The 288,358-nt window shown below is 38.6% G+C and overlaps 1 protein-coding gene and 1 non-coding gene across 2 annotated transcripts; one reads left to right on the forward strand and one right to left on the reverse strand.

Moving 5' to 3' along the window:
- Window positions 1-57,731: 57,731 nt before the first annotated feature.
- Window positions 57,732-177,893, forward strand: MBNL3 (muscleblind like splicing regulator 3). The gene is made up of 10 exons (XM_067722871.1): window positions 57,732-57,858; window positions 114,034-114,935; window positions 151,828-151,992; window positions 164,807-164,998; window positions 166,192-166,428; window positions 169,299-169,449; window positions 171,266-171,301; window positions 173,691-173,785; window positions 174,716-174,789; window positions 176,554-177,893. The coding sequence occupies exons 2-9, from the start codon at window positions 114,759-114,761 to the stop codon at window positions 174,770-174,772; spliced, it is 1,110 nt and encodes a 369-aa protein (XP_067578972.1). The 5' UTR covers window positions 57,732-57,858; window positions 114,034-114,758; the 3' UTR covers window positions 174,773-174,789; window positions 176,554-177,893.
- LOC137217728 (U6 spliceosomal RNA) lies at window positions 128,263-128,369 on the reverse strand. Its single transcript, XR_010940230.1, has one exon. It is a non-coding gene; the product is annotated as a U6 spliceosomal RNA (small nuclear RNA).
- Window positions 177,894-288,358: the final 110,465 nt, after the last annotated feature.

A 288,358-nucleotide genomic window follows, 5' to 3' on the forward strand; every position in this document is an offset into this window, starting at 1 on the left:
TATACCTTAAATACTGAAAATCAATGTTCAATTTACACACTATCTCCTAGACAATGTTAGTCTTTCTCATGGCTTCAGTTACCAACTATATACTGGATGTGGAGGAGGATTAAGTTCATAGCTGGCATACAAGGAAATCGAGAACATTTCCTTGAGATGGCTTCTAGTTTCTCTGTGAAGGAGGAGTTGAGATTATATTCTGAAAAAGAGAGCATAGGTTGGAGGTGGAAAAGAGAAAAGCAGCAGACCAGGGAAATACAGAAGGTTTGCTGAGTAATGTGGAAGCGCCAGTTGGGATAGAAAATTAGGAAAGTATCATGAAATTGTTCTGTATATTGGAGAATTTTTTTTCAGCAACATTGGTATCGATGTAGAGAAAGCAAATTGATTGATCCAGAAGTTCAATTTTTGCCAGGAGGTGTAAATACAAAATTATGTTTCAAGTAAGTGAAGTTACTAATAAGAATATGGAGGTTATGAACCACAGGATCCAGGCTACATAGAAAAGGGAGTAATGGGAGCGACCTGATAGAGCTCTTGGTGTCATCAAAGTACAGGTGTAATAAGAGCAACAGAATGAAAGAACTGGAAAAATGAGTGTCCATTGATAGAATGGGAAATATGAATTTAAGATTTCAAAGATGAAGCGGTTTTTGGTAATGAAAAAGTCCAGAATGTTGCCATGGAAGTGGGGAGTTAAAGTGGGGAGTTAACAGAGATTAAGGAATAGAGAGGCCAGTGTATTAGAAGGGTTGTCCATTGTGGACATTGATGTAACCAATGATGAAGGTGGCAAGGTTTGGAATGGAGAAGAAGGCTGTGAGTCAAAGTCTTTGGTGAATGAGGGAAAGTGGCCAATGGCAGCAGAAGGGACTGAGTATCTTGTGTACTGAAAAACATCTAATTTCTTTGTGTCAGATTTTCTATTGTGATATCCAAGATTTTTCATAGTCGATACCAATCTAAATTTCTAGCCTGATGGCAATGTATTCATCTTCACACAACCTTCGTTTCAGCCTCAGTGGCTATTGCCATTCCATGAACAAAAGCCATATCGTGCATTATGCATTTCCTGATCCCTGCTCTAAACTTCAGTAGTACTTTACTGGAGCCACACCTACAATTTAGTGCTTTTACTAAAGTTATTTGCATACATGTTTTCTCCCTTACTAGTGTCTTTGATTCCAGGGATGACATCGTTTGCACCTTTGTAACACCCATTTTAGCACCTAATACAGTGCTTTACACATAGTAAATAATTGACAAATATTCAAATATTTGTTGAATATTGATAAGGTTGTAAAATTACAACTGGAATATGTCTGTACTAATTGCAGAACTGCTAAGTAAGTTAAGCAAAGATACATATTTATTCATTCACATTAAAGAAGTAATTTACTTTTTATGGCTGGAAAAATTTGCAAACTAAACATTGGCAGAAGAAGAATCTGCACAGTCTGGTTCAATAAGATCTAGGAGTTTTTGATAAGAGGTGAAGAGTCATAACAGATTAAAACATCCTTGCAACTCCAAGTACAACAGTGATTTCCTAGAATGTTGGCGTCTCTTTAGAAAATGTCATTGACAAGAATGTTTGAAGGTAATCTATATCCTATGAACACATCAAACAATAATGTAAACAGGATGAGATGACATAAAATAAAATGAGACATAAATATCCTCTGTATTATGTTCACTGCACATTATGGTGCCTAATGCTGCAGCCTGGATTTTATGTTTCTATTTTTAGTAACTTAATCTAATATCTATATCTATAGATGTGACATAGATATATAGATATAAGATTATTTAGACTGTGTATATATGTGTACATACTTTTAAATGGCATATGTACATATTTTTAACTGAAAATAACATTCTTTGGTATTTCTAGCATGAAATTACTCATTGGAAATCTAAAGTTGTGAGAGAAAATAGGTATATTCTCCTGTAAGATTTTTCCTTTAATTCTAGAGAAATCCAGTAATCTATTCAGGAATACTCTCCTTTCTCTCAGAGCAGTCCTGAAAACACACAGGTCAAATTCAATAATAATGAAATCAGAGGATCTAGTCCTGTTATTGTCCACTGTTGCTTGGAATTAGTAAGCTATAAAGTGCAGCTTTTTCTTTAAAAACCACTTTATTGGGATATGATTGACATATAAAAAGCTGTACATATATAATATATACAACTTTATAAGTTTGGAGATAAGTATATATCCATTGAACCCATCACCGCAATCAATGCCTTAAACATATTCATCATCTCCAAAAGTTCTCTCCCACCTTTTTTATTTATTTATCTGTCTCTTTGTTTATATGATAAGGACACCTAACATAAAGTTTACCCTTTTGGCAATTTTAAAGTGTACAGAACTTCCCTGGTGGGTGCAGTGGTTAAGAATCCACCTGCCAATGCAGGGGACACAGGTTCGAGCCCTGGTTTGGGAAGATCCCACATGCCGTGGAGCAACTAAGCCCATGTGCCACAACTACTGAGCGTGCACTCTAGAGCCCGTGAGCCACAACTACTGAGCCCACGTGCCACAACTAGTGAAGCCCACACACCTAGAGCCCGTGCTCTTCAACGAACAGTAGCCCCTGCTCGTGGCAACTAGAGAAAGCCCACATGCAGCAACAAAGACCCAACACAGCCAAATATTAAATAAATAAATAAATAAATAAAGTATACAATACTATTAACTACCTAAAACAGTCAAACTTATAGAAACTGAAAGTAAAATGGTGGTTGCCAGGGGCTCTGGGAGGAAGAAATGGGGAGCTATTAATCAAAGTGTACAAGTTTCAGTTATGCAACATAAGTCCTAGAGATCTAATTGCAACACAGTGCCTATAGAAAATAATAATGTATATGTAAAAGCTGGAGTTTTATATGTGTTCTGGATACAAATCCTTTCTCATATATGTTTTGTAAATGTTTTCTCCCAATCTTCTGTGGTTAATCGCTTTCTTTCTTTTTTCTTCTTTTAAACATCTTTATTGGAGTATAAGTCCTTTACAATAGTGTGTTAGTTTCTGCTTTATAACAAAGTGAAACAGTTATACATATATATATGTCCCCATATCTCTTCCCTTTTGCATCTCCCTCCCTCCCACCCTTCCTATCCCACCCCTCTAGGTGGTCACAAAGCCCCGAGCTGAAATCCCTGTGCTATGCGGCTGCTTCCCACTAGCTATCTATTTTACATTTGGTAGTGTAGATATGTCCATGCCACTCTCTCAATTTGTCTAAGCTTACCCTTCCCCCTCCCATATCCTCAAGTCCATTCTCTAGTAGGACTGCATCTTTATTCGTGTCTTGCCCCTAGGTTCTCCTGACCATTATTTTTTCTTTTTTATTAGATTCCATATATACGTGTTAGCATACGGTATTCGTTTTTCTCTTTCTGACTTACTTCACTCTGTATGACAGACTCTATGTCCATCCACCTCCCTGCAAATAGCTCAATTTCGTTTCTTTTTATGGATAATATTCGATTGTATATATGCGTCACATCTTCTTTATCCATTCGTCTGTTGATGGACACTTACGTTGCTTCCATGTCCTGGCTATTGTAAATAGAGCTGCAATAAACATAGTGGTACATGATTCTTTTTGAATTATGGTTTTCTCAGGGTATACGCCCAGTAGTGGGACTGCAGGGTGGAATGGTAGTTCTATTTTTAGTTTTTTAAGGAACCTCCGTACTGTTCTTCATAGTGGCTGTATCAGTTTACATTCCCACCAACAGTGCAAGAGGGTTGCCATTTCTCCACACCCTCTCCAGCGTTTATGGTTTGTAGATTTTTTGATGATGGCCATTCTGCCTTGTGTGAGGTGATATCTCATTGTAGTTTTGATTTGCATTTCTCTAATGATTAATGATGTTGAGCATTCTTTCATGTGTTTGTTGGCAATCTGTATATCTTCTTTGGAGAAATGTCTATTTAGGTCTTCTGCCCACTTTTGGATTGGGTTGTTTGTTTTTCTGATATTGAGCTGCATGAGCTGCTTGTAAATTTTGGAGATGAATCCTTTGTCAGTTGCTTCATTTGCAAATATTTTCTCCCATTCTGAGAGTTGTCTTTTCATCTTATTTATGGTTTCCTTTGCTGTGCAAAAGCTTTGAAGTTTCATTAGGTCCCATTTGTTTATTTTTGTTTTTATTTCCATTTCTCTAGGTGGTGGGTCAAAAAAGATCTTGTTGTGATTTATGTCATAGAGTGTTCTGCCTATGTTTTCCTCTAAGAGTTTGGTAGTGTCTGGCCTTACATTTAGGTCTTTAAGCTATTTTGAGTTTATTTTTGTGTATGGTGTTAAGGAGTGTTCTAATTTCATTCTTTTACATGTAGCTGTCCAGTTTTCCCAGCACCACTTATTGAAGAGGCTGTCTTTTCTCCATTGTATATTCTTGTCTCCTTTATCAAAAATAAGGTGACCATATGTGCGTGGGTTTATCTCTGGGCTGTCTATCCTGTTCCATTGACCTATATTTCTGTTTTGGTGCCAGTGCCATACTGTCTTGATTACTGTAGCTTTGTAGTATAGTCTGAAGTCTGGAAGCCTGATTCCTCCAGCTCCGTTTTTCTTTCTCAAGATTGTTCTGGCTATTTGGGGTCTTTTGTGTTTCCATACAAAGTGTGAAATTTTTTGTTCTAGTTCTGTGAAAAATTCCATTGATAGTTTAATAGGGATTGCATTGAATCTGTAGATTGCTTTAGGTAGGATAGACATTTTCACAATGTTGATTCTTCCAATCCAAGAACACGGTATATCTCTCCATCTGTTTGTATCATCTTTAATTTCTTTCATCAGTGTCTTATAGTTTTCTGCATACAGGTGTTTTGTCTCCTTAGGTAGGTTTATTCCTAGGTATTTTATTGTTTTTGTTGCAGTGGTAAATGGGTGTGTTTCCTTAATTTCTCTTTCAGATTTTTCATCATTAATGTATAGGAATGCAAGAGATTTCTGTGCATTAAGTTTGTATCCTGCTACTTTACCAAATTCATTGATTAGCTTTAGAAGTTTTCTGGTGGCATCTTTAGGATTCTCTATGTATAGTATCATGTCATTTGCAAACAAAAACCGCTTTACTTCTTCTTTTCCGATTTGGATTCCTTTTATTTCTTTTTTCTTCTCTGATTGCTGTGGCTAAAACTTCCAAAACTATATTGAATAATAGTGGTGAGAGTGGACAACCTTGTCTTGTTCCTAATCTTAGAGGCAATGGTTTCAGGTTTTCACCACTGAGAACTATGTTGGCTGTGGGTTTGTCATATATGGCCTTTATTATATTGAGGTCAGTTCCCTCTATGCCTACTTTCTGGAGGATTTTTATCATAAATGGGTGTTGAATTTTGTCAAAGACTCCTTCTGCATCTATTGAGATGATCATATGGTTTTTCTCCTTCAATTTGTTAATATGGTGTATCACATTGATTGATTTGCATATACTGAAGAATCCTTGCATTTCTGGGAGAAACCCCACCTGACCATGGTGTAAAGAGAGGGTTTTAAAAAAATAAAACAGTAAAAGCCACTTGTGTTTTTATTCTTATACATTAGTGCTCTCTACTAATTCTATCATGATTGCGTGAATGATATTGGGGTTATTTATGCTTTGTACTTACTTATTTTCCTCTGTGGTGGAGGGCATTCAAATCCCTTTTTTCATAGGACTGGTGTGTGCTCAGATCATACAAATTGGGATGATTCTCTGAACTCGTGCACAGTTGAGCCAAATGCCAGAAAGGGGTACACAGTTAAGTGGTGCATTCTATGTGTGTGTGTGTGTGTGTGTGTGTGTATTTGTGGTTTCCAGAGGCAAATGAATTTGAGGTACTATTATCTGTTATTATAGGTAAAATCCAGCCTATTTTTAAAAATGTTTTCATTACAGCTTTGTTTGAAAACGAACAGTTGAAATACTTTTTAAATAAAGGGTGATTAAAAGAAGTATGGTGGGACAATAACATGGAATACTCTGCAGCTATTGGCAGTGATGGCATAAATCTCTATTTGCCGTTACTACGATATATTTATGATCTTTGTTAAGTAACAATTCAGGTTATAAAAATAGCATTTAAAATTGACTCCAGTTCTTAAAATGGATGTCTAGAGGTGTGACTGCATAGAAAATATTTTGGATATGTACATACCCCAAAAGATTAACACTGATTTTCTATAAGTTGTGGAACTGCAGGATATTTTATTTCTGCATTCACTTATCTACATTTCCTTACATTTGCACAGTGCATTGTATATAAAAAGTTAAAATTTAAAAGCATTTCCCTACATGAAATACTCTTTGGAAATGTTTAATCTCTTAAAAAATGTAAATCAATAATGGAAAGACATTTCGTATCTGTAGATTTAAAAACTTAGTATTGTTAAGATGTCTACACTGCCTAAAGCAATCTACACATTAAGTCTAATTAATGAAAGTAAAAATGCTCTATATCAAAATTTGTTGAATGTCACTAAAGAAGTATTTAGAGGGAAATTTATTGCACTAAATGCTCACATTAAAAAGAATGAAGGCTTCAAATCAATGACCTCGGGTTCTACCATAAGAAAGTAAAATAAAAGAGCAAATTAAAACAAAGTTACCAGCACAAAGGAAGTAATAAAAATCAGAGTATCAATCGATGAAATATTGATAGAAAACATAAAAACAATAGATAAAATAATGAATGCAACCAAAAGCTGATTCTTTTGGAGGAGAAATAAAATTGATAAATGTCTAGCCAAATTGATCAAAAAAAAAAGAGAAGACACAAATTATTAATATCAGGAATGAGAGAGATGTCATCACTACAGATACTACAGATCTGAAAAGGGTAATAAGGAAATATCATGAAGAACTATATGTCAATAATTTTGACAGGTGAGATGAAATAAACAAATCCATTGAAGGACACAAACTACTAAGTCTCATTCAAGGATAAATAGATAACATTAATAGCCCCATATTTATAAAAGAAATTGAACTTGTAGTTAAAAACCTTCCCACAAAGAAAACTCCAGGCCCAGTTGACTTCACTGGTACATTTTACCAAACATTTAAGGAGGAAATAATGCTAATTATACATAAACTCCTCCAGAAAATGGAAGCGAGAGAATACTTCTCAACTAATTCTTTAAGACTAGCATTACCCTGATATTAAAACTAGACAAAGACATTATAAGAGAAGTACAGACCAATATCTCTCATGAGCATAAACACAAACATTATTTCCAAAAGTTCTGCAACTTGAATCCACTGATATATAAAAAAGATAATATATTATGACCAAGTGAGATTTTCTCAGAAATGCAAGCTTAATTTTATATTTGAAAGTCAATCACTGTAATTCATTCAATCTATTAAACAAAAAATGTGTACCATATGATCATCTCAATACATGCAGTAAAAGCATTTGCCAAAACCCAACAACCATTCTTGATAGAAATATTGAGCAAACTAGGAGTAGAAGGGAACTTCCTCAACTTGATAAGGGCATATGCCAAAAATCTATAGTTGACATTATAATTAATAGTAAGAAACTGAACGATTTCCTTTTAAGGCCAGTAAAAGACCATCATTTCCATTCATCATTGTACTAGAAGTTCTATTCCATGCAATAAACAAGAAAAAGACATAACATGAATACAGATTAGAAAGGAAAAAGCAAAACTGTCCTTATTTGCAGATGGCATAATCATTTACGTAGAAATCATGATAGAATCTACAAAAGCTCCTGAAACTGATCAGTGAGGTTAGTAAGGTTGCAAAGTATTGGGTTGGCTAAAAGTTTTGTTCGTTTTTTCCGTAAGATGGCTCTAGTAGCACTTAGTTGTCTTTAACTTCATTTGAAACAATTTTGTTAGATTATATTATGACAGCTGTCATATCAGTGTGCATTTAAAAAAACCTTATCAAAATTGGTGAATTTTTGTGTAGCCATTTTAATATTGAAGATGGAAGAAAACAACATTTTCAGCATATTATGCTTTATTATTGATACATGGGGAGGTATGTCATGTTCATGAGTTAGAAGATTCAATTTTGTTAAGATGTCAAATTTCTCAGAATTGATCTATGAATTTAATGTGATCCCACTCAAACTTCTGCAGAGTTTGATGAGCTGCTTTACAATTCACAAGACAATGCACAGGACTTAGAATAGACAAAGTAACTTTCAAAAGGAAGAGCAAAGTTGGAGGATTAACACTACCTGTTTTAAAGTCTCAATATAAAACTACAGTGATCAAAACACTGTAGTATTGGCATAAAGATAGACAAATAGAACAATTAAACAGAATAGAGAATCCAGACCTGCACATATATGCTGCACTGATTTTTGATAGAGGCACAAAGGTGATTCAGTGAAGAAATGATAGACTTTTTAACAAGTGGTGCTGGAAAAACTGGATATCCATATGTGAAAAAAATAAACTTTTATCCATCCCTTGCACCATACACAAAAATTAACTCAAAATAGATCATTGTCATGAATGTAAAACCTAAAACTATAAAACCTTCTGTCAGGAAATAATAGGAGAAAAATCCTTGGGACCGTGATTAGTCAAAGAGTTTCAGATATGACACCAAAAAACACAAAACATGAAATAACAAATAGATAAATCTGATTTCATCGAAATTTACAACTTCTGTTCTTCAAAAATAAATGTTAAGAAAATGAAAATACAAAGCACAGAATGAGAGAAAATAATTGTAATCAAATATTTGCCGAAGGACTTGGATCCAGTGCATAGATATAGATTTTATATATGTATATCTATCCATTTAAGTATCTGTGTATCTATCTATAGAGACAGAGACAGAGAGACAGAAAGAGACACAGAGAGACAGGGAATTCTCAAACTCTACCAATAGAGAGCAAACAACCTAATTGTAAAAGATGGGCAAAGAAGATATAAGGATGGCGAATAAACCATGCAAATACGTTCAACATGGCTATCCATTAGGTAAATGCAAATTAAACTCCATCATGACAATAGGGAAAACTCGAAATGAAAAGGCAAGGGAAAAGAAGAAATTGAGAAAAGGGGCCAGTGGAAGAAAGGTAAAGACAAGAGAGAGAAAGAGAAACGGAGAAGGATGTGGAGGGCTTAAGAGGAGAGGATGTTGGCAGAGGAAGGGAGAGAACAGAAACCCCTATCAGCACAGGGTCCATTAGGGTCCCGGCAAAACCTATCAGAGCACAAAGCGGGTCTATCTCCTTTCTCCTATCTCCCTTCTATGGGGCGGGAGTTGAACAAGCTCCTTTGCTCTCCATCTCCCCACTGGGATTCCACGGTGGGACAAAAGCTTTTTTGAGATTCTCAACAAGTGGGATTTTCCGTCAGTGGCTCCTGAGGTATGGTATCAATCAATCCATGTTGAGCAGTCATTTTCACTTGCTGTTTTGTAAGAGGAAATCAATTTGAATATAGACAATGTATCAAATGCTTCATTCCATTAGACAAAAATCTAGATAAGCCCCCTGCTTGAATTAACAGTTGAGAATGACATCTTAGATGTGTGTAACTCTAGTTTATTATACAATTTTTTTCTCCTTCCCTCTTCAAGGCATAAGATACAATATCCTATCAGGAAAGACACTTTCTAATGTGTAGACAAGAAAGCAAAGGTCTCTCATGAAGCTGAAGATCAGGGTAGAAAATACCCCTCCAGCATTTGCTTTGGTACAATTACTGATGAATTTAAGATGGATTTTCAGAGGTTTTTTTCCCTTTCCATCTCTCTCCCAACAGAGCAAATGGCAGACAAAAATCTATAATTGATGGTCAGCAAATTATCACAATATGCTTGTGTTGAATCTGAGTTCTGTAGTCAATGGTTTATTTAGCTACTTTCTTTAGGGGCCTACATCACATCAAAGAAATACTTTTTAAAGTAAGAAACAAGCAACTAGCCTCAGGAATAAAAGATTCAACACAAATAGAATGCATCCTATGCATACTGATGCCATTTAAATTGACAAACAGCAGCTAATGATGTCAGCAGCCATATCTTGTGTGTTGGAAGACACGTGGACTTGTCCAATAGAAGACTCAGAGTTGAGTTGGGATAGCTTTTGGCATGTGGGTCCTCCCTAAGGTCGACTTTAGATGGAAGTGTTGCCCCAGCATCTTAGGTGCCCAGGAGCACTGCCCTTGCTTCCCAGCTGAGCTCCTTGTCAGTAGGCTGCTCTCAAAGTGGCTGCTTTCTCTGTAACATCTTCTCAGTTTCCCATAAGAGAGATAAGCAGAACTTTCAAACCCAGATTGACTGAGAGACATCCTTGTTGAGCCAGACTTCCACTGTCAGTGGCAAGGTTCGGGAGGAGTATATCTTGCTGTCTGCTCACTGGGCAGCCTTTACTTAGGCTACTTGGGTGAAGAATGTACACCCTAAATACATATATTCCATTTTTATTTGTCAGTCATACCTCAATAAAGCTGAGGAAAAAAAAGAAAAAAAAAATTTAAAAAGAAAAGCTGTACTTTATACCACTGAACTGTACACTTAAAATGTTAAGATGGTAAATTTTATAGTATATGTATTTTACCACAAAAAATTTTGAAAAAAATGTAAGAATGCAGCTTTAGGGATAATGAAAAGCCATTTGGATGCTTCATAGCCCACGTCGTTATGCAAGAGGCAGCATAGTAATTAACAGTATCAATTTCGAAGCTGACCATCTTAGTTTCTACACCAACTCTGTTTGACCATGGGCAAGTCACTTTTCTGTGCCTCAGGATTCTCATCTATAAAATAGGAATATTGAAAAAGAATAGATACAAATATATGTATAAATGAATCACTTTGCTGTACACCTGAAACTAACACAACGTTGTTAATGAACTATACCCCGATATAAAATAAAAAGTTAAAAAAATGGGAATAATAATCATAACTACCTGATGGGATTGTTGTGAGCATTAAAGGAATGAAGACTGAGGAAGCAATTAGAATAGGGCCTCAGCATTATAAACACATTGTAATTCTTAATTATTTTTATGATCCTTGGTGACCTGTCATGACCTCTCTATGAACCTTCAAGGTCATAGGTAGACCCCTCCTACTGAAGTACATGCACACACACAAACACACACACATTCTTTGTGCACTCTCAGCAGACTCTAAGGCTCATACCAATTTCATGAACAAACTCCGAAGTTGGGAAATGAAATGTCAGCCTAGGACCAAACAACTACTTTGTCGATCCCTGATGGACATTAACCAGTTCCCTTTGGCTGCAGGACAAAGTTCTGCATTTTTCTTTTAATGGAAGGAGGTTAATCCAGCCTAATCATAACACACTTAGACTGGACAGATTTACTGAATTGCTTACGTTTGGGAGGATATGAATCTTTTAAAACACTTACATAAAACAATTGCCCTTTGAACTACAGACTACTAATTTAGTGAATTACTTCACTATTTCTAGATGCTCTGATAACTGAGGTTAATGGGACAGCCACACAAACAGATAAGAGGCTGGATGGAAGTAGGAACACCAAATTCACAGCCTAGGACAAAATGACCAGACATTCAGACTCTATCTATCTCCAAGGTAGTTCTGCCCTTTTAATATCATGTAATGTACTGAATTAAATATGAGGTAAAGCACTATATTATGTAAAGTACTAAGGACGTGCGTCAATTGAACAACATAATGTCCAAAAGAGATACCATCAGGAACAAGAAACTAAGCAACAATCGGCAGAAAAGGAGCAGTGAGTGAAACCCTGATAACCAACATTTCTTTAACAGCAAAGATGTTGAGAATGGAAAGGAGCTGCCACAGACTGAGTCTCTGTTCTGGGCTAAATTCTATATACACTGATTCCTCACAACATTCTGTAGGGTATTATTATTCCCATTTTTCAGATGCAGGAAATTGAGCTTCTGAAAGGTTGTCCAACATGCCAGAGAACACCCAACCAGAAAGTGGGCAAGCTGTGGTCTAAAACAGCTTGTAATCTGAATGATATCTTGTTTTTTTTTGATACACTTTATAATTGGTTACTGTTGGTGAGGAAAAAATGCTTTTATTTTTTGTAAGTTGACCTTACTGACAAACTTGTGAATTATCTTACTAATTATAATAATTTTATGATTGTTGTTTTTTTTCTAGCTAGAGGATTATATTATCTGCAAATAATGATGGTTTTCTCTCTTTTTCCCCCAATCAATATACTTCTTTCTTTTTCTTTCTTTATAGCATTGGGCAGGATACCTCATACTTTGTTAAATACTAACAGTAATTTTATCCCTGATTTTGTTTCTGAAGGGAATGCCTCTTAAAGTTTCTTCATAAATTATGAGGTACACTGTAAGTTTTTGATATATAACATTTACCAATTTAATAAACTTTCCATTCCCATCTGAAATAAAACTGAGTTTGATGTCAAAACCTATATTCTATTTACTACATCAACCCACCAGTTTGAAATTTATGTTTGATAAACCAATACTCACCAGAAAGACTCAAAGCTACCTGTGCCTTCTCAGTAGAATAACTGCTCTGGAAATTTCACCACTGCCCAAGGACCCTGTGTAGTTTATGAAAAGGGTGAGGTGAGAGATAAAGTAGAGAGAGGGAGGATCAGTGAATCACAAAAGAATCAGAAGAAAAGCATCAAGGAAACAGTAGGGTCACTTGACAACACGTTACTTCAGTGAACCAGATTTGAACTTGGATTACTGAATCTATCTATGATTTTGACCCTTTACTTGGATCACATCTACTCAACTATGACTCAAACAGAAATGGGCATTTTACCCCTCTGAAGCATCTGGAATACTGAAAAAACTATTGGATTTGGGTTCTGGTTCCAGCCCCATCACTGTGTAGGCAATTTACAATTTCTCTGGACTTCAGTTTCATCCTGTTAAAAAAAAAAAAGGGTGTGGGGAATAGGACTTCTGGAATGATGGAACAAAGAACTCAGTGAACCCTCTCCAGCAAAAAACAAACTGTTGAAATTTACATCAAGCAGTCATTTAAAATCTCTGGATAGTGTCTTAAGGGTATACACCAAATTGAGAAACATTCATTCAAGCAAATTTACTAAATGTCTGCGAGAATAGCAAAAGCCTTGCTCACCCCTCGCAGCTCTGTATTATGGAAGCTCTGACTTGGGGACATGCAACCAGGAAGAGAGGAGCTCCCTCTCCCCACAGTTTCCAGTCTGGGACTTGACTTGGGAGGATCGAGATACTGGTGTTTCTCATCTCCCTGGATCATGTTGTACAAACTCTATTCCAAGCAGATGTGGCCAAAAGAAGTGGGTCTTCTTCCCCCACCAAGGCCCCACTTGTAGGGTGGAAGCTCTATGCTACATGCAGCAAGCCAAGGATACTGGCCTGAATCAACCCAGCTTGCTCACAGGGTGAAGGTTTTAAGCCTGGAGAGGGAAATGAAGAAGATCAGAGGTTGCCACCACTGCCCAGTACCAGTCTCATAGGGTGAGATTGTCACTCCAGGAAAATTTGCCTGGCCCCAGCTCCAGCGCAGTGGCATAGGGATTCTGTCCAGAGGGAAAGGCAAGCCATGAGTGTGAAGAGCTCCACAGCTCTGCTTCACAAAGTGGGAGATGGGAGGGAGATCTCTGGGGTGTCTTTTAGAAGGACACTAACCCCATTCACGAGGGTTCCATCCTCATGACCTAATCACCCCCAAAGTCCCTACTCCCTAATACTGTCACATTGGGTATTACGATTTCAACATGTGAATTTTGTGGGGACACAAACATTCAGACCACAACATGCAATCTGAAGAACAGAGAATTTTAAAATGAAGAAAATTGAACAGATCTTCAGGGAAGTGTGGAGCATCATTTAGTACACCAAACTACTGTTGTTGTTTTAATCATTTCCCTACTGCTTTCACTTTTTGCTGGTTATTTCTTTAAGAGTGAGGATGAAAACACCCAAACAGTCACGCTTCCTAATTTCCTAAAAGAGAAATAGTTAAAACACAACTGTTTTATGACAGGCTTAAAAGAACAAGAGTTGATTTTTTTGTTACTTGTAGCCATGATTGCCTCATATATTTGCCAATTCGTGAACTGAAGGAGCAGTCCCTTGGGAGAAGAGCTAAGTTGTAGATTTCTAAAGCTAGCATTTAGGAGCAAATTTGCCAAAATTTAATTCATATTTCAGAATTTTAGGTAAACAGCAATTTCACTGTTGCAGTATCTCTTACAAACTTCAATAGCTGTTATGTATTTATTGTCACCTTTCCAGAAATTAGTTATCATGTTTAAACATATAAAACTGAATAATTAGAATAATTAACTCTAACCAAGAAAGCAAAAGGTAAAGCATGAGAGAAGCAAATTATTTCTAGACTCCTCCCCTAAGTCACTTTCAGAGTCCTATTTTAATAGTTTTCCCAGAGACAGGATTAAGAGCACCAGTTTTGTTGAAGGCAGGTTACCTAACAGCTTATCCTCCCAAATTACTGACCAAAGGCTGGTCATTTTCAGAAATGGGACTGGAAACAAAATGGAAAACATCATGCTTCATTTCTTCTATAAAATCATAATTCTGTCACACGTAGACCACTATGTGCAGCTCTGGGGAAGATTCAGAAAAAGAAAATGAAATGAGAAAGTTTGCTCATAATTTTATATAAGGGAGAGTAGCAGAATGACATACAAAAGAGAAAATGTGCTTTCAGTATGAAGAGAAAAGGAGTGTATAAAAAATATATGAAACTCAGGGCTTCCCTGGTGGCGCAGTGGTTGAGAGTCCGCCTGCCGACGCAGGGGACGCGGGTTTGTGCCCTGGTCCGGGAACGCGGCTGGGCCCGTGAGCCATGGCCACTGAGCCTGCGCGTCTGGAGCCTGTGCTCCGCAATGGGAGAGGCCACAACAGTGAGAGGCCCGCGTACCAAAAAAAAAAAAAAAAAAAAAAAAAAAAATATATATATATATATATATATATATATATATATATATATATGAAACTCAAAATGGCACTGTGTTAAGTTGTATAGAGAAGGCCACCATGGGGTTGTCAGCAAATCCTGGAATATTAGCAGTCTAATACCTCATCCTAAAACCTGGAGAAGAAGGTGTTAGGATACATGAAATTAAAATGAAGTAGTAAAAGAAATGATAATCAGCATAGACTAGTGGTTAAGAATACAAACGAGTCATTTTGCCTGGTCTCAAAGCTTGTATCTACAACTTACTAGCTGTATGACCTTGGACAAGTTACTTAGCCCCTCTGTGAAATGGGGTGACAATAGTATCTACCTCAAAAGTGTTGCTGTGAAGATTAAATGAGTCAAGATTGCTACACAATAAGTGCTATGGAAGCACTCAAAAAATTTAAAAATAATTTTAGTAATGATGACTACTTTTTCAGAGAACATTAGAGTTCACATATCACTTTTACAGATATTATCTTGGTTAATACCCTCTGGGGTATGCATAAATGATCCCATTTTAGAGGTGAAGAAACTAAATTCTAAGTGCCAAAAATGACAACAATCGCTAACATGTATACAGCATCTGTAGTGTACCAAGCACGGTACTAATCCCTTTATACAACTTTCTTTTTAATCCTTAAAATATCTCTACAAAGTAAGGACTTTTCTACACATGTACATGTAACATATATGTATATTGTATACACATCATATTACATATATACATATAATATATGCATACACACTTATTATTTTATATACATATTATTATGTCTATTTTTCCAAACCCTTTGAGAATAAGTTGTAGACATAATGGCCCTTTATCTCTAAATACTTCAGTGTATATTTCCTAAAAGCAAAGACAGAATCTGATATAACAACAGTACTATGATCAAAATCAGAAAATTAACATTGACACAATATTATTTATCCATCTACAGACCTCATTCAGGTTTTGCCAATTGCCCCAATAATGCTCTTTGGGGCTTTTGCCAATTGCCCCAAAAATTCAGAAACACGTGGTGCATTCAGTTGTCATGTCTATTCAATCTCCTCTAACCTGAAACACAATCTTTCTTTATGTTTTAAGACGTTTTTAACAGCACTGACTAGATAGAATACCCCTCAGTTTGGGTTTGTCTGATGTTTACTCCTAATTATATTCAGGTTATGCAATTTGGGCAGGAATAACTCTGAAGTGAAGTTGGGTTCTTTGTGCATCACATTAGGGGACACATGATGTTGATCAGTCCCATTACTGGTAATGTTAATTTTTTTTAATTTATTTTTTTTATTGAAGTGTAGTTGATTTACAATGTGTTAATTTCTGCTGTACAGCAAAGTGGTTCAGTTGTATATATATATAATTCTTTTTTATATTATTCTCCATTATGGTTTATCACAGGATATTGAATATAGTTCCCTGTGCTATACAGTAGGACCTTGTTGTTTATCCATTCTATATATATAATAGTTTGCATCTGCTAATCCCAAACTCCCAACCCATCCTTCCCCCATCCCTCCTCCCCCTTGGCAACCACAATTCTGTTCTCTATGTCTGTGAGTCTGTTTCTGTTTTTTAGATAAGTTTATTTGTGTCATATTTTAGATTCTACATATAAGTGATATCATATGATATTTGTCTTTCTCTGTCTGGCTTACTTCTACCTTTATTAGTTGGCTTTCTAGTCTAAGAAGGATCTTCCCATTCTCCTTTCATTTCTTATTTATTTATTTAGTATATTAATATCGACTCATGAATTCTTATTTTATTTAATGAAATAAAATCTCTTACTATCATTTATTTAGAAACTCAAATTATCCTTCATTTGGTCAGTGGAAGCCCCTAACAAATGGTTCCTATTTCCTTTTGACATATTCCCTTCATGGTTTGAACAGTTTCTGGCACACCAAGGTATTACAGACTCATCTTGTTCTTTTCCTGCCCCAGCCTTGAAATCAGCCATTTATTCAATGAGTTCAGGTTCCTTTGAGTATTGAGAAACCAAGATCTGGGCATTAGATGTGCCCAGTGTTTCTTGGGTGTCATTCCTTCTAGGCCTCCTCTGAGAGCAAAGCTAGAAAGTAGACACATATATTCACCCATATACATCTATATCTATTTACATACCTATATATTAACATCCATTTGGTCACACTGATACCTCCAAATCCAATGCAACAATACAGTGTTCATTATATTTTTTTTCCAATTTTTTGTATTTGTGACTCCCTTCAGTGACAAGGAGAAACCTGGCTGGCTTTATCCACAATATATCTATGTGTTTGGTCAACCCTAGAATACACAGAAAGTAATTCAGTATGGCTAACCCATGCCTCTGAGAAAAAGAAGCCTACAAACTAGAGTTTAATATTTTTTAGAGTTCTTTTTATCTTTACTCTGAGGTCATTGTCCAAATACCGTGTTCAAAAGTTATTGGAGGGCGGAAGGAGGGATAGCAGACTGGCAGCCCAGCTTCAAGAAGGTTCTCTGCACTAAGAGGCCTGTAGGCACCGGGCATACACCCCTCCGCTGCCAAGATGCCCCAGAGGAAAGTCAGTTCAGTCCAAAGGGCAGTGAAGAGAGAGCCCAAGAGATGTGCGAGGTTGTCAGCTAAACCTGCTCCTGCAAATGTGAAAATGAATCCTCAGAAGGCAGCAGGAAAACATAAATCCTCAGGCAAGAAAGCGCAAACAAAAGCGAAAAGGGAAACAAATGGCAAACAGGCCTAAGTGACTAACGGAGCAACTAAAGATTGACCTGCTGAAAAAGAACTGAAACCAAGAAGAATCCAGCCTCTAATGAAGCAGGAGAGAAAGAAGCCAAGTCTGTTTATAAGTTGTATGAGTGGGCCCTATATCTCTGTACTATCATAGGAATATCTTTCTCAACTATTTTGTGAATGCAAGCTTTTTTTTGTAGCTCTAGGAAACTTCTTAAGAAGGGAATGCTGCTTCATCTCATTTGTTAAGTGTAAATGCTTTTATTCAAGAAATGAAATCATTTGCTGGGTGGGTTTTTTGGTTTCTATTTGCTTTGTTTTTTGTTTGGGTGCAAACAGAAAATGGTGCGATATTGAATTATGGGCAGATTTGACTATCTTGGGTGTAAACTTAACATTCTGTAGATTGAGAAGAGGCAGATTTAAATATATCCTATAATACAGAGCATATGAAATGGCAATTTGGAGCCACAGTCATGCATTTAATGTCTTCAACATTTTAAATGATTTCTATTCCATGTCATTTTTTAATAGAATTGTTTCTTAAAGAAAAGCACCCCCTTACCTTGTCTTTCCCTGTCAGAATTGTTTGCACTTTGTAATGTATTTTTGGTTATGGTAGTCCAGTTTTCCTGATAACTTTGTTATATGCTGTGAAAGGTTGAAAATTCGTGTATGTAGCATGTATGATATTAAATTGTGAATTAGTGAGACTTACAGTGTAGCAGCTTACCAAACATTTGAAGGTATTGGTACTTGATATCCTCTTAGGGAAAATTTGCCTCCAAATTTTAAACTGAAAGTCACTTAAATAACTACTTAGAAAAGATTTACAACTACATGGCTTTGTATATTTTTGGTGTGTTCATTAAAATTTGAACAAATTGTTTATAATATCTGTGTGCTGATCTTCAAGACAATCAATACAACCTCATGTGTGAAAGAAAAAAGTTACGTGAATTAGTGTAGTTATGTTATTCATTTAAAAATATAAAGTTCAGTACATTTGTTACTATTTGTGTTCCACTGTAGGGTTTTCCCCAATCCTTGTTGATTTTATTGATTTTCTTTTTTTGAGTATGTGCAACATTAGCATGGTTCCAAGAGTTAGAAATATTCAAAAAGGAATCCTCAGAGAAGTGTCACGCCTACTCCATTCGTATCTACTTTTCAACCATGTTCCCACCCACACCCTGTAGGGAACGGATCTTGTTAGTCTCTAGTTTATTCTTCCTGTGTCTTTTTTTTTTCAACATCTTTATTGGAGTATAGTTGTTCTACAATTGTGCCTTAGTTTCTGCTGTATAAAAAAGTGAATCAGCCATACGTACACACAGATCCCCATTTCCCCTCCCTCTTGAGTCTCCCTCCCCACGACTCTAGGTGGTCACAAAGCCCTGAGCTGATCTCCCTGTGCTATGCAGCTGCTTCCCACCAGCCATCCATTCTACATTAGGTAGTGTATATATGCCCACGCCACTCTCTCACCTCATCCCAGCCCACCCCTCCCCTTCCCCGGGTCCTCAAGTCCACTCTCCACGTTTGCGTCTTTATTCCTGTCCTGTCCCTAGGTTCTTCAGAACCCTTTTTGTTTGTTTGTTTTTTAGATTCCATATATATGTGTTCGCATACGGTATTTGTTTTTCACTTTCTGACTTACTTCACTCTGTACGACAGACTCTAGGTCCATCCACCTCACTACAAATAACTCAATTTTGTTTCTTTTTATGGCTGAGTAATATTCCATTGTATATATGTGTCACATCTTCTTTATCCATTCATCTGTCGATGGACACTTAGGATGCTTCCATGTCTTGGCTATGGTAAATAGAGCTGCAGTGAAAATTGTGGTACATGACTCTTTTTGAATTATGGTTTCCTCAGGGTATATACCCAGTAGTGGGATTGCTGGGTCGTATGGTAGTTCTAGTTTTAGGGGTTTTTTTTGTTTTGTTTTTTGTTTGTTTGTTTTGCGGTACACGGGCCTCTCACCATTGTGGCCTCTTCCGTTCCGGAGCACAGGCTCGGGACACACAGGCTAAGCGGCCATGGCTCACGGGCCCAGCCACTCCACGGCATGTGGGATCTTCCCAGACCGGGGCACAAACCCGTGTCCCCTGCATCGGCAGGCGGACTCTCAGCCACTGCGCCACCAGGAAACCCTATTTTTAGTTTTTTAGGAAAATTTTAGGAAAATTTAGGAAACCCTATTTTTAGTTTTTTAAGAAACCTCCATACTGTTCTCCATAGTGGCTGTATCAATTTACATTCCCACCAACAGTGCAAGAGGGTTCCCTTTTCTCCATACCTTCTCCAGCATTTATTGTTTCTAGATTTTTTGATGATGGCCATTCTGACTGGTGTGAGGTGATACCTCATTGTAGTTTTGACTTGCATTTCTCTAATGATTAGTGATGTTGAGCATTTTTTCATGTGTTTGTTGGTGATCTGTATATCTTCTTTGGAGAAATGTCTATTTAGATCTTCTGCCCATTTTTAGATTGGGTTGTTTCTTTTTTAGATATTGAGCTGCATGAGCTGCTTGTAAATTTTGGAGATTAATCCTTTGTCAGTTGCTTCATTTGCAACTATTTTCTGCCATTCTGGGGGTTGTCTTTTCGTCTTGTTTATGGTTTCCTTTGCTGTGCAAAAGCTTTGAAGTTTCATTAGGTCCCATTTGTTTATTTTTGTTTTTATTTCCATTTTTCTAGGAGGTGGGTCAAAAAGGATCTTGCTGTGATTTATGTCATAGAGTGTTCTGCCTATGTTTTCCTCTAAGAGTTTGATGGTGTCTGGCCTTACATTTAGGTCCTTAATCCATTTTGAGTTTATTTTTGTGTATGGCGTTAGGGAGTGTTCTAATTTCATTCTTTTACATGTAGCTGTCCAGTTTTCCCAGCACCACTTATTGAAGAGACTGTCTTTTCTCCATTGTATATTCTTGCCTTCTTTATCAAAGATAAGGTGACCAGGGCTTCCCTGGTGGCTCAGTGGTTGAGAGTCCGCCTGCCGATGCAGGGGACACGGGTTCGTGCCCCGGTCTGGGAAAATCCCACATGCCGCAGAGCAGCTGGGCCCGTGAGCCATGGCCGCTGAGCCTGCGCATCCGGAGCCTGTGCTCAGCAACGGGAGAGGCCACAGCAGTGAGAGGCCTGCATACAGCAAAAAAAAAAAAAAAAGATAAGGTGACCATATGTGTGTGGGTTTATCTCTGGGCGTTCTATCCTGTTCCATTACCTATATTTCTGTTTTTTGTTCCAGTACCATACTGTCTTGATTACTGCAGCCTTGTAGTATAATATGAAGTCAGAGAGCCTGATTCCTCCAGCTCTGATGTTCTTTCTCAAGATTGCTTTGGCTATTTGGGGTCTTTTGTGTCTCCATACAAGTTGTGAAATTTTTGTTCTAGCTCTGTGAAAAATGCCAGTGGTAATTTGATAGCGATTGCATTGAATCTGTAGACTGCTTTGGGTAGTAGAGTCATTTTCACAGTGTTGATTCTTCCAATCCAAGAACATGGTATATCTCTCCATCTATTTGTATCATCTTTAATTTCTTTCATCAGTGTCTTATAGTTTTCTGCATACAGGTGTTTTGTCTCCTTAGGTAGGTTTATTCCTAGGTATTTTATTCTTTTTGTTGTAATGGTTAATGGAAGTGTTTCCTTAATTTCTCTTTCAGATTTTTCATCATTAATGTACAAGAATGCAAGAGATTTCTGTGCATTAATTTTGTATCCTGCCACTTTACCAAATTCATTGAATAGCACTAGTAGTTTTCTGGTAACATCTTTAGGATTCTCTATGTATAATATCACGTCATCTGCAAACACTGACAGTTTTACTTCTTCTTTTCCGATTTGGATTCCTTTTATTTCTTTTTCATCTCTGACTGCTATGGCTAAGACTTCCAGAACTATGTTGAATAATAGTGGTGAGAGTGGGCAACCTTGTCTTGTTCCTGATCTTAGAGGCAATGGTTTCAATTTTTCCCCATTGAGAACAATGTTGGCTGCGGAGTTGTCATATATGGCCTTTATTATGCTGAGGTAAGTTCCCTCTATGCCTACTTTCTGGAAGGTTTTTATCATAAAAGGGTGTTGAATTTTGTTGAAAGCTTTTTCTGCATCTATTGAGATGATCCTATGCTTTTTCTCCTTCAGTTTGTTAATACGGTTTATCACATTGATTGATTTGTGTATATTGAAGAATCCTTGCAATCCTCAGATAAACCCCACTTGATCAGGGTGTAGTATCCTTTTAATGTACTGGTGGATTCTGTTTGCTAGTATTCTGTTTAGGATTTTTGCATCTATATTGATCAGTGATATTGGCCTGTAGTGTTCTTTCTTTGTGACATCTTTGTCTGGTTTTGGTATCAGGGTGATGGTGGCCCCGTAGAATGAGTTTGGGAGTATTCCTCCCTCTGCTATATTTTGGAAGAGTTTGAGAAGTATAGGTGTTAGCTCTTCTCTAAATGTTTGATAGAATTCTCCTGGGGAGCCATCTGGTCCTGGGCTTTTGTTTGTTGGAAGATTTTCAATCACAGTCTCAATTTCAGTGCTTGTGATTGGTCTGTTTATATTTTCTATTTCTTCCTGGTTCATTCTCGGAAGGTTGTGCTTTTCTAAGAATTTGTCCATTTCTACCAGGCTGTCCATGTTAGTGGCATATTGTGGTTTGTAGTAATCTCTCATGATCCTTTGTATTTCTGCAGTGTCAGTTCTTTCTTCTCCTTTTTCATTTCTAATTCTATTGATTTGAGTCTTCTCTCTTTTATTCCTGATGAGTCTGGCTAATGGTTTCTCAATTTTGTTTATCTTCTCAGACAACCAGCTTTTAGTTTTATTGATCTTTGCTATCGTTTCCTTCATTTCTTTTTCATTTATTTCTGATCTGATTTTTATGATTTCTTTCCCTCTGCTAACTTTGGGGTTTTTTTGTTCTTCTTTCTCTATTTGCTTTAGGTGTAAGGTTAGGTTGTTTATTTGAGATTTTTCTTGTTTCTTGTGGTAGAATTGTATTGCTATAAACTTCTCTCTTAGAACTCCTTTTGCTGCATCCCATAGGTTTTGGGTTGTCATATTTTCATTGTCATTTGTTTCTAGGTATTTTTTAATTTCCTCTTTGATTTTTTCAGTGATCTCTTGGTGATTTAGCAGTGTATTGTTTAGCCTCCATGTGTTTGTACTTTTTATAGTTTTATTCCTGAATTGATATCTAATCTTACAGTGTTGTGGTTGGAAAAGATACTTGATATGATTTCAATTTTCTTAAATTTACCAAGGATTGACTTGTGACCCAAGATATGATCTATCCTGGAGAATGTTCCATGAGCACTTGAGAAGAAAGTGTATTCTGTTGTTTTTGGATGGAATGTCCTATAAATATCAATTAAGTCCATCTTGTTTAATGTATCATTTAAAGCTTATGTTTCTTTATTTATTTTCATTTTGGATGATCTGTCCGTTGGTGAAAGTGGGGTGTTAAAATCCCCTACTATGATTGTGTTATTATCGATTTCCCCTGTCATGGCTGTTAGCGTTTGCCTTATGTATTGAGGTGCTCCTATGTTGGGTGCATAAATATTTACAATTGTTATATCTTCTTGGATTGACCCCTTGGTTATTATGTAGTGTCCTTCTTTGTCTCTTGTAATATTCTTTATTTTAAAGTCTATTTTGTCTGCTATGAGAATTGCTACTCCAACTTTCTGTTGATTTCCATTTGTCTGGAATATCTTTTTCTATCCCCTCACTTTCAGTCTGTATGTGTCCCTAGGTCTGAAGTGGGTCTCTTGTAGACAGTATATATATGGGTCTTGTTTATGTATCCATTCAGCCAGTCTATGTCTTTTGGTTGGAGCATTTAATCCATTTACATTTATGGTAATTATCGATATCTATGTTCCTATTACCATTTTATTAATTGTTTTGGTTTTGTTATTCTAGGCCTTTCCCTTCTCTTGTGTTTCCTCCCTAGAGAAGTTCCTTTAGCCTTTGTTGTAAAGGTGGTTTGGTGGCGCTGACTTCTCTTAGCTTTTGTTTGTCTGTAAAGGTTTTAATTTCTCCGTCAAATCTGAATGACATCCTTGCTGGGTAGAGTAATCTTGGTTGTAGGTTTTTCCCTTTCATCACTTTAAATATGTCCTGCCACTCCCTTGTGGTTTGCAGAGTTTCTGCTGAAAGATCAGCTGTTAAACTTATAAGGATTCCCTTGTATGTTATTTGTTGCTTTTCCCTTGCTGCTTATAATAGTTTTTTGTATGTATTTAATTTTTGATAGCTTGATTAATATGTGTCTTGGCGTGTTTCTCCTTGGATTTATCCTGTATGAGACTCTCTGTGCTTCCTGGACTTGATTGACTATTTCCTTTTCCATATTAGGGAAGTTTTCAACTGTAATCTCTTCAAATATTTTCTCAGTCCATTTCTTTTCCTTTTCTTCTTCTGGAACCCCTATAATTCAAATGTTGGTGCATTTAATGTTGTCCCAGAGTTCTCTGAGAGTGTCCTCAATTCTTTTCATTCTTTTTTCTTTATTCTGCTCTGTGGTAGTTATTTCCACTATTTTATCTTCCAGGTCACTTATCCATTCTTCGGACTCAGTTATTCTGCTACTGATTCCTTCTAGAGAATTTTTCATTTCATTTATTGTGTTGTTCATCATTGTTTGTTTGCTCTTTAGTTCTTCTATGTCCTTGTTAAATGTTTGTTTTATTTTCTCCATTCTATTTCCATGATTTTGGATCATATTTACTATCATTACTCTGAATTTTTTTTCAGGTACACTACCTATTTCCTCTTCATTTGTTTGGTCTGTTGGGATTTTTCCTTGCTCCTTCATCTGCTGTGTATTTCTCTGTCTTCTCATTTTGCTTAAGTTCCTGTGTTTGAGGTCTCCTTTTCCCAGGCTGCAAGTTCATAGTTCCCGTTGTTTTTGGTGTCTGCCCCCAGTGAGTAGTGTTGGTTCAGTGGGTTGTTTAGGCTTCTTGGTGGAGGGGACTGGTGCCTGTTTTCTGGTGGATGAGGCTGAATCTTGTCTTTCTGGTGGGCAGGACCACATCCGGTGGTGTGTTTTGGGGTGCCTGTGACCTTATTATGATTTTAGGCAGCCTGTATGCTAATGAGTGGAGTTGTGTTCCTGTCTTGCTAGTGGTTTGTCATGGGGTGTCCAGCACTGGAGCTTGCTGGTCGTTGAGTGAGGCTGGGTCTTAGCATTGAGATGGAGATCTCTGGGAGACCTCTTGCCAATTGATATTACGTGGGGCCAGGAGGTCTCTGGTGGACCAGTGTTCTGAATTTGGCTCTCCACCTCAGAGACTCAGGCCTGACAGCCGGCCGGAGCACCAAGACCCTGTCCACCCCACAGCTGGAGAAGATGGGTTATGAGTTGGGTGTCAGCCACTGCCCTGTTGTAGCTCTGTCTCAGCTGTCTCCAAAGGTCACCCAGATCCATTGGGTTATTCCAGCATTCCTCAGAACTTGCACATGCCACTCTGGGATTTTTAGATGTCCTCCTGATACTCTTCATTGAAATACTTTGCATTCATGGTGGTGAGAGATATGCTAATAGTGTTGGTTATCTTCAGTTCAGATACTGGGAGAATCTGAGCCTTCATGTGGCCAAGTCAGGAGCAGCTGGCCAACGGTCCCAATGTGATAACATGTCAGATTCCAAGAAGGCTTTCTGCAGTGCCCGAGCAGTAGTCCCAAGCAGCCACTCCGCTCAGCTGCAGCACTTTGACCAGGGAACTCACGGGGATGCTGAAACGAGGATTTCTGTCGGCCCTAGCGCCTGACTTGCCCACTCAGGCAAGGAGCTGAGGAGAGCATCTCCCAGCCCCGTCTCACCAGAGGAGCAGACACCTGGAAGCTGCGCAGCCAACAGTGCGGTAGCTGAGAGGTGGGTGGGTGGGGCTGACAGCCTCCCGAAAAAAGCCAGAACTGCGTGGTGGGTTCCCGTGCTACCACCCGGATGGGGGGAATTAATTCAGAGCCTAGGCTGAGGGTAGTTCCCGGCCCACCCTGCCTGGAAAGCCTGTTTTTCCTGTATCTTTTGCATAAATGACCAGTTTCCTGTACATTTTCTTATTTCCCCTTCTTCCTTAAACAAAATGTAGCATACTGCAATGCTGTTTTACACTTTGCTTTTCTCACCATCGTCTTCATTCTCTTCCAAAAAATTTTATTTTACAAAACTGCATAGTACTCCACTGTATGGAGGCATCATAGTTTATTCAACTGCTACAATATTTTGCAGTTATAAACAATGCTGCAATGAATAACCTTGTGAATATCTATTTTTCTATTGTTGGAAGTGAATCTTCAAGGTAGAGTGGGCTTGCTAGGTCAAAAAGCAAATGCACATGTAGTTTTGTTAACTATTGCCAAATTCCTCTCCAGAAGAGCTGTACCAATTTGCATTCCAACCAGCAATGCATCGGAATGCCAGCTTACTCAGGGCTTCACCAACAGAGTCATTTTTTATACTTTTTAGTTTTTGCCAATCTCATACATGAGAAATGGTATTCAAGTGTAAGTTTACTTTCCATTACTCTGTCATGACGGAAATTGAATATCTCTTCATATGTTTAAGGGCCATTTAAAAAATGTGGGGGTAATTTTCTGTTCATGTCATTTGCCCATTTTTCTAACAGGTCTTCAGCCTTTTCTGTCAATTTTTAAGAATTTTTTAATATGTTAGGGATATCAGCCCTTTGTTTATGATATGTGTAGCAAATATTTTTTCCCAGTTTTTCTCAGTTGCCTTTTGATCTTGATTGTGATGGGGGGTTGTTGTTTACATGCATAAGTTTTTTAATGTAATCCAACTTATCAATTTTTTCTTTTATTGCCTCTTCATTTTAAGCCATAATTAAAAAGCCTTTCCCCACACCCAGGTTAAAGAGGAATTCACCCATGTTTTTTTCTAGGATTTGTTTGCTTTCATTTTTTACATTTAGATCTCTTATCCATATAGAATTTAACTTTGCAATTAGTTTAAATTATGGATCTAGTTTTATTCTTTTTCCAAATGGCTAACCAGTTTTCTCAGAACCATTTATGAAAATTTCCATCTTTCTTGATAAGAACTCTCTTTACCTTCATTTCCTTGATGAGGATACTGAGGCTTAGAAAAGTGAACAATTTACCCAATGCTACACAGCTAAGTAAATGCAGTCAGAGACGGCCCTCTCTGAGGGGATGACTAAGACCTGCTATGTGAATATTTGGGGAAAGAACAGCCCAAGTAGGGGTAACAGCAAGTGCTACGATCCTGAGTCAAGAGCAACATTGGCCTATACAAGAATACTGTGTCTGGAACATGGTGAGCATGGGGAGAGTGTACGAGATGATGGAGAGGTAGGCAACTTATACATCATACAAAGCCTTGGTGATGATTTTGATTGTACTACAAGTGCCATGGGAAACTTCTGGAAAAAATTTAAAGGACTTAAGTAATGAGCTCTAATTTATGTTTTTGAATAATCAATGTTGGCAGCTATCTGAATAATGGATTGAGTACAAGGAGACCAAATATCAGCCTGTTGCAGAAGTCCAGGAGGGAGTTGCTGGTAGTTTGCCCCAGCATGATGGCAGTAGATGTGGAGAGAGGTAGACAGATTCACCGATCAATTAATGTAGTGAAATCTGGAGCAACATAGGACTTTTCTTTGGAAAATTGTGCCTCATACCCTACCATTCTAGATACAGTGATTTGAATTGAACTCTAGAGTGATAGGCAGACAATTAAACCTAAGATGCCCAATCTACAAGAACTTTATTAGCTTCAAGTGTGAAATGGTATACCCATACAATTGTGTTCATCTTTGACACTTCATGATTTATGGAAATGAAAACTGCTTGATTTTCATTTAAGTAACATGAATATTGGTTTACAGAATATAAGAAAATTGATGCTCTGTAAGCCCTATGACCCAGTTGTGATACCAAGAGAGTTTTGAGGAGAAAGCAACAATATCTTTTTATGACACTCTTTTCAGAAGGTAAAGACTTGCCCCCAGACATTCCAGATTTTTCCAGTTCATGAATGTATCTCTCCAGCATAGATTTCTCTGAGCCCCAAACTCATATATCTATTTTCTTGATGTCTTCATTTATATATTAAACAGGAACTCCAAAACTACCATCATCAAAATTGAAGTCATCTCTCCCTCCACATTTTGCTTCCCTCAATCTTCTTTTTCTCCCTTAATCATAACTCCATCCATCCACCCATCAGTTAAAGCCAGAAATGTGGGTATCATCTTTGATTCCTCATTTTCCTTCTGCACCCACCTCCATTTTGTCCTTCAGCAAGTCCTCTAGTACCTACTTTTAAAGTAGAAGTTGAATCCTTTCACTTTTCTCTGCTACCACTTCTAAACATAGGCAATTCCTTAGTCACCTTTTGCCTGGAATTCTACAAAAGCCTCTTAATTAGTTTACCTATATCCAGTCGTATCTCTCCACCATCATTTTTCCACACTGACATCAGATATAAGACATCAGTCTTAAAATACAGATAAGATTTGACCAGTTGCCTACTTAAAATTCTTCGATAATTTCCCATTACCCTTAGAACAGTGTTTCTCACCTCAGCACTATTTCTATTTCAGGCCCAAAATTCTTTTTTGTAGAGGGTTGTTTTGTGCATGGTAAGATGTTTAGCAGCATCCCTGACTTCTAATCACTAGATGTCAGTAGCAGGCCACCCCCAGTTGTGATGACCAAAAATGATTCCAGACATTGCCAAATATCCTTTGGGGCAGAGGAGTGTGCAAAATCGCAGTTCATAATCACCACCTTAAAGTAAATCCCAATTCTTTACCTGTAAGACCTTACAGGAGCTGAACTCTGCTCACATCTCTGATTTTGGTGTGATCATACTTTCTTATGCTCACTATATTCCAGCCACAACAACCATTTTTGGCATCGTTGACGTCATCATTGTTGTTACTGGGATGTACTTTAGTCACAGGACTTTTCCTCTGCCTGGGCTAATCCTTCTTTTTGGAATGTTCTCCCCAAACATGTCCCTGCCTTGCACCACGTTTGCTTATTTAGCATTTGCTCACACTTCAGATTTTAATGCAGTGAAGTCTTGATTCCCTAGACCAGTCAAGTTCCTTGTATGTACAATCTCAGCTCACTGGCACACTTCCTTCTCAGAACTTTTCTCAGTTTGCATCACATGAGGGCAGGGGCCATGTCAGTGCTGGCTTACAATTGTGTCCCCAGTGCAAACTCTAGGATTGACTGCCTGGGTTTTTTTCCCCTAGTTTTATTGAGATATTATTGACATGCAGCACTGTATAAGATTAGGGTATATAGCATAATGATTTGACTTACATATATAGTGAAATGTTTACCACAATAAATTTAGTTAACATCTGTCATCTCATATAAATAACAAAAAAAAGAAAGAAAAAGAAAAAATACTTATTGTAATGAGGATGATAACTCTTAGGATTTACTCTCTTAGCAATCATATAGCAGTGTTAGCTATAGTCATCATGTTGTACACTACCTCCCTCCTAGTACTTACTTATCTCATAACTGGAAGTTTATGCCTTTTGACCACCTTCATCCAATTCTGCCTATCCCCAGCCCCTGCCTCTAGTAACCACAAATCTTTTACTATGCATTTGTTTCTTTGTTTACTTTTTTAAGATTTCATATATAAGTGAGATCATATAGTATTTGTCTTTCTTTGTTTGACTTATTTCACTTAGCATAATGCCCTCAAGGTCCATCCATGCTGTTGCAAGTGGACTGCTTGGGTTCCTGACCCAGCTCTGCCACTTAGAAGCTATGTGACTTTGGATATGTCGTTTGGTTATTTAAGATTTACTTTCCTCCTCTGTAAAAGGGAAGGGGGGTCTTAATAATTACTTCATTGGGTTATGGTGAAGATTAAATGAAAATCTTTTTAGCAGCATTCCTAGCACATAATAATAACTCAAATAATGATCATTACTATCATTATTACTACCAATCACTATTATTATATTTGCACCAAGAAAACATGACTATAGGTAGCAGCACAGCTATAGCTTTCCAAATAATTATTTCTCCTTTGACCCAAGAGGAGCTGCTCTTTTCCCTTTAAAATATATGAATAGATTGTTCTATTTTCTGATTTAATTTTTTTTTACCTTTAAGGTGTAATTTGAATATTTCACTGCTGGGAGCAAAATAATAATACTCAGTCAATTCAGCATTGTCCTTGCTTGGTTGAGAAGTTAATTTCTTAGATCTGATTTCTCCTGGTACTTAATGTTTCCTCTCAATGCCTATCCATCTGTTCTTTTTTCTTCAGCACCATAATTGGAAGAACAGAGGGCAATAATTAGGAAATGCTGAAATAATTTCCTGTTAAGGAACACTCCCAAACTCATTTTACAAGGCCAGCATTACCCTACTACCAAAGCCAGATAAGGTGACTACAAGAAAAAAGAAAACTACAGACCAATATCCCTGAAGAATATAGATGCAGAAATTCTCAACAAAATATTAACAAACCTAATTCAACAGCACATTAAAAGGATCACACACCATGATCAAGTAGGATTTATCCCTGGGATGCAGGGATCGTTCAACTTTTGCAAATCAATAAATGTGATACACAACATTAATAGAATGAAAGATAAAATCACATGATCATCTCAATAGATGCAGAAAAAACACTTGACAAAATATATCCTTTCATGATAAAAACTCTCAACAAATAGATGGAACATAACCTCAACACAATAAAGCCCTCTATGACAAGCCTACAGCTAACAACATACTCAATGGTGAAAGGTTGAAAGCCTTTGCTCTAAGTTCAGGAACAGGACTAGGGGCCTACTTACATCATCTTTATTCCACATAGTACTGGATAATCAGGCAAGATAATGAAATAAAAGGAATCCAAATCAGAAAGGAAGAAGTAAAATTATTTTCATTTGCAGGTGATATGATTTTCTACATAGAAAATCCTAAGAACTCAACCAAAAAATTGTTAGAACCAATCAATGATTCAATAAAATTACAGGATATAAAATCAACATACAGAAATCGGTTGCATTTCTATACACTATCAATGAACTATCTGAAAAAGAAAACAAGAGAACAATCCCATTCACAATAACATCAAAAACAATAAGATACTTTGGAATAAATTTAAGGAGGTGAGATATCTCTACACTGAAAACTACAAGTCTCTGATGAAAGAAATTGAAGAAGGCACAAACAAATGGAAAATATCCTGTGTTCATGCATCAGAAGAACAAATACTGTTAAAATGTCCATATTACCCAAAGCTATTTATTGATTCAATGCAATTCCTATCAAAATTCCAATGGTATTTTTCACAGAAATAACAGAAACAATCTTAAAATTTGTGTGGAACCACAAAAGTTCCTGAATAGTCACAGCAATCTTGAGAAAGAAGGATAAAGCTGGAGGCATCACACTTCCTGATTCAAACTGTTCTACAAAGCTAACTAATCAAGACAGTATGGGACTGGCATAAAAATAGACACAAAGACCAGTGAGACAGAATCAAGAGTCCAGAAATGAGCCCCAACTTTTTACAGTCAACTAACATTTGACATGAGAACTAAGAATACTCAATGGGGAAAAGACAGTCTCTTCAATAAGTGGTGTTGGGAAAACTAGATAACCACATGCAAAAAGTGAAATTGGACCCCTATCTTACACATTCACAAAAATTAACTTGAAATGGATTAAAGACTTAACTGTAAGACCTGAAACCATAAAACGTCTAGAAGAAAACATAAAAGCTCCTTGACATTGGTCTTGGCAGTAATTTTTTAATATGACACCAAAAGGAAAAATAAACAAATGGGTTTACATTGAACTAAAAATCTTCTGAACAGCAAAGGAAACAGTAAAATGAAAGATAATCTCTGGAATGGGAGAAAATATCTGCAAATGATATATCTTATAAGGGGTTAATATTCAAAACATATTAACAACTCATACAATTCAATAACAAAAAAACAAATAACCCAATTAAAAATAAACATAGGACCTGAATATACATTTTTTCCAAAGAAGATGTGCAAATGACCAACAGGTGCATGAAAAGGTGCTCAACATCACTAATCATTAGGGAAATGCAAATCTAAACCATAATGATATATAACCTCACACTTGTTAGAATGGTTATCATCAAAAAGACAAGAGATAACAAGTGTTAAAAAGGATGTGGAGAAAAGGGAACCCTTGTGCACCATTGGTGGGAATGTAAATTGGTGGGAATGTAAATTGGTGTAGCCACTATGGAAAACAGTATAGAGGTTCCTCAAAAAATTAAAAGTAGCACTATCATATGATCTAGCAATCTCACTTCTAGTTATATATCCAAAGAAATGAAAACAGGATATCGAAGAGATATCTACATTCCCATGTTTATTGAATTATTTACAATAGCCAAGATGTGGAAACAACCTAAGTGCCCATTAATGGATGAATGAATACAGAAAATGTTACACACATACACACACACACGTGCGCGCGCGCACACACACACACACACACAGGAATATTATTCAGCCTTAAGAAGGAAGTCCTGACATTTGTGACAACATGGATGGAACTTGAGGGCATTGTGCTAAATGAAATAGAAAAAACAGAGCAAGACACATATTCAATACTATATGATATCACTTATATGTGGAATCTCCAAAAGTCATACTCGCAGAAACAGAAAGTAGAATGGTATGACAGACTAACAGATAAAGAAGATGTGGTACATATATACAGTGGAATATTACTCAGCCATAAAAAGGAATGAAATTGGGTTATTTGTAGAGATGTGGGTGGACCTGGAGACTGTCATACAGAGTGAAGTAAGTGAGAAAGAGATAAACAAATACCGTATATTAATGCATATATGAGGAATCTAGAAAAATGATACAGATGAACCAGTTTGCAAGGCAGAAATAGAGACACAGATGTAAAGAACAAATGTATGGACACCAAGCGGGGAAAAGGGGGTGGTGGTGGTGGTGGTGGGATGAATTGGGAGATTGGGATTGACATATATACACTAATATGTATAAAATAGATAAGTAATAAGAGCCTGCTCTATAGCACAGGGAACTCCACTTTGCTGTACAGTAGAAACTAACACAACATTGTAAAACAACTATACCCCAATAAAAATATTCTCCTCTCATAAACTTTCCATTTCTATCAATGGCACCACCACACTGTCAGTTACATAGACACAAAACCATTCTTGCCTTGTCCTTCCCAACCCCTCAAGCACCAAGCCCTGTTGATTCCAATTTTTCCATTGAAATAACAAACAATGCTATATATGTTCTTTTATTTCACTTACTACCATCACTATTTTATTTCAAACCCTTCTTGTCATATGTCAGAATTAATTAAATAGTCTCCTAAGTATTTTCTTTCTTATAATTTCTCCCATATCCTTGTCCCTACCACACAAAGCCACCAGATTTTTAAGAACATTTATTTGACTTTGTCACTTCCCTGCTCACAAAGCAAGGACTCTCTGCTGGACAAAGTACAAACTCTTTGTGATGCAGTTAAGTCCCTCCATTTTCTGGCCCCAACCTACAGCACTTTGTTCACACATCTATTAAAGCCCTAATTCCATTGTTGGGTAATTACTCATTAATGTGCCTGTCACCCTCACTGAACTATGAGTTCCTAGAGGCCAGGAACTGCTGTATTCATCCTTGTAGCTCTAGACCTGGCTCATATTGCATGTTCAATACACAGAAGTTAACCTGAATAACACTGTAATTTTAAATCATAGAAGTCACCTGAGAATGGAGTAGATGGGTGAGTTGTCCAGTATGGTACTTGTCCTTTGTATGAAGGAGTCCTGTTTTCTCACTTTTCTTCCTCTCTTCCTTTCTCATATGGAAATAAAACTTTTGAGATACTGCTTTATAGTTTTCTTTTCTTACAACGTCTTTGCCTGGCTTTGTTAGCAGGGTAATAACTGGCTTCATAGAATGAGCTGAGAAGTGTACTGTCTTCTATGATATTTTGGAAAACTCTGTGAAGTATTGGTGATTCTGATTTAAACATTTGGGAGATTTCACCAGTGAAGCTATTTGGGACTGTGCTTTTCTTTGTAGTATTTTTAAAATTACTAATTCAATCTATTTATTTGATATAGGTCTACTCAGATTCTCTACTTCTTTTTAAGTCACTTTCTGTAGTTGGTGTCCTTTTCCATGTTATTTAATCTATTGTCCTGCAATTGTTCATAGTATCCTTGTATAATAATCCTTTTTATTTCTGTAAGATTGGTAGTAATATCTCTCTTTTAACCCTGAGTTTAGTAACTTTAGTCTTCTCTCTTTTTTTCTTGGTCAATCTAGCTAAACTTTTGCCAGTTTTCTCTACCACTGCAAAAACCAACTTTTGGTTTTGTTGATTTTCTCTATTATTTTTCTATTCTCCATTTCATTAATTTCTGCTCTAATTTTTAGTATTTCATTCATTTTGCATACTTTAGGTTTAGTTTGCTCGTCTTCTTCTAGTTTCTTAGGTTGGAACTCTGGGTCATTTATTTTAGGTCTTTCTTGTTTTTTTAATAAGGTGTTTATAGTTATAAATTACCCATTAAGCTTAGCTTTTGCTGCATTCTATAAGTTTTTGTTTGTTGTGTTTTCATTTACATTCATAGCAACATACTTTCTCTTTTGTTTTCTTCTCTGACCCATTGTTTATGCAGCGTGTGTTGTTAAATGTTTACATATATGTGGCTTTCCCAAATTCTCTCCTGTTATTGACTTCTACTTTCACTCCACTCTTGTTGAAGGATGTATTTTGTGTGATTTCAATCCTGTTGAATTTATTGAGACTTGTTTTATGGTTTGCCACATGGTCTATACTGGAGAATATTCCCTGAATTCTTGAGAAGAATGTTTGTTCTGCTGTAGTTGGGTGACATGTTCTATAGATGTCTGTTAGGTTTAGTTGGCTTAGTGTTGTTCAATTCTTCTATTTCCTTGTTGATCTGTCCATTATTGTTCTATTGATCTATCTATCCATGATTGCAAGTGGGGCACTGAAGTCTCCAACTGTTATTATTGAACAATTTCTCCCTTCAGTTCTGTCAGTTTGCTTTATGTATCTTAGGACTGTTAGGTGTCTTCTGTTGTTAGGTGCCTATATATATAATTGTTATATATTCTTGAAGGATCAACTCATATATCATTATGAGTCAAATGTCCCCCTTTTTCCATTAAGAATTTTTGTCTTAAAGTCCATTTTGTCTGGTATTAGCATAGCCATTCTAGCTGTTTGTTATCATTTGTATGGTATATCTTTTTACAGAACTCTGGAAATTAACAAAGGCTTTCAGCGATCCAGAGTTCTGAAAAAGCTGTTTCTGAAAGCTTTTGCCAGTTTTTTCATTGTTTTTAGGAAAGAATTTCAGAGGCCCCCACTCTGTCATTTCTGTTGATGTTACTTGACTCATTCTGTAAGGACATTTAAATATTTTCCCAAGTATCAAGTTTTGAGAGAATTTTGTTATTAATGTCTAATATTATTGCATTGTGATCATATGGGTACTTACTCCATATGAATAACTTTATTTTGTTAATTGATGGACGTTTTTCTTTTAACTTGGAATTTTAGAATTAGAAGAAACCATAGTTAACTGAAGTTTAAATGGAAGGCCTTTTTAATTTCATCTTTTGCTGAAAATATTTCTTATATATATAAATTTACTTTCATAGGCCACTCAGGACAGAGATACTAATGAATGTCTATACAATATTTTTACGCTGGTTGAGGATTTTACAATGTTCAAGGGTCATCATTCAAATATGTGCTAAGGTGTGTAACTAACCTGGATTCAAATACGAGGCCTATTACTGCTAACTATGTGAACTTGGACAAGTGACTTAACTTCATGGTCTCGGACAAGTTACTTAACATCGCTAAGCCTTAGTTTCTTCATATGTAAAATTAAAATATGTGACTTTTTAAAACAGAGTTATTGTCAAGATTAAACGAAATGGCAGATGTTCAGGATGACTGGAAGAGAGGATATGTGAGGGAATAAGTACAAAATGTTAGCCAGGGCCAGACCACACAGATGGGCACACAGAAAGTGTTTCATAAACCTTTATTGCTTTCTTTATTTTCTTATATAGCTATCATAGGAAAATTGTAGAAAACTGGGGCTCAGTGTAAAACTAAGAGACCCTCCATTCCAAAAGATTTGGGAGTATTTGTTAACTAAATTGGCTGACTTCCATTTGTTTTTTGGTATTTGCTTCTGAGTACAAGTTAATAACAGTAACATTCCAGTAACTTGAGAGTTCTAACTGGTTGAGTTCCAATTAATTGAGTTTTTACCTACCACCAATATACTCAGAGTTGAGTTTAACTTGAGAAATATCCTTGTGATTCTTTGAATGTATAGTTTGAAAAGGAAAAGAAAAGTATTAAAAACAAATCATTCACTCAAAGATTTGTGATAAATTCTGTATTCTACTTTTTATTTTAAGGGTCTTGAGTGGCATCAAGTGTTATATTTCTGAAAAGGAAATTCATCCAGTAAAATTTTGTTCAAATGAACTAAAATTAAGCTACTCCATTCATTTAGCTTCCTTTGGTTAAATGTGTTTTGTACTGAAATACCAGTATAAGAAGAATAAGAAATCCTAAGTCAATTTGGGAGTAATTAGGCGCCATTAGCAGTTACTGAGAATTCCTTTTTCATTATATTTAAATGTAGTCCTCTCTTCTTCAAGGGTTTAACCTTATTTTTTAATAGCGCCATTTGGCATTAAGATAGGAAAAGTGAATCATTAGTAAATTTCAAGCCTTCCTATTCTACTTTTAAACTACATTCACCTTTCTACTCTTTTAATCTATCTAAACTCAAATGCTCATTCCTTTCATTTCTATCCTCTTTAACTCTTCCTCGTGTTTCCCTATGGATATAAGACAGGAATATAATAGATTTGATTTTATGTATAAATACTTATGCTTACTTGTCTACATACACATCCATCTTATTCCTGAATGTCTACTTTGGGGTCTATAAAATTGATCCACCTATCTCATTTATTTATCACAGTAGCCCTTTGAAATCAATGTTTTTAACCCCAATTTTTGTCTTTAAAAATGAGGGAGCCTAGATTTTTTAAATCTACTTTAAATTGAGGTTTCTTACCCCTTCCTCACTATTTAAGTAACATTCTATATTTTAAACATAGAAATAAGGGTTGTCCCTTTGGGGACCACGCATTTACTCCAGTAGAATTCTGAGGTTCCCCCTATTTTGACCCACTATTTTGGGAACTGCCTTCAGGCCCTATTCTTATGACTCTCAGTGGTATAAAAATTTGGTCTTTCGAGAATGGATTTAATCTTTGGAAAGGGCATACAGTCTTTGAAAGCCAAGTCTTATGAGCAATTGTGGGGTGGATCAAACTGGGTAATGCTGTTTTTGTTTAAGGATTAGGTGTGGATCTGAAGGTATAAGTGTGCTTTTCTTGTATGACTCAGATACTGGCTCCAAAGGCATTTCTCCCAAGGTGTTCCAAAATATGAAATACTGGCATTGAACAGGTTAATTCTGAAAGACAAAAGTCACTTGGATGTTTTAAATACTGAGAGTTTTACTGAAACACAGTAGTCTCATTGCTTTTTAGGCAGGCAGTGGTCATTACAGGGTAGGGGACAAGCCTGTTCGCTGATGATTTAAGTATAATTTTACTTTCACTGACCACACCTTCTGTAGAACAAAGGTTTCAACTACTCAGTAGGAGTCACTTATTTTGAAAACCCTAGGCCTTGCTTACTTAAATAACACATAGCCTCTTCAGTCCCCTTAGTAGGCATTGGATCAAAATGAAGAATGAACTGAATGTCCTACTGATGTAGGAAACATCTTAATGAAGCATCTCTGTTGATTGGATTGAGGAATCTCAAAATTTAGGTAACTTACTCCAAATCTTCCAAATATAAAAAATCTGCTTTCATGCAGATTATACTGCGCTAGTAGGAACGGTGAACTCAGTTCAGGATTGAGCAACAAATGTAATTGGCAATATTCAGCATCCTTTTAATGCTGGGTGGCCACTGTGTGAAAAAGGACTTTAAGGGTCCAGTGACTGAAACATGCTGAAAAATACGTAATGGGATTCAGGAGAAATCATATTCAGAAGCAGTAAGGAGTAGTCACAGCTCTGTGGCATCTTCTTTGCCACTGAAATGCAGCCAACTCTTGGTGGCAGGGCATGCAGCCCACTTGCACACAGCACATGGCACAGCAGGAGTGGGACGAAGAGAAGGAGAGAAACTTTCAGTGCCTTTCCTGAGGGTCACCAGATTTTCATACTCTTGTGAAGAAGCCCTGATGCCTCTCCTTCTAATGCTTTGTCTGGAAAGTGCAAGCATATAGAAATTAGACTTGGTTAGGGTTCTTAGAAGCTACAAACCCTGGGTTGCCAGCTTTGGGTTTTTCTATTATATTATGCAATGACACAGTCAGGAGGCTCAGTTCCTGAACCATTATGCATCAAAGGAGCACACAACTACTCCTTTAAGAATGTCCACTAGTGATTCGAGTTTGCTCTGTGGCATATGTTTCCTTAAAAGAGAAAGAGCCATACAGAGGGATGGTACTGTCCAGAGAGGGCCACCGCTAATTTACATTTTGACTTTTGACTTTTACAGCCAAGGATGGACTGCTCTTTTCCTTCTGGGCTTTGATCTAAGCCTTAGTCATTCATTACACATTATTATGAACCATCGATTTAAATTCCACTGCCTTTCCTCATACTGTCCTCCTTGGTCTTCCTTTCTAGGTCCATTAAAGGAATTGTTTCTTGGAAACAGCATTAAGAGAAACCAACAGTCCTTTGATATCTCCACATTTCCCTTCTCTTTCTCTCTCAAAATCACCTGCATTATGATATCTTCTATTTTACCTGAGTGTGTGGAGCTTTTCAATTTCACATAATACCAGAAGTATATAAGAAAAGAAACTTTGATAAATGTACAACTTAAGTATATGCCATTTTAAAAGTTGCCTTTTCCCCTGACCTTAGTGTAAAACGTAAAGGTCTAAACAGTATTATAGTCACACTCCCCGAGGCAACTAGAACCTTCAAGCAACTGGCAGAGGTTTCCATTGCAGGTGAAATCTGGCGAAGCACTGCCCAGGATGCCTGCATTCCCAAGCTGGCTGCCTAAGTCTTCCCACACTGGGGGGAAAGGTTGAAGCTGCTTAGAAATAGTTCACATATGCTAATTGCAACCATCAAGGGTTTTGGAACTGAAGGGATTCTGTGGCTTTCTTCTGCTGGTTGTGGCACATTATGGGTTTTTGTGCACCTGAGGGAAAGGGTTCAGATTAGTATAAAAAGGGCTGCATTTACCAAAGACATATTGCATCATACATGGACTGTCTTTACGGCACTAGAAAGTGGTGTTTTTTTTTGAGTAAACAGTGACACAGGCCAGTGGAGAAGTGCAAATGTCAATTTTTTTTCTCTGTTTGCCTTAGAAAATAGGAAAGCAAATCTTAGCCTTTAGGATGAAGGGGACAAAGAGTGGGTGTGGGAATTGGGGAAGACGGCAAAAGGAATGTGAGAGATTTAATGAACTCACCTATAATTTCCTATGTTCTTCTGAATCGTTCTGTTATCTATTCTTGGGCCCATACAAAATTTGGTTTTCATTGGTGTGGGGAGTTATTGATTCAGCCTGACATGGGGAACTCTCAGAAGATACCTAGTCCAACCCTTTTCACTATTCTTTTGTTCTTTAATTTGTTCTTTCTTTCATTCATTTATTCACCAAACATTTTAAAACGCTCACTACATTCAAAGTGACAGTGATCCAAATATAAGTAAGACAGTGTCCCTGCTCAGAAAGAGTTCGTAGCCTAGGGAGAATGATCAATTTTGCCTAACTAAGTTTAAAACATAATAATAATCCAAAGAGCAGGTGACACCATTAGTGATGAAGAAAACAAAGCCTGGAGAAGGGAGATGAGCTGCCTAAAGCCTTGTTGGTGTCACACGTCAGCACAGTAATAGCAAGTTTTGGCCTTCTTCCTATACATACTGGAGGATACCTGAACCACTCACTGAAAGAACTACACAGAAACAAAATTATAGTCTCCTGTGGAACACAGGATGCTAGAGAGAATGATTAGAGGGAAGATTCAGTACTGCCTCTCCTTTTACCTCTTCTTCCTTTTACCTCTCCACGGGCTTACTCTGCTCAGCCAGATCTACCCAAGACAGCCTAGATTTTGCATCTTCATAGATCTCTTTCTAAGTGAGCTGTCACCAGGGGTGATGGCATAGCTATAAGAGTGAAGTCTTAGGGTTGGTAAAGAGCTGTATTTCTAAACACCCATAGCTGAGAGCTTAGACCAATTAGTGCACTTGCCACCCTCATCTGGAAGTGAAGAGGAGGCCACTCTGCTGGGATAGGATCAGTAGGGAGCAGCTTTACTCCACAAAGCGAGAAGCGTCTTCCTTTCTCCTACTTTAATCTAAACACCTCATTCCCCAACCGTGACACCCTCTGGAAATGTTACTCAAGTTACTTACATGACCAAGTTCAAGGGACTCTTTTTATGAAGGCTTCATCAGAGGGTTTTGTTTCACAAGGTTTGAACATTAAGAAAAATAACAGCAACAACAGAACCAATCTGGTAACCTGTTTTTATCATTACTTGTTAATAATAAAGACAAGGGTAAGGAATAATTAGCTCAATTCTTTCCGAAGCATATTTGTGAAATAGGCCCATATCCCTTTTAGAGATAAGATGCATATATCAGAGGGAATAAGATGGTTGATGATTTTTCTAAGAATATGGAATATATAATAAATCGGTAGTGCTGGAGGCAATGATACAGACTCTCAAGGCAAGATTTAACATCTTTTAGGTCACATTACAAATAGAAAATAAAAGCATGTGTGTAAAATATGGAATTGAATATGTCATGCATCTATATTATATAGCTAGGCGATGAGAGGAATTCTGTACCACAAAAATCCTTTTTTACATACTGTCATTTACATGTGAACACCAGCCGTAAAAAAATGAAAGATTACAATGTTTATTAGTTTTTTCTTCTCAGATTTTATTTTTCTACTTATATGGCAAACACTTACATAGGGCTTTCTATGCGCTTACAGCGTTCTATAACTTCTGAAAGTTGTAAACTCATTTGATCCTCACAACTACCCTTGAGGTATATAATATTATATCCCTAATTTACAGACATTAAACAAGTTTATTTTAAATTCAAATTTGTTAATAAAGAAGCAGTTACATGTTACTCTCCCATAATCATTCCACATTCAAATGGAATAGACTAATTTTTTTCCAGTAAAAATGATTAGATTCATAAATATGTAGAAATTTAGCAACATGCTCCTCAACATCCAAAGGGTCAAAGAAGAAATCAAAAAGAAGATTAAAAAGATACAATGACACAGCTCTCCCTCTCTCTCTCTCTTTTTCTCTCTTACTCCTCTTCCTCTTCCTCTTCCTCTTCCTCTTTCTCTTTCTCTTTCTCTGCTATGTGAGGACACAACAAGAAAGCAACCATCTGCAAGCCAAGAAGAGAGCTCTCACCAGAGCCCAACCACGCTGGCACCTTGACCCCAGACTTCCAGCCTCTAGAACTCATGTGGACCTCTCACTGCCATGGCCTCTCCCGCTGCGGAGCACAGGCTCCAGACACTCAGGCCTAGTGGCCATGGCTCACGGGCCCAGCTGCACCGCGGCACGTGGGACCCTCCCGGACCGGGGCATGAACCCGCATCCCCTGCATCGGCAGGCAGACTATCAACCACTGCACCACCAGGGAAACCCTGAATGTGGATCTTGATGTTTGAATATATTTTAACCTTGCACGATGTCTATACTAACAATGTATGGGTTGTTTGATAAATAAATATTTTAAAATATTTTTAAAAAATACCATGACACAAATGAAAATGGAAACACAGCATAATGAAACTTACAGGATGCAGCAAAAGCAGTTCTAAGAGGGAATTTTATAGTGAAAAATGCCTATATGAAGAAAAAAGAAAGATCTAAATTTACAACCTAACTTTACACCTCAAGGAACTAGAAAAAGATGAACAAACTAATCCCAAAGTTAGCAGAAGAGAGGTGATAACAATTATAGAGCAAAAATAAATGAAGTAGAGATTAGAAAAATATTAGAAAACATCAATGAAATGAAAGGGTTGGTTTTTTTCAGAAAGATAAGCAAAATTGTCAAACCTTCGGTTAAACTAAGAAAAAAAGAGAGGGCTCAAATAAATGAAATTATAAATGAAAGAAGACACACTACAACTTGTAAAACAGAAATACAAAGGATCATAAGAGACTACTATGAACAATTATATGCCAACAAGTTGAACAACCTAGAAGAAATGGATATATTCCTAGAAACATACAACTTGCCAAGACTGAATCATGAAGAAATAGAAACTCTGAACAGACCAATAGCATAAAAAGTAAAAAGATTGAATCAGTAATCAAAAACCTTCCAACAAAGAAAACCCAGGGCCAGATGGCTTCACCAATGAATTCTATCAAACATTTAAAGAAGAATTAATCCAATCCTTCTCAAACTTTTCCAAAAAATTGAAGAGGAGGGAACACTTCCAAACTCATTTTACAAGGCCATCATTACCCTCACACCAAAGCTAGACAAGGACACTACAAGAATACAAAATTTCAGATCAATATCCTTAATGAACATAGATGCAAAGAATCCTCTACAGAATATAAGCAAGTCAAATTCAACAGCCCATTAAAAGAATCATATATCATGAACAAGTTGGATTTATTCCTGGGATGCAAGGGTGGTCCAACAAATCAATTAAGGTGATACACCGCATTAAAAAAATGAAGAATAAAAATCATATGAACATCTCAATAAATGCAGAAAAAGCATTTGAGAAATGCAACACCCTTTCATGATTAAAAAAAAACAAAACTCTCAACAATTTAGATACAAAAGAAATATACCTGAACATAAAGGCCATATGTGGTAAGCCCACAGCCAAATCATACTCAATAGCAAAAAGCTAAAAGCACTTTTCCTCTAAGATCAGGAACAACATGAGGATGCCTACTCTCAATACCTCTATGCAACATAGTATTGGAAGTCCTAGCCAAACAATTAGGCAAGAAAAAAAATAAAAGGCATCCAAATTGGAAAGGAAGAATTAAAATGATCTCTGTTTGCATATGACGATCTTATATTAGAAAACCCTAAAGACTCCACCAAAGAACTATTAGAACTAATAAATGAATTCAGTAAAATTGCAGGATACAAAGTCAACATACAACAATCAGTTGCATTTCTATACACTAACAATAAACCATCTGAAAAATAAATTAAGAAAACAATCCCATTCGCAATAGAACCAAAACAATAAAATATTTAGGAATAAGTTTAACCAAGGAGGTAAAAGATCTGTACACTGAAAATTATAAAACGTTGATGAAAGAAATTAAAATAGACATGAATAAATGGAAAGATATCTCATGCTCATGGAACAAAGAATTAATATTATTAAAATGTCTATACTACCCAAAGTGTTCTGTAGATTCAACACAATCTCTATCAAAATTCCAATGGCATTTTTAACAGAAATAAGAAAAGCAATCTTAAAATTAGTATGAAACCACAAAATTTCTTGAGTATTCAAAGCAATCTTAAGCAGGAAGAACAATGCTGGAGGCATCACACATACTGGTTTTAAATTACATTACAAAGCTATAGTAATCAAAACAATATGGCACTGGCATTCAAAACAGACACATAGACCAATGAAACAGAATAGAGAGCCCAGAAATAAATACCCACATACATGATCAATGAATTTTCAATAAGGGTACCAACAATGCACAATGGGGAAAGGATAGTCTCTCCAATAAATGTTGTTTTGAAAACTAGATACCCACATGCAAAAGAATGAAATTGGACCCTTATCTTATACAATACACTAAAATCAACTCAAAATGAATGAAAGGCTTAAGACCACAAACTGTAAAACTCCTAGAAGAAAACATAGGAAGAAAGCTCCTTCACATGGTCTTGGCAATGATTTTTAGGTATGAAACCAAAAGCAAAAAAGCAAAAATAAACAAGTTAGATTGCCTCAAACAAAAAGCTTCTGCAAAGCAAAGGAAACAATCAATAAAGTGAAGGAAAATTTATGTAATGGGAGAAAATATTTACCAACAATACATCTGATGATAGGGTAATATCCAAAATATACAAGGAATTCATACAACTCAATAGCAAAAAAAATACAAATAACCTGATTTAAAAATGCTCAAAAGGCCTGAGTAGACATTTCTCTAAAAAAGACATACAAATGGCCAACGATATACGAAAAGGTGCTCAACATCACTAATCATCAAGGTAATTAAAATCAAAACCTTCACCTGTTAGGATGTTCTATTATTAAAGCAACAATAAAAACAACAACAAAAGATAACAGGTATTGATGAGGATGTGGAACAAAGGCAACCTTTGTGCACTGTCAGTGGGAACATAAGTTGGTACCATCACTATGGCAAGCAGTATGAAGGTTTCTCAAAAAATTTAAAAAAGAACTACCATGACCCAGCAATCCAATTTCTGGGTAAACATCCAAAGGAAATGAAATTAACATCTTGAAGAGATATATGCATCCCCATGTTCATTGTAGCATTATCCACAATAGTCAAGATATGGAAACAACCTAAATGTCCATCAATGAATGAATGAATAAAGAAGAGGTGGCATACATATTTGAGGGAATATTATTGAACCAGGAGAAAGAAGGAGATCCTGCCACTTGCTACAACATGGATGGACCTTGAGGGAACTATGCTAAGTGAAATAAGTCAGACAGAGAAAGACAAATACTGTATGATCTCACTTATGTGTGGAATGTAAAATATTGAATCTCATTGAAGCAGAGAGTAGAATGGTGGTTTCCAGGGCCTGTGGGGAGAGGGAAATGGGGAGGTGATAGTTAAAGGGTACAAAGCTTGTGAGAAAAATAAGTTCTGGAGATCTTCTGTGCAGCATAGTGCCTGTAGCTAACAGTACTATATACTTAAAATTTGCTAAGAAGGTAGATCTTATAGTAAGTGTTCTTACCACCAAACAAAAACAACAACAACAATAAAAAATAAAGAGGAAACTTAAGGAAGTGATGCATATGTTTATGGCCCTGATGGTGGTGTGGTCTCATGGATATATAAATTATCCCCAAACTCATCAATTTGTATACATTAAGTACGTCCAGCTTATTACGTCAAACATAACTCAATAAATTGTTTTTCTTTTAAAAAAAGCAAACCTGTACTGCTTTCACAATAATAAAAGGTAAAAAAGATGATTAAGAAAAATTGCCAATTGTAATTTTTCTGGGAAATCAATATTTATGGTACATCCTTGATCTTAACTTTTCTCCAAGCCCTCCTCTTTGACAATGAAAACGTACTATCACTGGCTTTTTGAAAGAACATGGTAACTACTGTGTTACAGACTGTGTCTCAGACTATGTCTCAGGAGCAAAGAGGATATGCCTGATCTGAATGTTATTTACTGCTCTATGTTCTCTTTCCCAAGACTTCTGCTGTCTTTTTGGCTAATTTTACTTGTGTGAAAGAGGGAGACTGATGGATCCAGCTGCCAAGACAGACAGCGTGGACATGTGGTGCCAGATTCATGCCGTAACTGGTGATAACACCTCAGTAGAACCTTGCAACACTTCTTGTAATTCCAGCTGGGCCTCCCCTGAGCAGAGACAGCAATTATGTGTAGTGGTTTTCAGATGTAAACAAATGTTCATGGGGGACTGACTTATAATCAACCAAGTCATTTCATTTATGGCTTGCATCAAACTGGAATGAAGGTTTCTGATCAGGGAAATCGAGCACATTCATTTATTGTCTCAGCAAGTGTTTTTAGAACTTAGGTACATTTCTCTTTTCTTTTAGAGATATGACTGTACAGTACCTTTAAGGCTCAGAAAGCACTTTAGAAATAGATTGTATCTTAAAAATAACTCTATATCTCCTTTTGTACTTAGCTCAAGTACACCAGTGTGCATTTGGCCATTTTCCATTGCTATTATTTCTTATGACTCAGTGCCATATGCCTGGAAAGGGATAACACAGAAAATTATGTTTTTACTGGAACTTTGGTGGTACCATATTGCTTCTCTGTTTCTCCGTCTCTATCTCTTATTAACTACACTTCAGCAAATGCTTTAAAATGATAACAACTGAGAAAATCATTAAAAAAACCCCACAGAGGGCTTCCCTGGTGGCGCAGTGGTTAAGAGTCCGCCTGCCGATGCAGGGGACACGGGTTCGTGCCCCGGTTCGGGAAGATCCCACATGCCGCGGAGCGGCTGGGCCCGTGAGCCATGGCCGCTGAGCCTGCGCGTCCGGGGCCTGTGCTCCGCAACGGGAGAGGCCACAACAGTGAGAGGCCCGTGTACCGGTAAAAAGAAAAAAAAATCCCACAGAAAAGACATGCTAAAACTTTATATTGAATAGGTTAGAAACCATAGTATCATTTCTACATCCACTGGTTAGAGTGAAACCAAAACTGTGAAAACAAATGGGCAGATGTGGAAAATGTGTGCTTCATACACCAAAGGCTCCTGAACGATTATGACCTGCAATACACTTGTCCCACTCAAAACTTTGTAAGACCACCACTTGTCTCAAGAGCTGTGGGCAAGATTTCAATTCAAAACACAGAGAAATGCTAGGCACTTTGCGGCATAAAAAGAGGTAAGTCAAATCCTTAAGAAGAGCTGTATAAGCTAGTTTGGAAAACAAGATATGTGCAGGAAAAAACCCCAAATCATTAGGCAAGCAGTCTGTCACTGAGTATTAAGCTGTAAGTCAAAGTAGGGAGTGGTCAGGGAAAGTTTTCTGGGGGATTGAGGACTTCAAGGAGTCCTTGAAGAAAAGTAAGATTTGGGTTCCATGGAGGAGTTAAGAATTGTGCTAGGACTGAAGGTTTTGGACCTGGGCTCGAGTCCTGCCTCTTTCTCATACTAGTCACATAAACATGGGCAAATTTATTTTGTTTATTTCACATACACTCATGTAACATTCCATATGTGGCAGGCACAGCTGTAAATGCTTTGTAACTCATTTAAGCCTTATAATAATTCAAGGAAGTAGGCACTGTTATTATTCTCATTTTTACTGAAGAGGAAACTGAGGAACAGAGAGATTAACAATCTTGCCCAAGACCACCCAGCTAATGAGTGGCAGAGCCAGGATTCAAATTCAGGTAGTTCAGATCCAAGTCAATGCACTTAGCCACTACAGTATGCTACAATTTGCCCAGCTTTTCTGATTATCAGTTTTCCCATTTAAAAAATAGAGACAATAATTCCTTTTGGTCCGATTGTGAGGAATAATTTAGGCAAGGTCAGTAAAAGTGACTGGCACAAAGAAGGCACTCAATAAAAAGCTGCTGCTCTTCTTAATTTCCTCTCTCTTGGAAACTCAGCCTTTTCCTGGTTCTTGGAAGGAATCCTGACTTGGTATTTTCTTGAATGTGTACTGCCTTTCTTCTTGGATCTTCTACCCCTGCTTGATTCTTGAGCCCATCACTATATCCCACTTGCTTTTTGAGTACTCTCTTAGTAAGTACATGTTAGTTCCCAGCCTCAAGTGCCTGCCTCACCGTATGGAGCAGGTAAACCTCCAGAATATAAGCCCTCCTAGTCAGTAGTTATAGAACCATAGCTAATTGTGTTCAAGATAGCACATCCCTGCAGCAATTGGAGACTTCTGTCCACTATAGGCATTTATTTACTCAGCAGGTACTTCATAAATATCTGTTGATTGTGTGCCTGGCCCTGTGCTATGTGATGTATGGTACACACACATAAAAAAAAAAAGAGAAGAGGAAAATAAAAGAGGATAAAGGGAGTAGGGAAGACCGTAGGGGTCAGGGAGTTTTATGCTCCATCCAGGGGCCCATGCAGACATTGGATTCGTCCAGCTTTAGTCCTCAGCAGCCCTCAGGCTGCTTCCAGATTCCTTTTCCCTCTTTCTTCCCTCCCAGCACCGTTTAGCCATCCTTCATCTGCTGGCTTCAGGGTCCAGCTTCCAGGAGCTAAATAATCTGATAAAAGTAACCTGTGCTAAAGTGTTCATCAAGCTAACAGGTTAATGTGTTATTCTTCCTGGGTAATTTGTTCATTTCGAGAGGGGGTTTTGAAGACATTATGGCATGATGGCAGGAAAGTTCAGGTCTCACTGCAGACTGGGGAGGGAGAGAATGCCCCCCTCCAACCCAGGCTTTCAGGATTAGCCTTCGTCTGATTTCTATGGCCATTTACAAAATCTGCGTGGTGCCAATGCCACTGTCTTATGGCTTTTAATAGGCCCCACCCAAGTGTGATTTAAAGGGAAAAACCCATGATCCTCTTCTTTTGTATTTGGGATGTTTCCCCTCTGGACCCAGGAAGAAAATTCTCCTGATTGCAAAAGAAGCTGGGAAATGAGCTATTTGTCCATGGATAAAAATAGCCAGCACTCATGATCTGGTAGGCAGCATTCTAAGTGCTTTACATATGTTGTCTTATTTAATTCTCACCACAAACGCCACGAAGTAAGTACTATCATTGTCTCCAGTTTTTAAAAAAGAATTGAAGTACAGAGAGGGGAAGTAACTTGCGAACACAGGCAGTGGGGCTGTAGGATCCATGCCTTTAATCATCATGTTATACTCATCAGCATCCCAAATTCAAGTTCCCCCTTTCCGAATAGCATCAGCAGATGGACCAGACATAGTCACTGGCTCACAGAGACTCACCATTGAGACACACATTCTCATGCCATGCCCCCCCTTTGGCAGGGCAGAGACAGGTCACGTATCTGGCACTCTGACCTTGCCAGTAGGAGCCCGAGTTACTCTGGGGCTGATATCACTTTCTTCCTTTCTGTGTTGCACAAGACTGACAAGGAACTGCCTCTCAAGCCCTCCCTTCCCCACTCCACTCCAAAAAGGGAAGGAATGCATAAACTTGGTGGCTGCTCTGAAGGTTTGATAAGGATCCGTTGAAGTGTGACTAATCCTATTTTCTAAAAGTAAAAGGAAGATGTGCCAAATTAAGCCTCCAGTATGACTATAGCCAAGCCAGGCTCTTCACTGTCCCTGACAAGCCCTCCACATTCCTGCCTCTAAGCCAATGTGCACACTATGCCTCCAAACCTGCAATGGCCTCCACCTTCTTTCACTAATGGAGCACTTACTATGTTGCAGGCCCTGTAAGGGCTTTCAAACCTTTGTCATATTTTTTAGTAAACTTATTTGTTTATATATTTTTGGCTGTTGGGTCTTCGTTGCTACCCATGGGCTTTCTCTAGTTGTGGCAAGCGGGGGCTACTCTTCGTTGTGGTGCGCAGGCTTCTCATTGCGGTGGCTTCTCTTGTTGCAGAGCACAGGCTCTAGGCACACGGGCTTCAGTAGTTGTGGCTCGCGGGCTCCAGAGCGCAGGCTCAGTAGTTGTGGCGCGTGGGCTTAGTTGCTCCACAGCATGTGGGATCTTCTCGGACCAGAGCTCGAACCCATGTCCCCTGCATTGGCAGGCGGATTCTTAACCACTGCACCACTAAGGAAGTCCCCCTTTGTCATATTTAATACAATATATGCTACAAGGAAGGTTCTAGAATTATCTGGATTTTATTTATGAGGAAATTGAGAGAGATTAAATAACTTGTCCAAGGTTACTATATTACCAATAGATATTTTTTAGCTTCTTGCCCATTCTCTGCCTTTGTTCATTACCATTCAGTATCATCCCAGGTTCCATGATTAAGGGTACCGGTCCATAACCATATTTTATTCACAATATCACGAATGCAAAATGCAATGAGATTGTAATTATTGTATCAACATGTTGCATGGAGGTTAGAGCATGTTTTAGCATGACTAAAAGTTAGATATTTGAAACCTTGAAAATTGGAATAGCAAGGGTTTCCTATACATGTGAATGTAAATCTTTCATATTTATGTTTATTGTTCTTTCTGTGGTGATAAATCTAATGAAATTATGATATGGAGTGTTTTCCACTTGACATCGTTTAAGGCCTTGTAGAAGCATTTGATTTGGCCTTGGTCATGCATACATCATTAAAAGACAATTCAATTTAGATGCCTTTTTAAAAGGGAATTCAAACCTAATGAATTTCTCTCATTCACTTTTAAAATGAACAAAAACAATGTTTACTTCAACAGGTAAAACAAATAGAATACATTGCTGTCTCTTCTTTTAACCATTCGAAGAGCAGAAGCACAGAAAAAGCTAAGGAGAATAAAAAGAAAAATGGTGGAGTAAAGGGGGTGATAGAAGAGGAAAAGAGAGAGAGAGTTGAAATAGAAATGAAGAAAGAGACAGAGGGCCAGAGAAATATTCATAGAAGGTTAAAGAACAGACATTGAGAAATGCAGGGAAAGACAGAAAGAAATGGCAGAAGGTGAGAAAAATAGAAGCAGTTTATTTGAAATAGAAGTCAAATATTTCTCCAATTTAATAGTGTTTTTATTAGCTTGCAAAAATAATAAAATTTTAAAAATTTCCCCAGTTTTATTAGCTTTTTTAAAACCTAGATATAAATCTTTGGGCTCTCCTGATCATTATCCTTATGAATACTCATGGATACAATTAAAGTGAAAATCTCATCTTGCAGTGTAACCTTTTATTAACGTTATTTCCTGTACAACTTTTTGTTTTTCTACAGTGCTTAAATAATTTCGTTGTATTAATATATAATAAATAGCTCAATCATTCCCCTATTGTTGGATATTTAGGTTGCTTCAAGACTTTTGATATTCAAACTAAGGCTGCTTTTTTCTTCTTCTGTTGAATTATTACCTTAGAGTAATTTCCCAGGATTGGGATTCCTTGTTCCAGGACTATGGACATTTCTATGACTGTTGACCCAATTTGCAATGCCATCAGCAACTTGAATGAGCCTATTCTTCCAAAGCCTGTAGAGTATTGGGTTTTATAAATTGTTATTTGGGGCAATTAAATTAAGTATCAAATGGTGTCTCCTAGTTAGAACAATATAGATTTCTTCTAGGGTGATGATGTTCTTTGACCATTTATCCCTTGGGTATCTGATAATTGTCTTGTACCTGTATAGCACCTCTGTCTACAGTTTAGATGCTCGTCATATATCTATGATCTTCCTAGCGTTTCCACCATTTAATCTTAGTTTCGATAACGGTTTTACATTTTTGTATTATGTTGTCCTCTCTGACCAGTCTTTTCTTTGCAGTGTTTTCTATTACTTCAAAACTTTTAAAATTCCTATAGTTAAGTTAAATACTCTAGTCAGTTCCTAATTTTTAAAATTTTCTTTAACTATTTAATTTTTTTATTTCATGTAGAAAGAATCATTATATATGGTAAGAGATAAAGCCTTATGTTAATTCCTCTCCATATCCATGACCAGATAACCCAGGTGAATTTACTTCATAATGGGTACTTTCCCATTGTTTTGTTATGCTTTGTTCATCACACATTCAATTCTTACATTTATTAGAGCCTTTTCGTGGTCTCACTTTCGTGTTTACTAATCGATATTTCTGATTTGCATCTGAATTCTGCCATTTCAACTAGTGTTAATTTATAGCACATTCTAATATTTGATAATTCTTTTAGACTTTTGTTTCTCTAGGATAGTCATGCACAATTGTTACTACAAATGAATGTGGTATCTTTTTTGAAATAAGACATAGTTTCATTTGAATTGTCTACATCTATAAATCAATCTGTGAAGAGGTATTAGCTTCACACTATCATTCTTCCCATTCAGAAATGTAGCATGACTTTACATTTATCCATATTTTTATTTCTGCCATTAAGTTTTCATATTATTTCTTTTTCTCACACTTATTTCCAAATACTTTAGTGTTTTTCTTTATTGAAATGTGTTACCTTTTCTCCTTTTTGTCTTACTGATAGATATTTTGATGTGCTGAACTCTGTAGTTTTGTCTAATCACTTGAAGTTAATTCTGTGGCTTTTCTAGGTATATACTAATGTTATCTAAAAATTCTCTATCTTTAGTTTCTTCCTTTCCAATATTTACTTCTAATTTGTTTATTTATTTATTTGCGGTACACGGACCTCTCACTGTTGTGGCCTCTCCCGTTGCGGAGCACAGGCTTCAGACGCACAGGCTCAGCGGCCATGGCTCACGGGCCCAGCCGCTCCGTGGCATGTGGGATCTTCCCGGACCGGGGCACGAACCTGTGTCCCATGCATCGGCAGGCGGACTCTCAACCACTGCACCACCAGGGAAGCCCCACTTCTAATTTATTTTCATACCTTATTACCAAAACAAGAATTTCCAGAAACACTAAACTTATACATGAGTGAAAGCTCCCTTATTTAGGTCCAGTTTATAGGAAATGACTTTGTTTTTCCAATAGGCAGATTAATTCTTTATCATCCTTTATCATGTTAAAGAGGTAGTTCACTATTCCTATATTTAAAAGATGTCAACCATAACAAGGAGTTGGATTTTATCAAACGCCTTTTTTTAACATCTTTATTAGAGTATAATTGCTTTACAATGGTGTGTTAGTTTCTGCTTTATAACAAAGTGAATCAGCTATACGTATACATATATCCCCATATCCCCTCCCTCTTGCGTCTCCCTCCCTCTCACCCTCCCTATCCCACCCCTCTAGGTGGCCACAAAGCACCGAGCTGATCTCTCTGTGCTATGCAGTTGCTTCCCACTAGCTATCTATTTTACCCTTGGTAGTGTATATATGTCCATGCCACTATCTCACTTTGTCCCAGCTTACCCTTCCCCCTCCCCATATCCTCAAGTCCATTCTCTACATCTTCATCTTTATTCCTGTCCTGCCCCTAGGTTGGTCAGAACCTTTTTTTTTTTTTTTTTTGGATTCCATATACATATGTGTTAGCATACGGTTCAAATGCCTTTTTGGCATTTACTGAGATGACCATACATTTTTCCATAATATTGATATTTTTGACTAAATCATCTTTACATATCTGGGATAAACAATATTTGATCAAGGCTTAAAATGATTTTAGTAAGTTTCTATATTTTATTGGCATCATTTTGATTAAAATGCCCATATCAGTGAGAGGCAGTATGGTATAGCAAGTGTCTGAGTTCAAATCCAGCTGGACCCCATAATCACCCCATGTCTCTGCATAAGTGGCAGAGACAACTAACTTTGAATCCTGGTTCTGCCACTTAATAGCTTTGCTAATTCGTTACTTTGGATGAGCCTCACTTTCCTGTTCTTAACATGGGGACATAATGATATTTACCTTATAGAGATTATTGTGAGGATCAAATGAGCTAACTTGTGAAAAATGCTTAGTACAGTGGCTGGCATGGAGTAGTTCCATAGTAAATGCTGCTATTATAAAGGTCATATGCTTAAGTGATAATAAGCCGTGTTTTTCTTTTTTATATCATTCTTATCTTTTGAATCTATTCTTACGTTTTTGTATCGTTTTTATCTGTATCATTCTTACCACATTTCCCTCTGAAGAGAATTTTAAGAAATATACCATATGTTTCAGTACTCAAAGATCATTTGTATAACATATCCTTCAAAGGCTTGGGGAAGAAAATCACCTTATAAATCCATCTGGCCTGGGTGTGTTTTGGAGCGTGTGAGTCTTTAATATTTCTCCTGTTTTCTTCTGCGTTTATTAGAACGTATTCAGATAATTCTGACAGTTTTGTCCAAGTGAAAGAAAAATATGAATTTCAGAAATTTTCTCTGCAACCTGAGAATGTTGATCTAGTCATTATCTATGTTTGCAATGATTTCAAGATGCAACTAGCTATTGGATGGCCTCATCACTCCTTCTGTAAGAAATACAGTCTGCATCATTTTACAAAGGGGTTACCTTGGAAGCTGACATTTATTTGACTGTCTAAACCTTTTTAAAAATGAGAGTCTGCTGTCTTTTTTTCCTGTTTATCTAATCAGAACCTTTGTGTGAACCCCAACCCCCCAATTCCCAGCTCTGAATGGAAAATGGAAAAGGCTTGTCAGAAATGGATGAATAATCAGTGTCTATAGCCCTTTAACCACCCTAAAATAGCCAGAGGCTTCTGTATGGAATGGCCACAAATGATGTCGTGGGGCTGCAGGCTGCGGAGCCATTGCTAGAACAGCAGCAGCAAACAGGACTATTTGCTAATGACATTAGGTGGTGACAATAATTCCACAGGTTCAAAAGAGAAAGGAGGTGCTTCACATTTTTGTGCATAGCACGACCCTGCCCGCATGTCCAATACTGTAGCATCAGTTGACCATCTTTGAAAAAGAATAATAAATGAGTTATGTGCCTTCGCAGAGGAGTAAAAACATAATTCTGGTAGAATAAGTTGAGAGTTCAAAAGTCCCTCAAAACCATGGGGCACTGATATCCGAGAGCGTTTTACTTTTCATCATCTTTAAAAACACAGCAACATTTGTTTGATGATGGATTACAATAATCCTTTTGTTACTAAACCATTACATAACTTTTAGAATTCTTTCCTGTATCCATCCAAGTTAATTAGATTTATTGGAAGAACAGGCCACTTGAGAGGCTGCTGCATCCTTACCTACAGTCTTAGCTTTACATCTGTATGTGTGTTAAGACATAACGAGAGTACATTCCCTAAGTGTATTTAAATGTTTGCTTACCTGCTGTATTTGACTGGCTGCAGGGAGAGGGACAGGAGTGAAAATTTAAATCCAAGTAATGTGAAGCACTGACCTTTGAAGATCCATTAGGAGCAGTGGTTCTGAGGCTATCCCAAAATGCAACGAGAGAAGTGTAAGTTATTCAGAGACTATAATGTACATACATTGTTTTCAGAACTCATCTAGTGGGTCAGTGAGTACACAACTTGATTTTTCCTGGGTCGTGATCCCAATCACGCCGAAGGAAAAGAGAAGAAAAGAAAACGTTGTCTAGCTCTACCCACTCCACTAAAGTGGAAAGTAATTCCAAGGTGAGTCTACCCCAGAGAGCAAATGGGCCCTTTTAAAATGCTGAGGGGAGGGGACAGCAATTTCCTACTGCCTTTGAAAACACTCCCTAATGACCTGGTGGCATGGAAATTTGCCTAGCTTCATTTGTCACACCACCCTGGATACAAGGGGGACAGTTTACCAGGCTCAAATTTGTTTATAAGGTTGTTCTCCCCTTCAGTGTGGAAAAGAGAGAATAATAAAGTCTCATTTGCAACTTTCACTGGTCAGAAATTTCCAGCAAGAGACAGTGTTGAAGCTGTGCTATGCTGAGAACCAGCAAACTGACCTACTTGTGACTTGAAATTTATGATAAAACAATTATTTCAGCCATGCAATAACAACAAAATCAAGCCAGCTTGTGTGGGATTAGGGAAAGCCAGAGTGTCCCACAGGAGATGTGGTTTGCCACGGTGGGCAGAGGTAAGGGAACCAGTGTTGACCCAAGTTATGTTTAGCATAAAGACTCCTTTGTTGACTCGCTGTGATAACAGTTCCTCATTTGTTAGATCATTGGGTATAAAGTTATATAATTCAGCCTTGCCCTTCTCTCCAGCCTACTGTGGTAGCCAACACCTCCTACTTTTAGCTATGGCAGTTCCTGGACTGCAAAAGCCATTTCCTATATGTCAGCCAACTTTGACTTTTAGAGTAGGGCAGGTCATTTGGCAAGTTGGAAGGGAGGTGGGGAAAGGTGGTTAGGAATGAAAGTGTCTTTTTTCCTTTTTTTTCAAATAACTAGAAACTCCTGCCTTCTGTTTGACTTATGCTACGATTCTACCCACTATTACAAACCTATCAGACACCGCCCCTGCACGTTGTCCTGATAACTTTCACAGTGTTTGTCAGATGCCACAAAGGGTTTTTCTCAATTATTTAAAGAGCGCAAACTGCTCCTATTATCCCACATTTAACAGTGATTGATTTCTTGCCTAATATCAGCTGGAGAATTCTATTTGGATCAGTCGGGCAGAATTTTTTAAAACGTAATGAGCCTGAGAATTCACTCCACTCTTCTATCTCACTGCTGCTTAAATATCTCCTGTAATGTTTTTGCACTTTCTGCAGAGCATGTAGAACTCTGTACTGGGGTAAAGCAGTTCATTGCAGGAAAGCAGCCCATGAATTGCTATGAGCTTGTCACTGAGGATCCTGCATATGTGTGTGTTTTCAGCTACAACTGTCCTCCTAAGATTAAATAAAAGCATGCGTTTATTATTGTGGGGCTCCAATTAAGGGACAGCTGGTGTTCCTATTACACTTGCATTAAATCAGAACTTGTAATTTAGCTATCCAGATGTACATTATTTTAAGTCAAAATATATAATTGCATTTGCTTTGTACATTTGTCATTCAAAAGTATCTGGTACCCTACCTTAGGGCTCCTCCTACCCTTCAAACTCCGTTAAAGAGGGGGAACTATTCGCACAGATCAATGATTCCCTTTCTGAGGTTAGCGTCTTAAAGGGAAATAAAGGATTTATAGAAGGGACAGGACCCAGGAAGGCAGGTGTTGAGTATTGGTGTGTATATAAATATATTTTTTTTGCCTTCAGTGGGCCGACATATTTATTCACTAAGGTCATTTTTGGAATTACCTATTTCACCTTACCTGTATCCAAAGTGACTATAAAAGTACAGCTTTGAACCACACTGCATTTCTCATTGGCACTTCTGTTCCTGCAGCTCTAGAAACTTTGCTGCCTCCCTCCCCCGCCCCCTCCGGGGCTGTGTGCAAGCTCTGTTTGTTCTCGCTTTTGTAAAACCTGAGCCTTATGATTTGTCCCCCCTCCCCTTCCCTTAACAATGAAATAAAAAGCCTTTGCAGCGGGGGCTGGGCCGGCGGGCTGGGGGGAAAAGGCGCCACACCCCCTGAGAATAAAGCCCGCGCTTCGCTCCGGGAGAACCGAGCACGAATGAACGAACCACACAAAGAATATATTTGGCGACGGAACAGCGCCCTACAGGAAGAAAGTGCCCGCACTCAGAGCGGGATCCGGCGCGCGACTTTTTGGCGCTCTCCGGGAGCAGCGAGAAGTAGGCGGAGGACAGAGAGTCCCGGGCTGGGCGCGGGAGCGGGGGCAGCACGCAGCCCCATTCCCACGCGTCCGGGGCTGCGAGCGGCGCGCGCCGGACCAGGTGAGGTCGGCGGCGGCGGCGGCGGCGGCGGCGGCGGCGGCGGCGCCGGTGCGTGGTGTGCCACGCTACCTGGCCGGGCGGGGCGGGGCCGGGCGGCCGAGGGCGGCAGCGTGCCGCCTCCCAGCCCGGGAGCGCCCGCGCGCCGCTCCACTGCCCGGCGGAGTTTGGCGGGAGTTGCCGTTCGGGCGCCCGAAGCCCCCTCGCCGGCGCCATGCCCTCGGCGCGCCGCGCGTGTGCCGGGCGCTGGGCGCGGCGAGGGCCTGCCCGCCGCAGGGGCCTGGGCCGCCGGGTCAGCGGGCGCTGCCGGGGGCCGGCGGGCAGAGGGCACGCCTTTGGCTGCGGCCGGGCGGGGTTTGGACCGGGGTTGCCATGGCAGCCGCTAGCCCGGCCCGGAGCCCCACGCCCGCCTGCCGCTGGGGAGCCGGGGAGCTCTAGGTGTGCTCCAAGTGGACTAAACCAAGCGCTAGGGAGGCGCGGGGAGGGCCGGCCCGGGTTCCCCGCTGTTCCCCGGCCCGCCGGCCGGCCCCGGGGAAGGGCCCCGAAGTAGTCGAGTAAAAGAAAATCTTCTGGCCTCTGGGCCCGAAAGGAGGCTCGCCAAAGCACGGGGCGTGGGGGGAAGAGGGGATCGGAGGGATTGTCGCCTCCGTCCTGGAGTCCCCGTGTGCGTGTCTCTCGCTTGACATTTTATACCCCACCGCGGCCGACTCGGAGCCGGGTTGCCCGTCCCAGCCCTGAAGTTCTGTAGGTGGGGCGGGCTTTAATTTGCTTATATCTAATGATTTCAGGAGCCTCGCTTTAAAATGGCGGCATTGAGTATCCACCCCTGCTAGAGGCTCTCCCGGCACCGGGGCCACCTCGCGCAGCGCTGCTTTTGCTTCTGCCGCTAACAGATGGCATGTGCTGCTGTCGCTGCCGCTGCCCCCGCCGCTGCCGCTGAGAGCGGGACCCCTTAGGCTCTGGGTTCGCAGTAGCAGCCGAAGGTAAGGATGGCGAGGAGTTGGGGTTGTTGAGCGTGGCTGCCTTCCTAGGACGCCGACGAAATCGAATGCCTTTTAAACTTTACTTTTCAAAATGGCAAAGAGAAGGAAAAGTAATCCTGCAACTTTTTGCAATTTTAGGGCTTTGATCTGTCTTATTGTTCTGCTTCCTTCTTTCTTTTTTCCCTTTCTTTTTACTTCTTCTTCCTTTATATATATTGCATATATAACCTATATATAATATACATTTTGTAATTTAAAGGAACTTGCATGGCATATTATCAGCAAATGCTTCTAGCCACTCATTTCCCCGTGGCCATGCGATATCGTGGGCAGTGCCCCAGCTTTCATGCTGAGCCGTGTCTCTTGCCGCTCTGGATCAACACATTTGGGCAGCTTGCTTTTACTACCGGCATCTGAAGGGCCTGAAGGTAGATTTTAGGAGACTATTGAAAAGGTAACTTTAATTTTTAGCGTTCACACAAATAGCTCTTATGGTCAGAAAATGAAATTAAATCAAGACGAGCAACCCAAGTTAACATTCAGGTGATTCAATTGTGTAGTTTTATCATTAGTAGACCTACTGTGTGTTTTCTGACTATTGATTGGTATAGATTGATACAACAGTGAGGGTGAATTTATTGTTGCTGTAATTAAGGTAGTGTGTTTTCCAAAAGATCTTTTTTCTTAGATGTTCCTTAAATGCTAGTGTTTATGAATTGGGCATGGATCCCCACAGCCTAACGCTACACATGTATTGAGTTCATGGGAGACCATCAATTAAAACAAAACTACTGCAAGATTTAATTTTGAAATGGTTGATAATTTTTCGCTCTGTTGACTCCCTGGTTTAATGTCTTTGGGTGGTTACTGATATAATGGTTGGAAAGTAGACTGTTGAAATAGCTGTACAAAAGACTAGACATCGGTGTTTAATACAATTGACCTGAGGTTTTTTTCCCTTTGATGAAAGGCATATTGTCAATGAAGCTTAACAGAGACCTCAGATTTTTCTAGTTACATTCACATTTTCCATTTTGCCTATGAAAATCTAGTCCTTAATGGTTTTTTTAAATAAATTTATTTATTTATTTTTGGCTGAGTTGAGTCTTTGTTGCTGGGCACGGGCTTTCTCTAGTTGCAGCGAGCGGGGGCTACTCTTCGTTGCGGTGCGTGGGCTTCTCATTGCAGTGGCTTCTCTTGTTGCGGAGCTCACGCTCTAGGCGTGCGGGCTTCAGTAGTTGTGGCTTGCGGGCTCTAGAGCGCAGGCTCAGTAGTTGTGGCGCATGGGCTTAGTTGCTCTGTGGCATGTGGGATCTTCCCGCACCAGGGCTCGAACCTGTGCCCCCTGCATTGGCAGACGGATTCTTAACCACTGCACCACCAGAGAAGCCCCTTAATGTTTAAATACTTTTAAAAGTTGTTTAAAAAATGTTTCTCAATATGTAATACTTTGGGGGGATGCTTTCATATTCATTGAAACTTCCCTAAACATAGCCTAAAAGGGCTTCTGCCCACAGCTCAGCTGATACTATTCTACCTCTGTCCACTTTCGACTTCTCCCAAAGCAGTGGAAGCTACTTGGCTGGCAGATTCTCCTGTTATTAAATTAAGCAAGCTTCTCGGGAGTGGCGGGGGGAAAAGAGATTGTTTTGCACTTATTAGAAGTGGTGCAGTTTTCCTGCCCAGATGCTGTAGTGTGCCTAAAAAGAACTTAACTGTTTCCAGTGGAGTTACTATGTAATCCGTTTTCCAGATTATTGTTGGGAGAAGTGTTTGGGGCAGTTCATTGCTTCACATCTGAAAGGAGAGTTCCTCCTGCAGGTAGAGAAATAGATACTTGCATCCTTGCAAGAGAGCAGGGGTGACCAAAAGCAGCTTCCCACGTTTTTAGTGATTACATCCTTAGATTTCAGCTCATGAAGCTTTGCTTCCTCATGTGCTGCCTCGTTGCTGAATGACTTTGGACCAAATGCATCCTTAAAAAGGGGGTGCTGGGGTGGGTGCTAAACCTTGGGCCCAGAACAGACAAGCTGAACTAGTGTCAGAGACATTAGGAAGACATTTTGCCAGTTAAACATTCTGCGGCTTCATATAGTGATGAGATTGGAGACCTTGTGTGAAAACAGGTGAAGGAGTTTGTCAGAAAAAAAAATATTTTGAGAGAGAATTGATATAGTGCTGGGCTAGGGGTGGTGACTGAATGTTTTGCTCTATTTCTAAGAGCTACTTCATTTCTCTAATTTCCTTCGCTGCTTTAAGGCCTCATAATGATTCCCAGGACTATTATAAAGTCCCTTTTTTCCCTCAACTGTCCACTGAAGGCATTTCACAACAGCTGCATTTTAAGGGGGATAAAACCTATGATTCTGAGCTGGTATCTGAATTCTCTTTGGTAATCTCCTGAACCTACCTTTTACCTAAGCAATGCTTTGCACAAATTAGGTGCTTAATAAATGTGGAGTTAAAAAGAAAAATGAGTAGTCGGTAAACTCACAGAGGAGCAGATTTCGTGCTCAGCTTTTAATTTAAACAGAAGATTTTCTGTTTTTTGTGAGCTGGCAAGAACCTCAAAGTTTGAAGTAATTTAGAACAGCATTCCCCCTAATTGCTTGCATTTTATTTGCCTCAAATGGGTTCTCTTGCTTCTCACCGCAGTGCTAGGCACTTGTGTAATTCATCCTTCTGACCAGTAGGTGTATTATTATCTGCCCAGCTCTACCATATGAAAAAGTAATCACAGCAGCCTGGGGAAGAAAGGTTTTGTCTTTGGAGGCTGTACAGTACTGCACGTGCTGGAACAGTGGCCATATGTGGGCTGCTGTTCAGATGCTGACAGTGTAGTCGGAAGTACAGTTTTGTTCTCCACCCAACTGTCTTTATATGCGAGATGGAAGGGAAGGAAAGAAGAGAGTGAGAAGCCCTAACGTGATGAAGATTTTCCTTCCGAAAAATGTACACTTATCCTGCTTAACAGCGCAGTCAATTCAGGAAGGTGGCAGAATTGTTCTGTTTCGAAATAAATCACGTTGTCTGATAGGATTACAAACAGGGATTGGGGCCTAGCAGACAAGAATAAGTTACAGTCCATGTTTGACAAGTAATTTGATCCTGTAATTAAAGTTAGATAATGGTCACTGCCATGTTAAAACTATCAAGTGTCTGAAAGAGCAGTCAGGCTACACTCACCTTGACTTCGTTAAGGTGCTTCCATACAGTTGAGTTTTCTTATAACAATGTCTAGTAGGGTGAACAGATGGATTTTTTTCCCATTATAAATGTATGTGATGTCAAGAAAGTAGAAATAAGTTTTGTTTCTTTGGGGGAATTTGCCTCTCCCTACGTGTGACGCACTTCTCGATCCAAAAAATAGAAAGAAACCCATGCCTCAGATAAAATGAAGTGGGCATTTTTCCTCTAAGAGAATAAACTGTTTGGGAGCAAGTAGTTTAATTGCCAACCAACCCAAAACAAACAAATACAAATTATGATCCAAAAGAAAGCAATTAAATCTGTATTAATGTAGGGTTTTAGATCTTAAGGAATCCAGATGGTCTGTGGCATTCTGCTCTTCCTCAATGGTTATATATTGCCTCAAGACAGCCAAATGACAATGTTGGAAAGGCACCTTCGAGAATTAGAATAAATAAGTTATCAGTTACATTACCGGGTGTTAATGACATCCATGTGACCTAAAAGGGGTCAGAAAAGTTTTTTTTCCAGATCATTCTAGTAAAGACAATATAAAACCATCATTTACTTCTACTTGGTTTTAAATAGAGTGACAGTGTTTTTAAAAGAGTGATGGAGAAATAATGCAATCTGGGAAGAGGGACCTTATTTTTATTTGAGAAATAAAGGTACTCCCAAGTTGTCTGGACACATGAAAGCACACACATGTGCACACATGTGCAAACTAGTCTTCATTTTACGACAATTTATACAGCCGGGCATTGATTTATTCCTGGAAGATTATGGGAAAAATACCTATTTTTACAGCAATCCTCCAACTCTAAGAATGAAAGAAAAAATGCTTCTTTTTTAAAAAGCATTCATAATAAATGCTTGTATTACATGATTCTCTCTGAGGCTCTGTATGTTCAATTCCAGTCAGTTAACTTTCAGAGAAAGGATACGTTGATCACAACTCAAGAGGAAACAGAAATGAAAGGAAGCTTGCTTTAAGCACGTGTGTGTGTTTGTGTGTGTATATGTAAGTGAATATACATATGAATGTATATAACATGTACATTGTATATAACATGTATGTTGTGTATATTCACATACGTATGTCACACACGTGTATATATATATATATACTTTTTTCTCTATATATATGTATATGATCCTTTTCAAGAAACTCAAGCATAGTAACCCCAGAACTCTTTATAATAGCCATGAGAACAAAGTGTTAAGGGGTAAAAAGGAGACCAATGAGAGATTTAGGAATCAATTAGGCACGCTTGTTAAAATATTATGTCCACTCTTAAGTCCTTCCTCCATCAGCATTAAGTTGGCTCATGAGTAGAAGGAGTGCTTTGTTTCTGACGTTAGGCAGGAGTTCATTTTATGCCCACACAGTGGGTGAACTTGAGGGGCCCAGAAGTGAAGGGCCTCCAGTTGAGAAAGGCAGTCTGGGCAGAATTGCAGGAGGTTGGTATTAGACTTCCAGCAGGCTCTGTGATCTCCTTAGGCCATGGGGGCATCCTAGGGACTGACAGTTTGGCGGATCTTGTTTTCCAGTGTGGATCACTCAAATTAGCTTAAAATTGTCCCCAACAGTTATTCTTTGAATCTCGAGCTTCTTGGCATTGCCCGCAACTGGTGTGGAAATCTGAAAATGGTTTCTAAGGCTTATTCAGGTTTCCTTGAATGTATGAGTAACTCCTTATTAGGCAAGTTCCTGGGTCTCCTTACCTCATATCACCAGTGCCTGGCACATACTAGGCTGTCAGTAAAACTTGGTTAAGTAAATGGGAGAATAGTCTTTCTAACTTGTTCTTTTATTTTATGAACAGCCTTCCTGTGATTTCAGGTAGCGTTATCTATTTTTGATTGACAAAAAAAAATTAACCCAACAACAAGCAGAATATCCTGCTGGAGGCGTTGATAACAGCTCTGTCACAAGTCCAGGGAAAAGCAAGAAATGGCAACCTTTGGGCTGAGACCTCGAGGAGTAGCCTGAAAACCAGTTGCTTTTTTTCTGTCACCTGTAGTTGCATTTAGTAGATCTCCAGCACATCCCAGAGAAATCAGTCTGCAACAAGAAGTCATGTAGCAACAGTCCTTCAAATCATTTCACCAGATAAAAAAAGGAACAAAATCAGAAATACCGTGACTCAGATGCCTCGTGTCATGTATAGTTTAGAAAGTGATGAAGTGAGACAAAACCCAAAAAGGACACTGAGAGCTGTCTCATTTTCAGTCAAACACTGATTGCCCATTTAGAGGGTGAATTTGCATAGGTTTTTATTTACCAAGATACAGGTATGAATAGCGCCTCTTTTTACTGTGTCCAGAAAGCAAAGTCCACACAGTGGAAGAGACAAGAGCTGCCATTTCAGATCCACCACAATCATCTTTTGTGCCCGGAGGACCATCAGTCTTTAGGTACAGCTTTTGTAGCCTCTCCTTATATAGCGGCATGAAGAAACCAAACAAGGGGGTGGGTTTTTATTTGGGGGGGGGTGGCCTGTTAGCAAAAGATGAGAGTGAAAGAACCAGAGAGCTTGCATTTCACCTTTTGTTTTTAGTCTTCAACCTTCACGCGGGAAAACAAAACAAAGCAGAACAAAAGCACCGTGTACAATATTAGCTTGGGCATACATCCCATAGTATAATTCCCCAGCTGTTTGCTTTACAAACTTAGAAAATGAGATTGTCACCTAATGTTAAGGTGGCTGCTTTATTATGATTGGATTCATGTACTATATAGTGGTTTTTCTGAGTTCTATTTAAAACGTATAGAGAAACGCGCTCAACCAGAGGCATGGCACAGTGGCAGAGATCACATTTCACCTCAGCACCCAACTGGAGTTTGCGTTTGTCCTCTGCAAAGCAGGCATTCAATAACTGGCCCAATTGTGGGTGCTATTTTGTTAAAGAACACGTTGATGTTTCCCCAAATTCTTGCTATCTGTGATAGATGAGGATTCCAAAGAAGAGAAGTGGATTCTTTTCAGAAGTGATTTTGAGAAAAATTTAAACTCCTAAGTCGTTGATGTCAGCATTTTTCCTAAGTAATTGGATAGCACCAAGAAAAACCTTATTAGCTCACGCAGAAGTATGAAGTGAAAAATAGTACAGATTATAGGGTCACATTTTATGTCTAAAGTCTTCAAATGCAGAAAAACATGGGGGGGGCGTGGTCGAGGAGGTGCCGTGTAATCTGATCTGTTTCATGAATGCCTATAGCAGTGGCCTCAGCCACAGACACGGGCTGTGTCAATAAGTGCTCTGTGGCTTTCTGAAGCCAGGGTCTGGGCTGGAATCAGGTTGACAGGCTCCCCAAGGGAAGGCATTTTTTGAGAAAGACATTAGAGTTTGGCGGAACTTTGGCCAACTAGCTGCCCTGCTACCATTTATTAATCCTCTTTCTCAGAGAGATAAACCTGGTTTTGCTGGGGGACTCATTCGGACATACTGTAGCAATAATACGAGGGCAAAATGCTTGTGCTTCCCGACTGAAACTTCCCCTCCAAAGCTCTTTTGTGACTGAGGAGTTGACAGGCTGGAGAAATGTGACACAGGGCTTGGCATTTCACAGTGCTAGAAAAAGAAGAGAATACCTCCATATGTTGTGAAGAGTGTGGTGATAATAATAAAGGATCTAAAATGTGATTCCCTTAGAGAGCTCTCATACATGCACATACTTTGAAGTTGCACAAGTCATGTTGTGGGCTGGTGAGAGAGAGAAAGAGACAGAGAGTCAGAGGGAGAGAGAAACCAAATTTACGAAGCTAGTTCCTCTTCTCTGGGATATTGTAGTCTGCAGTTTTCTCTTACTAATCAGATGCATGCAAATTGTGGTTCTGAAAATAAACCCAAAATTAACAGGAAACATCTAGGCTATCTAATGTCTGATTCTGAGCACTTTTACTTTTCCTAATGTGGTCTGTTATTCCTGTATTCATTAAAAGTGCAGAAGTTCAAGTGACTGGTTGTATGACCTGTGCTAAGGAAAATTTTTTGGAAAAGTTACTTTTTTCACTTGCAAGCTTAGATCATCTAATAGCCCTCCTCATTGCCCTTCCATCTATCCCCAAATAAGTTTCCATAGTATTTTTAGCCTCCTATGAAAACAGTTCAGACGGAGGCAGTGAGAAATGGTGACAAGCAATGACAGGAAATGCCGTTTGCGCTGGTCTCCTTCATAACTTAGTGAGGCCACAGCTGGCTGATTTGATTTTAACTTCCTGTTTGGGGGCTACTTGGGTCAAAAGTAGCAGTGTTTTCTGTATAGAGATTTTTTTGGCTTTATTCTTTAGGGCCACAGTAAATCTGTCACTGGACTGCATGTTTTATATATTTTATGGACTATCATGTGGTTTGAGTTTAATTTGGAAGGCAGTGCTTTTACAGTCAAGATTCCCCACCACCACCACACACACACACGTGCAGCTTTAGGGTCTGGGGTTGCATGGGCCTTTGAAAGTTTATAGCTCTATTTACACAATAGTGATTGCTGAGAAGGGCATTTCCTGCCAGTTAATGACTGGTCGGAAAGGCCAACAGTCCAAATCCAGGGAGAGACAACCATTCATTAAATGCCACTAAGGGACCAGGGCGCTTTTATCACGAAGTGGTTAGGAGAAAGTGAAAACGCAGTCTGCCTTTTGAAGAGCCCAAAGCAGCGCCGGCAGAACCAGATATGGATGTGCTGCCTTGTGGTATGAAGAACGGAGCTTCTTTTCATGACAGGGACCAACTGACTTTCCCACAGGGTGCCAAATCAAGACGTGGGTGAGGAGGGCATTTCCTTCAGGTTGATGACCCAGTGGAGAGGGGACAAATAAAGATAAGGGCCCTGAACTTGCCAAGTATTAGCTGCCTGAAAATGGTCAACTCACAGGTGTTACAGCTACCTTAAAAACCTTTAAGATCACATGGTTGAATTTCCCAATTGGTTGAATAACTGATCATTGCCAAAGTGGACAAGAATTTAGGGATGGAAAGAATGATCTCTTTTCAAGGTCAGTTTAGCAGGACACCGATATTCCGTTTCAATTCCCTAATATAAAGAAAAGGTAAATAATATGTATGAAGAATGCTTTGCCTCTTGTGGAAGCACCTTTGAGGGCTGTAATATTAACCATTTAACCTAAGACATTCCCAGGAAACAGTTTTGTCCGCAGTATAATTCTTGCCTGCTATAAAGCAGCTGAGGTGTGAAGAATTTGGCATTGATTTAGAGCGAAAACAGAATAGGACCGAGATTAGGTTCACATCCAGGAATTACTGACTTCCTGGCCTGTCCTTTGCTCCCTTAGCTTCCTAAGCCTTCAATTCGCTAAAATGTTAAATGTTTATAAAGGATAAACATCTGTTCTGAGTTCTTTAGTAGATACCTCCACATAAGGGAGGTTGTGGGACACCCTGACTTCAGAACTTGGCTTGGTCCTTTACCTTGAAATTTTCTTTCATATCTATCAGATTTGGTGGGGGGATGGCAGGGGTGGACTGAACCTCTAAAATACGGGCAATCATAATAGGCCAGACACCTGGGTTTCTTCATGGGATTGAGAAATCTGTCACAGGCGGCACAAACCAAATATTAAGTTTCATTTTTGGGTCTGGAAAATGTCATTACATGCTTTTAAAATATTCAGTAATCCAAAGATTGCTGGTTATAACCAGTTCAAAAAATAAAAGTTTTCCAAAGTTTAAAACACTACAAATGACCTGTATACCAATTACTGTTGTTATTATTAGATGAGGCCTCGAGCACATTTATAAACAAAGAAATGACTTGGATGAACTAAAAAAAAATTTGAAAACATGATTTTATTATTTTGAGCATTCTTGCATTTGAATGTTAAGATACACTAAAATTCTGCGAGCTCAGATTAAAGACAATATTCTGATTTACAAAACGTTTTGGATTAAGAACAAATAAGGTTCTTCTGAGTAGATGTCCTATTACCTGAATTAACACACATTTGTAATTAGCAACACAGCTGCATTTAAATAATGATCCAGAAACCTTAGAAGTATCTTGTTCTAGGAGTTTAAGTACCCCGTCCATCTTCTTGACATCATGTTTTGTTTAGCAAACCCTTTCTTTGTAGGTTATCCCCAAATATATTTCAAGCTGGTTCGGATTCAGTTACCACAGTCTGTACTAGTGGCCTCAAAATTAATGAAGATTTACCCTACTATAAGTGAAGCCAATACCATTACCTTGTGGCGTGTGAAAAGTCTATTTGTTCTATCAGCGTAGTCTTCAAGTGGTGGGCAATAAGTCATTAGTGCATAATGAAGTCTGTTTAGTAGGTTATGACTAACATTACTTTTAAACAAAATTGAATAAAATATACAGCAAGAAAACATCAGACTATATCGTGTAGTAGGCTTAGATATTTTTTGTGAGACTTATTTCAGATCTATGCACATATGTACTTAGGATGTAAAATGTATTTCTCACTATTTGTTGCTGTTGAAAAGGTTTAAAAGTCAGTGTTTTAGTAGATGTTATTTCAAACCAGGTCAGAAATGTTTTTTCCTCTTTTTTTTGAAGGGAAAGTGGTCAAGGGATACTGGGGTCTTGGGTGCTGACATACTGAATGATGTTGGTTAAGTTCCTTCACAGTTGTGTGTCTGTTTTTCAAACTGAGAAATGAGACATACTGCTGTAGGAATGCTGTAAGATTTAACGTCTATGATATGTTGTAGTCCCGAGGGTATACACTTTATGTAAGTATTATGTATTTACCAAGTGTTATTGATAGACCATGAGACACAGAAAATAATGCTAGCTAGGAACAGAAGACAAAAAAAGACATCTTAGAAAAACAACAACAATAACTAAAAATCTTGGGATGGCTGGGTGTGAGGTGCTTGTAGCAGCAAAAGAATGGTTAAAAAGTTTAAATGTAGAAAAAAGCCCACATTAATATGAGTTTAATGAGTTCAAAAATTGGCTTTGATTTTTACAAATCTAAAATGGTCATATCAAGAGAGAAGAAAGCTGATTTTTAAATAAATATAAATGTACACATTTACCATGTTTGGAAGAAAACCTGTGGGTGGCTATTTTCTTCTGCAGTGAGAAAAGGCACACATTAAAATGAATTTTAAAATTGTGGATGGGAGGCATAAGCCGAGAGTCTGTTAAATATACCTAGATCAATAGATGGGAATGATTACACAAATAAAGACAATGGTAGTAACATAGCCTTTCTAATTACTTTTTTGTACTGATGAGAATTAGGCCCAGCAGTAGGAAAAAAAAGATTTACTCATATGAGGTACTGAGTATAATCCATTAAGAGACTGGAGGCCACCTTAGAAATCTGGACAATTTGTGCATATTCCTTTGAATTAGATCATTGTGAGGGGGAGGAAAATATTGCCTTCTGGGGTACTGTTGCATCTCTCCAGTACGTACAATCATAAGGATATTGTCCTTACCCACCCAGCCCCATCCCCAGTTCTCTGCCAGTGCCATGAAATCTCCTTTATGGCTGAACATGCTGACTTCATTCCCAAAGGTCTTTTACTGTGGACATCTTTCAGAGCCTTAATGCACTGCTGCTTTCTCCACACGGAGAATTTGAAATGAAATTAGGCTTTTCATCGCAGACATTTAAATGGTAAACTTAACTTACTACTCTGGAAATAAAATACAATCTCAGCTGTAATCAGTTGGTAACTAAATTCTGTCAATTGTAAATGAGTTCTTATCTCCCTCTTCAGATATACCATATTTAAAACTTGTTAAGAATAGAGAAAGGCTTACACATCTAATGGTTGTGTAATTAGCAATCAATTTATTAAATGGGATGTAAAACAAATTAAGCATCATAATAAAGTGTTATACCATCACCGACAAAAACGTTCCATGCATTACTCTATTCATGATGATAAAAACTAAAAAATGATGGATTAATCTGCATACATTTCCCGATCTTTGGAGCGACAGGTTTTAACTATTTCTTATTCTGTTTGTTAAAGCTGTTTAGAGAGTGCTAATATGTATGTTTTTAGGCCACAGGATAACTCTGCCTATAGCATCTGTTTCACCATAAACAACATTTTAGTAGCGTAGAGTAGGTAGAATAAGATGTGGGCAGTTTAAGTGTGAGTTATTCAGGATTTTCAGTTGCAACAAGCATGTGGTTGTTTGTATGTTTTGGGCAAACAAAATTAGTCATTGGTTTAGGGTGTCAGCTACTTTTTAAAATTTTTAAATTTTTTATACAATTTTAAAGGTTACACTCCATTTACAGTTATTACAAAATATTGGCTATATTCCTTGTGTTGTACAGTACATCCTTGAGCCTTTCTTATACCCAATACCTCCCACTCCTTCACCCTTATATTGCCCCTCACCTCCCCACTGGTAGCCACTAGTTTGTTCTCTGTATCTGTGAGTCTGCCTCTTTTTTGTTATATTCACTAGTTTGTTGTACTTTTTAGATTCCACACATAAGTGATATTATACAGTATTTGTCTTTGTCTGACTTATTTCACTTAGCATAATGCCCTCCAAGTCCATTCATGTTGTTGCAAATGGCAAAATATCATTCTTTCTTATGGCTGAGTCGTATTGCAATATATGTATTTATTTTTATTTTTAAATTTTATTGAAGTATAGTTGATTTACAATGTTGTATTAGTTTTGGGTGTACAGCAAAGTGAGATATATATATATATATATATATATATAAATTTTTTTTTCAGATTCCCTTCCCCTGTAGGTTATTACAAAATAGTGAATACAGTTCCCATGCTATACAGTAGGTCCTTGTTGATTATCTATTTTATATATAGTAGTGTGTATATGTTAATCCGAAACTCGTAATTTATCCCTTCCCTGATCTTTCCCCTTTGGTAACCATAAGTTTGTTTTTGAAGTCTGTGAGTCTGTTTCTGTTTTGTAAATAAGTTCATTTGTATCATTTTTTTAGATTCCACGTTTAAGTGATATCATATGATATTTGTGTTTATCTGTCTGACTTACCTCACTCAGTATGATAATCTCTAGGTCCGTCCATGTTGCTGCAGATGGCATTGTGTCATTCTTTTTTTGTGGCTAACTAGTATTCCATTTTGTGTGTGTGTGTGTGTGTGTGTGTGTGTGTGTGTGTGTGTGTACATATCACATCCTCTTTATCCTTTCATCTGTTGATGAACACTTAGCTACTTTTTTCACTTTAGCCCTGTGGGTCTATTTTGTGAATACTTGGCAAATTAATAGTGATAAGAAAAAGCTATGGAAGAAGGTGTGCTAAATCCAACTAAACCCCAAGCTGTCATTCATTTTACACATCATCCTCGCTTTTCTCAGTCTGTGAAATATTATGATCCCTTGTGTAACACATCTGTCAAATTTCATTTAAAACTTCAAGGTATACATGGAACACAAGACCTTCGGCAGGTGAGTTTATTTTGTTTATTGTGAATGAAAATTTCCCTCAGAGGCAATGAGACTGTGAGGGCAAACTGTCTTCTAGAATGAAGAAGGAAGATGGAAAGAAAGAAAGAGATGCTAGATTTGCTAGTCTTTTGCTTGGATAATTCCTTTTATCATATTCATCATTTTCGTGGGACCCTATTGGCCAAAAGAAAATTAAGATGTTGGTATTGCTGTTGGCAGAGTTTTTCCTAACTGATAAGTGAGGAAAACCTCTTGGTTCCAAGAATCACCACCATTAGTGCTTTCAGGAAGCCTGCAACGATTGGACATAAGAAAAACAAAAGCCTGGTCATCTCAGCTCTAGGACAGGAGCTCTGGTTCCTGTTGTTCCTCCTGTTGAGTAATAATTCAAACAAGACAAGACAAACCCCTCTTGAAATGAGAGGTTGGTTGGTTGGTTTGTTCTTAAGTGAAAATAAGCTGGGTTTCCTTGAATCCCTGTAGAAGGAGTGTTGTGAAGCACACATGCAAACTTCAGAGTCTTCAAATTTTTAGCTTCCTAGAGCAGGACAGAACTTAGGTAATTAGAAGTCAGAGGGCTTCCCTGGTGGCGCAGTGGTTGAGAGTCCGCCTGCCGATGCAGGGGACACAGGTTCGTGCCCCGGTCCGGGAAGATCCCACATGCCGTGGAGCGGCTGGGCCTGTGAGCCATGCCGCTGAGCCTGCGCATCCGGAGCCTGTGCTCCGCAACGGGAGAGGCCACAGCAGTGAGAGGCCCGCGTACCGCCAAAAAAAAAAGAAGTCAGAAAGTAGAATCAACAACCATTGCTTTTGTGTCGTTGAGGGTCCGTTTCTGATTTGCTGGGTGTGAATAGTGGCATAGAACTTAACCACGTGAGATGTCAGAGGCCTGCGACTTCCCTTGACACCTTCTTATGCTGGCAGGCTCAGACATTGGCTCTTGGAGTTCTTGGGTGGCAGTGCTTACTACCACCTTCGCCTCCAATCTTAATATCTGTAGGCAGGAGTTTATATATAGGAATAAAATTTGAACCCCCGTTTTCAGGCCCAGTAAAAATGTCCTATAATAGACGTTTAGAGTCAACTGACATTTATCGAATACTTACTGTAGCCAGATGCTCTGCTACGTGCTTTCATTATTGTTATGACAACATTTTCCCTAGCTATGAAATGCAATTGGTTCTAGCCAGGCAAGTACTCTCTTTGGCATGAATAGATATCAGGCTAAAAATTGCACCTTCAGCTCTTTGCTCACTTTTTTTTTTTTTAACATCTTTATTGGGGTATAATTGCTTTACAATGGTGTGTTAGTTTCTGCTTTATAACAAAGTGAATCGGTTATACATAAACATATGTTCCCATATGTCTTCCCTCTTGCGTCTCCCTCCCTCCCACCCTCCCTATCCCACCCCTCCAGGCTGTCACAAAGCACCGAGCCAATATCCCTATGCCATGCGGCTGCTTCCCACTAGCTATCTACCTTACTACGTTTGTTAGTGTGTATATGTCCATGACTCTCTCTCGCACTGTCACAGCTCACCCTTCCCCCTCCCCATAACCTCAAGTCCGTTCTCCAGTAGGTCTGCGTCTTTATTCCTGCCTTACCCCTAGGTTCTTCATGACATTTTATTTTCTTAAATTCCATATATATGTGTTAGCATACGGTATTTGTCTTTTTCTTTCTGACTTACTTCACTCTGTATGACAGACTCTAGGTCTATCCACCTCATTACAAATAGCTCAATTTCGTTTCTTTTTATGGCTGAGTAATATTCCATTGTATATATGTGCCACATCTTCTTTATCCATTCATCCGATGATGGGCGCTTAGGTTGTTTCCATCTCCGGGCTATTGTAAATAGAGCTGCAATGAACATTTTGGTACATGACTCTTTTTGAATTTTGGTTTTCTCAGGGTATATGCCCAGTAGTGGGATTGCTGGGTCATATGGTAGTTCTATTTGTAGTTTTTTAAGGAACCTCCATACTGTTCTCCATAGTGGCTGAACCAATTCACATTCCCACCAGCAGTGCAAGAGGGTTCCCTTTTCTCCACACCCTATCCAGCATTTATTGTTTCTAGATTTTTTGATGATGGCCATTCTGACTGGTGTGAGATGATATCTCATTGTAGTTTTGATTTGCATTTCTCTAATGATTAACGATGTTGAGCATTCTTGCATGTGTTTGTTGGCAGTCTGTATATCTTCTTTGGAGAAATGTCTATTTAGGTCTTCTGCCCATTTTTGGATTGGGTTGTTTGTTTTTCTGATATTGAGCTGCATGAGCTGCTTGTAAATTTTGGAGATGAATCCTTTGTCATTTGCTTCATTTGCAAATATTTTCTCCCATTCTGAGGGTTGTCTTTTGGTCTTGTTTATGGTTTCCTTTGCTGTGCAAAAGCTTTGAAGTTTCATTAGGTCCCATTTGTTTATTTTTGTTTTTATTTCCATTTCTCTAGGAGGTGGGTCAGAAAGGATCTTGCTGTGATTTATGTCATAGAGTGTTCTGCCTATGTTTTCCTCTAAGAGTTTGATAGTTTCTGGCCTTACATTTAGGTCTTTAATCCATTTTGAGCTTATTTTTGTGTATGGTGTTAGGGAGTGATCTAATCTCATACTGTTACATGTACCTGTCCAGTTTTCCCAGCACCACTTATTGAAGAGGCTGTCCTTTCTCCACTGTACATTCCTGCCACCTTTATCAAAGATAAGGTGTCCATATGTGCGTGGGTTTATCTCTGGGCTTTCTATCCTGTTCCATTGATCTATCTTTCTGTTTTTGTGCCAGTACCATACTGTCTTGATTACTGTAGCTTTGTAGTATAGTCTGAAGTCAGGGAACCTGATTCCTCCAGCTCCTTTTTTCGTTCTCAAGATTGCTTTGGCTATTCGGGGTCTTTTGTGTTTCCATACAAATTGTGAAATTTTTTGTTCTAGTTCTGTGAAAAATGCCAGTGGTAGTTTGATAGGGATTGCATTGAATCTATAGATTGCTTTGGGTAGTAGAGTCATTTTCACAATGTTGATTCTTCCAATCCAAGAACATGGTATATCTCTCCATCTATTTGTATCATCTTTAATTTCTTTCATCAGTGTCTTATAATTTTCTGCATACAGGTCTTTTGTCTCCTTAGGTAGGTTTATTCCTAGATATTTTATTCTTTTTGTTGCAGTGGTACATGGGAGTGTTTTCTTGATTTCACTTTCAGATTTTTCATCATTAGTATATAGGAATGCCAGAGATTTCTGTGCATTAATTTTGTATCCTGCCACTTTACCAAATTCATTGATTAGCTCTAGTAGTTTTCTGGCAGCATCTTTAGGATTCTCTATGTATAGTATCATGTCATCTGCAAACAGTGACAGCTTTACTTCTTCTTTTCCGATTTGGATTCCTTTTATTTCCTTTTCTTCTCTGATTGCTGTGGCTAAAACTTCCAAAACTATGTTGAATAAGAGTGGTGAGAGTGGGCAACCTTGTCTCGTTCCTGATCTTAGTGGAAATGCTTTCAGTTTTTCACCATTGAGGATGATGTTGGCTGTGGGCTTGTCATATATGGCCTTTATTATGTTGAGGAAAGTTCCCTCTATGCCTACTTTCTGCAGGGTTTTTATCATAAATGGGTGTTGAATTTTGTCAAAAGCTTTCTCTGCATCTATTGAGATGATCATATGGTTTTTCTCCTTCAATTTGTTAATATGGTTTATCACATTGATAGATTTACGTATATTGAAGAATCCTTGCATTCCTGGAATAAACCCCACTTGATCATGGTGTATGATCCTTTTAATGTGCTGTTGGATTCTGTTTGCTAGTATTTTGTTGAGGATTTTTGCATCTATATTCATCAGTGATATTGGCCTGTAGTTTTCTTTCTTTATGACATCCTTGTCTGGTTTTGGTATCAAGGTGATGGTGGCCTCGTCGAATCAATTTGGGAGTGTTCCTCTCTCTGCTATATTTTGGAAGATTTTGAGAAGGATAGGTGATAGCTCTTCTCTAAATGTTTGATAGAATTCGCCTGTGAAGCCATCTGGTCCTGGGCTTTTGTTTGTTGGAAGATTTTTAATCACAGTTTCAATTTCAGTGCTTGTGATTGGTCTGTTCACATTTTCTATTTCTTCCTGATTCAGTCTTGGCAGGTTGTGCATTTCTAAGAATTTGTCCATTTCTTCCAGGTTGTCCATTTTATTGGCATAGAGTTGCTTGTAGTAATCTCTCATGATCTTTTGTATTTCTGCAGTGTCAGTTGTTACTTCTCCTTTTTCATTTCTAATTCTATTGATTTGAGTCTTCTCCCTTTTTTTCCTGATGAGTCTGGCTAATGGTTTATCTATTTTGTTTATCTTCTCAAAGAACCAGCTTTTAGTTTTATTGATCTTTGCTATCGTTTCCTTCATTTTTTAAAATTTATTTCGATCTGATTTTTATGATTTCTTTACTTCTGCTAACTTTGGGGTTTTTTTGTTCTTCTTTCTCTAATTGCTTTAGGTGCAAGGTTAGGTTGTTTATTCGAGATGTTTCCTGTTTCTTAAGGTGGGCTTTTATTGCTATAAACTTCCCTCTTAGAACTGCTTTTGCTGCATCCCATAGGTTTTGGGTCGTCGTGTCTCCATTGTCATTTGTTTCTAGGTATTTTTTGATTTCTTCAGTGATCACTTCGTTATTAAGTAGTGTATTGTTTAGCCTCCATGTGTTTGTATTTTTTACAGGTCTTTTCCTGTAATTGATATCTAGTCTCATAGCGTTGTGGTCGGAAAAGATACTTGACGCAATTTCAATTTTCTTAACTTTACCAAGACTTGATTTGTGACTCAAGATATGATCTATCCTGGAGAATGTTCCATGAGCACTTGAGAAAAATGTGTATTCTGTTGTTTTTGGATGGAGTGTCCTATAAATATCAATTAAGTCCATCTTGTTTAATGTATCATTTAAAGCTTGTGTTTCCTTATTTATTTTCATTCTGCATGATCTGTCCATTGGTGAAAGTGGGGTGTTAAAGTCCCCTACTATGAATGTGTTACTGTCGATTTCCCCTTTTGTGGCTGTTAGTATTTGCCTTACGTATTGAGGTGCTCCCACGTTGGGTGCATAAATATTTACAATTGTTATATCTTCTTCTTGGATTGATCGCTTGATCATTATGTAGTGTCCTTCTTTGTCTCTTCTAATAGTCTTTATTTTAAAGTCTATTTTGTCTGATGTGAGAATTGCTACTGCAGCTTTCCTTTGGTTTCCATTTACATGGAATATCTTTTTCCATCCCCTCACTTTCAGTCTGTATGTGTCTCTAGGTCTGAAGTGGGTCTCTTGTAGACCACAAATATATGGGTCTTCTTTTTGTATCCATTCAGCCAATCTGTGTCTTTTGGTGGGAGCATTTAGTCCATTTACATTTAAGGTAATTATCGATATGTATGTTCCTATTCCCATTTTCATAATTGTTTTGGGTTCATTATTGTAGGTCTTTTCCTTCTCTTGTGTTTCTTGCCTAGAGACGTTCCTTTAGCATTTGTTGTAAAGATGGTTTGGTGGTGCTGAACTCTCTCAACTTTTGCTTGTCTGTAAAGGTTTTAATTTCTCCATCAAATCTGAATGAGATCCTTGCTGGGTAGAGTAATCTTGGTTGCAGGTTTTTCTCCTTCATTACTTTAAATATGTCCTGCCACTCCCTTCTGGCTTGCAGAGTTTCTGCTGAAAGATCAGCTGTTAACCTTATGGGGATTCCCTTGTGTGTTATTTGTTGTTTTTCCCTTGCTGCTTTTAATATGCTTTCTTTGTATTTCATTTTTGACAGTTTGATTAATATGTGTCTTGGCGTATTTCTCCTTGGCTTTATCCTGTATGGGACTCTCTGTGCTTCCTGGACTTGATTAACTATTTCCTTTCCCATATTAGGGAAGTTTTCAACTATAATCTCTTCAAATATTTTCTCAGTCCCTTTGTTTTTCTCTTCTTCTTCTGAAACCCCTATAATTCCAGTGTTGGTACCTTTAATGTTGTCCCAGGGGTCTCTGAGACTGTCCTCAGTTCTTTTCATTCTTTTTTCTTTATTCTGCTCTGCAGTAGTTATTTCCACTCTTTCATCCTCCAGGTCACTTATCCATTCTTCTGCCTCAGTTATTCTGCTACTGATTCCTTCTAGAGAATTTTTCATTTCATTTATTGTGCTGTTCATCTTTGTTTGTTTCATCTTTAGTTCTTCTAGGTCCTTGTTAAATGTTTCTTGCATTTTGTCTATTCTATTACCAAGATTTTGGATCATCTTTACTCTCATTATTCTGAATTCTTTTTCAGGTAGACTGCCTATTTCCTCTTCATTTGTTAGGTCTGGTGGGTTTTTATCTTGCTCCTTCATCTGCTGTGTGTTTTTCTGTCTTCTCATTTTGCTTATCTTACTGTGTTTGGGGTCTCCTTTTTGCAGGCTGCACGTTCGTAGTTCCCGTTGTTTTTGGTGTCTATCCCCAGTGGCTAAGATCGGTTCAGTGGGTTGTGTAGGCTTCCTGGTGGAGGGGACTAGTGCCTGTGTTCTGGTGGATGAGGCTGGATCTTGTCTCTCTGTTGGGCAGTTCCACATCTGGTGGTGTGTTTTGGGGTGTCTGTGGACTTATTATGATTTTAGACAGCCTCTCTGCCAATGGGTGGGGTTGTGTTCCTGTTTTGCTAGTTGTTTGGCATAGGGTGTCTGGCACTGTAGCTTGCTGGTCGTTGAGTGGAGTTGGGTGCTGGCATTGAGATGGAGATCTCTGGGAGATTTTTGCCATTTTATATTATGTGGAGCTGGGAGGTCTCTTGTCGACAAGTGTCCTGAAGTTGGCTCTCCCACCTCAGAGGCACAGCACTGACTCCTGGTTGCAGCACCAAGAGCCTTTCATCCACACGGCTCAGAATAAAAGGGAGAAAAGGTAGAGAGAAATAATTAGTAGAAGTAGGAAGAAAGAAAGAAGGAAAGAAAGAAAGAAAGAAAGAAAGGAAGGAAGGAAGGAAGGAAGAAGAAAAGAAGGAAAGAAAGAGAGAAAGGAAGGAGGGAGGGAGGGAGGGTGGTACGGTGGGACGAAGGAAGGAAGGATGGAAGGCAGGAAGGCAGGAAATGAGAAAGATAGAAGATAAAGTAAAAAAAAAGAGTAAAATGTAATAAAGTTATTAAATTAAAAAATAATTATGAAGAAAAAAAATTAAAAAAAAACGGACGGTTAGAACCTTAGGACAAATGGTGGAAGCAAAGCTATACAGACAAAATCTCATACAGAAGCATACACATACACACTCACAAAAATAGGAAAAGGGGAAGAAATCATAAATCTTGCTCTCAAAGTCCACCTCCTCAATTTGGGATGATTCGTTATCTAAAGGAGGGAAGGACGGAAGGAAGGAAGGAAGGAAGGAAAGAAAGAAAGAAAGAAAGAAAGAAAGAAAGAAAGAAAGAAAGAAAGAAAGAAAGAAAGAGAAAGGAAGGAAGGAAGGAAGGAAGAAAAGAAAGAAAGAAAGAAAAGAAAGAAAGAAAGAGATAAAGTAAAATAAAATAGAGTTATTAAAATTAAAATTAATTATTAAGAAAGAAAAAAAATTAAGAAAAAGACGGAGAGAACCCTAGGACAAGTGGTGGAAGCAAAGCTGTACAGACAAAATCTCACACAGAAGCATACACATACACACTCACAAAAAGAGGAAAAGGGGAAAAAATCATAAATCTTGCTCTCAAAGTCCACCTCCTCAATTTGGGATGATTCGTTGTCTATTCATGTATTCCACAGATGCAGGGTACATCAAGTTGATTGTGGAGAGTTAATCCGCTGCTTCTGAGGCTGCTGGGAGAGATTTCCCTTTCTCTTCTTTGTTCTCACAGCTCCTGGGGCTCAGCTTTGGATTTGGCCCCGCCTCTGCGTGTAGGTCGCTGGAGGGTGTCTGTTGTTTGCTCAGACAAGATGGGGTTAAAGGAGCCGCTGGTTCGGGGGCTCTGACTCACTCAGGCCGGGGGGAGGGAGGGGCACGGAGTGCGGGGCGAGCCTGCGTCGGGAGAGGGCAGCGTGACGTTACACCAGCCTGAGGCTCGCTGTGCGTTCTCCCGGGGAAATTGTCCCTGGATCCCGGGAACCCGGCAGTGGCTGGCTGCACAAGCTCCCCAGAAGGGGGGTGTGGATAGTGACCTGCGGTTGCACACAGGCTTCTTGGTGGCGACAGCAGCAGCCTTAGCGTCTCATGCCCGTCTCTGGGGTCTGCGCTGTTAGCCGCGGCTCGCGCCCGTCTCTGGAGCTGCTTTAAGCAGCGCTCTTAATCCCCTCTCCTCGCGCACCAGGGAACAAAGAGGCAAGAGAAAGTCTCTTGCCTCTTTGGCAGCTCCAGACCTTTTCCCGGACTCCCTCCCGGCTAGCCGTGGTGCACTAACCCCTTCAGGCTGTGTTCACGCCGCCAAACCCAGTCCTCTCCCTGCGCTCTGACCAAAGCCCAAGCCTCAGCTCGCAGCCCCGCCCGCCCCGGCGGGTGAGCAGACAAGCCTCTCGGGCTGGTGAGTGCCGGTCAGCAGTGATCCTCTGTGCGGCAATCTCCCTGCTTTGCCCTCCGCACCCCTGTGGCTGCGCTCTCCTCCACAGCTCCGAAGCTTTCCGCCTCCGCCACCCACAGTCTCCGCCCGAGAAGGGGCTTCTTAGTGTGTGGAAACCTTTCCTCCTTTACAGCTCCCTCCCACTGGTGCAGGTCCCGTCCCTATTCTTTTGTCTCTGTTTTTTCTTTTTTTCTTTTGCCCTACCCAGGTACGTGGGGAGTTTCTTGCCTTTTGGGAGGTCTGAGGTCTTCTGCCAGCGTTCAGTAGGTGTTCTGTAGGAGTTGTTCCACGTGTAGATGTATTTCTGTTGTATCTGTGGGGAGGAAGGTGATCTCCACATCTTACTTTTCCGCCATCTTCCCCTCCCTCTCTTGTTGCTGTTTTTAGGGTAGGAGTGACTTAGATGTGCTGACAGGGACGCAGAGGTGAAGCAGAGCTTTCATTCTATATTTACTCATCAAGTGTAGAAATGTCTGTAAATCACCAAATATGCATCGAGTGCCTATATTACTTGCCCAGCGTCTCGGTTAATATGCACAGTATTATTTGTGCAGTCTGATTAATCTGTGAAGAGCTCTGGTGTTTATTCGTTTTGCCCTTAAGGTAAAGGATTAAGCTTGTCATTAAAGAACTGGGATAGCTTTGGACAAAAAAAAAAAAAAAAAGACAGTGGAATTCACCCAAAATAATAGATAGGATTGTTTTTAAATGGCTTTAGAGACAAGTCAGTGCTACTGAATTAGTGAAAATGTGACTGGCATCTTTCTATAGGTCAGGCTCAGTGAAAACAAAAGAGAAGGTGGGAAAAGCTATAAAAAATAATAAGGATTCCAATATAACTGCCAAGGATGGACTTTTACTCTATGATTTCCCTTTAGACTAAGATTCAGTGTCAGTCCTTCATCAAGTTAGAAATTTTAACATGTGCAGCAGCTTCCCTGGGTCACATCTGGCAACTTCAGTTTTTTGTGGATTTTATATTTTAACATGTAATTTAAAAAGTAAACCTTGGGTCCAGATTCAATTCCCCTCGTTTTAATCACTATCCCAGTTCTTTCTTCTTGAACATATTTTGTTCTTCCTTTATTAGAAGCTGATGATTATTGGTACAAATATCTCTAATGTAAGCCTTGTATATAATGTCTAGGGTGATGTTTGATTCTAGTCAAAAAGAAATGGTTGCTGCTTTGAGGTTCTGAAAATGCTTTTTACTCTATAGAGAAGATGCAAATTTTGTGACATGTTGAAAAACTTAAATCTTTGAAGTTATTGTAAAGGTACTAATTATCTAAATCAGGATTTCCTAAACTGTGTTTATTTTGCCATATATTCCAGGAAGTAAAAAAGGGCTTCTTAGGTGGAATGCCTGGGAATTGATGGTTAAAATGAATACCATATTCTGAGGATTAAATTGTACTAAAGCTACATTCCCTCTTCCCCCCTAAACTATATATATACACACACACACACGCACACATACATATTTATACACACACACATATATGTATACATATATGCATACATATATGAGTGAGTGTATATATGTATATAATTTTTTTCAGCTTTTGGCTTTTTGTGCTGCATTTCAAATTACTGTGCAAACATGACTTGTTGATAAGAATTTAAGACTACTCCATCAACAGGAATCAAAATGGTTTAATAACATCTTCCTGCCAAGAGAACACACTGCACAAAGTCAGCAGTAACTTAGATTAAAAGATTCCCCCTACTGCAGGGAAAATGTTAAGTGTAATTCTAAAATGACTATGAAGAATTTGCCTTTAATTTCTTGTTTATGATTTGTAGCTTCAACTTCTTCCTTACCATTTTGTACTGGAGAAAATAGATTTCTGTACTATCCTAAATAGAGAAGCACACCAAATAGTTTCACATTTCAGTTACTGAGAGTATATTTTACTCTGTTCAGGTAAAAATAGGCAGCAGATCCAAACTTGAAATAATAGCCTGGATGGGCTGATTAAATCTGTGATCAACAATTTTCAACTCTTTGCTTGATAATTGGAAGAATTGCAAACGAAGGCAAGTTTATATGGTTGGTTTCAATTAAGGCTATTGTTTTGAGAGAATCAGACAGCTTGGTAATCAAGTTGTGAACTCTATGCATCTCTTAACGAACTAATTTAATCTGATATCTCTTCAAAGGCTGTGTTCTGTATTACCAATTAACTATACCTCTCAGGTATCCCAGCTCCTCTACCCGGGGTCTGCTCTCTGGTTGATAATTATTTATTGGATTCAGTAAAGACATTGAATTTGCAAATGGATTCTTTTGGGGTTTGTATAGTATCAATAATAACAACCCCAGAGTCCTTTTGCTCAGTGAAATTATGTTTTTTAACAACAAGCTTTACACATTGAAATTAACTAAGCAAAATTATTAACACTCATTTGAATGTTTAATAATTAATGATTTAAATAATTAAAATTAAAATACATGTAGAAAATGTATTTTTTCCCAGTCTTTACTGCATTATCTTTGTGTGTCTCTGTGTGTGTTTGCCTGTATGATTAACGACTTGTTTGTCGAGCTTCAAGTGGAAAAATTCCAGCAACGAAGACAAAAGTGAGTGATGAGAGAGTATTTCCAAACAGACCTCTCTTAAAATGGCTTTTCAGTAAAAGCCTTTGCCTCCACTTCTGCCCAGCTGCATTAAGTTGCGAGAAACATTTAATTTACTTTAGGATGCCAAGTACCTTGTCTTTTTCAAAGCTAAGGAAGTCTGGTTTTGTCGGACTTGCTGTCTTTTTTTTTTTTTTAATAGAAAGGACTTGCCAACTTTGAGAGGTAGTTACTCATTTCTTCAGATTCCAATTCTATTCGATTTCTTTTGTGTCTGTTCATCATCGGAGCTCCCTCTTATCTCAAAAGGTAAGCTTAAGTTTGGCCCTTTAGCCTCAGTTCCTGGAACAACATTAATGTTCCTAAATATCCGTGTTGACATCCAAAGGTCTGTAGCCTCTTTTCTTGGAAGGAATTTGATTCTTCCAATATTCAAATTGAACACTGTACTCTTATATGTGCAGAGCAGTAGATAGAAAAAGGGGAAAGGGGGCAATTTATCTTGACTCCAGTCAACAAGCTACACAAATTCATATGAAAAAAGTGAATCTGCAAAAAATGCATGGAGAAAAATTAGGTACACCAGCTATGTGTGATTTTTGCAGTTGATTTTCTACAGCATATCAACCCTGGCACCCCTCCAAAGCAGCCTTTGACCAGGAAATCACTATATGTACAACCTTGGAAAATTGCCTCAACAATAAAATATCTTAGACAGTGTATCTTCTTTTTGTTTGAAAAGCATATTTACGATTACGTGTTTATTAGGAGTTTATAATAGGGTATCCTACGTACTAAATGCCTCCCTCCCCAACACATATTCACACAAACACACACAGGAACAGTTTTAACTTCTATTTAAACCTGAGTTCTGGAGTAGATTATGGTTGTATTATAGATATGTAGTATCTTTGGATCTTTTTCAAGTATATCTTCCCATGTAATATCTGACCTAAAATAAAACAGTCATTCCTTTTTCTTTAAATATAACATTAATTGATAACCAGTTTTTAGTTGCAGAGAAGGCCTAACTCTAGAACAATTTACTAGGGAGAAAAAAGGAAGATAAAACGAATATTAAGAAGTGATAGGAAGAGGTGATGTAATTTTGTATTCTTTTCTAATGGAAACAGCTACTGACTTTGTGCCAGGCACTGTGATAAGCACTTTACACATATTATCTCATCTCATCCTCATTGCAACCCTGTGAGGTCGGTGTTATTATTTATCTCCTTTTTACAGATGGGGAACCTCAGGCTCCGAGAGATTAGGTAGCGTGCCCAAAGACATTCTACTAGTAAACAGCAGCATCCAAACTTGAACTTAACTTTCTAACTCCATAGTCTATGTTTATAACCCCTGTGGCTATATTATGGAAACATAAAAAAGGCTTCATTGGGAACCTGAGTTTGCTGCTTGTCTCTTTCATTATGTATTAGTGATCTAGGACTGAGCACTGGATAAAGACAGTGCTGCTTGAAGGAAGTAAACATCTGGAATGACCAGATGCTGTAGACTTTGCAATACACTTCCAAGTTATAGAACTATGTATTGTTAGAAGTGGAAGGGGGTTGTTGATCTACTTTTAAAGAGAAGCAATGGATTGGGACATGTTGGGATTCCCACTTATTCTGTAACCTTTATGGGGAAAGTTGATTTCTTACATAAAGACTCACGCTGACCATTTCTGTTCTTTGGGGTGCCTCCTTTATTGGTCCCACCATATACTGGGCACTTTGCCTTGCTACCCTGCATGTGGACCAAATCTTTGTTTGCCCACCAGCACAATGTCTTCCATATAGCAGATGTTCACTACTTACATTGGTTTAGCAAGTATTTGTTAGGAACTTAGTATATATGAGGTATTGAGCAGACACTGAAGATGAATAACACATGCCCTTGAGGAGCTGACATTCGAGCAAACAGAGAGGCAAGGGTTCCACTATAGTGTGACAAGTGTTGAGATGGAGGTGGCCAGGCATGTTTGATGGGGATGCTGAAACCTTGAGTATGGTTCGGTGTCTGGATCTCATTCATCCACTCATCTGATATGCATATCCCATCTGAGGCATTCTCCCCTACATTGGAGCACATCCAATAAGAAGGCACTCACTTTTTACCAAGAAGAAGTTAAACTGCATTTTTCTAATCTACCAAATGCCATGTATTTTGACATTAAATCTATGAATGCAATGCAATTACATATTTCATTTGTAAATAAAACTTAAGTAGAGCTGTTGTTAGTATTGCTTGGCACCTCCAGAAATCATATTATATCTTAATAGAACTTAAAGGTTCTGGGATTCATTCTGTGCCAAAATATGTACCTAGGAATAAGCCTTTAAATTTTAGGTTATGTTTGTTCACTTTTGTGCCCATGGGAGGCAGTACAGAGTAGTGATTGACAGCAAGCATTCTAGAGCATGCCTGAATTTGACCCGGCTCTTCCACTCATCCACTGTATGACCTTGGACCAAATTACTTGTCTTTCAGAATCTCAGTTTCCTCATCTATAAAATGGGGGAAATGCTGGTATCTACTTCATAGGATTGTTATGAACAGTAAATAATGTACGTGAAAATGCTAAGGTTAGTGCCAGGCACGTAGTAAACACAGTGTGCATATTTCCTGTTATTATATTTTCAATTCATCTGAACTTCATGCTTCATTACTCTGTTTTTCATAAATCATACACACTCACCTTTAAATGAAATTCAGATAATTAGAAATTGATGTGAACTTTTCTCTTACACAGAGTCCATAGTCCTTTGAGTCTTTTCACACCAAAAGCCGAGTAGGCTCTCTATTATCTCTGCTTGGAAACGAGAGGTCAACTTTGACATTCCTTTCTGCTCCTTTTACAAGGCCACAGCATTTTACAATAAATTACGTGACTATCTCCTATCAGTTATCTTGATAAAATTTCTGTAGCTCACGCACTAGCTTGTGCTAAGGGATCAATGCTGTTAGAATGTTTGATGTGTAGTTTAAAATCCCCAAGAAATAAAGCATACAACAGAGTTGGATTTACATTTCTTGACTGCATTGATGCCATTCTGTTTGCCAGTCTTGTGATTTATGTGGACATTTTTTTTAGTCAGCCACTAGCATCATTGGCCAATATGCTGTCTAGGGGCCAGAATTTAGTGGTGACTTTCAGTCTCCTACTGCTGATAAAGGTTTTTGGCAGTGTTTTGGAATTCTGCTTGGCCAAAACAGTTGACAAATACAAAGTCATTTAGAATAATAATAAACTAACATCGAGATTACTGTTTTTGCCTTAGTTCACATTATTGTTAGCCTTTCATCTTTCTATATTATGTCACATTTATTATTTCTATTACAATGATGATATAGTCATTTTCAGGATTAAGCACATGAAAAAATGCTGAAAATGACAGGAAGGAGTGAGGGAGCCAGTTTGGCTCAGAAAACAGAAGACTGGTGGGACTAGATGCTATACTAAGTGCAGCTCATCCGGGGTCCAGGGGAAATCCACTTTGTTCTTCCAGCCTTTATGGACCAAGTTGTTGCAATGTCCTCATCATTATACTTAGATTACAATTTTATCTTTGTCATTAAATGGAAACATATTAATATTGTGCCCACCAAGAAAGCTTCCTCAGTAGCAATAAGTAAATGGGTTAATTATAGCTTTCACATGTATGGTCATTATCAATTTTTAATCTGAAGTTCCCTTAAATAAAATATGTAAGCAGTGAAGTTGGGCTTAGAAATTTACCCACAAGTAGTCTTTATAACCTACTGTAATTATCTCTAGAAATCATCATGTGTTCAAGTGACTAACTCTCCAAAGTTTGTACTAAGATAAATAAACAGAAGCAGCAATAACCAGTTCCCTTGTATTTCCTAATCATTGGCATGCCTTTTAGTCATATTTTAGATTTAAGAAGGGCTCTGTCTCTCCCTAGGAATCCAAACTATGCTTTCTCTTATTTGGCTTCCTGGAAAATCTAAGCCTCCCTCTCGCTCAACAACTTAAGTTCAAACAAGCTTTTGTACATCCCTTTACACTGTGCACGTAATGTCAAGGGATCTGAGCATGTGGCATGCGTTAGCAAGCACCTAGCACAAAGTATCAGTGTGATAGTCCAGCAGTATACATCCGTATGGGCATATCTTACTGAAATATTTATTGGAATAATTCCTTATTAGTTGGTAAATAGGCACTGACCAGAGCACGCTTTCCACTGCTCACTTCCTGGTCACCCCCATGATTCCGGGGGAGAAAAAAAAGGCAATTTCTAGCAGAGTAGCATCAGTCCTGCTTGGCTTGTGCCCATCCTAGAAGTGTTGTTTAATATTTTGGATATCATTCCTGGCTCATAGCCAATTGTGAGATCTATCCCTTTCCCACCACCCATGCCATTGGAGCTCTAAGACCTTCACGGTCTTTTCATGGACTGTTTCCTCCCGGTTGCATCTTAAATGCTAACTAGCATTCTGAGAGAAGAGTCATGTCCCATAAAGAGATGGGGCACTACTTCCAGACCTCAGCTTCTAAACAGACACTTGAGATCTCATGAAAGCCAGATCCTAAAGCTTTTGAACTGCCCTCATAGAGAAGCCCCCACGCGCTCCCTAAGAGCATTCCAGAGCCCACGTCATTTGTATTTCAAGACACAAATCTAGCATGTTTGAGTTAACACCTTACACAGAGCAGTTGTCTGCTATGTTTTCTTTGATTGAATCTGGTTTTGTAAAACAGAAAATTTAATCAGTGTGTTTGTAGGGCAGGTAACAGAGGCAGTTGTACTCTTGAAGTCACAGCTAATAAATACTTGCCAGTGAGGAGGAAGACAGACAGACTATAAAAGTAGGCATGAGGATTCCAAGCACACAGGCATTTGGGACATTTAAAAAGTGCTCAACATTTCCTTCAAGGCATGACTAATGTTTCTTTGTAATGATGACCTAGAATTATCAGAAAAAGTATAACTTTTCTTTTTTTACTGTCTTAAGTCTAAGGAAGCAACAAAATTTTAAAAACATTTCAGAAAGATTTGTCTCCAGATCGATGATGAGACAAATATTCATGTTTAAGAGTTTTGTTTTTTGAAATCTCAATTTTATTGAATACTCCTTGCCCGATAGTGTTCCAATAAATGAGGTGTTATTGTAACAAGACCCTAATGTGAACTTATGGACTTTCGTAATATCTGATGGGCCAGCAATATTAATAAAAATCATTTGTCATAGAAATTATAGCATTGAGAAAATTACTTTGGGACCAGAATCATTATCAAAAAGAGGTAGCTGCTTTCAGTTTAAGCACTTGCAAATTCATAGAGTTTGTTGGGGGGAAAGAATACAGAATATTAATCTTCTGTGTCCTCTTTTTCAATGAAATATAATTGAAGAATTATTTTCTCACTAATAGTAGTATAAGGCAGCCTGGTAAAAAAGAGTCTAAAACTGGTATCACCACTGAATTTTTGCGTGTGCACCTTTTTTTAAAAATAAATATGCATTTGTATCTGGAGGGAAGATTATTTTCTTTCATCAGTATCATACACACTCCAAAATATTTGTTCATTGTTTAGAAATAGAAATGTGGGCTAAAAGTAGAATAAAGATGAACACTTTACAATGTTTTTTGAGTTTCAGTTTGCCAGTGGAAGTTTTTCCAAATAACAGTAACACTTTGCTTATGCAAGGATTTTCAAGTTCTGTGTGGATGGAATGCTCGTGCTACCCTGTGTTAGAGGGAGTAATCTCCTGAAAAGAATACCATACAGATGGAAATGTCGCTTGTGTGTGCTTAGCGGAAAACCGCATGCATTTTCTTCAGAAGCAGAGCTTTCAAAGTTAAGTTCAGCTTTGTATCATTCACAGTATAATGAGCAACAAATATTCTAATTTATTTAAGAGAGTTACTGCTATCATAACAAAATAAATACATAGTAGTTTACAAGATGTGCCCTAAATAGAGTTTTCTAGGTGCGAATATATATACTCAAAGTAATTTACTCGAGGGAGGCTTTTTGATTGGCTCTATGTTAGAATTCGATATTTACACTAACATGTATTTGTGAAAACCTACTATGCACTCAGCACTAAAAAGTCTGTTTTAGCTCCCTTTTTTCTGCATTACTCCCTTCCCTTTTCTTTTTTGATCCTGTTTTATCATTTCAGCTTACAGCTGCTTTTAGGAAACGGCATTTCTGTTGCATCAGATAGTTTTTAAAGCATGCTCTTCTTACCTCTGCTTAGCATAACTGGTATATTTGGATAGCAAACACAGTATACCATTTAGTAGGTACAGCACTATTCCACTTATTACTAATCGTTTTCCTGATTTATCTATTGGTATGAATAACCTAGTAAAGAAATGGAATATGGAATGAGTTGTTTTCTCAGGTTTTAAGTCTCATTTCTAGTTCCTACTAGATGTGAAAATTGAATGTTCTTCCATTCTTTATGTTATCAACCTTTGCAATTCTAAGGAGCAGTTTTTCTTGATTTTAGCTAGCATTATAAGATATATTTAATTTTGAATTTACATTGTAAGATCATCATTTTCCTTTTACTGAGGGTTGTTGATACATTTTGTGAAATACAGTGAACTGTTAAATGGAACTCAACTGTCTGAAACCCACAATCAATAAGAATTTTATCTGCATTTGGTCATTAGGAGAAATAAAATATGAATTTACCAGAGATTATAAGAAAAAAAACTACCTGTGTTGTAGTCTAAGGTCAATTCATATTCAAGCCAAACCCCAACAGCTTCTATTAACCTTGAGAAGAATTGATGTCCAGGAATGCTGGCCTTTAGCCATTATAATATCTCTAGTAATGAAAGAAAGATTTAGTTAGGTTTACTGTATGTTGTTTATTAAGACCAAAAGCAAAAAATAAAAAAAAGGGGGACATGTATTGAAAAGATTTCTACCAAAGTGATTTCTAGTAACCATGACTTTTAAAAAGGATCACCCAGGACTTTCCTGGTGGCACAGTGGTTAAGAATCCGCCTGCCGATGCAGGGGACACGGGTTCGTGCCCCGGTCTGGGAAGATCCCACATGCTGCGGAGCGGCTGGGCCCGTGAGCCATGGCCGCTGAGCCTGCGCGTCCCGAGCCTGTGCTCCGCAACGGGAAAGGCCACAACAGTGAGAGGCCCGCGTACCACAAAAAAAAAAAAAAAAAAGTAAGTAAATAAATAAAAAGCAAATAAATATAAAAAAATAAAAAGGATCACCCAGTGTTTTTATTAATTGAATCTATTTTATATGAGCTATAGATTTTGGACAATAGTGTGCTTTATCTTTTCATAAAACTGATGAAGAAAAGCTATTTCTTCTCATGCAGTCATTTTATTTTTTAGAAGATGTTGGGGGTAGGAGTTTATTAATTTATTTATTTTGGCTGTGTTGGGTCTTCATTTCTGTGCGAGGGCTTTCTCTAGTTGTGGCAAGCGGGGGCCACTCTTCATTGCGGTGCGCGGGCCTCTCACTATCGCAGCCTCTCTTGTTGCGGAGCACAGGCTCCAGACGCGCAGGCTCAGTAGTTGTGGCTCATGGGCCCAGTTGCTCCGCAGCATGTGAGATCTTCCCAGACCAGGGCTCGAACCCGTGTCCCCTGCATTAGCAGGCGGATTCTCAACCACTGCGCCACCAGGGAAGCCCCAGTCATTTTTTATGTTCACAATTTAATGCCAGATTATTCTCCTCTTATCCCTTAAAAAAATTTCAGCCAACCTCTTTTTAGGTACAGTGATGGCTGGACCTTTGTTTAATTTACCATCTATACAGATCATGTTTGTTTGATTGATTATGAATGAGAAATCCACTCATTTTCTAAATCTTATCCATTGATAGAAATTGCTGTGCAATTGATTCAGCTGTAATAATATGAATGTATTTTAAATTCTACCAAAGTGAGAAAAGCAGTTATTGTAAAGACATAGCCTTAGTTATTTGGTGACATTTTTGAGATATTACATATTTCTTCCTAAATTATGCTTGTACAGCTAGCCTTATTCAGGCAAGCCACTATGCTTTCAATTCTGTTAGCTGACACTAGGTCGTGCCTGTTTGTAAATTGTAACCATCTGGGCTTCCCACGTGTGAATAACAGTGAGAATAGGTTTATAGTACACAAGTGAATCAGATTTTTTCAATGAAAATTAATTATTAAAATGATCAATATAAATATTCCATCAGTTACCTATTATAGACAGGTTGATACACCATTTTTAGTAATATTTAAGGAAATGAAAGTGCATGACTATGAGTACCTTTCTCCCATCAAACTTTGTTATTAATAACCTCATATGCTTTCTTTGGTTTTTTCCTTTAGGGAGAATTTTTCTCTTCCTTTTAACTTTGTGTATTAAGAAGCTTTGGGCTATATGCCTTTATACAGCTTCCCATAGGCTTTCTGCTTATAGCTTTCTCTTCTACTGCCCTAGTTAATTGCTTTGCTGCTAGTTCTAGTTGCCCTAAATGACTAAGGTCTGATTTCTTTAGGTCTCAGATGAAGTATTATTTCTTGGCACTTTTTATATAGGAAAGAACCATGTCATGTATTCAGTACAGTCTCACTAGTTTTAACCCCCTTTTAGCCAGCAGTCATAAGATTCTATCCCTTACCCAACAACACACACACACACACACACACACACACGCACGCGCACACACACACACACACACCCCGAGTGCGTGCACCCTTCCCTCCCTTCATGCATTGGCTTCCAGCAGTATAATATACACATGTAGATAAGTGGCTGTAACTTCTTTTAGTCTCTGAAAAATCCCGTGGTGGTCTCTCTTCCACCAGCTAGCTGCCAGCCACTGTCACTAATTCTAACTCCTGCTTTCCTTTGGACTTTGATGCTTGGATTGTTTTAAAAGCTAATTTGCATCAAATAGTAAAGATCATCTATTAACTTCCCTAGCAAGTTCCTGGCAGTTTTATAGTCTGCTTTGTAAAAAGATGCCATTACTCTATTTCTTCTGAACCTTTGAAAGCATTTATTTCAACTTCCCTTTCAATAAATAGAATGGTTTTAAGTAGAGACATAGTGGCTTCAGTTATGATCACATGTGTTCTCATGCTGTGAAAATTAAGAGTTTAAATATGAAGAGAAAGAAGAAAGAGAGAGAGAATGATACTGATGGAGGAAGGGAAGAAGGGAGGAGAGAGAGACACACAGAGAGAGAGACAGAGACAGAGAGAGAAACAGAAAGAAAGAAAGAAAGAAAGAAAGAGAAAGAAAGAAAAGAAAGAAAGAAAGGAAAGAAAGAAAGAAAGAAAGAAAAAGAAAAGAAAGAAAGAAAGAAAGAAAAAGAAAGATATTAAAACTTCTTCAAGATGTAGAACAAAGTATTCAATTTTGGTTGTTAGAACTGAGCTCCTGTGCTGGCTGTGTCACTAACTTTCTTGTAACTGTGACCAAGTGATTTCTCATTTATAGTCCTGTTATCTTGTCTGGAAAATGAAGGAATTGGCCTGTAGATCATCATTGCCCACATTGTGAGTCTGTGACTCAGGCTCGTATTAAAGCAAAAATGTGGGGAATGTATCTTAGCTTCAGGTCTGCTTGAGTTCATGACTAAACAACTCAACTACCAATAAAAGGCACAGATTTTTATGTGTGATAAAAATGTATAGGTTCACTCTTTCTCCTCTCCTTTCCTGCATTGCCTGGACCTGCTGCTGTCAAGGCAGTGCTTCACATTTGGGAGACACTGGTAGATATAACACTTTCATATTCACACTAAAGGAAAACAGGAACCCTGGGATGCTTATTTCTTTCATTCACATAGACACAGTCATTCTGATTTACAAGAAATATTACCTTTGGATAAGAGAGAGTATTCTAAGAGGGCACAGCTTCTCTCTGTATTTCTAGGAGTTTGTGGTTATAAAGCAAGGGACATTCAGAACTTAGTCGTATGCTACCTCTAATAATTTGGAGAGGTGAGGTTGTCTCCTCAAATAGATTATAAACTCCTTGAGGGAAGAGAATCTATCTTATATGCATTTTTTTTGTCGCTCAAAGACCAAATGCAGTGCTATGCACATAGCCTACAAGTTAGCAGTGCACTTCCTCTCTCTGACAAAAAGTTACTGACTCATGGCATCTTAGCCTCGTATGGTGATTTTGATGTTTCTAGTCCAACTTCCCATTCAGTGTGATAGAAACCCAGTGCAGAGGAGCGCACCACCTAGCAAAGCAGGTCAGTGCACTGTTGGACAGTTCAAGCTCTGAGCTGGTCCTTCACTGTGTTGAGCTAACATGTGTCTCTCTATATATTTTCACCCCTAGATCCTTCTGGAGAAACAGAAAACAAGTCAACTGCTTGCCTTTATATTGTTCATCTCCAGAGTTCCTCATTTCCTAAGTATTTATATAAGGAACTTGATGGCTTCAGAGTAAATACATAGCAAAACATTAAAAAAATTTTTTTAGTCATTGTAGTCATGGGATGAGGTTTGTGAGATTCCTATTTCCATATTGAACAAAATGAATTCTGATGATTTATTTCAGAAGCACTTTTTAGTGCCAAGCACTCTTCAGAGTGCTTTATAAATATTAACACACTTTAATCTACAATCCAACCCTGTGAGATTGATACTGTCATTGACACCATTTTATGGATGAGGAAACTGAAGTACAGATGATTTAGATAACTTGCCCAAGATCTTTCATCTGGTAAGAGGTAAGATTATGAATAAGGGCTTCTTGTTCCAAAATCCTATTCTCAACCACTAAGCAAAGGTGGGATATCTTTTAGGGTTTTTTTAAATTTATTTTTTAAGCTGGGTCATTTAATTTTTTTCTCTTTTTCATTCTCATAAATTAGTACTTAGCTGTTTAAAGTTTCCAATTTTTCATGAGACTTATTTAAAATTGTTTCCTTTTTAAAGGTCTGGAAAAGGTACTGCTTAAAGATCTTTCATTTATTGTTTGTTTTTGCCACCTTGAAGCACTATACCTTTATTCTGATTATATAAAACTTTTTCCGATTTAGTTAACTGATGTTGCTAATATCTGGGAAAGTTCTACTCCAGTCTGTAAGGATGCTGTTACATCAGCTCTGTTTTCTGTCCCTAGGGAAGCTCTACTTTTTTCCATCTAGGTCTTTTGCACTCTCCTACACTGAATTTATTTAAATGTTTGCTTTGGCTCAAGCCTAAAACATCAAATAAATACCATAATTTGCTCATTTATATATTTTTCACTTTCTTTAAATTCCTAACAACTGTCCTACCATGTCTAAAACCAGTTCTGTGTCATTAACCTGGATCTTGGATTTATGGAGTGCCTACCTCACACCAGGGATTTTCACATCTGTCATATGATTTAATCCTGCAAGGAAACTGAGATGCTGAGGTTAAATATCTTGACCAAAGGTCAAATCCAGGTCTTTGTGATTCTAAAGCTCATTCTATACAGTCCAGAACAACTAGCCTTTCTTCACTTTCCTGGGCCTTAGTTTTCTCATCTGTGCAATGAAAACAAATGGATTGAGAGCCTATTAAGTGTCACGTACCAGGCTAGGTCCTGCGCAAAAGTGGTTCACAGAAATAGCTACACAACTATGACATAATAAACTCGTGACGGAGAGTTCTGTTTGAGCACCCGGTGATGCCTTCTTCTTGGTAGAGGTGAGAAGCTGCCCCTAGAGGAAAAAGTGAGATTTCTCCCTTTCTAAAGAAGCACATTCTATAATTCTATTCTACCATAAAATAGATACATTGAAAAAAATCATGTTGTACTCTTCTTTCTATAAACAGGTTTATTAAGTGTGTGGCATCACAATTATAGTTTGCTAGACTACTAAAGTCCATGAGAAGAGGAACCATGTCCAGTGCCTCGTATATAGTACTTAATACATATTTGGAGGATGAATGAAGGAAAAAAGACATTTTTGTAAATATATGGACTCTTACCTACACACGACTGACAATTCAGATTTTTTAATGAGTAACTACTATCTTATGCCTACTGCCACCTCTGTTATTTATATAATTTTCAACTCAGCTAACACTTATTGAGAACCTAGTTGTGCTAGGTACTGTGCTAGGGAAGGTAACAGTGAACGTACCTACAGCTCTAGCAATGTTTAATTCAAATTAGCATTGTTCTTGAATGCAGTTGTAGAATGTAGAACAGTTTTAATAGAATGGTGGAGATGGAATCCATCTTGTAGTGAGTGCAGGAGTGATTGAGACTGAGGAAGAGGAGGAATCAGTTTGAAGATATTCCAGCAATGAAGGCTTAGGAAGCCTTCCTTGAGAGAGAGGCAGAGCTGAACTGTAGAAAAGTTGCATGGATGTTTGTGGGAGAGACAGAATTGCAGCTCAAGAGATCATGGGAAGGGCTTCCCTGGTGACACAGTGGTTAAGAATCCGCCTGGTTCAAGCCCTGGTCCGGGAAGATCCCACATGCTGTGGAGCAACTAATCCCGTGCACCACAAGTACTGAGACTGCACTCTAGAGCCCGCGAGCCACAATTACTGAGCCCACGAGCCACAATTACTGAGCCCACGAGCCACAACTACTGAAGTCTGTGCCCCTAGAGCCCATGCTCCGCAACAAGAGAAGCCACCGCAATGAGAAGCCCACACACCACAACAAAGAATAGCCCCCACTTGCTGCAACTAGAGAAAGCCCGTGTACAGCAATGAAGACCCAACACAGCCAAAAATAAATAAATAAATTTATTTTTTTTTAAAGAAATAATGGGAAGATTCCTGAGAAACATGGTCACACGTGGAGTGAATGAGTTCCTGAGGATATTATGGTTTGGCCTATTCATCAGTAACCTTGTGGGCCTAAACATAAGTTTTTTTTAAATGAAAGTTATATAACATCTGGATTCCTGAAATCACGTCACCTATCCACTAAGATTATCTTTTCCAAATTTTTTTGAAATTTTAAAAATAAAATGCAAACACGAGGAGCTGTGGCTTATCTGTGTTTATAGCCTTGACATCTAGTTATGTGTTCCTGAAGTTAGTCCTTAATAAATGTTTGTTTGAAGAATGTATTTATGAAAGAGAAATTATGGAGAACTACTATCAATATGTATTCAGTAACTGGATATGAGCCATCTACCTGAATGGTTTAGAGTCCTTCATTTACTTACCTGAAGGTAATGAGCTAGATTTGATCTTTCAGGATTACTTGCAACTCTAGCATTCTTAAAGTCTTTATCCTTTGATGAACGAGTCTTGTTTGACTTTTGACAAACCTAATAACCCAAGCTGTATTGTTTCAGTGATTACTAATGTGAAAGTTGTTTTGTTCCTTGAGGCTTGAATGGTTTTAGTGGAACAAGTACATGTGATTGATGATATCATCCGTATTTGGACCCTGGGAATTTAAGTTCAGTTTTATGTCAGTGTGAGTTGAAGAAGTTTCTGTTATGCTGAGAACTTTATGATCTTTTGTGAGATATACTGCTATTTAAGATAGAATCAAGGCATTTTGGTTTCCTTCACTGATACATTGAATTATATGGCAGTCCAATTTAATCATTTTAGTCATTCAGTACTTGGTGATATAGATGATATCATGTTAACCTAATTTCCTCATCATTCCTATAAGGTATACTCACATGATTTTAAACTGATGAACACAACATGGTAACTACAGTATAGAATTTATCAGTTTTAATGGGATTCCGTTCACCTGAGTATAAATGTAAATGCTCTCTTTAATCCAATATTTAAGCCATTACTCCTTCTCCTCCTTTTTTGCTTGGCCATTTAAAAATGAGTCGATTTTTTGAATGATTCTTATCTATAGGTATTTTCTTAGTTTCCATATATGTTCGTGCTTACCTTAGTGTACAGACTTCCTTGCTGGTTTGACTTCAGCATTTTCCTTGAGTTTTATTTTCAAATCCTGCTTTCTTTTCAGGCTCTTACTCAGATCATGTCGTGAAATCCTCGTGTGGAGAAATCTTTTTTATTTTGTCTTCTCCTTTTGATTTGCATACTCCAGGTTTTGATATAACAAGCTTACAAATTAGCAACAGAGAGAGTTTTAATAGGTGCTGGCTACTTTGCTATAGTATTATAGCTTCACAGTTTTTTCATAATTTCTCAATCTTGGTTCAAAGTTTTCACTTTGATTTGGATAAGCATTTTTTTTTGTAGAGAGTTTTATTATTGGGGGAGGGATTTAGTATGCCCAAAGGCTTTTATGCTTCCCTTCTGCCAGCTGGATGCCAGATTTCTGGACCACATGTTCTTTTGAATGGGAGATTTTAAACCCAATGTGTCAAGCATTTTCTAACTTATTTGCCAGACATGCATGAAAAGATATATTCAAAAAATTATAAGCAATTCAGGATCCTCTGGCTTCCATGGATAGGAAGTAATGAGCTTTCATATTGTAATTACAGGAAGCTGGGAAGAAAATTGAGAAACTGGAGATTTTTAAATTAGTGCCCATAGCTCTATTATTATGACATCTGAGAACTTTAAATATTGAAAAACTCAATACTACTATTTGGTGACAAGTCTGGAACTGAGATTTGTGACAGATTTTGTTTTGAAATTAGACTTTAACATTGCTCCTTAATATTATCTACTTCATAGAGTATTGGGATGATTGAATGAGATAATGAATATAAAACTCTTAACACAGTGTCTGGCACAGAATACGAGCTCCATAAATGTTAAGTATTATTAACCTCTAGAAATACCAGTTCTTTAATAACTAAGATACCACTTTAGAATACATCATTAAATCTGCTCAGCAAAGCAAATTTATCCTTCTTATTGTGTTTTAGTGGTTATTTTGTGAACCCTAAACTCACTTTTGGAATTTTTACTCAGTAAAATTCCCAGTGTCTCAATTGATTCGAAATTGATATAGAGAATATTCTTAATGGAATAGTTGGTATTTATGTTTATCCTGACCACAGAGGATAGCAGGAGAAATGGACTCTCATAGGTAGAAATAGGAAAAGAGAAGCCAAAACCAAACATTTGGTTAGCAGGAGAAATATGCCAGATCATATGTTTTGGCTAGCAATAGACTGTGGCCGGGAGGGTCAGTCAGATGGTTATAAGCAGGTACACTGATTCTGATTCTAAAAGGTTTTAGAAATTAAAGAAGACCAGGTAGACCATCATAGAAAAGTAGAGTCTAAAGTTTGTCTACAGTAGAGAGGCAGTTGGGACAAAATCGTGTGTAAAGAAGGTGGTGGTCTCTGAAACTGAAAGAGGGTGTCAAGGCAGTTGCACTGAAATTAATGGAAGACACAGACTCACAGGGGTCAATAAATCCTTATAATATCAGTGGCAAGGGACTGCCTTTCCCCAGGGATTCAAAGCTTCAGAGAGTGCCCTTCTGGTTTTCAGCAATGTGAAATTCATCCATAGCCAGGAATTAAGCTCAAACATGGATATGTGCTGTCAGTGAAAGAAACTAAATGAATCAGGACAATTGGGTTAAACTTTGGGAATCTGCCCACCCATTCTGACCGCAGATGGACAAGGTATCAGATATGATGAAATCGGACCATGTGCTCTTCATGTGTACACTAACAGTTTCAGGCATTTTAGCCAAGTAGATGAACCATTCTGGGCCACTGTTCAAGGTTGAAATAATCAATAGGTTACTTTGCTCCTCATTGGCTTTGATAATTATTTTTACTTTATTTTATTTTATGTATTTATTTTATGTATTTATTTTTGGCTGTGTTGGGTCTTCGTTGCTGTGCACGGGCTGTCTCTAGTTGCGGCAAGCGGGGGCTACTCTTCGTTGCGGTGCACGGGCTTCTCATTGCAGTGGCTTCTCTTGTTGTGGAGCACGGGCTCTAGGAGCACTGGCTTCAGGAGTTGTGGCTCGCAGGCTCTAGAGCTCAGGCTCAGTAGTTGTAGTGCACAGGCTCAGTTGTTCCGCGGCATGTGGGACCTTCCCAGACCAGGGATCGAACCCCTGTCCCCTGCATTGGCAGGCAGATTCTTAACCACTACACCACCAGGGAAGCCCTGGCTTTGATAATTCTGCTGTGACCACATTTACAGTTATTTGGGGTATTTTCATATTTGATGTGGGCTTGATTTTTCTATACCTTCCTTTTAAAATCTGAAATCTGGATTTAAGTTATATACCTTACAGAAGTAGGAACATAAGTTATTTCCCCATTTATTGAGGCAAACCAGAGTTGAAATTGATAGATTTCACAGAACTGTTCTTATAGAAGATGAGTATTACATTTCAGGGTTTAGGTGTTGCTTTCCATTTTCATGGTACAATTGAAGCAATCTTCTTCCTCGCCCCCCTCTGCTTTGGGAGTTTTGTAATCTTTCCTTTGAGATTTGTTGAGATTGACTGAACGACAGAGGAGAACTATTCTATCTGGGCCAGGAAGACAACTTTATAATGACAGTATTATAGTTACACACCTTTCTTTAGTGTTAGCAAGGGCATTGACTACTTGTCCAAAATTCAGTTAAAAGGTGTTAAAAAGACAGCCCATTTTACATTTTCTCTAAATTTTTCTATAAAGAGACACCCATAATTTCCAATCCAGTATAAATCACTCTGAAATATCAAGAGAAAAGTGGAATTCTTATTTTAGAGGCTATTAAGGATACTCTCAGGCCAGTGTGAAGTTTGGGAAATGTAGAACTTAAGATTCTGACCTGTCTGTGCTCTGAACTCTTCACTCCTAATTCTTTTTTTAAAATTCAATTTATTTAAACAAACAAAAATATTCACCCATTTCTCCCACTCCCATCCCCCACCTCTGACAGCCATCAATCTGTTCTCTATATGTATGAACACTTAGATTTTATGTGTGTGTGTGTGTGTGTGTGTGTGTGTGTGTGTATTTTTTCCCACATGTAAGAGAAACTATATGGTATTTGTCTTTCTCTGTCTGACTTATTTCACTTACAATAAAGCCCTCAAGGTCCATCCATGTTGTCACAAATGGGAAGATTTCATTCATTTTTATGGCTGATAATATTCCATTATGTCTACTTATATATCACAATTTCTTCATCCGTTCATCCATCCATGGACACTTGGGTTGTTTCCATACCTTGGCTACTGTAAATAATGCTGCAGTGAACACGGAGGTGCATATATCTTTTCAAATTAGTGTTTTCGTTTTCTTTGAATAAATACCCAGAAGTGGGATTGTTGTATCATATGGTAGTTCTATTTTTAATTTTTTGAAGAACCTCCATACTGGTTTTCATGGTGTCTGTACCAATTTACATTCCCACCAACAGTGCACTAGGATTCCCTTTTCTCCACATCCTCACCAACATTTGTTATTTCTAGTCTTTTTGATAATAGCCATCCTGACTGGTGTGAGGTGGTATCTCGTTGTGGTTTCTCTGATGGTTAATGTTGTAGAGCATCTTTTCATGTATCTGTTGGCCATCTGTATATCCTCGTTGGAAAAATATCTATTAAGATCTTCTGCACATTTTAAAATCAGATTATTTGGGGGTTTTTGGGCTATTGAATTGTATGAGTTCTTTATATATTTTGGATATTAGCCCTTTATCAGATATATGCTTTGCAAATATTTCCTCCCATTCAGTAGGTTGCCTTTTTATTCCATTGGTGGTTTCCTCTGCTGTGCAGAAGCATTTTATTTCGATGTAGTCCTACTTGTTTATTTTTGCTTTTGTTGTGTTCACTTTTGGTGTCAGATTCAAAAAAATCATTGCCAGGACCTATGTCAAGGGGCTTATTACTACCTATGTTTTCTTCTAGGAGTTTTATGGTTTCAGGTCTTATACTCAAATCTTTAATCCATTTTGAGTTAATTTTTGTGTGTGGTGTAAGATAGTGGTTTAGTTTCGTTATTTTGCACGTGGCTGTCCAATTTTCCCAACACTGTTTATTGAAGACACTATCCTTTCCTCACTGTACATTCTTGGCTTCTTTAGTCATAAATTAACTGACCATATATGAGTGGGTTTATTGATGGGCTGTCTATTCTGTTCCATTGATCTATGCATCTGTTTTTATGCCAATACCATTAATTACTATAGCTTTGTAATATAGTTTGAAATCAAGGACCATGGTGTGGTGCCTCCAGCTTTGTTCTTTCTCAAGATTGCTTTGGCTGTTTGGGGTCTTTTATGGTTCCATATAAATTTTAGGACTGTTTTTCTATTTTTGTAAAAAATCTCATTGGAATTTTGGTAGGGATAGTATTGAACCTGTATATTGCTTTGGCTAGTATGGATGTTTTAACAATATTAATTCTTTCAATCCATGTGCACAGAATATCTTTTTATTTATTTCTGTCTTCTTCAATTTCTTTCATTAATATCTTATAGTTTTCAATATATAGGTCTTTTACCTCCTTGGTTAAATTTATTCCTAGGTATTTTATTCTTTTTGATGCAATGGTAAATAGGATTGTTTTCTTTTTTTTTAAACATCTTTAATGGAGGATAATTGCTTTGCCATGGTGTGTTAGTTTTTGCTTTATAACAAAGTGAATCAGTTATGCATATACATATGTCCCCATATCTCTTCCCTTTTGCATCTCCCTCCCTCCCACCCTCCCTAGCCCACCCCTTTGGTGGTCACAGAGCACCGAGCTGATCTCCATGTGCTATGCAGCTGCTTCCCACTATCTATCCATCTTACGTTTGGAAGTGTATATATGTCCATGCCACTCTCTCACTTTGTCCCAGCTTACCCTTCCCCCTCCTTGTATCCTCAAGTCCATTCTCTAGTAGGTCTGCATCTTTATTCCCGTCTTGCCCCTAGGTTCTTCTGACCATTTTTTTCTTTTCTTTTTTAGATTTCATATATAAATGTTAGCATATGGTATTTGTTTTTCTCGTTCTGATTTACTTTACTCTGTGTGACAGTCTCTAGGTCCATCCACCTCACTACAAATAGCTCAGTTTCATTCCTTTTTATGGCTGAGTAATATTCCATTGTATATATGTGCCACATCTTCTTTATCCATTCATCTGTTGATGGACACTTAGGTTGCTTCCATGTCCTGGCTATTGTAAATAGAGCTGCAGTGAACATGTTGGTACATGACTCTTTTTGAATTATGGTTTTCTCAGGGTATATGCCCAGCAGTGGGATTGCTGGGTCGTATGGTAGTTCTATTTTTAGTTTTTTAAGGAACCTCCGTACTGTTCTCCATAGTGGCTGTATCAATTTACATTCCCACCAACAGTGCAAGAGGGTTCCCTTTTCTCCACACCCTCTTCAGCATTTATTGTTTGTAGATTTTTTGATGATGGCCATTCTGACCAGTGTGAGATGATATCTCATTGTAGTTTTGATTTGCATTTCTCTAATGATTAATGATGTTGAGCATTCTTTCATGTGTTTGTTGGCAATCTGTATATCTTCTTTGGAGAAATGTCTATTTAGGTCTTCTGCCCAGTTTTGGATTGGGTTGTTTGTTCTTTTGATACTGAGCTGCATGAGTTGCTTGTATGTTTTGGAGATTACTCATTTGTCAGTTGCTTCATTTGCAAATATTTTCTCCCATTCTGAGGGTTGTCTTTTCATCTTATTTATGGTTTCCTTTGCTGTGCAAAAGCTTTGAAGTTTCATTAGGCCCCATTTGTTTATTTTTGTTTTTATTTCCATTTCTCTAGGAGGTGGGTCAAAAAGGATCTTGCTGTGATTTATGTCCTAGAGTGTTCTGCCTATGTTTTCCTCTAAGAGTTTGATGGTGTCTGGCCTTACATTTAGGTCTTTAATCCATTTTGAGTTTATTTTTGTGTATGGCGTTAGGGAGTGTTCTAATTTCATTCTTTTACATGTAGCTGTCCAGTTTTCCCAGTACCACTTATTGAAGAGGCTGTCTTTTCTCCACTGTATATTCTTGCCTCCTTATCAAAGATAAGGTGACCATATGTGTGTGGGTTTATCTCTGGGCTTTCTATCCTGTTCCATTGATCTATATTTCTGTTTTTGTGCCAGTACCATACTGCCTTGATTACTGTAGCTTTGTAGTATAGTCTGAAGTCAGGGAGCCTGATTCCTCCAGCTCCGTTTTTCGTTCTCAAGATTGCTTTGGCTATTCGGGGTCTTTTGTGTTTCCATACAAATTGTGTTCTAGTTCTGTGAAAAATGCCAGTGGTAGTTTGATAAGGATTGCATTGAATCTGTAGATTGCTTTGGGTAGTAGAATCATTTTCACAATGTTGATTCTTCCAATCCAAGAACATGGTATATCTCTCCATCTATTTGTATCATCTTTAATTTCTTTCATCAGTGTCTTATAATTTTCTGCATACAGGTCTTTTGTCTCCTTAGGTAGGTTTATTCCTAGATATTTTACTCTTTTTGTTGCAATGGTAAATGGGAGTGTTTTCTTAATTTCACTTTCACATTTTTCATCGTTAGTGTATAGGAATGCAAGAGATTTCTGTGCATTAATTTTGTGTCCTGCTACTTTAGGATTGTTTTCTTAATTACTCTTTCTGATACTTCATTATTAGTGTATAGAAACACAGCAGACTTTTGTGTATTGATTCTGTATCCTGCAACTTTACTGAATCCACTTATTTGTTTTAGGAATTTTCTGATGGAATCTTTAGAGTTTTCTATATGTAATATCATGTCATCTGCAAATAGCGACTGTTTTACTTCTTCCCATCCAATTTGGATTTCTTTTATTTCTTTTTCTTGAATAATTGCTCTGGGTAGGATTCCCAATTCTATGTTGAATAAAAGTTTCTGAAAATGGGCATCCTTCTCTGGCTCCTGATATTAGCAGAAAAGCTTTAAGCTTTCAACCATTGAGTTGTTATATATGTCCTTTACTGTGTTCCTCTCTACCCACTTTGTTGAGAGTTTTTATCATAAATGGGTGTTGAATTTTGTCAAATGCTTTTTCTGCATTTGTTGAGATGATCATATGATTCTTATCCTTCATTTTTTTTTTGTTTTGCTTTTTTTGCGGTACGCAGGCCTCTCACTGTTGTGGCCTCTCCCGTTGCGGAGCACAGGCTCCGGAAGCGCAGGCTCATCAGCCATGGCTCACGGGCCTAGCCGCTCCACGGCATGTGGGATCCTCCCGGACTGGGGCACAAACCCGTGTCCCCCACATTGGCAGGTGGACTCTCAACCACTGCGCCACCAGGGAAGCCCCTTCATTTTGTTAATGTTGTGTACCACATTGACTGATATGCAGATGCTGAACCATCTTTCCATCCCTGGAATAAATCCCACTTGATCTTGGAGTATGAACCTTTTAATATATTGTTGAATTCAGTTTCCTAATATTTTGTTGAGAATTTTTGTATCTATGTTCATCAGGGAAATTGGCCTGTAATTTTCTTTCCTTGTGGCATTTTAAAATTTATTTAGTTAGTTAGTTTTGGTTGTGTTGGGTCTATGTTGCTGTGCGTGGGCTTTCTCTAGTTGCAGCGAGTGGGGGCTACTCTTTGTTGCAGTGTGCAGGCTTCTCATTGTGGTGGCTTCTCTTGTTGCGCAGCATGGGCTCTAGGCGCACAGGCTTCAGTAGTTGTGGCACGTGGACTCTAGAGCACAGGTCTTCAGTAGTTGTGGTGCATGGGCTTAGTTGCTTCACGATATGTGGGATCTTCCTGGACCAGTGCTCAAACCCATGTCCCGTGCATTGGCAGGCAGATTCTTAACCACTGCGCCACCAGGGAGTCCTGTTGTGGCATTTTTGACTGGTTTTGATATTAGGGTAATGCAGGCCTTGTGAAATGAGTTTGGAAGACTTCCATTCTCTTCTATTTTTTTGGAAGAGTTTGAGAAGGATTGATATTAATTCTTTGAATGTTTGGTAGAATTCACCAGTGAAGCCATCTGGTCCTGGACTTTTGTTTGTTGGGAGGCTTTTGATTACTGATTTGATCACCTTATTTGTTATTGGTCTGTTCGTGTTTTCTATTTCACCATGATTTAGACTTAGTAGGTAGTATGTTTCTAGGAATTTATCCAGTATTTCTAGATTGTCCAATTTGTTAGCATATAATTCCTCATAGTACTCCCATAATCCTTTGTATTTCTGTGACATCAGTTGTAATATCTACTCTTTTATTTCTGATTTTGAGTCGTCTCCCTATTTTTTCTTGATGAATAATTCTTTACTAAAGTACCCAGCTTTGCAATTAACTCTAGGCAGTTAGCTTACAGATATGTCACAGTTGTGTATAATATGAATGTGAAATAATGCCTCTAGCAACAGTAACTTCAGACATAGATGATAGAACTCTTGGGTATACTTGCTTAAGAAATTTACTTTCCCAGAAAACTCCCTTCAAGTCTTACTAGAACTTTTGGCATTGATGTATTAAATTACTTGGTCCTTGAAATCAGGGTACCTTTGGTCCTCTCCCAACTTTTTTAGCCATAAAGCTTTTTTCCTCAGTCTTTTACTAGTCTTATAAGTGCTCCTAATAAGGATTGGAGGCTTTGTGCTGAGATTGAGAATCTGAATTTATTGGGCATAATACCAGTGATGAAGTCGGGTAAGGAAGCCCTCACTGGATGCTTACTAGATACAGTGATGAATCCCTTTACATGATCAAATCACTTAGATGCTAGTTTAGTTTACCTCTCTGACAAATAATCATACTTATGTGACTCACAAATTTGACTAGAGAGTTACTTGAGCTGTTCAAGTATTTAAAGGATAAATAAACATTTTGTGATAGCTTCTGATGATTGTTTTCCAATGTGTGTGTGTTTGTGTGTGTGTGTGTTGGTGAATAGTGAATGTTCAACCAAATCTTATCAGTGAGTAAATTGGCCCTGAAAATTGAATTGAGTTCAATTCAGTATGTACTTTGGGAGGAGCACGAACACTTTCCAGCCACTGGGGTGCTGGTTAAAGTCCTGTAGCAGGAATTTACAGGATGCCATTACAGCCAAAAAGTTGCTATCTAAATTTAACTCCTGGCATGAGCTTGTTCTGTAGCAAAATCTAACTGAAGAAAAGAAATTCTTGCTGAAGTTTCAACTACATTTTTAATAGGAATTTACCTTGCAGAGAGTAAGACTGAAAAACATTTGAGTCACTTCGTAAAATAGGAATACAGTTATGTGTCCTTAATGATGGGGGTCATTGATAAATGTGTAATTAGCAAAATGAAAGCAAGAAGCTGCACTTTTCATTTTGTTTTTTTACCCACTTTTCATGACAGCCTGACTTGAATCACTGCCTGTCCTATCCTCACAGAGCCTGTGAACTAGAGAAACACTCTGACATCCACCCACTTCTCTCTCATCTTTTGTTCTTCCAGAGTATGTCAGATGTGTAAACTTTGCTCTGATTGTGTGTTGTGGGCTCCTTAAATAAAACAATTTTGCAAGGGCAGATCATTGTTACCATACTGCATTTATGGCCACTAAGTTTCTACTCTGCTTAAAATCTTTGAGAGCGGCTCCTATTTCTATAATAAACATTACAGTCCTTGAGCCATTTTCAAGGATCTTCAGAAACAACCCACAAATGATTTGTCTTCCACAGTATGAACCTGCCATCCTAGCCCGCCCATGTGTGCTCACCATCCTACAAATACCTGATACCTAATCTTCTCATCCTCATTCGTGCTGTTCCTCTTTCCAGGAAGTCTCTCTGCCCCTCCATCCTCACCTAGGTCCTTCTCATTCTTTAAGACCCAGCTCCACTTTCTCCTCTTGGAAAACTCCCTTGACAACTTCAGGCCTGAGTGACATCCTCTTCTCAGAACTCTCATCACATTTGTTGTTAATGTTACTAAATTTTGCTCTTAATTGTCTACATTGTTTGCTTTTATTTCATATTATGTTGTTCTTGTCTCCCCAACTCAAAAGAGGTTTCTTGAGTACACAGGCAGTGTTTTAAAGCTCGTCTGGTTCCCCGGAAGCGTGTGACACGAGTCTGTGCATATTGTTGGTGGACACAATAAATGTTTGTTGATTAACTGACACTTTCCCACGTGAACATTTTCATTTTTATTTATTTATTTATTTATTGAGATATAGTTGATTTACGATATTATAAAAGTTTCAGGTATACAACAAGTGATTCACAATTTTTAAAAGATTATACTCCGTTTATAGATATTATAAAATATTGGCTATATTCCCTGTTCTGTACAATATATCCTTGTAGCTTATTTTATACATAATAGTTTGTACTTCTTAATCCCCTACCCTTATCTTGCCCCTCCCCCCTTTCCTCTCCCCACTGGCAACCACTAGTTTGTTCTATATATCTGTGAGTCTATTTCTTTTTTGATACATTCACTAGTGTGTTTTATTTTTTAAATTCCACATATAAGTGATAACATACAGTATTTATCTTTCTCTGACTTATTTCAGCAAGCATAATACCCTTTAAGTCCATCCATGTTGTTGCAAATGGCAACATTTCATTCTTTTTTATGGCTGAGTAGTATTCCATTGTATATTGTTTACTATATCTTCTTTATCCATTCATCTGTTGATGGACACTTAGGTTGCTTCCATATCTTGGCTATTATAAATAATGCTCCTCTGAACATTGGGGTGCATGTATCTTTTCAAATTAGTGTTTTCATTTCTTGGGATATATGCCCAGGAGTGGGATTGCTGAATCATATGGTAGTTCTGTTTTTAGTTTTTTGAGGAACCTTTGTACTGTTCTCCATAGTGGCTGCACCAATTTACGCTCCCACCAACAGTGTACAAGGGTTCCCTTTCCTTCACATCCTCACCAACATTTGTTATTCCACATGAACATTTTTAAAGACCTCATTGGCTTGAATTTTAGGGAATCATAATAGATATTTGTTAAATGGATAAAATGAATGACGGATATGATTTTTTATTTATTTTCGCCACCCCCCCATCCCCATTCGTGGCCAACCAATTGAATGTATGATTCTCAGGACAGGGATTTAATCTTCTTGTTCAACTTTGCATCCCCAGCACCTAGATCAGTGCCTAGGTCATATTAGATGCCCAATAAATATTTGTTGAATGAATCTTCAGCAAAATCACCCTGCATATATTAAATGCAATGTCTTGTGACATTTTGTATTTCTCTCATCTCAAATGCTTGAGCATTATAGGACTTAAATTGCCAAATATGTTAAGTTCTTACTGTCTTCAATTTTAAATCCAGTTTTTTGGTGATCTTTTAATGGCTCTGGGATTTCTGTCCCATGGACATAAGCAAGCAATTAACCAGTGTTGTTTGATAACAACTGTGTGCAGAATCCAGGTTTTGGGTTGTTTTTATATTAAATTGGATTAGTTTAAAATATTTAAATGGCATTTATTAGCAAGTTCTCATAATTTCATATATTATTTTAAAAGAGATATATCTTTTTTTAAAAAAAAGATGAACTCCTCTGACTAACAAAACCAATCACATTTGTTGCTAGAGCTATGTTTGAAAGAGACAGGGTAGCACCTGTTTTTTTTTCTTTTTATGACCATATATATGCACTGAGGTGGGTCTTTTAATTGCTTTATGAAACAGAATAACTTGATTTACCTGCTTTTTGTAAAAGATAAATTTGTTACCCTGGGAATATTGTGAAAAAAATTCAATGAAACTTAAAAGAAAAGCTTAATGAAAAAGTTCTGCACATAGGTGAAATGTCCTTATTTTCACACTTATTTTTTTCAGACATAAAACTCAGTTTTCTATAGGATGCTTGTGAAATCATGGCTTCCATCTACAGTGCTGAGGACCTCTCATATGCCTTAAAGAACTGGATTGGTGGACCACTAAGCTAAATATGTGAGGGAAATAGAACTTGAAGCAAATTAGAAAACTTGTAAGCTTTTAAGCCTTGTTAGCCTGCCAATTCAAGCAGCATGTAGCAGGCGTGTCATATATTCGTAGAGCCAAAATAAATGGCCACAAGGAATTCCTTGTGGTAATACAGATGTAAGGAAAGCTTAAAATGGAAAGAAAGAAAACATTGTTTTCATTGTTTATTCCGGAGGTCGATAAATACATTTAAAGAAATGCCTCTTCAGATATTGCTTTAGGTGCCAAAGAGCGTCTTTGTGATCTTCTGGACCAGACACTGGCAATGTTTCTATGTTATGTGCTGGCTTGTGAAGGGAAGGCAAAAGAAAGGAGGAGACAAGGAAAGTGTAAGAAAAAGTGGGACAAAAGTAACTGCTGGCAGTGGCCTTGCAAGCCACTCTGGAACAAGGTACTATTTCCATTATATCAGTAGAAAATATTTATTTATTTTGTTTTACCATCAAGAACAACTCCATGAGAAAATGTTTGAATCCTTAAAAATATAGATAATCTACTTAATAATGAATCTAGTGTGTATGTAATTTTAAAGTAAAAACTTTTTTTAAATTGAAGTATAGCTGATTTACAATGTTGTGTTCGTTTCTGGTGTACAGCAAGGTGATTCAGGTGTGTGTGTATATACATTCTTTTCCACTATAGCTTACTATAAGCTATTAGATATAGTTCACTATGCTATAGAGTAGGACCTTGTGTTTATCTGTTTTATATATAGTAGTTTGTATCTGCTAACCCCAAACTCCTAATTTCTCTCTCCCCCTCCCTTTCCCCTTTGGTAACCATAAGTTTTTTTTCTGTGTCTGTGAGTCTGGTTCTGTTTTGTAAATAAGAAGTTCATTTGTATCATATTTTAGATTCCACATCTAAGTGATATCATATGATATTTGTCTTTCTCTGTCTGATATTTCACTTAATATGCTATTCCCTGGGTCCATCCATGTTGCTGCAAATGGGTATATTTCATTCTTTTTTATGGCTCAGTAGTATTCCATTATATATATATATATATATACATATATACACACACACACACACACACACACACACACACACCCCACATTTTCTTTGTCCAGTCATCAGTTGATGGGCACTTGGATTGTTTCCATGTCTTGGCTATTGCAAATGGTGCTGCAATGAGACTGTCTTCTCGCCATTGTATATTCTTGCCTCCTTTGTCAAAAATTAATTGACTGTAAGTGTGTCGGTTTATTTCTGGGCTCTATTCTGTTCCATTGATCCATATGTCTGTTTTTTGTGTCAATATCATGCTTTTTGATTACTGTAGCTTTATAGTATAGCCTAAAGTCAGGGAGAACGATGCCTCCTGCTTTGTTCTTTTTCCTCAGGATTGCTTTGGCAATTTAGGGTCTTTTATGGTTCCATATGAATTTTAGGATTATTTGTTCCAGTTCTGTGAAAAATGTCATGGATATTTTGATAGGGATCACATTAAATCTGTAGATTTCTTTGGGTAGTATGGCCATTTTAACAAGATTAATTCTTCCAGTCCAAGAACATGGGATATCTTTCTATTTCTTTAAATCATCTTCAATTCCCTTTATCAATGTTTTATAGTTCTCAGCATATAAGTCTTTTAACTTCCTTGGTCAGGTTTATTCCTAAGTGTTTTTAATGTGATTTTTAAAAGGGATTGTTTTCTTGAAGTAAAAACATTTTTTATTTTCCTTATGTTATATCTAATATAGAATTTTTGTAAAGGAGCATTAATTAAAATTCAAAAATAACTCCTTTACTTTCAAGGAAAAATATGTACTTTGGGGATGTTTCTTGTTTCTTCCTGTGGCTCAAAGTGAAATCTCCTTCACCCCACTCCCAGTTCAGTTTCATCACACTGATTCTTGGGCAAAAACATTCCAAAAATTAACCTACTATCCAAAGATATAGAGAAAAGTCATTTGGTTATCTCATATTTTTACTCTAAATCCAAGATAAGATCTTGCTGTTACCAAAAGAGCAGGAATAGACCATTCTTTATCGAAACTGAGTGCTCTATATATCAAGAACTGCAGGTATTAACATTTCAATTTGAAAGCTAGAATTATGAGAAAATACTCAACTTTACAGATCTGATAGATATGAAACTGACAGAGGTGGCCAAAGCTCAGCCAGCCTAGAGGATGCTCAACTGACAAAAATCCTTGCTTGGAAGGGTTAAGTTACCATTTAATCTTTGACCTTTCGAAGTAAGAATCCTGAGAAATGCTGTCATGCTCTAACTTCCAATGAGAAGATAGAGTCAGCAAAACTAAGTAAAACATGATCTCTACTTTTGTGGAATTTACAGTCTGATAAGGGAGAAAACTTAAGGGACTATAATAAGAATGTGATCCGTGCCATAAGGGAGACACAGTATCATGACATGACTAAGAAGGTGGGCTCTGGTCGCAGACTGCCTGAGTTTGAACCATGGCTTGAGGGGAGCTACATGAAGTTGTGCAAGACTTAACCCTTCTCCACCTCTGTTTCCCCACTGTAAAATGGGAACAGTAGTACTGTCTTCAAGAGGAGTCCGGAGAGCAGTAAGACTTGGTGTGGTAATTTCTGGGGTGTTCCTTTTAGTGACTTGTTTCTATGCAATAGTGTTTGAGTGTGTGTTTAAGAGTATTGTTAAGTTAGAGTGCTTGGTGTACCATTCATGGGAGAATGAGAGACCTGTGTTGGAATCAGAATACCTAGAGTCTGCTTCCACCCCTTCATAAACTCTCATAATCATTTCTCTTTGCTATGCCTTTGGTTTCTTCTCTATTTAAATGAGCATGGGAAGTTCTGTGACAGCAGGGACCTTATCAGTCTTGTTCCACATCTAGAACGGTGCTTGGCATATAGTGGATGTGGATAAATGTTGGTGCAGCACAACACAGGAATATTATGAAGATGGCACTGCAACAGGCATGAACATAATTTTGAGAAGGAATCATAAGTACTACGCAAAAATGACTGGCTTTCGTTGTTTAAGATTCCCAAGAGAGACAAGAGATAAGAAATGATCACTGCTACATTTCTCTGCCAGGATCTAAGCATGACATTTAGAGTCAGAGGATCTTGCCTGGAGCCATGGTTCTACCACTTAAGGCTTTGTAACTTCAGATAAGTAATTTAGCTTCCTTGAGCTTCATTTCCTTCATTGGTCTTTTTGGGTTATCACCCATGGTTTAGAGTATTTTTTAGAGCTCCAAAGATCAATGAAATAAAAACACTTGCAAGCTGCGAATACCATACAAGTACAAATGTACTAAGAAACGGTAACTTTTCATGTTCTACATTAGAGGACTATAAATCATGAAAAACAAACTCGTATTCCTATTACTCAAGTCTAAAGTAGTGAAGATAAAGTTGTATTGTCCCCCAAACAAAGTTGATCTTTAAAATGGACCCCCCTCCCCGTCTTTTATACAGAGATGAGCGGCACGGCAGGACGGAACATCTCTCCACTGTCACACCAGCTCTTTTTAGTTGTTGCACCTAGCTTCTTCTGTGCCAGCACCAAAAATAGTTCCAGTTTGAAGGAAGACATGCAGATATGCGCTGGCTAGAACTGTTTTGAGGAGCTGGCCAGGGTCCCATCAGAGGTTACAGGTCAATTTTAAAAATGAAGAAAATTCCTTCTCCCATTCCCCCTGTCTTACATAAAATGCAGGGCCAGAGTTCAATTCCTGTTTGTATTTTTTCATTTGTAAAAGTTTAAAATTCAAATTTATTATTTGTTTCTATACTGATAGACCTCTGTAGAGAAATCTTTCTCCAGACCCTCACTCACCGTTTATGTTCTGAGGAAAAAACCCATTATATATATATTTCTTTTTCATTATTTTTCTTTCAAATGTGTTCAGGCAGCCCATGTAATTTAGTTATAGGATTAAATTTGAATATATCTTTAAATCTAAACTTACAAACTCACAGAACATACTCTTTTATTAGAGTACTTTCTATAATACAAGCGTGGAAATGAATTTACTCTTGAAATTCAACTTCAGAACACTACTTAGAAGAATGTGTGTCTAAGAAGAATCTAAGAAAGAAAAGATTGGGGTAGCCAATTCCATCACTTATGAAGCTTTTGTTGTTGTTGTTGTCATGTCTCTTTAGACTTAAAAAATAGCTTTATTGATATATAATTCACATATTATCCAATTCACTCATTTAAAGTATACAGTTTAGTGAATGGGCTTTGGTATATTCAAAACATTGTGCAACCATCACCACTGTCTAATTCCAGAATATTTTCGTCACCCCCAAAGGAGACCCCATACACATTCAGCAGTTGCTCCACTTTCTCCCCTTCCCCAGGCCCTCACAACCACTAATTTGCTTTCTGACTCTATGGATTCACTTATTCTGGATATTTAATATAAATGGAACCATACAATATGTGGCCGCTGTGACTGGCTTCTTCCACTTAGCATCATTTTTGGGGGGTTCATTCGTGTTGTGGCATGTGTCAGTACTTTATTCCTTTTTATGGTAGAGTAATATTTCATTGTGTTGACGTATCACATTTTGTGTATCCACTCATCCGCTGATGGACACTTGGGTTGTTTCTACCTTTTGGCGATTGTGAATAGTGCTGCTATGAACATGAGTGTACACATATGTCTTCGAGATCCTGCTTTCAATTTTTTTGGGTATATACCTAGGCATGGAACTGCTAGGTCATATTGTAACTGCTTAACATTTTGAGGAACTGTTATACTGCTGCAGCAGCTGCACTATTTTACATTCCCACCAGCAATGTACGATAGTTTCAATTTCTCCAATTTTTCTTTTTTTTTTTTCTTATTTTTTGCGGTATGCGGGCCTCTCACTGTTGTGGCCTCTCCCGTTGCGGAGCACAGGCTCTGGACGTGCAGGCTCAGCGGCCATGGCTCACGGGCCCAGCCGCTCCGCGGCATGTGGGATCTTCCCGGACCGGGGCACGAACCCGTGTCCCCTGCGTTGGCAGGCGGACTGTCAACCACTGCACCACCAGGGAAACCCCTCCAGTTTTTCTTTTTTATTGTAGCTATCCTAATGGGTGTGAAGTGGTATCACATTGTGATTTTCATTTGCATTTCCCCCATCTGGCTGTTTAAAATAGATATCTATTTTAAATATTTTTAGAGGTCATTCACCTGGCAACCTTAACCCTCTAGAACATGGTCCTGAATGGAACATATTGCAAAAGGGTTTCCAAACCAGTAAGAGTAGTCACAGACCTTCTGCATGAAAGCCCTGCACTTTGCCCACAGGCCCCTCATACAGTGAGTAACTAACTCTTATTCAACCTCATGATTAGCTATTATGTATTCCAGAAAGGAGCTGGACAATCCACCATGGCAGATATTGTGGCAGGAAGGGAAGTGACAGTAGAAGTGACAATTAACAATCTGCCACTGAAAGAGAACTATAATACTTCCCAGGGCATTTTATGACCCCAAGTCTTCAACCAGAGCCCAAATTATGTTCAGTATTTTTTAAGAAGGCAAAGCTACATATAATACATTTTAGAAATATTTCCATGAAGAATGACTTAGAGAAACACGTTTTGCTCTTAAATGGATAAGCCTGCATGAATTTTCTATATACTTAATTTCCTAATGGTATCTGAAAAATTAGGTGATATTGAGTTTCATCTTGAATGCGGAAAGAATAAAGCAAAAATCCAGATTCTGTAAAATTATTGAAGAAACTGTTTTAAAAAGTAAATGAAATGTTTTCAAGAACTTTAATTCTACTTTTTTGATGAAGTTAACAATTAGTTGATTTGTCTGATACTCAGAGCTTACTTTTGCTTTAGAAAATCCCTGTTATTTTGGTATGTGTTCATGGCATAATGCCAATAAATTAACATTTAATCTATCTTCTCAGCTGAGTTCCTAGAAATTGTTGCTGGTCGACACTGGTTTAAAGTACAAACCCTAAAGCTGCACAGTATTTAATGTATGACCAGTGTATGAACAGTGCTTTCGGTCTCACTTATTTGTCCATGCTGAAACCTCCTTCTGAGTTGTTCCAATATCCCTTCATAAAGACTAAGAACTAATAGAGCATACACAGAAAAAAAAATCCAGCATCTTTTCAAAGGATTTCTTTCTTGATCTGAAGCACATTTTACATTTCACAGTCTCTCCCCTACCTCATTTGCAGTGGGTCTCCAGCTAGTTATGTCATATCTGTTTTGTGTGATCATCAACAATTACATTTCAAATACACAGTTACCTCTTGGAGCATCTTAAATTTTCCTAGCAATTTCTGTTTTCTGGATTTTGAGAGCAGATCATCAAGCCTTCGATCAGATCATAGTAAAGCCAGTTTAATGGCAGGTCTTTGGTAGCCTCTAAAACCTGAAGACACACAGGTGGATCATGACTACATAAAGCGCTGACATGTCAGGCTCTGGCTCTTTCTGTGCAGTGGACCCCTGAATGAATTTCTGCCCCCAAACAGACCAAAATGAAATAATCTTTTTTTTCTTTTTAATTGGGTTGTTGCCCAGTCTTGTATTTCAACAGTAAATCGAAGTGGTTGCTTCCTTTTACTATGTACAGTTCTACACTGGGAAATGCCCTTTTTATTGACAATGGCTGACTGTCTCCTACGTTGCACTGTCAGTATCTAGATGCTTCCTGTTTTAAAGAGGATATATTACTACTTTTCCAAATCTAGAGTTTAAAACGGAAGCAATGTGTTATATTAGCTAATTTTATTTTATTTTATTTTATTTTTTGCAGGTTTCTGGAAAGTGCCTTTTCTGAAAACTGCTGATTGGATTCCACTTTCGAGCTGCCTCTTTATAAACCCCTCTCCCTACCACCATCACTGCCACCTCTCCTCGCCCCGCCCCCACAAAAAAACCCTGGTGTGCTTGTAGTTCATTCTCAGCAACTCGTTCATTCTTTTTTTCTTTGATTCTCAATTTTCATAGTCATTTTTCCTCCTCCCGATTTTGCAGCAAAAACAAAAAAAAAATTGCAGTTGTAACATCCTATTAATCTTTAAAGCCAAGAGATAGGTAAAAAAACTTTTCTCCCCTTGACTTGAGACCATTCCACACATTGACAGGCAGCCAGCAGCATATGCTTTTTGCGAGAATAATTGAAAATATCAACTGGAGAGCACAGAATCCTTTTGAAACTCTGCCAGTTATTTGAAGTAACTTCAGCAGAGGAAAAAAATAAAGCACTCAATATCTTAACCTTGACGGCTGCCTTCTTAGGAGTTGGTCTCTAATTTGATTTTTAGTTATTCTGATACGATTTTTATTTTATAGTGGGCTTTTTGTTTGACTAGACCACCAAATTTGACTTAAATGAAAACTTAAGTGCTAACAAAGAAACCTTTCACCAAAGCAACCAGTTATCTCTTCACATTTAGCTTGAATTTATTTTTAACCTTTCAACAACAGCAGTAATAGTGTTGTAGAGAGGGTGCACTTGATTTTAACTTTGCTTTCAATATGACGGCTGTCAATGTTGCCCTGGTTCGTGATACCAAGTGGCTGACTTTGGAAGTCTGTAGAGAATTTCAGAGAGGAACCTGCTCTCGAGCTGATGCAGATTGCAAGTTTGCCCATCCGCCAAGAGTTTGCCATGTGGAAAATGGTCGTGTGATGGCTTGTTTTGATTCTTTAAAGGTGAGTCTCATCTAAATGCACATCATTTTTAATTGAAACTTGTTGATTTCTCTGGGTTTTTTTTGAAATATGTTGTGCCTTGAAATTAGTCAAGTTAATGATACCATGAAAGCAGTAAGTTTGTTTGTTTTTTAAGACAGGATGTAGACTTTGTAGAACTAAGCCAGACTAAAGCTCACCAATCAAAGCTCACTGACCGAGATAGATAGACTTAAATAAAAAAAAATTCAAGAATTTTTGTAGGAGTGAGAAGTTGTAGCCTTGCTGTACTTTACGTCTGTGTATATTATTTAGATTTTAATACAGTGGTCATAGTCCTCAACATAGAGAAGTCCTTCACTGAAATATAGCTTATTATCTATATTATCAAAATATACTTGGCAGGGACCAATCAGAGGATAAATAAAGTCAGACAGAGAAAGTATAAGGTGAAAATCTCACCATCCAGGAGGAAAATGATGGTATTTTGAATTTTCTTAGTTAAAGGATATTTTGAACCTTTAACTTAAACATATTTGCTACAAAACTAGGTTCATGTAATTTTCTTCCTGAGCAACTGATTGACCAATTTCATATTTGTGAGCACATTTTATAAGGAAAGGTCTATTGCCAAGGTGATCAAACCTGAATATTATGTACATGAGTATAAACAAAATATGAGGACAGGTGAGATATTATGTAGAATAGAACATATATGATTGCAGAATGAAAAATGCACTGATTTTCATGTTTTATCCATGGTTATTCTTAAATTAAGCATAAACGTACAAATTAAAGCATAAGAGTAAAAAATGATAATAGATTCCTGGTTGAATTAGTAAGATTTGCTGTGATTCATTTTAGATTTTTTTTCAAAATATGTTAAAATAGATATGGGGGGGGAAATGAATTAACCTTAATAACCATTTCAATTTCTTTTTTTTTTAACATCTTTATTGGAGTATAATTGCTTTACAGTGGTGTGTTAGTTTCTGCTTTACAACAAAATGAATCAGTTATATATATACATATGTTCCCATATCTCTTCCCTCTTGCATCTCCCTCCCTCCTAGCCTCCCTATCCCACCCCTCCAGGCGGTCACAAAGCACCGAGCTTATCTCCCTGTGCGGCTGCTTCCCACTAGCTATCTACCTTACGTTTGGTAGTGTATATATGTCCATGCCTCTCTCGCTCACTTTGTCACAGCTTACCCTTCCCCCTCCCCATATCCTCAAGTCCATTCTCTAGTAGGTCTGTGTCTTTATTCCTGTCTTACCCCTAGGTTCTACATGACATTTTTTTTCTTAAATTCCATATATATGTGTTAGAATACAGTATTTGTCTTTCTCTTTCTGACTTACTTCACTCTGTATGACAGACTCTAGGTCCATCCACCTCATTACAAATAGCTCAATTTCGTTTCTTTTATGGCTGAGTAATATTCCGTTGTATATATGTGCCACATCTTCTTTATCCATTCATCCGATGATGGGCACTTAGATTGTTTCCATCTCCAGGCTATTGTAAATAGAGCTGCAATGAACATTTTGGTACATGACTCTTTTTGAATTATGTTTTTCTCAGGGTATATGCCCAGTAGTGGGATTGCTGGGTCATATGATAGTTCTATTTGTAGTTTTTTAAGGAACCTCATACTGTTCTCCACAGTGGCTGTATCAATTTACATTCCCACCAACAGTGCAAGAGGGTTCCCTTTTCTCCACACCCTCTCCAGCATTTATTGTTTCTAGATTTTTTGATGATGGCCATTCTGACCGGTGTGAGATGATATCTCATTGTAGTCTTGATTTGCATTTCTCTAATGATTAGTGATGTTGAGAATTCTTTCATGTGTTTGTTGGCAGTCTGTATATCTTTTTTGGAGAAATGTCTATTTAGGTCTTCTGCCCAGTTTTGGATTGGGTTGTTTGTTTTTTTGTTATTAACCTCCATGAGCTGCTTATAAATTTTGGAGATTAATCCTTTGTCAGTTGCTTCATTTGCAAATATTTTCTCCCATTCTGAGGGTTGTCTCTTCATCTTGTTTACGGTTTCCTTTGCTGTGCAACAGCTTTGAAGTTTCATTAGGTCCAATTTGTTTATTTTTGTTTTTATTTCCATTTCTCTAGGAGGTGGGTCAAAAAGGATCTTGCTGTGATTTATGTCTTAGAGTGTTCTGCCTATGTTTTCCTCTAAGAGTTTGATAGTTTCTGGCCTTACATTTAGGTCTTTAATCCATTTTGAGTTTATTTTTGCGTATGGTGTTAGGGAGTGATCTAATCTCATATTTTACATGTACCTGTCCAGTTTTCCCAGCACCACTTATTGAAGAGGCTGTCCTTTCTCCACTGTACATTCCTGCCTCCTTTATCAAAGGTAAGGTGACCATATGTGCGTGGGTTTATCTCTGGGCTTTCTATCCTGTTCCATTGATCTATCTTTCTGTTTCTGCACCAGTACCATACTGTCCTGATTACTGTAGCTTTGTAGTATAGTCTGAAGTCAGGGAGCCTGATTCCTCCAGCTCCGTTTTTCATTCTCAGGATTGCTTTGGCTATTCGGGGTCTTTTGTGTTTCCATACAAATTGTGAAATTTTTTGTTCTAGTTCTGTTAAAAGTGCCAGTGGTAGTTTGATAGGGATTGCATTGAATCTGTAGATTGCTTTGGGTAGTAGAGTCATTTTCACAATGTTGATTCTTCCAATCCAAGAACATGGTATATCTCTCCATCTATTTGTATCATCTTTAATTTCTTTCATCAGTGTCTTATAATTTTCTGCATACAGGTCTTTTGTCTCCTTAGGTAGGTTTATTCCTGGATATTTTTTTCTTTTTGTTGCAATGGTAAATGGGAGTGTTTTCTTGATTTCACTTTCAGATTTTTCATCATTAGTGTATAGGAATGCCAGAAATTTCTGGGCATTAATTTTGTATCCTGCTACTTTACCAAATTCATTGATTAGCTCTAGTAGTTTTTTGGTAGCATCTTTAGGATTCTCTATGTATAGTGTCATGTCATTTGCAAACAGTGACAGCTTTACTTCTTCTTTTCCAATTTGGATTCCTTTTATTTCCTTTTCTTCTCTGATTGATGTGGCTAAAACTTCCAAAACTATGTTGAATAAGAGGGGTGAGAGTGGGCAACCTTGTCTTGTTCCTGATCTTAGTGGAAATGCTTTCAGTTTTTCACCATTGAGGACAATGTTGGCTGTGGGTTTGTCATATATGGCCTTTATTATGTTGAGGAAAGTTCCCTCTATGCCTGCTTTCTGGAGGGTTTTTATCATAAATGGGTGTTGAATTTTGTCAAAAGCTTTTTCTGCATCTATTGAGATGATCGTATGGTTTTTCTCCTTCAGTTTGTTGATATGGTGTATCACGTTGATTGATTTGTGTATATTGAAGAATCCTTGCATTCCTGGAATAAACCCCACTTGATCATGGTGTATGATCCGTTTAATGTGCTGTTGGATTCTGTTTGCTAGTATTTTGTTGAGGATTTTTGCATCTATGTTCATCAGTGATATTGGCCTGTAGTTTTCTTTCTTTGTGACATCCTTGTCTGGTTTTGGTATCAGGGTGATGGTGGCCTCATAGAATGAGTTTGGGAGTGTTCCTCCTTCTGCTATATTGTAGAAGAGTTTGAGAAGGATAGGTGATAGCTCTTCTCTAAATGTTTGAGAGAATTCGCCTGTGAAGCCATCTGGTCCTGGGCTTTTGTTTGTTGGAAGATTTTTAATCACAGTTTCAATTTCAGTGCTTGTGATTGGTCTGTTCATATTTTCTATTTCTTCCTGATTCAGTCTTGGCAGGTTGTGCATTTCTAAGAATTTGTCCATTTCTTCCAGGTTGTCCATTTTATTGGCATAGAGTTGCTTGTAGTAATCTCTCATAATCTTTTGTATTTCTGCAGTGTCACTTGTTACTTCTCCTTTTTCATTTCTAATTGTATTGATTTGAGTCTTTTCCCTTTTTTCCTTGATGAGTCTGGCAAATGGTTTATCTATTTTGTTTCTCTTCTCAAAGAACCAGCTTTTAGTTTTATTGATCTTTGCTACTGTTTCCTTCATTTCTTTTCCATTTATTTCTGATCTGATTTTTATGATTTCTTTCCTTCTGCTAACTTTGGGGGTTTTTTTGTTCTTTCTCTAATTGTTTTAGGTGCAAGGTTAGGTTGTTTATTCAAGATGTTTCCTGTTTCTTAAGGTGGGCTTGTATTGCTATAAACTTCCCTTTTAGAACTGCTTTTGCTCATCCCATAGATTTTGGGTCGTCGTGTCTCCATTGTCATTTGTTTCTAGGAATTTTTTTATTTCCTCTTTGATTTCTTCAGTGATCACTTCGTTATTAAGTAGTGTATTGTTTAGCCTCCATGTGTTTGTATTTTTTACAGGTCTTTTCCTGTAATTGATGTCTAGTCTCATAGCATTGCGGTCGGAAAAGATACTTGATACAATTTCAGTTTTCTTAAATTTACCAAGGCTTGATTTGTGACCCAAGATATGATCTATCCTGGAGAATGTTCCATGAGCACTTGAGAAAAATGTGTATTCTGTTGTTTTTGGATGGAATGTCCTATGAATATCAGTTAAGTCCATCTTGTTTAATGTATCATTTAAAGCTTGTGTTTCCTTATTTATTTTCATTTTGGATGATCTGTCCATTGGTGAAAGTGGGGTGTTGAAGGCCCCTACTATGAATGTGTTTCTGTCAATTTCCCCTTTTATGGCTGTTAGTATTTGCCCGATGTATTGAGGTGCTCCTATGTTGGGTGCATAAATATTTACAATTGTTATATCTTCTTCTTGGATCGATCCCTTGATCATTATGTAGTGTCCTTCTTTGTCTCTTCTAATAGTCTTTATTTTAAAGTCTATTTTGTCTGATGTGAGAATTGCTACTCCAGCTTTCTTTTGGTTTCCATTTGCATGGAATATCTTTTTCCATCCCCTCACTTTGTGTCTCTAGGTCTGAAGTGGGTCTCTTGTAGACTGCAAATATATGGGTCTTGTTTTTGTATCCATTCAGCCAATCTGTGTCTTTTGGTGGGAGCATTTAGTCCATCTACATTTAAGGTAATTATCGATATGTATGTTCCTATTCCCATTTTCTTAATTGTTTTGGGTTCATTATTGTAGGTCTTTTCCTTCTCTTGTGTTTCTTGCCTAGAGAAGTTCCTTTAGCAGTTGTTGTAGAGCTGGTTTGGTGGTGCTGAACTCTCTCAGCTTTTGCTTGTCTGTAAAGGTTTTAATTTCTCCATCAAATCTGAATGAGATCCATGCTGGATAGAGTAATCTTGGTTGCAGGTTTTTCTCCTTCATTACTTTAAATATGTCCTGCCACTCCCTTCTGGCTTGCAGAGTTTCTGCTGAAAGATCAGCTGTTATCCTTATGGGGATTCCCTTGTGTGTTATTTGTTGTTTTTCCCTTGCTGCTTTTAATATGTTTTCTTTGTATTTAATTTTTGACAGTTTGATTAATATGTGTCTTGGCGTATTTCTCCTTGGATTTATCCTGTAAGGGACTCTCTGTGCTTCCTAGACTTGATTAACTATTTCTTTCCCATATTACGGAAGTTTTCAACTATAATCTCTTCAAATATTTTCTCAGTCCCTTTCTTTTTCTCTTCTTCTTCTGGAACCCCTATAATTCGAATGTTGGTGCCTTTAATGTTGTCCCAGAGGTCTCTGCGACTGTCCTCAGTTCTTTTCATTCTTTTTTCTTTATTCTGCTCTGCAGTAGTTATTTCTACTATTTTATTTTCCAGGTCACTTATCCGTTCTTCTGCCTCAGTTATTCTGCTCTTGATCCCATCTAGAGTATTTTTAATTTCATTTATTGTGCTGTTCATTGTTGCTTGTTTCATCTTTAGTTCTTCTAGGTCCTTGTTAAATGTTTCTTGCATTTTGTCTATTCTGTTTTCAAGATTTTGGATCATCTTTACTATCATTATTCTGAATTCTTTTTCAGGTGGACTGCCTATTTCCTCTTCATTTGTTAGGTCTGATGGGTTTTTATCTTGCTCCTTCATCTACTGTGTGTTTTTCTGTCTTCTCATTTTGCTTATCTTACTGTGTTTGGGGTATCCTTTTTGCAGGCTGTAGGTTCGTAGTTCCCGTTGTTTTTTGGTGTCTGTCCCCAGTGGCTAAGGTTGGTTCAGTGGGTTGTGTAGGCTTCCTGGTGGAGGGGACTAGTGCCTGTGTTCTGGTGGATGACGCATGATCTTGTCTGTCTGGTGGGCAGGTCCACGTCTGTTGCTGTGTTTTGGGGTGCCTGTGGACTTATTATGATTTTAGGCAGCCTCTCTGCTAATGGGTGGGGTTGTGTTCCTGTCTTGCTAGTTGTTTGGCATAGGATGTCCAACACTGTAGCTTGCTGGTCGTTGAGTGAAGCTGAGTGCTGGTGTTGAGATGGAGATCTCTGGGAGATTTTTGCCGTTTGATATTATGTGGAGCTGGGAGGTCTCTTGTGGACCAGTGTCCTGAAGTTGGCTCTCCCGCCTCAGAGGCACAGCACTGACTCCTGGCTGCAGCACTAAGATTCTTTCATCCACATGGCTCAGAATAAAAGGGAGAAAAAGTAGAAAGAAAGAATTAGTAGAAGTAGAAAGAAAGAAAGAAAGGAGGGAGGGAGGGAGGGAGGAAGGAAGGAAAAAAGAAAGAAGATAAGGTAAAATAAAGTATGATAAACTATAATAAAGTTATTAAAATAAAAAAATAATTATTAAGAGAAAAACAAACAAACAAAAAAACGGATGGATAGAACCCTAGGACAAATGGTGGAAGCAAAGCTATACAGACAAAATCTCACACAGAAGCATATACATACACACTCACAGAAAGAGGAAAAGGGGAAAAAATCATAAATCTAGCTCTCAAAGTTCACCTTCTCAATTTGGGATGATTCGTTGTCTAAAGGAGGGAAGGAAGGAAAGAAAGAACGAATATAAAGTAAAATAAAGTTATTAAAATAAAAGGTAATTATCAAGAAAAAAATTTTTAAAAAAACCGGATGAATAGAACCCTCGGACAAATGGTGGAAGCAAAGCTATACAGACAAAATCTCACACAGAAGCATACACATACACACTCACAAAAAGAGGAAAAGGGGGAAAAGTCATAAATCTTGCTTTCAAAGTTCACCTCCTCAATTTGGGATGATTTGTTGTCTATTCATGTATTCCACAGATGAAGGGCACATCACGTTGATTGTGGAGAGTTAATCCGCTGCTCCTGAGGCTGCTGGGAGAGATTTCCCTTTCTCTTCTTTCTTCTCACAGCTCCCAGGGGCTCAGCTTTGGATTTGGCCCCGCCTCTGCGTGTAGGTCGCTGGAGGGTGTCTGTTCTTCGCTCGGACAGGACGGGGTTAAAGGAGCCGCTGATTCGGGGGCTCTGGCTCACTCAGGCCGGGGGGAGGGAGGGGTACGGAGTGCGGGGCGAGCCTGCGGCGGCAGAGGCCAGCGTGATGTTGTACCAGCCTGAGGCGCGCCGTGTGTTCTCCCGGGGAAGTTGTCCCTGGGTCCCGGGACCCTGGCAGTGGCGGGCTGCACAGGCTCCCGGGAGGGGAGGTGTGGATGGTGACCTGTGCTCGCACACAGGCTTCTTGGTGGCGGCAGCAGCAGCCTTAGCGTCCCATGCCCGTCTCTGGGGTCCGCGCTTTTAGCCGTGGCTCACACCCGTCTCTGGAGCTCCTTTAAGCGGCGCTCTTAATCCCCTCGCCTCGCGCACCAGGAAACGAAGTGGGAAGAAAAAGTCTCTTGCCTCTTCGGCAGGTCCAGACTTTTTCCCGGACTCCCTCCCGGCTAGGCATGGTGCACTAACCCCCTTCAGGCTGTGTTCAAGCCGCCAGCCCCAGTCCTCTCCCGGTGCTCCGACCAAAGCCCAAGCCTCAGCTCCCGGCCCCGCCCGCCCCGGCGGGTGAGCAGACAAGCATCTCGGGCTGGTGAGTGCCGGTTGGCACCGATCCTCTGTGCGGGAATCTCTCTGCTTTGCCCTCTGCACCCCTGTTACTGTGCTCTCCTCCGCGGCTCCAAAGCTTTCCCCCTTCGTCACCCGCAGTCTCCGCCTGCGAAGGGGCCTCCTGGTGTGTGGAAACCTTTCCTCCTTCACAGCTCCCTCCCACTGGTGCAGGTCCCTTCCCTATCCTTTTGTCTCTGTTTATTATTTTTTCTGTTGCCCTACCCAGGTACGTGGGGAGTTTCTTGCCTTTTGGCAGGTCTGAGGTCTTCTGCCAGTGCTCAGTAGGTGTTCTGTAGGAGTTGTTCCACGTGTAGATGTATTTCTGGTGTATCTGTGGGGAAGAAGGTGATCTCCGCGTCTTACTCTTCCACCATCTTGCCCAACCAAGCCTCAATTTCTTGATATTGTTTTATCCTCATCATGACCAATTTTACCTCATTCACATTTTTATTTATGGCTGCTTTGGCTAATAGAGATGTATTCCTTCCTGTGATCATTTATTCAGAAAACATGTTATCGTGATATCCTACTTAAGTAGTTACTTTTGCTTATTTCATGGTTGCTAGTTTTTGTTGCAGACCATTCCAGTTCAAGAATGGGAACTAGTTATAAAGATAATGGCAATTCCTAACATTGAAAATGTCTGAATTGCTCTTTTTTGTAGCAGATATTATAACTAAAGGGCTTATTCTGTTTTCTTTATTTCATTTTCATTCAGGTTTCATCTACAATTATTTTATGTATTATTTAAATCTTCTGTGTATTACTTAAATCAAGGACTGTGCAGTGCCTTAAATGGAAAAGAGCACTGGACTAGTTTAAGGGGGAAAAAAGGAGATGTCTTTTAGCCAGTTCATATAGAGTGTCCAGCACTGCACTAGTCACTTTACAGATCTTGTTTCAGGAGTCCCGGCCCCACTACTGTTTTTGACTTTAGCTACTTAATCTGACAGAGCTTGAGTTGCTTTATCTGTAATGCATGGGTAATTCTTCTCTACCTTACTTCCATGAATATTGTGGAGATTCCAATGAGATAACATAAATGAAAAGCCATGTATCACTATAAAAGTGAATTAAGGACTTCCCTGGCAGTCCAGTGGTTAGGAATCGGCGCTTTGACTCCATGGCCCCGGGTTTAGTCCCTGGTTGGGGAAGATCCTGCAAGCCGCATAACATGCCCCCCCCAAAAAAAAGTGAATTAAATGAAAAGTTATCTTCTTACTATTAACTAAGATGCTTATTTTAGGAGTTCTTCAAAACAGTTCTATTTAGTTAGGGTTTTATTATCTAAAACTACACATTAATGTTTCAAATGGACATGCCCACATCCAGTTGCCATGAGTGTGATGTTAGTTCTTCAAGCTAAGTATCACTGTTTTTATGGCTTACTCTTAGATATAGAGTTCCTTGCAGGCTTTGTAAATTCTGTCTTTTCAGGTGTCTGGCGGAAAGAGATGTGTGATATTACTAATCATTGATATACTTCAGATCAGTTCTCCCATTTAAAGGCAAAAGAATGCCATAATGGAAACATTTTGAAAAAGTAATATGGAACATGATTGTTAACAAAATGCATACTGCACTACCACTTTAAAGCTTGGAAAATGTTTAATTCAGAGACTAAATAGATAATGGCCAATGAATAGTAATAAGCCACTTAATTATTTAAATACACTGTCTACTCAGTATATCCAGTGTTTTTAAAATAATTTTTCGTATGTTAAAATCTTGATGACCAGTCGCACAAGATAAAGATGATTTACATAATCCTTACATCCTCAAATTTTAATGAAAATCTTAGTATTTGAAACATACAGTACCTTTCAAACAATTAATTAGTCATTTAGATAGCACATGCATCACAGTTCCACGTCTGCATAAAAGCTTTGTAGTTCTCTTATATTATTCCTTATCCATGATAAGCATGAAAACTATACCAAGTTGACAATAGTTGACCTACGTGGGTTGTACTACTATCATATCTATAATACACAAATAACAAAATAACATACCTCGATGGTTATTGCAGCATTTGCTACCCACTTTGAGTTTCTGTGCTTGAAACACTTTTGAGATGTATCTGTGCACTGTTTCTTCTTCCATGAGTGGTTAAATAACAAGCAATCACTTGATGAGTTTTGGGCAGCTGCTTTTGTTTTTGTTGTTTTTATAAGGATTCCATTAGCGCTAGGTACTCTACCAGATGGTGATGGTTCTTTGCCTTCGTAATAGGCACAATAGTTAACAATATCCTATACTCACCTTATAATGAGGGAATGTTATGAAAATAAGGAGGGCAAGCTTGATGGCTAATTGTGCATTGTGCTGAAGTGCTGTGCCCATCACTCCATGAATGTTGAGTGTTCAGGGATGAAGTTTGCACCATCTTCAGATAGAGATCTAGATAGCACAGCCCATAGATTAATTTCCAGCTACGTAAAAGAGTCTTGTGTCATGTTGATATGCAGCTGTTTTTTGACTCAATTGCCTAGTCGGCTTGGCACAATTTATTTCAGAATTTCTCTCCAAAGTATTGCTTCACCCATTCTGTGCCAATTTCTTGATATTACAGTTTGCAATTGATCTAGGTTGGTATTTTTAGCGACTGTCCCTTGACTTTAACAAAAGATCATTCCTGAAAATACTGAAAATACTAGAATCTGTGATTGTTTTCGTAGCCAATATTGTCTTCATGTATTCTGCTTCAGCAATTTCATGTGTCTTAAACCTTCTTCTCCATACTTGAAGCACTGTGATACCTGCCACTTGTTATCTAGGGACGATATATATGCTGTCATTATTTAATTATGAAAGATCAACACCCATCACATCTGCCCACTGCACTCACCACCTTGGGTAGTTTTGTGACAAAAATCTCCTGGCAAGGGCCTTAGCAGCAGGCATGGTCAGAGGACTGGGTGAGGAAAACACAAAACAGCCCCATACTATGTCTTCAAACATCACATATGATCGCAAGCATAATAATATTTTGGCAAGTGAAACTGGTTTTATAGACGTATGGGTGTGAATCTATCCTTGTAGGTCAATTTGTCCTGAGTTACCAGTATATTCTGTACTAGTATCACTAGTCACAGCAGTTTTCACCAGTTTAAAATTTGATTATTTTTTAGTGAATATTTACCTCATCCCTGCTTGCTAAGGGAAAACTTACTGGGAGCAGAAGACTCCTAGCAACATAATCCCAAGGGTTGCTGAATTATGCAAGATTTAGAATCATTTATGAGCTTGATCAGAGGGGTCTGCCTGTATTATAAAGATACATAGACAGCACCTGTCATCCTGAGACTCAAGGAAAATAACATTTTACTTAAGGATCTCTATCTTCTATTATTGACCTTAAAAAGGATGTATCTTTGACCGGTAAAAGTCAATGCTATTTTGGACATTTCAAAAATCTCTTTTGAAAGAAAAATGGAATTACAGTCAGTACCCAATGAAATACATATTGATAGCTCAGCCTCACTTGTTAAACTTTTTATTTTGAAATAATTTTAGGCTTACAGAAAAGTTGCAAAAATAGTACAAGGAGTTCCTGCATACCCTTCACCCAGCTTCCTGTAATGTCAACAACTTACATACCATACATAGCACAGTTATCAAAACCAGGAAATAACTCTAGTTCAATACCATTAAGTAAACTAGAGACCTTATTTGAATTTCACCAATTTTCCCTCTAATGTCCTTTCTCTGCTCCAGGACCCCACATTGCATTTACTTGTCATGTTTATTTAGTCTCCTCCAATCTGTGACAGTTCCTCAGCCTTTCCTTGTCTTTCATGACCCTGACACTTTGGATGAGTACTGGTCAGTTATTTTGTAGAATGCCTCTCAGTTTGGGTTTGTCAAATGCATTCTCATGATTTGACTGAGGTCATGCATTTTTGGCAAGAAAACCATAGAAATGATGTGCGTCATATTCGAGGGTACTTGATGTTGATGTATCTTCTCTCTCATGTTAACCTTAATCACCTGATAAAGATGGTGTCTGCTGGGTTTCTGTGCTGTAAAGTTTTCCTCTTGTGAAAATCGATAAATATCTTCTTCATTTATTCAACATCTCCTCAACATACCATTGATGGTAAGGATCATCCCAATATCCAAGCTGTCAAAATGTGGAAGTGTCCATCTTAGAAGTGATGGGTAACACACTTCTCTACTAACTGTCAGTCAAGAAAGGGAGGGAGGAGAAAATGGACCAAGAGATGAGGAAAGACTGAGAAACTGTCACAGATTGGAGGAGACTAAATAAACATGACAAGTAAATGCAATATGGGATCCTGGATTGGATACTGGAGCAGAGAAAGGACATTAGGGGAAAAATTGGTGAAATTCAAATAAGGTCTCTAGTTTATTTAATGGTATTGTAGTAAAGATAATTTCCTGGTTTTTATAACTGTGCTATGTATGGTATGTAAGTTATAGACATTACAGAATCTGAGTTAAGGGTCTCCAGGGGCGTTCTGTACTATTTTTGTAATTTCTCTGTAAGTCTAAAATTATTTCAAAGTTAAATGTTTTAAAAAGAACTTTCTTAGTCTTGCACATGCATCTCCTGTCTTTTGATGCTCAGAAATACAGTGGAGTATTATTGTTTCTTTTTTAAAATCTTTTTAATTTATTTATTTATTTATTTAATTTTGGGCTGCATTGGGTCTTTGTTGCTGTGTGCGGACTTTCCCTAGTTGCGGCGAGCGGGGGCTACTCTTGGTTGCGATGCGTGGTCTTCTCATTGCTGTGGCTTCTCTTGTTGCGGAGCACGGGCTTCAGTAGTTGTGGCTCACGGGCTCTAGAGCGCAAGCTAAGTAGTTGTGGCGCACGGGCTTATTTGCTTCACAGCATATGGGATCTTCCCAGACCAGGGCTTGAACCTGTGTCCCCTGCATTGGCAGGTGGATTCTTAACCACTGTGCCACCAGGAAAGTCCTAATGTTTCTTTTACTTTCTTCTCTTTTTTAAACTTTGGGTGTGGTAATGAGAAAACTCTGAAATGCATGGAGTGGCTGGTCTTGGGACTAACCTCAACTAACTAGATGGGTTGGATAATTTAAATAGTTAAGAAAGCACTCATACCCATAACAGCGCTTCACAAACCTAGCAAATCAAAAACTTTGAATGTAGAACATTCATTTCAGATTGTCACCATTTACAGATAGGAAACTGGAGATCCAGTGAGGGAGAGTCCCTTGTCCAACGTCACATAAGCAGTTATCAAAAGATCCTGAGAACTCCAGTGTTCTTCCAATCATTTCAGTCTTTTTTCCTGTGGTGAAGAAGGAGATGGAGAAAACATCATTTGGGCTTATTGTGTTTTGTTTGTTTTTGATCTTTGCAGCATTCGTTTAATTCTAAGAGAAGAAACATACTGCTCAAAAATATGGAACGCGTCACGAATTTTCGTGTCATCCGTGTGCGGGAGCCATGCTAGTCTTCTCTGTATCTTTCCAATTTTAGAATATGTGCTGTCGAAGCAAGCACTGGGCTATTGTTTTACTAAACCAAAAGCATCCAGTGCTTATCACGTCAGACTGTCCCACATGACATTGGGATGCCCTGTTTTCAACGTTTTGTGTTTCTCCTTCACTTTCTGTTATTTCAAAAGGGGCAAAAAGTCAACTTTCCCTTTCCTAATCTCTCCCTCATTTATTGTTTCATGACACTGTGTTTAGATGAAGACTTTAATTAAAGTTTCATATTTAGTTCTCTGACAGTCATTTGGGCTATTAATTTTGAAAAGAAGGAGGAAGAGAGGCAGGGTGTTTTTATTTTTAGACCATGTTATCTAACTTAGTGATACTAAGCTTTGTTTAATCACCAAGAGTCAGAACACTGAGCTGTCTCTACTCCCTCGTCCATCCTTTTCTTCACACCCTGCATTGCTGAGTTAGCTAGCCAGAGTCGGGGATTGTAACGGGCTGTGGATCACGTATATCTTCACTGCATGAAACTCTTTGATGTCTGATGCTGTTATAGATATACTCATTAGTACAAAGTCCTGGCCAGCTAGGGAGGTACCTGTCACAGATTAACTGAAAATGTTGCACTAGCAGCTCAGCCTTGTTATGGGTCAAATACAGTTTTGTAAAAGAATTTGGAATCTAATCCAATGAATTTAAAACGTTGTTTTATGGAAGCATAGCTCAAGATCATTTCTCTCTCCCCCTTGCAGCCAAGGTTGCAATTGGCTACCTGGTAAGAAAGGACTTGTGATATGGCCAGGGATGTATTCTTCAACCAAAATTTGGTACCATTAAGATGGACCCTTTGTCACAGGAACCCCATTTAGTACAAGAGATCTGAATATCTGAAGTTTGAGAACTGTCTACTATATGTCAACTCTTTTGTGTGGAAGAAGCTCTTTACATGTTATGGAAATAGATGTCTGATCTTACTTGACCATATAATAATTCTCTCATGTCACATAGCTATATGAAGTCATTATAAATATTGTTTTTTTCTTTACTTCACGTTTTTGTGAAACGTGGATACAAGGTACTTCTGTGCATCTGGAAATAGCAATTAGTTCTTCTAGGAACATGACTTTATTCATAGAACATCATTTACTCACTGCTGTTTTTGCCCTTACAGATTAGGTTTCTGATTGTAAAGTCCCCAGGTTTGCCTTGTTTTCCTCTGTCTCAGCTGGCCGCTTGATTGTTGACCTACAGGGGTATATATTCCAGAGGAATTTTAGCCATCTGGCCATCTGTTCTTTCCTCATTATCTCTAAATAATCTTTTCATTTTTTTTCTGTATTTCCTCCACTGTGTAATCAGTCTTTGGTTTCTTAAATTTATGTGTGTTTTTTTTTTTTTTTTTTGTGGTACGCGGGCCCCTCAATGTTGTGGCCTCTCCCGTTGCGGAGCACAGGTTCCGGACGCGCAGGCTCAGCGGCCATGGCTCACGGGCCCAGCCGCTCCACGGCATGTGGGATCCTCCCAGACGGGGGCACAAACCCGTGTCCCCTGCATTGGCAGGCGGACTCTCAACCACTGCGCCACCAGGGAAGCCCCAAATTTATGGTTTTTGTTGCTGTTGCTGTCTAATCCAGATTTGCAACCCTGCTTAGGTTTTCAATGTTTTTATTTCTGTGCCTTCAGTTCTCACCACAAAGTCAAGTTTTACTGCTCGACATAATGAGAAGTTTAACTCATGCTTTTTCCTGTCTTTCTTGATACTGTTTTCTTAAAAGTCAGTGAATGATTCCATTTGGTCTACGACCTTTTGTTTTGTAAATCATCTCCACTATTTGGACTTAACCATGTTGTCTAGAGTTGGAGTAAATTATTTTTCCAATATTATTCCTGATGAGCTTGTATAATATGGCTTAGTGTCATGTCAAACTCTGTTACTTACAGAAGTAGATGTGACAAAACGATCCATCGGTTTTTGCGGCTGTTGCTTGGTCATAGGCATGTCAATGTATGCTTTCAATTGGACTGTTTTTTCTATTGTAAATGGACATATTTTTTGTTGTTGTTGAAACTCAGATTTTTATTTACCCACTGGGAATTTGTAGAAAAGAGATTAGCCTTTTGCTCCTACACATGTTCTTGTGGGTAGACAGTGAAGGCAGTTTCCACACTGAAAACCATCCAACAGCTTGAAAACATAGAGTCACAGTGATATAACTGTGTTAAATATGGCAAATTTCCTGAACTAAGTAAGAGATATCCTATGTGTCAGCCATGATTTGCCAGCTAACTAGATAGTACTAAGGTTCTAATTTCTGTCTCTAGGATGCAGAAATGCAAACAGAAAACCTTTTTCTCTGTGACTTTAAACTCTTTTTTTTAACATCTTTATTGGAGTATAATTGCTTTACAATGGTGTGTTAGTTTCTGCTTTACAACAAAGTGAATCAGTTATATATATACATATGTTCCCATATCTCTTCCCTCTTGCGTCTCCCTCCCTCCCACCCTCCTATCCCACCCCTCCAGGCGGTCACGTGCTTTGTGACTTTAAACTCTTAACCCATCTTTTACATGTGTCTAGGTACATTGAGTAGGCAGCATTATAGTATCAATCATCTCTTATTCCATTCCAAATACATTTTGGAGACTGTATTTTTAAGATGACATTGTTTTAAGATCACATTGTCATATTGCCTTAAAATTGTTCATCCTATTTATGAAAAAATAGTAACCCTGAAGTAACCGTTTGAGAACGTTGAATATATTTAAGAACTCTGTGTGGTTTTAAAATGTTTGCTAAATACTTATCCCAGAAGTTGTTTTTCTGTTGTTAATGTTTATATTTATCACATACTTTATTCAACAAACTTAAATTTTTTCCAACTTGTATAAAAACATAATCTCTAGAGGTGTTTTGTTTGTTTGTTTGTTTTGCCATTTCCTGGTTATTTCGCTTTTTCTATTAGCCGGAAAAGCATTCTATATAGAAACAAATTCAATCTTAACTTACTTCCAAGTAACTGAAAAAAAATTTTTTAATTGTCCATTTTTATTCTGCTAGTACCCCACTAGAGGAAGGATTTTTTCCAGCTTTAGTGAGATTTAATTGACATATAACATTGTGTAAGTTTACGGTGTACAACATGATGATTTGATACAAGTATATATTGGGAAATGATGACCACCTCACATAGTTACTCTTTTTGTGGTAAGAACAGTTTAAGACTTACTGTCTTAAGCAACTGTCAAGTATATAATACAGTTTTGTTCACTATAGTCAACGATGCTGTATCTTAGATTACCATAACATATTCACCTTATAACTGGAAGTTTGTACCCTTTGACCACATCTCTCCATTTTCCCCACCCCCAGTCCCTGGTAACCTCCATTCTACTCTGTTTCTATGAGTTTAGCTTTTTTAGATTCCTCATATCAGTGAAATTGTACAGTATTTGTCTTTCTGTGTCTGGCCTTCAAGGTACATGCATATTGCCAAAAAAGGCAGGATTTCCTTCTTTCTCATGGCTGAATAATATTCCATTGTATGTATTTTGGAATATTGTCTTATTTTTCATAGAGGCCTTAGAGGTAGTCTTGATAAATGCCTCTTTCTTGGGTGAACAACAGATGTAACCATGGAAATGCTTGATGTGAAACATGGTATCAGCAAGTGGCATAAACATAGAAAATGCTGACTTGTAATAACAGCTCTAACCAAGGCTCCTTGTGTGGCCTTGAGGAAGTCATGAGAATCCTACCTACCTCTGTTTCTCTTCATACAAGAGCAAGCAGCAGTACTCAATTTGCAGGACTATTGCTTGTGGTTTACTACATGGATTTTATAAATGTCAGGGGTCATTTAATGCTGAAAGTCCTGTTAAATCCATTAAGAGTTCTATCTATATACATTCAATTCCCCAAGGAAATGATTCATTCAACAGACATTTATTGAAAACTATTACTTGTTAGGCACAGGGCTGAGTACTGCACAGAATACAAAGTTATGGAAGATATGGTCCCTGCCTGACCTTTTAGTATGAAGCTGCTTGTGTTATGTGCCATAAGCCAGGTACAAACGAACCACTAAAAGAGTCCAAGGGAGGAGGGAGGGCTGGGATTATATCCAGCTGTGGTGGTTAAAGAAGTAGTCATGGGAGAGGTACCGTGTGAGATATTCTTGGAAGGAGAGACAGGAGGACATTCCAGGCAGAAAGGACAACCTAAGCAAAGACAGAGGGGAAAAAACTGTAGTGTGGATTTGGGGAGTCGAGTGTTAAGTCAGCCTGGCTGAAGCATAGAGCCTGTGTTGGTAGAGGAGTAGCCTTAAAAGGAAGTGAGGAGCTTGAACTTGATTTTGTAGCACTGTGGAATCTGACAATTTTGAGTAGAGAAATGGCATCATCAGCCTATGCAAGATGAATGAATAGAGCAAAAGAGACTGGCCACAGGGGGACCTCTTAGAAAGCTGCTATTGAAGCTTAGAGAGCTTCATATTGAAGGTATGAAATGATAAGAATTTGAATTAGGGGGTGGCCGTGGGAAGGAGAAGCCAGTGATGGAGTTGAGATGCTGCTCAAGTCAACATGGTTAAGTAAGAGGGGGTTGGTTGAAATACTACTTCCACCTACTGCTATTGTGTTCACCTTAATATCCAATTTCATTGAATTTGAAATGAAGATTTGTCATACTTTTTTTTGGTTTCACATTAGACGGTGTCTTGTTCACCACCACAGCTTTTGTGCGTAGCACACATAGTAAATATTGGGAGCTTGAAAAGTGGTCCCTGAATGAAACATGAGCTTGTTGAATCGCTTTGACAGAGGGAGAACCAATATGGGCTCCCCTGCAAGGTGCCTAGTCATCTCTCCACCTGCATCTGTACTTCTACTCCCAGTTCAGTTTTTACCTAAATATGAATGAAAATTGTATACACCCATGTGCCAACTTTCCTCACTCAACCACATTTTAACCTAGATTTCATGGCCTACAGATGGCTGATTTTTGTGAATTTAATTCTGTCCCTTGGCATTATAGAAATGTTCATTGGCCAAACGCCTTGGATACTCTCCAAATTTAGCATTTGAGTGTTTTTACCCTCTATGTGGATTTTTAAAAAATTTACTGAATGGCCACTGTTACATATTATTTTAAAGTAATTAGTGTGATAATCTAGTAATATTCAAGCATCATCTTCTGCCTTAAAATAGTTGAAATTGAATTTTACAGCAAGTGGCTAGCTTGCAAATAAAGGTATTCTTGGAAGCATGATTAGCACTAATAAGGTCATTCTGAGTCAAGTACCAGGTCATAATCTGCAGAAAAGGGTTTTGTGTAAAAGGTGACTGCCTAATCCAGTAAAAATATATATTTAAAGTTTAATCAATAATGATTGCTTCGAATGTACAGTGATATTTAAAAAGTCTGAAGAGTTTCAGCTTAGAAAGGCAAAGAAAAATTCTTAGAGAGAGAGCCTGTGCATTGACTTTTTAAGATAAACTTAGCTAGCAATCTGCTTTTTAAAAGAAATGGGAAAGTAATAAGAAATGGGAAACTAATTTCAAGATGGAATTTAAAAAAGGATTTCTAGGCTTATGAGCTGTACCTTGGTATTTGTGCAGTCAGCTCAATCTCTTATACCTTCTCCATCTTCATCTCCATTTGGCATAGTGATTTCTGTTTTTCAGGACAGACATCCTGAGGCCTTGGGTGCAATCCTTAGTAATCGAGATGTGATTCAGGTTTGGGCAACTGACCCTACTTCAAAAATAAGAAAAGTACCTGGACCATTTTAGAAAAATGTTTCAACAAAGAAGGAAACTTAAAATGGTTTTAAGTATTTAGCAGCATTCAGCTGATGTCATTAATAGTTTACAATAATATCCATAATTGTGACTTGCATATCTTAATAGGCAACTGACAGCTAAGACAAAACCAAGACCCTCTTTCACTCTTCCCAAATTCTCAAGGCCTCACTCCGGTGGCACATGACATTTATTCCATCTACGAAATATTGCTGATAAAATGTATTTAATCATATTTCACTATTCCTCCCCCAAATCTCCTATTCTCCTCACTAGAGAAACACTTAAGGAAAAAAATGACATTACTTCCATGCCGGAGATTGTAGAGAAAAAAAGAAGAAATTTGGAGACACCTATCTGAGAAAAGCTTTTCATTCTGAAATACTTCAGCTCCAATAATAATGTATTTGAAGCGAAACCAGAATGAAAGTGTAATGAATAAAGTAACATACTAATGAAGGGGGGGGTGATAGAGAAAGTGAGACTCTGCCAGAGAGAGAATTATTTGTGCCATTTTTATCACACATTATAAACTCCTTGGCTTTCCTTGAAGCAAAAATGAAGAGCTGTGATTAATTATGGCTCAGAGACGTCTCATTCTCCCCATCAAATTTCTCCTCCTCCTCAATAGCACCTCTAGACCCCTAGTTTAGTCACCTTTGATTTCTACCCCACTGTTTTCCTTTGATTTCTATCCCATAATGTCAAGTGCTAGAGCCCCTCTCAGCAACAGTCCTCAGGCCTCTGCAGTTGCAGAAGAGATAAGATAGGCAAACTCCTTGTGGGCAGGTTCCCTGCCCTATTCATTGTCTTCCATAGTATCCAGCAGTCTCTTTTACAGAGAGGTGCTTATTAACCAGTGTACTTTCCTTTATCAAGCAATAAGAACAATGCAGTTCAATACATTTTCCTCTTTACAGTGGTTGCCAGAAAGCGCAGAGCTACATTTAGGGCCCAGCTGAAGCAATTAACCTTATCTAGATTTTTGAAGTTTTTGATGTAATTATCACCACCTTCCCCATTATATCACTCTTACTCTTTAGGCCCATGATAATGGTGTTTTTGGAAGTGTGTCTTTCCTGTAAGTTGTTTCCAAGCCCTTGTGGAAGAATGGAGTTGTATACCTAGTGAGAGGGCAAGGGAAGGGGCTAATTCTATTTCTGAATTTCTTATTTACAGCTTATTAAGCTATTTGAGTGTTTTTCATTTAGACGTGCCAATGTATTGCAAGCATTATGGTATTGCAAACTGGGGGCTTCAGATTTAAATAGGCTGCCAGTGATAGAAGTAAACCGAGTACTGCTGAGACTATTCTTAATCAGAAAGGAAATGATAACAAATACTTGGAACTCCTTAGCCAGGTATTTATTTTCTTCACAATGAAAAGGACAAAGTGTTGTATGGGATGTCCTGTTTCCTTACTGCATCACTGCAGGGTACAACGGATGAACTTTGTATTTGGTGCTTGCTTTGAGGTTTGGGAGTCTATCAATACTTCACCTTTTGGTTATCCATGTTGAAATGCTGTGGTCAACATTGGGTTGTTTGCTTATTTGATGTGAAAAGTATTTCCCTCCTTTGAGCTTGTCTTTTCTCCAGATACCTTTTTTGGGGGTGAGGAGAAGAGGTAGTACTTTCAAATGAGTGTGGTTTCTGCAGTGAGTAAAGGTATTAATTTATTAGAGAGCCGAGGAGCGTTTACTAGAAAATCCTTTATCTGCTTAAATTTGGGTATGTAGCAAACATTTTGAAAAACACTCTGGGGAGATTTGTAGAGCAAACATAGGCAACTTGTAATACAGAGCTCTTATATACTTACCTTTATAACTAATAGCACTACTTTGTAAACAGAAAATGAATGTGTTTTCTAGGAATAGTAGAATAGAATCTTGAGAGGTCCAATCCTTTTTTTGTGTGACCTGGACTGGCCTTCTTTTATACGACTGCTAACATCATTACTGAGGTCAGAGATGTGGAATTAAGATATCAAAACCCCGTCTATATGACCTTTTAGAAACTGATTATTAGCGACATAAGAAAATGCTTAGTAAATAGCTAAATCTATTGTTCCGTAAGACAGCCATTCCCACAGTGTTGGGAAAGTGTTGTTGGCTGACTGGCAGCACCACCTTCACCTGGGTACTTGTTAGAAATGCAAATTCTTGGGCCCTACCCAGGACTGCTGAATCAGAAACTTTGAAGGTGAATCTGACAGTCTGTGTTTTACAAAGCCTTCCTGGTGATTCTGATGAACACTCAAGTTTGAGGACCACTGGTTTAGAGAAAACCCTAACAGTCCAAGAGAGTATCAACTAAAGATAATGTTTCTCAGTTTCAGAATTCTCAGCACTCTGGCTTATTGTTTATACTCAGATCTGGTGGAAAGAAAATGACATCTGTTCTGGAAGACTTATATATCTTTGGGAAACTTATTATATTTCTCTCCCCAGGGAGCACCACAGTGCTTATTAGCTGAGATAAGGCTCTGAGACGTACTGCACGAAAGAGCAGTTTACTTCTGTTACACTCAACATTTCTCAAAATTCTTTTACCACAGAAACCCTATTTTTGTGGAGCACATAGAAACTTCCCATTGAACATCTCATCACAGGTAGCTGGACAAGAATAACATTGGTGTGTAAATGTGTGAAACCAAGAAGAAAAAGATTATTTTAATCACTTGTCTCTTGTAACCCTTTGGAAGGATTAGTGACTTTTTTTATACCCCAAAAGGTCTATTGTAGGTGTTACTAGCTGCCACAAGTGGACTTTCAAAGTTTTATATGCAGCAAGTGTGGGGACAAAAAGGGCTTATATGTGTATATAACATATATAATATATATTTGTATATAATATATATTTATTATTAGTTCTTTACAATAGAAATACATATTCAATATAATTTTCAGTACAATAAGAATATTCAATGTATAAGTATATATGTTCCAACATGTTTCACATTTATATGAGTCAATCTTGGCTTCTAAGCAGTTGGGCCTGTTGAGATGAAAAATAAGAAAAATGAAAATCTGTTCAAATAGTTAGAAACAGTTTTATAATGAGATTCATTATTATTTTACCAACTTATATAAATAATATTCAAAATCCCTTTGCTATAATTAATTACTTGTTAGTATTTTAAGCACCATTAACATCTTCTCTTATAGCCTAAAGCTTGTTTTGCTTTATCCTCCTAACTTACCAGGAAAAAAATGACTTGCTTGATTTCTTTATATCCTTTTAATATGTGTTATAAATAAAATATAACAGCAGTTTTGGCAAAATTAAAATATAAAAAGTACCAACCAAAAAATGTGACGCTCCCAAGTTTTTCATATGATAGAGATTACTTTGAATGTTTTATTCATTATGATTCTAAAGTGAATTTTCATTATGTGAGATCTTAAAGTAAGAAGCTTGTGATGGTAGAGAAGTGCCTCTTGACTAGGTAAACTGGTCTTCTAAGTAGGCACTGGCTTATTGCCAATTGTAAAGGGAGCAATAATTCCTTTCTCTTTTCAGTTATTTGCAAGGATAAGATTAAAGCTTGGATCTGCTTCTTTATCCTCTGCTCTTTCACCTACCATTACTACTGAGTTGTGGGAGCAGCAACTGTAACAATATCTGGTTCTAAGAAGAGAAGTGTCCTTGGTTTTCTAACATTGTATATAAATTCCCTCTCTAGACACATGATAATTTATATTACTCACAAAATCAAGGATTCCTCATATAATAGTGCATTATCTTCTGTGGGGAGGTAAAATGGTAAAACATAATTTGTAATCTATTGAATTTTTTATACTTAATTCACAGCAACAATTTTAGTTCTAACTAACTAATAAAGAAAATAAATATTTTTTTTTTTACTGATTTTACTTCCAAAGCATACTAAATTTCACTTGTTCCCTTTATTCTTTCAAAGTACTTATGAAGTATGTAGGGGCGGGAATTATTCCTAGAAAAACTGATTAACAGAATTGGAAAATAATTTAGCCATGATCTAAAGGTAATTAGAATCCAGGACACTTAAATCCCAGTTTAGCCCTCTTCCTAATAAAATGCTGCATTCGTATTTAGTAAAATACTTCATTCATATTAAAAATTTAGATTTGTTCCTGCTTTGTCTCAGAATAAATGTGTTAGAAGTCAGAGTATGAACTGCCTGCAACCTGATTCCAAACAGCTGATTCATTTCAACTTTGGATTTGTTTATCATTATTATTTTCCCCATCAAATTGTCTTTAAAAGTATAAGTACCCTTTTGGATTCTACACGTTCAATTGTCTAGTCACTTATATAAGATCTAGGTTCCCTACTACATCATCAGCAAATACCTAGAATATTTTGTCTTTTAAAAGCTGTGGAAAAACCTAAATGCTAAGTTAGAGTGAATAGAATTGATGTGTTTACATCATGTTTATATGTTTACCTGACGCATTTACATGTTGATTTGCATTTGAAGTCTTTAGTCTTATTTTGTGAGTAATGTTTACTTAACCAAAAATAAATTGACAATATAGAAAAGAAAATAAATAAACATAACTTGCTCACAGGCAGAGTTGAAGCACTGAAAAAGTCAAATCCTAGTTCCCAGGCCCACAAATCATCACCCCATGTTGCACATGGGGTGCATGTGTTTTATACATGCACCCATGTATAAGTTTATATATTTTTATACATTCTCTAGTCATTTAAGTCAAATCCCCACTAAAACTGAGCTTTTGGTGGCGTAGTCTTTTGTGAGATGGTATGTGTGGTGTGTGTGAATCCTTATTTGTCTGTTCTTTGTGGAATGAAATGCTTCAGAAGAACACTTTGTACTTCTTTGTGATAAGGTTGATCTTTTGTCATCGTTTGGGATTTTCTCTGCTTTGTCATAGTGTTGAACCTACAGCACCCAGACATTTATGGTCTGAGTAAACCTGCTTCTAAATGGCACTGCCGTGGTGTTTTTTTTTTTTAAGATTCTTCTTTTAGAGTGGTAATAATAATAGTCACAGAAAGGCACACAACCAACCCTTTCATTGAGCCCCACTTCCATCTGTTCTCTATGTCCATGGGGTTTTGCAGGACTGTTACTTTTGTCAGGCCATGGTCATTTGTGCTTAAGCTCTTATAACCCGACTCCTGATTCCAGGACACTGCTTCTCCCAGACCAACTGGCAAAATTCTATCATGTAGACATTTGCTAAAAAGCTGTGCTAAGAGATGAGATATATGTACTAATTGTTCTGCTTTGGTTAGGATGAAAGACTTCATAATCCGTTTAAAGCACTTTGAACAGTGCCCAGCACATGGTAAATACACAGTAAAGTTATTCAGGTGGATGTGGTGTAAAAAACATTGGACACTCAGTTATCTTGTCTTATTCGTTTTCAAGTCACCTATGATCCCCAGGTGCTTAACAAAACATCCCACTTGGCATACATTTATCTATTAAATAGTTTCTAGACATACCTAACGGCCAGTTGGTATGCAATCTTTATTATAATCTTAGAAGGAAAATAGTGACCCAACCATTAGAAATATTTGAACGAGCTCATTCCTCAGTTTAGCACACCATGGTGTTGTGAGGCATTAGTGTACGGGTTAGGAATGTGAGCTGCAGACTCAGTCCACCTGGGTTCAAATCACAGCTCTGCGACATTTGTTCTGTTACCTTGAGCGTGTTTCTCCACATCTCTGTGCCTCAGTTCTTCAGTAAAACACTGACTTCCTAGGGTTATATTGTGAAGACTATATGAGGTAATGCACGTAAAGCACTTTGAACAGTGTCTGGCACATGGTAAATATACCTACGATAAAGTCAGTTGTTATTATTATTCAGGTGGTCATGATGTGAAAAAAAAATGCAAACCTGACCACAGCGTTCAATAATTCCCTCAAATAAGTTGTGTCATTATGACTACTTTCATGATATTAATGGAAAATATAATTTTACAGGGGCCTCAACGTGGTCTCTAAATGTGTGTCAACAGTCATCTCATGCCAAGTTACATGAGCTAAACCTGTAGATACAGTTATTCTGTAGCCCACTCATAAATGGTCAGAATTAGTTCACATCTGAAGGGTCATTTGACCTTATATACTAGAGTCTGTAAAACATGAAACAAAACAAAAACGGTTAAATGCTCCAGTTACCTTTAGTAGAAAAAGAACTGTGAAATATTGGCACACCGATGTTTTATATGGCCTAGTTTATTTCTCTATCACTTGATCAAATATTTTTCTAGAATAGAATTTGATTTACCTTGTATAAGAGACATATAAACTGGGCTCTTTTTTTTTCCAGAAAGACATGTTTTCTGAAGTTTTCTAATTTTATTCTGATTTTCAGGGAAGGCACAATGAAGCTAGGGATTTGTTTTATTTTTCCTATTTTTCCCCTCACCAGAATAAGGATTCCACTAATTAAAAGGCAGTGACTAGACCTTAGAAACCTTGTTGTGCTTAATATAGAGGGTTTATGGTTTTAAGAAACACTGCATCCTTACAAGTGCACTGTTCACCCACTAACTCTTCTAGCTGCTTAAACTGACTTGCGGAGAACAATTAATAGATTTTTAAAACTAATTAACTTTCGCTGTCCTTTGCTTTACTTTGTTTTAGATTTGGAGATAGGCATTCTTTGGCAGGGGTCATATTTCAACTTCTTCTCTGTAAAGATATGAGACATTTATGGTTGAGGGATTGATTTATTTTAAAATGTAAAACTTCCATTTATCATTCTATCTTCTTTAAACAACCCCATTTCTAGTTACATTGTTTGTGGATGGCCTTGTTTAGTTCTTTAAATACCAGGAACAGTTTCATCATCATCAAATATTAACTGCTCACTGAAAGCAGAAGGTGAGTTTAACAAGGTTGCTATATTTACTAAGACTGAGAGAGGATCATTTTTAAACATATTCTTTAAAAAAGTAGTCTCGGTAGTTTCATCTAGAGCATTGTCAGTTCTGTTCACATCTCTGAAATACATTTTGGATGAAACTTAATATATTTGGTAAATAATCAGGCCAGGCAGAATAGATCTTTATTTTTAAAAGAGAAAGAATTTATATCAATAAATTGCTTGCTTTTATGTCAGAACAGAAACAAACAGCAACTTGGCCTAATAAAGAATCACTTGGCTAAAAAAAAAAAAACCCACTTTATTTAAATACACAGTGCATTTGGAGTTTGGAGTTTTCTTTGGAGATTTGTCTGATACTCTAAAATGCCTACAGTTTTAATAACAAGTTAGCATAAAGGTTTCAGTAAGGCTTTTGGTGATAAAAATATATTTATCATTAACGAAATGTAGAGCTAGTCCATGCCTCAAAGCATTTTAATGCAGTTCATGTCACCAAGTAAACCTTTCTGCTTGGAAATTGCATATTTGGTAATAGTTTGGTAGTTGGGTAGGATTGTGAGAAAAATGCATATTTTAAAGTGGATACATTTGGCTCCGGCGTTTGAAACATGATTTCTACTTATGAATTTAGCAAGACCCTGTAAACAACCATTTGGTATCATGCTTTTAAATTTCTTTATCTGAAAGAAAACTTATGTCTAGCAAAAAAAAAAAAGGACTGATTTTTATCTCTGTGCCTCTAATTTCAAAAATGCAGAGGTAAATCAATAACCGTATCTGCCCTTTATATAACCTCTGGGTGGAGGGGTACATGGCTGGCTCTAGAGATGTAATTATTTAATTTATTCTTAGCAGCATACTGAGCGTTGCAAAGATAAATTGTTTACATCTGAACAATAATCAGTGCCTTTCTCACCTTTTACTCCCCTTAAGTTTGCAAGATATTTGTCTACATTTAATTCTTCTTTGAAATTTTCTTTTTGCTTGGAGACAGGAAATTTAACTTTGCCAGGTGGAAACCACAAGGTTTAAGTTTAGTGCACAACTAAGACCCTTAGGAATTGGAGGGATTGCCAAATACATTCCTACTTCCCAAGTTTTAGTGCCGTTAAAACTCACTTGAGACCCTTAAGTCATGGAAAACCTAAGGTAACTGGCATGGTTTCAAGGGATAGAAGTCACAGTGTAGGAAAGCCAGTTAGACAGAGAAGGCTTGAAGTTGTGATTTCAGAAGTTACCTGACTGAAGCATTCAAACAAAAGAAGAAAGGCCCGGCAGCCATTTGGAAAGCTCTGGCAGAACTTACAACTTTGGCAAGGAGCGCTGGGAAGCTGACTGTGGGATCTTTCTTTGTAGCCATCATAGAGAAAATCTACATCTTGTTAGCTGTGCAGAGATCGAGTATGGGCAGGAGTGTTCAACGTCATTTCGACGGACGATCCAGTTCCTTGGAGTTCACTGTATGCCATGGGGCTTGCTTTGAGCTTTAGTAGGAGGGAGTTGAATTTAATCAGTATTTTCATAACGATTCTCTAACGAAATATGTTAAAAGGTATTTTATGGAAAAAAAAAAGAGGCATGGTTTCTGCGATTGAACTGTGTTTCAGTTAACAGAAGTCAGCAGGTTTCTTTACTCTAAGACATGTGAGGGGGAACCTTTAGTATGCTCCGGTGGACTGTTAATCTCCAAGAGGGGAATAGAGGGTACCATTCCTTACAAGTATTTCACCAGGAAGCTCAGTTTCTGAGGCTCCTCTCTTGGGAATAGTGGTCTGTGGTACACAGACTGAAGGATCTCTAAGAGCCTTTCCAGCTTTAATGTTTCCATGACATGTTGTCTATAACATATAAGCTTCCCCAGTGAAGTACAATTTCATTCTCTCTGACCTTACTAATTCTGACTCTTTGATAATTCCAACAAAGGAGACTGCAATCTTAATAAAAAATAAATTCAGGATTGTGTCTAATAACTGATTCCTAAATGTTCACCATTGCCACTTTTGTGATATACCTGTTCTGTCATGTGGGGCTGTTATGGATTGCCATTTTTGCTGAGTATATTATTTTGTTCATTAGAATTAACCATGCCCCTCTACATCTCCCTCTCTTTTAATATGAGTAATCAAGGGTTGACTGAAAAAGACATCTATGCAAATAATGGCTATTCATGCCATTTTTTGCAGGTTTTGAATATGTATCTGCATCGATCTTATGTGTGCATGTGGAAACATAATACTTAAGCAGATGTTTTCCTGGGCTTTAATGGATGACTTTTGCTTGAATTTAAGAATACCACCGACAGGACTGAAGAAATTAAGGTTAACCTGTCCTCCTCTCCCTCCCCCCACTAACAAAAACCTTAAAAACATAAGAGCCTCATCTTCCTGTAATAACTCATATGTTCAAAAATGTATATGAATTTAGAGTCAGGAGTTCCGGCATGGTGGTCACTCACCACACCCTCCCCCATCCCAGTTTAAAGGAGGAGCTCCGGCAGGCAGGCATCAAAGTCATTTGAATATACAGTTGCGCCACGGTGGTTGGGAAAGTGGACTGGCTGACTGGGTAGGGAGACGTGCGAAGCTTTTGGTGGGAGGAGCCAGGGGATAAAAAATTGCTTTCTCCAACAGTCAACTTCCTTAAATTCCTTGCAGCTGGTCAGGTAAGCTGGCGCTGAGAGTGCCTTCTGCTTTGCTCCAGGCAACTGAAGGCCTAGTAGAGCCTGGGCTGATTCCATAGAGGGGGCTGCTTATGACCTTAAGGTAACAGGATGAAAATGGGTTTTTGAGGATTTGACTTTATTTAGCTCAACTCACAAGGGTGGAGAATAGATAGGGAGAGGGTTGCCGTATAATATTTTGTATGGGGCATACTTATCCTAAAAAATTAGTCCTTGTTCATTTGAAATTCAAATTTGATTGGGAATCCTGTGTTTTCATTTGATAAATCTGGCAACCCTAGATAGGATCCCAGGCAGAAGCCCTAGCTGGGAAGAAAGGGTGCAAGCAGCCGGCATCCTTTTTGTCCTGGTTCCAAATCGCTGTGGTTAGTGACTGGATGGGGTGTCCGGAGAAGGAAGCCGTGAGAACCCTGGGAGCCAGAGATTTGACTGCCTAAGGGCCAAGGGAGAGACCCCTTTATGTTGTTTTGTAACAAAGCCTATGTAGTAAGTAGCTTCTTGAAGTTGCATGCTTTTGTGTATTTGTTTTCTTGGAGTAACATTCAATGTCATTCTTTTTTTCTTTCCTTTTTTTCTGTATTTTAATGACATTTTACACTGGCAGCCATCAGCTACTTTAAAGACAGCGTCCGTGAATCCTTAGCATTGGAAACGCCTTCTGACTTTCGGTAACTCGGCACCAGTGTGCTTCAGTTGTCTTTGGGTTTTAATTTGATTCTGGTTGGCTGTTTTGTAAACAGAGATCATACATTCCTGAGGAGCATATTATTGAACAGATATCCAGTTAATATTTTTCTCAAGCAGTTGAAGGTATTTGATTAGACCAGAGGGGAAAAATTGGGGGGTGGGCAGGAAGCAGATCTGGGGTATTGGGGAGGCAGGCTTGGTTTCACTATGGCCGCAACTATGATTTTTGGTGTTATTTGTTCTTCAAAAAATTTTCAAGCTAATGATTATTTGAAAATAAATGTTTAATGTGAATGCAGCTGAACATGGGTCTTAAAGCACAGCGGGAACATTTTTCTTGTAAGAAGTCAGCATATGCAATAGAGATGCACAAGAAGGCTCCACTCCATGTGATTATCCTGAAGCCACCTTTGTCTCAGTGGCTTCAGGGAATTTGACTTGCAGCTGGTTAGAGAAATGCAGGGTGGGGATGGAGCAGTTGAAGAAGGCAGTTTATTCTAAGCTGACCCTAGAAATGCAGTGCTCCCCTTGGGCAGGCCCAGGTGCTGATTAAATGTGAATCTGCTGCAGGTTCCTTTATTCTGCTCTGTGGGCCGCTATATCCTGGGGGTTCTTGTGACCACAGACCCCTGGGAATTAGACCAGGGTTTGTGTCTGTGCCTCATGGGTTCCTAACATTTCTGATTCAGTTATACTGAATTACCAGGATTTTTCAGCCATGATGATCACACACACCCCAGAGTATATATTCATAGAAAAAAAATTGTTACGAAGTAGCTATTTTCTGGACCTGAATAGAATAACGGTTCATTTGCAACAGAAAACCAGGAACAGCCTCAGTCATATGTTGCCTCTTGTTCTCTTCTTGGAGGAAGAAGAAAGAACTTAGGAAAGGAAATGGCGAGAGAAGCAATTAGGCCTCTAAGGCCGACTTAGTGTGATGCCCTATAAAATTATTCTCACAAAGTTTATTCATTCATTCAGCAAACTTTTATGGAGTGGTCACTATTCACCAGGCACAGAAACAGACCTGGAGGTTCAAAGATGAGTAAGATATAGTCCTGCCTTTAGACAAACTCAAGGTGGAATGGGGAGATAGGCATGCAAACAATGTATCAATGTACACAGTGATAAGTGCTATGATAAAAGGGAGTACAAGACGCAGCTGGAGACACAAACGAGGGAGAGGGAGAGGGAAGTGGGGGTGGGGTGGGGAGAGGGGTTCAGGAAGATCTTTACAGAGAAAGAGTCATTTGAAGTGAAAATCCATATTGGGTAGTGAGAGTCTGCAAACTTGGCTTCTGTCCTTACTGAGCTGCTTGTTAATTAGGACAAGCCATCTCATCAATTTGGCCTTCACTTTCTCTGTAAGATAAAAGTGCACAGATGTTCCTTAAAATCCGGTTCAGCCCTAAATGTTCCGATTCTGGTAATCAGGTTACCTTAGCGGGCTGCTGCAGAGAACAATGGTGTGATTGTTGAGCCTACTCCTCCCTTCATCTTTTGGAGGTCACCACTTGCAAGATTTCTTGAGGCAGATAGGCGAGAAAATTCTTCTGCCCTCCTTCCAGCTTCTTACCTATTCAGACTTGGTGTCTGGTTTGCACCGAAGTCATTGCCCTGTATATGTGTATATGGGATGTCAAGAAAGCAGAGTTCATGAGTTTGGGATTAGCAGATGCAAACTATATGTAGGATGGATAAACAACGAGGTCCTGCTGTACAGCACAAGGCGCTATATTCAATATCCTGTGGTAAACCGTAATGGAAAAGAGTATGAAAAAGAATGTATACATATGTATAACTGAGTCACTTTGCTGTACAGCTGAAATTAACATGACAGTGTAAATCAACTATACTTCAATAAAATGTAAAAAGAGGAAGGCAGAGTGCAGCAGAGATGCAGTGCTGACTGCAGTGGGGGAGTGCTTGGCTGGCTCATTCATTTTGCCTTCAATAAACTCAGGAAATGGTTTAATAAAGACTTTTTTAGAGAGAGTCATGGACATATACACACTAACAAACGTAGTAAGGTAGATAGCTAGTGGGAAGCAGCCGCATGGCACAGGGATATTGGCTCGGTGCTTTGTGACAGCCTGGAGGGGTGGGATAGGGAGGGTGGGAGGGAGGGAGACGCAAGAGGGAAGAGATATGGGAACATATGTATATGTATAACTGATTCACTTTGTTATAAAGCAGAAACTAACACACCGTTGTAAAGCAATTATACCCCAATAAAGATGTTAAAAAAAAAAAAAGACTTTTTTAAAAGGATTTTTTGTCTGCATCCCAAATTTAAATTAAAAGTTGTATGCAAGATTTTAAGGATGCTTTTTGTGCGTATATGTCAATATTCATAGATGGTACAATACTGGAGGATATCCATTTTTATAAAGACAGAACTCTAAGAGGAAGAAAGTGGGAAGTTTGCCTTTACTATACTGATATCTGGCTAACACTCAGTTTATGTTCATGTTGCCTCACTTTTAGCCATTTCAGATTGTTCCTAGCCCTTAATAGGTCCGTGATGGTTGTAGGAACCAGGCAACCTACTACGTATCATTTGTAATTCTAAAATTACTGTTACTTCCTCTGAGAAGCCATGTCTATGCATATGTAAGTACGTTTCAGTGGGGCAGTATAATCAAGAGGGTTTTTCATTTAACACATGATCATTAAAATGAAATAACTTTTTTCATAGAAATCAAATCATCTCTTCATTGCCTTTATTTAACATTTAACTTTTAACTCTTGATAGTCTAGCAGAGCAGTGAGATGTCTTTGAAAAAGTAATCCAGTTACCACTGTATTTGAGAGCTTTTTCCCCCCATAATTCCTAATGTATTTGAAGAAGCAAGTCATTCTGCAAACAGCTGTTCCTGTTAATATACTGGTGATTGACAAAGGGTAATTTTCAGCTTCCTGGGGTCCTTTTCTTATTCTGATGGATGGTAGAGCTTTCTCTCATGAACATAAAAAAGTACACTTCACAGGGGGTTTCTACCACCAAGTGCCCGGGAAGTCTTGTCTCTGACAGACTCTCACTCTCATAACTCCCAAGACTTGGGTGGGATTTGAATCTCTACAATGCTACTTTTCTCTTTCACTCAAGTACTCTTTGTGCTCATTTGTGAAAAGCCTGAAGGTAGGAAAAAGGAAATAGATTGAATTTGGGAGGTTTTATGAATGCTCTGCAACTTTTTCCTTTGTCTGTCATCAACTTTTTGATGTATTTCAGAAATTTCATTGGTCATTTATTCCCCTGCTGCTTTTCGGGTGCTTTTTCAAAGAGAGTAGATGGGAAAGGGGAGAGGGAAGCTTCATAGATATACTAGTGCTTATTTCAGCAGAGAATCACTTTCCCATTGAATCACCTTGCTATTTTCTTGACTCCGTATCACAGTGAAAAACCCAATGAGGCCAAAGGAAATGGAAAAGGAGTGAAATTGAGGCAAGCCTAAATGAGCTTGCACTCTAATCTCTTCAATGCTTTAATTTTGTGTGTCTGTGGAGGGGAGGGAGAGAGGTTTACACATCTTGACCAGCCTTAGCTGCTGTTTTTAGGATAGAGCCAGCTCTACCAGTGGATGGCAATTTTCACAGGTACGACATTTAGAGTCGTTTATGACATGGTGTCCTACTTTGCACTGAGCACATGGCAACTCTGAACCTGTGGCTCTAGAAGGAGGGCTTGGACAACATTGACTTGGCTTGGGAAACACAATGGGTGATTTTTTTTCAGCGCAAGATGGTTTCTGGGCTGTTATAGACCTGATGTGATAGGGAGTCTTGTGGCCCATTCAAGAGTGCTTAGCTGGCCTCAGGAAAACATTGGAACCTTTCTACTCCATAGTCTCTGGTTTTCCAAAGGACAAAAACAATAAGTGATTACATACTGTGCTGGGCAGATCCCTCCTCAGCCTCCACCCCATCCCATTCATACTTGCTTACCAAAGCCTTAATCCCCTCCAAGGACTAAAAGCAAATGTTAGCAAACGTCAAGAGCAAAGTTTGCCACCCTCTCCTCAGCTCCAATGAAAGTATTTTGGCCTGTAATTAAGTTTGGACACCTTGAAGAATTAATACAGGGGAGATTTGTTATCACCAAGTGTTGTGCATATAAATATATTATCCTGAGTCCTAAAGTCGTTTTGAAAAAACTTGAGGGGCTTGGCTTTCTTTTGAAATATTGTGTTCCACAGATAACATTGATGTTAAATTATTTGTTCTCATCTATTGTTTGGATAGAAAATGCAGGTTGTTTTTTTTTCTTTATAAGCTTTCTTTAACATAAGAAGCAGTCTCTGGTAAGGTAGTGTTTCTGTGCATTTGCATTGTTATAGAATTAAATGATGGATTCTGTCATTCAGAAGAGAATGCTTTATAAATCAAGTAAAATCTCATAACTAAGATGAATAAGTTTTTTAAAATCTTATGCTGCCTCATATTCCATACTTTAGTTTTAGAGCCTAACTTGATGTAATTTTTAAAGTGTAATTTTTTTTCTATTTCTGTGTACCATTTTTGATTTGTAAAAATGTCATTAGTTTCCCAAGAAAAAGCTTAAGAAAAGTTATTATATATAAAGGACAGTAACATAACAGCACAAAGGCAGGTAGCAATTCTTTATCTGTAGATTGGCAGGAAATGTGCCAAATACACCATGTTCTCTCACTCCCTTCCATTCTCCTCTCCTCTCTGATGACATTCAGTGTAAATGACGTTAAAACTCTAAACTGTAACAAATGGCAAAAATCTTAAGGTATTCCTTTTCCTTTTTTTTTTTAACTGATCTATTGTTTGGAATTCCTGAATGTAAGAGAGAGTCCTCATCTAATTTTGGGGGCGCAGGGAGTGGGTTACAAATTGTGTTCTGTTTAAATGTTTATGGTTGTGTTTGCCACTTGTCTGGGAAAGCTATCAAGGTGGGTTTGTGATCCTAAGGCAATCCTGCTCAGCAGGTGCCTGGTTTCTTTTTTCAGGGCTGCTATGCAACTGTCCCAAAGCCTGGGAATTGGAGCAATGGCCCTAAATGCTAGTAGGCAGCAAGAGGAAAGATAGTCTAAGGAGAAGGAAGGTCAGGACTAAGTTGCTTAGACCTGGTTAGGGGGCAGGATTTCCAAATGCAGCTGCAGGTAGTGATAAAAAAGACCTGAAATTCAGAAGAGGGGTCAGAGGTAGAGATAGAGATTTAAGATCTGAGCAATTGCAGTGAGAGATGAAATTTTACCAGCACTTCATTTCTCCAGGGGAAAGAGATTAAGGAGGAGAGCAGAGGATTTAGGACTGTACCTTGGGGAAATCTTTAATGTTAGGGTGTGGGAGGAAAAGAGAAACCCCGGAAGTATAAACTACCATGCTTGGCCCTGGAAGCCACCAAGTGTCACTACTTTCCCTGAGCTGTTAATTCTGAACCAGATAATCCCAGTTATACTGGGTAGAGGGTGGAGAATCTGGGAACTAAAATCCTTGTGACTATCTTTGCTTTGATGCAGGTTGTAGTAGGTGTAAAAAGAAGCTTATGGGGCTTCCCTGGTGGCACAGTGGTTGAGAGTCTGCCTGCCGCTGCAGGGGACACGGGTTCGTGCCCCGGTCCGGGAAGATCCCACGTGCCGCGGAGCGGCTGGGCCCATGAGCCATGGCCGCTGAGCCTGTGCGTCCGGAGCCTGTGCTCCGCAACGGGAGAGGCCACAACAGTGAGAGGCCCGCGTAACGCAAAAAACAAACAAAAAAAAGAAGCTTATGTTTTCTCTTAGGGGGGACATTACTGGGGGGAACCCTCCATTACCGCAATTTTTAGCCCATATAAGGATTTCCTTATAGTCCTTATATGTACTAAAATTATGTAGCTGTTTCCTAGGCTACTTAATGAGTTCAGGAAGACTGGGTTCATACCACCCTCAACTCTTACTACCAAGAAATTCTTCCTTTTCCAGGATTTCCAGAGAAATATAAAAACACATTGAAACTAGGGTATTATTTGATTTTATAAATAATTTGATTAAAAATTTGATCAAACTGAGAAACAACAGGACAAGCCTGACGGAAAACAATAGTGGCTTCCTTGACTTCTCAAGCTATGTTTTAAGTTATACTCAGCTTCCTGCCAGGGGAGATAAAATAAAAGAGCCACCTCATCCCACTGATCTGATATTTAAAAGAGCAGTTGCAGTGCATCTGGTTTTGCTTTATAGGTAACTCTCTAAAATTTTGAAGGACACACCTTGATTCTCAGTGAAATTATAGGAATGCTTGGATAACAAGATAACTAAATATGGAGAAGTGATTACATAATCCGTTAAGGCATCATAAATAGGGAAAATTCGTAGCATGTGTTGAAAACACTTGATGAACTAACTGACTTTCTCCTGGGAATTCGGGTGGCCTAGCAACTTGCGCTCTTGGGTTCAAAAAAAAGTTGCCTTTTTTTCCCACCCCTCCCTCCAGTAAGCTCACGCACTATGAAGGATCTTAGCTACTGTGGGAAAAAGAATGGCTTGCAGTTGTGCTTATCTTAAAAGGATTATGGCAGACCTAGTAATCCAAATGAGAGAATCATTAGCTGCTTTGCCCAGTGCTCAAGAGTTAAACAAACACAACAGGTCACATTTGAGAATGTGATAAATACCTGTTCAGTGACATCCTTTGCTACCACATAGTCAACACCATAATTATCAGCCATATCAGCATTTAGGTAATACCAAACGCATGTTTGGTTCCACAGGACTGACATACGATCCTGTCTGGAAGTGCTTCATCCATAAAACATTCGAATACCAGACACTCCCAAGTACACTTTGGTCTCAATTATCCAAGTGATCCAGGGCCAGTGCCTCCGGAATCTACAGAACAGCATAGCCCCAAGGTAGAGATTTATTCTTTGATTAACAAAATATCAGTGGATTTCAGGATGTTTCTCACATTGTATGGATTCAGGAAAAAACTTGAGAGCCAAAATTGTCCAGAATAATGGATCTAAAAGTTTTAAGATACATTTATGTGTATATATGTAACATTTTCCCTCAGTTTTCCTGATTGTATATGTAGATACACACCCTAAATCATATTTAACATGCATGATGTCTCATGTTGGGAAATTTTTATATAAATCTGTAATGTTATGATGATACACTATTCCTAATGTTTTATATTTTAAACATAAGTTGATGCGTATCAAAGTAGAGCAGAGCAAAGTGGCTAAGAGAATAAGTTCTGGAATCAGACTAGACTAACTGGGTTTTAGTTCTGGTTTTGTCACATGTTAGCTGTGCAAGCTTCTCTCAGTCTCAGTTTCCTCACCTGGAAGATGAAGATTATGAGAGTATCAGTCTTAGCAGCCTTGTATGAAGACTGAATGCATTCATTCAAGTAAAGTACTTATGACATATACATAAGTACATCACATATGCTAAGAGATTAATAAACTTTTCTTATTTTCTTAGCCACACCAAATTTTTAGAAATATTAATGTAAATTCATCTAATCCTTCATTTTCAGGGTCGGTGTGCGAGAGAGAACTGCAAGTACCTTCACCCTCCTCCGCATTTAAAAACGCAGCTGGAAATTAATGGACGGAACAATCTGATTCAACAAAAGACTGCTGCAGCCATGTTTGCCCAGCAGATGCAGTTTATGCTCCAAAATGGTCAAATGCCATCACTTGTAAGTCACAGTGCTGCTTTTTCAAAATTGCATATGTATGTCTTTTATTTTTTAAGGATATATATCTACATTGGAATAACCTTGCAGGGCCTTTGGGAAGTTAGTCACCAAAGTATTGAGGATGCAGGCTGATAGGTAATTGACACTACAAAGCTGCTGTGCACATGAAGGGAGCAATCAGGTGCGTTGGATTTAAAACCTGGGTTGCAGGAACCATGAATGTAGTTTATAGAAGAATATTAATAAAGGAGCAGGGACATTTTAAGAGGAGGAAGAGGTTTGATTATTATTACATATAACCCTTTTAATTTTAGGATATTAATTCAAACAAATTTCCTTGCTCTCTGATGGTAGTTTTGTTGTGACTTTTTAATAGACTTTTTATTTTAAAATAATTTTAGATTTAAAGAAAAGTTGCAAACATAGTACAGAGAGTTCCCATATTACCCCTCACCTGGTTTCCCCCACTGTTAATATCTTATATTTCCATGGTATATTTGTCAAAACTAAGGAACTGACATTTACACATTACTATTAACTGAACTCCAGACTTTATTCAGACTTCACCAGATTTTCCATTAGTGTACCCTTTCTGTTCCAGTGTCCAATCCAGGATACCACAGTGCATTTATTTGAATCCTGTCTCCCCTCTCTCCTCTGGTCTGTGACCATTTCTCAGTCTTTCCCTGTTTCCCATGACCTTGACAGTCTTGAGGAATACTGGCCAGGTAGTTGATGGGGGTTTTAACTTAATCTAGCCACAGTTTCCCTTTGCTGAAATTAATAATATTTTGGCGTCATTCTAGACCAATGTCTAGTATTTGTGTGGATCAGTGAGTTTAAATGGATCACCTAAAAAGTAATTTTGTCCTACGGAGAATTCATCTTGTCCTGATACCTTAAAATATAAAGTTGTAGTTTGGTCTTAGAGTTTTAAGGGGGAATTGAAAACTGTCCCTGTCTACTGACTTCTTCCAGGTCTCAAATTTAGTTCCGTGGTGTCTCATTCTAATTCCAGCTGGCCTGTTTCCTTTTAACCATTATCCGGATACTAATTTGAAAGGCTTATGTTTTCTTTTTTGTAACCCACTTCATTGGTGACTATATAATGAACACACTGAAAACTGAAAGATGTATATAGTATTTAGATGCAACAAAAATGTGGGAATAGGTCAATCTGCTCTCAGCAAAGTGTATCTCATTAGAAAGTTGTTTCTCAGAATTCAAGGACATCTGTATAGATAGGGTACTCCTTAATTGGTACATCTTTATAGATAATGCAAAAAACAGGTGCTTGAGGCATTGACAAGTCACTAAAATTCTGTACCATGATACTCTTTCCAGAATGTCTAGAAAATTTTAAGTAGCATAAATAGATTTCATGTTTTACGCTATTCATTTGCCAAAAACATTTGCCTTGGAATTCAGTGCTGATTAATTACATTGATAAATTCGTTCCCAGAAGGTCACCAGTGAGCTCCCTGGAGTTCCCCTTTGATCTTTAGTAATACTTTACATGGTTGAACTCCTTCAAACTCTGTCCTTAGCTTTCAAACACTGAAGTATTTCAGTTTGTCCTTACTCCTGAAGGGATAAGGAAGAGAAAGTGTTCTAGATACTGAGAATAGTATGAACAAAGCCACAGAGAAATGAATATGCTTGGTGAGTCCAGAAAATGTGAGTAGATGGGGAATAAAGCAAGGGAGCCTTTAACCCACCATTACTCCTCTTGGCCTCTTGTGGGATGTCCCAATTTCAGACTGAGCAAAGAATAGGAGCCAGATTTTATCACACACCTGAGCCCAGCATTTCCTATACAGCTGGAGCATATATTTTTTCACAGGTCAAGGGACATCAGTCAACTACCCTATTTCAGGGAATCATAGAGCAAGGGCCTGGGGTAAAATAGGGGTAAAGACAGAAGGCAGACTATTCATCTTCCCTTCAGCCTCCAGTCAAGTATCTCCAAGCCAAGTCTCAACCCTTCATGCATTATTGATTAGGGAGTGGCTTTTTAGAGTCCAGTGAGAGATTCATTGAGCTTTTCAGCCTCTTGTGCTTTCTAATTTGATCCTCCATGCTTTCTATAACAGAATACATTTCCCTTTTTTCTTCAATGAGGGCAATTTCAGGCTGCAGAATATGACTGATATGACTCACAGGAATACAATTTATTTTATAGCATATCACAAGACACAAGACATTGCTTAGAAGACCCCAGGGAACAATTGGAAATTGCTTTTCTGCCTTGTAGATTATTTAACAGTAGCTGTTGTGATGTGATAAACTGATAAAAGATTGATTTCTGTAGTTACTATGTGTACAAAAAGCTAACCTCGAGATGTTTGATATGATCTTCTCTTGTGGTCTAGAAAGCTGCCTTGTGGGCATGTTGTAATTGAGCTAGTGTGAGCAATTTTAAGTGACATTTACCAGTCTGACTTGAAAGAACTGTTCTTTATTATGGATCTTGATTTTACTATGGAAGCAATGTATAATTTTACTTCATTTCCTTGGTACCTACTCTCCCCAAACAACTCTCTATCCCTTCTAACCGCACCCCCCTCCCGCCCTGATCATCTGATTCTTTTCTCTAAAATATTCAAGCTTTTGTTTAAATTTCCAGTCCTGCTGTTTGTCTGGCTGCATATTAAGACCCATTTGGTATCACTGCCTTGAACCTCAGGTCTTCCCACAAAGCACACTTTGATCTGTTTCTAGGATAACAGAAGAGCACATCTGCTTTTGGAAAATCGAGTCTGTTTTGCTTATTATAAGCCCCCAGATAAAGGGAACGTCAACCTAAATGTAGCTAGAGAACAGATTCTGTTCAGTGTGACTGAACAATGAATAAAAGCCACACCTAGTCAATTCGGGTAGAATGCTTGCTGTAGCAGGCAAGTTTGTTCACTGTGTCTAACAGGTCTAAATTGACATTTGCACGTATAAAATTCCACCTCAGAAAGCTCTTGTTAGCTTTATTGAGGAAGTTTAGCAAGTGAGGCAAAGGGTGTGACTCCCTAATATTTTTCAGTGCAGTTTAAGAGAGATAGTTGCTGATGTTCACAGCAAAAAATTGTACAATTAAGAACTCCCCTTGGCATAATTAAGAGGCAGACACGAGCACTGGAGAAGAATTTTAGGGCAAGCAGACACATTGGATTCCAACTCTCAAGCAAAGCTAATGTTTCAAAATTTCAGGTCTTTTCACAACTTGGAATCTTCATTACAGAAAGAAATTTCCAAGGAAGGATTCTCACTGCTGGATGTAATATATGCATGTAAAAGGTGGATATGATGTTAGAAGGCTATTAAAAATATTTTTGGCTCAGACATTTTGTATAATCTAGACCTGTCTATATCTAGTAAATTCCTTTTGCTTCTCTGTTTGAATGTGATGATTCACGTAGAACCAGTTCTTTACACACAGGTAAACTTGACCCAGTCGGGTGTATTCACCTGATGATTCATACAGAGATTACTGGATCATCCATCACGGTGTGCCAAGTCCTCCGGTCTGCTGTATGCTTTTCATGACTTGCATTCCTGTGGCCAAGTCATGGTGTTCCAAACCACAGAGGCTATAAACACGGGACTTCAGTCTTTTTCTTTATCACAGATAGAATCATCTCATGTCTGTCTGGACCCTCCCCACCTTTTTGCATCATTTTTACAATTCTATTTACCAAATATATTTCTCAGAAACAAGCTTATATGTCTGTCTGACATTAATATAGTAAGGAATGAAGGTGATGTAACACTTCAGGACCAAATGGGGAAAAATAGGAAGTTGCAGTAGATAAGAGGAAGGGAGATATACTAATTAGTGAATAATTTCAGTATTTTTAGGCTCCCGTGTTTTGAACGTTTTTCTTCTTTAATTAAATAGGACCTCTAAGATATTATATTACTCTATGCAACTTTGGACCGGGACAGATTTAAGTGAATAGAAGTAAAATTGCAAAATATTTATTTACTTTTTAACTTTTGAAAATATTAAATGATTTTGTAGTTAAAGATGAAAGGATAATATCCTTCCCTCACCAAGATACATTCTACATTTTGCATATTCATCCAGAGTTATAGTTTTTCTAGCTCACATAAATTAGTTTGATTGACTGAAGTATATATGCTATCTCCCTGTTGTCAGGGCTCTTCTATTAAAAAATTATCATTAAAAAGGTGAGCAAGACATTTTGTAGATTTAATGGAAAAGGAAATTCTATCCATTTTCCAGATTACCAGTCTCATGGACAATACAGAAATTACAGTGAATTTTAATGAAGATTCTTCAGTGAGTCTCTCAGTTTACCTACTCATGAAACGATGAATGACAACCTTTACGTCTTTCATCTCAATGTGGTGACATTCGGTGTTTTGTAAAGTGATTTTTGCAAAATGTTCAACTCAGTGGACGACGGGCATTATGTAATTATAAGATTAATATGCTCTTAATGTAATTATGACTGTCATTATCATGTGAAATTCCACATTGACCGAGGTTGAGCAGATCATATCACAGGAGTGTTTGGAGTGATACCATGCTAAAAGCCCAAAGTTTTATCAAGATTTTACTAAGTTTTCTAAAAAATTAGAAAAGATTTTACTTTTAGATGTAGCAACTGAGACCTAATATTATGTATTTGTTCCACAAATTGTTCCCAGGTGTAGGCTTACCTTGAGGTTAGTGAAGGCTCAGGGCCCCTCATTAGCGTGGTGTCATGCCAGGGCCCCGGGAGGAGGCGTAGCAATGTGTTTACAGTGTGTTTGTAAAATTTGCCAAAAATATTTGTGTATCCTTTGTTCTGAAGGCCTAAACTTGGGGCCCCACAGATCCTGGATTCACTCCTGATTGCAATTACTTGTCCAAAGTAGAGTAGTTATTCAGGTCCTTTCCCGAGGCTGTGCATGTCACACAGCTTAAAGCTCCTTTTAGAGTAAAGCAAAATAAATCACACCAGCTGGAGGTTTGCTGCCTTGCCCCACTCGGCTTAATAGACAATGTGAAATCTGTTTTTTTAAAAAGTGAAATGAAAATGCTGTACTTTTGCTGTCAAACAGAGGGCGTTTGTACATGATATCTTTACAGTGTGCAGTTTCTTTGATAGTGAGGAATCTCAACACTCTCCCTTTATCCTCCCTCATATATTCCCAGGAGATAAATTAAAATGTAATCTCCTCTCAGCCCATTTTGTGTCCTCCTCTGGATCTGGTTAGGTCGGTTGGTGAGAGGCTGGTGCTAATGAGATCATGTGGGCCCGTTAGCTTTCCTGCTTGCGGTCACAGTCTAAGCTCCAGCAGCTACCTCAGCATGGCTTGCCGTTCATCACCGGTGAGATGAAGGCAGGGAAGTTGGGAGGATCTGTGAAAATCGTTTTCCCTGACGGAGGATAAAAAATCACAACAGCAACGAGAAACAAAGCCAATGCTTGGCAATCTCACCTAGAGAGGATGATATTTTTTTTCTTATCACCATCCTCTTGCTCAGATCAGTAGAGTTCAGTGGTTTGTCACTGAGAGGGCCATCAGGAGACCTAGTGTGAAAAAATGTGGTTGCCCTCCCCACCTGATAATAATCTTTCCCCCAAAAATCCTAATCTGCCATAATAATCTTTATAGATGTACTAAATATTATTTGAAAACCTTCTTCACCTAGTCTCCCCTCTTAAACCATTCTGTGGATATCAGAAACATTAGCAATTCAATCGTCCCCTGGGACCACACATTTTGTAATAAGAAGTTGCATATTTCAGTCTGTAGTATCACTAAACCGTTTTTTTTTCCAGACTCTTTATTGGATACCTTTTGATACTGATGATTTAGCCACTCCAATTAAAAACTGCCACGCATACATATGTGTGGGTGTGCGTACGTGCATGTGCACATGCATGTGTATGTGTTATACAGTACCCTGTGCTTCTAATACTGTTTAGCATTTCAAAAGACCGTTTGGGAGTGGCCTTCTGCTTAAAGTTTTCCGAGATAGAGACCAAAACTGATGGATTTTTCAATCTCTCTGCCACTAACTTTCGATCCCTGAGTGTTTCTTTTGTTTGGTGATTTTTGATTTGGATTTTTCTAACTGGTAAACCTAAAAGTAATCAATGGCTTAGGAATCCCTTTTGACTCAATTCACTAAATATTTCTTGAGCATCTACTCTGTGCCAGGCATTTATAAGAGTAAGAGATGGATTAAAAGGTGAATTAGAAACAGTCTCTACCCTCTAGGAATATATGATCTAACAGTAGTGAAATGGTGGATTAATGTTTTCGTGATCCCCATCGTTTCTGCTTTGTACCTGATCCTCCGTATTTTTATAGCTTTGGGCTTTCTTTTTTCCTCCGTAGAGTATTTTTATATTAGCCATGCAAGGTTTCGTTTTAGTTTGTGTTGTTGTTTTGGTGGCGGTGGTGGTGGTGCTTTGTTGAACCTCTGATAATTATAACCCTTTGCATCCATTTATCCTGGATTTGCACTGAGATGTCTCTAGTCTCCAGGCTTCCTGTGGGTTCTTTGCTTTTCTCAGCTCTTGCCATTTCCCCCTCCCCCCAAACCCTTCCTTTTTTCATACCCGTTGTTAAAATTGGGTAACCACTTGATTTTTTAAGTACTTTTTCTTTCCTAGTGGTATACTAAAGTTAATTGAATTGTCACTGTTATTACATAGTGATTCACCAACAAATAATTTTTAGGGCAGTTCTTGTTCACGTCTCAGGAGCAAAGTTAAAATCCCCTCACCCATCTGAGGAAGAAGTCATTTACCCTTCTGCCAGATCCTTACCTCTAGGAATCAGCTGTGGATTATAATTCCTGACCTGCTCTGCAGCTTCTCCCACCACCTACAGGCAGATCCAAACCATGACTTGTTCCCTCTTTCTTGTGATACTTTACACCTTTTATACGCACAATAATCTATCGACCCTTCCCCTACCTGTCTTCCTTCAATGCTCCCCCTTATTTGGAGACTTCCATGATTAGTAAGGTCAGAAAAGCCAGGTCTAGGTGAAGATAACTATTCACTTTGACCCTTGAATGTATTTGTTTTTCTTCACTCTCTCTTGGGCCACAGTGACTTATTCATTAACAAGTGTGATTAGTACATAAACACCACTATCCGCTTGCATCTGTTTGTTTATAAAGTTCACTCTCAATTATTGAGGGACCAATTAACTAGTCTGGAGGTTATGTGGGCCTCCTGCAGTGTGCCTTTTGGCCACTGCAGTCCCCCTAGAACAACGCTCAGAGAATGTGGAGATGACCAAGCAAAAACTGTGAAACAAAAACGATTCAGTTGTGCTCCTCGTCAACAGCTAGTAAAGTCTGATGGAAACAAAAATGATACATTTCATTGTGCTTTGGGATTATCTAAGGATAGAAATATGCATGGTGACTGGGGAAAGGGGCTTCCTTTTGTACTGTATAAATGCTTGTAAATGAGTAATAAAATTAAGGTCTTATGAGTGATAAAGTTAAGAGTGCTATTTTTCTGGTATTAAAATCAAGTCAACAAATTGTTACCAAATGTTTACCATCCTATAAAAGAAAATGTTTAGTCGTCCACCTTTAGACAGGAATTTAGAGAGAGGAGACCTCAATTATGATGTTGACTTCAGGCCAGGATTAGCCTAAGAGACTTAAGTGTCTTGCATTCATCCAACAATAATTGTAACTGACCTTGGATATTATTCAAGTAACTACAAATAGATCTAGGCTGTGGGGAGATACAGAGATGGATTTAGCATAACATTTAATTTTTTTCTTTATACTAGCTTGAGGAATAACTCATTTTAAGTAATAAATCCGTGTTACTAAGATGTATATGTGAACTAGACATATTTATTTGAGGCATCATTTTTCACTGAGCTGTATTATTATTCAGAGGTGCTTCAGAATCCTTTAAGGCCAAAATGTGGTGGCTCCTAAAATTTTACCTTTACAGGAGTCCATCTATCTCCCCATTCTTAGTCACTGAGTAGTTATTGTTTTATAAACAAATAGTTAAGAACATGAATTTTACTAACTATGTAAAAGAACATTTTAGTGAATACTTTAGTATCTGTTTCTAAAGTTTAACTTCTTCAGCTTATGGAATCTTGCTACAAGTATTAAATTCACACCAATAGATTTTTATATAATTAGTGCTTTACTTCAGAAATTGATGGAGTGCTTTATTTTTTGGAATCCTTTAGAATGAGGGTCAGCAAAATTTTCTCTAAATGACTAATAAAAGTATTTGAGGATTTGTGGGAAAGAAACAAAGTTGAGGATATTATGTAGGTACTTCTGTAACAAGAGAGAAAACAGATATCCACACTTTTTGTTATATAGGTCTACGAGTGAGTGCAGTGGAATTTATTTATGGACACTGAAACACGAATTGCATATAATTTTCATGTGTTATGAAATATTACTTATCTTGTACCTTTTTTCAACCATTTAAAAAGGTAGAGAATAACAAATGCTGGAGAGGGTGTGGAAAAAAAGGGAACCCTCCTACACTGTTGGTGGGAATGTAAATTGGTACAACCGCTATGGAGAACAATATGGAGGTTCCTCAAAAAACTACAAAATAGAGTTGCTATATGATCCATCAATCCCACTCCTGGGCATATATCCAGACAAAGCTATAATTTGGAAAGATACATGCACCCCTATGTTCATAGCAGCATTATTTACAATAGCCAAGACATGGAAACAATCTAAATGTCCATCAATGGATGAATGGATAAAGAAGATGTGGTATATATATACAATGGAATATTACTCAGCCATAAAAGAGAATGAATTAATGCCATCTGCAGCAACATGGATGGACCTAGAGATTATCATACTAAGTAAAGTAAGTCAGAAAGAGAAAGACAAATACCATATGATATCACTTATATGTGGAATCTAAAATGTGACACAAATGAACTTATCTACAAAACAGAGACAGACTCACAGACATAGAGAACAGACTTGTGGTTGCCAGGGGGGAGGGGTGGGGGGGGTTGAATTGGGAGTTTGGGACTAGCAGATGCAAACTAATACGTATAGAATGCATAAACAACAAGGTCCTACTGTATAGCACAGGGAACTATATTTAATATCCTATAATAAACCATAATGGAAAAGAATATGAAAAAGTAGTATATATGTGTGTGTGTGTATATATATACATATATATATATATATATATACTGAATCACTTTGCTGTACACCAGAAACTAACACAACATTGTATATCAACTATAATTCAAATAAAATTTTTAAAAAAATAAAAATGTAGAAACCACTCTTACCATTCTGGCCATACAAAAACAGGGCAGGCTGGGTTTGGTTCAGGAGCTGTGGTTTGCCAACTGTTACCCTAGAACACAAGCTCTTAAACAGTAAGTCGTCCATAACCCCACACCAGGGGTGAGTTTCATGAGGTCCTTGAACTTCTTGAGATCACATGCAGTTTATGCACATATGAATTTTTCCGTGGACAGGGTCTACAGCTCTCATCAGACTCTCAGAGAAGTTCAGGACTCGAAAAAGATTAGGTGCCTCTGTTCTAGAGGCAATTCACCAAATTTTAGAAGGCATTTCCTAAGGCCCTGATAGTTCCTAGGTACTGTGCAAGTAACTGGTAGCTCGTGGGAATTCCTACCCTAGCAGCTAATACTGCAAGAGACATTGAGGGTAAATAATTGTCTAGGTGATCGTTTTATTCATATAGTCAGTTGTCGCCATCATTCTTGTTGGTTTTATAAGTCTCAGAGAAAGATGAAAATCCATACCCCCTGTTCTAGGAGGGAAAGTTTTCTCATATTTTCAAATATTTAGGAAATAATTTAGGTTTGAGTGAATATCTGAAACATATTTAAGTGCCCAGACCATTCAGGTTGTAAATAGAAATCAGATTCAACCTGTTAGGAACCTTTTTCTTTAATATTAAGATTACCCCACTAATTGGTTCATGTTAGCTCAACTGACATCAAAGGCTGCAATACAGGTATAGGAAGGATTAAAGTCGCTTATTAAAATTGAATGTGTGAACTTGCAGGCTGCCTGATATAACAGGTGGCTGTTAACTAAAGCTAAGCCCTTGAATGTTCAAATTCATGAAAATGGAGTGGTTACCCTGGGGCAGAGGTGGTGGTGAGAAACAGAAATGTCCATTTGAAAATAAATAAGAAACTCAGGAGTTCCTCCCTGTGCCCGAGGGTTGGGAATAAAAAAAAACTGCTTCTCAATAAACAGAGTTATAGAATGAAGTTTATACCAAGGAGGAAAATGGTTATAAAATCTACAATACTAACTTCAAAACCTAAACATGGCACAGTATAACCTTACAAACCCTAAACTTTTTCAGCGAGTCCCTTGTACTATTTATATAGACTTTTCATTTTCAGCTTGTTTTCATATAATTGGAACATATAACAAATGTGAGAGGGTTAAAACATATTCTGAAGAAAGCAGAAGTTAACCAGGAAATTTCCCCAAAAAAAGGAAGGAAAAAATACAGAAGTTCAGAGCTATTATAAATAGGAAGCATTGCTTACATGTACATTATTCTTAAATATTATTAATTGATCGGTTATTTATTAGTGATTAATGATTTTTTAATCTGGAAAATTCACTCACCTGCAAGTTTTCCTTTTAATTCAATAGTTTTCATTCCATGAGAAGTATGACATGTCCCTATTCCCTGTTACATCACAGCGCTAGTTAGGCTGGGTCAGCCCTTGGCTTTTGTCCTCAAACCTTAAAGCACCTCCCTGACTGCCCCATCATCTTTCCTGCCACCTGACGTCACCCCTTTCCTCTTAAAGCTCTTGGCCACCATGCCTTCTCTGCTTAACCCTGGTGAGTCTTGCCAGTTTGGGGAGGAGGGGGCATGCTCTTTCTGCCCTTCCAAATTTGCCAGTTAGCTAATGATAAACTCATCTAAGGTAGAGTGCTAATGGGGAAGTCCTTCCTTCCAAGCTGAATGTTGTTTATAACAGGGGTTTCACGGAGAAGGCTGTGCTATTGAAAGTTTCAAGTCCGACTAGGGAGTGGCGCCATGAATATAGATCGCCCCCCACTTCATACTCAATAGACTTCTATTCTACCTGCATTTAGAGCTGTTCCTATTAATGTGATTTAGCAGAAGGTGTGGGCATAGCTTGACAGTGCAACAGATTATTGTTTTAGTGAAAGAAATAAAAAGAAAGCAAGAAAGAACAATGCTATTAGTAATACATGAGACATCACCATTTGCATGACAATGCGCTACCTACCTTATAAAGTCACTATTAGAAATGTACTATATTTAACCATGACTTGTTATTCATTCATTAAAATGCTTACATTATTTTTAAATTATGTCATTGATTATATCAGTCATTCACTATATATTGGGTACTATAGGGGAGACAAGAGAACTGTCAAAGAAATTATGACCACATTGAGAAGAAAAGACACCCACATACGGAACAAACTGGAAAACAGCACAGTAAAGTGATAAATTATGTGGTTACAGATAATAAAGGCAGTATATATATGAAACTCTTTGAGATCAGGACTACCTAGAGGGGTGGGATAGGGAGGGTGGGAGGGAGACGCAAGAGGGAGGAGATATGGGGATATATGTATATGTACAGCTGATTCACTTTGTTATACAGCAGAAACTAACACAACAATGTAAAGCAATTATACTCCAATAAAGATGTCAAAAAAAAAAGAAAAACCAAACATTTGACTAAAAGTTTTCAATAATTTCCATTTAGATTAAGTGGGAATTAATAACAAAACTGTGTATCATCTAGAGTGAAGTGTTTATAACTATGCTGTGTTACCATACATTATATGTATTTGTCAGTTCAGAATTTATTTTCAATTAGCCTAAATTAGTTTTTTGTTGTCTCCATAAAGGTTGAGTATTTATGGAGATTAACATTTTTTGTGATGTTTACAATAAGATTTGAGTCAAATAAAATAACCTGTTAATAAAAAAAATAGAAAAGCCAGTAAGATTCCTTTGCATTTCCAAGACTTTTCTTTACAAGTTATACTCTAGTGTATGTACCTTATAATCCTGTTATCTCTTCCTGCCTAATAGGGATTCTCGTAGCATGTTCAGGATCCCTTTTAAACTGTGCACATCATCTGATCCCTCAGATAAAGACAAGGCTAGGCAAGTCAGATTCATTTGTAAAATAAGACCTCTAAAAAAAATGACCGTACTAATTTCATTTTAGATAGACAGCAAGAAGCTCTTACAGCTCTCACTTTTCAAAATCTACCCCTTTCTTCCTGCCTTCTTGCTTTCTTCCTTAATTGATAGTGGGCCAAGAAGCAAGTGTTTGGTAGGGCAGTTGGGAACCATGGTAGGACCAGCAGCTTTGGAGCCAAGCAGTACTGCGAGGAAGGGGAAGGGAAGGAAGAGGGTGGGATGAAGGGGGAGAACCTGAAGTCTGTGTGCAAAGGCCATGCTTGTGTGAGGAGATAAGGCAGATTGCCCACGTATTTGATATCGTTGGTGACATGGTTTTTAGGTAAAAATGGAAGTGCTAGAGAAAACACATTTGGAACAGACTCCATCAGTGGGATTTAATTTACTTATGACTGTTAAAATTATGTGGCTTGGCTTATCAGGTTACCAATAAATTTGTTACTCAAAGAGATTTGTGGTTTTGAAAGGAACTCCTCCTTTATGGGAATTAGTATGAGACTAAAAATAAAGCAGAAAATACAATGGTAACTTTTGATATGACTTGAGCTTTTTGAAAGAATGCTTCCTTGTGTAATAATAGGAATATTCTATTGACCTCTAACACCTTTTTTTCTCTTTTAATCATACAGACTTCTTTTCCTGTGACTCCATCCCTGGCAGCTAATCCTGCCATGGCTTTCAATCCCTACTTACCTCATCCTGGGATGGGCCTGGTCCCTGCCGAACTTTTACCAAATGCACCTGTGCTGATTTCTGGAAACCCGCCTCTCCCACTGCCAGGAGCTCCTGGTCCAAAACCGATGCGTTCAGATAAACTGGAGGTATTTGTGTAGAAATATATAAATCCCTATGGGGTAGATATTAACCTTATGCATAAACATTCTTAGAGCCCAATGTTTTCAATGCTTTAAATAAGTACATCTGAATTTTAAGCTTATGGAATATAACTTCAGAGAAATGTTAGACATTTTATTACTGCAATTTTACCCTGTTATGAAGTGCACGGTTGTATAGTAGGTCAAACAATGTCTTAGTGTACCCAGCTGCAGACTGTGCATCTCCTTTGCTATGGCACAGAAAGTCTGGTGGGAATGCTCCTTTCAGCCAGGCTCCAGCTTTGCAGAGTGGGATTACTGTATTCGTTGATGAGTCTCTACTTGCTAGAATAATCAAAAAGTCAGCTCCATTGGCAGCTCCTTAAATGCCTTACCATGTATTGAACTGGAATCTGTGCATGTCCTTTAGTCATGGTCCACAAGTCTGCTTGTAAAAAGCACATTGCCAGACTTCCCTGGTGGCGCAGTGGTTAAGAATCTGCCTGCCAATGCAGGGGACACGGTTCGAGCCCTGGTCCAGGAAGATCCCACGTGCTGCGGAGCAACTAAGCCTGTGCACCACAGCTACTGAGCCTGCACTCTAGAGCCCGCGAGCCACAACTACTGAGCCTGTGTGCCACAACTACTGAAGCCCGCGCACCTAGAGCCCGTGCTCCGTAACAAGAGAAGCCACCGCAATGAGAAGCCCGCGCACCGCAATGAAGAGTAGTCCCCGCTAGCCACAACTAGAGAAAGCCCCCGCGCAGCAACGAAGACCCAATGCAGCCAAAAATAAATAAATTAATTTAAAAAAAAAAAGAAAGCACATTGCTGTGTAATAAAGACACATCTTGGAGCTTAACAAAATAACCCCCTCTTGCAAACTTAGCTAATTACACTTTAGGCTGTGTATCAAGTGGAGGATTAAAAACTGGTTTTCAACAATACTTGCATTTCAATGTAAGGAAAGCAGACAAACTTTTCCTTTGGGAAGATTGGAGTTTTTCTTCCTCGGAATAGAAATTTTGTTTAGGTTTACATCTCATAGTGAATATGGCTCGACATTATCCTTCAGCTTTTAGAATTTTTCCTAAATAGATGACAAAAGAATGTATACTGTTGCTCTTATACATTCACTGGCAAAATAAATAAAAGCTAATCACCTTCCAAGCATCAATGTGATTTTTTTTTTCTTTAAGGTTTGCCGTGAATTTCAGCGTGGAAATTGTACCCGTGGTGAGAACGATTGCCGCTATGCTCACCCTACTGATGTTTCCATGATTGAAGCAAGTGATAATACCGTGACCATCTGCATGGATTATATCAAAGGTCGATGCTCCCGGGAGAAATGCAAGTACTTTCATCCTCCTGCGCACTTGCAAGCCAGACTCAAGGCAGCTCATCACCAGATGAACCATTCAGCTGCCACTGCCATGGTAAGAACAGGCCAGGACTCGTCGACTGTTTGGGGATAAATGATTCTTATATCCCTCAATTTGTCTAATATCCTGGAACCATGATCTTGGATGGTCATGAGGGGACCTTAAAATGAATTGCCCACGTTATAAGCTGGAAAAGAGAGAACCTATTTATTCTAGTTCACTAAAATTTTCTAAAAATAACTATTTAAAATCTTTCCTAATGATTTTAACTTACTGTGCTTTTTCTCCCATTTTTAAAGAAAGAGTAAATTATACAACTTAAACAGTAAATTATTTTGGAGTGGTTTTTATAGCCTAACTAACCTTAATATCGTAAAAAGGCAGAAAGTTGCCTTTCTGCCCCGTGAGCCACCTAGATGGTCACTTTGCTGGTAACATCCTTAATGCCTTTCACAAACAGAGGACTTGGAGGATGGGGTGGAAAATAGGCTCTAATTTCCCAAAGGTTAATGATTTCAAGTCAGCAGCCAGCCAAGGCTGGGGGGGAATTTCTACATGGTTGGAGAAGAGGCCTGGCTATTGAGTTGCCCTAGTAAGTAAATTTGGGGGAAAAGTTAGTCCTACTGAACCACGAAAAGATAGGAGGTAGGAAACTATTTGCATGACACTATAGCGTGATAGGTTAAAAAATAGGAATTACGATTACTTACGCTTGTCACAGCTGTCAATTATTTTGATAGGCTGTGGGCTATTCATTTCTTTTATAGTCTGGGCTTTTCCTCATGTAATAGGGTATAACCCCAATAAGGGACAAAACCCTGAGGAAACCTCATTTTTCCCAGCTGTGGAAAAAAAATCACCTCCATGACCCTGAAGCCCATGACAGAGACCTTTCCTTTTCATAAGAGAGATACATTTGTTTTCAGACATCCCTATTTGTTGAGAAGGTTTTCCTCATACTAAGTTAAAATCTACCTTGTTGTAACTGGAACTTACACTTAGTTTATTGCAAAACATGCCAATCCCTATTTCATAGGAGCCTGATTCTCATGTCTTTTCCCTAAGCCAAACACCCCAAATTTGGACTTGTTCTCTTTCTCAGTACCCCTGCTCTCTCAAAACTGAACCCAATACTTTGTGAAAGAGCTGAGTACCAAAATAGAACAAACTTATTTTCTGGCTTGATCTGGACAGCGGAATTTGTTAACGAACGTCAAAAAAGACTTCACCAAATATTTTTTGTCTTAAATTATTTTGGATGAGGGAATTTTAAGCTATGAAAATAGGAAGGTATCCAGAATATTCAATGCAGAATTTAAGCCTCCAATTGTTAGGTTATTTCTGTTGGTGGCATACAGTTCAGAAACAACGCACCCTATTGTAAAGGAGAGGAATACAGTTGGCCCCCTAAAAATAAAGGTTCTCATATGCATGGGATGTACAAGGAATACCGTGCCTGTGCCATGGTGTACCTACCTGTCCAATGCTCAGTCATGGAGCCTTCGTATGTATGTGCCTATTTCTGATGATTTTGGTGTGTTTGTTAGAATGCATATAAGTCAGCCCCAAATATCCATGTAGAGAGTTAAACATACTATATATAGTAAGGTCTTCAACTGGTACTTTTGAACGTCAATATAGAATTCTTTTCTGAGTGACTGATCAGAGCAGCGTCTTAAAGGTAAAGTAACACTGGCCCATAGGAATTTGTTTGAGGTAAGATTAAACAAAGGAGGCTGCATGAAGAAATTTAAGCTTTCTATATTTTAAAGATTCAGAGTTGAAATGCTTTGTGAAGCAGAGATTTTTACCCTGTTCGTGTTCATGTGCACAGCTCAGGTTGTCTTTACTGAAAGCAGCTTGTATGCATTTAAAAGGAAAGACTTGAAGGCGTGATATTTATTTCCCAAATGAAAATAGAGGTACCATTAGGCCTTCTTGTCCATAGGAATAAGGAGGTCATGGCATGCCCCTTTTCGGCTTGTGGAAGGCTAGATACTCAGCATAAGTGTGCCCGTCTCCTTAAGAATTTGGAGCATACCCAATCGTTGTTGCTGGGACAAGTTTTTAAAGTACTGTGCAATTTGCTGAGGAAAAAATGTAAAGTAATGTCAAATTTCTCCAATGAATCTGATCCAGGGGGAGCTTTGACTGAATATTTTAAGCACAGTGGGATTTTGAAAGAATTGTAGACATGAAAGGAGGATTTTAAAACGCTAAGAGGTTTCAGAATTAAACCTTACAACAAAGCAAGCAGTACATACCGAAATGCACAGCAAGTCTCTCTAAGTGAGAACTGCATACATTTTGCTATCTATGCTATCTGGGTGAGGTGGCGGGGGCACATTAATTCATTTGCTTTTTCCTTACATGTTAGTTGGGAAATACACAGTTATAGGGTTTGGACCTGAAATCCTTGTATAAATTGAATTTTGGATTTTGGAGCTTTAGACTCTGATCTACTGACATCTGTTTTTTCACCTACATACCATTTATCTCCTAGATTTATATTGGAATTGTAACTGGCAAAAATTTCTTTCCTGCTATATCTGTTGCTTCTGCTAATCTCATTTTAATAGGTTAGGAGATGAGCATCCTTTAGATGTTAATTTTAAATGATTATTTGCTGTCAACAGCATCCTGTCACATCCAGCCCACACGATGAGGTCCTTTTCAGCTTCATTAATTTGTCTAAATTAGTGAAGTTGAAAAGCTTCTTTTCCCCCCTGTATGTTTATTTTCTGTTTTGGACTGAGTATGTACTCATATAGTCAACGGCTTCATCTCTGAAGTTGGTTACCTTGCTCAATGGCGACCCTTGCAAAGGGTTCCCAGGCCAGACCTTATCTAACTGCTGCTTGCTTGGTTTGTGTACATATTTTACTTTCCTTAATACTATTTATTAATCCACCCTTCCCTCACAGGCCCTGCAGCCCGGTGCACTTCAACTGATACCAAAGAGATCAGCACTTGAAAAGACCAATGGTGCCACCCCGGTCTTTAATCCCAGTGTTTTCCACTGCCAGCAGGCTCTGGCTAACCTGCAACTCCCGCAGCCGGCATTTATCCCTGCAGGTGAGAACGGGGCTCTGGGCACCATGAGTTGCTTGATGTTGCGAATGAATACAGTGCCCACCAGCTTCCAAAGAGCATTTATGTGAGAACGGTCAACAGATATTGTGGTTAGAAATAAAACAAGGCAGCTATGCTCAATCTGTTTGTATACTGAACAAACTGCTTTCCTATGATTCCTGATAATTAATGGTTTTGAAATCAAACTAGGAAACACTGTCAACATTTTTCTTTTGAGCATTTCCTAATTTTTGCGTCTCATGTTTGATTCACTTGTTTCAGTCTCAAACTAATTCCTTGATTCTTAGGTATCACTTTCAAAGACAATGGTCTGCCCTCAAAAAACAAAAGAAAGTTTCCAAGCTTCAGCATTGCAAAAATAGGTAGTCCATATATCTTTGATATGCCAAAGATAGTTATAATAAAACTACCCTTGCATTTACAATATAATACAGTGTAGTATATATATAAAACAGGTAGTTTTAGCCTCTAACTCTTAAACCAGTTAATATAAAATATATAGCAGTTTATCACATTTTCCTGACACTTTGTGGCATATTTTATTACCTCCTACATTCAACTATATTTAATAGCATAACAGTTTTGCACTAAATTGAAAAGAAAAATTTAAGCCATAATTTTTTCAAATAAATATCATAGGGGGCTTCCCTGGTGGCACAGTGGTTAAGAATCCACCTGCCAGTGCAGGGGACACGGGTTCGAGCCCTGGTCCGGCAAGATCCCACATGCCGCTGGTTGATTTGTAGCTGGCAAAATGAAATTATTTCCATGACCAGATATGGTCTCAAACCAGCATTCATGCAGGCCCAGAAGCAGAAGAGCTGAGGTCAAACAAATATCATATATGAGGGGAATTACTTTTCTTCCAGTGGTTCAGTACTTTAAGAACAAGCATATAGTCTCTTAGGCATAAGTTGAAAATACTAACCCCTGGGAGTATGGTAGATTTTTTTTTTGTCAGAATCATAAATGCCCCAGTTTGGAAACTGTTAAATGAAAGTTACATGCTTTAAAAATTAATTTAGAAACCTTGTTAATTATAAACATACTAAGCACATGGCATTGTATGCCTGGACTTGAAGAAACCCATTGGTTAACTGATACATTAATCAGTTAATTAATTTTGAAAGAAGCCATAAAAATCCAGTCTTTTGTCTAGTTAACTAACCACAATAGTTCCTCATGATATCATTTAAAAACACAATTTTTAGACTTGTTGGGCTGGATTTGGCTAATTTAAAATCTAGATTTACAAGCAAAAACATCAGAAGAATCCCTTTCTCCTTAATTAATAGCAAAAGAAAAACTTGTCAGGCTGAGAGCCCCCTCTTGATGAAAAGCCTGTTTGCCATATGTTCACAGTCAAGTCCTTGGTTGCGAGGTGGAGAAAGCAATGATAATACATTAGTGCCCTAAGTACAACTTATTGGCACCAGCTGCCAGATCCTGGTGCATATTTTGAAAATTGTACGTATAATAAATAAAAATTCTTCCTTTCATAATAAAAATCACTTAGGATGTATTCGTCCAGAATAAATATGTAATTTAAGTGAGCTAATACCTTTAAAGAAAAATTAATGTTCATTTTTATACCTAAGAATCCAAGAATTACTTTGATTACCTGGGTTTGGGATCTTAAGCTGTAATTGTGAGCATGGGAGATTACTGGATATGCATGTGCTGATTGATTAATATTGCTAAGAATATCTTTCTAGTTAGAAATTATTTCTATCAGTAAAACTTCAATAATGAAATATCTCTTTTCTTTACTTTTCACGCTTTTCTGCATGGTGTACAGGGCCAATACTGTGCATGGTACCTGCTTCAAGTATTGGTAGGTTTTGTACAAAAATTCTCAACTTTTTACAGTCTGAAAAAAAGTGTTTTTCTGTTGTGACTATGAAAGAGACAAGCAACTGGATGACGTGGCTGGACATTTTCTGAGTATTTAAGGTTTAATATGGTGCTGTCTGTTACATGTCTTTGTGGAATCACAACAGTCCTACACTCTCACAGTTGGTTGCCACTGTGGTCAAATACCGACCCTGCCATTTCTGTATTTTCACCCTAAAAATAGTAGCTGAAATATTTTGAAACATTTCCTTATCTAGCCAGAATGGGCAGTTTTATTCTTAGCTTTACATCTGTTACTAAGAAATTGTAAAATATTTAAAATATTTTAAATGTATAATTTGTAAAGTACAACACAACAATTCCTCCAAAACAAAGTTATCCATAAGATCAAAATCATTCAATACTCAGATGTTGCAAAAAAGCAAAGCTAGAGCATTCTGTAGTGTTTTGTGATGATTTCTATAGTGTTCTAGGATGAAGTGCTATCTGCACGGAAACCAGGCACCACAGAATCATTTCAAAATGACTCTTTGGGGGTATGTGATTTTTAATAACCAGTTGCACACAGATCCTTTAATTAGCCACCTATCCAATATGGTAGCCATCTCGAAACCATTTTGTACATCACTAACACCGAAGAAGACAAGGAAAGGGACTTGTTTCCCTGTCAGAACTCCTAGGGAGTTCACAGCTCCTATAGTTTCCATGGGCACCAGGAACAGACCAGGAGAAAATAGCTCTGTTCCATACAGGGAGGAATTATCCCACCTCACCCCACCATCTCATATCAATCCAGTTCCTTTTATTCTTTTTGAGAGTTCGCAACAGCTTTGACCTCCATCCCATTGGTCAACCAAAGTCGATGCAGAACCCAAAAGGGACTAACAGGTTTATCAAGATAAAACAAAAAAGTCAAAATGACAATTACATAGTAGTAGCACTCACTAACAGGTGAGGCCCCTGTTATTAGCTGTGCTCTGTCAGAATTAAAAACATTTCCACTGGTACTAACAGAAGCATCATATGCATGTGATTAGAAGAGCATACTTCTGCAAGTTCGTGAAATGTGTCTCCATCTTCCCATTTTGTGACTCTGCTCCCTTGTCCTTTCACCTAAGAGCTCAGTGTAGGAATGCAAACTGCATGCTTCAGTGGTGCTGCTTTCTGCACAGTTCTTGTGCTCCCAAAGGGAAAACAAGAGTGTTTTTAGAATTGGCATGTGCTACAATAAGGGATGTTGATAGGTAATGGATAACTAGAGATGAGCATGAGAGATAACTACAGAGTTTCTGTTAATCACCATTTGGGGTACATTTGTGGTTTCTGTGACGTTGCATGTGTTGATTTTCCTCTCTCCAGGCCATTCACTTTCTCTGTAGACTTTCAGAAAATCTGAACTCAATCGATATATTATAGATGCAAATTATCACATATGCACACGTGCCATTCACACATTAATTCCTTGGCTTGCTATCCAAAATGAGCTAGAAATAAGGAAAGCATCCCAGCAGCTTTCAAAATGACATAGAAACTAGAAAAGGCAAAGAGAAATCAGCCTGAAAGAGATGTTGCAGCTGCTAGTCATTGTCGCTGTAATATTGCAGTGAAGACAAGATTCTGTCGGATATTTACTATGAAGTACCCCTTGGAAATTTCGGCTATTTATGAAACAATAAATAAATGGCCTACGTTGTTTCATAAGTAGCCTAAGTTTGCAAGGGGTTTGCCAGAGGTGTGCTGAAAAACCTGCGTGCATAGGCCACTGTATTCTTTATCTGCTCCCCTACCGCATACCCACCAAGCAAACTATGATCTTTTTGTATACAGATCAGGTAAGTATATCTTCGCACCTGCAAATCCAGTGACAGCACTCATGTCTGTCATGAGTTAGCGAAACCAAACACCAATTCACAGTTCCCTACTCCCGTTTTGAATGCACAGCCCAGTTACTTTTCTGCTTGACTAGCTGTTCATAGCGATTTCTGCCTGACTAGCTGTCCACAGAGATAGCCTTGGTAAACTCAGATTTGTCATAGGTACCCATTGTAACCCCTTCTGAAAATTTGGCCCTTAAAGTCAACTACAGTGTGATTCTGCTCAAAAACTAACTAAATGTTGAGAATGATTCCATTTTCCTTAATGGTAACTATAATTGGCTTTCCCCTTTTCTCTTTTTAAATATTTCCCCCTTCCATGCTGTGTTGCTTTGCACTGACTGTGATTGCATGTTGCACCCTGGTGTATCCATCATGATGATGTTACATGGCTTGTTGCTGTGATACCTGCCACGCCCCATTCCATCGTGTATGTCACGGTTACGTAAATGCTCCACCCCCTCGTGTGTTGCTTCCATGATTTCCTACTGAAAGTGCCCATGATGCACGGTGCTACACCTACCACTGTGTCTGCAGCAACACCACCTGCCACCAGCGTTCCCTTCGCTGCAACAGCTACAATCAATCAGGTTTGGCCATTTATTTCACCTGTTCAGACCTAGCTAACTAAGGTGTGTTGGTAAGGCACAGTATATGCTTTTGGGATTGGTGAGAGACATTAGTCCCTATTCTTAAGTGTTTCTTTAGCCATTGTTACATTTAGAATTTCTCTTTTTGTGTATATTCTAGAGGGATGTTCCTGCTTTGCTGTTCATCCTGAGATGAGTCAGCAGAGTGTTTTTTTAATTGGTTACAGATGTCACTCTTGACATCTTATATAGATAGTTGTTGCTTCCACACCAATCCTCAAAGGTATATACTAAATATTTTTTAAATGTTTCTTCATTGGTTGAGAGGAGAATTTATTTTAGTTGACTACCATTTTTGCTTATTGCGTTTGAACTTTCACTTAATACTATCATCACCTTTACCTTTAGATCTACTGGAAAGAAAGATAACACATTTCTTTCCAAGGCACAGATATGCTTATCATTACCCAGTGATTACATCCGAAATTCCTTCTCATACCGACATGAGATGTGCTTGTGTTGTTTTAATTTTCATTTGCTTGAGGTTTTTACAGGCAGTCACAAGGCAAATTATGAGTTTGGGGTGAGTCTTGAAATTATAAGGAGATACTTAGAATAATTATTGTGTAATATTATGGCCATTTTGCCTTGTTAAAGTGGTAACCACTCTTAAAGACTGCAAGTTCCACTGCTGTTTCAATTACAAGTATGATAAACATTTAGGACACAGAGCATTAATCCATTGGGGAAACAAACCACATTCTAACCTGTGCTTTTCGCAAAGTTAACTATTATTGGATATGGTTAGTATGTCTAAATTTTTCTGTGAAATTGGTTACGGTTATTGATTACCATGTCCAAGCAGTGAACAAAATAAATGGAATTCTCTCAAGAAACTATTTTAATCTAAAATCTTTTTTACTACTATAGATACCCCCATTATCAATAGATGAACTGAATAGCAGCATGTTTGTTTCACAGATGTAGAAGTTACCAGTAGAACAGTAAGTCTCTTTAAGTATTAATATAATATTTGTAGGTTATATCTTTTATCTACACAGTTGCATTTGCTAAAGACTTTGGTAAATATTTTCATTAATAGGCACTGCTTATAACTTAGAGCTTGATTTAAGCATTCCAAATTTTCCACAATGAAATATGGACAGCAAATATGCAATTTTTTAATATGAAAATGACAGCTGGTATTGTATTTTCCCAATGAGCTTACAAATTCCCAAATGTTTTCCCATTATTAAAGGGGTATGATTGGTTAGCCAAAGGCACAGATCGATTTTGAATTTTAATCTTTTAACATTTTTCTAGCTTTGTTTTATTTTAATTGAAATAAAGCAAAGTAATTTTGTCACAATTTGATTAAGATGGTTATCTTAAAGACAGTAGGCAGTATGCTTTTTCTAAAGACGTTATGGAAAATAGCGCTTTTACATTCTGCCACTTTGTGTTGCTTCCCATGTAAGTCTAGCAGAATTGCTCCAGCTGTTTTCAATTTTGAGTGACATAATTTAATAATTTAATCATTATTTTCACTCACATCATGGCACCTTTTTTTTGGTAATTTTTGTTGTTGTTTTCGGCTTTTTCCCCCTTCACTTTTGATTTCCTTTGCCTGGTCCAGAGCCTGTAATGGCAACACACTTAATTTGAGCAATTGTTCACTTGGAACATGTGACTTTTAAAGTCACTCAAGACGCTGAGGCATCTTAATTAATAATTATAGGGAGTTATTAAACAAATACACTGATTCTGAGTTGCATCCATTAGTCATTGAAAGCTTGAAGTTCTCACACCTGGAGTGTTTCACTTGGTTGAAGAAGGCAACAGTTCTGTTCTCTTGATGGACTAGTTCCCCAGAACCTGGCTAGCATTTCTTTCCTGCTGAGGACACACAGGCCCAGAAGACTAACTGTTCTGGACAGAGCATATAGATAGCTGTACATTAGATAACAGGTCCCTTCAATCATAAGGAGCGTTTTAAAAAAGACATCTTTGAGTACACGGAATAACTGAAGTAGCTGTATATTGTAGTAGTTTTCAGGGGTATCATTTTGGATAGTGGCAAGTTGGGAATAGCAACGAACAGGAGAATAATAGGCTTTGTAAACACTTCCCTGATTCTCATGGGCTGCTTCACATCAAGGTAAACAAGAGTGGTCAAATATATTTAACTTTCCAACAGAACATGTTTGGGAATAGTGATTCTTTTTTACTTGATTCCATTAGAAAATTTAGAGGTATTTGGCACATCATAATCATTGCAATATGTAACAGATGTTGAAAATTTCTCCAGAGTGCAAAAATGTAATTTTGTAAAATACTGTATACCGAGAATTCACACTTAGGCTATTCCTGCACTGCTCCAAAACATACAGATAAAAAGTTTAAAGTTTGTTTAATATTTGCATATTTCAAAATGGAATCCAGTATGTTTTGTCAATATATGCTTGTTGGAGGAAGTGGATGGATGGGTGGATGTTCATGGTGTAGACAGTGCCTTAAACAACCGAGTGTATCTCTGTTAACTTAGGGCAACTGTCCACACTGTCACTCAGCGAGAACCATAGACTATCAGACTGTCATGCTATGTGACTCCTTAGTGAGCATTTCCAACAGCTCGATTTTCGTAGATTCAGAGTGGGGAATATCTTGGCATATGGTTCACACACAGAACTGGAACAAGAACCAAGTATCCTGACCCCTACTTCAATAACCCTCCAATATTTCTCACTCTTTTTTTTCTTCCATTTCAGTTGAAATTCTGAACAACAGAGTTATGGAGTATCAGAATCTCTCCGTGAGAACCTCCATATGGCCTTTCTATGTATATTCACGTATGTCCTCTTCTACCAACACAACAATAAGCATGGTGCAGTCAATATATTAAACAAAACAAACATACCAACCAACAAATTCGAATAAAAAACAAAGCATCAAACAATCAATGGAGATGTTAAAACACCAACAGAAAACTAACAACTACCATCTGTCTATCTTATTTGAATTATTAGGTAGAACAGCATAACATTTTGTAATTTATCACACTATTCTTTGTGATTTTCCAATAACCATTATGCTGAGTGAATCTCTACAGTGGACTGCTGGCTTATTGTGCATTCTTGGTGGATAAATGTTCGGTCTGTTTGGAAGTGTTACCTTACCATTTTGTTTACACAGTAGTCTGTTGGTTTGATTCAGGATGTAACAAATATATCCAATACCATTTTCCCCATTACTGTATTGCATTGTATTGTATTGTGGTGTGTTGTGTTAGGTTTTTACATACTATAGTGTTTTGCTGTAATGTGTGGTGTTTGATTTTAACTAAAATGCTATTAATGGGAAACAAACACATGTGCTTGAAAAACATGATAGGTTAATGTTGATATGCTCTCCCTCTCTCTTTAGAATATTTCTGTAGGTTTCTTGAGGCAGACGTTTAAAAGGCCTCACTTTTGAGTGTGTCCAAAACCTGTTCATAAACATGCATGTGTATAATTTGTACCTGTAGATCTGACCTTGCATAGTACAATCACATTACTGGATTTTTTTTGTGAGAGAGAAATAATTACCTGAAAATAACAGGGAACTTCTTAAAACATTAACCCGAATTTCACTCCTTAAGTAGATTGAAAAACTAGAATTTACCTTTAAGTGAATTTCTCAGCGTATATACTAAAAATTATGTAAAGTGCCCATTACATTTTTTGTGGCTCAAGGATCCTGTCTTCTAGGTTGAGTGTCTAAAACGGAGCCATTTGTCATTTTCAGCTGAAAAATTGGTTCTTGGAAGCTTAAAGGTATTCTAATGACAGGTTATAAATTAAGCAGAGAGAGGGGGGCTTGGAGCTAGTTTTTACATATTGGAGGAAAGTGTGTAAAAACCATTGCAATGTAACCTTTGATACAAGTGCCACTTTCTGAATGCAAATGGCTCACGCTCTTTAGACTACTCTTTGAATAATAAGTAAGATGCAGTCTGGAAAAGTCAGTCAGGGTGAAGGAGAATTGGTTCCAAGTGAGGCCTTTCCTCCCCAAATGGACAGTCTCTTCTGTTCGTCACAGCTGGAATCTGAGTATAGATTTGGAGAAATGGCGGGACTGGGGAGGGAGGGAGGGAGCCATTTGAAATTACTCTTCGATTTATTTAAAAGTTCTAAGAAGGATGTCCACAGTTGTCTTTAGCCTCAGTTCAGCTGAGTTTCCAGTTTTGTTAAACATTTCAGTGAAGGAGCAAGTGCCTGTGATATGTTAAGTGTTGCCCTTCCCAAACTTTATTAACAGCAGAATCTCTCATATCATAACCAAGCCTCTTTTTTTGTTTGTTTGGATTTCATTGTTTTTATATGTTTTGAAAATCATAATAGAGACGAATAGAGAGGTTTGTAACACCCTTTGGATGAGACAGAGTGGCTACACTCCACAGAGCTGACCTGAATTCACATTACTAATACTTTTGAAATAATTGTATAACCAAGTAAAATAGCAATTAATTCCCATGGTATGTCACATACTTCTTCCACCCTACTCAGTAATTAAAGTTACTATTATTAATCAGTGGTAGAACCATATGATAGTTTGCATTGATTTAGATAGATTTAATATTTTCTACTAAATATGTGTTCTCTCACTGGAAAGTATAAAATCATCAAATTTGATGTTCATACCAAGTTTATTTTTCTCCTTCATGAAAATGACAAGCAAAGGGAAAATCTGATTTAGGATACCTTAAGCCGGCTAGTAGTGTTTGAATCACAGAACAGTGGAACTGGCAAAACCTTTTCACAGCCAGGGCATGTGATTCACCCAGGGCTGCCTAACTACTTGGTAGCAGCTGGACCCAGAAATATCTCCTGACTCCTGGTTGTTCACCTTTTTCACATTGTTTGTGCTTCAGAACATTTGAGACTCCATCCCAAAGCAGATCATTTTGGCTCAGAATACAAAAGAGCAAAATTAACTCCTCAGTAGCTGATATCCTGTTGATCTTAATTATCAATCCAAATCATGATCATCAGGGATTTCTAAATGGTCTTGCTTGTACTGAGCCATTGTCATCTGCTAACAGTATTGTCTGGAGTTAGAGAGCAAGAGGTGTCTTGACTTTTACCTTTTGGTCCTTTGAACTACTTAATTTCTGTTTCCCAAAATCTTGACATTGCTAGAGAAGAAAGTAGAATATGCCTTTGTGAAATTACTTGTGTTTGGAACTGAGTTTTGTAAAACCTGTGCTGGTGCCTCTCAGGAAGGGCAGATTTGATCACATGAATCCAGGAGGGATGCACCTGAGCTACTCTAGATGTATTCCTTAAAAGAGACAGAGACATTTTCAGTGTGAAATGAACTTTTGTGTCATTTCACATTTTGATACAGCATACTGTCTCACTTAACTTTTTAAACTTCTGACAAAGATGTACATGGACAGTAAACCTAGAGTACAGCTGTTTGCATGTTGCCTTAAGCACTGGAAGACATGAATAATGATGTATTTTTTAGTAAGAGGTTCAGTGAGAGATATTCAGGGTAGTGGTATTTTTGGTGCAACAATTTTTGATATTGTTGGCATTTTAAAAGTTGCTTTGTGAGTGAATTTAAAGAAAGAAAACTCAAAGCACTAAGGTTTTGATCAGAGGTGAAAGAATTTTGACAAAAATGCAATTTTAAGATAGCACTCTTTAACTAGTTGTGCAATGACTTATTCAAGTGATCTTTATTCAAGAAAAGAAAAGAAGTCATTAGACTATAAGTTTCTGGTGAAAAAGACAAGTCACAAAACTAATCAGTGACTCTAAACAACAATTTACTGGATGGACTGTATATATAAAATTCTAATCACTTGTGATTCTTAGTTAACATTTTATAAGCTTTTTAATTTACAAGGGCCTCTTTTTATTTATCCAAAATTATTGTTTTTGTCCATTCCTCTCAGCCTTTTGCAAAAATACGCAAGCGTGCTGAAACTTGGATAAAACAGGTCATGTATACAGAGAAAATAATCTAAAGGTTTTCTTTTAAGAGGGTTTTAGTAGTGTCAGATTTTTTAAAGCACTATGTGACCACAACGTAAGTATATTCTAAAGAGGATTAAGAAACTTAAATTAAATGGATTCATAAAATCCGTGCAGTATTTGCTTTTGCAATTGGAGCATGATTCCTCAACTAGCTGTCGCATTTCATTGCATTTGTCTAAATTAGAGTCTTTAATTTGTAGTTAATCATGATACGAAAAGCTATCCTCTCCCTATTCCATCAGTCTTTGCCATCCATTTCTGAACACGCTAAAGCACTTTGATCTTGCCATAAGTGTTGTCCTACACCACTAGGCTGTGTTCACTAATGGGCAGCCTCAGCTCACCAGCTCTCCAATGGGGGCAAAGCAAGTACCTCCTCCTTACCATCAGCAGGAACCAAATAAAATTCATCTTTACAACATGAATCTCTTTTTCATGGCATGACCAGTAAGCACAGTGATGTCTGATTAAGGACAGCATTGACATCAAATTTTATTAAATAGTACGTAGGGAAGGCCTGTGTGCTACTTGGAATGTTATTTGGTCCTTCCTCCACTCCTTTGGAGAGTACATGAGGATGCTCTTAGGTAAAATGCAGCCACACGTTTTCAAGTTATTTCAGTCTGTAGGGTAGGCTGTGATGCACAGAACGAATGGAAACTGGAATCTTCTTTCTTTGATCTCTTCTACATTTCACACACTTTGAAATAGAAATAGGGAAATATGATTGAGGGAAATATGATTTCCCAATTCTGTTGAATAGATTTAGGAAGATAGTGGCCTCATTTTTAATTCTACCAGTGCCTGTCAAAGGCAATAGAATAAACACTATGTAAAAGAGTATGACAAGTTTTTTTGCAAGTTTAGTTGACAGCCTAATCAAACTGTAAATATAATGACAAATAGAGGTTCTGGGCACCAACTCACTAACTGGTGCCACGTTTTCATTTTTCTTATTACTTTTTAAAGTTTTTATTTTATTCCCTTTTCATATCTTTAAGTATCATTAGTATGAATTTAATTTTGAAGGAGAGTTAGAGAAGCTTTAAGATTTTACTACAGGCATTCAACCCGCCTAGATAGGTCCTCAACTGACACTGAAAAACAACAAGGTATATAGTTCATAACTATTCCTTACAGTTCACAGTTTAAGAACAAACTTAACTTTATATACAAATAATAATTTTTAACTAATTGTATTTAGTTGTTGCTTTAGCAACAAACCTACAACATGGCTACCTTTAGACATTTTTTTGTGCGTGAAAATTTTACTTGTAAACTCTGTGGTTTTTGACAGTGTGAGCATGTAGCAGATACAGCTCAAAGCTCAGAAATAGATATGGTGGATTTTTCTTTTTAATCCAAATTCCCATGTGAAAACTGAATTTGTGTCCTTGTGTGACTTTTTTGAGCAAAAAGTTTACAACATCTGGATTCTAGAATCAGGCTTTAGAGCTGATAGAATTTGTTGTGTGGATAGGGTTATTCCACAGTATTTAGACTCCAAAACACAATCGTATTTATAATATGCCCCGATCTCTTTCCATAACCTTACTTATTCAGAATCATTCTATTCAAGTGGCATAGCTGTAGCTACAAGAATTCTCTTTTACAAATCTATCCAAATGAGGGTTAAAGAATGACAAAAGCACAGATTAAATTAATTCATCTTTGTGAAACCATCCATACAGATACTGTGGAATGACCCCATAACAGTGTTGAAGAGACATATGCTGCAGTTAACTGATGGTCTCAGTTAGGGTGCGAACGTGTGAGACACACCTTTTTTGCACTTATGTACATAGTCCATGAGAGCGATCCTTGGAGCTTTTTTTTTTTTTTGATATAAGAAGTCTGTGATAATAGTGGAAAAGTTAGTAAGAGAGAGTTATTTCTAAGGCTTTGAGAAGAAGGGTTTGTTTTTTTTTTTGCTACAAGACTTAACTAAAACATGATGTTGCTTTGCTGTTGTGGAGGCTTTCTAGTTTGCTCGGGCTCGTCATAAGACAAGACTGGTTACAGGTTAACAGGTCAACTTGAGCTAACGGCACTAAACAAAAGTTAAGGTACTTCAGCTTTTAGCAAGATTGCTAGCAGAGATCGTTTGTTTTTAAATTAATCCTCACTGTAAACACACACACACACACACACACACACACACACACAGGCAGCAGGTTTCTGGCTGAGGTCTTTTTTCAATGGTTGCAAGGAGTTGTAAATTGCAAGATGGATATTCCCATTCTGATCTACGTAGATTTCATCTTTCACAGAAAATGGTCGATTGAGATATATCGGTTACATCGATTAATATGTATTTAAGTGACAAATTGCTAACATTTGCCACTATTTCCCCTTCAAGATCCAGAAGCCGAAACCAAATTGGCAACTACTGAAAGATGTAATTGAACAGTTAAGTATGGCCAGCACAGAGCATTTCATTCCCTTCAGCAAAGGAAAAAATGCTTCTGGCACAATTTTAGAAATGGCTGTTTTCTGACTTACCTTTACCAGATGAGACAGCGCTTCACTGTGCCACTTCAGCCTCCTACTCTTTTAACGAAACAGAAGAGAACTAGCCGAAATCTTGTGTACATCAGAGCTGTAAAAGAATGTTTCAATCAGATCACCTCTGCCAATTTCAGCTCCCACATCACCTACAGATCACCATTTATCTTTTTGTTGCCTCCAGGCGATGAGGCCTAGAAAAGGTCGAGGTTAGAAAGGTTTAAGGATAGATCACCATGAGGGCTTTGAGTCCTTCCCATCTTGAGGCCTGTTGTCCTTGCCCTGGAGAAGGAGCCCATCTTGGGATTGAGGGAGTTGTTATTACTATTGCTACCCATTTTGATAGTTCTCACTTACAGAGACAGGAAAATAAGCCAAAGCCAGAAAGCAATCCAAGCCTTACAGTTGTCCAATAGCTCAGGGCCAGTTGGTTAGAAATGTCCTTTTTTTCCCCCCCTTGAGCCCATAACCACATAGAGTCAGCCATACAGCTAACAGCCTGACCATCTGACCAGTATTTCCATTGATAGAAAATGTAAGCATTCACTCCTTCTGTAGTTAGGAACTCCAACTTTAACCTTATCACCAACATATTTCCCCAACTTAACCCATGTTCTTGTGTTGACATTTCCTTGTGAAACTATAAGCCACACGAATATATTTTCATAAGGTCAATAGAAATATAGTAAGATTTTAAGTCAGGCAGAATCACCTATAAAATAGTAAGAATGAACCTAGAAGCATCACAAAAGATAACCAGTTAATTGATGGCATGTGGTACATACTGACAGCCACTATGTCACACTCTTTGGAGCTTAAACACAGTGCTGTCTTTTAAGTAAGTAAAATTAGAGAATGAAAGGACCTCTATTATTAAGCCCAGGAAAGGATTTAGTTTGACTAATTCAGTTTCCAGCCCCTCCACTTGTTCTTTCCTGAAAGAGAACCACCCATCAATACTCCAGAGCAGGGTTATTCCAGAGGAATTTTATCTTTAAATAGAACCCATCCTCAATTATAGCATATCACTGTGAAATAAGTCACAGGTATATCATTATTACTTTAATTTTTAAAAAAACCCCTGTAACAAGACCTAAAAGTAACCCAACTTTAAGCAGTGCTCTTTTCTCCCCAAACACACAACCTACAACATTGATCTGTCACAGAACTGCATGATTCCAAAGCTATATTCCGGTATACAGATGCTGTTTGTTAATGATGGAAACCAAATTATTTTCTTGCTGTGTCTTTTGTGTCTAGCAGTTGAGAGAATTACATGACCATTATATCATTGGACTCTGGGATTGCCCTTTTCAAAATAAGTTTCCTTTTATTATTGTTGTTGCTTTAATCATTAGAAAATGAACAATTTGTGACATGCCCCCAAATTACAATAATTTAAATAAGTTTTCTTTAAAAGATGCTCCAAATATACTCTTTTAAAGGGCTAATTTTATGCATTTGTATAACAACAATCCAGTATAATGTAGAAAATGGAAGCACATATTTTGGGCAGAAAAATGCCAATTTAAAAATACTTATCAATAAGAAAATTATTAGCCCTGTGCAACACTTATAGATTTAAATAATGATCACTGTATTTAATAAATGTAAACTGTTCCCATAATGTTTTGCCTCCAAAATGCAATAGCTCATTCCCTCAACTGCTATCAATAGGGCAGATGCTTTGATTTTGGGGTGTTTTTTTTCCCAGTTATAGCGCTGTACTGCTTGTTTGTGTTTAGAAGTGTGCATTATGGAATTCATTTTAGTATGCTATTTCTATGTTGTTTATTTTTTGTTCTTTCAATAAAATGTGTAAATTTCTTGGTTTTGTCTTTTTTTATGAATCCATATTCACACATTACGAGTTCACCTAAAAGCTATTTGTCTTCTAGTATATTAATCCTAATAGTAATTCTAATATAAGATTTGATTTGGTTCAGTGCTATATTTCATACATAGAATAAATTTATTACTAAATATATACCTTCAGTATTTTGAATTATATAGCTAATACATCCATTGTATTAGATGTATACACAAGAAAGACACACTTATATTTTAGCAAAAGAACACTAAAAATTTTGTGATAACGCTTACTGGTTTCTATTGTGCTTCAGAAATTCTGAGGCATATTCTAAGATACATTATTATTATTAGTTTGTATTTTCCTATTATTCATTTCTATCCTGCATGTTGAGTGTAACATATGAAACCAGTGTCATTCATTTTATTCTTTTCAAGATGGGCATCAATGGTCTCATAACAACGGGATGCATGACTTTTTCCATTAAAATGTTTTATCTCACTTAAAATTGGTTATCTCCAACAAATGGCACAGGAATGAACGGATAATCGGTTTTGTTCTTTAAAGAAAGCAAAATGTAACTTGGTAATTCTTTATTCGGTCAGATTTGTAAACACTTAAAAACACTAATCAGGAACTTCTCCATATCGCTGCTGTTCAGTAGTCAGGCTGATAGAAAAGTGATGTGAAGAGACTTTGGATGAGAGGTTGTAACAGAGTAAAGTATTATTCACGTGTCTAGAACAGTAAAAAGGGCCAGGGAGGAGGTTGGGTCCTTGTCCAATATCAGCTGAATCATACAGAGCTACTAGCTGCCTTGCCCTTTGTGCCCTGCTTGACTATTTCTAAGTGTGGTTCCCGCTGTGGCATCTCCTGATTAGCCAACTTTGAGCCCTTTGACGTGTTTGATATGTTTCTGTGACTCTCATAATTCCAGCACTAAAACCAGTTCAGTATATAGACATTTACAAGAGGTCTTTAGCCTCTAAATAATTCAGCTAATGTCCCTCTCTTTGAAGCTGCTGAATGATAGAAGGAAGAATTCAGGGCAGGCATTCTCCATGGTCATCAAAATGGAGTTTCTATTGGTCAGAAGAAAGTTGACTCAGGGGCAAAACCAGATGTCAACCAAGTTTACCTTGACACTTTTCAGCCTTTTCCCAGCATCCTTTTAAGCCCCTCCTTTTCTCATCCCCCATGGTGGCCTCTGGCCTTCTAGAAACCCCATGGTAGCAGCTTATCAGGCCTGCTTCCCCAGATACATAATGGATTTTTTTCCTTCAGAACTTTCCTGGTGGGCATCTCAGGCTATGGAGAGCAGCTCATAGCTGCTAAGAGACAAATCACACTAAGGTGTTATAGACCAGAAGTGCTTAATGCACGGCCCCTCCTGGGAGTGTTTGTATTTAAAAAGTCATGACTCCAGTGTTCAAATATCAGACGGCCACATGCGTAGATGACGGAGAAATGCTTTAGTGAAGCAAAAATCTGGGCACTTGAATCACAGCATTTAACCAGCAACCAAATTCCCATGGAGGGGTGGTACCGTCATTCACCACATCAAGAAGGCCGAAAAAGGAAGGCTCCTGTCATTTTGTTATTGTCAGGAAAGTTCTGACACCATAATGAACCTAAAATACTGACTTGATACTGAGCACCCCCGAATTCCACAGACCTGAATCCACGCCATGGTCCACCTCTGTAGTAAAGAGCATAACAGAGTGATGGGCCTGACAAATGGTCACATTTCTGGAGTAGCCTCATGCCTGTGCTTGCTAATATCCAACATACTCTGACTTTTTACTTGACTCTTCCCTGTACTAGAAGTGCCCATTTAACTGAGCCCTCCCAGCTTTTCCTTTCTGTGCCTGGACTTAGACTTCTCCCTTCAGCAGGAGGACAGTGGGAGTCTGGGGAACAAAAGCCAAGGGCTCCACTGATAAGAAGGGCAGCCACCCAGACAGAAAGGTGAGGTTTGTGAGAGGAACAGAGATTTGATTCCTGTCCTTTCAAATAGATGCCCCATTCCAAAGTGGATGTAGCAATTGGTATAAGAAGGAAATTCTGGTCAGCCCAGCATTTTCGTGTTTTGCACGTAAACAGAGTGCAGTGCAAAGGCAGGCAGGACACCTGGGGCAAAACGGATAGATGCAAGAAAAATCAGAGATTTTCCTGATGAGAGAGAGGGAGGTTTCACCCCATAAGTGATTCAGTGCACAGCATGCATGTCCGAGTGCAAAGAGAGAAATTGGTGAAAAATCATAGAGTAACTGGATGAATGGCAGCAAGCAGTAGCGACAGCACCTGTTAAAGCAGACACAGCCTGTTCGTGAACTGGACCTGAGGATGGAGAAAGAACCTGAGGAGTCTCTGCAGCCAGCATGCTCCTAGAGACATTATGGCTACAGAAAATGATGGTTAACTCTGAAGATCAACGCAGTTCTCAAGAAGAGGGCGGGGAATAATAAGGTCAGGACTGAGACTTTGCCCTTAGCCTTCGTGCCCTGAAGAGTCGGACAATTCTTTGTTGAGGAAATTGGAAGTTAAGAATCATATCTGTGTTTTATATATATATATATATATATATATATATATATAGTAAGTGGTTATTGATGTGCCTTTGTTAACTATTTAATAAATGTGTATGTAGTTCATTCACAGTGTTTTGATTCTTCTCAATTTCTGTTTACAAAGTCCCAGGTGCCGAAATCCATTTATGGGTTGTTATACTAGGAAAGCCTGAACTCACATGAATCAATGGTAACTGTTGGGGGCTTCCAGCAAGGGTTGCCAATAAATGAGGCATTTGAGCTAACCGGCACACCGCAGTTTGGCTGGTGTACAGGACCTCACTGAATATCAAGCAAGTGTTTATCATAAACTCAGCACCAGCCAATGGCAGAGACCACTGTAATAAGCAACTCCCCTTCTCCTGATGGAAATCATCAGAGATAGTCTAGTTCCTGAAGACACTACTCTCCACATCCTGGAGAAATGTCCCTGTGGTAAAAATTAAAATATATAAATCCAGGGCTTCCCTGGTGGCGCAGTGGTTGAGAGTCCGCCTGCCGATGCAGGGGACGCAGGTTCGTGACCCGGTCCAGGAGGATCCCACATGCCGCGGAGCGGCTGGGCCCGTGAGCCACGGCCGCTGAGCCTGCGCGTCCGGAGCCTGTGCTCTGCAACGGGAGAGGCCACAACAGTGAGAGGCCCGCGTACCGCAAAACAAAACAAAACAAAACAAAAATCCAGATATTCATAGGGGGCTTAGGGAAAGGCCAGTCCAAGAATAACCTATGAGTAGTAACACACTAAGAAAGCCCTTAACTAGTATTTTTCAATTATTATTGTGTCCACATGCAGTGCTATGACACTAGACCCTTCTCCCTTCCAACCCACCCTATATGTTACTGCTGGAGTCATTTTTCTAAGGTCGAACATTACGTCATTTCCCTGACTGAAATTCTCCCATAGCTCCTCCCCCTGCCTGTGGAATAACACTGACCTGCTCACATAGCACACTTGTGCTCTGGCCTTATGCTCACCTTCTCGTTTCATCTCTCCCCTGCCTTCTGTAACCTGTACACTCTAGACAAACCAAACCTCTGTTGGGGAAATTGAAAAAATGAGATCTTCCAATGCCCAAATCCTCTCCACAAAGGTAGTCATGAAAGAAAACATTTTTATTATTGAATGAACATTAAAGTGGAATGGGATGAGCATCAGAGGCACCCCACTAAGTGATTGCAGAGACAGAAAGGAATCTCACCCCCCTCATGTAATCAAACAGATACAACCCATTCCATACTTGTTTTCGGGGTAAACAATAACTAGTCCTCAACTAAGAGGACTTGACGGCACCTGTGGTCATTCAGAGTTCATCCTAACTTTCTCATCCACTGGGGAGGCCACCTGTGTTGACTTTATCTGTAGGAGAAACAAACTTATCATATCTTTATCAAAGATAGTCTTGCAAATTGGAGCAAGGTGCCCAGGGAAGTTAGGCTCCTAAACTCCCACAGCAACTGAAAGATGGGGCTCTATCCCCCTTGATGTTTGCATTTCAAAGAGATGGCTCCCAGATCCTTGAGGAAACATCCCGGAGTTGTGAGACTATCGAGAGGTTGATTTAGCCATTGTTGAGATTTACATTCATTTGTAAGGGACAGGGAAAGAAATTTGGAAAGAAATGGGAGACATCTCCTCACTTATTTTCAACAAGGAGAATTAAGCATCTCAGTTTTAATCTGAATTTGCCCTTACACCACTCACCGTTTCCCACACGCACCCCATCGGTTCCCATATCTTTGTGCTATTTTTCTCTCTATTTGGAACATCTTTCCCTCTTCTTCCTCCTCTTCTTTGCCCTCATCATTCAAGGTATATATCAACTATCACCTCTTCCTTGGAGTCTCCTCTGACCTTACTAGATACCACTGAGATGCAGCTACTACAGATAGTTCCCAACTTTCGATTTTTTGATCTTACAATGCCAGTCAGCCACGTGGTCACGAGGGTGACCATCCAAAACACAACCATTCTGGACCCATAAGACTGTTCTGGTTTTCACCTTTAGCACAATATTAAAGAAATTACATGAGATATTCCACACTTTATTATAAAATAAGCTTTGTGTTAGATGACTTGGCCCAACTGCAGGCTAATATAAGCATTCTGAGCACGTTTACCGTAGACTAGGCTAAGCTTCAATGTTTGGTGGGTTTGGTGTATTAAGTGCATTTTCGACTTATGATATCTTCACCTTCAAATGGGTTTATGGGGGTGTAACTCCATCGTAAGTTAAGGAAGATCTGTATTTATTTAGTTCTTACCAAGTAATCTCAAATCTCAGCAGCCACCTCCCCTACAGGGCTTCTAACATTATCTATATTCCTCCTACATTAAACGGGGCCTCTCAAGGGCAATAACCCTTGCTGACCTTGCTATCATTTTTTTTTTTTTTTTCTGTACGTGGGCCTCTCACTGTTGCGGCCTCTCCCGTTGCAGGGCACAGGCTCCGGACGCACAGGCTCAGCGGCCATGGCTCACGGGCCCAGCCGCTCCGCGGCATGTGGGATCTTCCCGCACCAGGGCACGAACCCCTGTCCCCTGCATCGGCAGGCGGACTCCCAACCACTGCGCCACCAGGGAAGCCCAACCTTGCTATCATTTATGATGTCTTGTACAGTGGCCACACAGTAAATGCACAATATGTTTTTGGAAAAATAATCGACTAAGAAATCGGGGCATTTTTATTATAAAGAAGAAAACCCCATTCAAATAAAAGGGATTTATGCAGTGATGCAGGGAAATTTCACAAATTCCAGTTGCAGGAAGAACAACTGGGACTCATGTTACCGGGAAGTTATCAGGTAGCTTGTTTCTCCTCTCTTTGTCTCTCTGCCTCTGTTTCTCTGTGTCTATCTGTCTGTCTCTCTCTTTTCAGTCTCCTGCTTCTCTCTGCAAACCAGCTTCCTCTGCTTACTTATCAGCACTTGGGTGATTCATCAGGGTTCCTCTCAGAATGGCAGTCTTATCCCAAGAGTCTCTATCAATGATAGCCTGCACCAGAAGGGAGGTTTGTAAAACATATATTACTGGGACCCATTCAAGAGTCTCTGAATCAGTAGCTAGGGGATGAAGTATGAGAATTTGAATTTCTAACAAGTTCTCAAATGATTCTGATAATCTGGGGATGCAATTTGAGAATGATGGATCTATTGGACCTTCAAGCTTGGTTCCCCACCAAACTGACTAAGTCATGGGGCCCCAATGCCTGATTCTCATGAGAGATCATTTGAATGATGAGTCAAATGTTTCTCCCTATAACACGCAGCTGTGGACAAAGTGTGAAGTCACATGGCATATACAAAAGGTTGCCCTTTTGAGGCTGTGGAATGGAAAACTTTTCAAAGAAGGTGGATCTCTGGTATAGTCATTCCCATAAGAATTTCCACACTGAACTGGATTCTTGGTCTCTGCAGCTCAATTCTCCATAGCCAATAGAGCCAATAAGAACATAATGACCATCTATTGGGCATCTCCAGCCAGTCATCTCAAAGTAAATCAAATCTTTACATCCAGCCCTAAAATCATAATCTTCCCTCTTAAATATGCTGCTCCTCCACCCAGTGGTCCAAGCGAGAAACCTGGGAATCACTTTTGACTCCTCCTCCCCCACCCTCTATCTTTAATCTAGCAAGTCCCATCAGTTCTATCTCCTAGTTATTTTCTCTATCCCTACTATACCTGGTTGATAGCTTGCTTCCGGTGCTGTTTTCCTCCAATCTGTTCTTCACATGACTGTCAGAATGATCTATCTAAAACACCTTCCCAACCTTAGCTCCTGAGACAGCTGTGTTGGACCTGGGGCAGCTAAAGTCTGGTCCTGTCATCTCCAGCAGCATGCAGCTGCAAGTACACCTACCTCAGAATGCCACACAAATCTCATCATGCTATGTATACCATGATGGAATATGAAGAAAGATTGGAAAGGTCTGATCTAAAACACAAGTTTCACTATATAACTCCTCTGCTTAAAACCCTTGAATGACTCTCCATAGCTCTCAGGATAAAGCATAAACACACCTTACAACAGCCTACAACATCTGGCATGACCAGTCCCTGTCTAGCTCTCCAGCCTCATCCCTTGCCACTGCCTACATTGGACTTGCCACTTCAACAGCAGGTAAATGCTTGGAGTTTCCAGCACATCCCCTACTGTTCTATGCCTGCAAACCATTGCTCATCACTTCCTTTCTGCCTGAATGTGCACCCCACCCCTTTTTTGCCTGGCTAGCATCCTTTGAGACTCTGTTTAAGTACCATATCACCCAAGAAAACTTCCACGTCTGTTTCCCACCTCCACTAGTGTACCCCTCTTTGAAACTCTCATAATACCTTGAGCATACAATTATCACTGGATTCACCACACTGCATTAGAATATTGTCTGCTTCTCCCACTAGCTTGTGAGTTTCTTGAGGACACAGTCTGTGTCTTACCCATTGCTATATTTCCAGCACCTAACTTAGGGATTTTAAAAGCATAATCATACAACCCAACAACAAAAAACCAAATAACTCAATTCAAAAATGGTCAAAGGAAGGACTTGAACAGATATTTCTCCGAAGAAGATATACAAATGGCCAATAAACACATGAAAAGATGCTCCACATCATCTTAGAGAAATGCAAATCAAAACTATAATGAGCTGCCACGTCATACTCACTAAGATAGCTATAATTTTTAAAATGGAAAATAACTAGTGTTGCTGAGGATGTAGAGAAATTGGAACCCTTCTGCTTTGCTGGTAGCCATGTGAAATGGTATAGCCATTTTGGAAAACAGTTCATCAGTTTCTCAAAAATTTAAACATAGAATTACCATATGAATTAGCAGTATATACCACACCTGGGTATATACCCAAAAGACTTGAAAGCAGGGACTCAGATACTTGTACACCAGTGTTCCTAGCAGCATTATTCACAATAGCTAAAAGGTGAAAATAATCCAATTATCCATCAACAGATGAATGGATAAATAAAATGTGGTACATATGTACAATGGAATACATTCAGCCATTAAAAGGAACGAAATTCTGACACATGCTACAACATGTATGAACCTTGAGAACATTATGCTAAGTGAAATAAGCCAGACACAAAAGGCAAACATTGGATGATTCCACTTACATTAGGTCTTAGATTAGGAAAATGTATAGAGACAAAAGGTAAAATAGGGGTTACCAGGGGGTAGGGGGAGCGGGGAATGGCGAGTTATTGTTTAGTGGGTAAAGGATTTCTATTAGGGATGATGGAAAATTTCTGGATCTGGATGGTGGTGATGATTGCACAACACTGTGAATGTAGTGCACTGAACTGTACACTTAAAGTTGTTAAAATTTTACGCTATAAACATATGTAACCACACTTTTTAAAAAGTAGTATCCTATGTTGAATGAAAGATCATAGAATGGCCCTTTGTCCTCTCTGATAGCTTTAGAGTTGAGATTTATCACTGATCGCTTAGGAGCATGTCATACAATTAAACTTTTTATTTTTTTCAATTAACCTTTTTTGTGTGTGATACTTCTCCTATGTGGAATAAAAAGAAACTGCTCAGACTTGGATTCTGTTGCAAAGACCTTATAGACTAAGAGAGGAGAAAATAGAGTCAAGTCTCGTTTTGCAGCAAGTAATGAAAATTTAGTCAAATCAGTATAGCAGCTATGAAAATACTCTACAAAATGGGTATAAGGAATTTCCCTATTTCTCCAATTTAAATTTAATCTTCTCTGAGTCCCCACCTGATGGACTGGTAAAGAATTAAAAACTCCCCCACCACTGCCCCCTACCCCAGATGCTCATTCAAGGACCTTGAGTGTTTTGCAGAGCCATAAACATTCAGAGAGAGGTATTCTGGTCTTATGTCCACACTAGTCGCCACAAATATGCTCTTTATCCAAGCTTTCATGTTTCTTTAAAAGTAAATGACTTGACTGAAAGCAGGGACTCAGATATTTGTACACCCATGTACATAGCAGTACTATTCACAATAGCCAAAATGTGGAAGCAACACATGTCCATCAATGGATGAATGGATAAATAAAATGTGGCATATACATACAATGGAATATAATTCAACCTTAGAAAGGAAGGAAATACTGATACATGCAACAACATGGATGAATTTTGAGGCCATTATGCTAAGTGAAATAAGCTAGTCACAAAAGGACAAATACTACTTATATGAGGTACCTAGAGAGATCGAAAATAGAATGGTGACTGCCAGGGACTGGGGAGTTATTGTTTAATGGGTACAGAGTTTCAGGTTTGAAAGATGAAAAAAGTTCTGGAAGTGAATGCTGGTGATGGTTTCACGATAACATGAACGAACTTAAATGCCACTGAACTGTACACTTAAAAATGGTTAAGATAGTAAATTTTTTCCAGCTTTATTGAGATATAGTTGTATAACTTGTGTAAGTTTAAAGTGTACAATGTGATGATTTGATACACATATATATATAGCTAGGTGTTTACCAAAATAAGGTTAATTAACACATCCTTCACCGCACATAATTGCCGTTTTGTTGTTGTTGTCATGGTGAGAACATGAAAGCTCTACTATCATAGCAACTTTCAAGCATACAATATAGTATTAACTACAGTCACTATGTTGTACTTTATGATCCCAGAACTTATTCTTCTTATAACCGGAAGTTTGTACCCTTTGACCAACATCTCCCCATTTTCCCCACCCCTCAGCCCCTGGCAACCACCATTCTACTCTCTGCTTCTATGAGTTCAATGTACTCAGATTCCATATATATGTGAGATCATACAGTGTCTTCTTCTGTCTAGCTTATTTCACTTAGCATAATGCCCTCGAGGTCCATCCATGTTGTTGCAAATGGCAGGATTTCCTTCTTTTTTATGGCTGAATAATATTTCATTATATATGTATACATATATGTATATATATATATATATATCACCTTTTCTTTATTCATCTTAAGATGGCAAATTTTATGTTATGTATATTTTTCCACAATTAAAAAAAAAAGCACATGAATCCACTGCTACTTCTATTCTAAGCTTGGACATAAGAATCCCACTTGCAAGACTGGGAGCCACAGTTCTTAGGATCTGCCTCCCTCATTGTACCACCCAGTCATTTCCTTCCGAGGTTCTGCCATATCCCCCAGAGCACTGAGAGGGTACAGAGTGCACAACAAAATAGCAATAGCTTCCTAATTGAATACCCTTCCTCCTGTTTGGTCTTCTAGGTCTCCCAGGAAGTTTTCCAAACCTTCCTCCCATTTTGCCTTCTCTGTCTTTTGCATCTCCAAGCCTTCACCTCTATTCTTTCTCCCTTTAGGACTATCCAGAATAGTTCTTTACACAAGGCAATGCTTAAAAACAAGCAGCATCAACAAACAGGATGGGAGTTGGCTTCTCACGTGTGGCTTAAAAGCAGATCAGAAGAGCCACTATGGAGAACAGTATGGAGGTTCCTTAAAAAACTAAAAATAGAACTACCATACGACCCAGCAATCACACTACTGGGCATATACCCTGAGAAAACCATAATTCAAAAAGAGTCATGTATCACAATGTTCATTGCAGCTCTATTTACAATAGCCAGGACATGGAAGCAGCCTAAATTTCTGTCGACAGGTGAATGGATAAAGAAGATGTGGCATATATATACAATGGAATATTACTCAGCCATAAAAAGGAATGAAACTGAGTTATTTGTAGTGAGGTGGATGGACCTAGAGACTGTCACACAGAGTGAAATAAGTCAGAAAGAGAAAAACAAATACCGTATGCTAACACATATATATGGAATCTAAAAAAAAAAATGGTCATGAAGAACCTAGGGGCAAGATGGGAATAAAGATGCAGACCTACTAGAGAATGGACTTGAGAATACGGAGAGGGGGAAGGGTAAGCTGGGACAAAGTGAGAGTGGCATGGACATATACACTACCAAAAGTAAAATAGACAGCTAGTGGGAAGCAGCCGCATAGCACAGGGAGATCAGCTCGGTGCTGTGTGACCGCCTGGAGGGGTGGGATAGGGAGGGTGGGAGGGAGGGTGACGCAAGCGGGAAGAGATATGGGAACATATGTATATATATAACTGATTCATTTTGTTGTGAAGCTGAAACTAACATACCATTGTAAAGCAATTATGCTCCAATAAAGATGTTTAAAAATAAATAAATAAATAAATAAAATTAAAAATGATTCTTAGCATAAGTATAATGGGGGCAGGGGTGCATTACGAGGATATGGGTGTCTATTTGTCAGAGTTCTTCTGATTATAAACGATTGAATTCAAAATAAACTGGTTTAAAAAAGGAGGGCATGTATTAGGTCATATAGTTGAAAGGTCCATGGATGGTTTAGTTTCAGGCACAGCTGTATGCTGGTGCTCAAGCTCTGTGTTTATCACTGGAAGGTCCACACTTAGATCTCACTAGATTAGCAATCCAGAAGAAGAGAGTGCATTGTTCCCAATAGTTCCACTGTAATTCCAAGGGCTGGTTCACTGGCCTAGTTTTGGGCACATGATTATACCAGCTTAGATCACATGCCCATTCTTGAAGCCAGGTTAGAGTTTATGCACCTACTCTTTGAACCAGGGAATGGGACAGGGAATGGGACATCTCTGCTCAAACCTGTGGATTGAAAGAGAGAGAGCTGGTTCCTTAGAGGGAAAACAGGATGAACTAAATAAAACCTCCCATTTGGAAATGGAAAAAAATTGATACAATATACAAAGATTACTTAAACAATATCATATCCATTTATGTACCATATACATGAATAGTAAGAGCTCCTTGACTTGGCAATAGAGTGAGTTCTTGTTCAAACCAGCTGGATATCTCAGATTCTGTTCTCTGAGAGTATCTCCCTTGTCCATTTTCCTACTTGGCTACTCCTGAAAGGGGCATTGGGAAGGTTTATCCTTCTGGGGACTGTACCATTTCAGCAACTCACTTCCTGTAGATGTGAGTTCAGTGACTTGGGGATTGCCTTAGGGGTTGAAAAATCATAGGCCTTTGGGTATTTTGTTTGTTTGTTTTTTGTTTGTTTGTTTTGGCCAGGCTTTGCTTTTGTCTGGCAATGTACTTCCTTAAAATTAGTAGATATATCACTTAGTATTAAATTTAGTTTCCTATAAGATAACAACCCAAAGAATAGTGTCCTACTCAAGATTAAAGTTTCTTTCCTTCATAAGTCTGGAGGTAAATCATCCAGAGCTGGTATGAAGTACACAACTTCCTTTTGGCTCTCTGTTCCACTATCCCTAGGGTATGGCTGTCATCTTCATGGCCCAAGATGGCTGAGAGAACTCCAGCTATCATATCCACATTCCAGGCAGTAGGATGGGGAAATGTGAAGAAGGGAAAGCCTCCTCCCTTCTAAGCAGATTTCTCAGAAGGCCCACAAAACACTATTGCCTATGTCTCATTAACGAGAACTTAAATGCATGGCCTTGTCTAAGTAAGAGAGGTAGGGAAATGTTGTCTAGTTTTTCATTCCAAATGGCAATATGCCCAGATAAGAACCGGGAATCTGTTACTAAAGAAGGAGAAAATAGATGTTGGGGTAGGCAATTAAAATTCTACCTTCTACCACAATAGATTTGATTTAAATTCTCTTCCATGGGGTGGTAGTCAAAGGAAGAGTTGTCGTCAACTCACGTCCTTGAATCTTCACACTAGCCTAGAAATTTCTGTCTTAAGTTTAGCAACAGGCCCTAGGACTCTGCCGAGGTCCCCTAGTCCCTCAATTACCTTAGGGTAGCAGAGGCACAGCTAATCTTCCCCTTTATTTTAAGAGGCATCTGAGGTATTGGCTCTCCTTTTGATAAAAGTAGGTGCTTGGGGGATACCAGGGGGATCTGAATTTTTCCAGGCCCTATTATTATGCTCCACTGTGTTTTCTTTTCTTTTTTTTTTTTTAAAGTATCTCTTTTTTATCTACTCATCTCTGCACTTGGATTTCCCTAGGCCTAAAATAACCTTGGTTGATGAGACATCATTCATATCTGGGTCATTGTCAACAGAGTTTTCCCTTTGGTCTGGCAGAGGATTTTTTAACAGAACCTGCTTGAGAAAGGCCTAGACCACTAATTGTATCCTCTGCTGTGCCTGCCATTCTTTGCCACTGATTGTGCCAGCTTCAGTTTTGAGATACAGGAGCCTGTGGTTTTTACAATCCTGTAAGGCTCCAAATTATGGGACAATCAGTCAATTTAAACTACAGTCTATAGGCAGAAAGTACTTATCTTAGAAATACTGTATCTCTTTTTATATCTACTTGCAGACCTCCTCAGGTCTAGTTTGAGTTAATTCCTCTCCTGTAGAACTTTGGTGAAAGCAACAGAAGGTAAGTAGTAAATGCCAACATCTTGATTTTTTTCCCTCTAATTTCTCCTAACACTACAGCCATCCCTCTTTGCACCTCTACTTCATTCTCGTTTGTTCAGAAAAACTTTCTTTGTTTCTCTGAGCTTTCTGCTGGTCCTAGCAATGCTTGGGTTAACATATCTTCAGTTTAATCAAAAGCACTAAGACTCACCAGAATCCCTGAGTTTCAAATTCCCTAGGGAGAGAATTTTACTGATTCAATTTGGTCAGTTGTCCACCCCTCATCAAATGAGCTACGATCAGGGGCCAAGGATCATGTACTATGAATATGGCAGACAGAACTCTCCCTTGCTGTTTTGTACTATTATTTCCAAGGAAGAGATTTGGTTGTCTGAGCAGACAACTGAAAAGGTGCCTACTACAGAAATAATCATAAATAACTGTGCTATAATATATATACCACAAGAAAGTTGAGAATTAGATGTCATAGCAGTGCAAAGGAAGAAGACATTTCTTACAGTGAAGAAGCTTCATGGAAGTGATGATGCAGGCCGATTGGAATGATTCATCTGTAAGCCAAGATAGGCCAAGGATTACCAGCAAAGAGCAGAAGCTAGAGGGGACAAAGAAGAATTATCCCCTAGAGGTTTTGGAGAAAGCATGGCCCTGATGATACCTTGATTTTATACTTCCAGCTTCCAGAACTGTGAGAGAATAAATTTCTGTTGTGTTAAGCTACCCAGTTTGTGGTACCTTGTTACAGCAGTCCTAGGAAGCTAATATATACTCTAAAGTGACAGATGCCATGTGCCCCAAAGCCTGACCTTAACTCTGAAGGAAACCTTCATCAATGAGTCCACCACTACAAACAATGACTTCAAGTGGGGAGATCCTTGATGCTACCCACTCCACCCCTCTGGCCTCTCATTCCCTTTAAGGATCTTTTCTTTGTAATTTATTTCTTAGCACAAAATTATATATCATTTAGTCTTTCTAATATGACAAAAAAGACCCTATAAAAAACTAAATTACTTTTGGTAATAATGGTTTATTGTGTAATTGGTTTCGATGTACTCCTCAGATTTGAGTATACAGAAACTATTATATTTCTTTATTCTCTTTAAATCAAATTTATTTCAACTCCACATCTCTGCACTTCCAGAACTGCAAAAAATTAAATTCCAGTCACTTCCTGGAGCTCTCTTCCCTCTTGAGGATCAGGAGATTTGCATTGCAAGTGTCAAACAGGAAGAGTATCTCTAATCCTCAGGCCATCATGTTTTTTAGTCCAAGTCTGCATGGTACTGGAAAAGCAAGCAGTTACACTTCTCCCATGCCTAGGTGAAAGCCATAGTACCTAGAGTCTAGTTAGCCTCCTAAGGTTGACCACAGATACATCACCCGCAGGGGTTCTGCCAGGAAGGGGCCCCAGATCCTTACTACTTCCAAACTAGCAGCCGTCAGTTCTTCCCAAGGCTTGGAGAAATCACAGTCCTTCTGCCTACTCTAAAGTCAACTACTTCCTTCCTCTCCTTTGAGCACAATCCTTACAATAGGCTCAGGATTCCAGGTAAACAAAAGCTAGGAAGACAGACTTTAGGCCCTGAACCCCAACCCACTCTCTCCCCAGGAAAGAGAGAACAAAGGACCTGGAGTCCTCTTTAGAATACAGGAAAGGGAAAATAGGGGGAAAAGAAACACAGCACCTCAACAAGTTATTTTGCCTCACTTAAGAAACAGGATAAAATAATACTAAGAGCTTTTGTCTTTTTGAGCATTTACTATGTGCCAGCCATTGTTCTAAGCGTTAACATGTACAAACTTGTTGCAGCCTCACAATTCAGTCTGGCAGATACCGTTATTATACCAGTTTTCCAGATGGAGAAATTAAGGTACAGAGAATTGATGGCACTTACATAAGATCACATAGCTATCTATTGGCAGGCTAGTCTTCAAACACAGGCAGTTTGGCTCCTGAGTCTGCACCCCACCTTTAGGCTCTACTGCTTCTCAATGGAACTTATCATCTTATCCACAAAGGTATTTTAGATCCCAGTAATCCCTAGACTTGGATGATTATCAGCTTTCATTCAGAACCTTAGAGACTCCTTCTTCTTCTCTACCTCCTCTACATCTATAGGACCTGTAAGACCAGGTTTCTCAATAAGCCACAAAAGGACTGATAGTCTTCACATCTATTCTATAGATGTTAGCCCTTGTTACCAGTACATTTTAATATAGGACACTATTATAAGGCAGTGTTTCAAGCCAAACAGTCTTAGATAAAGTTATCCTTAATTATGTGCAAATCTCTTGTTCAACATATCATGGCTGGAGCTAACTCTATTCCTAGGGTTAGCTGCTCTCAATGTATATGGCATAGGCTCTTGCAACTTTATGCAGGAAGAATCCTGGGGCTGATTTCTTTCAGAAAGTGGCTGGGGGAGTGCTAGTCACTAGGACTGTCAAAGACTACAGCCCAGGATCATGGTAAATAATGAACACTTAATAGCTTTGGCTGGGAGGACATGATTGCATGGACATTTAGGACATGCAACCTAAATGTCCATTGACAGAGGAATGGATAAAGAAGATGTGGTACATATATACAATGGACTATTACTCAGACATAAAAAAGAATGAAATAATGCCATTTGCAGCAATGTGGACCTAGAGATTGTCATACTGAGTGAAGTAAGTCAGACAGAGAAAGACAAATATCATGTGATATCACTTATATGTGGAATCTAAAAAAATGATACAAATGAACCTATTTACAAAACAGAAATAGAGTCATAGATGTAGAAAACAAACTTATGGTTACCTGGGGTTGGGGCAGGGAGAGATATATTGGGAGACTGGGACTGACATATGTACACTACTATATATAAAATAGATAACTAATAGGGACTTACTGTATAGCACAGGGACCTCTTCTCAATACTCTGTAATGACCTATATGGGAAAAGAATCTAAAAAAGAGTGGATATATGTATAACTAATTCACTTTGCTGTACATCTGAAACTAACACAACATTGTGAATCAACTATACTCCAATAAATTTTTTTTGAAAATAGCTTTGGCTGGAGCTTAGGAAGTGTTCTAGTATCAGGTCAGGCTACATAGCGGGTCAGGCCCTCCCTTCCACACATCTTACAGTGGTAAGATGCTGTCTTTTTCAGAAAGAACTCCCAACTTAATAATATGTTCTGTTGGTGAACAAATGCCTCCTTGCCACTATTTCTCCTTCAAATGATGATTATGGCCTCAAGTAAGAGTTCTTATAACCATTAAATCAATAATTAAAAATACTAAAGACGAATATAAAAGATGTCTCTGAATATACCCTGGTACCAGCCAGAAGGATTCTAGGTTAGGAAGGCAGAACTTTTGCCTGAAGATATGAAGACATGATGAGACATGATCAACACATTCATAGCTTTTCCGGTGAATGAGTGTGATGTACCCAAATGGGCTCCTCAGAGCTGTTAGGTGCAGGACTTGAGTAAGCAAGAAATATAAGCTGAGATTATATCATATATATATTATAATATATATTATATTTATATTAAATTTTTAATACTCATTTATTATATTTATATTATCAATATCATTAATATACATATGATATATAATATATTATAATACATTGTATCATGATATATATTATATATTATAATACATTGTATTATATTATATATAACTATATATAATATCTTTTATTCTGCTTTCTTATCATTGCTCAATGATAACAGTGACATGTTAGATCTGGAATCAGAATCAAAGACAGGACAAGGTCAGAGAAGCCGATATAATGAATGTTAAACTCATGAAATGGAGCCTAAGGAAAAAACTTGCTATGTTCATTAGACAAGGAATCCAGGCAAAAAACGTAATCACAAGTGGTTAGTCCATGTTCCCATCCCTTTGCTGTTCTTTAAGATAGGAATTATAGAGATTTAAAGTATATTTAGTGATACTTTTCATCTTCCTGCTTGGAACCTTTATTAAGATCGGATCATAAAGCTCATCAGATCAGTAGAAGATTTTTCAAGACATGCGTCAGTGAAACTCCTCCTACATGTGATTATGTAAACTATAATGGTTGTCAGGGTGAATCAGTCTGCAAATGCCTGGGCTGGACAATCAGTCCTTCCTCTTTCTATTCTTCATATTTACCATGCTAACTCTTCTTTTGCTGCTTTCATCCCTGCTAGCCTCTCCCCAACTTTTCACTTTTTTATCTTTCAAAATCTGAATCATATATTGCCTTCAGGACTCAGGTTATCGCCCAGTGATAATCATGACGTGCTAAATCTGGAGATAACCTTAGAGCTCTCCAAAGCTCACTCACTTGTTTTATGAATGAGAAAACTGAATCCCCGAGAAGAGACATGGCCTACCTGCTTGTCTGGAAACCTAGGTCACCTGATTTCCAACTTGGTATACTTCTTACCCCTGCACACCAGTTCCAGTTGGGTTGGTCATATCCCTTTGACCACCTTCATTTAGAAACATCTGAGAAATAGATAAGGAGTCAGAGACGAAAAAATCAGCTTTATTGTTGCTAAGGCTTGATTGGAGAATGTGGCCTGGATCTGTGGCCACAAATGGGATTCTAATGGCTGTCACTTTGCCCCTCTCCCACATCAAACTGGACTGACTTGCTACCAAGACAAAGAACAAAGAAGCCTAGTCTCAGTGCATTTACCACATTGCTCATGCCATTTGCAGCCACGTGGACCTAGAGATTGTCACACTGGGGGAAGGCAGGTCTGAACTAACCAAATTCAATCGTTTTTCCCAATTTCACCAAACATGTAAGTCATTCCTCTTGGATAGAAACAGTGAGTGAGAGGTAGGAAAAAAGAGCATAAGCTCTATTCAATATTGATGAAGGGGTGAAAGTCCCTCTTTTTATAGACCAAGTTTGGAAGGAAGACACAAGGAAGAAAAATGCTCCCTCTAACAATCTTCTATTCCCAAAGAGTCTGTAAGTGACTCAAATCTGGGGCTATGTTTTGTCAAGACACTGTAAATAAACAACTGCTATTTATAACTGCCCAACATCTTATTCCCCCTCTTTAAGTAACAAAATCCTGATTTTCCTCTGGGAAACCCCAACTCCTCTTAACTCAATCAATAGAGTTGTAGCAGAGTTCAAACCCCTACCCCATACCCCACCCAGTTCCAGAGGGGGATATATGACCCAGGACAGACCAAACAGGCACTGTATCAGATTTAGAGATGGAGAGGTGACACAAGTCGTGACAAAATGAGCCACACGTGGGACTTCGATAGAATTATTAGGAAATAAATGTCACTCTGTTTCTGCTGGGTTTGTTAAGCCTGGAGGTGCAGATAACCATCTTTGTCATCATGTGGAAAGAGTCTGCCTGATAATGATGTAAGCATAAGGAAAGGCAGAGCTGAGATGTGGGCAATGCAAGATGGAGAAACATGGGGAACACCTGGATGATATCATTGAGCCCCCAAACCCAGTTTTTCTTTAAGCCAGATTGACTCCAAGAATTTTTTTAACTGTGTGAACAAATGAAAAAACTTTCTCCACATAATTTTTTAAACACCTAGAGTAGGACTTCTATCATAAACAAAAGACTACTGATGAAAATACCTTCTTTACTGACAACTCTAGAGCCATTCCTCTCACTTCTGTGGTTTTCTGATCCACACTGTTTTTGCCTATCTCAAAATCCACTAACTCAGCATTGGAATGACACAAATCATTCCTTTCTTTTTACTCCCATGCTGATTATTTTCAAGGCATGCATTGTCCCCTTCCCAGTTAGCCTGTAAATATTCGGATACCAGAAGTAATGTTTTATTCTTCTTTTTTACTTTTCTTTTTTTCTCTTTATTTCCAAATTTATTGAGACATAGTTGACATATGTAAGTTTAAGGTGTATGATTTGATGATTTGATATATGTATATGTTGCAAAATGATTACCATAAAAAGGTTAGCTAACGTTTTCATCTCTGTTTCTATGAATTCACTTTCTTTTAGATTCCACATATAAGTGAGACCATACAGTATTTGTCTAGACAAAATGGAAAGGCAACCTATGGAATTGGAGAAAGTATTTGCAAGTCTATATGTAAAATAGAGAGAAACTAGGATTTACTATATAGCACAGTAAGCTATATTCAATATCTTGTAATAACCTATAATGTAAGATAATTTTTTTAATGAGTATAAAGTTTCAGTTTTGGAAGATGAAAAACTTCTGGAGATTGGTTGCACAACAGTGTGAATGTACTTAATGCTACCGCATTGTACACATAACAGTGGTTAAGATAGTACGTTTTATGTTATGTGTATTTGATCACAATTAAGAAAAAAAGAGATTAATATTTTTAGAGCTGTAAATGACTGATGTACACGGAAGAACTATGACCATGTAAGAAATACTGAAGAAGGGTTAGAGAAAAAATAAACTGCAGGATGATCAAACAATATTAATGAAAATGGAGAATATAAACAGACCAATCACAAGCACTGAAATTGAGACTGTGATTAAAAATCTTCCAACAAACAAAAGCCCAGGACCAGATGGCTTCACAGGAGAATTCTATCAAACATTTAGAGAAGAGCTAACACCTATCCTTCTCAAACTCTTCCAAAATATAGCAGAGGGAGGAACACTCCCAAATTCATTCTGTGAGACCACCATCACCCTGAAACCAAAACCAGACAAAGACGTTACGAAGAAAGAAAACTACAGGCCAATATCACTGATGAACATAGATGCAGAAGTCCTCAACAAAATACTACCAAACAGAATCCAACAGCACATTAAAAGGATCATACACTATGATGAAGTGGGGTTTATCCCACGAATGCAAGGATTCTTCAATATACACAAATCAATCAAGGTGATACACCATATTAACAAATTGAAGGATAAAAACAATATGATCATCTCAATAGATGCAGAAAAAGCTTCTGACAAAATTCACATGCATTTATGATAAAAACCCTGAAGAAAGTAGGCATAGAGGGAACTTACCTCAACATAATAAAGGCCATATATGACAAACCCACAGCCAACATCATTCTCCATGGTGAAAAACTGAAACCACTGCCTCTGAAATCAGGAACAAGAGAAAGATGTCCACTCTCACCGCTATTATTCAACATAGTTTTGGAAGTTTTAGCCACAGCAATCAGAGAAGAACAAGAAATAAAAGGAATCCAAATCGGAAAAGAAGAAGTAAAGCTGTCACTGTTTGCAGATGACATGATACTATACATAGAGAATCCTAAAGATGCTACCAGAAAACTACTAGAGCTAATCAATGAATCTGGTAAAGTAGCAGGATACAAAATTAATGCACAGAAATCTCTTGCATTCCTATACACTAATGATGAAAAATCTGAAAGAGAAATTAAGGAAACACTCCCATTTACCATTGCAAAAGAAAAGAATAAAATACCTAGGAATAAACCTACCTAAGGAGACAAAAAAACTGTATGCAGAAAACTATAAGACACTGATGAAAGAAATTAAAGATGTTACAAACAGATGGAGTGATATACCATGTTCCTGGATTGGAAGAATCAACATTGTGAAAATGACTAATCTACCCAAAGCAATCTACAGATTCTATGCAAACCTTATCAAACTACCAATGGCATTTTTCACAGAACTAGAACAAAAAATTTCACAATTTGTATGGAAACACAAAAGTCCCCCAATAGCCAAAGCAATCTTGAGAAAGAAAAACGGAGCTGGAGGAATCAGGCTCCCAGACTTCAGACTAAACTACAAAGCCACAGTAATTAAGACAGTACGGCACTGAAACAAAAAAAGAAATATATATCAATGGAACAGGATAGACAGCCCAGAGATAAACCCACACATGTATGGTCACCTTATTTTTGATAAAGGAGGCAAGAATATACAATGGAGAAAAGACAGCCTCTTCAATAAGTGGTGCTGGGAAAGCTGGACAGCTACATGTAAAAGAATGAAATTAGAACACTTCCTAACACCATACATAAAAATAAACTCAAAATAGCTTAAAGACCTAAATGTAAGGCCAGACACTATCAAACTCTTAGAGGAAAACATAGCCAGAACACTCTATGACATAAATCACAGCAAGATCCTTTTTGACCCACGTCTTAGAGAAATGGAAGTAAAAACAAAAATAAACAAATGGGACCTAATGAGACTTAAAAGCTTTTGCACAGCAAAGGAAACCATAAACAAGCCAAAAAGACAGTTCTTAGAATGGAAGAAAATATTTGCAAATGAAGCAATTGACTAAGGATTAATCTCAAAAATCTACAAGCAGCTCATGCAGCTCAATATCAAAAAAACAAACAATCCAATCCAAAAATGGGCAGAAGACCTAAATAGACATTTCTCCAAAGAAGATATATAGGTTGCTAAGAAACACATGAAACGATGCTCAACATCACTAATCATTAGAGAAATGCAAATCAAAACTACACTGAGGTATCACCTCACACCAGTCAGAATGGCCATAATCAAAATATCTATAAACAATAAATGCTGGAGAGGGTGTGGAGAAAAGGGAACCCTCTTGCACTGTTGGTGGGAATGTAAATTGATACAGCCACTAAGTAGAACAGTAAGGAGGTTCCTTAAAAAACTAAAAATAGAGCTACCATACGACACAGCAGTCCCACTACTGGGCATATACCTTGATAAATCCATAATTCAAAAAGGGTTATGTACCACAATGTTCATTGTAGCTCTATTTACCATAGTCAGGACATGGAAGCAACCTAAGTGTCCATCGACAGATGAATGGATAAAGATGTGGCACACATATACAGTGGAATACTACTCAGCCATAAAAAGAAATGAAATTGAGTTATTTGTAGTGAGGTGGATGTACCTAGAGTCTGTCATACAGAGTGAAGTAAGGCAGAAAGAGAAAAATAAATACCATACGCTAACACATATATGTGGAATCTAAAGAAAAAAAAAGCAAATGGTTATGAAGAACCTAGGGGCAGAACAGGAATAAAGACGCAGGTGTAGAGAATGGACTTGAGGACACTGGGATGGGGAAGGGTAAGCTGGGACGAAGTGAGAGAGTGGCATGGACTTATATATACTACCAAATGTAAAATAGATAGCTAGTGGGAAGCAGCCCCATAGCACAGGGAGATCAGCCTGGTGCTTTGTGATCACCTAGAGGGGTGGGATAGGGAGGGTGGAAGGGAGACGCAAGGAGGAGATATGGGGATATATGTATACATACAGCTGATTCACTTTGTGGTACAGCAGAAACTAAGACACCATTGTAAAGCAATTATACTCCAGTAAAGATGTTAAAAGAAAAAATAAACTATACCTACATATAATAGTCAATAAAAGAAAAAAAAAACAAGAAAGAAAAACAGAATGTCTGGCATATTTCTAAATGGTTTCTTTTTCCTCTCCCCTTGCCAGAAGAACAAGGGAATTGCTGACCTGACACAAACAGACTGCCAGATATTTGTTCAGGGAAGATAGTTTTATTTGGGATCAGCAGAGACTTGCAATTCAGAAGTCTGCGACCACAGCAAGCTAAGTCCTGCATGGCAAGGGAAGGAGAACTCTTTTACAGAGAGGAAAAGGAAGTTGGGAGGGTTATAATAAACAAAGAGTCCATGTGTTTTCATTGGCTGAGTCTTTGCCAGGAAAGAATAGGAGTCTTTCTTCTTCCTGTTGGGCTCTGCCATCTTCACAGGGCACAGGAGCTCCCCCTTCTGGTCCCCTAACTCTATTTAATTGAGGTTTTTGTTTATTAATTTTTTATAGAATTTTTCTCCAACATTTACTGTGAGAACCTGGTTGAGTTCCTGGATGTAAAACTCACAAAAGCACGGGGTCCTCTCTATGACTGGGCCCCCTTGGAGTTTTTAATTTTCGGTCTTGTCTACACTGAACCTCGAGCAATTTGTCAATTACAGTTTGGGTTTTCCTACCTTGGCACCGCCGCGGCAGTTTTCACTTGTGAGTCAGCTCTAGTGAGCCATGACTCCCTGTATTTGCCTGTCTGCCTCTCCAGTCATGGGGGCAGCGGTTTGTCCTGTGTCCTCGCCTCTCTATTATGTATCTAAGAAAAGTTGTTGATTTTTCAGTCTGTTCAGCTTTTTACCTGTTGTTAGGATGTAGTGGTGACTTTCAAGTTCCTTACTTGGGAAACCAGAAACCAAGTTTAGCACTGATTTATTTGCTTTTAATGTTGAGTTGTAAGAATTTTTTATATATTCTAGATACAAGTCTTATCAGATATATAATTTGCAAATATTTTCTCCCATTGTGTGAGTTAACTTTTACTTCATTAATAGCATCATTTGAAGCAGAAATGTTTTTAATTTGATGAATTCCAGTTTCACTATTTCTTTCTGTTGACATTGTACTTTTGGTGTTTTCTCTAAGAATCTATTGCCTAACCCATGGTCACAAAGATTTATCCCTATGTTGTCACTGAAGAGTTTTATAGTTTTAGCTCATACATTTAGGTCATTGATCTCTCCTTTTACTCTTTGTGCCTTTGAATTTAATGTGTGTGTTTTTTAGAGAGCATATAGTGGATCATTTTCTAAAAATCCATTCTGCTAATATCTACCTTTTCTTTGGAGTGCTTAATCTATTTACATTTAATATAATTACTGATAAGGTGGGACTGTGTGTCTGCCATTTTGCTATTTGTTTTCTATATTTTGTTTGTTTCTCTCTTCCTCCACTGCTGAATTTTCAAGGCTATATACATATGCAAGCAAGTTTAGAATTACTATATATTTCTGGTGAATTTAGCCTTTATTCTGTGGTGACCATCTCTAGCCTTAATAATGCTTTTTGTCTTAGTCTTTTTTATCTTTTAGTAATATTGCTATCCTAGTTTTCTTTTTTAAATAAATAAATAAATACATTTATTTATTTATTTAGGCTGCTTTGGGTCTTCGTTGCTGTGCACGGGCTTTCTCTAGTTGTGGCAAGCAGGGGCTACTCTTTGTTGCGGTGCACGGGCTTCTCACTGCGGTGGCTTCTCTTGTTGCAGAGCATGGGCTCTAGGCCTGTAGGCTTCAGTATTTGTGGTGCTCAGGCTCAGTAGTCGTGGCTCACGGGCTCTAGAGCGCAGGCTCAGTAGTTGTGGTGCACGGGCTTAGTTGCTCTGCGGCATGTGGGATCTTCCTGGACCAGGGCTCAAACCCACGTCCCCTGCATTGGCAGGCAGATTCTTAACCACTGCACCACCAGGGAAGCCCCTATCCTAGCTTTCTTTATTCTACTCTTTTGCCTCGTACATCTTTTTCCCCCTCTGGTATATCTTTTGATAATTTATTATTTCAACCCTTCTTAGAAATGTTTATTTAATGAGATTATATATATTTGGATTTGTCTCTACCATCTTACTGTTTCATTTCTATTCAAACTTCTTTTTCTATTCTTCTAATTCTTTCTCTCTCTCTCTCTTTCTCTCTTATGATTGTTATGGTAAAATTATTGTATTTTATTCTTTTTCACATTCCACTCCCTTTTCCTGTAACAGTTTGAATTTATATATCAAGTACTATTTTTTTTCTTTTTTTCCTTTTTTTTTTTTTTTTTTTTTTTTGGCCATGCTGCACGGCATGCGGGATCTTAGCTCCCTGGCAAGGGATCGAACCCGTTCTTCCTGCAGTGGGAGTGTGGAGTCTTAACCACTGGACGGCCAGGAAAGTCCCTCAAGTAATATTCTTTAAGTCGTTATCAGTACAGTTTTCTTTCATAACACAGCCTAAAGTTGAAAATAATACCTTAATCTCCCTCCTCCACAAAAAACATGGATGTCAGTATATTTTAACTCCAAGCAATGCTCCTCCCATGCCTGCCAACAACAGGCCGTTTGGTCCAATATTTTGTTTTGTCCTTTTTTTTAGACCAATAAATTAGACATGATTAATATTTTATACATAAAATGTTTACTTATATTGACATACATGCTTACTGTCTAATCTGTTCAACATTCCTTCCTTTTACAGAAACAAAAACAATAAAATGCACACACTTTAGTATGTAGTTCAATGAGTTTTGACAAATATGTACACACATTTTTGGAGATGCAGCCAGGCAGCACATCCGCCACCCTACCCCCTGCCACTGGCTGTAGGGAGCACAGTCAGTAGACAGCGGGCCATGTGGAGGAGAGCTGGGAACTCTGGTAATCTGGAAAGTGCATACTCCCTTCTCAGTGGAGAAGGTGCTACTTTAGTCAGTTGTTGCCATTAGGGCCCAGTGTTGTCAGTTCTTTGGATTTTTCATGAGATGCTGGAAATACAGAAATTATGAAAAATATTCTTACTTGTCTTTTTTTTTTTTTTGGCAGTACACGGGCCTCTCACTGTTGTGGCCTCTCCTGTTGTGGAGCACAGGCTCCGGACGCGCAGGCTCAGCGGCCATGGCTCACGGGCCCAGCCGCTCCGCGGCATGTGGGATCTTCCCGGACCGGGGCACGAACCCGCATCCCCTGCATCGGCAGACGGACTCCCAACCACTGCACCACCAGGGAAGCCCATGACTTGTAATTCTTGGCAATGGATTCAGATGCCTTAAAACACTGGGCAGGCCAACACAAAATATTTCTACAGACATTATCTTCCCCTTCAAATCACTATTTTTCTACTTTTGCCATAGATAATGGTAGTCTGTGTATTAGATTGAGGTTGGGTTCCCTCAACTTCAGTGGAAGCGCCCCCTGTGGAATAAGAATGTGTGACTCTCAACCTCTTTCCATGGAAAACAAAACTACCTGTGGAAGAAGAGTGAAAAGAGGGACAACAAAAGTAACTGAGATGGCCACAGAAACTCTCAACAGGGCCTTTCTTGGTGGTAAGAGAAGGTGAGAACTTTGCATGGCAGAGATTCGCCCTGAGAAAGAATTCGTTGGCTCTCAGAGTTAAAGAGAGAGATCACTTAGGAGTGTTTGGCTACAAATAAGGAGTTTTCCCTTCTCCTTTTACAAGTTTGGTGATTGGCATCCCAGGGTTGGTTTAGTTGCTCAAAAGCAGTCCTGATCCAATCTTCCTTTTCTGTCTTTCTTACTATTTGTCTTTTATTCCTGTAGGTTTAAGGTAGCTATTGTAGCTCCAGGCACTGCATCCATGGTCCAGACAAGGAAAAGGGGGAAAGAGCAAAGGCAAAACTGTGTATGATAGCTGAATCTCTATCTTCTTAGAAGGAAAACAGCTTTCCTGATAGCCTTATCTATTAGACTTCTGTTTACATTTAACTGGCTACCCCTCTTAGCTCTGAAATATGGCTACCCCTAATATGCAGAGTAGGCTGCCCTGAATAAAGAGTTCTGTTTTTTAATAAAAAGGAGCAAATGGATATTGAGAAGGCATTACTCAAATATACAGAGCGAGTAATTCTGAGGAAAACTTGCTGTTATGTTGTTACTGTGATAATGCTTGTTATCTATTGGTTGGATGCATCAGCAATCAGAATTTACCCCTGGCGTTTCAGAAGGTATGGTGTGTCTGGGAGAAGTCAAAATAGTAGAAAAACATGAGGTCCACATCTCCCTGGCCCTTGGGTAGGCTGTGACCATTAATATCTCTTTGTTTCTCTTCAGTCTGAACTCAATGGCCTTTATTAAGAGATGGTAAAAGAATCAGGGTATGGGATCAACACAGAGAGTGAAGTTGACCTTGCCTTAATTGTCTTTTGCCATATTTTTAATCTAGGCTTTTGATCCCTTAGGCTTGGTGTTGTAAACCAGGAGTCGAACATGTCAGTCACAGTCTGTGGCTACCTTGAAATTAGGGAGTGATTATGGGAACAAATTCAAGAATGTTGGAGTGACTAATGATGTGAATCAGGAAAACCTTTTAATTTATGGAAAACACTGTCAACTTTGAAATAGCTACTGCCACCTCGGCAGGGTACAGCATACCTCTAAACTAGGAAACTATTAGGGTTCCCTCTACTGTGGTTTCACAAAACAAAAACACAAAGATAGGGAAGGATGAACCCCAAAGTGAACCTTTGTCTTGGTTCACTTCTAGTGCCTATTCAGTACTGTTTGGCATTTGGAAATCTGTTTCAATCATTCCTTCCTTCCATCATTTCATCACTGATTGATTCATTCAGCAAATATTTGAGTACCTACTCTATGCCAAGATGCAGAGTTAAGAGTGGATAGTGAAGTTAAAGAAACACTTCCAAGGACATCATTTAAAAGGGGAGATATTGGGTGAATGCGAAAGCTTTAAAGAGACGGTAAAAGTGTCACAGGTTGGGTGGAGGAGACTACTGCAAGGTTCTTGTGTGGGGCCCTAATTTGAAATATACATTAGAAACTTGAGGATATTAGGGAACAGCCAAATGGACTCCAATTTACAAGGGGCACCCTGGCAGCAAGAGGGAAGGGGATTTAAGCACTGAAAAGCAATTCACAAAAAGACTTTTCAATAAAACCTCTGGAAGGAGGATGGAATGGTATCCTTAGAAGTCAGATCACTCACCATGGAGTCAGAAAGTCAAAACATCCTGTATTGTGGTTCCAGGTCAGGGAGGATGAGAAGAATATTCCCAGGGCAGCATGAAGAGATGTCACTAAAATGTCCCCACAAATGGTTCATGGTGAACTTGTCCAATGTTCCTCAAAGAAGACCATAAAGTTGAAAGGTACTCTTGGGGGTTGGAGAGTGGACAGAAGGAGCTTAAATCTGTAGTCTCTTGAATGCTAGACAATTTGTATTTGACCAAGAAATCTGAAATCAATGAAGGATAATGATTGTGCTCCAACTTTGAAAGTTGTGAAGTAGAAACTTGGAAGTGGAACCTTGGAGGTGCAGACCAATAGAGCAAGTGCAAAACTACAGAGAGTGGCAGTTCAGGCCAAGAAAGAGCTCCTTGATTAGAACGGAAAATGAGAGGCCTAAGACAAAGAAGAAGGTTGTAGTCTATTAACCAAAATCTGTGGGGCTCAGAGCCAAATATCACTGACCTTGTGTTAAAGCCTCTGACTGTTCCTGAGTCTAGATTGCCATGGAGAAGCTTGTCTTACTTATACTAATTAACTTTACATGAGTCTGTGTTTGTAGATTAGATGTTCACCTCTATTACACAAAGTCACATCATTCACACATCTACGCATTATTTTTCTGGCATACAACATTTGAAAAATTTTTAACACTAATTTATTTCCTGCTTTGGGTTTCAGTATTTGTGAGTCCGATTTAATGAAAACTTTATCTAGAATCAACTCTATGGAAGTTCTGTGGCAAGACTTCAATTCATTTTTCAGGGGCCTCCAACAGGACAGAAGGGAAGTGGAGTTTCCATTTTTCCTGCTTAGCTCTTTTTGATCCACTTTTGCTCTGAGAAGAATATGAAAAAGAAAGAAATATTTTAAGAGTTTAAATGTAATAAAGCCTTTCAAAATAACCAAAAACAGTTATTGTTTTACGATACTGAAACTGAAACAAATTTTGCGGATGGGGGTTGGTAGGAATGGGGAAGTTGAGAACAAAGGTATTGAGCCATGGGTTTTATTCTTGAAAGAAAACAGTAGAAGGGAATCCATTAAAATGAGCCTCTTTTTTGCCTTCCTGAAGGAATCCTAGTGTTGAGTCTGATGAGTGGATATTTGCTAGGCAGTAGATATACAGAATTGAAATAATAAGGCTTTTAGATGCACAGGGGCCATAAGCCAAGCCAACCCAATCAACCCACACACGATGCGTCTACCTATCTGCAAGGCTATGGGCAAAGACCCAAGAGGACCCATTGGCTGTCTCTCACTGACACTAAACCTCAATCTTCATGTTGCCACTGGCCTTCTGGACTTTTCCATTAGTATTAACTGATTTTCTTGTCTAATGCTTCCCATGTTGCTTCAGATGTAATATCCCAATTCTAGCATGGATTACCCAGAAACCAACTCTCCAAACTAGCCATCTCCATACAGATAATCCCTGCTCCTCTACAGGTATATAGAAAGGAGAACCAGACCAGGTCCAGACACCCAGCTTCTCAGGAGTCATAGGAACTGAGACTCACAGGCATAAAAAGTTTGGCCAAGTCTACCATCCCCTAAACATCCTGCACAAAGGAATATTTTGTAAAATGAAGGATTAATTAAGAGTGGGCAAGATTCTATCACCCACTTGCTCCTGCCAGAGCCCAGGGCTGCTCCACTCATCAATAGCAAATTGTAGTCCGGGTCACTTGATCTCGGGAAGCTAAGAGGGGTCAGGCCACTGTTCATGTTCATGTATCTACAGGGTGCTGGTGTAGAGTGCACAAAGGTAGGTCTTCTCATCCTTTCCTATCTTTGTCATCAGTTGTCCTGCCAAAGGACCTGGCCTTCACCATGATGGAAACAAAAAGCCCACTTTTTCCAAGAAGGGCTTTTGTGTGTTTACAGGAAATCTGTTGGTATATGTATCACGGGTGATGACTGTTAAGGATACAAAAGACTGCAGTAGTGTTGATGGCAATCATTTTATTTACTTCTTTCCTTCCTTGGCTTGAAAACATGAACCAAATATATCCTCTAAGTAAGGGAAAATTGTAATAATGCTGTTGAGTGCAGATTTTACTGCTATAGTAACTGTAAAATCACACTGATAATAGGTTAAAAAATAATTGTATGTTGGGACTGAATTTTAGTGCTACGACTAAAACCCAGGAAAGCGAATTTAATAAAAATGTAGTTGTCAGGAGTTTTATATGTCATGATATAGGATCTAGTGAACAGGACAGATCAAAGGTTTCTGACTTTAACTGAGGGTGGAGCACAAGGATTAAGCAATCATCCTTCCAGATGGCTGAGGGCTTGGGGAAGGGGTAGAGACACAGTGGACAATATCTTACAGGTACAGCTGCAAGGTGCACATCAAAGAAATGCCACCATGGTAAGCAAGGGGAACAAGATTAGGAAGAGAGAAACTGAGTCTCCAAAGTTACCCTTTTAGTGCTGAAAGGTCACATCAGAGACTGATAATCCTCTGTCAATATGGCAGGTGGAGGTGGGAATTAAAGGAAGAATTTTTAAAGTAATAGGTGGGGTACAATAGTACTCTCAAGAGGAAAAAGGGACAAAATAGAATATCTGGGAGCTTCAAGATGGCAGAAGAGTAAGAAGCGGAGATCACATTCCTCCCCACAAATACATCAGAAATACCACAAACACATGGAGGCTAAACAATACATGACTAAATAACCAAGAGATCACTGAAGAAATCAAAGAGGAAATCAAAGAATACCAAGAAACAAATGACAATGAAAACACGACGACCCAAAATCTATGGGATGCAGCAAAAGCAGTTCTAAGAGGGAAGTTTATAGCAATACTATCCTACCTCAAGAAACAAGAAACAACTCAAATAAAAAACCTAACTTTACAATGAAAGCAATTAGAGAAAGAAGAACAGAAAATCCCCATACTTAGCAGAAGGAAAGAAATCATAAAGGTCAGAGCAGAAATAAATGAAAAAGGAATGAAGGAAATGATAGCAAAGATCAATAAAACTAAAAGCTGGTTCTTTGAGAAGGTAAACAAAATTGATAAAGCATTAGCCAGAGTCATCAAGGAAAAAAAAGAAGACTCAAATCAACAGAATTAGAAATGAAAAAGGAGAAGTAACAACTGACACTGCAGAAATAGAAAGGTCATGAGAGATTACTACAAGCAACTATATGCAAATAAAATGGACAACCTGGAAGAAATGGACAAATTCTTAGAAAACCACAACCTTCCAAGACTGAACCAGGAAGAAATAGAAAATATAAACAGGCCAATCACAGGCACTGAAATTGAAACAGTGATTAAAAATCTTCCAACAAACAAAAGCCCAGGATGAGATGGCTTCACAGGCGAATTCTATCAAACATTTAGAGAAGAGCTAACACTCATCCTTCTCAAACTCTTCCAAAATATACCAGAGGGAGTAACACTCCCAAACTCATTCTACGAGGACACCATAACCCTGACACCAAAACCAGACAAAGAGGTCACAAAAAAAGAAAACTACATGCCAATAACACTGATGAACATAGACATGAAAATCCTGAAAAAATACTAGCAAACAGAATCCAACAGCACATTAATAGGATCACACACCATGAGCAAGTTGGGTTTATGCCAGGAATGCAAGGATTCTTCAATATACACAAATCAATCAATGTGATACACCATATTAACAAATTGAAGGATAAAAACCATATGATAATCTCAACAGATGCAGAAAAACCTTTTGACAAAATTCAACACTGATTTGTGATAAAAACTCTCCAGAGGGCTTCCCTGGTGGCGCAGTGGTTGAGAGTCTGCCTGCTGGTGCAGGACACATGGGTTCATGCCCTGGTCTGGGAGGATCCCACATGCTGCGGAGTGGCTGGGCCCGTGAGCCATGGCTGCTGAGCCTGCGCATCTGGAGCCTGTGCTCCACAACGGGAGAGGCCACAACCAGTGAGAGGCCCACGTACCACAAAAAACAAACAAACAAACAAACAAAAAATCTCTCCAGAAGGCAGGCATACAGAGAACCTACCTCACCACAATAAAGGCCATATATGAAAATCCCAAGGACAACATCATTTTCAATGGTGAAAAACTGAAACCATTTCCTCTAAGATCAGGAAAAAGACAAGGTTGCCCACTCACACCACTACTATTCAACATAGTTTTAGAAATTTCAGCCACAGCAATCACAGAAGAAAAAGAAATAAAAGGAATCCAAATCGGAAAAGAAGCAGTAAAACTGTCACTCTTTGCAGATGACATGATCCTATACATAGAGAATCCTAAAGGTGCTATCAGAAAACTACTAGAGCTAATCAATGAATTTGGTAAAGTAGCAGGATACAAAATTAATGCACAGAAATCACTTGCATTCCTATACACTAATGATGAAAAATCTGAAAGCGAAATTAAGGAAACACTCCCATTTACCACTGCAACAAAAAGAATAAAATAGCTAGGAATAAAGCTACTTAAGGAGATAAAAAACCTGTATGCAGAAAAGTATACGACACTGATGAAAGAAATTAAAGATGATACAAAGAGATGGAGAGACACACCATGTTCTTGGATTGGAAGAATCAACATTGTGAAAATGACTATACTACCCAAAGCAATCTACAGATTTAGTGCAATCCCTATCAAATTATCAATGGCAATTTTCACAGAACTAGAACAAAACATTTCACAATTTGTATGGAAACACAAAAGACCCCAAACAGCCAAAGCAATCTTGAGAAAGAAAAACGGAGCTGGAGGAATCAGGCTCCCAGACTTCCGACTATACTACAAAGCTACAGTAATCAAGACAGTATGGTACTGGCACAAAAACAGAAATATAGATCAATGGAACAGGATAGACAGCCCAGAGAAAAACCTATGCACATATGGTCACCTTATCTTTGCTAAAGGAGGCAAGAACATACGATGGAGAAAAGGCAGCCTCTTCGATAAGTGGTGCTGCAAAAACTGGACAGCTACATGTAAAAGAATGAAATTAGAATACTTCCTAACACCATACACACAAAAAAACTCAAAATGGGTTGAAGTCCTAAATGTAAGGCTAGACAGTATAAAACTCCTAGAGGAAAACATAGGAAGAACACTCTTTGACATAAATCACAGCAAGATCCTTTTTAACCCCCCTCTCAGAGAAATGGAAATAAAAATAAAAGTAAACAAATGGAACCTAATGAAACTTAAAAGCTTTTGCACAGCAAAGGAAACCATAAACAAGACAAAAAGACAATCATCAGAATGTGAGGAAATATTTGCAAACAAAGCAACTGATAAAGGATTAATCTCTAAAATATACAAGCATCTCATGCAGCTCAATATCAAAAAACAAACAACCCAATCCATAAATGGGCGGAAGACCTAAATAGACATTTCTCCAAAGAAGATATACACATTGCCATCAAACACATGAATGGATGCTCACCATCACTAATCATTAGAGAAATGCAAATCAAAACTACAATTAGGTATCACCTCACACCAGCCAGAATGGCCATCATCCAAATATCTACAAACAATAAATGCTGGAGAGGGTGTGGAGAAAAGGGAACCCTCTTGCACTGTTGGTGGGAATGTAAATTGATACTGTTGGTGGGAATGTAAATTGGAGAACAGTATGGAGGTTCCTTAAAAAAGTAAAAATAGGGCTTCCCTGGTGGTGCAATGGTTGAGAGTCTGCCTTCCGATGCAGGGGACACGGGTTCGTGCCCTGGTCTGGGAAGATCCCAGATGCTGCGGAGTGGCTAGGCCCGTGAGCCATGGCCGCTGAGCCTGTGCATCTGGAGACTGTGCTCTGCAACGGAAGAGGCCACAACAGTGAGAGGCCCACGTACCACAAAATAAAAAAAAAAATAAAAATAAAAGTAAAATTAGAACTACCATAAGACCCAGCAATCCCATTACTGGGCATATACCTTGAGAGAATCATAATTCAAAAAGAGTCATGTACTACAATGTTCATTGCAGCACTATTTACAATAGCTCAGACATGGAAGCAACCTAAGTGTCCATCGACAGATGAATGGATAAAGAAGATGTGGCACATTTCTACAATGGAATATTACTCAGCCATAAAAAGAAACGAAATTGAGTTTTTTGTAGTGAGGTGGATGTACCTAGAGTCTGTCATACACAGTGAAGTAAGTCAGAAAGAGAAAAACAAACACTGTATGCTAACACATATATATGGAAGCTAAAACAAACAAAAAAACAAGAAAAGGTTCTGATCCACCTAGGGTCAGGACAGGAATAAAGACGCAGATGTAGAGAATGGTCTTTAGGACACGAGGAGGGGGAAGGTTAAGCTGGGACGAAGTGAGAGAGTGGCATGGACATATTTACAATACCAAATGTAAAATAGATAGTTGGTGCAAAGCAGCTGCATAGCACAGGGAGATCAACTCGGGGCTTTGTGACCACCTAGAGGGGTGGGATAGGGAGGGTGGGAGGGAGACTCAAGAGGGAGGGGATATGGGGATATATGTATACATATAGCTGATTCACTTTGTTATAGAGCAGAAACTAACACAACATTGTAAAGCAATTATACTCCAATAAAGATGTTAATAAATAAATATATAATAAAATAAAAAGATATGCCCTCCTTAGTAGGAAGTTATGATTATAAATATTAAAATAAAAATCCAATTTTCGTAGGTAAGATGAGGAAACTGAGATTCAGAGAGGCGATGTCACTTGGCTAGGACTAAACAACTAGAACGTTATGATTACAAACCGGTCTGTCTGAATCTTCAGCCCATAGTCTTTCTACTATACAATAGAAATCTCTCCACCTGGCTTGCAGGGAGGAGAGACTCCTACAATACCTTACTCACTACTTTCTTCTCCATTTTGCAGTTGGCTATTATTGGCTTTTAGTTTACTCAGTCGTTTTCTCAACTTCTCCTAAGTCATCTAGGTGAAGGGTGCAAAAACAGGTGCCCCAAAGAACCTATGTTTCAACTTGATGCCCTGAGCTTCAATCCACCTTCACTCTTCTGTCCTTCTCTGGAGCACTGGTTCTCAAGTGAGGATTTTTCCTCCCAGGGCACGTGTGGCCATGCCTGGAGACATTTTTTGTTGTCACAACTAGGGGAGTGCTACTGGCCTCTGCTGGGTAGAGGCCAGGTATATGCTAAACATCTTACAATGCACGGACAGCTCCCCATAATGAAGAGTAATCAGGCCTAAAATGTTAATAATGCCAAGGGTGAGGAGGAATCCACCCGTTGCTCTAGGGAATCCACCTCATCGCCGTGTAATGTTTCATTCCTGTCTGTTTCAAACTGACTGCTTTTTTGCCATTGTTGATACCAACTGTCACTGAACATTCCAAGGCCTATTGTTACCATTAAAATTCCCAATAGTCATCCTTTCTGGGAGGTGTTATTTCCCAAATGCGGTCATGTGGACTGATTCTAGCTGGCCTTTCTGATGTTCCTCAAAGCTGTGACACTGGTTTATTCACATCCGTGTGGGGAAGCCTCCAGCCATAATTTTCCTATTATTTTTGTGATGGTCTAATGTAAAGTTCTTATTTATATGGGGCAAGGTTGGACATAAGTATTCCTCTCCTCCATTTTAGACTTTGTGAAATAAAATCCACTTTCCAAACCTAACCCTCAGAATCACACTCCTTTCTGCTCCCTAGACAGTTCCGTCTTGGCACTCTTAGCTGGATCTTTGGGTTCTGGGTCAACAGATTCAGCCTTACACATTTCGAAAAGTCTCAGTTTTCCTTTTCCTTTTTTGGAGCCTTTTCTTATCATCTAAAGGCTAAAATGTTGAACCTCAACATCTAAATATTGGACCTGGATATCTAAAAATGTCGGGCTTCAACTAGACCACTTTAGCATCCTAACAGCAGTTTGTATGCCACAGGGTAAGAAGCATTTCAGTTAAGGTACCCAGAAATGGCCCAAAGCAGAGATAAAGAAACTAAGTCTCAAAGGAGGAAAATGACTTCCTCAAGGGTACAAAGCTCATTTCTACAGAGTCACAACCATAAGACTACTAATTTTTCTACCATACTACAATGTCTCTACTAATACCAAAACCATACATACTTATATATAAGCATTCTCCAAACATCTTGAAGCAGGTTATATGATTTGAATACTTTTACATCAAATGTGAGGCATGAACATAACTAATGAGCTTCTAAGTATTATTATCATCTTCCCAAGTAAGACTCAGAGAGGTGACATGACTTGCAGAGCTGAAAACAGAACCCAGGTTAACAGACCCCTTTCTAGTGTAACACACCAATCAGAATGTTGATTGCCATAGGGGAGCCAGCAGAAGTAAATGTTACACGTGCAATGAAGTTATGTCAGAACCCAAGCAAAGGATTCAGGCAATCACCTGGATAGTTAAGACAGAAACACAGAAATTGAGCTGAATTAGCCAGATTATTTATCCTGCCTGACAGATTCATTTTGACCTGAGACAAAATGCCTGCCTGAGAGCTTCCCTGTAGACATGGCTTATAGATGTCTGTAGGGATTGTCTGAAGCCATTGCAAAAATCTGTAGTAGCCAAGTGGGGATACCATTTCTCAGCCATATATAGGAGATGCTTCTTCTATAAAGCTCAAAAATGGGAAGCCTCTATGTCCTAGGGATCAGTGAGTCTCAGGGGAGCAATTATTCTTTCTCTGGACCTTAGTGGTGTACCCCATTTGAGAGGATTTGGCATTTCCAAGTCATTTTCTGACCATAACTCCACCACTGAAAAAATAAGCTATTCCAATTTTATACCTGAAATATTTACTAAATAGTTACTATCTGCTGCACATTATGTTTTGAATAGTGCATGTATTGGGGATAGGAAGGTGATAAACAGAACACAATCCCTGGACTCCAGGACCTTAAAGGCACTGGGGGCTGAAAAGTAACAGTGTGGGTCAGACTTGCACAGACATAAGAATACAAAGCAGAAAGTGCTAAGAGCACATGATGTTCCTCCTTTCTGGAACATTCTTTGTTCCCACCTCTTCCAGCTATCATCCAGTCTACTGAGAAAGCTGTATCTTGATTCCCCCAGTGGACTTGGTGTCCCTCCATTAAGCTCACATGGTCCAGTGAGCATCCTTCTGCCACAAATATTATCACAACATGGTCTTCCACTCTCAAAATATGTGAGTTTTTAAAGAAGAGGGACTTTGTATTTCTATATCCCCAGAGTGTATCACAGTGCCTAGAACATACAAAGTGCTCATTATATGATTGTTTATTTTTTCACTGAGTAAATGAAGGAATGCTTAGATGTGCTCTGGTAAAGAAAGATAAGAGAGATTGCTTCTGACTGAAAGGTAAATGAAAGGTTGCATCAGGGAGATAGCATACACTGAGTTCTGAAGAATGGATATGATTTGGACATGAGCAAAGGCACAGAGACCAGAAAGAACCCAAGTCAGAAATGTGCTCTAAAAATAATACTCTGAAAAATAATAATACTTTGAGAGGGCTTCTGCTTCTGCTATGGTGAAGTAATTGTTATCAAACCAATTGCCCCACCATAAACATCTAGAAAACTGGACAAAAGAGGTGAATGTGATCCATAAGAGAATAGAACAATCGAGCTGAGCCCTACTTTCTTGTCCATAGTGCAAAGAGAGGAAAGTGAAGCAGAACACAGGAGACACACTGAGTTCAAGGAGACAGGGATTGGAGTTATGGAAAACTGAAGTGAGTTGAATTTGTTGGACAAGGCACAGGAGAGGAGGGAGACATGCAGGAAAAGACATTCAGAAATCTGCAATAGTGGTACCACAGAGTCCGTTGCTGAATGCTAAGCCACATACACACATATGGTGAAATTACACAGGCCAAAGGGAAACTACCAGGGTGCTGTAAGCTGAAAAATTCAGAGTTCACACAGGGGTAGGAGACATTTGAGTTCTAAACAGGTAGAGGAGAGCCAACTTGTTGAATACCCAGGGAATTCAGTAAAGACCCAAGAAAGGGCATATCTTATATTAGGGCTAAACAAGCGTTGAGGAAAGTCTACAATAGATCTGCTATAATGAAGCTTAAAAACAAGACTCAAAAGTATCATAATAAACTGCCAGTAACATAACTGCCTACCAGACAATGCCTGACACTCTTTGAAGGAAGACAAGTCCAGACATTCAACAAACATACTATTCTCAGCTCAAAAATTATTAGACTTGCAAAGAAATAGGAAAATATAACCAACAACTAGGAGAAAAGTCAGTCAATAGAAATAAAGCCAAAAATGACAGAGCTGATGGGATTAGTAAACAATAACTTTGAAAAATAGCTATTTTAAATATGGTAAAGAAAATAAAGGAAAATATATGAGCATAATGAGAGCAGAAATGGAAGATATTTTAAAAGAAATGTAACTTCTAAATCTGAAAAATACAACATCTACTATGAAGAGCACAATATCTGAAATGGAAGTATACTGTTGAGAGTTTGTACCTTAATGGCAAATTAGACATTGCAGAAGAAAAGATCAGTGACTTTGATGAAATAGCGATAGAATCTAACTACAATGAAGAAAAGAAATTAAAAAGTAAAAACAAAAACAAATCCAATAACAAAGATCTGTGGGATAATACCAAGCAACCTAACATTTGCATAATTGTAATCCCAGGAAGAAGCAACGTGAGGAGGTAGAAAATATATTTGAAGAAATAGTGACCAATTGTTTTCCAAATTTGATGAAAATTATAAACCAACAGATCCAAGAATCTCAACATACCCAATTGGGATAAGCACCAAACAAACAACACAGAGACACATCATAATAAAATTTCTGTAAAGCCGTAATAAAGAGAAAAATCTCAAAAGTAGCCAGACAAGAAAAAGACACAACATACAGAACACAAATAAGAACGACTAGGCTTCTGGGTAAAACCAACACAAGTCAGAAGGGAACTTGTCTTTAAACTTCCAAATATCCTTCAAGAGCATATCCTTCAGGAATAAACACAAAATGAAGACTATTTCCTAATAAAAGCTAACAGATTTCCTGGCCAATAGATCTGTAATACAAGAAGTATTAAAGTTCTTCAGCCTAAAGGAAAGTATAACAGATAGAAATTTGGATTTAAACAAAAGAATGAAGAGTTCCAGAATGGTAAATACATAGGCAAATTTTTTTCCTGATTTTTAGTTTATTTAAAAGATAATTTACTTTAAAGAGAAAATGATAACAATATATTGTATGGTTTATGAATATGTAAATTAAATCTTTGTCAACAATAGTGCAAAGGTTGAGAGGGGAAATGGAAGTATATTGGAAGTCAATTCTGAGGTTCTTACATTATATGTGAATTGATACAGCATGTTTTTGAAAAGAGGATCTAAAAAGTAAAAGATGCATATGGTAAATCTTAGAGCAACCCCCTAACGTGAAAACAAAGAGGTATATTCAGCAAGCCCATCATGGAACTTATGAAAAGAATCCTACGAAAAAATTAATACAGGTCAGGGCTGGGAAGTCATCACTCTTGTAGAGTTATGGTGGATCCTTCCATCCAATGGCTCTTTGCAGTCCCCTCTGATGTCTTTCAGAGGCTTCAGCACGGATTAGTCTTAAGACCTCTCTTCTTGCTGATATTGAATCCTTGATAACAAGTCTTTATCATTACACTAAAATCTCTCTCCTCATTAGGAATGAGGAGAAGAAATAAAAATCCAAAGAACTCCTGTATTTATTTTTCCAGCCTAGACCTTTTCTCTAATTCTTAGATTGCGTATACAATGGCCTACCTAATATCTCTACCTGTTCCTCAAACTTAATATGTCCCAAACCCAACTCTTCATTTTAACAGTTTTGAGATATAATTCACAAAACATAAAATTCACCCATTTAAAGTGTATAATTCAATATTTTTTAGTATATTCACAGGGTTTTCCAACCATTGCCACAGTCAATCTTAGAACATTTTCATCACCTCAAAAAGAAACCCTGCACACTTTAGCTATAACCCCTGCCCCCATACTCCCTGGCCCTAAGCAATCACTTATCTATTTGCTGTCTCCAAAGATTTCTCTATTCTGGACATTTCATGTAAATGGAATCATGTAATATGTGACCTTTTGTGTCTGGTTTCTTTCACTTAGCAACACGTTTTCAGTGTTCATCTGTGAAGCAGCTATCAGTACTTCATTTCTTTTTATAGCTGTAAAATATTCCATTGTATGGATATACCACATTGGTTTATCCAGTCATCAGTTGATGGACATTTCAGTTGTCTTCAACTCTTGGCTATTATTAATAATGCTTATATGAAGAATAGTTAGAATAAAATCCAAACTTCTTATCCTGGCCTGCAGGGCCCTATCCCAGTTACTGCTTAATTCTCTTACCTCTTCTATAACCACCACTGCTCATTGCCCTTTAATCACATTGACTTTCTTTTTGTTCCTCAAACATGCCAATGCATGTTCCTACCTCAGGACCTTTACACTTGTTGTTTACTCTGCCAGGACTGCTCTTCCCTGGATCACCCAATAGCTGGCTCCTTTTGATAATTCAGAAATCTGCTCAAATGTTTCCTCACCAGAAAGATCTTCACTAACCACCCTAGTTACAACATCCCCTCGCTCCGGCACTCTCCATTTAAGTAGCAGGGCTTATTCTCTGCATATCAATTATTATGATTACTATTATTGGTTGATTCATGTTCTTTTCATCTGTCTTTACCACTAGACTGTAAATTCCATAAGAGTAGTTACTTTATGTGTCTTATTTCTTGTTACATCCCCAGTGACTCGAACAGTACCTGCTCATAATAAGTCCTCAGTAAATAATTGCTAAATGAAGATTTCCAGTGGGCATTAGATATATACTTCAGGAGAATGGTCAGAGGGGCAGAAAAAAGTTCAGGAGTATCTCAATGTTCGCTGTAGCACTATTCACAGTAGCCAAGACATGGAAACAACATTGGAACACACTCATTGACAGATGAATGGATAAAGAAGATGTGGTATATATATACAATGGAATACTACTCAGCGTATATATATACAATGGAATACTACTCAGCCATAAAAAAGAATGAAATAATGCCATCTGCAGCAAAATGGGTGGACCTACAGATTATGATAATAAGGGAAGTAAGCCAGACAAAGACAAATATCACATAATATCGCTTATATGTGGACTCTAAAAATAAATGATACAAATGAACTTATATATAGGACAGAAATAGGCCCACAGACATAGAAGGCAAACTTATGGTTACCAAAGGGGAAAGCCAGGGGAGTCATAAATTAGGAGTTTTGGATTAACATATACGCACTACTATGTATAGAACATATAACCAACAAGGACCTACTGTATAACACAGGGAACTCTACTCAATATTTTGTAATAACCTATAGGGGAAGGGAACCTGAAAAAGAATATATACGTGTGTGTGTATGTGTGAGAGTGTGTGTATGTATCAATATATATAACAAAGTCACTTTGCTGTACTCCTGAAGCTAACACAACCAACTCTACTTCAATTTAAAAAAAAAAGAGAAAAACAAAGAAGACCAAAAATCATACAGGAGTATCAACAGAAAAGTGATACCATATTTCCTTTTTTTTTTTTTTTTGGCGGGGGTCTAATGTAGCTGGTGAATATATATATATTTTTTAGTTTTTATTTTACTTTATTTTTTTAACATCTTTTTTGGAGTAAAATTGCTTTACAATGTTGTGTTAGTTTCTGCTGTATAAAAAAATGAATCACCTATATTTAAATACATATCACCATATCCCCTCCCTGTTGCATCTCCCTCCCACCATCCCTATCACACCCCTCTAGGTGGTCACAAAGCCCCGAGCTGATCACCCTGTGCTATGCGGCTGCTTCCCACTAGCTATCTATTTTATATTTGGTAGTGTATGTATGTCCATGCCACTCTCTCACTTCGTCCCAGCTTACACTTCCCCCTCCCCCATGTCCTCAAGTCCATTCTCTACCTCTGTGTCTTTATTCCTGTCCTGACCCTAGGTTCATCAGAAACTTCTTTCTCATTTTTAGATTCCATTTATATGTGTTAGCATACAGTGTTTGTTTTTCTCTTTCTGACTTATTCCACTTTGTACGACAGACTCAAAGTCCATCCACCTCACTACAAAAAACTCAATTTCGTTTTTTTTATGGCTGAGTAATATTCCATTGTATATATGTGCCACATCTTCGTTACCCACTCATCTGTTGATGGACATTTAGGTTGCTTCCATGTCCTGGCTATTGTAAATAGAGCTGCAATGAACATTGTGGTACATGACTCTTTCTGAATTATGGTTTTCTCAGGGTATATGCCCAGTAGTGGGATTGCTGAGTCATATGGCAGTTCTATTTTTAGTATTTTAAGGAACCTCCACACTGTGCCTCATAGTGGCTGTATCAATTTATATTCTCACCAACAGTGCAGGAGGGTTCCCTTTTCTCCCCACCCTCTCCAGCATTTATTGTTTGTAGATTTTTTAACATCTTTATTGGAGTATAATTGCTTTACAACGGTGTGTTAGTTTCTGCTTTATAACAAAGTGAATCAGTTATACATATACATATGTTCCCATATCTCTTCCCTCTTACGTCTCCCTCCCTCCCACCCTCCCTATCTCACCCCTCTAGGTGGTCACAAACCACCTAGCTGATCTCCCTTTGTTATGTGGCTGCTTCCCACTAGCTATCTATTTTACGTCTGGTAGTGTAAATATGTCCATGCCACTCTCTCACTTTGCACAGCTTACACTTCCCCCTCCCCATATCCTCAAGTCCATGCTCTAGTAGGTCTGTGCCTTTATTCCCGTCTTACCCTTAGGTTCTTCATCACCTTTTTTTTTTCTTAGATTCCATATATATGTGTTAGCATACGGTATTTGTTTTTCTCTTTCTGACTTACTTCACTCTGTATGAAAGACTCTAAGTCCATCCACCTCACTACAAATAACTCAATTTTGTTTCGTTTTATGGCTGAGTAATATTCCATTGTATATATGTGCCACATCTTCTTTATCCATTCATCTGTTGATGGACACTTAGGTTGCTTCCATGTCCTGGCTATTGTAAACAGAGCTGCAATGAACATTTTGGTACATGACTCTGTTTGAATTATGGTTTTCTCTGGGTATATGCCCAGTAGTGGGATTGCTGGTTCTTATGGTAGTTCTGTTTGTAGTTTTTTAAGGAACCTCCATACTGTTCTCCATAGTGGCTGTAACAATTCACATTCCCACCAACAGTGCAAGAGGGTTCCCTTTTCTCCACACCCTCTCCAGCATTTATTGTTTCTAGATTTTTTGATGATGGCCATTCTGATCGGTGTGAGATGATATCTCATTATAGTTTTGATTTGCATTTCTTTAATGATTAATGATGTTGAGCATTCTTTCATGTGTTTGTTGGCAATCTGTATGTCTTCTTTGGAGGAATGTCTATTTAGGTCTTCTGCCCATTTTTGGATTGGGTTGTTTGTTTCTTTGTTATTGAGCTGAATGTGCTGCTTATAAATTTTGGAGATTAACCCTTTGTCAGTTGCTTCATCTGCAAATATTTTCTCCCATTCTGAGGGTTGTCTTTTGGTCTTATTTATGGTTTCCTTTGCTGTGAAAAAGCTTTGAAGTTTCATTAGGTCCCATTTGTTTATTTTTGTTTTTATTTCCATTTCTATAGGAGGTGGGTCAAAAAGGATCTTGCTGTCATTTATGTCATAGAGTGTTCTGCCTATGTTTTCCTCTAAGAGTTTTATAGTGTCTGGCCTTACATTTAGGTCTTTAATCCATTTTGAGTTTATTTTGGTGAATGGGGTCAGGAAGTGTTCTAATCTCATTCTTTTACATGTGGCTGTCCAGTTTTCGCAGCACCACTTATTGAAGAGGCTGTCTTTTCTCCATTGTATATTCTTGACTCTTTTATCAAAGATAAGGTGACCATATGTTTGTGGGTTTATCTCTGGGCTTTCTATCCTGTTGCATTGATCTATATTTCTGTTTTTGTGCCATTACCATACTGTCTTGATTACTGTAGCTTTGTAGTATAGTCTGAAGTCAGGTAGCCTGGTTCCTTGAGCTCCGTTTTTCTTTCTCAAGATTGCTTTGGCTATTTGGCGTCTTTTGTGTTTCCATACAAATTGTGAAATTTTTTGTTCTAGTTCTGTGAAAAATGCCATTGGTCATTTGATAGGGATTGCATTCAATCTGTAGATGCTTCGGGTAGTACAATCATTTTCACAATGTTGATTCTTTCAATCTAAGAACATGGTATATCTCTCCATCTGTTTGTATCATCTTTAATTTTTTTCATCAGTCTCATAGTTTTCTGAATACAGGTCTTTTGTCTTCTTAGGTAGGTTTATTCTTGGGTATTTTATTCTTTTTGTTGCAGTGGTAAATGGGAGTGTTTCCTTAATTTCGCTTTCAGATTTTTCATCATTAGTGTATAGGAATGCAAGAGATTTCTGTGCATTAATTTTGCATCCTGCTACTTTATCAAATTCACTGAATAACTCTAGTAGTCTTCTGGTAGCTTCTTTAGGATTCTCTATGTATAGTATCATGTCATCTGCAAACAGTGACAGTTTTACTTCTTCTCTGATTTGGATTCCCTTTATATCTTTTTATTCTCTGATTGCTGTGGCTAAAATTTCCAAAACTATGTTGAATAATAGTGGTGCGAGTGGGCAACCTTGTCTTGTTCCTGATCTTAGTGGAAATGGTTTTAGTTTTTCACCATGGAGAACAATGCTGGCTCTGGGTTTGTCATGTATGGCCATTATTATGCTGAGGTAAGTTCCTTCCATTCCTACTTTCTGGAGAGTTTTTATTATAAATTGGTGTTGATGTCAAATGCTTTTTCTGCATCTATTGAGATTATCATATGGTTTTTATCCTTCAATTTGTTAATATGGTGTATCACATTGATTGATTTGCGTACATTGAAGAATCCTTGCATTCCTGGGATAAACCCCACTTGATCATAGTGTATGATCCTATTAATCTGCTGCTGGATTCTGTTTGCTAGTATTTTCTTGAGGATTTCGTGTCTATGTTCATCAGTGATATCGGCCTGTATTTTTCCTTTTTTGTGACCTTTTTGTCTGGTTTTGGTGTCAGGGTTATGGTGGCCTCTTAGAATGAGTTTGGTAATGTTCCTTCTTCTGATATATTTTGGAAGAGTTTGAGTAGGATAGGTGTTAACTCTTCCCTAAATGTTTGCTAGAACTCGCCTGTGAAGCCATCTGGTCCTGGGCTTTTGTTTGTTAGAAGACTTTTAATTTCAGTCTCAATTTCAGTGCCTGTGATTGGTCTGTTTATATTTTCTATTTCTTCCTGGTTCAGTCTCAGAAGGTTGTGGTTTTCTAAGAATTTGTCCATTCCTTTCAGGTTGTCCATTTTATTGGCATATAGTTGCTTGCAGTAATCTCTCATGGTCCTTTGTATTTCTGCATTGTCAGTTGTTACTTCTCCTTTTTCATTTCTAATTTATATGGATTTGAGTCTTCTCCCTTCTTTTCTTGATGAGTGTGGCTAATGGTTTATCAATTTTGTTTATCTTCTAAAGAACCAGCTTTTAATTTTATTCATCTTTGCTATCGTTTCCTTCATTTCTTTTTCATTTATTTCTGATCTGATCTTTATGATTTCTTTCCTTCTGCTAAGTATGGGGTTTTTCTGTTCTTCTTTCTCTAATTGCTTTGGGTGTAATGTTAGTTTGTTTATTTGAGATGTTTCTTGTTTCTTGAGGTATGATTGTATTGCTATAAACTTTCCAGTTAGAACTGGTTTTGTTGCATCCCATTGGTTTTGGGTCGTCGCGTTTTCATTGTCATTTGTTTCTAGGTATTTTTTGATTTCCTCTTTGATTTCTTCAGTGGTCTCTCGGTTATTAAGTAGTGTTCTGTTTAGCCTCTACGTGTTTGTATTTTTTACATTTTTTCCCCTGTAATTAAGATCTAGTCTCATAGCATTTTGGTTGGAAAAGATACTTGATATGATTTCAATTTTCTTAAATATACCAAGGCTTGATTTGTGACCCAAGGTATGATCTCTCCTGGAGAATGTTCCATGAGCACTTGAGAAGCATATTCTGTTGTTTTTGGATGGAATGTCCTATAAATATCAATTAAGTCCATCTTGTTTAATGTGTCATTTAAAGCTTGTGTTTCCATATTTATTTTCATTTTGGATGATCTGTCCATTGGTGAAATTGGGGTGTCAAAGTCCGCTACTATGACTGTGTTACTGTCGATTTCCCCTTTTATGGCTGTTAGCATTTGCCTTATGTATTGAGGTGTTCCTATGTTGGGTGCATAAATATTTACAATTGTTATATCTTCTCCTTGAATTGATCCCTTGATCATTATGTAGTGTCCTTCTTTGTCTCTTCTAATAGTCTTTATTTTAAAGTCTACTTTGTCTGATATGAGAATTGCTACTCCAGCTTTCTTTTTTTTTTGGTGGGGGGGGGTACACGGGCCTCTCACTCTTGTGGCCTCTCCCATTGCAGAGCACAGGCTCCAAACGCGCAGGCTCAGCAGCCATGGCTCACAGGCCTAGGCACTCCATGGCATGTGGGATCTTCCCGGACCAGGGCATGAACCTGTGTCCCCTGCATCGGCAGGTGGACTCTCAACCACTGTGGCAGCAGGTAAGCCCTCCAGCTTTCTTTTGATTTCCATTGGCATGGAATATCTCCTTCCATCCCCTCACTTTCAGTGTGTATGTGTCCCTAGGTCTGAAGTGGGTCTCTTGTAGACAGCATATATATGGGTCTTGTTTTTGTATCCATTCAGCCAGTCTATGTCTATTGGTTGGAGCATTTAATCCATTTACATTTAAGTAGTTATCGATATGTATGTTCCTATTACCATTTTCTTAATTGTTTTGGGTTTGTTATTGTAGGTCTTTTCCTTTTCTTGTATTTCCTGCCTAGAGAAGTCCCTTTAGCATTTGTTGTAAAGCTGGTTTTGTGGTGCTGAATTCTCTCACCTTTGCTTGCCTGTAAAGGTTTTAATTTCTCCATGGAATTTGCATGAGATCCTTGCTGGGGAGAGTAATCTTGGTTGTAGGTTTTTCCATTTCATCGCTTTAAGTATGTCGTGCCACTCCCTTCTGGCTTGCAGAGTTTCTGCTGAAAGAGCAGCTGTTAACCTTATGGGGATTCCCTTGTATATTATTTGTTGCTTTTCCCTTGCTTCTATTAATATTTTTTCTTTGTATTTAATTTTTGATAGTTTGATTAATATATGTCTTGGCATGTTTCTCCTTGGGTTTATCCTGTATGGGACACTCTTCTCTTCCTGGACTTGATTGATTATTTCCTTTCCCATGTTAGGAGAGTTTTTCAACTATAATGTCTTCAAATATTTTCTCAGCCCCTTTCTTTTCCTCTTATTCTTCTGGGACCCCTTAATTCTAATGTTGGTGCATTGAATGTTTTCCCAGAGGTCTCTTAGACTGTCCTCAATTCTTTTCATTCTGTTTTTTTTATTTTGCTCTGCAGTAGTTATTTCCACTATTTTATCATCCAGGCCACTTTTCTGTTCTTTTGCCTCAGTTATTCGGCTATTGATTCCTTGTAGAGAATTTTTAATTCATCTATTGTGTTTTTCATCATTGTTTGCTCTTTAGTTCTTCTGGGTCCTTGTTAAATGTTTCTTGTATTTTCTCCATCCTATTTCCAAGATTTTGGATCATCTTTACTATCATTACTGTGAATTCTTTTTCAGGGAGACTGCCTTTTTCCTCTTTATTTGTTTGGTCTGTTGGGTTTTTACCTTGCTCCTTCATCTGCTGTGTATTTCTCTGTCTTCTCATTTTGCTTATCTTACTGTGTTTGGGGTGTCCTTTTTGCAGGCTGCAGGTTCGTAGTTCCCGTTGTTTTTGGTGTCTGTCCCCAGTGGCTAAGGTTGGTTCAGTGGGTTGTGTAGGCTTCCTGGTGGAGGGGACTGGTGCCTGTGTTCTGGTGAATGAGGATGGATCTTGTCTTTCTGGTGGGCAGGACCATGTCTGGTGGTGTGTTTTGGGGTGTCTGTGACCTTATTTTGATTTTATGCAGCTTTTCTGCTGATGGGTGGGGTGTTCCTGTCTTGCCTGTTGTTTGGCATGCAGTCACCAATACTGGAGTTTGCTGGTAATTGAGTGGAGCTCGGTCCTAACATTGAGACGGAGATGTTTGGGAGAGCTTTCACCATTTGATATTACATGGGGCCAGGAGGTGTCTTGTTGTCCAAAGTCCTGAACTTAGCTCTCCCACCTAAGAGGCTCAGGCCTGACAGCTGGCCGGAGCACCAAGACCCTGTCAACTGCACAGATTTGGGGAAGTCTGAGGTCTTCTGCCAGCTTTCAGTAGGTGTTCTGTAGGAGTTTTTCCACATGTAGATGTATTTTTGATGTATTTGTGGGGAGGAAGGTGATCTACAGGTCTTACTCCTCTGCCATCTTGAAGGTCCTCTCTACCATATTTCCTTGATATTAAGGCAGCATTTTTTTCTTTTTAGTATTTCTGAAATAATCATGCGTCTTACAGTGAAGTTTTGTAAAGCTATTGTTGACTCAATGTCTTACAATTCATGATGTTTTAGAATCATGGAAATATGGTATTTGAGGTACAAATAGTGCTAAGGAAAGGTGGCTAGATTTGGAACCCTGATGAACACATATTCACGAATTAGGTGAAAAGTTACCTGGGCAGTTGAGCCATGAACTTTAAGAACCCAAACTTTTCTTTCTAATTGAAACCAGTCTTATCAGAATTTATTAAATGAATTATGCAGTTACCTGCTTTCTTTAAATATCATTAAACATTTTCTGATGAGCAAAGGGAACTAGAGATGGAAATTTGGAGAGAGGGCAGCAGGGCTAGAAGGTAGAGGTAGGTGCCGAACACTGGGAACAGACATTTTTAGATTTCCAGGGATTTCTATAGGCCTGCTCTACTGGGGAATAGTATTGTTTTCCTCAGCCTTATCCAGGAAAAAGATGAGAAAATGCTAATTAAATGGGTGGGAAGTGGCTGCGCCAATGGTCCTGAAGGTTGCCATTCTGACTCAGAGGATTTTCTTTTGCTCTCAGAACATTTCCGCCATTAACAGCTTCCCTACATCTAGCCCCAATCTCACTTCCCAGTGTCTGCTCCCTATGGACCTTCCTCTGTAGAGCAGGAGGTAAGCTACAGGTTTATCTGGGAAGCAGTTCAAGCCTAAATAACATACTGTTTATCTCCTGTCAAGTTTCTCCAGGATGACTTGGAGGGAACTTGAAGGCACAGAGCTGGAAAAACAAGTTCAACAGTTAAGTGACTGGTAAACTGAAAGGAAACTTTTGCACATGACCTGAAAGAGTTCTCCTGACTCCAAGGAAAATCTGACCTTTATGTCCAAAAGGCATTTCCAGAGGCTTCTTTCCAAGCTCTGAGAAGTTAAACAGAATTTTAAATGACACAGAATATGGAATAATTCTTCAAGCTTTTTTGTCATCTTCCTCTCTCTCCAGTCAAAGGCCAGTCCTGGGACATGTTTCTGTTGCCAGAGGCCATTGCCAGAAGTTCCCCTCCCCAGTCAGAGCAGGGCTTGGGAGAAGTTGCTTGAGCCTCCGCGCCAGAGCCAGCAGTCACCCCCACCAGGGAGCTGCACATTTAGGCCCCAAGGTGTACAGATTAAAACTCTCTGGATGGGCTGAGGCAAGGTAAGTAGGTTATTTCAGGATATAAAAACCTCCTTGATGTTAAAAAAAAAAAAAAAACCTCCTTGGAATCCAGGAAGGCATTGGGACATATAAGATCTCTTTTAACCTTTAAACTCCTACCTAGCACCCTCTTGCTCGGCTGGAAGAAGATCAGCTTCCCAAGTACCTAACCCCCAGCTGGGGAGGAGCTACCAAGCGGGGAGCAGAAACCTGGCTTCACAGAAATCACTGGCATTAAGGTATCCTGGGGCACAGTAAAACAGTGAGCTGCAATATAAAAAGGAATGGTGAAGATATGGCCTACAGGTGAACCATTTCTCTGCCTAAAGGTATTCAAATTCGAATCTTCCTTAAAATTGTATTGGCCAAGTAAGTTCTGTTGGCAGGCTGCAGTCAGCCTCCAGGACACCAGTTTGCAACCTCTGGCTGAAATCTGCAAATACTGAAATGGATGGATTTTAAATGGGAGCATTGGAGGCATGACAACAGCACCTGAGAGGATGGTATTATGCAGTGGCAATCCTCACTGTGTGATATGTAGCTGGTCACCTCCTCACAAGGCTGATTCTCATGCCTGGCAGTCACTAGCTCCTGGGAGGCATCCCTTGGGACCTAGCTCCCACTGCAAATGTATTTCCTCCTTTGGGGAGAATCAGAACCTCTGGAATCTCTAGCTGCTTGTTTAATTACATTCCCAGAATGGATTGCACACTTGTCCTGACAATAAATCAAACCAGCAAAAATGCGACTATTGGAAAATTGGACCAACCTAGTGAGTTATGCCAGACACATGAGCACATGCACTGGGAGGCAAGACAACTTTCTGCTCCCAAAATGCCTAATGAGGACTTGCCATCTCAGATAGTCAGCACTTGCTCTGGCCTTCGGAAATGTTGTACACAATGTCAGGAATGGCAGGGCTCTTAGCGACAACATAGTCCAGCCTCTCACATTCTTTCTTGGCTGTGTTGGGTCTTCGTTGCTGAGCGTAGGATTTCTCTAGTTGCAGCGAGTGGGGGTTACTCTTTGTTGTGGTGTGCAGGCTTCTCATTGCAGTGGCTTATCTTTGTTGTGGAATATGGGCTCTACGCATGCGGGCTCAGTAGTTGTGACGCATGGGCTTAGTTGCTACGCGGCAGGTGGGGTCTTCCCGGACCAGGGCTCGAACCCGTGTTCCCTGCATTGGCAGGCAGATTCTTAACCCCTGCACCACCAGGGAAGTCCCCAGCCTCTCACATTCTTGATGGAGAAACGAGGTGCAAAGAGGGTGAGTGATTTGCCCAAGGCCAGATACAAATGGTAGAGCAAATGTGTATGCGTTATTCTGAGTCTTGGAATGTCAGAGATTTCAAGATCCTTAGCAATGTAGCCTACACTTCCCCTCATTTTACAGAAGGAGAAACTGGGCCAAAGAATTGAAAGGTATTCGTTCAAGGTCACACAACTAAATAATGACTCACCTGGACATCAGAACCCAGTCTTCTGAACTCCAGCGAAATGCTCTTTCCTCTTTATGATCCTACTTCTTGGGTTCTGTTTGGGAACAAAGTGGAGTGGCAAAGGAAGGAAATGAAGTTATTGGGATCATTGATGCCCAATCTCTTCAACTGTTCCCAAGGCTCTCCTGAAGTCCCTAACCCCAAAGAAATCTCTGAGCCAGATGAGTTGGGGTCAGCAGGGCAGAAACAATGGGTCTCTGAAGGCATTTTTGTATCTTTAAATTGCCTCTATGGTTCCACTACTCTGCCGTTGGCTACCTTCTGCCTGGTTACTAAGGGATAGTGCCAAATTTGACAAAGGAAAGTGCCAAATTTGACAAAGGAAAGACTGAGTTTATCATGTAACTCAGGCCTGGATCCCTTCTATTGGGATTGATGTGATTGAGAGTGGAAAGAGGAAGAAGCCTGGGACGTGGGGATACCTGAGGGTCATTTGCTAGTCTCCTGTGAGCTGCTCCCTACACTCTCTGCTGTACTTCCTCTGCCCATGAATAGTGCAGAGGGGCATTTAGGCATAGACCTCACCAGAGACGCCACCCAAGATATGTACCCCAAGAGAAGGAGGGAAAGAGAAACTTTCACGTGGGACTTGATGAGCACTAACATTCTAGGAGAGTCTGAAGGGAAAATCTGAATAAAGTTCATCTAGAAGTATCAAAAGCAGTCCCTCACTGACAGCATCTAGCCTACTATTCCTGGCAGACAATGAAAGCTCCTCTGGTCGTATAATCATTTTGTTCATGTCATGGCTATGCTTTTTCTGAGTAGCCAACTTTATTCAGAGACCTGTTTTTTAAGCACACAAAATGAAAATCTTGTAGCACTTAAAATAGTAGGGTCTAAAAAATAAATTAAAAAAATTTTAAAAAGAAGTCTTCTAAAACTGGATTGTGGTGATGGTTGCACAGTCAAACCTTAAAATTAGTGAATTTTATTGTATAATACCGCTTATATGTGGAACCTAGAAAAACGGTAGAGATTAACTTATTTGCAAAGCAGAAATACAGTCACAGATGTAGAGAACAAACTTATGGTTACCAAGAGGGGAAGGGGGTGGGATGAACTGGGAGACTGGGACTGACATATATACACTACTATGTATAAAATAGATAACTAATGAGAACTTACTGTATAGCACAGGGAACTCTACTCAGTGCTCTGTGGTGACCTGAATGGGAAGGAAATCCAAAGAAGAGGGAATATATGTATACATGTGGCTGATACACTTTGCTGTACAGCAAGAAACTAACACAACATTGTAAAGCAACTATACTCCAATAAAAATTAATAAAAAATAAACAAAAAATTAGTGAATTTTATGGTATGTAAATTATACCTCAATAAATCTATTTTTAAAAGATTAAACACCCCCTCCAAAATAAGGAATAAATGTACTGACTATTCAACAAAAAAACAGTAGCGTCTGTTACCCAAGGTATGAAATTTACTTTCAACTGAACCAAAACCTGAGCAGCAATCTCTCCCTTGACCAGAATCCAGCACAGAGCAATTCATTTGCATTCTATTTTAATGTGCATTCTACTTCATAGTCAGGGAATTCTAAAGTGCAAAGACCACATCAGCAGCAGTAAGTAGTGAGATATCTATAAATGATGAAAAGCAGAGCCTTTTCAAATGAGAACAAAGAGGCACATCTTCCATCTTACTATCAGTCCCATCTGTCATTCCACCAACTCGTTAAGACTGGGGAGACTTGCTCTTTCAAATAGATAATGAGGAAAGAAAGCAATGCTTAAGACAGATGTGTTCGGGATCAATGGTAGAATTTCAGGTTCTGAGAGATATTTGAGGGGTTGGAAATCATGCTTGGTACTTCTTTGATTACATCAATGTGGAACCTCCCCCCCCATGTCACTTTGTCACTCTTATAACACTTGGCACATTTTGCTTTATGTAACATCTTGTAATGATCTTCAAGGCGATCCCATTTCTAAAGAGTATCCCATCATAAACACACTCAGATTCCAGAGGATGGTACCCATGGGCTTTTCTTTCAGTCCAATCAAAGCCCATTTGTGATGAGAGTCCCTGATCTCCCTCTTCTCCCCTCAGCTTTTCCCAGCTCCATCCTGCAGGCTTTTCATACGGTCTGAAGCTTTCAGTGTAGTCAAGCCTGGGGATTTTTCATTTGGTGGGGGGGGGGGGGGTATGATGGTGGATCCTTCCATCCAATGGCTCTTTACAGTCTCTTTTGGGAGCAGGCTTGGGTCTTTCAAAGCATTTAGCATAGGGCAGCCGTAAGACCTTTCTTCTTTTTTCTTTTTTTTAACAGCTTGGAGTACAATTGCTCTACAATGTTGTGCCAGCTTCTGCTGTACGACAAAGTGAATCAGCCATACGTATACATATGTTCCCATATCCCCTCCCTCTTGCGTCTCCTCCCCACCCTCTCCATCCCATCGTTCTAGGTGGTTACCAAGCACCGAGCTGATCTCCCTGGGCTACGCAGCTGCTTCCCACTAGCTATCCACTTCACACTTGGTAGTGTACACATGTCCATGCCACTCTCTCACCTCATCCCAGCCTACCCTTCCCTGTCACCCCGTCCTCAAGTCCATTCTCTACGTCTGCAAGACCTTCCTTCTTGCTAATGTTGAACTACCTTTAATGGCAAGACTTTGATGCATCATTATACTAAAAGCACTCTCCCCACTAGAACTGAGGAGAAGAAATGAAGAGAGTTAAGGAGAAAAAGAACCTTGTCCACTATACTTATATTCAGGTTATCTATCTTTTCTTCTAGATATGGTTTCCTAGACTGCAGGGACCATGCCTCCACAGTGAAAGCATTTAGTGGCTCATCAATATTTGGGCAGAGGATGGATAAGTACATGAATGAATATTCTATCAGCACACTTTGAGAAGACTGGTTGCAACGAAATTCATCTTTGTAAAAGGATTCAGAAAACTCCCCCAAAGAGAGAGTGAAATAAAATAGTTATTCTTGCCCTCTGTGAAATCTCTGCACATGGAAATATTGGTCTGTGTGCCTGCATTTTAAGTCTGTCAAGACCAATGTCTGACTTCTGCATGACTTTTGGAGACCAGTTCTATTTATGTTTTCATTTCCAGTTGTCCAGAAGCCTTCCACTTGACTTGCTAATCTCTGCTCTGATAATCCCATGGATCTTCACCAAATGTCTCCAATTCTTTCTTCAGCCCAGATTCCTTTGTAGGCCCGTACAAATTCAGCCCAACCATCTACGTCCAACTCTGTTAGTTTCCTATTGCTTCTGTAACAAATTACCACACACTTGGTGGTTTAAAACAACACAGATTTATTGTCTTACAGTTCTAAAAGTCAGAAGTACACAATGGGTCTCGCTGAGCTAAAATCAAGGTATTGGCAGGACTGTTCCTTTTGGAGGCTCTAGGGAGAAAGTTCGTTTTCTTGCTTTTTCTAGCTTCTAGAGGTTTCCCTTTCTGAAATTCCTTGGCTAGTATCTCTATTCCTCTATCTTCAACACCAGCAATGGCAGATCAAGTTTTTCTCATACTGTGCGACTCTGGTTTTTTGTTTTACTTTCCTCAGCACATCTCCTTCTATGACTCTTAAGAAATCTTGTAATTGCATTGGGCCTACCTCAATAATCCAGGATAATCTAATCATCTCAAGGACCTTAACTTAATCATATCCACAGATTCCTTTTTGTCCTATTAGGCAATGTATTCACAGATTATAAGGATAAGGACATAGACGTCTTTGGGAGAGACCATCATTCTGCCAACCACACCGATTCAAGATCATTTTATTTCCAAAGACTTTCCTGATTTTTCTAATGCTCCATGTTCTCTTTTTGTTCAATTTTTACTGCATAAGAGTGAGTACTACTCTGTTTAGCATTTCGTTTTGCGTTAATTAGCTCACAACCAAATATTTACTCATTAATTCCTTCATTTAACTACTATTTATTGCCTTGCATGTCTATTCCATGCTCCACCTCTTCTGGGTGCTGGGGAAAAGACATGACCTTTGTCTTAAAGGAGTTCACTGTTTAGGGAGGGAGACAAATATTTAAACAAAGAAATATTAGAAAGTGTTTAAAGAACAAAGGTACAATGTGTAGGGTAATGTTAGGTTCAAAGGAAAGTATTATTGGTCCTACCCAAGGAATGGCCTCATACAGGAAGTTGTCTTTGAGCTAGATGAGGAAGTGTTGGCCAGGCACAAAGGCAGAGCACAAAGGACATTCCAAGTAAAGGGAACAGTGACTTCGTACCTGTTTATCTTTTCCCTTTGGCTGATTTGTAAGCTCCTCGAAGTCAGGGATGCTCTTTTACTTCTCTTCTATATATAATTTGGAATTTAGCACAGTATGGTAATACAGAAGATTCTTTTTTTGGGGGGGGGGTGGATAGTAAGAGATCCCATGTGATAGAATTGCTGAGATGACTCAAGCAAATAACTGCATGTTAAATGCTGACCATAGTATCTGCCACAATGAGAACTTAATAAACTTTTGCTGCTGTTACTATTATTACAATTTTCTCTAATTCCAAACAACCATCCAAGGTAAGCAGTATCAACAATATAAATGATGAAAATAAGGCTCAGAGAGGTTTGGTAACTTGTCTAAAGTCACACAGCTAGTAAAGGGCCTCCTGGGAGGTTAGATGGAAGTTCATCACTCAGGAGTGAAAGTTGTGGTGAATTTGCACAGTGAATGACAGGCACTATCTGGGGAAGGAATTGCAGATGTGTTAAGGAAGCTTGGGAATAATCAAGTGCAATCAAAGGAAGCATGCCTGGTTGGAGATTATAACTCAGAAAGAAAAAACCAAATTCATGGTACTGGGCTCCATCTGAAGAAAAATGTGGCTGCAGAAAGCGGTGGCCTTCATGGGATTCAGGAAAGGGAGACACAGGGGACAAGAACTGTGAGCTGTTTAATTGTTCCCTGTAGGGAGACAGGCTGCTTCTGGCCATGAATATTCTTTCTGTTTTAACTTACTGTGGTTTTTTTTTTTTTTCTCGGTTGTGCCAGGTCTTAGTTGCAGCATGTGAGCTCCTTAGTTGTGGCATGTGAACTCTTTTTCTTTTTAATTTAATTTAATTTATTTTTTCATACAGCAGGTCCTTATTAGTCATCCATTTTATACATATCAGTGTATACATGTCAATCCCAATCTCCCAATTCACCACACCCCCACCCCCACCCCCTGCTGCTTTCCCACCTTGGTGTCCATACGTTTGTTCTCTACATCTGTGTCTCTATTTCTGCCCTGCAAACCGGTTCATCTGTACCATTTTTCTAGGTTCCACATATATGCATTAATATACGATATTTGTTTTCTCTTTCTAACTTACTTCACTCTATATGACAATCTCTAGATTCATCCACGTCTCTACAAATGACCCAATTTCATTCCTTTTTATGGCTGAGTAATATTCCATTGCATATATGCACCACATCTTATTTATCCATTCGTCTGTCGATGGGCATTTAGGTTGCTTGCATGACCTGGCTAATGTAAATAGCACAGCAATGAACATTGGAGTGCATGTGTCTTTTTGAATTATGGTTTTCTCTGGGTATATGCCCAGTAGTGGGATTCCTGGGTCAAATGGTAATTCTATTTTTAGTTTTTTAAGGAACCTCCATACCGTTCTCCATAGTGGCTGTATCATTTTACATTCCACCAACAGTGCAAGAGGGTTCCCTTTTCTCCACACCCTCTCCAGTATTTGTTGTTTGTAGATTTTCTGATGATGCCCATTCTAACTGGTGTGAGGTGATACCTCATTGTAGTTTTGATTTGCATGTCTCTAATAATTAGTGATGTTGAGGGGATTTTCATGTGCTTCTTGGCCATCTGTATGTTCTCTTTGGAGAAATGTCTATTTAGGTCTTCTGCCCATTTTTTGATACAGCTGTTTGTATATTTTGGAGATTAATCCTTTTCCCATTGATTCGTTTGCAAATATTTTTTCCCATTTTGAGGGTTGCCTTTTCGTCTTGTTTGTAGTTTCCTTTGCTTTGCAAAAGGTTTTAAGTTTCATTAGGTCCAATTTATTTATTTTTGTTTTTATTTCCATTACTCTAGGAAGTGGATCAAAAAAGATCTTGCTGTGATTTATGTCAAAGAGTGTTCTTCCTATGTTTTCCTCTAAGAGCTTTATAGTTTCCAGTCTTACATTTAGGTCTCTACTCCATTTTGAGTTTATTTTTGTGTATGGTGTTAGGGAGTGTTCTAATTTCATTCTTGTACATGTAGCTGTCCAGTTTTCCCAGCAACACTTATTGAAGAGACTGTCTTTCCTCCATTGTATATCCTTGCCTCCTTTGTCATAGATTAGTTGACCATAGGTGCATGGGTTTATCTCTGGGCTTTCTATCCTATTCCATTGATCTATATTTCTGTTTTTGTGCCAGTACCATAATGTCCTGATTACTGTAGTTTGGAGTATAGTCTGAAGTCAGGGAGTCTGATTCCTCCAGCTCCGTTTTTCTCCCTCAAGACTGTTTTGGCTAATCAGGGTCTTTTGTGTCTCTACACAAATTTTAAGATTTTTTGTTCTAGTTCTGTAAAAAGTGCCATTGGTAATTTGATAGGGATTGCATTGAATCTGTAGATTGCTTTGGGTAGTATAGTCATTTTCACAATATTGATTCCTCCAAACCAAGAACATGGAATATCTCTCCATCTATTGGTATCATCTTTAGTTTCTTTCAACAATGTCTTATAGTTTTCTGCATACAGGTCTTTTGTCTCCTTAGGTAGGTTTATTCCTAGGTATTTTATTCTTTTTGTTGCAATGGTAAATGGGAGCGTCTCCTTAATTTCTCTTTCAGTTTTTTCATCATTAGAGTATAGGAATGCAAGAGATTTCTGTGCATTAATTCTGTATCCTGTAACTTTACCAAATTCAGTGATTAGCTCTAGTAGTTTTCTGGTGGCATCTTTAGGATTCTCTATGTATAGTATCATGTCATCTGCAAACAATGACAGTTTTACTTCTTCTTCTCCAATTTGTATTCCTTTTATTTCTTTTTCTTCTCTGATTGGCATGGCTAGGACTTCCAAAACTATGTTGAATAATAGTGGCGAGAGTGGACATCCTTGTCTTGTTCCTGATCTTAGAGGAAATGCTTTCAGTTTTTCACCATTGAGAATGATGTTTGCTGTGGGTTTGTCGTATATGGCCTTTATTATGTTGAGGTAGGTTCCCTCTATGCCCACATTCTGGAGAGTTTTTATCATAAATGGGTGTTGAATTTTGTCAAAAGCTTTTTCTGCATCTATTGAGATGATCATATGGTTTTTCTTCTTCACTTTGTTAATATGGTGTATCACATTGATCGATTTGTGTGTATTGAAGAATATTTGCATCCCTGGGATAAATCCCAGTTGATCATGGTGTATGATCCTTTTAATGTGTTGTTGGATTCTGTTTGCTAGTATTTTTTTGAGGATTTTTGCATCTATATTCATCAGTGATATTGGTCTGTAATTTTCTTTTTTTGTAGTATCTTTGTCTGGTTTTGGTATCAGGGTGATGGTGGCCTCATAGAATGAGTTTGGGAGTGTTCCTTCCTCTTCAGATTTTTGGAAGAGTTTGAGAAGGATGGGTGTTAGCTCTTCTCTAAATGTTTTATGGAATTCACCTCTGAAGCCATCTGGTCCTGGACTTTTGTTTGTTGGAAGATTTTTAATCACAGTTTCAATTTCATTACTTGTGATTTGTCTGTTCATATTTTCTACTTCTTCCTGGTTCAGTCTTGGAAAGTTATACCTTTCTAAGAATTTGTCCATTTCTTCCAGGTTGTCCATTTTATTGGCATATAGTTGTTTGAAGTAATCTCTTATAATCCTTTGTATTTCTGCATTGTCAGTTGTTACTTCTCCTTTTTCATTTCTATTTCTATTGATTTGAGTCTTCTCCCTTTTTTTCTTGATGAGTCTGGCTAATGATTTATCAACTTTGTTTATCTTCTCAGAGAAACAGGTTTTAGTTTTATTGATCTTTGCTATTGTTTTCTTTGTTTCTATTTCATTTATTTCTGCTCTGATCTTTTATGATTTCTTTCCTTCTACTAACTTTGGGTTTTGTTTGTTCTGCTTTCTCTAGTTCCTTTAGGTGTATGGTTAGATTGTTTATTTGAGATTTTTCTTGTTTCTTGAGGTAGGCTTGTATAGCTATAAACTTCCCTCTTAGAACTGCTTTTGCTGCATCCCATAGGTTTTGGATTGTCGTGTTTTCATTGTCATTTGTCTCGAGGTATTTTTTGATTTCCTCTTTGATTTCTTGGTTATTTAGTAATGTATTGTTTAGCCTCCGTTTGTTGGTGTTTTTAAGTTTTTTCCCCCGTAATTTATTTCCAATCTCATAGCATTGAGGTCAGAAAAGATGCTTGATATGATTTCAATTTTCTTAAAGTTACTGAGGCTTGATTTGTGACCCAAGACGTGATCTATCCTGGAGAATGTTCCTTGCGCACTTGAGAAGAAAATGTAATCTGCGGTTTTTGGATGGAATGTCCTATAAATATCAATTAAATCTATCTGGTCTATTGTGTCATTTAAAGTTTGTGTTTCCTTATTAATTTTCTGTTTGGATGATCTGTCCATTGGTGTAAGTGAGGTGTTAAAGTCCCCCACTATTATTGTGTTACTGTCGATTTCCTCTTTTATAGCTGTTAGCAGTTGCCTTATGTATTGAGGTGCTCCTATGTTGCATATATATTTATAATTGTTATATCTTCTCGGATTGATTGCTTGATCATTATGTAGTGTCCTCCCTTGTCTCTTGTAACATTCTTTATTTTAAAGTCTATTTGATCTGATATGAGTATTGCTACTCCAGCTTTCTTTTGATTTCCATGTGCATGGAATATCTTTTTCCATCCCCTCACTTTCAGGCTGAATGTGTCCCTAGGTCTGAAGTGGGTCCCTTGTAGACAGCATATATATGGGTCTTGTTTTTGTATCCATTCAGCAAGCCTGTGTCTTTTGGTTGGAGCATTTAATCCATTCACGTTTCAGGCAATTATTGATATGCATGTTATTATGACCATTTTCTTAATTTTTTGGCTTTGTTTTTGTAGGTCCTTTTCTTCTCCTGTATTTCCCACTTAGAGAAGTTCCTTTAGCATTCGTTGTAGAGCTGGTTTGGTGGTGCTGAATTCTCTTAGCTTTTGCCTGTCTGTAAAGCTTTTGATTTCTCCATCGAATCTGAATGAGATCCTTGCCAGGTAGAGTAATCTTGGTTGTAGTTCTTCCCTTTCATCACTTTAAGTATATCATGTCACTCCCTTCTGGCTTGTAGAGTTTCTGCTGAGAAATCAGCCGTTAACCTTATGGGAGCTCCCTTGTATGTCATTTGTCGTTTTTCCCTTGCTGCTTTCAATAATTTTTCTTTGTCTTTAATTTTTGCCAATTTGATTACTATGTGTCTTGGCATGTTTCTCCTTGAGTTTATCCTGTATGGGACTCTCTGCACTTCCTGGACCTGGGTGGCTATTTCCTTTCCCATGTTAGGGAAGTTTTTGATTATAATCCCTTCAAATATTTTCTCAGGTCCGTTCGCTCTCTCTTCTCCTTCTGGGACCCCTATAATGTGAATGTTGTTGTGTTTAATGTTGTCCCAGAGGTCTCTTAGGCTGTCTTCATTTCTTTTCATTCTTTTTTCTTTATTCTGTTCCGCAGCAGTGAATTCCACCATTCTGTCTTCCAGGTCACTTATCCGTTCTTTTGCCTCAGTTATTCTGCTGTTGATTCCTTCTAGTGTAGTTTTCGTTTCAGTTATTGTATTGTTCATCTCTGTTCGTTTGTCCTTTAACTCTTCTAGGTCTTTGTTAAACATTTCTTGCATCTTCTCGATCTTTGCCTCCATTCTTTTTCCAAGGTCCTGGATCATCTTCACTATCATTATTCTGAATTCTTTTTCTGGAAGGTTGCCTATCTCCACTTCAGTTAGTTGTTTTTCTGGCATTTTATGTTGTTCCTTCATCTGGTATATAGCCCTCTGTCTTTTCATCTTGTCTATCTTTCTGTGAATGTGGTTTTTGTTTCACAGGCTGCAGGATTGTAGTTCTTCTTTCTTCTGCTTCTTTCCCTTTGGTGGATGAGGCTATCTAAGAGGCTTGTGCAAGTTTTCGGAATACAGAAGATTCTGAATATAAATTTGTAGGTCAATGAATTCTAAAGTTGACAGAAGTCTTTTTGGCCATGACAGAATACATGGCAGCAGATTTGACCTTCTGCATAAATAATTATAAAACTCAACAAAATATATAAACAATTGTTGTCAAACACTGGGCAACAAAAAGTGCAGAACTGTGATTACTTAGATTTGGGAAATAAATAAGGTCCTGTGATTGTCTTAGCCTTCTGACTGGATGTACTTTCCAGACCATTGGCTCAGGGAGGGGAACCTCAAGCAGAACACAGTAGTCTTGCTAAGTTAAGAAGACAAAGATTAGAGTTCACTGAGGCTGAAACAGCTGGAATTTATGGGACAGAAAACCAGAGAAGAGGGAGCTATGCAGAGAAAACACCCCAGAAAACTGCTTGAAATGCCCTTGAGTCTTTTGCTAAATATGAAGCTGACATGCATATGCTGAAACTCCACAAGGTCAGGTAAGGAAAAACTACTGGGGAACTGTAATATGAATAATTCCCAGAACTAACACTGGCTAGGAGACTTTTGAATTCTTACCAAAGTGGTGAGGCCATATTGAACACCCAGAGCAGAATGAGAGGGTCCCTCACACCACACATAAAAATAAACTCAAAATGGCTTGAACACTTAATAAAAGACATGACACCATAAAACTCCTAGAAGAGAACATAGGCAAAATGTTCTCTGACATAAATCATACCAATGTTTTCTTAAGTCAGTCTCCCAAGGCAATAGAAATATAAGCAAAAGTAAACAAATGAGACCTAATCACACTTATAAGCTTTTGCACAGCAAAGGAAGCCATCAATAAAATGAAAAGACAACCTATGGACTGGGAGAAAATATTTGCAAATGATGTGACCAACAAGGGCTTAATTTCCAAAATATACAAACACTTCATACAACTCAGTAACAACCCCCCCTAAACAACCCAATCAAAAAATGGGCAGAAGACCTAAATAGACATTTCTCCAAAGAAGACATACAGATGGCCAATGAGCACAAGCAAAGATGCTCAACATCACCAATTATTAGAGAAATGCAAATCAAAACTACAGTGAGGTATCATCTCACACTGGTCAGAATGGCCATCATCGAAAAGTCTCCAAATAATAAATGCTGGAGAGGGTGTGGAGAAAAGGGAACCCTCCTACACTGTTGGTGGGAATGTAAATTGATACAGCCACTACGGAGAACAGTATGGACGTTCCTTTAAAAACTAAAAACAGAGTTGCCATATCATCCAGCGATCTCACTCCTGGGCATATATCCAGAGAAAACTATAATTCGAAAAGATACATCTGCCTCAATATTCATAGCATCACTATTTACAATAACCAAGACATGGAAGCAACCTCAGTGTTCATCAACAGATGAATGGATAAAGAAGATGTGGTATATATGTACAATAGAATATTACTCAGCCATCAAAGAGTGAAATAATACCATTTGCAGCAACATGGATGGACCTAGAGATTATCATACTAAGTGAAGTAAGTAGGCAGAGAAAGACAAATATCATATGATATAACTTATATGTGGAATCTAAAATATGATACAAATAAACTTATATACAAAACAGAAATAGACCCACAGACATAGAAAACAAACTTATGGTTACCAAATGGGAAAGGGGGAGGGATAAATTAGGAGTTTGGGATCAGCAGATACAAACTACTATATATAAAATAGATAAACAACAGGGTCCTACTGTATAGCACAGGGAACTCTACTGAATATTCTGTGATAACCTATATGAGACAAAAATCTAACAAGAATGAATATATGTATAACCAAATCACTTTGCTGTACACCTGAAACTAACACAACATTGTAAATCAACTGTATGCCAATAAAATTAAAATATTTTAAAAAACAAGGTCCTACTGTATAGCACAGAGAACTATATTCAAATCTTGTAGTAAGCTATAATGCAAAAGAATATTTAAAAGAATATATATGTATATACATGTGTGTGTATATATATATATACATATATATATATATGTGTGTATATATATATATCTGAATCACTTTGCTGTTCACCAGAAACTAACATAACATCATAAATTAACTATCCTTAAAGAAAAAAAAGAATGAAAGGGTCATGCATTTGTAGTGGGCTAAATTAGCACTAGTCTAGAGGCTATACTAGACCCATATGAACAAAACTTTAAAAAATCCTTGAAAGGGTCAAGATGATCCACAAGTAACTTAACTTCCTGCCAGGATAATCTTCAACACTCTGCAGGCACATAACAAAATCCAGACCCTCAACAATGTATTATTCATGATGTCTAGCATTCAATAAAAAATTACTAACACAGAAAATGCAGTGAAATGTGACTCATATCCAGGAGAAAAATCAGTCCATATAAATAGACTCAGAAATTACAGGGATGATAGAATTATCAGACAAGGACTTTTTAAAGGGTATTATAAATATAAATATTATAATTATGAATGCATTTCATTGTAAAAAATGAAAGGAAAACATGAACACTAAGAGGACAGAAATGGAAGATATAAAAAAACAAATGGAATTATTTCTATAATGGAAGAATACAATATCTGAAGTGAAAAATTCACTGAATGGGCCAATATCTGACTATATGCTGCAAAAGAAAAGATCAATGAACTTGAAGAAGGTGACGACAGCTAACTATAGTATGGGCTCCACTTCCTTTTGGGCAAGTGAGCTACAGTGAGGAAGGCACACCTGAAATTCTGGTTCAGGTAATTCCATTTTCCCTCTTATTATTTAAATCAACCCTAGCTCTCTCCTTCTCAAGAAGTAGAGGGGACATTTTTAGGTTAGTTTCTTGGAGGAGTGTTAAACACTGCTGCAAGTTGTGACCTTGAAGTGATTCACAAAGCATTGCATTGCACTTTTAAGGTTTCCCATTCACTCAGAAATTATTTATCAAGAATGTACAGGGGCTTCCCTGGTGGCGCAGTGGTTGAGAGTCCGCCTGCCGATGCAGGGGACACGGGTTCGTGCCCCGGTCTGGGAGGAGCCCACATGCCGCGAAGCGGCTGGGCCCGTGAGCCATGGCCGCTGGGCCTGCGCGTCCGGAGCCTGTGCTCGGCAATGGGAGAGGCCACAACAGTGCGAGGCCCGCGTACCACAAAAAAAAAAAAAAAAGAATGTACAAAGTTCCAGGCATAGTGCTAGACATAAAAGGTAGAAAAATAAATAAGAATGGCCCCTGTGTAGTGGGAGAGACAGGAATGTACAGTCAGTAAAATACAGAGTAATAAATTTGCTTCAACATATAGTCACTAAACTTTTACTCTCTTCTAGTCATTGCTAGTTGCTGATGAAATAATAATTTCTATCTTTAATTTGCTTAAAGTTCATTCTAGAGATGTGGTTAAAAGCTAGAGCCAAAGAGTAATAACGCTCACTTCTCATGAAGAGGGATAGATTTGGGATACGTGGGGGTTTGTTTACATGAATGGACTAGTTTTTTATATTAATGGACTGAATAACCTCATGAGACTACCACACAGCCATTGGCCCATAAAAATGAATTATGAACACTAACTCGTGTCCAAGAATATGTGCTTGTTCCTGATATGCGTCCACTGAGATCCAATTTCTTCCTGGTCCTTGAACCTGGACTCTATCCTTCATTTATCACCCTTGTCATGCCATTCACACTGGTCTATTCTATTCTTTAGTCTTGTATTCACTTCAAAGATGTTTTTCTTGAATTTATCCTACCATCTTCTCAAGAGCCAAGCTCCATACTCGTCCACCATAACCACTGTGAGGATGGGTGGGTAAAGACAAAATTTTTCATAGACATGGATCACTGTCTCCTTGAAAATTATCTTAGGACATCTCACATTTGTACATATTGTTTTTCAAAACTTAATCAAGAGCAAATGACCTTCTTTGTGTGTTTTGGAAAGCAGGTAGTTGAGTGGCCAAAACAAATTACTAAAAGTTCAAATGTGGAGATCAGTTGCTTGGCAAGAAGTCACTGGAGAGACAGAGATGGGCTCTAAAAGGAAGATTCCAGCATATGAACTAAGGCAGAATGTCAAAATGATGTATGCTGAGGTGCATTTACCAAGTAGCTAATAAACTTTAAATCTTCAGGGCACCTCATGTGTAGACTCCTTCCAAGGGCCTGGGAATGGACCTAGCACTGTTGTTCCCATGGACATGTTTATATAAAATTTGCAAAAGTAAAGTAGTTTAAATTGAATCAGTTAAGACTACAGTTTTCCATTTCAACTTCCCCTCCATCATCCTTCCCCTCTAGGACTGGGTGGTGTTGGAGTAGAATTTTAGGAGCCCTGTGACGTGACTGCATCCAGTGGAATCCCCTGGTAATTTTCTAAGTATGCCTGATGTTAAAAGGAAGGAAACTAGAAAAATCAAGGAATGCAGTTTTTGGGGGGAGGAGGCACCAAACTTCATTCTGAGGAAATTGTCAGAGCCTACAGCCAAGTGAGATGTCAGTTTGCCAATCTGAAGAGACAAGGACAGTGTCCATCAGGGTGGAGAGGTACGATATATCCTTTTGTTTAGAGACAAAGGGACCTCTGTTCTGTGTGTGTCCTGAATGTAGCCCATGGGTACAGAGGGGTTTGCAACTAGATGAAAGATCTGGGAAAAGCTCAAGAGAAAGATCACCGGCAGCATGAATGAAGAAGCTGAGAGATTCTCAGAAGAACTTTCCTTGAAGATGGAATTCTGCTTCTGGTTATGATGAGTAAAAGGAACCAGACTTACCCTCCCACGTGAAATTACCAAAACAATTAGATTAAAATATATGAAACAACATTCTTCAAGACACTGGACATCAGGAAATGAAGAACAGTAATGCCTGAACTATGCGAGATAAATGAGGTGAGCCCTGTGATTGCCCCAGCTTACTACCTTGAGAGAGCTTCCAGGCCGTGGCACAGGAAGGGGCAGGCACTGGCTGACAGACTCCCGGAGTTGAGGAGATGGAGCTGATAATACAGGGACAGTAAGGAGGCTAGGGTTCTCAGAACAGAGGACCAGAGAGGAGAGGGTTGCATAGAGAGAGAACGTTCAGTGTCTACAAAGGGTTCCTCAACCATATTCAGCTGAATACCAAATACAGTGCATGTGAGGAAACTAGCTGATGCTGGGGAAAATGCCACCCAAACGGATCAGGAGTAACAGTGCTGAGCACTCCCACAGGGCCAGCATAGTGCCTGTTCCCAACCAGCCAGATTGGAAAACCTCCAAATTCCAGGGCATTGGGTAGAGTACTCAGGAAGGCCTTGCCTCAGTTGTGGGGAACAATTAGCCCTAAGACTACACACTGTTTCAGACCCTCCTAACAAATTGTAAAGGCTGGCCTGTGAAAGGATCAAATTGTTTCCAAGTAACTTAACTGCATCCCAGAACAAAAGTCAATATTATAAGAATACAAAATTACCTAGCATGCAATGAGGTAAAAGTCATAATGGCTGGCATTCAATCAAAGATTACCAGGCATGCAAAGAGGCAGGAAAACATAACCCATAATGAGGAGAATAACTGTTAGAATCAGCAGAAAAGGACATTAAAACAGTTACTATAACTGTGTTTCATATGTCAAAAAAGTACAGACATGGAAGATATAAAAAAGAGCCAAATTGCACTTCTAAAAATGAAAATGACAATGTCTAAGATGAAAAATACAGTGGTTTGGCATTAATGGCAAAGTACACATTGCAGAAGAGATTAGTGAATGTGAATACATAACAATAGAAACTATCCAGAATGAAACACGAAGAGAGGGAAAAAAAATTAATGAATAGAGCATCAACCTTGGGGCTGCACCAAGTGGCCTAATACACAATATAATCAGAGCCTCGGTGCGGGGGGAGGAGCGGAAAAAATATCCGAAGAACTAATAGCTGAAACATTTCCAAATTTGAAGAAAACAGTAAACCCACAGATCCAAGAAGCTCAATGAACTCCAAGCACATGAAATATGAAGAAAACTAAAGCAAGGCACATCATAATCAGTTTGCTCGAAACCAGCGATGAAGTGGAAATCTGAAAAGTAGCCAGAGAAAAAAGCATGTTATGTTAAGGAACAAAGATATAGATGCCAGCAGGTTGGACATTATGTAAGTGGAAAGAGAGTACAGTGACATCGTGTTAGAGGGTGGGAAAATAATCCAACAAAAATTGTGGGATCTTCTATCTCAGTGAAATTTCTAGGATTCCAGTGGTTTGGAGGATGTCAAGATACCCCTTCTAAGGTGATGGCTAAACTGTTGCATCTGGTCCCTCCCACAACCGAAAAAGAGGCACAGCACCTGGTGGGTCTCTTGGGACTTCGGAAGCAACATATTCCTCATTTGGGTGTGTTACTCCGGCTTATTCACCAAGTAGCCTGAAAAAGCTGCTAGCTCTGAGTGGAGCCCAGAACAAGAGAAGGCTCTGCACCAGGTCCCGGCTGCCATGCAAGATGCTCTGCCACCTGGGCCAGAGCATCCAGCAGGTCCAAAGGTGCCTGAAGTGTCAGTGCAGATAGGGATGCTGTGTAGAGCCTTTGGCGGGCTACCACAGGTGAGTGACAGCACAGACCCTTAGTATTTTGGAGCAAAGCCCTACTATCTTCTGCGATAACCACTCTCCTTTTGAGAAACAGCTCTTAGCCTGTTACTGGGCCTTTGTAGAGACTGAACGCTTAACCATGGGCCACCAAGTTACCATGTGACCTGAGCTGCCCATCATGAACTCGGTGATCTGACCCACCAAGCCATAAAGTTGGGCGTGCACAGTAGCATCCATCATCAGATGGAAGTGACATATACATGATTTGGGCCCAAGCAGGCCCTGAAGGCACAAGTGAGTTACATAAAGAAGTGGCCCAAATGCCCATGGTCCCCAATCCTGCTTCACTACCTTGTTCTCCCAATCTGTACCTATGGCCTCATGGGAGTTCCCTACGATCAGCTGACAAAGGAAAAAAAGGCTCTTCTGGTTTATGGATAGTTCTGCATGATATACAGGCACTACCCCAAAGAGGACAGCTGTAGCAATATAGCCATTTTGGGCTCCTTGTGCCTTTGAGTCCATAAGCAAAGAAGACAGTTACTGTACTGGTTGGGATGAGTGATCCTGACTACCCAGGGGAAATTGGAGCAGTCCTCCACAACAGAGGCAAGGAAGACTATGTCTGTAATACAGGAGATTCCTTAGAGTGTCTCTTAATATTACTGTGACCTATGATTAAAGTCAAAGGAAAACTATAACACCCAATCCAGGCAGGACTAATAATGGCACAGACCCTTCAGGAATGATTTGGGCCACCCCACCAGGTAAAGAACCACAACCAGCTGAGGTGCTTGCTGAAGGCAAAAGTAATGTGGAATGAATAGTAGAAGGTTGTTATAAATAACAGCTACGATTATGTGACCAGTTTTTGTCCTCCTTATTTTGTTATAAATGTTTGTATATATATACCTGTACCCATACACACAAACATATATATAAAGCAAATATCTTTCAGAGAGAGAGAGAGAGAGAGAGAGAGAGAGAGAGAGAGAGAGGGAACATTTGTGATTCTGTCCCTGATGCCAGATCTTGAATATTATCCAGGGAGGGCACCTCTCTAGGCAGCATCCCCTTCTCCCACTGTTGAACCAGCGCCCTCCCCCAGTACCCAGCTATGTGATAAGCTCAATCAGGATACAGTGTTAATAGCTGATGAATGGCCGAATTAGGGACTTCAGACCAGCGGATATGATGGGTCTGCAGCAGGAAACCCTTCTCAGACATTCAAGTTACACCTATACATCAGCTTTAAAACCAAGCAAAACAAAGAAACAAACAAACAAAAACAGCTGAAGAACAGAACGCTTGGACCATAATAGTAGCTACTATTTGCACAGCCTTCCAAAGCATCTTTAGCTCTTTTATATCCAGTGTCTTACCTGAGCCTCCCTCAATCTCTGTGAGGCAAAGGACAAGGATTTTTATTGTCAATTGAAAAGGAGGAAAATTAGGATTGGAAGGGTTGTGTGGTAGCAAGTGTGTGGCAAAGCAAGAACATTAAGGGCAGTTCCTGCTACCTGTGCCCCTGCCCGTGACAGCCTCAGTTTGCTTATTTTCAGACAGAGGCTATCCAAACTCTCTCAGGCCCCATGAATGTCATTCTTGCCTAGCTTAACATCACTGTACCCATTTCCCTTGCTTCCTCATTTAGATTTGTATCCTATTTACCTCCCAGATAAAGCCATGGCACCAATATAACTTCTTTCTTTTTAGTTACTTAACCTTTTTTTCTGCCCCCTATCTCAGATGCATTGGGTTGGTTAAGCAGTCTACTAAATCATGTCTGAGGTGGTCTCTTGGCGGCAGTCTGCTCCCTGATTTTGAAATGCCCTTTCTATTTTGGTGTCTAGATATTTCTCCCTTTGGTATTTAGGGTTAAGCTGATTCACGGGCAGAAACAGTCATGTTTAGCCATGGACCACTTTGTTTAAATGAACTCTATGTATAATTACAATGTAGAAAACAGATAAAAGTGAAGCTGTTTGGATGGGGGGTGGGGAAGAGGATAGAATCATTCTCTTAGTAAGACCTAAGGCATTTCCACTAAGCCTTGGGGGGCTATAAGGCTCTTAGTTTATTTTTTAAATTTTATTTATTTATTTGTTTGTTTGTTTGTTTGGCTGCGCCATGCAGCTTGTGGGATCTCAGTTCCCTGACCAGGGACTGAACCTGACCCACGGCAGTGAAAGCCTGGAATCCTAACCGCTAGGACACAGTGGAAATCCTAGGCTCTTAGTTTAAAAGCCAGTGGTAAACAGAAATAAAGATTCTTTGGAATTCCCTTTTTTTATCTTTATTGAGGCATAATTGACAAATATGAATTGTATACATTTAAGGTGTACAACTTACATTTTGATATAGGTATACATTGTTAAATGATCACCACAATCAACCTAACATATCCATGACCTCACAGTTACCGTTTTCTTCCTTCCTTCCTCCCTCCCTCCTTCCCTTCCTTCCTTTCTCCCCTTTCTACCTTCCTCCCTCCCCTTCTTTCCCTCCCTCCCATCCTTCCCTCTCTCTATTTATTCCTTACTTTCTTTCTTGGTAAGAACCCTTAAGATCTACCCTGTTAGTATATTTCAAGTACACAATAGAGTATTACTAACTCCATTCACACTGCCGAGCATTAGATCTCCAGCACTAATTCATCTTGCCTAACTGAAACTGTACTCCTTGACCAACATCTCCTGATTTCCACCTCCTTCTAGCCCCTGACAACTATCATTCTACTTTCTGCTTCTAAGGGTTTGGCTCTTTTAGATTCTATATATAAGTGAAATCATGCAATTTTGGTCTTTCTGGGTCTGGCTTACTTCACTTAGTGTAGTGCCCTCCAGTTTCATTCATGTTGTCACAAATGGCAGGATTTCCCTTTATTTTTATGGCTGAATAATTTTCCATTGTATAGTTATACCACATTTTCTTTATCTCTTCATTTACTGGCAGACATTCAGGTTGTTTCCACATCTTGGCTACTGTGAATAATGCTGCAATGAACAGGAAGGTGCAGATATCTCTTCAAGATACAGATTTCCTTTCCTTTGAATATATACCCAGAATTGGTATATATGATAGGCTCTGTTTTTAGTTTTTTGAGTAACCTCCATATTGTTTCCCATATAGGTGTAGCAATTTGCATTCACACCAAAAGTGTACGAGGGCTCCCTTTTCTTCACATCCTTGCCGACACTTGTTATCTTTCATCTTTTTGATAATACCCATTTTAACAGATGTGAGGTGATATTCCACTGTCATTGTGATTTGCATTTCCCTGATAATTAGTGATGTTGAGCATCTTTTTCCTATGCCTGTTGGCCATTTGTATGTCTCCTTCAGAGAACTGTCTACTCAATTCCTTTGTCCATTTTTTAAATTGGGTTATTTATTTATGTTTTTGCTATTGAGTTGTACAAGTTCCTTATATATTTTACATATTAACTATTTATTAGATATATGGTTGGTAAATATTTTCTCCCATTCCATAGGTTGCCTTTTCACTCTGTTGACTGTCTCCTTTGCTGTGCAGAAGCTTTTAGGTTTGATGCAGTCCCACCTTTCTATTTTTGCTTTTGTTGCTTTTGCTTTTGGTGTCATATCTAAAAAAATCATTGCCAAGACCAATGTCAAGAAGCATTTCCCCTATGTTTTTCTCTGGCAGTTTTACATTTTCAGGTCTTATGTTTAAATCTTTAATCCATTTGGAGTTGATTTTTTTTTTTCTATACGCAGGCCTCTCACTGTTGTGGCCTCTCCCATTGCGGAGCACAGGCTCCAGACGCACAGGCTCAGCGGCCATGGCTCACAGGCCCAGCCGCTCTGTGGCATGTGGGATCTTCCCGGACCGGGGCACGAAGCTGTGTCCGCTGCATCGGCAGGCAGACTCTCAACCACTGTGCCACCAGGGAAGCCCTGGAGTTGATTTTTTTATTTGGTGTGAGATAAGGGTTTAATTTCATTTTTCTCTCTGTGTTTATCCAGTTTTCACAAGACCATTTATTGAAGAGGCCATCCTTTCCTCATCTTATGTTCTTGTCACCCTTATCAAAGATCCACTGACTGTAAATGTGGGGATTTATTTCTGGGCTCTCTATTCTGTTCCCTTGATCTATATGTCTGTTTTTATGCCAGTATAAAATGCCATACTATTTTGATTACTGTAGCTTTGTAATATATTTAGAAATCAAGAAATGTGATGTCCCCAGCTTTGTTCTCCTTTTTAAGATGCTTCAGTTATTCAGAGTCTTTCATGTTTCCATATAAATTTTTGGATATTTTCTGTTTGTGTAAAAAAAATGCCATTGGGATTTTGATAGGGATAGCATTGAATCTGTAGATAACTTAAGACTGTACGGACATTTTAACAATATTAAGTCATCTAATCAATGAACATGGGATGTCTTTTCATTTATCTGTGTCTTGTTTAATTTCCTTTCTCAACGTCTTATAACTTTTAGTGTACTAGTCTTTCACTTCCTTGGTTAAGTTTATTCCTAAGTATTTTATTCTTTTTATTGCTATTGTAAATGGGATTGTTTTCCTGACTCTACTTAAAGTGCTTCTGAGCCTCACTGACCTCATCTAGAAAATGAAGACATTAGATCAGCGAGAACATTCCCTTTCCCTCCAAAACAAAATCCTATCCAGTGCCCAAACTATTATTTAACATATAAAAATAGAGTTCCTTTTGTTGACTCAGGCATGGGGACCTGCAGCCTGCCCGCTCCCCAATGACCTGTATCCCGAATGGCCCCTGAAGTGACTCCATGGAGTCCAATGCCTAGATAATCTCTAAGACCTGTCTAAAGGAAGAGAATGCCATTTATTGAGCACCTACTATGTGCCAGGCCCTGAACCAAGCAGAAGCCAAGATGTAAGGCATAGTATTCTGGGGAGAAGGAAGGGGAGGCAGCAAATGGCAGGAGTAAAACTAGATGGAGGGTTCTGAGGTAGGAATATCTACTGTATCCTGGTAGAAAAACAGACCTGGATATGAAGAGAGAGCTCAGAGAGCAGCCTTGTTTTGCTTTGAAATGTGGCTGGTCAGACTGCTTGGGCCCTGATGTGCTCTTGACAATCTGGAAGGGCTCTTGTATTGCTCCCATGTTCAGGCTGCTTTTAAAGAGACCTTTTGTTTGGAGGCCTCTTTTGGAATTTATGTGAAACCATGCTCACCTCCTTTAGGTGTTGCTCAGCTGTTAAGAGCTCTCCAACTCTCTTGGAAGGCCCCTGGTGACAAAGGGAGCTGTGGGATACAGAGCCCTGTTGCTCAGACTCCTACGAGTGGGTGGGGGATGGAAATGAAGTAAATAGGGTTTAGAGCCAGAGAATGTCCAGATTACTCTTGGTTATGTCGCTAGGAAACAGGTATAGTGGAAACAAGCACCAGCCTAATTTTTGGTTCAACTTCATCTTTGTGGGGCTGAGACTACTGGGGGAAAGTAGGGCAAAGCGAAGAGGCTGCTTCTTAGGGAATCAAACTTAGTGGAAAGTTCCCATTGAAAATAGAAAATCTGAAGATCCAAAGCCTTTGAAATTTCCTGTTCAGTATTAGTAGGAAATTAGCCAGACATTTAAAAGCCTGAATAGTCTAGTCCCAGCCCACCACTCTAGCCTTATCTCTTACTTGTCTTTGAGAATCATCTGCTTAAGTCAGCCTAGGCCTTGACCTCTGAATAATTATAGTTGTTGAATTTCTCACCTCCAAGCTTTACCTAATTCTCTACCCCTTCGCCTCCACCCATGGCCCTGTTTCCCCTTAGAGCTCTCTCTTCTCTGAATCCCTGAGCCAACTCACCCACGTTAGCATTTTTCTACCACCTTATCTCTTTTTTATTGTATATAAGTCTGGCTTCCTGACTAGATTCTAAGTGCCTGGAGGACAGATGGCATCTTACAACTCTTGCCTCTGTTTCCTTCCTCAGGCATATAGCTCTGCTAGCACAATTTGTGGATCAAAATGATCTTATGTTTGTTTTGTTGATCTTTTTTACAAGTATGTCAAGAGACTCTGACCCATATGACTCTGCCCTGAATTCTTTATATGACCTTGAACAAGTTTCTGCTCCTTTATATGCCTCAGTTGCCCTGTCTGCAAATGATAGGTTTAGACTCAGTGAAGTATAAGAACCCTTGAGGCTTTGACAGCACATGACTCTACAAGCCCCTGCTCAAAGTGAGGAAAGAGGATCAACTCAGCTTGATGACCAGGCTGGGGAGGGAAGGGGAAGTGAATCTGCCTACAAAACCAAACCAAACAAAAAACAACAGCTGAAGAGGTAATAAAAGGACATCTAGGGAAGGTTTGCAGCTAGGAACTTGTGTGAGAATTGAGGTGGGTGGGTGGGTGGGGGGAAACACCAACTTAGAGAACAGGATTTCCCAGACCTGAGTGTTTTACAGTTTTCTTCTGTGATGGACAAAGGAATCCTGCTAGGTATAATTCCTTTTGTTAGCAATTGTTTGCAAGAGTGTAAAAGCAGAATAACGAAGTGAAACTCCCCACCACTCAGCAGTCAGGCACTTGTGAAGATCTAGGCCAAGTTAGCAGAGTTCCCAGACGCTGCCATCTAGTGGTACTTCAGAGGTATATTGGGGGCAATTGGCCCTTGCATTCTCAGATGGAGCTGCCAGCATTTTGGAGAAACGTGGGCCAGCCAAAGGATGAAATATTGAACTGATGAAGAATGAAAAAAGCCCCTGAAACTAAGAAAGACAAAGACAAGGCCAAAGCAAGTGAGACATAAACACAGATATTCATGAAACTAGGTGAACCTTTTGTTGAAAATTGAGGAGTGAGGGATGGGGAGAATGAACACAATTGCTCTCTGGTCTAGTTCTCACATCGCAATTTAGGACATTGATGATAGAAGAAGCTTCTGGTATGCCTTATGTCCTTTCTTTCTCATATGATCCCAATTTCTTCCCTCTATCTCACTCTTTTACCTAATCTTTATATGTTCCTCCCCCATGACCACTTTCTAGCCAATTCCCTTAAAACAAAAACAAACAAAACCAAACAACAACAAAAACCCTTCTTGGGATTGTGGGTAAATATAAGAGATTATGGAGGTCCCTGTGGCTGTGAATATGGCCACTCAGCTTCCCTAGTTCCTGCCTCTTCCCTGAACCAGTCTCCCCAGCCTTCCTGCTAAGTCTGGGAGCCACTCAATGCCCAACCAACAAATTTCTTTGCTGCTTCACTTGGCCAGAGTCAGTTTGAATCCTTTGAAATCAAGAATCTTGATCTGTGTGCTTCCCAACACTGAAACCTACTGCCTCCCTGCTAGAATTTTTCAACAGTTTTTTGTTTTACCTGTTCCAACCTTTTCTCTAACAACAATCCATTGAAGAGGACACTTTCAAAGGCTTTATCTTATTTAATATCATCATCACTCTCATTTTTAAAGATGTGGAAATCTGGGTTAATAGAAATAAATAAGAACACCTACGTTCAAATGCTCGCTCTGATACTCAGCTCTGTGACTTTGGGAGAATCTTCTTACCTCTCTTCATGGTCTTGTCTTTGAAAAGGAGGGAGTGACCACCTATCTTCTAGATGTAATAAAATGTATCTTAATTTTTTTAAAAAAAGAGATTCTATATGGAGGACCAAACATTGTTTTTGAAAACAGTAACACCAAAGATGTCCTGATTTATGGAGACAACTGTATCCAAATATGAATGTGAAAGGTCTTTTGTCCTGTTACATTTGCAGCCTTGTCTTGCTCCTGACCTACAGATCTAAATCTCCTATGCCTACTGGGCATTTCTGTTTGGATGTCCTCATGGCTTTCCAAAACTAAATTTTTCCAAAACTGTCTTCCTTCTGCCCACAACCAGTCCTTCTTTTGTTCCTTCTGTGTCTGGTGCTTTAATCCTACCAGTAATCCAGACCCAAGCTCTCCCCTCCCTCCTTCTCAACACATTCCAGTTCTCCCATCAGGCATCAAGTCTTTGCAACGCCTCCTTTGCAATATATCTTCAAAATATTTCTTACTTTCCATTTCTACTTACGCTGTCCTGGCTCTGGCCTTATACCCTCTCAACTGGACTACTAAAATGGCCTGTGGCTTCAGCATTTGATATCGATGCCCAATTCCATCACCTTCCTTCATCTTACTGGCAACAATCCATTCATAGTCCTATTATCTTTCACTTGTGTTACTTCAACAGCATTTTAAGTGGTCTCTCTGCTTTCAAACTTGTCCTACAAAGGCCTTGCTCCATATGTTGGTTAGATTGATCTTTCAACCCCGCAAACCATTGCATGTCACTTTCTTCTTTTACCTTCCACATGCCTATGGCTGAATGATAAGACAGGCAAATCTTCCCCAAAAGTCACTATACAACTGAACAAAATTGACAAAAACAACAAGTTTAGTGCCTTGGAAATCAACAAAAGTCACACAACAATCTGAGAAGTGTTTATGTTTGAAAAAATTCTGAACTTCAGGTAAGAACAATAAAATCTGTGTCTGGCCTGGAGCTGCTCCCATTTCCCATCCAGCTCAGTCAGCATGGAAGTTCTGCAAGATAGAGCAGACCATGAGGACTAGCAGCTTCTCAGACAAGGTCAAAAGTGTGATGGGCAATGTCTATGTCTAACAGTATTGTTAGTACAGGTAACAATCACAGAGCACATGAGCAGCCAGGGTGTGAGGAGGGCCAACATCTCTACCAGTCAGAAGTTGCATGTTTGGGACAAGTATATTCCTGACTGTGGTGGCACACATGTGCATCAGAGACCCGAGAGAGTTCAAACCATACACTTCTGGCTGAACCTGAAGCTGCACAATGTGTAGAGGAGATCTGTAAAGGTCTAACTGAAAGAAAAAGTAAAGGCATACTTGAAAACAGCATAAAGATTTAATGTGCTCCTTTACGTGCACAGAGTTTCATCAGCTGGGTACTGCTCAAGGTGGTAGAGCACAATCTTGGTCCAATGATTGATGACCACTAACCTATGCAGACACAGGGAGACCCTTAGAAAGCCAGGTTTAACAATAAAAAAAATAAAGTTTAAAAAATAGATATTAGCAACTGCAAATGGGTAGAGGAGACATATTTCATAGATTTAGCCCAGGAAAATTACTAAATCAAGAAACAATCAAACAAACAAAACCCAGTAACAACAATGACATTCAGGGGTAAAACATCAGAATCCACAGTTGTTATAATCTATTAATGAAAATTTCCAGTTATCCAGAAAAACCTATTAGACATATAAAGGGGAAAAAAGTGTGATCTATAGTCAAGAGGGAAAAAAAGCGCTAAACAGAAATTTTGAGTGTCCCCAGACATTGTGTTTAGCAGATGATACAGCAGCTATTACAAATATGTTCAAATGACCAGAGGAAAGTATGCTTAAATAATTAAGGAAAGAATGACAACAATGAATTAATAAATAGAGATTCTCAATTCTCAATAGCAGACATAAGTCATAATAAGAACCAAATGGGAATACTGGATTTTCAAGGAAAATTCTGGAAACTTGAGGTGGCAGAACAAAGAATCAGTCAACTAGAAGACTCAATAATAGAAATTATTCACTCTTAAGAACAGAAAGAAAAGAACTGAAGAAAAACGAACAGAGACTCAGAAAACTGTGGGGAAACATCAAGTATACCAGTACATGTGTAACTGGAGTACTAGAAGGAGAGAAGAGAAAGAGAGAGAAAATATTTGAAGAAATTATGGCTAAAAACTTCCCAAATTTAACGAAAAACTTTATTCTGCACATCTAAAAATCTTAACAAATCCCAAGTAGAATAAACGCAAAGAAGAGAAAAAAGAATAAACTCAAAACGATTCACATCTAGACATATCATAGTCAAACTGGTAAAAGAGAAAAATAAAATCTTGAAAGCAGCAAAAGAAAAATGACTAGTCACATACCAAAGAGCACCAATACTCTTAATGGCTGATTTCTCATCTTAAATAATTGAAGCCAAAAGGCAGTGGAATGACATATTCAAAGCACTGGAGGAAAAATAAACCCTGCCAGTCAAGAATTCTATATACAAGCACAGAGAACTGTATTCAGTATTCTGTAATGAACCATAATGGAAAAGAATATGAAAAGAAAAAAATATACATACACACATATGTAACTGAATCATTTTGCTGTACACCAGAAACTAACACAACATTGTAAATCAACTATACTTCAATTAAAAGAAAACAAGAATTCTATATACAGCAAAACTATCCTTAAAAAATGAAGGTTAAATAAAGACCTTTCAACATAAAGAAAGACTGAGAGTATTCATTGCTAACAGATCTGCGTCATATAAAATAGTAAAGAATTTCCTTTAGACCAAAAAGAAATTACTTCAAACAGTGAGTTTAAATGCACAGGAAAAATTAATGAGCACCAGAAATGGCAGGTTAACATAAAAGACCTTATAGACACAGATTTTTTTTGTCCCTTAAGTTCTTTAAAAGTCATGACTTTATAAAGCAACAATTAAAATACTGTACTGTTAGGTTTAAAACATATATAGAGGTGCAGTATATGTGACAATAAAATAACAAAGAGGAGGGGAAGAAACTGAAGCTATATTGGAGCAAAGTTTCTATATTTTACTAGAATTAAGTTAATATTAATCTTAAGTAGACTGTGATAAGTTAAAAGAATGTACTTGTAATCCCCAGAGAAATCATAAAGGAACTCAGTTAAAATATATTATTAAAAAACCTGGAGGAATTAAAATGGTACGTTCAAAATTATGTATTTAATGTGAAGGAAGGCAGTTAGGGAAGAGCACAAAAGGTTAATATTTTTTAAAAGACATATATAAAACAAATAGCAAAATGGTAAATGCAAATCTAACCATATTAATAATTACATTAAATGTAAATAATTTAAACACTCCACTCAAAAAGCAGATATTGTCAGACTGGATACAAGCACAAGACCCAACTATGTTTTTTTTCTAGAATAAATACAACTTAGATTCAAATACACAAATAATTTTAAAGTAAAATGATGAGAAAAGATATACCATGCAAGCAGCAAACATAATAGAACTGAAGCAGCTACATTAATATCATACAAAATAGACTTAAAACAGGATATATTATATAGATAATTAAGGACATTTTATAATGATAAAAGGATAAATCAGGAATTATAACAATTATAAATTGGATGCTATATAACAAAGCATCCAAATACATGAATTGAAAACTGACAAAATTGAAAAGAGAAATAGACAATTCACCAATAATAGTTATAAATTTCAATACCTCATTCTCAATAATGATAGAACAACTAGGCAGAGAATCAGCAAGGATGTAGAAAACATGAACAAATTATCAAATAACTCAACCTAACTGATATATATATATATATAAGAACTTCTACCCAACAACCGAAGAACACATATTTTTTTGAACACATAGTAATATTCTCCGGTATAGACCATGTTCTAGACAATAAAGCAAGCTTCAGTAAATTTAAAAGGATGGAAATTATACAAAGTATATTTAATAACAAAATGGAATTAAGTGAGAAATTGACAACAGAGAGAAATCTGGTAAACTTCCAGATACTAGAAAATTAAACAACACACTTCTAAATAACTCATAGGTCAAAGAATAAAGCGTGAAAGAAATGAGAAATGTTTTTTAACTGAAAAAATGAAAATGTAACACATGAAAATTTATGGGTTGCAGCTAAAGCAGAGCTTAGCAGAAAATTTAGTTTTTAATGCCTATCAGAAAAGAAGGAATGTCTCATCAATAATATGTGTCACCTTATAAAACCAATAAAAGAAGAGCAAACTAAGCTCAAAGCAAGATGAAGAAAGGAAATAATTAAAATTAGCATAGGAATTAGTAAAATAGGTAAAAATATCTAAAGAACAATTAAATCAAACTTGATTCTTCAAAAAGATCAACAGAATTGACAAATAATAAGCTAGACTGACAAGAAAAAAAAGAAAGAAGACAAAAATTGCCAACATTAGAAATTAAAGAGGAGATTTCACTTTCAACATGACAGAAATTTAAAAGATTATGAAAATTCCATGAGAAACTTTATGCCAAAAATTGGACAACATAGCCGAAATGGAAAAGTTTCTAAAAAGACATGAATTACCAAAACTGACTAAAGAAGAAATAGAAAGTCTGACTAAACATATACCCAGTAAAGAAATTGATATAGTAACTGAATATCTTCCCACAAAGAAAAGTCCAGACTCGGATTCACTGGTGAATTCTATCAAATATTTAAAATAGAAGTAATATCAAGTATTCACAATCTCTCCCGAGAAATAGTAGTGGGACCCCTTCTCAACTCAATCTATGGGGTTAGGATTACCCTGAGTCCAAGCCAGAGAAACACATCACACACAAAACAACCCACAAATACAGACCAATATCACCCATTGTCAAGATACAATTTTTAACAAAATATTAGCAACCCAAATTCAGCAACGTATAAAACGTATTATAACCATGACCAAGTGAGATTTATTCCAGCTATGTTAGGTTGACTTAACATTTGAAAATTAATTAATGTGATACATTATATTAATAGAATAATGGGGAAAAAACCATGATCATCTCAATAGATGCAAAAAAAAAGCATTTTCCAAAATCCAATACCCATTAATGACAAAAGCTGCCAACAAACTAGGAATAGACGATTTGGTCAGAATTAATAGGTATCATCTTCAAAAACAAAACAAAACAACATCTTAACATCACACTTAATGGTGAAAGATTGAATATTTTTCTATAAGATGGGGAACAAAGTGAGAGTCTATGCTTCTGTCACTTTTATTCAACATTGAATCAGAAGTTCTAGACAGTGTGGTAAGCAAACAAACAAATGAAATAAAAGGCATCCAGATTGAAAAGGAGGAAGTAAAACTGTTTTTATTTGCAGGTGACTTCATCCTGTATGTGGAAAATCCCAGGGAATCCATAAAAATATAGTGGAACTAGTAAATAGTTTAGAAAAGTCACAAGATACAAGATCATTATACAAAATTCACTTATATTTCTATATCCTAGCAATGAAAAATCAGAAGTTAAATATTTTAAAATATCATTTACAATAGCATCAAAAATATGAACTACTCAGGGATAAATCTAACCAAAGATGTGAAAGAGACCAGTGTACTGAAAACTATAAATCATTATAGTGAGAGAACAATAAAGATCTTAATAAATGCAGATAGAATCCATGGTCATGGGTTTGGAAGTCTCAATATCGTCAGGATGGCAATATTCCCCAAATCGATGTATAGTGTCAATGCAAGCCCTATCAAAATCACAGCAGGCTTTTGTGTAGAAATTGACCAGCTGATCCCAAAATTTGTAGAGAAATACAAAGGGTCTAGAATAGCCAAAACCATTTTGAAAAACGAAGAACTATCTGGTTTCAAAACTTAGTATAATGCCGCAATAATCAATTAAGTTTAGTATTGGGACAAGGGTAGGCCAAAAAAAAAATCAGTAGGAGAGAATTGAGAGTCCATTTATGGGTGATTAATTTTTGACAAACATGGCAAAGCAAGTCGATTGGAAATGGATAATCTTTTCAACAAATGGTCTGGGACAATTGGATATCTACATGCAAAAAGAGGAATTCAGATTCTTAGTGTACATAATATACAGCAGTTAACTAAAAATGGATTATAGACCTAAATGTATGAGCCAACACTCTAAAACTTCTAGAAGAAAACTTGCTATGACCCTGAGAGGCAACCAAAGATCCTCCATTCATCAAACAGCTATTTGATGCCACTCTGTGCTAGGCACAGACCTTCAGAAGGGAATCAGACACGATCCCTGCCTTTGAGGAGCTCCCCACCCAGTGAGTCAATGATTGCAGGCAAGTGGGATTAAGAGAAGGCTGGGGTGCTGATGTTCCCTCCCCTTTCTATCCACTTTTTTCAACCCCAGTGACCCCCTCCCCCGGACAACATCCTCTCTCCAGGCCACATGCCTTTGTTGGCCTTCTGGTTGCCCAGGGTTCTGCACTACAGTGTTCTGGCCAGACTTGCCTTCTCCATGCTCCCCAAATATGTCTGCCCTCCTCTTCCATGTGTTCAGACCTTGTTGCCAGCTCCCGAGTCACTGGATATCACTCTGATAAAATGGAGTGACAAGAGGATATGAGTAACTGATAGTCTACCTAAATTCATTCATTCAACTAACAAATATGTACCTGGAGCCTACTGTGTATCAGGCCCTCTGCTAGGTGCTGGATGTAGAGAGCTAAATCCGACATGGTTCCTGCCTACGATGAACTCATCACCTAGTTAAGGAGACAGACAAATAGGTAAACACAGACAACTGCCACACAATGTAAGAAGTGCAATGAGAGAGGTGTGTGCTGTGAACAGTTGAGGCAGAGAGAAGGGAAGAGTAACCCTTCTTGGCCTAAGAGAGTGGAGATCAGGGAGAGAGAAGAGACTTGAGCTGCTTTCTGAAAAATAGGTAGCCATTCACCAAATACACAAGGCAGAGGAGACAACAGAGGGAACGATAGGAGCAAAGGCACAGTTGTGTAGTCATGCACAGCCTGTTGGGAGAATGGAGATAAAGCAATCTAGTGTGGCTAGGTGTGGCACAATGCACGCCAGGGATTGGACATGTATGTAGGAGTGAAGGCTCTAATGTTCCAGGCAATGAACCTCGGGACTTAATGCTAAGAGCAACAGAGAACTGTGGACATTTTTGTTCTTTGGTAACAGTTTTATTGAGATATCATTCACATACCATACATTCACATTTACATCCTTTAACTATATGATTCATGGTTTTTAGTATATTCACAAAGTTGGGCAACCATCACCACTATCTAATTCCAGAGTATTTTCATCACCCCCAAAAGAAACCCCATACTAATGAGGAGTCACTCCCCATTTCCCCCACTCTCCAGCCACTGGCAACCATTAATCTACTTTTTGCATCTATAAGTTTGCCTATTCTGGATATTTTCATATAAATGGAATTATACAGTATGTGGTCTTTTGTAACTGGCTTCTTTCACTTAGCATAATGTTTTCAAGGGTCATCCATGTTGTAGCTTGTATACATACTTCATTCCTTTTCACGGCCAAATAACATTTCACTGTATGAATGTACCACATTTTATTTATCCATTCATCGATTGATGGATATTTGGGTTGTCTACACTTTTTGGCTCTTATGAATAATGCTGCTGTGAACTTTTAAAAAAATCTTTTTGCCACACCGTGCGGCATGTGGGATCCTAGTCCCCAGACCAGGGATTGAACCCGCACCCCCTGCATTGGAACCACGGTATCTTAACCACTGGACTGCCAGGGAAGTCCCTGCTGTGAACTTTTTTGTGTAAGTTTTTGTATGGATATATGTTTTCATTTCTTTTAGGTGTATACCCATGTGTGGGATTTCTGAGTGATGTGGTAACTCTATGCTCAACTTTTAAGGAGTTCCCAGACTGTTTTCCTAAGTGACTACATCATTTTACATCCCCACCAGCAATGTAGGAGGGCCCCAATTTCTCCACTTCCTTGCCAACGCACACTATCTCTTTTTGATTATAGCTATCCTAGTGAGTGTGACACGGTATCTTGTCATTTTGATTTGCATTTCCCTGATGACTAATGATGTTGAGCATCTTTTCATGTACTTAATAGCCATTTTATATCTTTTTTGGGAGAATTTTCTATTCATATCCTTGTCTAAATTTTCACTGGGTTGTCTTTTTATAATTGAATTGTAAGACTTCTTTATTTGGGTTATAAACCCTTATCAGATATATGATTTCCAAAAGTTATCTCCCACTCTGTGGGTTATCTTTTCACATTCTTGGTGGCATCCTTTTCTTGAAGCATAAACATTTTTTTTGGATGAAGACCAATTTATCACTTCAATTTTATAGATGGTGCTTTGGGTATTATATCTAAGAACTCTACCGAACCTGAGATCACAACAATTTTCTCCTGGGAACAGGCAGGCACAGTCAGATCAACTCTCCGGCTCCCTAGAGTAGTGAGAGCTGGAAGAGACTAGTGAGTACTCTTTCAATTCAGAAAAGCTGGCCAGCTTAGCAGGGCCGGGCAGTACAGAACAGGGAGGGCCAAACTATTGTGACTTAAAAGGCAAAGGATGGCCTTAGAATAGCTCTTGAGTCGCTGCCTACCATGGACGTCTCCTGACAGACATGACAACCTGTGAGTTTGGCTCTCTTGACACTGCCCCAGAGATTCCTGCTGTGCATGCTGGGGGCATCAGACAAATGTCCCTGTCTACCTTTCCTGGCTTCCTGGTTCTACAGGGAACCCCACGATATTTCCTCTGTGGACCAGTCCAACAACCTTGAATAATCAGAAAGGAGAGCTGGCGCTAGCCCAGTCTAGCAGTTTGTTTATATAAAACATGGACCAAAAGATGGCCTTTACTAAATGAAGTTGAAATGCCAGAACTGCCTTAGTGTACTGGAGAAGGGGAAAATCTGTCTCAAGTCTGTACCAGAGAAATCCTGCCTGAGTTTCCAGCAAGCTGGCCTGCCAAAAGGATTTTGAACTTGCCAGCCCCAAAAAGCTTATGAGCCAACTCCTTAAAATCTCAATTTGTTCTCTCTCTCCCCCTCTTTCTCTTTCTCTCTCAAGAAAGATATATATACATACCAATAGGAATATATATATATATATTCCCGATCAACCTAGCAAAGGGAAATAGGTGAAGAGAAAATGTGCAATGTGTCTATTTCCCGATTTCGTCCAGGGGCAGCTTTCTTAGAAGATCAGCTTCCATCAGTGGCCTGTTTGTCATCTTCCACTTTCTCATTTAAACCCGTTGTTTCTTTGCCTGGCAAAGCCCTATGTGACGATAGACACTGCTGATTAAATGCACAGTCAGGGGCCTGTGACAGCATGGTTGCTAACAAGCCTTGCTTTTCCTGTCATCTCCGTGGCAGGGGACATTTTTGTCTTTCTTTCCCAGTGACAGACAGAAGCTAGTCTGAAGCCACTCCTGCCTCAGTCTGGGTGTGGTTCTGATTAGAAGCCAAGCAGCTCAAAGAGAGCTGGAGGAGGTTTCCTGGGCAGGAATTCATCAGCAAATACACGCCTGAGGCAAAAACAGCAGGTTTTGCCGCTTCCCAGTTTGAGCTTCTTTGCCTGGACTTGAGGGCCCTTCCAGTGATCAGGCTGCTCTGCAGGGAAGCGGGAAATATTGCTCCACATGACCCATCAGCACCCGTAGACAACATGGGCGCTGAGTACGGCACTGGAGCTATGCTGATAATTAAGTAAGGCCTAGGGAAGAAGACAGGGTGTTCTTCCTCAAACCATCTGGGGAGAAAGAAAGTTCTTTTGATGGAGTCTTGACCTTTCTTCTAAACCCTAGGAAGCTCAAGTATTGCTTACTTGTTTGCCTCTTTAGATCAAAACCCAAATACATTTTGTACAAGACACAGAAAACTATGATTAACTCAAATTGTTCAATAGTTCCCCTCATCCGTATTCATAGTCACGATCTGCTGCCAGCTCCAGATGTTTCTAGGAGTGGTTAGCCCCAAAGCTCACTTGACATCACTCCGTGGTGTTCCTTTCACTGATGATTAACAGAGGACACCAGGCCTGATGCACAGCTTGGCCAGAGACTGAACTGATTAAGGCAAGCTGTGAAGAATCGCAGCTTCCCTCCCTGATTGGGGCCAGCTCTGTGCATCCACAGTCCTCTAATAGGAGGAAAGGTTTCCCTTGCCTAAAATAAGCTTCCTCCAGTCGTGGGAGAAGGGGAGGGTCCCAAACTAAGAGCCTGATGAAATTGGCTCTTCTGGTAATGGAAACAGCAACACACACTGTGCAGCTGATCTGTAAATTGGTCCCAGGTCTGAGAGCAACGAATTACAAGATGTGGTGTTTGTCTTTTCTGGAGGAGGCACGTTCCCTTGTGTAATAAAACAGTGCATGACTTCTTAAACTTTAATGTAAATGCAGATCACCTGAGGATCTTGTTAAACTGCAGATTCTGATTTGGGAAGCCTGAGAGGCCTAAGACTGAATGACTAACGAGCCCCCAGATGATATCGAGGCAGCTCGTCTTTGGACCACTCTTAAGAGTACGAGGCTATGAAGCAAGCAGTAGGCCTGCAAATAGACCCTGCACCGCTCCTGTTGCCTGAGTTCTGTCAGCCACACAGAAATGGCCAGGGCCTTCTCTCCTGTAGTTCGCAGCCTAGTGGAGAATGCACCTTGTGTGCATGTAATGGGATCAGTGCCATGAGGGAGGTAAAAAGGGCTGGGGATGTTCGGAGGAAGAAGTGGTCATTTCCAGCTGGGAGGCGGAACTGCCAAAACTTCAGAGAAGGCTTTTAAGCGGGCTCATGAAGGAGAGATGGGACTTAGTAGGCAGGATGCGGTATGGGCTTTGCCAGGAGGATGTATCACCAAAAGCAAAGGCACGGAGGTTAGAAAGAGCAAGGTGAGGGCAGGGAAAAGTGCACAGTTCCTTTTGACTGGAGTGTAGGCTATTCTTCTAAGCAGAAACTAAGACAAATAAGGTTGGCCAGGTTGTTTAGAACCAGATCACAGAAGATCTTGACGTCACATCATACAAAAGCATTTGGACTTCATTCAGTAGGAGAGGGGGAGAATTGATTTTTTTTTAGCTCAAGTGTGACTTGAATGGAGATCCTAGGCTTAGGAGATCACCCTGGGGGCAGTGGAAAGGACAGGTTGGAAGGGGAGACTCTGGAGGAAGGGAGACAAGTTAAGGGGCTATTGCTTAGTCAGCCATTCAGAGTATATTTACTGAGCTCCCGTTCTGTTCCAACCACTGTGCTAATGACTTGAGCAGGGAACACAGACATACATGTCCTATCTTCTTGTGGCCCTCACAGTCTGAGGAGAGCTACAAAGGAAACGTCCAGGGTGCTATGAGAGCATAAACCAAGAAGACCTAAAAGTCTAGAGCATCAGAGAAAATTGTTCTGAGTCAGTGACATTGGGATCCAGATCTGAAGAAGCAGGAAGACTTAGCCAGATGAGGGGGAAAGTGAAAGGGTACCTCAGACATAGAGAAAGACCCTGAAAAAGGCCCAGAGATGAGAGAGCCTGGTATATTCTGAGATAGAGAAAAATAGAGCATGGCTGAAGTGGAGAGACAGAAGGGAAAAGAGACATAACATAAAGCTAGAAAAGTTGGCAGGGGTCACATTTGTGCAGGGCCTTTGTAGGCAAGGCAAGGATTTTGAACTTTGTCCTGATGGCCATGGGAAGCCATAGAGTGACTTGATGAGATATGTGTATTAGAACAGTGCTTCTGTGTCTTTCCTATGTGGCAGATGGATGAGGGTGGGGAGTAAGACTCGATGCAAGGAAGCCAGTTATGGGAATGTTTGTGCAGAACAGACAAGAGGTAATAGAGGCTTGGTCTGAGGGGAAAAGAGTGTGGAGAGGGGTAGACAGACAGAAGTGATAATCAGGGAGTAAATCAGCAAGAACTGGAGCAGGTGGGTAAGGACAGAAAAGGAAAAGACAAAGAGGATTCCTAAGTTCTTAGTTTGAGGACTAGATGGATAGTGGTATCAGCCACTGATGTAAAGAACATAAGAGCAGATTTGGAAGGGAGTGAGGGACAGAAGTTCAGGTGAAGGTCCTGTGGGACATTTGGTGGAGATAAATAGGCATATCCACACACCACTAGATTTCGGGAGAGAGGTCTGAGTCAGGTATAGGAATTTAGGAGTAATCAGGATAAAGAGGGTGGCTGAAGCCATGCAGGCTCATGGCTGATCCCAGTGAAGCCTTCCTTGCCTGCCTATCACACCTCACAACTGGCCCCCAAAGTCCATCAGGGACAGACATTACAATTGATGAGTAGATACAGCAGCCCAGATTCTCTTGTGACTGCAGGGGAAAACAAGGAGGGCAGATTTTGGAGGTAAATCATGAAGAGAGATTTTGAGAATGTGAGAAATGATAGCATCTTTGGAATAGGTATGCAGCCTGTCAAAATGAGGACCAGCTCTCAGTTCATATGGGAAACGTGATAGATCCGTTAAAAGAGGATTCAAGATTCTGTAGGCAAACTGTACAACAAACACCTTCTTAAGAGTCTTGTCATACAGAGCGAAGTAAGTCAGAAAGAGAAAGACAAATACCGTATGCTAACACATATATATGGAATTTAAGAAAAAAAATGTCATGAAGAACCTTGGGGTAAGACAGGAATAAAGACACAGGCCTACTAGAGAATGGACTTGAGGATATGTGGAGGGGGAAGGGTGAGCTGTGACAGGGCGAGAGAGAGGCATGGACGTATATACACTACCAAACGTAAGGTAGATAGCTAGTGGGAAGCAGCCGCATAGCACAGGGAGATCAGCTTAGTGCTTTGTGACCACCTAGAGGGGTGGGATAGGGAGGGTGGGAGGGAGGGAGACGCAAGAGGGAAGAGATATGGGAACATATGTATATGTATAACTGATTCACTTTGTTATAAAGCAGAAACTAATACACCATTGTAAAGCAATTATACTCCAATAAAGATGTAAAAAAAAAAAAAAAAGAATCTTGGGTCAGCTCTCCCTGCTCAGTTACCAACATGTTTTTGGTACATATATGCTCAGAGTGTGCGAGTTCATTCTAGTATTAGCCTAAGCAAAATCATAATTAGGAACACCTGCTGCTGCTGGAAAAAAATTGATACTACAGTCCCAAAACAGGTATAAATGACCTTTTCTCCAATATTTTAGATTATTTACACCACTAGCCCTTTAATAGCCTAGATAACCGAGTTGGCTATATTTATAAAATAAAGACATGCATTCCACATAAAACAATTCAAGGAAGGTTTCTTTATACAAGTGGTCTTCTTGGATGATATGCCTATCAGCTGCCTCCAAAAGATACTTTGAAATTATTACAGCAGCAAATTGTTTTCACAGGACCTGCTGAAGTGGAATTCTTAGGGAAATGAAAATTAGTAAATAAAGCCTGCAGCGATATGTCTTCTAAATAGGCAGAATTATGCCTCTGAACTCAATCTGATGCAGAACTCAAGATGACATCATGTATTCATATGGGAGAATTTTTGAGTGAAACCAGGACCTGTAAGGGTATGCAGTGGTAGTGGGTGAATATGGTTCCCTAGGAAGGTAATACCATTGAGCAATTATCAGCCTCTGGACAGGCAAACAAGTAGAGGGAAGAGACCACCTATTTGGGCGACTGATCATTCAGAGATCTTCCTCACCTGCTTATTGATGCTAGAAATGCCAGCATCTGGGACTGAAGTCTCTCTTGCAGAACTCAAGAGGATATTTGGAATACTACCTTCTGGGAAGATACTGTACTGAGGCTTGGCTCACACAGAAGTGTGGATGATCCAGGAGCAAAGCCTTTTTCTTGTAGAGTTGAACAGGTTTCCAGCAAGGAAAACTGGCCTTGTGCATTGAGGAAGGGTCAGATATCAGATCTCCATTATCCTACCTCATAGTGTGGGGTATGGAGAAGTTATGAAAGACAGTGTTTCTATTACCTATTGTCACCTTACAAACTACCCCAAAATATAATGGCTAAAACATCAATCTATTTTCTCCCACTGTTCTGTGGGTTGACTGGGTTCCACTGGGCAGTTCTGCTGGTCTTACTCAGGGTCTAACATGAAGTTGTAGTCAGATGCAGCTGGAGTCATCCAGAGGCTCACCTGGGTCTCCGAGATGTCTGGCCCTCTCTTCCTGTACATAAAAGTTCAAGGACTCTCTTCTCCACATGGCACCTTCAGCAGGGGAGCCAGACCTCTTACAACATTCCCCCAAAGAGAGTGTTCTAAGAGACAGGGAGTGGAAACTGCCAGTCCTCTTAAAGAATATGCCCAGAACTGGCACAACTTCACTTCTGCTGCATTCTATTGGTTATTGCCAGTCACAGGCCAAATTGCCATTTGATTCTTTATAGATTCCAATGATTGGATTAAATTCTTTTTTCATGTATTTTCTCCACATTTCCCCCTATTCTTTGAATATGTAGTTATTAGAAATTCCTTATCTGCTAACTTAAATATCTGGATCACTTGTGGGTTTGTGTCTACTGTGTGTTTTTCTTCCTAGGTTTTCAGTCATATGACCTTGTCTCTTGTAATTCCTAGATAGTGTTGAATGAGTGTTAACCAATTGTGTATAAATAATTATCTAGGCTCCAGATGATGTTATCTTCCCTCAGAGAGGATGCACTCCTTTCTCTGTTAAGCAGATCAAGTAAGGGCAGATCACCTTTACTGAATCAGTGACTAAGCTGAATCAAAACCAGGTTCAGTGTTGGTAAAGCCTGTCTACTTTACTTTTGCCCCCGCTTCTAAGGCATTACTGTCCAGAACTTTCTGCTGATAATCTGGTGTGTTCAACGAAGCCCTTACCCTTGGCAGATCTTGAACACTAATCCTTATCTACTTAGCACAGTGAGACTGCCGAACACACTACTTTGTTTTTTTTGAGACTTCCTACTTACCTTCTTGATCTCCAGATGCAAGGATGGCTCAACATATGCAAGCAATAAATGTGGTACACTACATTAACAGTGTATGAATGAAGGATAAAAATCATATGATCTTCTCAATAGATGCAAAAAAAGCATTTTGCGAAATTCAACACCCTTTCATGATGAAAACTCTCAACAAGCTACAAATAGAAGGAATTTACCTCAACATAATAAAGGCCATATATAATAAGCCCACGGCTAACATTATACTCAATGGTGAAAAACTGAAAGCTTTTACTGTAAGATCAGGAAAAAGGAAAAGATGTCCACTCTTGCCACTTCTATTCAACATGGTATTGGAAGTCCTAGCCAAGGCAATTATGCAATAAAAAGAAATAAAAGGCATCCAAATGAAAAAAGGAAGGAATAAAAATGTCTCTGTTTTTAGATGGCATGTTCTTATACATAGAAAAACCTAAAGACTTCACACACCAAACCAAAGAAACAAACAAAAAAACGACAACAAATAAAATAATTGTTGAACTAATAAATGATTTCAGTAAAGTTACAGGATACAAAATCAACATACAAAAATAAGTTGCATTCTCTATGTACTAACAGCAAACAAGTCAGAAAAGAAATTAAGAAAACAATTCCAGGGGACTTCCCTGACAGTCCAGTGGTTAAGATGCCACACTTCCACTGTAAGGGGCATGGGTTTGATCACTGGTTGGGGAACTAAGATCCTGTATGCAACCCAGCATGGCCAAAAAAATAAAATCCATTACAATACCATGAAAAAGAATACAATACTTAGGAAACTTAACTAAGGAAGTGAAAGACTTGTATGCTGAAAACTACAAAACAATGAAAGAAACTAAAGAAGACAAAAATAAATGGAAAGACACCCCATGTTCATGGATTACATGACTTAATATTGTTAAAATGTCCATACTACCCAAAGTGATTTACAAATTCAATGCAATGCCTATCAAAATCCTAATGGCATTTTTTTTACAGAAATAGAAAAAATAATCCAAAAATTCATGACGCAAAAGACCTCAAATAGCCAAAGCAAACTTGAGCAAGAAGAACATAGCTAGAGATATCATAATTCCTGATTTCAAAACATATTACAAAGCTACAGTAATTAAAACAGTATGGTACTGGCATAAAAACTGATGTATAGACCAAGGGAGCAGAATAAACAGCCCAGAAATAAACTCACACATATACAGTCAAAACTGACCTTCAACAAAGGTGCCAAGAATACACAATGGGAAAAGGATAGTCTCTTTAATAAATGGTCTAGAAAAACTGGATATTCACATTCAAAGGAATGAACTTGGACCGTTCTCTTACATTATACACAACAATCAACTCAAAATGGATTACAGACTAAATATAAGACCTGAAAATGTAAAATTCCTAGAAGATAATACAGGGGTATAACTTCTTGACATAGGTGTTGACAATGATTTTTTTGGATATGACACCAAAAGCACGAGCACAAGAGCAAAAATAGACAAACAGTGTTGCATCAAAACAAAAAGCTTCTGCAAAGAAAATAATCAACAGTGTGAGAAGGAAACGTACAGAATAGGAGAAAATATATGCAAACCATATATCTGATGAGGGGTTAATATCAAAAATATATGACGAACTCTTACAGCTCAATAGCAATAAATAAATAAATAAACCCACAAATAACCTTACCAGAAACATGGACAGATGATCCAAATAGACATTTCTCCAAAGAAGACATGCAGAGAAGACCTTCAAGATGGCAGAGGAGTAAGACATGGAGATCAACTTCTATCCCACAAATACATCAGAAATACATCTACATGTGGAGCAACTGCTACAGAACACCTACGGAACATTGGCAGAAGACCTCAGACTTCCCAAAAGGCGAGAAACTCCCCAGGTATCTGGGTAGGGCAAAAGAAAAAACAGAGACAAAAGAATAGGGATGGGACCTGAACCTCTGGGAGGGAGCTGTGAAGGAGGAAGAGTTTCCACACACTAGGAAGCCCCTTCGCGGGTGGAGACAGGGGGTGGTGGGGGGAAGCTTTGGAGCTGCGGAGGAGAGCGCAGAAACAGGGGTGCAGAGGGCAAAGAGGAGAGATTCCTGCACAGAGGATCAGTGCCAACCAGCACTCACAAGCCTGAGAGGCTTGTCTGCTCACCCACTGGGGTGAGTGGGGGCTGTGAGCTGAGCCTTTGGTTTTGGAAGTCAGATCTCAGGGAGAGGACTGGGGTTAGCTGCGTGAACACAGCCTGAAGGGGGCTAGTGTGCCACAGCTGGCTGGGAGACAGTCCGGGAAAGAGTCTGGAACTGCCTCAGAGGCAAGAGACCATTGTTTTGGGATGCGCAAAAAGGGGATTCAGAGAACTGCCTAAATGAGCTCCAGAGATGGACATGAGGTGCGGCTATCAGTGTGGACACCAGAGATGGGCATGAAATGTTAAGGTTGCTGCTGCAGCCACCAAGAAGCTTGTGTGCAAGCACAGGTCACTATCCACACCTCCCCTCCCAGGAGCCTGTGCAGCGCGCCACTGCCAGGGTCCCGTGATCCAGAGACAACTTCCCCATGAGAACACACAGTACGCCTAAGGCTGTTGCAACGTCATGCTGGCCCCTGTCGCTGCAGGCTCACCCCACATCCCATACCCCACCCTCCCTATGGCCTGAGTGAGCCAGAGCCCCCTAATCACCTGCTGCTTTAACCCTGTCCTGTCTGAGCAAAGAACAGACACCCTCAAGTGACCTACATGCAGAGGCGGGGCCAATCCAAAACTGAACCCCAGGAGCTGTGCGAACAAAGGAGAGAAAGGAAAATCTCTCCCAGCAGCCTCAGGAGCAGTGGATTAAATCTCCACAATCAAGTTGATGTACCCTGCATTTCTGAATAGGCAACAAATCATCCCAAAATGAGGCAGTGGACATTGGGAGCAACTGTAGACTTGGAGTTTGCTTTCTGTATCTAATTTGTTTCTGGTTTTATGTTTATCTTAGCTTAGTATGTAGAGTTTATTATCATTGGTAGATTTGTTCATTGATTTGGTTGCTGTCTTCCTTTTTTTATATATATTTCTTTCCTCTTTCTCTTTTCGTGAGTGTGTATATGTATGCTTCTTTGTGTGATATTGTCTGTATAGCTTTGCTTTTACTATTTATCCTAGGGTTCTGTCAGTCCGTTTTTTGTTTGTCTGTTTTTAGTATGGTTTTTAGCACTTGTTATCATCAGTGGATTTGTTTTTTGGTTTGGATGCTCTCTTCTTTCTTTTTTTATTACTTTTTAATTTTTTTATTTCTAATAATTTTTAAAATTTTAATAACTTTATTTTATGTTATTTATTTTATATTATTTCTTTCATTCTTTTCTTCTCCCTTTTCTTCTGAGCTGTGTGGCTGACAGGGTCTTGGTGCTCTGGCTGGGTGTCAGGCCTGTGCCTCTGAGGTGGGAGGCCCAAGTTCAGGACACAGGTCCACCAGAGACCTCCCAGCTCCCTGTAGTATCAAATGGCGAAAGCTGTCCCAGAGATCTCCATCTCAATGCTAAGACCCAGCTAAACGCAACAACCAGCAAGCTACAGTGCTGGACACCCTATTCCACACAACTGAAGAGACAGGAGCACAAACCCACCCATTAGCACAGAGGCTGCCTAAAATCATACTAAGATCACAGACACCCCAAAACACACCACCAGACGCAGTCCTGCCCACCAGAAAGACAGGATCCAGCCTCATCCAGGAGAACACAGGCATCACTCCCCTCCACCAGGAAGCCTACGCAACCCACTGAAGTAACCTTACCCACTGGGGGCAGAAACCAAAAACAACGGGAACTATGAATGTGCAGCCTCCAAAAAGGAGACCCCAAACACAGTAAGTTAAGCAAAATGAGGAGACACAGAAACACACAGCAGATGAAGGTGCAAGGTAAAAACCCACCAGACCAAACAAATGAAGAGGAAACAGGAAGTCTACCTGAAAAAAAATTCAGAGTAATGATACTAAAGATGATACAAAAGCTTGGAAATAGAATGGAGAAAATAAAAGAAATGTTTAACAAGGACCTAGAAGAACTAAAGAGCAAACAAACAACCATGAACAACAATACATGAAATTTAAAATTCTCTAGAAGGAATCAATAGCAGAATAACTGAGGCAGAAGAATGGATAAATGACCTGGAAGATAAAATAGTGGAAATAACTACCACAAAGCAGGATAAAGAAAAACCAGTGAAAAGAATTGAGGACAGTCTCAGAGACCTCTGGGATAACATTAAACGCCCCAACATTCGAATTATAGGGGTCCCAGAAGAAGAAGAGAAAAAGAAAGGGATTGAGAAAATATCTGAAGAGATTATAGTTGAAAACTTCCCTAATATGGGAAAGGAAATAGTTAATCAAGTCCAGGAAGCGCAGAGAGTCCCATACAGGATAAATCCAAGGAAAACACGCCAAGAAACATATTAATCAAACTATCAAAAATTAAATACAAAGAACACATATTAAAAGCAGCAAGGGAAAAACAACAAATAACATAAAAGGGAATCCCCATAAGGTTAACAGCTGATGTTTCAGCAGAAACTCTGCAAGCCAGAAGGGAGTGGCAGGACATATTTAAAGTGATGAAGGGAAAAACCTACAACCAAGATTAGTCTACCCAGCAAGGATATCATTCAAATTTCATGGAGAAATCAAAATCCTTACAGACAAGCAAAAGCTAACAGAATTCAGCACCACCAAACCAGCTTGACAACAAATGCTAAAGGAACTTCTCAAGGCAGGAAACACAAATGAAGGAAAAGACCTTCAGAGGGAGGAACACTCCCAAACTCATTCTACGAGGCCACCATCACCCTGATACCAAAAGTACACAAAGATGTCATAAAAAAAGAAAACTACAGGCCAATATCACTTATGAACACAGATGCAATAATCCTCAACAAGATACTAGCAAAGAGAATCCAACAGCACATTGATAGGATCATACACCATGACCAAGAGTGGTTCATCCTAGGAATGCTAGGATTCTTCAATATATGCAAATCAATCAATGTGATACACCATATTAACTAATAGAAGAATAAAAACCATGTGCTCATCTCAATAGAGGCAGAAAAAACTTTCGACAAAATTCAACATCCATTTATGACAAAAGCCCTCCAGTAAGTAGGCATAGAGGGAACTTACCTCAACAAAATAAAGGCCATATATGACAAACCCACAGCCAACATTGTTCTCAATGGCGAAAAACTGAAACCATTTCCGCTTAGGTCAGGAACAAGACAAGGTTGTCCACTCTCACCACTATTACTCAACATAGTTTTGGAAACTTTAGCCACAGCAATCAGAGAAGAAAAAGAAAGAAAAGGAATCCAAATCAGAAAGAAGAAGTAAAGCTGTCACTGTTTGCAGATGACATGATACTATACATAGAGAATCCTAAAGATGCTATCAGAAAACTACTAGAGCTAATCAATGAATTTGGTAAAGTAGCAGGATACATAATTAATGCACAGAAATCTCTTGCATTCCTATACACTAATGTTGAAATATCTGATAGAGAAATTAAGGAAACACTGCCATTTACCATTGCAAAAAAATGAATAAAATACCTAGGAATAAGCCTACCTAAGGAGACCAAAGACCTGTATGCAGAAAACTATAAGACACTGATGAAAGAAATTAAAGATGATACAAACAGATGGAAAGATATACCATGTTCTTGGATTGGAAGAATCTATATTTTGAAAATGACTATACTACCCAAAGCAATCTACAGATTCAATGCAAACCCTATCAAACTACCAATGGCATTTTTCACAGAACTAGAACAAAAAATTCACAATTTGTATGGGAACACAGAAGAGCCCAAAAAGCCAACGTAATCTTGAGAATGAAAAGTGGAGCTGGAGGAAACAGGCTCCCAGACTTCAGACTATACTACAAAGATACACTAATCAAGACAGTATGGTACTGGCACTAAACCAGAAATATAGATCAATGGCACAGGATAGAAATCCCATATGCACATATGGTCACCTTACTTTTGACAAAGGAGACAAGAATATACAGTGGAGAACATACAGCCTCTTCAATAACTGTTGCTGGGAAAACTGGACAGCTACATATAAAAGAATGAAATTAGAGCACTCCCTAACACCATACACAAAAATAAACTCAAAATGGATTAAAAACCTAAATGTAAGGCCAGACACTATCAAACTCTTAGAGGAAAACATAGCCAGAACACTCTATGACATAAATCACAGCAAGATCCTTTTTGACCCACCACTTAGAGAAATGGAAATAAAAACAAAAATAAAGAAATGGGACCTAATGAAACTTAAAAGCTTTTGCAGAGCAAAGGAAACCATAAACAAGATGAAAAAACAACCCTGAGAATGGGAGAAAATGTTTGCAAGGGAAGCAACTGAGAAAGGATTAACCTCCAAATTTTACAACCAGCTCGTGCAATTCTGTATCAAAAACACAAACAACCCAATTCAAAAATGGGCAGAAGACCTAAATAGACATTTCTCCAAAGAAGATATACAGAGTGCCAACAAACACATGAAAGGATGCTCAATATCACTAATCATTAGAGAAATGCAAATCAAAACTACAATGAGATATCATCTCACACTGGTCAGAATGGCCATCATCAAAATATCTAGAAACAATAAATGCTAGAGAGGGTGTGGAGAAAAGGGAACCCCCTTGCACTGTTGGTGGGAATGTGAATTGGTTCAGCCACTATGGAGAACAGTATGGAGGTTCCTTAAATAACTAAAAATAGAACTACCACACGACCCAGCAATCCCATTACTGGGCATATACCCTGAGAAAACCATAATTCAAATAGAGTCATGTACCACAGTGTTCATTGCAGCTCTATTTACAATAGCCAGAACATAGAAGCAACCTAAATGTCCATTGACAGATGAATGGATAAAGAAGATATGGCACATATATACAATGGGATATTACTCAGCCATAAAAAGTAACGAAATTGATTTATTTGTAGTGAGGTGGATGGACTTAGAGACTGTCATACAGAGTGAAGTAAGTCAGAAATAGAAAAACAAATACCATATGCTAACACATATATATGGAATCTAAAAAAAAAAGATTCTGAAAAACCTAGGGGCAGGACAGGAATAAAGACGCAGATGTAGAGAATGGACTTGAAGACACGGGGATGGGGAAGGGTAAGCTGGGACGAAGTGAGAGAGTGGCATGGACATATATACACTACCAAATGCAAAACAGATAGCTAGTCAGAAGCAGCCGCATGGCACAGGGAGCTCAGCTCTGTGCTTTGTGACCACCTAGAGGGATGGGATAGGGAGGGTGGGAGGGAGACCCAAGAGGGAGTAGATATGGGAATATATGTATATGCATAGCTAATTCACTTTGTTATGAAGCAGAAACTAACACAGCATTGTAAAGCAATTATACTCCAATAAAGATGTTAAAAAATATTTAGTTTAATTTCTAGTTGTTCTTGGTGAAACTGAAAGCAGGAGCCCATTGAGGGATTTAAACAGAGAACCAACATGACTAACTTTGCATTAAGTCCCTCTGGAGGTAGTATAGAGGATTGTGTACTAGTTTATTAGGACTGCCATAAGAAAGTGTCACTGACTGAGTGGCTTAAACAGCAGAATTAATTTTTTCACAGTTCTGGAAGCTAGACATCCAAGATAAAGGTGTTGGCAGGGATGCTTTCTTCTGTGTCCTCTCTCCTCAGTTTGTAGGTGGCTATCTTCTCACTGTGCCTTCACATGGACTTCCCTCTGTACCTATTTCTTATATTTCCTTTTCTTATAAGGACACCAGTCACATTGGATTAGGGCCCACCCAAATGGCCTTATTTAAACTTTATTACCGGGATTGACATATATACACTAACTAATATGTATAAAATAGACAACTAACGAGAACCTGCTGTATAGCACAGGGAACTCTATTTCATTTTGCTGTACAGTAGAAATGAACATGACATTGTAAAACAACTATACCCCAATAAAAAAGTAAAGAAAATAAAATGGGTTGGTGTTTTAGAAAAATTGAAGTATGTTTTAAAGGATCTTTTTGTTAGTTATTTGGTACCTTACACATTTGGTAGTTTAGTAGACCATTTGTAATTGTACAACTATTAAAAATCAGCTATCAAAAAAAGTTAATTACATCTTTAAGGACCCTATCTCCAAATATAGTCACATCCTGAGTTACTGGGTGTTAGGACATCTACATACAAATTTGGCCGGGTGACACAATTCAGCATATAACAGATAGATTGTAGGGCAGCAAAAGTGGAGTCAAGGAGCCCAGTGAGAAAGCTGTTGCATTAATTCAGGAGAGAGATTTTGTTTGGTTGAAATAAGTAATGGCAGAGGGGCTGGAAATATTTGGATTGCTTCAAGAGAACATCAGAAGATAGAATACATAGGACTTGCTAATCATGAATAGGATAGGTTAAGATGATGAGGGAAGAGTCAAAGATGATACCCAGTTTTCTAATTGGAACACAGAGTAGAGGATAATAGATATAACAGGGACTGGGAGGAATTGTCTTCTGAGATGCAAGCATAATAAACTCCTTTCTCTCCTGCAGTCTGTGATGAAGCTTAAGCCCTGGGATACTTGCTTCTTGAGTCACTGTCCCTCCTTCCTTACCTGAACACCATAGCTCATAATACTCTACATCTGCTCTGGTCCCTATCCTGACTCCTTATTTCCGGCAATCCTGAAGTGCTCAGACCTGCCGCACTGCTTGGGGGCTAGAGCCCTATCTCTGAGCCCTGGGCAGTGGCTGAGACTCTGCTCCCTGCGGACAGATGACTGCCAGTTTCTTGAACTCCTGTATTCCATGGCACCGGTCCACTAATTGGACTCCTCTATTCCAAGGACTCCTCTGTTGGGCCAGGTTTCCCCTTCATCGTAGACCTTTTGGCACTGATTGCTTGCCTGAACATGTGCCTGTCCCTGCTTTACACCTCATCTCAGTGGACTGATCCAGCTCGCATCTCTGCTTCTGTCTAGCTGTGAGTCTACAGCAATGCCATGTTACTGATTCCCAGCACTTGACATGCCAACCTAAAAGAATGACAGCAGTGATCTGGACCCGACTAGAAATATCCAGATCCCCCTTCTCAGACTTCTCTGTCCGCTGGAGAAGATGCCCTTCTCAAGGAATATGAACAGACAGGGAGACTGACCTGACATTTTCAAGTCAGGCAAAGTGGAACTGAGTAAGGAGATCTGAGTGATGCAGCTTAAAGATAGCAGTGACTCTACTGGGGACATTCTTATCAGGTTTGTATCACCTTATCCTGTCCTGCTAAATTTTGAGAGATAGCCAATCCAGAATGTGTAAACATATTTTTCTGGCCCATTACCCAAACCAGCAATCTTGAAGCACTACTAACTCTTTAATTGGCTTTGGCTCAGACCCTCCCTAGCCTACCATCAGACAACTTCCCCTCTAAAATTGCCTTTTCCCATACCAGGGAAGCAAATCAGCATGTGTTAGAGACTGTGATGTTCCTACCATTGCCCATTCTCTTGCTTTATTTCTTTTAGCAACATAAATCTCTGAGATTTAGCAATGAACCTGGCTCCTCAGAATAAAGACTACATTTCCCAACCTCTCTTGAAGCTATGTGTGGTCATATGATTAATTATGTGTAGGGAAGTGATGCCTGCAACCTCTGAGTTACTTCCTTAAAAGGAAATGTCTCACAACATTGTAAATCAACTATACTTCAATAAAAAAATTTTTTTTATAAAATAAAATCCATCCCAGAACTAAGAAAAAAGGAAGTGGCTTACCTTGTACTTCCTTTTTCTTCCTTCCTTCCCAGTGGTGATGAAACAGTTTTAACTATGCAGAGAAGGAAAACATTTCAGGGGACGATGGAACCACAAATAGAAGAACTTGGGTTCTCTGCCACTAACTCCTTAAACACTATGAACAAGTCCTTTCCTCTATCTGGGCTTCAGTTTCCCCTTCTGTAAAGGGAGGGTGTGGACAGGTGATTTCCAGGGGTTCTGCAAGCTCTAAACTTCCATGTGTCTTTGAATGCAGGCAGCCACAGGCTATGTGTTAGTGCTTTAAGTTCTATGTAAAGAGTCTCTCTCTCTCATGTCTCCTCTGTTAAAATGCAAAGCATCTGGGTGAAGTCTCATTAAATCTCAAATACCTGTATGTGAATGTGTTTCTGTTGATCTCATTGTTTTTCCTAGACGGACGGAGGGGGTAAACTGGGATCTACAGCCTCCTACATTGGTCTCAAAGGCAGAAGGAGGAGCTATCAGAAAATAGAAGAAATGTGGCAGAGGCATCCTTACTGCTCAGGCACCATCCGTCTCCATTCTAGCTTCACAGGGAGGCCTGCCTGAGGAGATGCAACCACTAATGGGCCAATAGTTAACGGATCCAGATTCTCAAAACTGGGCCAAAGAGTAGATGCCAGGGCACTCCCAGAGGCCACCCCTTGAAGAACTTCGGCACAAAGTTCTCATCACTCCTCTCTTTCCCCTCCCAAGCTTGGCCTCTCCCAATATTCCCACAGTGGGGTACCTTCCCAGGCACCTGGCTGAGGTTGGCAGGTTTTCTCAAGGTGCTGATTGGGACAGTGCCTCCAGCTTGCCAGGTGTCTGGGTGGAGACAATCAGAGACGCCCTGACAGGGCAGATCCTGCATGTCGTTTTTGGTTCCTTGCTGGGAAGGCTGATAAGCTTTCTGTGAAGACTGCCACATTTGTACTTTGGGTGGTTTGCTGATCAAAGGGCACCGATTATGCCTTTGTTCACATTTTTCTGTTAGTACACAGGACCCTAAAGGCCCATCTTCTGCCTTGAGTGTTAGGCACTGGAAAGGGCTCAAGTCTGGAAATCTGATGAGATGAGCACTGAGAGCACATAGGTGCCATGTTTATAATTCCAGTCGCCAAACAGAAAGGACACTGAGTCCCTGCTTCTCCCCAACTGCTTCTCCACCCAACCTCACCTGCCTGACTGTCCTTTGCTGATACTCTTGCCTTTCCTTTGCTTGCCTTGGAAAGAAAAGAATCAGGGGGCAGGGCAGATCGGTGGAGAGATTCTGGAAGAGCTGAGGCATGTGCAGCATTAGTTCAGTGGCCAAGTGAGTCGTTTAGGGGCAGTAGGGAGGGGGCCACATAAAATTCTCATGAAAGCACCTTGGTGGAGTGATACAGAGAATCACTGGTGGCCAGTCCTGGATCTTAGCGCTGCTCCATCTTTATTCATGGATGATCTTGACCTTATGGGACTCAGATAAAATGACCTAGGTGAAAGTGCTTTATAAATGCAATACAAATGTTTGGTTTCATTACATGACTCTCTTTGAGAACATAGTGAAATCTCCCACACTACAAAGAATATCACACGCCCACCCATGTAACCAAATCCCATTCTGGTCAGGACTTGTGCTAATGCCCATGTATACATATTTAGAAATTATTCCTTGCTTAGCGTTGCCCTGCTCCAAACTCCTTTTTAAAAATATTTATATTCCACTCCCCAGGACACTCCTTCTCAAGGATAGCCCCTTAAGCATCTAGGATCTCGGTGTGAAAGAGTTTTATCAGACCTTTCCTTTCTGATTATGGCCAGGACAAAACCACAGGATAACCGTGGGCAGAGGATTTAGAAACTGGAGGTATGCTAACACATATACATGGAATTTAAGAAAAAAAATGTCATGAAGAACCTAGGGGTAAGATAGGAATAAAGGCACAGACCTACTAGAGAATGGACTTGAGGATATGGGGAGGGGGAAGGGTAAGCTGGAACAAAGTGAGAGAGAGGCATGGACATATATACACTACCAAATGTGAAATAGATAGCTAGTGGGAAGCAGCCGCATAGCACAGGGAGATCAGCTCGGTGCTTGGTGACCACCTAGAGGGGTGGGATAGGGAGGGTGGGAGGGAGGAAGACGCAAGAGGGAAGCGATATGGGGATATATGTATATGTATAACTGATTCACTTTGTTATAAAGCAGAAATTAACACACCATTGTAAAGCAATTATACTCCAATAAAGATGTAAAAAAGAAAAAACACCTGTTGTCCTTATGTTAACCCCCATTGATTCTTTTTCAAATTAATCATTATTGTATCTAATATATGCTGATTTACAGTGGTATACTACTGTGTCTAAAGGCTTATACTACTAAAGAAAAAAAAAAGCAAGACCCCATCTCGTTGTCTTCCCTTCCTCCCAACTTGCCCTACCTCACTTTCAATTTTTTAACTGTCTCTTCTGACACTTACTTCCATATTGCTAAATAACATGCATTCATTGTTGTCTTTTGATTCATTACAATTAATATATTGGAGTCATATTATAGTAGATGGGGATTCAATTTTCTTACAATTCCCCTCCCCTCCTCTATTTTCCCAATCGTTATATCAAAATTTAAAGTTTGCATCATTATGAGTACATAGATGTTATTCACTGGTGAGCCAGGAAGTAAACTAGGAAAGCAAAGCTTTCAGATTATCTCAAAGTTTTGTTACGTTGTTTTGTTTTGTTTGGGTTTTGAGGGCTTTTTCTCCCTAGAAATATCCCTCCTGGGGCCCTCTGGCCTGCTCCAATCTGAACCATTTGCTTTCGGAACTTGCTGTACAGCTGTTATCTTGTATATCCTTTCATCTCTTCCCTGGATGGGATCCCTGTTTTGTGAATCTCTTTCTTGGTTTACATCCTTGTTTGGGTTGAGCATCACCTCCTGAGTAAGGGTGCATGATAGGTAACATTTCTGAGCCCTTGCGTATCTGAGAATGTTTTTTATTCTGCCCTCTGATTTACTGACAACTTAACTGAGGATAACATTCTTGGCTGAAAATCATCATTTGCTCAGAATTTTGAAGGCATTACCCTTGTTGTCTTCTAGCTTTCAATTTTGCTATTGAGAAGCCCAATACTTTGTGTGTGACTTATTTTATTTTTCTCTCAGGAAGTTTTCAGGTTCTTTTTTTATCTCTAGTATTCTGGAATCTCACAATGCTCTTGTGCTAGATGGGCCCTTTAAATCTGGAAACTCGTGTCTTTTGGAGATGGGAAAACAATCTTGCATTATCTCATTGATAGTATGCTCCCACTCTTTTCTTTCTGGAAATTCTTATTAGTTTGATGATGGATAGCTTGGATTGTTCAACTTTTCTTTATTCTCATACTGTCCACCAAAATGTAAGCTACATAAGGACAGGGGATTTTATCTGTTTGTTGTTGTTGATGATGATAATGTAATGATATAGCCCAAGAGTGTAGAACAGTATCTGACACATAATAAGTACTCAAGCCATTTTGATGAATGAAATCTCTTTATCTTTTTGCTCTACTTTCTATGTGATTTCCTCAACTTTATCTTCAAACCTATTAACTGATTTTTTTTGCTATTATATTTTTAATTTTCAGGAACTCTTTTGTTCTTTAATTTTTCTTTCATATAATCATGTTCTTGTTTTAGTGATACAATATCTTGCCTTATTTCTTAAAGATATTAATTATTGTTTCATAGACATTTTCTTCTTCTCTCTACATTGTTTCAATTCCTTCTTTTCTCTTGTGTTGGCCTCTTTCAAGTTAGAGTTTTCTTTCAAGTGACTGGTGACCTTTAGTTATCCATTCTTGTTTAAGAGTGAAGAACTAGGGCTTCCCTGGTGGTGCAGTGGTTGAGAGTCCACCTGCCGATGCAGGGGACACAGGTTCGTGCCCCAGTCCGGGAAGATCCCACATGCCATGGAGCGGCTAGGCCCGTAGAGTGAAGAACTAAAAACACATTGGAAGTTGTGCTGCATAATTGGTGGGTAGAACTAATGTCTGCGATTTTAGAGCCTTTCTAGAGTCCTCCAAGCTTGTTTATTGTTGGTATTCCCTTCTAACTCTTTTTTAAATTGAGGTATAGCTGATTTACAGTATTGTGTTAGTTTCAGGTATAAGGCACAGTGATTCAGTATTTTTGCAGATTGTATTCTATTATAGGTTATTACAAGATAATGGGTATACAGTATATCCTTGTTGCTTATCTATTTTATACATAGTAGTTTGTATATTAATCCCATACCCTTAATTTTTCCCTCCCCACTTCTTGCTCCCATTTGGTAACCACTAGTATGTTTTCTATGTCTGTGAGTCTGTTTCTGTTTTGTATATATATTCAATTGTATTATATTGTATTTTAGATTCCATGTATAAGTGATATCATACAGAATTTGTCTTTCTCTGTCTTATTCCACTAAGCATAATATTCTCTAGGTCCATTCACATTACTGCAAATGGCAAAATTTCATTCCTTTTTTATGGCTGTGTAATATGCCACATCTTCTTAATCCAATGGTCTATGGATAGACACTTACGTTGCTTCCATGTCTTGGCTATTGTAAATAGTGCTGCTATGAACACTTGGGTGCACGTATCTTCCTAAATTAGTGGTTTTGTTTTTCTGGGTATGTACTCAGGAGTGGAATTGCTAGATCATGTGGTAGTTCTATTTT

This window comes from Pseudorca crassidens, chromosome X (assembly GCF_039906515.1).
Source record: "Pseudorca crassidens isolate mPseCra1 chromosome X, mPseCra1.hap1, whole genome shotgun sequence".
Taxonomy (NCBI): Eukaryota; Metazoa; Chordata; class Mammalia; order Artiodactyla; family Delphinidae; genus Pseudorca; species Pseudorca crassidens.

What these genes read in the sequence shown, in the direction of transcription:
- MBNL3 (XM_067722871.1), top strand. Translation starts at nt 114,759, where the DNA reads ATGACGGCTGTCAATGTTGCCCTGGTTCGTGATACCAAGTGGCTGACT. An exon ending in ATGGTCAAATGCCATCACTT is followed by an intron (nt 151,993 to 164,806) that starts GTAAGTCACAGT and finishes TTAATCATACAG; the next exon opens with ACTTCTTTTCCTGTGACTCC. An exon ending in TGCGTTCAGATAAACTGGAG is followed by an intron (nt 164,999 to 166,191) that starts GTATTTGTGTAG and finishes TTTTTCTTTAAG; the next exon opens with GTTTGCCGTGAATTTCAGCG.